This window comes from Lutra lutra, chromosome 6, assembly GCF_902655055.1.
Source record: "Lutra lutra chromosome 6, mLutLut1.2, whole genome shotgun sequence".
NCBI classification, from domain to species: Eukaryota; Metazoa; Chordata; class Mammalia; order Carnivora; family Mustelidae; genus Lutra; species Lutra lutra.
The window spans coordinates 8,109,436-8,397,793 of NC_062283.1; the positions used below are offsets into that span (position 1 = coordinate 8,109,436).

The 288,358-nt window shown below is 40.8% G+C and overlaps 1 protein-coding gene and 1 pseudogene across 1 annotated transcript; both read left to right on the top strand.

Moving 5' to 3' along the window:
- The first annotated feature begins 13,131 nt into the window (after positions 1-13,131).
- On the top strand, positions 13,132-129,830 carry MBOAT1 (membrane bound O-acyltransferase domain containing 1). Its single transcript, XM_047733455.1, has 13 exons — positions 13,132-13,489; positions 72,945-73,090; positions 74,058-74,135; positions 79,669-79,764; positions 95,073-95,128; positions 97,159-97,213; positions 98,654-98,837; positions 101,350-101,542; positions 106,961-107,064; positions 109,552-109,616; positions 112,008-112,140; positions 114,203-114,354; positions 128,582-129,830. Exons 1-13 carry the CDS (start codon positions 13,394-13,396, stop codon positions 128,706-128,708), a joined length of 1,485 nt encoding a protein of 494 aa, XP_047589411.1. The 5' UTR covers positions 13,132-13,393; the 3' UTR covers positions 128,709-129,830.
- A 99,071-nt stretch (positions 129,831-228,901) lies between these two features.
- LOC125102972 (DDB1- and CUL4-associated factor 13-like) lies at positions 228,902-230,227 on the top strand (annotated as a pseudogene).
- Positions 230,228-288,358: the final 58,131 nt, after the last annotated feature.

Consider the following 288,358-nt stretch of genomic DNA (forward strand, 5'->3'; position numbering starts at 1 on the left):
AGTGAAGACTTGGGTGGGGGGGGGATAAAGAGAGATCTTTACATAGATTTTTAACTGCTATCAATTAGAAGAAAATTTATTTTATCATTTTCTTTTCTTTGGCAGAACTAGAAATAGTGGTTAAGAGTTTCAGAAAGGCAGGGGTGCCTGGGTGGCTCAGTGGGTTAAGACTCTGCCTTCGGCTTGGGTCATGATCTCAGGGTCTTGGGATAGAGCCCCGCATCAGGCTCTCTGCTCATCGGGGAGCCTGCTTCCCCCTCTCTCTCTGCCTGCCTCTCTGCCTGCTTGTGATCTCTGTCTGTCAGATAAATAAATAAAATCTTTACTTAAAAAAAGAGTTTCAGAAAGGTAGATTATAACTCAATATGAGCAAAATTTTTAGACAATATGCTCTTTCCCCCATGTCTATCCATGGGTTACAAATGAGCTCCATACGTTGGTTATTTTCTTAGAAAAACCCGCTGACATGAAAGTGTTTTCACTGATTAAACAGAGTTTCTCCCCCTCCTCCAGTTAATAACTGAGAGCAGACTGTGTTTGTCCGGACATCCTTATATCTGTATGGTCTGAGACAATGTTGGAGAAGAGTGTTATATATTCAACGAATGTGCGAATGAAAGTGTTGTTGATTATTTAAAGTTACTTCAAAAACAATGTTCTACTTTTTTTGTTGTTGTTGTTAAGATTTTATTTATTTATTTGACACAGAGAGAGAAATCACAAGTAGGCAGAGAGTCAGGCAGAGAGAGAGAGGGAAGCAGGCTCCCTGCTGAGCAGAGAACCTGCCTACTTGTCTGAAGACTGTAAATTTATATAATTGACTGAGATCAGCAACATATTAATTTATACTTTTATGCTACAGTGCTAAGCACATAGCAGGACTTGATCTCTGTTATCCAAGGAGGAATTAAAAGTGGCCTCATTTAGTTTCCATATACTTTATATAAACTACCCCTATGGCCTGTCATACTGTATCATATTGGTGGGTTAGCTTCCCCCCAAAAAGCACTTCTTGGGGAAGGACTCTATCTTAACAAACTCCATATGAAAGTACTGGGAGGTTCTAACACACTCAATAGGATGACAATAAGAAATGGAAATAGAACAGTGAGAAAGGAAGAAATAAACTGTAACGTTTAAAAGAAGATGCTATGATTTTCTACATAGAAAACTCAAAAGAGGGCACCTGGGTGGCTCAGTGGGTTAAAGCCTCTGCCTTTGGCTCAGGTCATGACCCCAGGGTCCTGGGATCGAGCCCCGCATCGGACTCTCTGCTTGGCAGGGAGCCTGCTTCCTCCTCTCTCTCTCTGTCTGACTCTCTGCCTGCTTGTGATCTCTGTCTGTCAAATAAATAAATAAAATCTTAAAAAAAAAAAAGAGTACATTGCAGCAAACAGGACATGTAAGGTAAAAAAGAAAAAATTTACAAGTGCAACAGAAAACACATAGAGTTGTTGAATCAACTGTTGTACCCCTGAGGCTAATGTAATATTGCGGGTCAACTGTACTCATTAAAAAAAAATAAAACTATAAAACTAAAAAAATAAAATTCAAATAATTGTTCCCTTTGTGCAGCTGTGATGCACTGAGAAGGGGCACCCAGGGTTTTTTAAGACACTGACTTTCAAATATTTTATGCACTTTTTAAAAAAAGAATTTTGAAAAAAACATGCATTTGCTCCTATGTTTTAAAGTTAACATCAAAAATATTCCATTCCATTCAAAGTTGAAAAAGTAGAAAAAAATGTAATTTCCAACATGTTGTAAACATTGACATTTTAAAATAAAACTGTTATATTTTGCTCTTAAAAGTATTTAATAGACTATAAAACAGTAATAATTTTATACTGTCACCAACCAACCCAACCACTGAAAACACACACGGACAAGCTCTTCATATGAAAAAATATGTAAATCTTCCTCTTTTCTCTTTGAATCATATTTCTATTCCACTTTCTGCACAAATCTTTGTCCTGATAAATATGTATGCTTGAAAGCCCTCTGCTGATTACCCTTTCAAATTTTCCAAAACAAGATGCATGTAAATGTAATTCTTTTTTTTTTTTTTTTTTTTTTTTTTTTTTTTTTTTTAAAGATTTTATTTATTTATTTGACAGAGAGAAATCACAAGTAGGCAGAGAGGCAGGCAGAGAGAGAGGAGGAAGCAGGCTCCCTGCTGAGCAGAAAGCCCGATGTGGGGCTCGAACCCAGGACCCGGGATCATGACCTGAGCCGAAGGCAGCGGCTTAACCCACTGAGCCACCCAGGCGCCCCTGTAAATGTAATTCTTGACATTCATCTAATTTCCTGACATCATTAGGCTATAACCCCCCCAAAAAAACCTTTTAGTGCCTGGGTGGCTCAGTAGGTTAAGCATTTGCCTTCAGATCAGGTCATGATCCCAGGGTCCTGGGATGGAGCTCTCCATCAAACCCCGCATCAGGCTCCCAGCTCAGCAGGGAGTCTGCTTCTCCCTCTGCCTGCGGATCCCCCTACTTACGCTCTCTCTCTCAAATAAATAAATAAAATCTTTAAAAAATTAAAAAAAAATTCTTCTAGATGAAGTTACCTTTTATAAGTATTACTAAATACTTGATCAAACTCAAATATATTATAAATATTGATAAATAATTTAATATAAAAGGTAAAATTTACTAGAAATACATCTCATTATAAGTGTCATGATCTTATTTCTATGCTTTTAATGAAGAGAAATGTTTCTACTGGTAAGAACTGGTAGTACTAGCAGTTAGTTTATTTAAAAACATTTTTTTAATAGAAAATAGAGGGATTCCTGGCTGGCTCAGTTGGTGGAACATGTGACTCTTGATCTCAGGGTTGTGAGTTCGAGCCCTCTGTTGGGTACAGAGATTGCTAAAAACAAAAAAAACAGGAGATAGAAAATTATAAGCATTTTATAGGATGAAGTAATTACAAAAAATTTCATAATATAATTGTTAAAATAGGTTTTAATTATCCCATTGAGTGCCACATATGAAAATGGAACAAAATTACATAAAAGTTTTATCTTTGGGTTTTACCCGAAGTTATCCTGAAAATGTTGGCAGTCCCAGAAAACATCTCAGTTATGTTGAAAAGGACCAGAATCATTCTGTTTCTTTAGCTGATCAAGATGTTTTTATTTCCAGCAAATGACACACCTTACGAGAGAGTATTGAGAATAACTGAAAATAAATGCTTATTTTTAAAATTCGGGGCAGGGGTGGGGAGAGCCAAGTTTTGAGCGTTGAATATTTCTTGTCCGTGTTCTCTTTGTTTTTGGGCTCCCAGAATGTTTCCCACATTCTTCAAAAAGGAAGGAAGGAGGGAAGGAAGAGGAGAATTATCCTCGTTGCCACCCGTCCAACCTTATCACCGTCGATCTGATTTCAGAACAACTCCACAGGAACCGAAATATTTGATTCTAAATCCTGTGCTTTTCTTTTAACAGAAACTTATATAAAATGGGAAACAAAGAAAGCTCTGTGGGCCTACTGTACCCTTAGTGCTTCAGGAGACCTGGCCATCTGGAGATGGTGGACCGCTGTGAGAATTGCAAGGATGCTCTGGTCGAGTGGAAGGATCACGTGAACTCAAGAGTTCTTAGGTGAATTGGCTTTAGGCAGAGTACGTATGGAATTTGGGTGTCTAGCAGTAGACTTCCTGAGATTGGTAGGTGCTTATGTATTCTAGAAAGTCCTTATGTACCCAGGGGTGGGAGGGGGAGTCTGTATTTGAGGAGCACTGTTGATGGTGTTCCTGATGTTCTGTTTCTTAAAATGGGTGGAGGGAATATGCATACCTGTTTTACTATTTTTATTTAAATTACCATTACTATTTACCATTGTTATTTAAATTAAATATATAATAACACTTATACATATGATATATCTTCCAAAAAATGTAGTTTAGAAAAATCTATGTTGGGGACACCTGGGTGGCTCACTGGGTTAAGCCGCTGCCTTCAGCTCAGGTCGTGATCCCGGGGTCCTGGGATCGAGTCCCACATTGGGCTCCTTGCTCTGTGGGGAGCCTGCTTCTCTCTCTGCCTCTGCCTGCCTCTCTGCCTGCTTGTGCTCTCTGGTTCTCTCTCTCTCTCTGACAAATAAATAAATAAATAAATAAATAAAATCTTTTAAAAAATCCATGATGGTTGCAGGAAGTTTTATTTCTCTCTTTGATTCTGTTTCTCTCTCTCTCTCTCTCACACACACACACACACACACACACACGGCGGGGGGGAACTGCAGCCCAGGAAGATTGGGTTCACAGCGAGAGAGGGAAGCTGAAGGACTCCATGAAAATCTGCTTTTTGCTCCTTTTCCTGCTCCTATTCTTGCTAGACCCTGTACCTCACCCCACTTTACACAAGCCTCAGAAGGCATATAGTGTCTGTCCTCCTCGTAAAGGACAAAGAGTTAATGAGTTCTTTAAAATCGATAACATCTAAGGAAGGACCAGGTGAGGGTGGCCGGATGAAGCCATCATAGGCATATTCCAGACCAAGTGCGCTGGACATCTTGACACCTGGGCCTTTGTCTTTGTTCTAACCGGTTTCTGGATGCCTTAGGGGACATGTACACCAGACTACTGTCCTCAGTAAAAACTTCCAGATCCCGAACAAAGATGAGGCTCCCTCCTTTCCTTTCTGAGTCTCCCAGACACTCTACCTGCATTCTCTTTAAACCTTCAGTAAACGTTTTTTGCCTCCTGCTGCCTTGGATTTGATTTCTGTCTTGGGTGAAGTCAAGGATCCTCTGGTTGGTCCTACGGGGGCCCCCTCTGGGTCCTCGGACCTGGCCTGCCTGCGTCTATAGGTGTGTGTTCTGTGAAAGGGATCTGTATGTAAAATGACCTCCAAAGGCCAAAGGAGCTGGAAGACTGAAGGGAAAGTTCGATAAGTCTAGCTTGATGAGAAGTGGTTTATTAGGGGGACTCAGGGACAGAAGCGTGTCTTGCACCGGTGCAACAGGACTAGATCTTTGCAATCTCACCTCTGGCTAAGACCTGCTTTTTTAGTCCTAGAGGCTGGGAACCACTCAGGAGGAGAATGTTTGAGAATAGGTGTGTGTCATTGTCATATCTCCAAGGCAGATCAAGGACGTTATGCCACCAGGGAGTCCTTAAGGATGTGGTTAAACAAAAGGGAAGAATGTGCAGTGGGGGGCTGTGCTCACCAAGGTTTTAGGTTACAGAAAGGCCATTGTAGCAGATTTGTCCAAGATCGTGTTAATCTGGTTCACGGAGTGTGACCATTGGGAAAAATGTACAAACTTCACAGCTGGCAGGAGAATTCATCTCAGGGAGAGAACTGTCTTTATGTAGGAAAATAATAAGCCCTTTAATGGGATAGATTTTAAAGAACTTGGTAAGCAAAGTGATAGTTCAATTGTTTTACATGAAAAATAAAGGAATTGGAATAAACCGTTGCATATATGGTTAAATGATATTCCATATGGGCGTCAAGACCACTCAGTGGGGAAATGACCATCTCTTCTATGAATGGTGTTGGGAAAACTGGACATTCACATGCAAAAGAATGAAGGTGGACCCTTATCTTCCATCATATCCAAAAATTAATTCAAAATGAACCGTAGACCCAAACATAAGACTCAAAACTAAAAACTCCTAAAAGGAAACAGGGGGAAATTTAATGACATTAAACTTGGCAACGGGGCGCCTGGGTGGCTCATTCGGTTAATTGCCTGCCTTTAGCTCATGTCATGATCTCGGGGTCCTCAGATCGAACCCTGCATCAGACTCCTTGTTCAGGGGGAGCCTGCTTCTCCTCTCCCTCTGCTGCTCCCCCTGCTTGTACTCTCTTGTTCACTCCATCTCTCACCCAAATAAATAAATCTTAAAGCAAACAAACAAACTTGGCAATGTTTTCTTGAATACAATACCAAAAGCATAACCAACGAAGTAGAGAGGAGTAAGTGGAACTACATCAAACCTAAAAGCTTTTGTGCATCAAAGGACACACTCAACAGAGTGAAAAAACAACCTGTGGGATGGAAGAAAATAATTGCAAATCAAGTATCTGATAAGGAAGGGATTAATATCCAGAATATATGAAGAACACCTACAATTCCCCAACAACAACAAAAAATCAAACAACCTGACTTAAGAATGGTCAGGTGACCTGAATAGCCATTTCTCTAAAGAAGACATCCAGATAGTGAATAACCACCTGAAAAGATGCTTGACATCACTCATCATCAAGGAAATGAAAATCAAAACCACAGTGAGAGGTACCACATTATACTCATCAGGATGACTACTGTTTAAAAGAAATTACAGAAAATAGTAAGTGTCGGCAAGGATGTGTAGAAATTGGAAGCCTAGTACACCGTTGGGGGGAATGTAAAATGAAACAGATACTATGGAAACAGGTACTATGGAACACAAAATTAAACAAGATAAAAAAAATAAAAAAATTAAACATAATTATCAAACAATTCAGCAATTCCATTTCTGGGTATATATACAAAAGAATTGAAAGCAGGGTCTCAAAGAGTATTTGCATACCCATAGCACAATTCACAATAGCAAAAAGGTGAAAATAAATGTCTATTGATGGATGGAAAGCTAAAATGTATATAAGAGAATATCATTCAGCCTTTAAAAGGAAGGAGATCCGGTCACAAGCTATTACATGCATGAACCTTGAGAACATTATGCGGTATGAATAAGCCAGTAACAATAAGACACACACTGTGTGATTGCACTTACATAGGATATCTATACTAGTCGAATTCACAGAAACAGAATGTAGAATGGGGGTTACCAGGGGCTAGAGAGAGAGGAAAAAGGGAGGGATTATTATTATTTTTTAAAAAGATTTTATTTGTTTGACAGACAGAGATCACAAGTAGGCAGAGAGGCAGGCAAAGAGAGAGGAAGGGAAGCGGGCTGAGCAGAGAGCCCAATGTGGGCCTTGATCCCAGGACCCTGGGATCATGACCTGAGCCGAAGGCAGAGGCTTAACCCACTGAGCCACCCAGGCACCGAAGGGAGTGATTATTTAAAGGGTATAGACACTGCTGTGATCAAATTCCTGCAGTGGCCCCCACTGCAATCAAAGGAACAGTAGAAATTGTTATGATGGCCTCTAAGGTCCCCAATGCCTTTCTGGCCTGCTTTCTTTCTACCCTCACTCTGTTACAGCCTTCCTGGCCAGACTGATGCTTCTCCAACCTGCCAGGTCTATTCCTGTCTAAGGGTCTTTGCTCTAGACTATTCCTCTTTCTGGATTGTTCTGTGCCCAGAAATCCTTGGCTTCCTTCAAGTCTTCGTTCACATGTGACTTTCTCAATGCAGCCTACCCTGACCGCTCTATTGAGGACGGCAATGTTCGTACATCGTTTACCCTGCTGTACTTTTCTTTTATTCTATATACTCCCCATCTTCTGGCATACTAATATTATCCTTCTATATTGTTTATGTCTTCCCCTGCTAGCGAGTAAGCTCCACAGGGGGAGTGACTTTTGTCTGTTTGTGGCTGATGTGTATTCCAAGCACCTAGAATAGTTCTTTATAAATAAAGTCTCCTTAATAAATATTTGCTCAATGTTGAGTCAGTCTTCTCAAGTGAAAGTACTATTTCCCCAAATGAATCTGGGGGATGCTAATTCTGAAGGAGACATCATATACACAAAAAAACGTCTTGTGGTCAACTAAGCTTGATGTCCCTTTCTTGGAGACTGACAATGGATATAAGTAACATTTTTGTGAAAAACCTAAACTTGTTTTACAGGATCCTCTGTGAGAATTGACCAATAATGATCAAAAAATGTTTAGAAGAAAATGAAAATTGCAGAAATGGCACATTAGGAATACAGGAAAAGATCCAAGGGAATGAATAGAGGCAAATACCTACTTTAGTTCTATAAATAACGAACTTCACCATCCACTCAGCATTTAGCACTGGCTGGCCCGATGTGCTGACCAAAGGCTGCACAGGCTCGGAAAAATAAGCTGGGTCATGAGGACTTAAATCAGTGGAAAAGAGACAGTCACGAGTCCTGTTGGCTGCATGGATTGCTAGGGAATCATCTCTCCATTCAGTCCAAAATATGGTTGTGCAAAAATAAAAAAATTAAAAAAAAATATGCGTGTGTTTGGCACTATCACTGGGTCAGGTGCGGAACAGAAAATGGAGAGGAAGGTGAAAAATATAAGAGCTCAGAGAGATCCCACGTGGTCTCCAAGATGAATGCAAGGGCTGGGCCAAAGGGTTCATGGTGTGGAGTTCTCCGAAGCCTGTGATGAAGGTGGCCTCGGCGGCCACACCCACAGTGAGGCTGGGGGAGGTGCCGGGAGAGTGGGAGCTGAGCGTGTCAGCACACTCAAAGGCTCCAGGGCCATCAACCTTGCTCTTTTTTTTTTTTTTTTTTTCACTGCAGCCAACCAGAGAATCCTGGCAGCATAAGCAGATAGGTTTCTGGCTATCTCTATATTCTCAGGTATTATCTTCAATCACACTTTATTATTCATAGAACACGTCTTTGGCTAGAGTAAGTATTTGGAGCACAGCCAAAGAAGCAGGAAGTAAGGAGGCGGGGAGCCTCTGAGTATCCAAAATAGACAGTATGGAGTTTACTTGAGATTGAAATACTTCACTTCTTCAAGAACTCCTTAGGCACCAAGCCAAAGCCTAGTGAAGGGAATCTATGGGGTTGCCTAGATCCTGGGAGACCCAAAATGGCGGGCAAGGCAGCAGCGAATGAAACATGAGAGCAGAAGAAGAGATTGAGAAGCTAGAAAGTAGACACAGAAGTTGAGAAAGTTTACCTCTTTGGGCATAATTTTAGGGCAAGGACAAACTCTTGACGCAGAAGTGGACTCCAAGATATTGCTGTATTGCAGGACAGGTTCTTCACCACCGTAATGCCTGACTCACCGACAGAAATTCAGTCGTGATCACTAACTCCATTGAATGTGCAGGGACACATTTTGGGAAGCTCTCATTCCCCAAAGACTAAAGTTGAGAATAAAATGTCAACTCGTAAAGGGGAAGCTTCAGCTAAGCAGAGTTAATTAAATTATTAATTAATCTGTTCCTCTCCTGGTTTTAGGCTCCAGTCCTGACTTCAGAAGTTGTATAAAATCATAGTTATAAATATCATTCTGAGTATTTTTAGCTAATGGAGTTTTGTTAGCAGGCTTTCTTTCTGCATTCCATTATCAGTGATTAATTTCTGCTTTGTATTTTGCATAACTGGTTTTTTTTTTTGGAGGTTGGGATATTATTTTGGTTTCTTTTGTCTTTGGACATAAAAGTATTTCCTTGATGTATTCATAGGTTAGCATAATGAGGTGATGTGTGTTGATTTATCATGAATGACTAAATGATATAGTATCTTTAGGGAAAAATGCTAATACTTAACAGTAATAGCTAACTTTGGTAGGTGCTTAGTTATATTAATCTCTTCATTTTCTGAACATGTACCCATATAAAAACAATGCTTACCTGTGATCTCAAGCTTGGAAAATATGTTAGGCAGGTAGATGGCAAAATAAATACCTTCCAAGCATGGACAGTTTGATTTAAAATGTGAAGAAAATGAAACACTGATGGCAAAATCAAAATTCCCTAAGGTTTTGTGGATCGTGCTTAAAGAATCTGGTCACAAAACAAGAGTGATACCCATCGTGGGTCAGTGTAGACCATCCTTCAGATTAGCTTTCCAGTGTTAAGCGTGGATTTTAATGTCCTATGCAGGCAACAATTTCTGCTGTTTTCCTGAAGGTGGACTCCTTGTATAATAAAAAGATTCCTGTATAATAAAAACAACAATGGAATACCCAGGTTTGCATCCTCCTTTCGCTGTTCATTAGCTCTATAAGCTACCTCCAAATGACCAGAAATTAGTATTATGGATAAAAATGGAGAGGACGATGGTGACATAATAATATAAGCGATAATATTGCCTGCCCTTCCAACTTCACAAGCTTTTTGGGAGGATCAGAAAGGATGATACAACTGAAAATGCTTTGTGAACATTATGTGGTGTTATTAAGATGACAATCTTATTTTTATATGGCTTAAATCACTGTAAATGGTGTTCACGTGGTTTGGTCGGTGATTATCTTTGGTTGACTCTCTTCTGAATGGATTATTAGAATTTTATCTTCTCGAGGGGTTTAGGTTATACCTTTGTAAACTTTGAGGACTGTTTTAATTCAGTTTTGTTGTTTGTGTATCTTTCGCTGGTTCTGGACCTGCATGTGACAGGTCTTGAATTTTTATCAGCCCATAGTATTATGCTAGAATTTTTTCCGTGTCTTTTTGTCTGGCCTTTAATTTTAAACTAGTCATAGGGATGAGCCCTGGATCTTCTTGGTGAGTTCACAATCTGAGCATGGCCCTGTAAGGGAGATTAAATGACTGACTTTGATTTCAAGACTTGTTTTACTGCAGACAGAAAACAGGCAAGACAGGGGCGCCTGGCTGGCCCAGTCGGTTAAGTGTCTGATTCTTGATCTCAGCTCAGGTTTTGATCTCAGGGTCATAAGTTCAAGTTCTGCACTGGGCTCCACGCTGGGTGTGGGGCTTACTTGGAAAAAAAAAAAAAAACACCAAAAACCAAAAAACAAAAGAACAAAAAGCAGGCAACACCCCTATCACCTCATTTTTGAAGAGTAAATGTAATTCCTGTCCACGGGGGTGAGAAGCCCATGTCTCATGTGTGGGTGGGCCTCCTAATAGAGAAATGCTTGGTTTTAAAGGACGGGAGGCGGCGTAAGGACAGAGCGCCAAGGCTCTGGGATCAGATGTAGTTTTGCTTAGCGTCCCTAAACCAACCATGATACTTCATTTTGTAAACTCCAGTTTTCTCATCTGTAAAATAGAGAGTATAGTAACATGGGCTATTGAAACAATTTTTTGTAAAGTTAGCTAATATGTAATAATCACTATGATGAACCTACAGTTGACAAAGGACGTGAACACAGATAAATAGGAAGGAAAAGAGAGTGACGTGTCCAGGCAGAGCTCTTCTACGTCTTAGAATCAGAGCCCATCCTGCAGAAGCCTGTTTAATTGCTCTTACAGTAGAACTGTTCTGTTCGCTTGATACTGTATCATCTGCTAGTTCTTTTAGCATTAATTGTACCACCATATCAATAGAACAGAACTGTTAAGATTTGAGTTCTGTGACGTTTTGTTCTCGAGATCCAAGCGTAGTTACCGCATTTTTAAGGGAATATTTTAAACTAGATTCAAGCTTGTTTTGTTGAGCAGAAGAACATCTCTAGAGGGCTACTCTTCTCTTTTCACATCTTGTCAATGTGAAGACCATTTTTGGGAGTCTGGAGGGCATAGATCTGTTTGTAGAAGATTACGAGGGATCCGAGGACTTTTGTCAGGAGTACTATCCAAACTGGCCTACTTTTCCTTTCTGGGAGTTCCACATCTAAGTGCTGATTTTTTAAAAAAATATTTATTTATTTATTTGAGAGAGAGAGAGAGAGCGCCTAAGTGTGGAGTGGAGGGGCAGAGGGAGAGGGAGAGAAAGTCCCAAGCGGACTCAGACTGAGTGTAGAGCTGGATGTAAGTCTCTATCTCACCACCTCGAGGTCATGACCTTGAGATCCAGACCTGAGCCGAAACCAAGAGTACCATGCTTAACCAGCTGCACCACCCAGATGACAGGATTTTTTTTTTTTTTAAACAGTGCTTTCAAGCCCCTTCTGCCTTCAGACACCTCACTTCAGCTGTCATCCTGCTCAGGGTAAGAGGAAGGGTGCTTCCGTTCTGGTCGGTTTCCAGAACTGTGTGTCATCTAATGAGCCTGTCTAGCCTCGTTGATTGGCAGTCATATGCCTGTGCGAGTGTGAATGTGGGTTTGGTGAGAGTAGAGCAGAGATTGTCATCTGCCGTTTGGTGGCCTCCCCATCTCCATGGGGACAGGGAGTGGAGGTAGGAACGTTTTTTTTTTGGCCCCCAGGTAGGGGCACATAGGTTGAGAAACTCAGGCCTGGGAAGCTTGTTGGTGATGGACTCCTCAGGAAGGCAAGACTGGGGGTTGAGCTGTGGAGGGGAAGCTGTCACCAGTGTCTGGCAGGTCTGTAGGTGCATCTGAAGTTCGAGGCCACATGGATAGTAGAAGGTCTGCCTGAATGTCACGGCCCAACTGTTTGGATTCTCCTTGGCTCAGCAACAACTCCCACATAGACTGTTGATGCAAAAACTTCAGGCTTCATTTCCCCGTAAATCCTGGGGGTTCACACCAGCTCCCTTCCCTCTGGTTTTCTACCCATCAGCTCAGAGCCCTGCCTTCCTGAAAACTGTCTTCACCAGCTGGCTCACGGCAATTCCTGGGAAGAATCTTCAAGACTTTCATGACTCTCGAAACCCATTAATCAACCTAAACAGTTTTCCTAAGTGCCAGTGATACATTTGTCTCCGTCTGGGGACAGAGAGGAAGTGTCTCCCTTTTGAGAACCTGTGCACGAAATAATGTATCAGAATGCACATCATAGAAACACCGTTTCTTACAGAGGTCAAATAATTCTCATTCCAAAGGGACGGGAGGGAATGATCAGGAGGACGCGGGAAGCCCTCTGCATTTGCTGGTGGGACCCAGAGCAGGGTGCAGGCAACTCTGTCTTGCGCTGAGGAACGTGAAACGAGGGAATCTGGGTGCCTGGGCGCTGGCTAGCAGCCCGGGGGGCTCCTTGGGCTTCCAGGAGCGGGCTGGTTAACCCTCTGCAGCAAGGACTGCAGGGGAGAAACCTCGAAAGGAAAGCGCAGGAAATGCTAGCGGGCGCGGGGACAGGGAAGGGGGGCGCCGAGACTGCAGCCAGACCGAAACAGGGTGGGGCCCCGGGGGGCTCCCTGGGGAAAGGCGCCCGCCCGGGTGACCGGGTGGAGGTGGCCTCGCGGGGCGGGGAGGCAGGCCGGCGAGCTGGGGAGGAAGAAGGGGACCGGCGCCTCCCGCCCCCGGGGCTGCCCGCCAGCAGCCGCAGGGCGAGGCCACGGCGCCCGCTGGCGTCGCTTTCGCTCTCCCGGTCGGCCGGGGTTCGGGCCGGGCTGGGCGGGCCGGGCGGCGCGCGGGGCCGGGCTCCGCTTCCCCACTTTTCCTCCCTCCCTCCCTCCTCCCGGGGCCGTCCCGGGCGGCCGAGCCAATGAGCGGCGAGAGGAGGAGGGCAGCGGGAAGCGGAGCGCGCGGGGCCGCGGCCCTCCTACCGCGCCCGCGGCCGCCGCGCCAGCGCCAAGTTTGCGCCCCGGGAGTTTGCGCGCGTCGCGGCCGCCGGCCTGGTCGCTCGGTCCCGGCGAGGGGGGCGGACGCGCGTGCCTGGGGCAGCCGCCCGCGAGCGCTCGGGCTGGAGGACGGCGAGCGGGGTGGCGCGGGCCTGGGCCGGGGCAGCCGCCTCCCGAAGATGCAGGATGGCAGCAGAGCCGCCGTCCAGCCTCTCCTACCGCACCACGGGCTCCACCTGCCTGCACCCGCTCAGCGAGCTCCTGGGCATCCCGCTGGACCAGGTAACGGCGTGCGGCCTGGCCGCGGCGGGGGCGCGGGCGGGGGCGCAGGGACCCTCCTCCCGAGCCACTGCGGGCGTGCGGGCTGGGGGGACATTTTAGCCACAACGCGCCCCCCACCCCAAGCAGACTTTTTAGCTACACACACTCGACAGGTGGCCTTTTTTCTGACGTGATGTTTTTGTCTTGTAAACGAGAAAAAAAAAGATTAGTATACCCTGCAAGACAGGTTCAAATGAACTTTTTTTTTTTTTTTTCCTTTTGAGGTTTTGGGTTGGCTCGTTTCCTGTAACCAAGTTCTAAATGTGATAAATGAATCAAGTGTGTGTGTGTGTGTTTTTTTTTCCATCAGTGTCGTGGAGTCCTTATTATTTTTAATTTAGATATCTCTCCTTAAAAGATAAGCTTGATTAGTCTGTAAGCTCCTGCTTGGCCTGTTGGAACAGAGACTCGGATTTTAGACTTTGGCGGTGAAACTTTTCAGATCTGGGGGTGACAGTTACGTTGTACCATGTGCGGTGTCCATCGGAAAGGGAAGAGTTGCGCAAGGACAGTGGTTTTCCGAGGGGCTTTCCTCGACTCATGGGGCTTATCCTTGAGGTCCCAGGCTCCTGAGTGAGTTCGGTTAGTGGGAGAAGAGAGGCACGTGGAAGTTGGTTGGACTGTCCAGGAATTGTCTGCTACTATTAGAATAGAAAACAGCAGTAATTCCTGGTAAGAAAGCTGCCTGAGGGTTGAGGCTGTCTTACTCATTTTCTTGTCTCTTTAGGTGCTGGAAGTATTTCATAATGAGTCAGTAAACACACGTTGATTTAAATGGAATGGGGGGTGGGGTGGGCGGGTTGGCCCACTGCCTTCTTACTGGGTTTCATACTGAGTTTTGCTTTGGGTTTCTCCCTTTGCTTTTTACTAGTGACTTTTTTTTTTCTTTCTTTCTTTTCCAAATGGGAGTATACCCTCCCACTGCCCTCTCCACTCACCATTCCTTATGCAAGGAGGAAGTGAGAGCTGGCTGTTTGCCTCAGTCAGATGCTGTTTACTGAGCCACTCTTCTACCTGGCTCCCTCCAAGGATGCATGGGGAACTCCACCTCTCCCCAGACGTTTGCCTGCCCCTCGGTTGCAAAATCCAGAAAGCTAACAAATTGGGAGAGGTATCAGATGCTAGCCTGTGCTTCTGTAAATTACTCTTCAATTTGTAGTGAGAAAGGGAGAGACCCAGGGACCTGGGGAAAAGCAGAGAGATACTAGCAAATTCTTTTTCTCTGAAACTACCCTAACTTCCAGCTGAATTCCCTTAAGGGGAGTGTGTTTTGTACTTAACCCCTCCAGCCCCATCCCCACCCCCCATCAGAATTTATTTTAATTGCATTTTCTGTTTTAAGCTGTTAGGCACTGCTAGAGAGAGGAATCTAGGGAGGCTTTTTGTCTGGAAAGGAGTAGTTGGGGGACCCCGACAAGCCTGGGAGGTACCCTTAAGTGCTTTTAAACTGCATCTACCCCCTTCCCAGTTTCCTGGATTTCTGTCAAAGGAACCCTGTTTTTAATTTATAAGAAAAAGAATAAAAGAGCCTTAAGGATGTTTAAGGCTGGGAGAAAGGAATTTCTGGGAGAAACTGAAGGAGAAATGTGGGTGATCCGCAGGAAGGAGCCAGGGCGATCTCTTTGATCTTCCCATGGCCCGAGCAGCCTCTAGCAGGCTCCGGTCCGAGTGACTCTTGGTGGAGAGAAGCACGTATAGGGCAATGCCCCACATCGCTCATTTAAGGCCTGGGGAAAATCCCAAACCATAAATAATGTGGTTTGAGGCTAAATTGTGGCTTGGGAATTTGGAAGCTTGAAGTGTTTTTCTCCCTCATGCTTTCAAGGGTTTTTTAAGGTCTTCGATGTCTTAGACCTGCTCTGCCAGTAAACTTCTGTTGTGACTGCCTGCTGGTGTTGGACCTCTCGGAGCCCCACTGTCCTCAGGGCTAAAATCAGATCTACATATTGGAGGTGGGAAATTTTATGTAGATATAAAATACTCTACATCTGAAAGGTCCTTCATTCAGACAGGGTCCCAGCGGGCGGCGGAATTTAACTCAACGGTTTGCAATGAAGAAACTTACCTGAGCTACTTAGAGGGATATGGGCAGCATTCAGGGGCGGTTCCAGTACCTAAACCTGGAGACAAAGGGGAAAGGGAGGGTGTCCCGTGGCCATCGCCCTGTGAGAGCCTCGTCGAGCCCTTGCTGGGATGCCAGTGGGAAGCAGAACGAAAACCACAGCCCTACTCTTCATCCCACTGCCCTTACGTTTCTTGCCTGTTACCCACAGTGGTCAGACCCAGCCCAGGGGTTGCTGGCCAGGGGTGCCTGGGTAATGCGGTCTACAGGTGCTCCACCTCTGGCCCAGAACTTGGAATAGAAAGGTAGAGCCAGATCTGGAGGACAGTCCTTAATAAATGTTTGCTTCTGTCCCATTGAAGAGTGACTTGTTATTGGCCAGCAATATGCTAAAAAGGATAAAACACGTACTTCTGGGTACTTAGTAGCTCTTCATATGTCACTGGAAGACACTGAATCTTGTCCCCCCCATCTTAACATTTCATGCTCATACTCGTAATTTCTGAATTGAAGGCGCTATCGAGAATGTCTTTGGCTTCTGGGTGTCTCCAAGTGGGGTAGCTCATTATTTTAAATGTCTGCTGAGCCTTCCACATGACTGAAGAACTCTTTTCTTATTTTTCATTTGCTCCTTCCGTTTGTCTATTCTGTGAGCTCCTGGGGAAAGCTTGTGTGGGATTGTGAGGAAGAGTCTAGTTTCCAAGGACTTCACTGGTCTGACATCCTCCTAAAGATGTTACATGTAAAGTCTCCTCTTTAATTAGAAACGAGTAGAACACAGAATCCAGATGCAGAGGGTAGGAAATGAATGATGGCATAGAAGCCCCCGCTGGTACTGCACAGATGAGTGTGTTGGAAGTTGCATTTCCAAAACCACTGGTCTCTGTCTATCTAGCAAGTGTGGCACTCTGGTAACTGGTAGGAGTATTCAGAGAGAAAGCTTCACTTACCAGGATAAATTAGATAAGGACTTTTTCTTTCCCTTTTAGAATGACTTGGTGAGTAAAGGATAAGTGTTTTGCCTTATTTTTCAAGTCATCTGCTTGTGCCCTCTCGACTTGGTTGAGGAGCGTGTCATGATGTGCCTTTAACCATAGCTTTCAAAATTTGCAAGACTGATTTAGCCACCGTGATGGATGGATGTTGTTGACCTTGTTAATTTGTGAGGTGTGTGGTCATATCCTAGGAGTTGTGAAAGCTGAGGAAGAAACCGTTTGCTGGCTTAAGGATTTTCCAGTTAAAATGGGAGGGGGGCTGGGAGCTCTGGATGTCAAGGCTGTTTGGACGCACAGGTACCCCAGACTTTTGTGTTCTTGCATGAAGTGTCAATTCAGTTCATTGTTGAATTAGGATTCCTTGGGGAAAAATAGCCAGGACAAGAACTCAGGAGATGATTTTGAGATTAAAGGAGCAAAAGTTTAGGGACACCTGGGTGGCTCAGTTGGTTAAGCGTCTGCCTTCAGCTCTGGTCGTGATCCCAGGGTCCTGGGATCGAGTCCTGCTTCAGGCTCCTTGCTCAACGGGAACCTGCTTCTCCCTCTCCCTCTGCTGCGCCCCCTGCTCATGCTCTCTCTCCTTCTCTCCCAAATAAATACATAAAATCTTTACTAACCAGCCAACCAACCAACAAACAAAAAACCCAGCAAAGTTTTAGGACAATTAATGTAACTTGTGTTACAGTTTAAAAGGCTCAGTGAACGATGACCTGCTCTAAAGACCTGGCATTTCTTTACTAATGGTGAGACCAGTAGTGAGTTTTGATGATTCCACTGGGGCCTTTGACCACAAGGTTTCTTGCCTGGCCTGGAGCTTTTAGGCACCGGTTGGTTCCTTGTCCATTCTTGGAAAGCCCAAACGTCATGTCTCTTCTCACCTAAATCTTGCCCTAGGTTCAAAGTTCAGCTCACATTCCACACTCATTATTCAGTCAATTAAATATTTATCAAATATTCTTAGTGCCAGGTCCCTGGCCAGGTGGTGGAAATATGAGGATGAAAAATCCAGGTCCCTGTGCCGGAAAAGCTTTACCAATAGAGGAGACAAAGGACCTGTGTAGGTCACAAGGGCTTCGTACTCAGGAGCTCCTGCCAGAGGTGACAGAGGTTGGTAGATGGTGCCTGGTGGAACCCAGAAGGGAAAGCCAGCTGCAGGACATGCCGGATTCCTGTCGAATTTACTCTTTACCTCTGACACGCTCCACATTTGACCTTCAGTAAGCATTACCTTCTATTGTGACCCAGCGTGCTGTGTGTATATGCTGAATTTCCAACTCATTTAAAGACTCCTGGAGATAGAGATTTTATCCCTCCTTGTGTTCCAAGGAAGTAGTAGGTACTCAGTGAATATGTGCCATTGGTAACAGATGTGCCGGTGATAATCATTTGCCTTATCAAACTTCAGCACGTGGAAGCTTTTTTTTTTTTTTAATAGTTTTCTTTTTTTTTTTTAAAGATTTTATTTATTTATTTGACAGACAGAGATCACAAGTAGGCAGAGAGGCAGGCAGAGAGAGAGAGGGGAGGAAGCAGGCTCCCCGCTAAGCAGAGCCTGATGTGGGGCTCGATCCCAGGACCCTGGGATCATGACCTGAGCCGAAGGCAGAGGTTTTAACCCACTGAGCCACCCAGGTGCCCCTGGAAGCTTGTTTTTAAAGCAGACAGCAGATTGGCCTTTGTAGGGGGAAGAGTCCTTTGCCTACCCCACTCCTTCGTGGACGCTGCCTCCAGGTTTTACCCTTGGGTTTCTGACTTGAGCAATCTTCTCCTCACCTTGGGGCTTTCCAGTCCATCCCAGCTCAGGATGGGTGTGGACATATGGCAGGCCATAGACCATCAGCCCTGCAGAAAGCTACTTCAGTTTTCTTTGGGCCTCAGTAGTTCCTGCAAAGTCAGGTCCACTTTCCCCTTAATCTCCCCGTCATTGTCTGATACTGAAAAGGATTGGCTAGCAGGAGAAAAATAATTTGGTGAGACTGCGAACACCTGCAGAGTTTTTGCTGTGTTCCCCAAGGATCACTTGGGGTGTGTTGGGTTGTGATGATTCAAACACGAATAAAATGGGGCCCATCCTCAAGAATCTTGTCGGGCGAGGCAGGGACAGATAGGTCAACTGGTGTTACTCGCGTGCCGTCCCCAGACCAGCATCAGCCTGGACACTAGGTAGAAGAGAACATTCTCTGCCTAGTGGGACCAGCATCAGCCTGGACACTAGGTAGAAGAGAACATTCTCTGCCTAGTGCCTCCCACCTGCGGCTCTGGGGGACAGGCACAGCCCTGGGTGGTTTAATGCCCCCCACGTCTGAAAACCATGGCTGCACACAGTTAACTGGGATACAAATTATTGGAGTACAGTGGAGGCAGAACGGAGGGAAAGATCTATCTACTCTGGTTTGTTGGGGGGGGGCGGGGTGAGGTGTGGTGTTCAGCCTCTCGAGGGTGAGGAAGGGCACACGTGGGTCTTGCAGGATGGAGAATTCGTCAGGCACAGTGGCCAGGAAGAATGGCCCATACAGAGGTGTGGACGAGTGAAACTGTGCTTTGTTCTAGAAACTGCCCACTGAAGCAGGTGGTGGGCTGCTGGGTGCGGACGGCGGGATCTGGGCTGGGAAAGCGAGCAGGGGTCACGTCATGAGGAAGCTGAAGGGCTCTGTGTGGTGTTTGCCTTTATCCTGCCGACCAGGTCTTCTGTAAAGGGCCAGAGGGTTAATATTTTTGGCTTCACAGGCCCTACAGCCTTTCTCGACCTCTCAACTCTGCTGTTGCACGAAAGCAGCCATAGGTAATAAGTGAGTACTGGCCGCACCTGTAGTCTCGTGAAACTTCATTAATGGACTCTTCTGAAATTTGAATTTCCTATAATTTCTTTTTTTATGGCTCTAGAAAATTAATGTCCTCATTTTTTTTTTCCTTTAAAGATTTTACCCATCCATTTGACAGTGAGAGAGCAGGAGAGATCCGAGCACAAGAAGGGGGAGCGGCAGGTAGAGAGAGAGGCAGATTCCCCACTGAGCAGGGAGCCTGACGTGGGGCTCGATCCCAGGACCCTGGGATCATGACCTGAGCCACCCAGGCACCCATTTATGTCTTTTAAAAAAATTTGTATTTAAATTCAAATGAGCTGACGTACATATTATTAGTTTCAGGAGTAGAATTTAGTGGTAAGTCAATTGCATATAATACTACGTGCCCATCACATCGGAGTTTCATATACTCTCTAATGTGTCCGAAAATTTTCTTCTTTTGATTGTTTTCAACCCTTAAAAAATTTATTTATTTATTTATTTATTTTTTGAGCAGGCAGGCCACATAAAAACAGGCAGTGGCCTGGGTCTGGCCCGAGGACTGGATTTCGTAGACCCTCGTTAGAGACTCGTTGCCCTTAGAGTTTGGTGCAAGGACTATCATGAGAGTCTATGGTCTGGCCCAAGCTGGGGAATGCAAATGTCAGGATAGAGGGGTCCCCCTGTCCCCATCCCCGTGATCCTCAGGCCAACGGAAATTTAGGGCCACTGCTATCATCAAAGAGAAGGCACTGAAGGACTTAAGTCGTGAAAGGATTTTCATTTTGTGACGTTTTGTGCCGTGGTGTGGGACTCGTGGCTGAAGGCTACAGGGACGGAGGAGGGGCGGGGGCCTGAGGCTGAGTGAGGGCGCAGGGAGTGGAGAAAGAGCCGCCCCAGGTCAGTTTCACGCATTGCTGAGTGTAACCAACCCCCTGAAAATCACACACGTTTAGAGGCACGAGTCTGTGCCAGTGTGTGATTTTTCTCTTTCAGCAGCTCCTTCTAGGAGCAAAAGTAAAACGGTTGGACGTTTGCAGAGAAGGTTGCTGGAAAGTTAAGAAGGAAAGGTGTTGAAAGATGCTGACAAGCACTTGGAAGGGGCGGAAATGGGAAGGGAAACAGCCTGAGCTTGCAGGGACGCTGGGGAGCAGGTGTAGAGGAAGGGAGGCAGCCGGGGGCTGGCAGAGTGCAAGAGCAAGATGCTGAGGGAAGCTTTTCCGGGCAATGACGAAAGTCTGGGTGTGGACGTGGGAGGAGGGGTGACAGTGGGGACTGGGGGAGGGGTTTGGCAGACTTCCTCCCAGAGCAGGTGAACCTGGGGATGGATGCTGGAGGAAAAGGCTGTGTGGTAGCAAAGCTCTGTAGTTTAATAGACCCTGAGAGCATGAAGCCAGGCTGGAGAGGGCGGTGCCTGTTCCCGGGACAGCAAGCACCTGCTGGTCCCACACCTTCTCTCCGTCTGTGTGAGTCTGGGGGATCACAGGTTTTATTTAAGGGAGGTGGAAGGAGAAAAGTCTAAGGCAGCAAAGCAGAATTTGGAAAAGCGGTGACTTTCTTCTCTGTGCTCCTCCGGGGTAGGGGTCGAAACGGGCAGACACGTGCCTAGAGGCTAGGAGGGAAGGAAGAGAGGTGGGAGGGCACGGAGGGTTTTGGGGTAGAGCAGAGGAGGTCAGAGCAAGGGAGGGAGCGAGGTCGGCAGTGGGATGATGAGTCATGGAGGAGGAGGAAGTCGGAGCGGCAAGTGGGTGCGAGTTGACAAGGGGAGCCGGGGCTGGGCACGAGGGTGGGGATGACTGGCAGGCTTCTGGGCAGGTAGGGGTGCCCCCCCGGCCCCCGGGATCCCGGAGTCCTCAGAAGCCAGTGACCGACCCTGAACACTGCGGTCTTTCCTGGGGCTGCACACTAACGTGGTGGAAAGTTCCTGGGTGGTTCAGGTGGAGGCTGATCTTGGAGGGGGAGGGGAGCCTGCTGAGCCTGAGCTGGTCCGAGAAGGTCAAGCGGTCAGTGCGTGGAGGGCCGGGCTCTTGAGCAAACTCCGACTTCCACAGAATTGAGAGGACATGGCCGGTGGAGTTGGGGGCTGTCCTCAGTCCAGCCCTGAAGGAGAGCGAGCCGTCCATTCTAGGGGACTCAGGGGGAGTCCGGGAGTTGGGTGGCCCCACTGGAAAGTGCTGACCAGTGTCACAGTCTGGTGACTCAATTTGACAATAATTAAAGGGAGGACGGAGAGAGTGCAGACGTGACCATTACTTCCTGGCATTTTAAGCAGAGGCCTGGTGGGTCCTGGAGCTTTAGCCTTTCCACTGTGGAACGAGAGGTGGCTTGGCACAGCCTGGCCTCAGTTTACCTTTCTGGCTTAATGACACCAACAGCCTATAACTGGAATGCTTGTGCTGTCAGACATCCAGTCGGCTGCTCTGGGTCCATTATCTCATTTAACTCGTACGACCGCCCTGAAAGCTAGGCCAGATGTTTCCATTTAAGCAGTGGGCCTATGGCGCGTGAGTCACTGGCCCGCAGCCCTGAGGCTGGAAAGGGACCAAGGTGGGACTTGAACCCAGGACCGTCCAATGGCTGTGCTCCGAGGCACCGCGCTGCAGGCCACCCACCGCTTACTTCCCTGTGCTCCGTGCCATCACCCCAGCGGACTGTTGATTTTATGCACCTGCCGGCTTCCTGCCCACACCCTCCCTTCTCTGTGCGCCTAGTCCTTCCCGGTTCTCATGTCCTAGCTCACCTCCTGCTGCTGCCTTGTCTCTGCCTCTGCTTCAGGGCCGATGTGGAAAATTCTTTTTTTCTGTCTCTCCACAGCACTCTGCATACCACACAGTGGGTCTTACTTACTTCTATGTGTATCGGTCTTTCTGCCTGCCTGACTCTGGGAGGCTTCCTTCAGTAGCTGCTCATTAAACACCGTGTGCCAGTGCTGGGTTAGAGTGGGGATGCTGAGATTAGTGAGGTCTGTGTCCCCGGCCCAGCCAGGCACGGGGTAGTGGGGGTTCCTGGGAGCTGCCGCTATAGGAGGACAAGGGGAAGGTGCTGGGCTGGGGCTGAGTGGGACGGGCAGAATATTCCAGGAAGAGGAAGCCATTTCAGCAAAGGTACTGAGTGAGATTCGGCTGGAGAAAAGATGCACGATCTTTGTGGACAGCGACTGAGGATGAACCTTCGTCGTCGTCTTGGTGTGCTTCGTACAGTGCAGGAATTTAATAAATGTTTGTTGAAGTGGAATTTTATTTACATTCTTGCATTGGAATGAAGGAGTAAATTAAGTTAGACTTGGGAGCTAATTCACTTTACCAACCGGTTAGGTCTGGTACCTCGTTATTCGGAACGTGCATTTCAGTTGATAGGCCTGATTTCTTTTTTTCTTTTTCTTTTTTAAAGATTTTATTTATTTATTAGAGAGTGAGAGAGAGAGCGAGATCACGTGGAAGGGGGAGAAGGGGAGAGGGAGAGGCAGACTCCCTGCTGTGCAGGGAGCCCAGTGTGGGACCCCATCCCCGGACCCTGGGATCACGACCTGAGCCAAAGGCAGACACCTAACCTACTGAGCCACCCAGGCACCCCAATAAGCCTAATTTCTGACACAAAAGTTAACAGAAGGCCCAGTTGCTGGTAGCTGAGGGTCAGGCGTGGCTTGTTTAAATATAAAATTCTCTGTTCCCATTTTCATCACCTGGGGTTGATGTATGCATCCCTTGGAGTTATAAAGGCAGATATTAAGGTCAGTTTGGGGCAGGCTTTCTCAGAATCGTGTGAACGACACGGGGACGTCTCCTTTAGCAGCCTGTGGTCAAGTCCCATGTGTGAAACGTGCCCTGTACCCAAGAACATCGAAGAGTTTTGCAGCACGGCCTCCGAATTCCATTTATCAAGAAAGATTTCTGAAAAAGATTCTGTCCCAGGAGATACAATCTGGAAACATGTTTTGTAGCAGCGACTTGTAAAAGGAATTCACAATGTGTAATTTAATAACAGTATTTGGTGGTGTGCTTTCCAGAAGCTTTCTATTTTAAGTAAGTCCACCCTTTCAGTAAACAAGATAAAGGCGAAACTTGCTGCAGTCTTATTAATGGCGATTTCTAGCAGTTTCTCCAAGGATCGGTGTCATCCGTGGGAATAGTAACTTCATGTAGTTTATACTGGTTAAAAATGTGTTTTGCTGAAAGACCACCATCCCTTTGAGCTTATGAAACTTGACTACTTACCAACACGATGAACCCATTAAGCTGTTTGGAGGGTGTTTTTTAGTTATTCAGAAGATGTGCCCTTGGTGAGTCAGGTACCAATCCCCTTATGACAGTGGGGTTCTGCCTAAACTTTTTTTTTAATTTTTTTTCCTCAAAGATTTTATTTATTTATTTGACAGATCACAAGTAGGCAGAGAGGCAGGCATAGAGAGAGAGAGGAGGAAGCAGGCTCCCCACTGAGCAGAGAGCCCGATGCGGGGCTCAATCCCAGGACCCTGAGACCATGACCTGAGCCGAAGGCAGAGGCTTTAACCCACTGAGCCACCCAGGCGCCCCTCTGCCTAAAGTTTCTACAGTTGTGGGTGGCTAATCTTTTATGCGTTAGTAATATCGATCTGATTCAAAGGAGGGTTTGGAAAGCCCACGTCAGCATTAAAGCAATTTTAAGGGTTGAATTCAGATTTCTGTGCTGATAGTGTTGGGGATTTCCCAGTCTTCTTATTACAAATATTCCATTCTCAGGAGTATTAACCAAACGACAGCTCTGAGCTGGGGTTCTAGTGCCGTTTGCAAAAGAGCAGGTGGGGGTGGGTTGGGGGTACATTTGAACAGTTTTTGCTCAGGCGGTTCTGACTTCTTACTTCAAACAAGGAAGGAAAGTGAGAAAGACTGGGGCTTGTCTCCCCCCAGAGGCCCCCGGTGCCTCATTCATCATGTGAACCAGTCAGCAGGGGGATTCAGCAGAAGGTTGGTAAGGCCTAGAGGAAGTCGCTAAATTCAAGACATTTTGCGACATTCCATGAAGTGGTTTAACTGTGAATGCCACTTTCTTTTATTTTTTTTCCCCTTGGCATTATATTTTACTCTTTGTTTTTATTTAATTTTATTTATTTATTTAAATCTTAAAAATCATTTTGAGCTCATTCATATTGTGTTTTTTCTTTTATGTGAGTACGGTTAAAAAATTAGTTTTCTGAGGAGATAGCTTATATACTTAGCATCAAAATCACAGAAAAGAGGATATAATGAGGGGTGCCTCCCTCTCCTTTGCAGCTGCCTGGATCCCCTCCCTGCTGACCACCAGTGGCATCCTTTCAAGGCAGGCTCTGAGTCCATGTGTACAGGATTTTTTTCTCTGTTTTTCTGATAGTGTACAGCTCCTTGCTTTTTTTTTTTTTTTTTTTTTAAACTTAACAGTGGTCTCTTAGGGAGCAATTCGTATCTGTATATACAGAGCTTTTGTGACATTTGACTTCCTTTCTGCTTTTTTTTTTTTTTAAGATTTTATTTATTTATTTGACAGAGATCACAAGTAGGCAGAGGGGCAGGCAGAGAGAGAGGGGGAAGCAGGCTCCCCGCTGAGCAGAAAGCCGGATTCGGGGCTTGATCCCAGGACCCTGGGATCATGACCCGAGCCGAAGGCAGAGGCTTTAACCCACTGAGCCACCCAGGCGCCCCTCCTTTCTGCCTTTTACTGAGAGTTCTGTTTCTGTGTTTCCAGGAACAGCCTTGTCCCTTAGCCAAGGCTGACAGTATTGGCGGTGGTGGGTGAGGAGGTTGGAGAGGGGTCTTTCCTCTGCTGGCACTGCCTCCTCTGTTTTCATTCCCAAGGACTGTGGTATTAAATAGAAAAATTCCACTGAGTGAATTTAAAGATCGAATTGGCGGTATTCAGCCTTTCATGAATTGGGCGGTATCTCATCTGCAACAGAAAGGACCCAACCTGTGCCAACCTATGGGGAAGGAAAGATTTTTAAATGCAGAAAGGGAGGGGGGCAGAAAAAGGAAATTATTAGCAAAGAATGTGATGTTTCAGGTAAAGTCTTCTTCCTGAGGGGATCAGAAGGGTCTCTAGTGCTGACCAGGTAATGCCAAGTTGATTGGTTTAGGTTTGCTTTCCTAGGGAGTTGAAACTGCGCTTAGGTTTGATGTTAAATCTTTGCTGATTGGGGCTTAGCACAGGTGACTCCAATTTGGGCCTGTTCTCTTCTTTATAACAATGGAGAGCACCTAGGGCCCCTTCCAGTGACTACATGTGGTGGGGAGAGAGATTGGGGTTTGTTTCCAGTTTCCCCTCAGATGGAGAGAAGAACGCTCTGGACTGAGGCATGAGACTATGAAAGATTCCTGCGGTCCTTGAGTCCCAGGGATGAAAATGGCTCTGCCTCTAACCAGCCAGGCATCGGCTGCACTTCTCCAGACCTCTTGGTATGCCCAGCTGCTGGAAACCTATTTAGCTCCAAAGGTCTGTGATTGCAGAATCTTCAATAGTAGCAAGGAAGGCTTGGATTTATATCACAAAGAAATGCTTTTTGAGGGTAAGCCCGGCAAACAGAGGCTCTTCACTTTTTGCTTTTTAGTGGATGTCCCTTAAAGGATTATACATACATATTTTACTTTATTTCTGCAAATGAATTGTGTGCATTTTGGTGCATGTTGGCTGAAGTGAGTTAACCTTTGGGGTTCTGGAATCATCTCTCTTCTCTCACCTCTGTTGGGGTGGAAGAAATTTTCTCTGCCCTTCACAGACCTTCTAGCTGGACTAAGAATCAAATTGACATGAGACAGATTAATAGGAGACAATCAAATTTAATAGCGTAAGTACAAGGAATCCACACAAATATGGAAATTCCAAAGACAGGCCACATGAAACCTATATGACTTGCTGAGCTAAGGAGGCGGGTAGGGTCTGGAGAGTCAAAGGGGAAGAAGACCATTAGCAGGAAGGTGAGGGGATGGTGGGAAACAAAATTTGCCCTGGAATGCAAATGAATTACTTTGGTAAAGAGGAATCTCTGTTAATAGCTCTTTTCCTGGTACCAGCTGTCTTTTCCAATGTAAATTTAGGCAATAGAAGCGGAGGTAAGAGCTTTTCCTACACCTGCTGGGTTTTGATTGCTTTTAACTCGTAATAATTTTCATGCCAAAGTGCACATCTTGGGGCTGGCTGCTCTTGACCACCACACCCCTTGTTAGAACAAGATCAGAATTTAGGAATGTGTGTGCTTTATTCTAGAAAAGTGATCGTGTAAAGGAGAGCTGCTATTTCTTGTCCACTGGAGCTGTTGAGCTGTATGTCTTCCCTTCTCCATTCTTCTCCGAACAATACATGTTCTCTTGTCTGTAGACGCTTTAACAAAAGGGAAGCAAACAAACATTTATATGAAATTATATTCAGAGATTCATCTTATGCAAATGTGGAGGAAAGGACAAAATGAATTTTTAATTTTTTTAAATGTAAAGCGCCTGTGATGTGGGAAACAAAGGCCAAAAAAAAAAAAAATTTCCTTACTGCATACAACCCATTGACAAGTTCTTGAAACAGAGTGACCTTCCTCTGGGAGCTCAGCTGCCTGATGTTGACACTTTGCTAAGGGCAAAAGCAATCTTAGCCCACCCCCCCAGGATCCTGTAAGTCTACTTTAACATGTAAAAATTCTTTTGGAAACTTCCTTTATCTCTCTCCACTCCCTCTTCGCACCCCAAGATATCTGTTAGCAATCATCCTGCAAGCATATGGCCCACTGGTATACATCCGAAGGGTCTCATGACCAAGGTTTACTAGATGAAAATAAATGACCTTTTCCTAACAATAGCTAGCCCCCTCAAGGTCCTGGGAACCGTATTTCCAAAATACCTTAAAGGTTTGTGCTGTCCCTAACTCCCTCCCAACTTGAAAGTTATAATGAGTCACTTGTCACAACCCCAGTGCAGCTCTTTCTGCCCACAGGTCCTGTCCCCGTGCTTTAATGAAGCCACCTAAAGATGTGTCAAGAATTCTTTCTTGACCATTTGCTCTGGACATATCACCCGGAGGTGGAGTTTACAAAAGGATATGGTAGTAGACAATCTCACATTTATTTTCATAATCTCCGCCTCACTGAGTTAACGCTTACCTCAATTTTATCGTTAGCTTTACTAAGTTAGTTAACGCTTACCTCAATTTTATCGTTAGCTTTACTAAGTTGCAAGACTTAAGTTGACTAATGTGGTTTTTATCTTTCTATTGAAGTAGTTGAGTGTCTTTAGACCTACCTTTATCTGATTGCCAGTTCGGTTATCTTAATTTGAAAGAAGGGCAAAATGTGGTTGTAAACGAAAAAGAATCATTTCATCAAGATTTAGGGTGGAGCTCAATTTCTTCATACCAATGAATAATGAATTTTGAGTTTGCATCTTAGCTGGGTGGAATTGTAGAGACAATTTGAAGACAGGTAATGAGCTATAAAACAATTTAGAAATTGAACACTTACAAGTTTTTTTTTTTTTTTAAGATTTTATTTATTTGTTTGGGGGAGAGAAAGAGCGAGCATGAGCTGGAGACAGGGAGAGGCAGAAGCAGGCTCTGCACTGAGCAGGGAGCCCGATGTGGGGCTCGATCCCAGGACCCTGAGATCATGACCTGAGCCAAACAAAGGCAGACACCCAACCAACTGAGCCACCCAGATGCACCCTGACTTATGAGTTTTTATGAGAGCTGGAAAACCCTATCTTGTGTACTTGGCAAACTTCAAACATTTATTGGAGTAATGTGTGTCTAGCTGTGGTCCTCTGTTGCAAAGCTTCCAGAAGAATTGGAATGTTAGAGAAGAGTGATGAAAATGGTCATAAGAACAACTTCACTTCACAATTATGTGGACACTGCTGAACAAAAGGGAAAAAACCCCACAGAGCGTGGAGGGGCCCTCTGTAAAAACCTTAAAATGCTGGTTAGGCGACCGGAGGTGGGGTATACCCTAACGCAACTCATTTCCCCCAAGAAGGCCTTGAATGTGGTTGCCTCGGAGAGCTCCTTTGTTGTGTTATTTTGTAATTAGCCCTCATAAGCTCTAGTGGAAATAACAAGGGTGTCAGCAGTATTTTAGGAAATGACTTGCACATCTTTTAAAGACTGCTCTTTGCTTTGTTGTAGATGGAGCACGGTTTTTAACTTTTTGTTTTGGAGTAATTTTTGATTTACAGAAAAATTGTAATGATACCCCAGGGAGTTTTTATTTATGCCTCAGCCAGTTTTCCCCGGGGTCAGCATCTTACATTACCCTAGTACATCTGTCAAAACTAAAAAAACATGGGTATGTAACTATTCAATACATGGAATTTATTAAATTTTCGAATTTCACCAATTTTTCCACTAATGTGCTCTTTTTTATTCCAGGAACCGGTTGGTAACTTGCAGTTCACCCTGTTGAAGTGTACAGTTCAAAAAAGTTTTTTTATACAGCCACAGACTTGTGTACCCATTGTCATGGTCTAATTTTGGAATACTTTTGTTCCTCCTGCCTCAAAGAAATCCCCATATCATTAGCAGTTCCCACTTCTTCCCAAATCCTACCTCTCCTTGTCTCTCTGCACAGTCCTTGGCAACCACAAGAATGTATTCTTTCTCTGTAAATTGACCTATCCTGGCTGTTTCCTATAAATGGAGTCATACAATATGTGCTTTTTTGTGACTGGTTTGTGTAATTTTCAAGGGTCTTTGGTGAGTTTTGATTGGGTGCAGACTTTGTTGTATTTTAACTGTGGGGCTATTTTGAGACCCGGATTCAATCCTTTTAAGCAAATCTGGGTTTCCTTCTGCCAGGGCACCTGGGAGCACTCCCAATCCAGGCTTACTTAAATTGCTTTCCTGCTTTGGATTTTTTTTTTTTTTCCTGGCCATACAGGGCATGTAAATTTAGGCCTCCAAACTCTTTCTCAGGGGAGTCTTTGTACATTCTGTCTCTCCACTGAGAGTTGCAGCCCATATAAACCCATCCCACTGTCTTGGCTCTGGGAAGAGCACTTTTCCCTAGTGAGGGGTTGCCTTTCAGGAGTTTAAGAGCAGTCCTGGCTTCGAGACATGTCTTTGCATCATACAGTCTCCATTTCTTCCTCCCACCTCTCCTTTCTCAGCCTGCCTTGTCTCTGGTGCCTAAATTCTAGACTCTTGGGAGCACATGCCAGCGAAACGTCTGATTTCTGCTTTTTTGCATTTCTGCTTTCTTGCATTTCTGGCTTCTGAGGAATTTTCTGACTTTTCCACCAGTTCAGCTGAGTGAAAATGATCAAGCACGTCAACATGAGCTCACATTTAGCTTAATAAATACAGTTGGTTTGCATGTAGGAATATTTTCAGGTGTGTGTGTATTCAAGAGTTAGTGTATACACTTTTTCCTTTCACTGTCGGCTGAAAAGGTCTCCAGGGAGTGACAGTCCATTAGCAGTGAGTACACTTGTATGCTGAGCTTGGTCTCTAATACCTTTCTCCAGAACAGAACAAAACAAAACAAAACAAAAGCAAAAAGCTCCTAGTGATGAGAATATTTCAGATTGACATAGGAGGGGTCCCTGGGTGGCTCAATCGTTAAGCATCTGCCTTCAGGTCATGATGCCAGAGTTTAGGCTCCAGAGACAAAGCAGGTTAAGCATCAGGCTCAGGTCATGATGCCAGGGTCCTTGGTTTGAGCCCCGGATTGGGCTTCCTGCTCGGCGGGAAGGCTGCTTCTCCCTCTCCCACTCCTCCTGCTTGTGTTCCTGCTCTCACTATCTCTCTCTCTGTCAAATAAATAAATAAATAAATAATTTAAAAAAATGGACATAGGAGCCCACTGAAAGAGCTTTGAACAACAAAGTAAAGAAGCCTTAGATTATGGAAGTTTAAGTTATTGATCTATAATCTATAGATTATAAGCCCATGTATAAAGCAAACATCAGTGAGTTCATGCTGATATAAATAATTGAATAAGTAAATAAATGGGGGAAAATAGACAAATCTTGCAGAAGAATTCCAAATAATCCTCTTCCCTCAAGGAGGGGATAGTATAACTTCCCACTTCCTGGGTGTGGGGCATGCATCGTGACTTCCTTCCGAAGAGGATGGTATGGAAAGGGAAGGCGGGGGAGAGTAGTTGGACATGCAGGAAGTTAATAAGCCTGACCTCAGCCAAGTGACAAAGGTCAGCATCAACAGTGGTAATTATATCTATAGCGTGTTACCCCCTTAATATGGTGTGGGGAAAGTGACACTTCCATCATCTTGCTTTCCAAAACCCATAACCCTTGTCTAATTATGTCTAATGACCCGAGGAGTACTCCTCAAACCATCAAGGTCATCAAACACAAGGAAAGTCTGAGAAACTGTCATAACCAATTGGAGCCTAAGGAGATAGGACAACTAGATGCAGTGTGGTTTCCTGCACGGGATTCTGGGACATAGAAAGAGCATAACATAAAAATTAAAGAAATCTGAGTAAAGTGTGTACTTTAGTTTACTAGTGTATTACTACCGTTGGTTCCTTAACTGTGACAAATGTGCCATAAGATGTAAGGTGCCAGTGACACGGGAAACTGTAGGTATATGGAGTCTGGACTGTCTTCACAATTTTTTTTGTAAACCTAAAACTTTTCTAGAAAATAATGTTTATTTAAAAACTGATGCTTTTTATTTTTGTTTACTTATTTTTAATTCCAGTGTAGTTAACCTACAGTGTTACCTTAGTTTTGGGTGTATAATATAGGGATTCAGTAATTCTATCACCGTGTACTCATCACAAGGGCCCTCTTATCCCCCCCTCACCTGTTTCACCCATCCCCCACCCTGATGCTTTTTGTACTTAAGCTAGGATTATCAGCTCTCCCGTAACTATAAACATGGAACTCCCCGTATTGTCAGAAACGGAAGTTGGGACCAGTATGGCTTTTAGAGAATTTCTTAGTCAGAAACATGGAAAGAAAACATGCTGTTACACTGGGATGTGTTCGTGCTTTAGAGTTACTTTTTGCTTTAAGGTTGGTTTTCTGAAAATCTTTGCGTGCATCCAAGTCACTTCCAGGAAAGATGTGAAGGACTTTTGGTTCATCCTGAATCCTCAGGCTCCTCGTCAGGTAATTTTAATGAATGAATGGTTGTTTCCTAAGATAAATATTTCTCTTCCCATAACATCAGGCAACAGAAACCCCCCTCACCCCGCCCTGAGCAAAGCTCTCCAGGAGATAGTTCCTCATTAAGTTTTGACCTTGGGGGGCGCCTGGGTGGCTCAGAGGGTTAAAGCCTCTGCCTTCAGCTCAGGTCATGATCCCAGAGTCCTGGGATCAAGCCCCGCATCAGGCTTTCTGCTCAGCAGGGAGCCTGCTTCCTCCTCTCTCTCTGCCTGCCTCTCTGCCTCTTTGTGATCTCTGTCTGTCAAAAAAAAAAAAAAAAAAGTCTTAAAAAAGTTTTGACCTTGGAAGTGCTATTCTGCTTCTCACTTCTCCATTCAGCAGTACAAGAATCTGTGAAAAATCTGCTTGTAAGGACTGACGGAATACTAGCTATATAAGTGTAGACTGAAGTTGAGACCACGTTGTGCAGTTGACATTTGGGTTTCCTCTGAGATCTCTCCTGTGAACACACCTGGCTGTTCGGCAGCGGGAAGATTGCTGGAATGGACTGTGGGCAGCTGCCTTCTGGGCTGAGAGCTCGTAGTTGTCAGACATGTACTGGGCAAGCCGTCGAGATGTTCTGAGCCTGAGTCCTGGTTCATAAAATAAAGCTAATAATGCCTACAGGAGGGGGTTGTTGTGAATATCAGATGAGGTAGGTGACCCCGGGGAAGGTGTTAGCTGACTGTTCGGGAAACACAGAAGTGTCCTTTGCTGTCATTTCCCCATCGCCAGCTCTGTCCCACTTTTGAATCTAATGGGGAAGAACGCTCGTGTCACAGGGCCGACCTTCGGGGAGGCGGGCGTGGGTGGTGTTCGGCTAATGTCTGATGCACAGGAAGAAAACACTTGACTTTGCAGATGTTAGGGGAGGAAGGAATCTGGATTCTTCAAGGCTGAAAAGATGGGACAGATGAAGCAAGTGAAGATACAGGTGACAGGTGGCAGCAAAGCTTCTTTTTGGGGGGGGACCATTGTGAAACGGGTTGGTGGTGGTCTAAGCGGGTATATGAATAGGTTTCGTGCACCTAGGAAGTGGGAAAGAAACTTTTTATCAGGTAAACATTACTTATCAACCGAAAGGCTGGGTTGTTAGTTTGGGTGTGTTCGTAGCCACCAGAATGGGTTTGCATGTGGGACTATTAGGAAAGTCACCTGTCTTCTAAAGCAGACACTGAGGCAGTATTTTATTTATCAGACAGGTGGGTATATAAAAGATACAATTTCTTTCTATCTCTTCTGATGAAAAGGAAAATACGGCTTAAGCCCCGAGGAGGTATATGGGTCATAGATATCCTGATTCTATCATCTGGCAATATTTCTACTTTCAGCTTCTGGACTTAGTGCTAATCTAGCTATAAATAGAACTTTTTACAATGAGTACTACCTATATACTGTGTTAAATAAACACTCTGCACGAATTCTCTCACGTAAGCCTCACAACACCTTTATGTGGCAAATCATAACCGCCCCCCCCCCAACCCCGTCCCCCATGGAAAACTATGTGACTTGTGTGAGATCCCATGGCTGGTCAGTGGTGCAGCCAGGATTTCAAGCCAGGAATTTTGGGTTCCAATGCTGGATCCCTATGCACTCTTGTATTTTCATGTCTAAGGGTGTGACATGGAGCCTCAAAACAGGAATGGTTAGAAGAGTATTTGGGAAATCTGGGAATGGACTAGAACACAAAGTTTGGCAAGTGTCCCATTTGGCTTGTGCAAATGGTGCCATGATCCGGGGAATATGTTTTGCCCTCCGGTCCAAAACAGGAGATACTATGCGAGGACCGGTGATCCCCGTCTGCTCTGTGCTTGGGCAGGCACAGCCCCCACAACCCCGGGTGTTTAATGCTGGGTGTCAGCTTTTAAGAAGAACATTGGGAAACTGAGGTATGGCTGACAGAAGGTGAGCAGCCTTGTACCTAGTTCACATGGGGATCATTGAAGGAAGAAGGGGCATTTAACTTAAAGAAAAGGCTTACGTATGATATGATCGTGGTTTTCAGATATTTGAAGAATGTGATTATGCTGTGTCCTCAGCAGAACTAAACTCACAGGACAGAAACTTTAGGGAGGTGGGTTTCCATTCATCTTAAAGTTCACTATTACTGAGAGTTGTGTAGATAAAAGAATTGATGACCCTTGGAGCTCATGAGTCCCCCGTCCCTGGAAGTATTCAAGCAGAAGCTGTATGATGATTATTCCCATCATCAGGAGCTATGTCCTTCCTTCCTGTTGTCCCTACCTGCAGGCCCTGAGTCCTGTTTCTTACCCAGCTGCCACCCCACGTGATTCTTGTTTTTGTATTAATTGACAAAATAAGTCAGTGGTTTAAGGAGCAGCCTTTCTCGGTGGGCATTTAAAGATCACAAGATTTGTAAATGTTAACCAGCAGAATAGTTAGATCAAATCATGGTATTTTCAAACTATGGAACCATAGACAACTATTAGAGAGAATGAAGGCAGATTTGAAAGATGTCCGTCACATTGAATAAAAGGAAGTTGTTGAACAACATGTATATTATGATCTCATGTCTCATTTAAATTGAAAAAAAAAAATCAAAATGCTCCTTTCTCTTTGTCTGTCTCTCCAGTTGTGGAATGATAGTTACCAAAATGTAGCTAGTGGTCACAGTGACCTTGACCCTCCAACATTGGGAGGACCAAGGACACTTTAAAATTTTTATATCTCTATTTAAAAACAAAACAAAACAAAACATAGTATTTTGGCAGTTAAAAACCTTGAAAGGAAAGAGGAGTGACATAGTTTTGTGAAGTAATAGTGTGCCGTGGTGGTTGCTTTGGGGCTATCCCAGTCACGAAGCCCATAGGCTTGTGGAGAAAGGTGTCGGGAGAGGAAGATGGAGTTGTCACACACTTGGGAGTCCCAGGGATCTTGGCAAATGGGACTGCATTGGACAGGAATGAGGAAACTGGACAGAGGTTGACTAACAAGGTGAAACAATGTCACTTTTGCTTGAGCCTTATTAAGATGAGGGCAGGATTTCAATTTTGAGATGTCCTGAAGGGAAAGTGAGCTGTGAGCGATCAGAGCCAGGAAGATGGAGGTTTGGACATCACCAGCATCTGAGGGCAGATGAGGCCAGGAAAAGACGTAAACTTGCGGGGGGGTGGGGGGAGCCGAGACCGCAGAGACTCGCCCTGGCTAGTGCTCCCACTGGGCATGCGTGGAGGAGCCAGGAGGGGCAGATTAGGAAAGGGAATTTAGACTAGTAGCTTGGAAATGGGTGAGGATGGAAGGGTGTTGCAGGATCCTCAGGTGGGAGGAAATGGACGTATTTGTAGACCAGTCGTGAGAGCAATCTGGTGACTTTGGAAGAGACAAGAAATAATGGCAGGAACGATCAAGGGGAGTTTGCTCATTGTTTTTTTAAGAGGGGAGTTGTCCATGTTTGAAGACAGCAGTGAGGTTGAGACCTGGGGAGAAGAAGCTGATAGATGTGGGGGGCACCCAGTGGATTAAATGTGAGGCCATCAGGTCAGCTGAGGACAATGACAGAAGTTCTCTTCTCTACCCAGGATGGGGATGGGGGTGGCTTGAGTTATTTCAAGGTGGAGACGGAAGAAGGTGTGGGGGGGGGGGGCTCCTGCTGAAGAGCCTTGGATTTGGTTTTTGGGTGAAAATACGAAAACTAATTTACCAGGGGTGTCTGGGGGTGCTCAGTTAGTTATGCATCTGATTCTTGACTTTGGCTCGGGTCATGATCTCAGGGTCCTGGGGTTCAACCCTGCGTCAGGCTCTGTGCTCAGCAAGGAGCCTGCTTGAAGCTTCTCTCTCTCCCTCTGCCCTTCATGTTCTCTTTCTTTCTCTCTAAAAGAAATACATCTGGAAAAAAAACCACAACCCTAATTTATCAGTATTTATTGTTCAGACAGAGTGAAGTGGACGGGAGCCATCGAAAGGGTGAAATGGGCTCCAAGTGTCCAAAAGACTTAGGGCATTCTAAGGCAGTTCAAACTGTCTGTGTTTTATGGCACTTAATTCCCAAACAGTGGTCACTATCGGTATTACGTGTAAGTGGCTTTTTAAACACAGGGATGCCTGGGACCCACCCCGATCGTTAGGAGTCCCAATTTCCCAAGAAGTCCCAGTCTTAGCCTACCGTGTCTCGTTCCTCCATGACTCCAAGCCATCTGTGACTACCCCTCAGTCCCTTTTCTCTGGGTGCTGTTCCGGTTCACAGGGTTGCCTCTAACTCACGCTTCCTGTGGTGTTCCCATTTTACTTTTTTTTTTTTAATTTACTTTTTTTTTTTTTAAAAGATTTTATTTATTTATTTGACAGAGATTACAAGTAGGCAGAGAGGCAGGCAGAGAGAGAGGAGGAAGCAGGCTCCCTGCTGAGCAGAGAGCCCGATGTGGGGCTCGATCCCAGGACTCTGAGATCATGACCCGAGCCGAGGGCAGAGGCTTTAACCCACTGAGCCACCCAGGCGCCCCCCCCTTTTTAAAAAAAAATTTTTTTTTTAAGATTTTATTTATTTATTTGACAGAGATTACAAGTAGGCAGAGAGGCAGGCAGAGAGAGTGGAGGAAGCAGGCTCCCTGCTGCCCATTTTACTTTTAAACATGGGGAGAAAGCCAGTGTTCTGTTAAACTTCTTCCCTTCTTGACCTGACCAATGGAAATGATTCTTATTCTACTTACTCATATTAATTCCTCCAGGAGCCTCACTCTTAGTGAAGTGACTCTTTCCTTTCTTCTTTTCTTTGTTGGAGACAGAGATTGCTGAATCTCTTCCGGTTTTGTAAATTATTTAAAAAAGATTTTTTTTAATGAGAATTTGGAACTATTTTCACAGGGGAAGTAGGAAGAAGAAAGGGTGCTCTGTGGGACCGCAGCAGAAACTTGCCCTGGAGAGCACTTGCCCGGAAATGTGTGTGGAAGAGCCATTTAGATACTTGTGCTATATATGTTCCATATATTTTGTTATGGAACTTTCCAGATGATCCTAACGATAATCTTATTTCCTTCCTCCTTTGACAGACAAGATCTAGGCTCACTGAGATTACATTACTTGCCCAAGGACACCCAGTGAGCTAGTAGTAGAAAAGATTGTCTCATACTGACGTCCCTGTGCTTTCCAGTATGGCATGCTTACCCCTTTGTTCATGTCTTCAGAATGAATAAGATGTGTCCATGGTAAGAAGGCTAGACCTTTGAATGAAATGGTTCTTGCAAATGGAGTTGTGGGCTTTTAAACATTCCAAACAGTTTAGGAATCCTCTTACATCCTGGGGAAGACTTTATGTTAATATCTGAAATGAGCAAATTGTGATGGTCAGAGATGTTTCAGAGGAATAAACAGGTTATTATTATCCCAAAGATGTTTGAATTTGAAGTAAGTATCTCCAAACAACTTGGTACATAGTTTTATGACCCTGTTTACAGGCTGCAGGTTTTGCATAAAGCTCAATGGCTTCTCCTTAGCTTTCCACGTGTCAGAGTGTGGAACTTGTTCAGTTAACTGGAAATTAATCATTGGGAATAATTCAAGGCTCTGTGGTTTTTCTTCTGAATTTCTGGTTAGTTTATTTACTTTCAGAAGTAGATGGCTTTTTTCTCGTGTGGTTTTCTGTTCTTAAGTCCCAGACCCAGTTAGAGTTTAAAACCCTTTATGTTGTCTGAGATGTATCTTTGATAGAATGTTCTTGTTTGTGCTACTTCTTCAAGGATGGGTATGCCCCAGGGCACTGCCTCAAAGCCATGGCAGTTCAGGCTGGTGTCTTCGACTCCAGATTCAGAGCAGGAGCCAGCCAGGAAAGAGTTTGTGCAGTAAACTTGTATCAGACAGCCAAGTTCTTACCCACTTCCTTCCTTCCTCCCTCCCTCCCTCCCTCCCTTCCTTCCTCCCTCCCTCCCTCCCTTCCTTCCTTCCTCCCTTCCTTCCTTCCTTCCTTCCTCCCTTCCTCCCTTCCTTCCTTCTAGCCTCTCTTTCTGCTTCTCACTCCCTCACTGTGGGTTTTAGGAAGGGTGATGAAAATCAGGGCACATGGATTTTTAAGTGCTTAGGACTGGAGAGTGAGGACAGTGGGAACTGTATACCAGAAGCACCCTTGGAGATGAACTACCTGCTGGTGCAGCCACTGTGGAGAACATCATGGAGGGTCCCCCCTAAAACTAAAAATAGAACTACCCTGTGATCCAGCAATCCCTCTTCTGACTATATACATGGAGGAAATGAAGTCACTATCTTAAAGAGTTATATTCACACCCCATATCCATTATTGCATTATTCATGATAGCCAAGATGTGAAAACAGCCTAGATGTCCATTGATGGATGAATGGATATAGAAAATCTGAGATCTAGATAGATGGATACTAGATAGATAGATAGATATTGGAATATTACTCAGCCAAAAAAGGGAAGGAAGTCCTGCCATTTGTGACAACATGGATGAACCTTGAGGACACTGCCAGTCAGACAGAGACAAATACTGTATAGTTTCACTTATGTGTAAATCTAGAAAATCTAGATGTCTGTAATCATGTTGAAAATCTATAGATTCTTGTTCTGGCAGCAGAGGGGGCTGGGGGGAAGAGGGAATCAATGAATGGTATCCCTGCAGATGCTAAAGCTTCCAGCACATTCCAGCCCTCTTACCCCCATTTTCTTCCTCCTAATAATTTATTGATCTGAGGCGAGTAGATAAAGGCAGGACACATTAAAGACACATTAATTGCATGGGAGACCTTGGGCAAGTTACTAACCCTCATGTGTTGGGCACTATCCTAGGTGCTAGGTTTACAAAGATCAGTAAAACTCATTCCTTGCTTATAGGGAACTCAGACTTAGTTGGAATATAGGCACACAAACAAATAATTGCAATTACATGTGGCAATTAAAATATTAGATACATACAGGTAGTGCAGAGGTAGCATAGAGACAGAGGCCTAGCCCATCCTGTGTGTCCAGGGGTGGGAGTAGGAGGGTGAGGTGAGGGGGGAAAGGGGTAGAGAGTTGGGGGTCAGGTGATGGTTGGGGTGTGGGTGTACCTAAAGGGCTTGGGAGAGACATGGCTGGATTCTTCTAAGCAGTTCATTTAGTATAGGATGGTTTGAGTAGGTACAGGTATAGATGAATGGCTCATCACAAAATTTGGGGAATTTTTTTGTTTTTTTTTTTTGTTTTTGTTTCTCGGTAGAGGGGATTTAGCTCTGTGATGGGAAGTATCTTCCTGTTCATGCCCAAAGGGAAGTACTAGAGGAGAGTGTGTGTCGCCACTTGGCCACACGTCTATGTTTTTGCAAAGCACCTGCCCCTGGCTGGAGAGCCAGGTCTTCCCCACGTGCTTATGGTGGCGCGGTAAAGAGATGTAGAGGTAGAGCCACTTTGAAGGACACCTTTCGGCACAATCCATGAACACTGAAAAACGCACATGATTGACACAGCAGATTCATTTCTCAGTATCTGTTCCCAAACATGCACAAGCAGGCACAGGAGGAGATGCTCACCAGAGCAAGTGATAATGAGAAACTGCGAGCACCCGCTACATGTCCATCAGGAGGGGAACTGCAAAATAAACCACGCTCATTCCATATCGTGAACTATTGTGCAGCAGGTTAAAAAAAATAAGGCAGTTGCTGCATGTGGACTAATGGAGTTTTCCACGACATAGCTCTGAATGGAAAGAAAGCAGGTCATAGAACAATAACTACAAAGTGGTACCTACTTAGGAAAAGTAAACAGAAGCCTATCCCTGTTTAATGTAAAGAAAAGGTCTGGGGAGACAACACTTCAAACTGATACCTCTGGTAGGATGGGAAAGACTGGGGTTGGGTGTTAGAGGAAATCAATGGGGACTTGTCCGTGATGTTAACAAAAAGTATTTTTTTAAAAGATTTTTTATTTGTAAGAGAGAAAGAGAGAGCATGAGCAGGGGGAGGTGGAGGGGCAGAGAGTGGGAGGGGTCGGCTGGGGAGGGACAAGCCGACTCTGCTGAGTGCTAAGCCAGACACGGGGCTTGACCTCATGACCCTGAGATCATGACCTGAGCTGAAACCAACAGTCAGCTGCTTAACCGACTGAGCCACCCAGGCGCCCCACGTTAACACATTTTAAACCAAGGAAAAATTACCAAAGTATTACACGGAAAAATAAACTTCAGGCTGTTTTTGGTGCAGTAGATAAACTGTTTCCCAAACCTGCCTGAAGATGAGAATGGCCTGGAATGCTTGTCAGAAAACCCCCTGGATTCCCAGCCCTAAGAATCCGTATATTTCATAAGCAACCCGGGGGATCCTACCGGCAAAGTTGGGAAACTAGAGCCAGCCCTGGATATTACTCTGGAATTTCACTTTTCTGGGTGCTTCTCAGCCTTGTTCATTTAAATGAAGCAAGAGTCACTGCCCAGTACAGCCCCCGCTTGCTTTCTTCCCTGGGGGGTCAAGGGGAGTAAGAGAAGACCCAGCATGCTTCGGTCCATCTCCAGATCTAAAATGTAGAAGTAATGGCACCATCCGTGCAATGTGGAGGCCTGGCCCGAATGTGGGGAGTCTTGGAGACACGCAGGGGGATAGTGATTCATTTAGGGATCGAGTTAGCCATCAGCCTGGGCTAAGTGACTTTGGGTCCTGCTTTCCAAGGGCGGTTCTCATTCCTTGTTTGCTTTCCTGCCTGAGTGGGTCTCCAGTCCTTGGTTGCCAACAGTCTTCTCTCTACCTCTTATGAATGGCGTCACTGTAAACAGTGTCCTACCCTCTCTGCCTGTGCCCACAACCCCCCCCCCCCATCTGCAGGATGACCACGGATGCTTCTGGGGGGCACCTTGCCAGCAGCAGCTGTCACTCAGTGGAGACAGCTCTTCAGGGTCTTGTCCTAAGCTTTGCTGATTAGTCTAGAATCTTGATTGATGTTTGGGAACTTATACTTGGTGGGGCTCACGGATGGACACTGACCAAACCGAATGCCTTTTGATCCATTCCCCATGACTAATACAACTGGTTTGCAGGATAGAAATACTGATGTTGGGCAGTCATTCCATTTATATCTCCTACAGGACGCTTTCCCTGCAAATTCCCATAAGGAAAGGGAGTCAGCTGGGGGGGCGTCATGGTCATGATGACGTGGACCCAGGTGCACCACATGACTGTCCCTGGGTTGGCTGATTGTGGTACCTGTTCACCCATAGAGTGCTCACGTACTCAACTTGTTTTTCTTTTTCTTTTGTTTTTTTAATGGAATCCTTGCAGACCTCCCCTTTCTGTAAATACATTATCTTTTCCAGGTAGATCATAATACCGTGGAGCAGATTATGGTTTGCTTTAGTTACATTCCAGCCTCAAGGACAGGGCAGCCTGCCAGATACCTTGAGTGCGAGAGTGACAAAGGGGAACAGAGGACAGGGAGTTCTCTGTGGCCGTAGTCCTAGCCTCACCTCTCTGGACAGGAGCGAGCCCTAAGGCCAGGGGACTTTTAGTATCTGAAGGGCACTATATCCCAGCTTGTTTGGATAAATTTTTTTTTTAAGATTTTATTTATTTACTTGACAAAGAGAGAGATTATAAGTAGGCAGAGAGGCTGGCAGAGAGAGAGAGAGGAGGAAGCAGGCTTCCTGCTGAGCAGAGAGCCCCATGCAGGGCTCGATCCCAGGACCCTGGGATCATGACCTGAGCCAAAGGCAGAAGCTTAACCCACTGAGCCACCCAGGCGCCCCTTGTTTGGATAAATTTAATACCAGTCCTTTCCATCGTGTTTTCCAGATTTTCCTCTGTCAGTGATAACTTCTCCATTAAGTTCCAAGGTTATAATCACTGTTGGGGTGTGTGAGGGTTTCCATTTTCACCCCTACCTGGGTGAATGGAGTCAATTCAGAAATACCAGCAGGTCTCCGCTGGGATGCTGGGTATCAGCTTGGACACTGGGAAGGCTAACAAGGAGATGTCTGTGTGCCTCCGAGCCTAGGAGCACCTGCAAATCTGGATTGAACGGATTTATCCCAGTGGCGGGTGGAGCGGCTGTGTAGGGGGGCTTGCCCAATGGTGGGAAGAGTTGTGGGGGAGACTGAGCAGTCTTTGGGGAGGCATCTCAGGACAGAGTCTGGACTCTCAAGGTATGGCTCCCTCCCGTAGAGAAAGAAAGAGTCCCCTTATGTCAGCCATACCCTCCCTTGGGCAGACGGAGTGAGGGGAGGGAAAAAGGATAGGGTTTCAGCCCAGTGCTCTAGAAAGAAGTCTTTGATTATATGTGGGCCCAGGAGGAAGGTTTATCGGCTTGTAAAGGTTTGAATAACCTTTGGCTTGAGTAAATACTCAAATTCTCATAGCAGCTCTGGAAGGAGGCTGATAACTCCCATTTTATGACTGAGCAATTTGAGTCATTTGTTTACGGTCCCCCAAGTCTAAGTGGGAGAGCACGGACTTAAACCCAGATCCTGCCCCCACCCCTTCACCAAAGCCCAGGCCGTGCTGTCAAGCCACGTGGCCTATGAGAAGATACGTGTGCTGCTCTCTGTTCCTTAAATTCACTGTGGGTGAAAAACCACCTCTCCATAATCTGAGGCAGGGATGGGACATATGTGTGCTTTTGCCCAGTAATCGTGCTCTGTGCACAGTGTCCACTTAGCATGGGCCCTTGGTCACCATCTGGGTCCCGGGCAGAGGTGAGCTCCTTCGGATGCCCGCAGGGCTCGTGTCTCGTGTGTGCGGGAACCTTTGATGCCTCGTGCCCGAGTCGTCTGTGGTTCTTGGTTCACCCCTTTCTCTAGAAAGGGAACCAGAGCACCTGCTGTTTTGTGCGTCTAGTAACAGGGAGCACAGCCTGAGCCCGCCCAGGCTCTCTGGGGTGATTTATTTAATTGACTAAAGGTCTTCACCCACTTTTGCGTCCGAGAGAGAAGAGGACGAGAGGGAGAGAGAAGGCTGGAGGGAGAAAACAGAATAAAGTGGGAGCAGGAGGAAGTGGGGAGACAGAAGGGGGATGACACTAAGGGAGTGAAAGAAATGAAATAAAGAGGGGAAGAGGACAGGAGAGGTCACATGGTCGGCACTTGACTTGGGTCAGGATGTTGTGATTCCTCCTCCCCCGGAGACAGTCTTGGCCCTTTTCGGGGGGCTCAGGCTGCCCTTGTCTCTGGCAGTCCTTGAAGAGGGCGCCACCACAGCAGGGACCAGAGTGGTCTCTTTGGTTGTGTCGCATTCCTAATTCATCAGTAGCAGCCACCAAGATGGGAAATGCCCTCAACAGGCAGGTGCTTTGGTGGCGGACAAGTAGGTCAGTCACCTGGTTTCTACTTTTAGCCTGCGGTTAGCACTGCCTAAAGCTGACTGATCCAAGGTAATCATTTGCTACTTTATTCTATTTTTTTTTTTTTAATTTTTTTTTTATTTTTTTTCAGCATAACAGTATTCATTATTTTTGCACCACACCCAGTGCTCCATGCAATCCGTGCCCTCTACAATACCCACCACCTGGTGCCCCCAACCTCCCACCCCCCACCCCTTCAAAATTCTCAGATCGTTTTTCAGAGTCCATAGTCTCTCATGGTTCACCTCCCCTTCCAATTTCCCTCAACTCCCTTCTCCTCTCCAACTCCCCTTGTCCTCCATGCTATTTGTTATGCTCCACAAATAAGTGAAACCATATAATAATTGACTCTCTCTGCTTGACTTATTTCACTCAGCATAATCTCTTCCAGTCCCGTCCATGTTGCTACAAAACTTGGGGATTCATCCTTTCTTTCTTTTTTTTTTTTTTTTTTTTTTTACAGCTTTATAAACATATATTTTTATCCCCAGGGGTACAGGTCTGCGAATCGCCAGGTTTACACACTTCACAACACTCACCATAGCACATACCCTCCCCGATATCCATAACCCCACCCCCTCTCCCAACCCCCTCCCCCCATCAACCCTCAGTTTGTTTTGTGAGATTAAGAGTCACTTATGGTTTGTCTCCCTCCCAATCCCATCTTGTTTCATTTACTCTTCTCCTACCCCCTCGACCCCCCATGTTGCATCTCCTCTCCCTCATATCAAGGAGATCATATGATAGTTGTCTTTCTCCGATTGACTTATTTCGCTAATACTTTATTCTATTTTAATTATATGTCTCATGAAACCCAGTTTCGGCTACATCGTTTCTGGTCATTTCCCTTTAATTCTTAAATTTGAAGTTCTAGAGAATGTATTGTTTTTGGTGCATCCATAAGTGGGATTGTTTTCCTCATTTCACTTTCTGCTGCTTCATTATTAGTGTATAGGAATGCAGCAAATTTCCACACATTGATTTTGGATCCTGTGGTTTTACTGAATTCATCGATCAGTTCTAGTTGTTTTTTTTTAGTGGAGTCTTTAGGGTTTTCTGTCTAGTATCATGTCATCTGTAAAGAGTGACGTTTTACTTCTTCCTTTCCAATTTGGATGTGTTTATTTCTCTTCGTTGTCTGGGGTTGGAAGGACTTCCGGTACTGCGTTGAGTAAAAGAGTAGGGGCACTTGGGTGGCCCGGTAGGTTGAGCGTCGTACTCTTGGTTTCTGCTCAGGTCATGATCTCCTGGTTGTGGGATCGAGCCCCACGTTAGGTTCCTCATTTGGTTCAGTTTGCTTCAATTCTGTCTCCTTCTTCTTCAGCCCCTCCCCATTCTTATGTGCTCTCCCTTTCTCTGTCTCTAAAATGAATAAATAAGATCTTAAAAAAAGTGCCGAGAATGGACATCCTTGTCTTTCTTGCTCCTCACCTTAGGAGAAGGGGAAAAGCTGTCATTTTTTCCCCATTGAGGATGATGCTGGCTGTGGGTTTTTCATATAAGGCCTTTATTATGTTGAGGTATGTTCCCTCTAAAACTACTTTGTTGAGGGTTTTTGTCATGAATGCATGTTGTACATTGTCAAATGTTTCTGCCTCTGTTGAAATGAGTATATAGTTTTTATCCTTTCTCATTGATGTGACATATCATGTAGATTGTTTTGCAAATACTGAAGAACCCTCACATCCCAGGAATGAATCCCCCTTGATTCTGGTGAATGATTTTTTAATGTACTATTGGATTCTGTTTGCTAATATTTTGTTGAAGATTTTTGAATCTGTATTCATGAGAGAGATTGGCCTATAGTTCTCTTTTATGGCAGGGTCTTTATCTGGTTTTGGTATCAGGGTAATGCTGGCCTTTTAGAATGAATTTGGAAATTTTTCTTCCTCTTCTAGTTTTTGGAATAGTTTTAGAAGAATAGGTATTTACTCTTCTTTAATTTAAATCTTCTTTAATTGGTAGAATTTGCCTGTGAAGCCATCTGGTCCTGGACTTTAGTTTGCTGGGAGTTTTTTGATTACTGATTCAATTTTGTTGCTGGTGATTGGTCTGTTCTACTTTTCTTCCTGCTTTAGTAGGTTATAGGTTTCTAGGAATTTATCTGTTTCTTCTAAGTTGTCCAGTTTGTTGGCATATAGGTTTTCATAATATTCTGTTATAATTGTTTGTATTTCTGTGATGTTGACCGTTATTTCTTCTCTTTCATTAGTGATTTTATTTGTGCCCTCTCTCTCCCTCTTTTTTTAGTGAGTGTAGCTAGAGATTTTCAATTTTTTTAAAAAAGATTTTATTTATTTATTTGACAGACAGATATCACAAGTAGGCAGAGAGGCAGGCAGAGAGGAAGAGAGGAGGAAGCAGGCTCCCCGCTGAGCAGAGAGCCCGATGTGGGGCTTGATCCCAGGACCCTGAGATCATGACCTGAGCTGAAGGCAGAGACTTTAACCCACTGAGCCACCCAGGTGCCTGAGATTTATCAATTTTGTTGATCTATCCAGACAACCAGCTCCTGGTTTCATTGTGTGTGTTTTTGTTTGTTTGTTTGTTTCTATGTCATTTATTTCTGCTCTAATCTTTATTTTTTCCTTACTTTTGCTGAGTTTGGGTTTTGTTTGGTCTTCTTTTTCTAACCCCTTTAGATGTGAGGTTAGGTTGTTTCACTGAGATTTTTCTTGCTTCTTCAGTTAGGCGCTATTGCTGTAAACTTCGCTCTTAGAATCACTTTTGCTGCATCCCACAGATTTCGGACCACTGTGGTTTTTTTGTTTTGTTTTATTTTTAAAAGACTTTATTTATTAGACAGAGAGAGAGAGAGAGAGAGAGAGACAGCACAAGCAGGAAGAGAGGTAGAGGGAGAGGGAGAAGCAGACTCCCTGCTGAGCAGGGAGCTAGATATGGGGATCTCTCCTACTATCCCAGGATCATGACTTGAGCCGAAAGCTGATGCTTAACCAACTGATCCATCCAGGCTCCCCTGGACCATTATGTTTTGATTTTTCCTTTGTATTCGCGTACTTTTTTATTTCTTTTTTGATCTCTTGGTTGGCCCATTCATTGTTTAGTAGCATGTTATTTAACCTCTGTGTACTTGTGGTCTTTCCAGATTTTTTCCTTATGGTTGATTTCTAGTTAAATAGCATTGTGGTCAGAAAAGATGTATAGGAATAAACCAAAGAGCTGAAAGACTTTTACTCTGAAAACTATAAAACACTAGTGAAAGAAATTTAAGACAGTGCAAAGAAATAGAAAGATATTCCATGCTCATGGGTTAGAAGAATAAATATTGTTAAAATGTCTATGTCTACCCAAAGCAGTCTACACCTTTAATGCAATTCCTACGAAAATACCAACAGCTTTCCTCACAGAACTAGAACAAAGAATCCTAAAATTTGTGTGGAACCACCAAAGACCTTGAATAGCCATAGAAATCTTGAAAAAGAAAAACACAACTGGAAGTATCACAATTGCAGATTTCAAGTTCTATTACTAAGTGGCCATAATTAAAACAGTATGTTACTGTCATAAAAATGGACACATAGGTTAATGGAATAGAAGAAGAAAACCCCACAAGTTAACTGACAATTATATGGTCAGTTAATCATTGACAAAGAAGGAATGAGTATTTAAGGGAAAAAGACAGTCTCTTCAACAAATGGTGTTGGGAAAATTGGACAGCAATATGCAAAAAGAGTGAACCTGGACCACTCTCTTACACCAGACACAAAAATGAACTCAAAATGGATTAAAGACCTGAATGTGAGACGTGAAACCATAAAAATCCTTGAGGGGAGCACAGGCAGTAAATTCTCTGACATGGGCTCTAGCAACATTTTTCTAGATATGTCTCCTGAGGCAAGGGAAGTAACAGCAAAAATAAACTATTGGGACTACATCAAAATAAAAAGCTTCTGCCCAGGGAAGGAAAGAGTCAACAAAGCTAAAAAGCAACCTATAGAATGGCAGAAGATATTTGCAAATGACGCATCTGATAAAGGGTTAGTATCCAAAATATATAAAGAACTGATACAACTCAACACCCAAAACCCAAATAAAACCATTGAAAGATGGGTAAAAGACATGAACAGACTTTATCCAAAGAAAACATGCAGATAGCCTATAGACACATGCAAAGATGCTCAACATCCCTGGTCATCAGGGAATGTAAATCAAAACTACAATGAGATCTCCCTTCACACCAGTCAGAAGGGCTAAAAGCAAAAACACAAGAAACAGTAAGCATTGACGAGGATGTGGAGAAAAAGGAACCCTCATGCACTGTTGGTGGGAATGCAAATTGGTACAGCCATGGTGGAAAACAGTATTGGAGTTCTTCCAAAAGTTAAAAATAGAACTAGCCTGTGATCCAGTAACCATACTACTGGATATTTACCCCAAAATATAAAACATTAATTCATTGGGATATATTTATTGCAGCATTATTTACAAAAGCAGCCCAAGTGTCCATCGACTGATGAATGGATAAATGTATGTGTATACACACATGCACACACACACACATGCACACAGGCTACTACTGGAGATGACTTATCCACAGTTACTTCAGGTCCAAGTCATGACCTGATGGTTGCAGTTGGCCCACATGAGCCAATTGCAATGGTTGCCAGAGGGAGGGGGGATTCAGTGTTTGCCTCTCCCCAGTTCTTTGAGGGAAATAATTATTTGCCTGTGTTTTAACAAAACATGGTAGGTGGGGCTTGAACTGAAGACCCTGAGATCAAGACCTGAGCTGAGATCAAGAGTCAGGTGCTTAACTGACTGAGCCACCTATGGTCCTGTTTTTGTTTTTTGTTTTTTAATTTTTTTATTAGTCCAGCTCTTGGCAAGATCATGTTACAAACTGGACATCTAGTGTATGTTTGGTGGGCTGAACTTTGAGGAGGAATGGCTGGTGGGATAGCCTTGCCCCACGCATGATGTTGGTGGCAGTGCCATGTATTTATTTCCCGAGCTGTCTGTGTGGTTACCAGTGCTATGTGAAGTGAATCATTTAATTATTGGTTGGCCTTAGGCTAGTAGTAGGTAGCCATAGCAAGCTCAGGAGAGAAATCATCTCATTTGGGGTGGCCTAGAAGTGTATTCATTGAATAAGCAAGTTATGACTGAGTGCACATTATGTACAAATTTTAGGAACTTTCCTGTTTCATTATGTGTGGGTACCCTTCAGCCTCCTCTTCCCCATAGAATTTATATCCCTGGGAACTAGTAGCAATAGGCAGTAACTTCTTCCTTATACAGTGGAATGGTCCAATTCACACGTTAAACAGAAACAGAAAACCACAATAGGAGAAAGGAAGTTGCATCTTGGCTTAGTAGGGTTACAAGGTGAGTATAGGTATCTTTTTTAACGTTCATGACTTTGCCAGAGGTGAATTATATACTCTATAGGACTAAGAGGTTGCACGTAAAACCCACAGGACATTTCCCTCCATATCGAGATAGAATGGAGATAGAATATGTGTAATGCTCAACTGTGACACTTGGTGCCAGCTAATCTGCCCAGTTGTCGTTCCTTCTGCCATTGGGTACTTAGAGAATCTGTTGTCAGATGAAAGGGACGGAGGCAATGAGGTGCTGGAGGTGGCAGCAGGCAGGCTAGCTGCGCTTTGGCAGGAACAAAACAAAAGTGAGAAAATAAAGTTTTAGCGATAATAAATATTTTAGGGTAATTAGAAACATTTGCCAGGTTTTGTAGAAAATCTTTGTGCTTCACTTTATTGGTGGATTTTTTTAAATAGACATATTTGTTATAGCATCCCCAAGGCAGGTCTGAATCTTTCTGTTTGCTGCTTAAAGTAATGAAGTGGGAGAAAATATTTAAGTTCCTGACGATCAAAGGCAAATGCGCTGGTAGAAGGTGACTTTAAATTGTTGAAACACTGACAGTTAGGGTCTTTATGAGTGTTTTCATCTGGATAGTGACTCTGGGCAGGCAATTCTTGATAGTAGATTATTGATAAGAAAGTTTTAGTGTTGCTCATACGTATAAAATAGTTTGGTAAACTGTCCAGTTCAATCCATCTTTAACATTAATACTTGTGGGGCCAGACCTCCTTACTGTCTGGAGTAAAAACTGATAAAAAATGCTCTCATCTCCTTTGGGTCTTATTTTCTGACTGTTTAAACCTTTAACCTTCACAAAAACAAGCTATTTCTGAACTAAAACTAATTCATAATAATGATAATGAGTGATCGGATTTGCCAACACTATTCTAAATATTGATGTTTTACACATATTAATTCACTAAAACCTCACAACCATCCCCAAGTGGAAGGGCTTATGTCTCTGATGTAGACAAAGGCACTGATAAGTAGTAGGTAGATAGAAAATTTGGATCTGAACAGACCTGAGGCTGTGCTTCCAACTACAACTCTGACCATATTAATCCTAAAACAAACAAAAAAAAACAAAAACACATGCCCTCACAGTCAAGGTTGTTACCTCTTGCAACAACCCTTATGATATTTCCCTCCTCAATAAGTGTTGCAATTATATATACGTTTTCGACGGGTAATATTTTTTTCTTGAATTTCTCTTGAAGGGGAGCATTAAAATGTCACTTAAGAGCCAAAGCTTAAATTTCTCCACTTAAGAGGAAGCAGTGACTGTGGTGAACATAGTTTCTTGCCTTGGGCCTTTCTTGCTTTATTATTTTTATTAATTAAAGAAAAATTTGTTGTGGGCTCTTAAAGGAGACCAGCTGTTAGGGGGAGGGAATGGCGTTTCCATCCTTCTCTCTCTTTCCCCTACTTGCCTACAGAAGCCTTCATTTTGCATTTCAGAACTTCACAGACTATGGCTTTGCTGGAACTTTCTTTCATGACTGTCTTAGTAAGATATCCAGTTTGAATTAATTTGCCTCTCACGGATGTCAGCCCCTCTGTTCTGCCATATGCCCATCATGTCAGATGTGAAAATGGGAATTAAAGGCATTTTGAGGGGCGCCTGGGTGGCTCAGTGGGTTAAAGCCTCTGCCTTCGGCTCAGGTCATGATCCCAGGGTCCTGGGATCGAGCCCTGCATTTTGGGCTCTCTGCTCAGCAGGGAGCCTGCTTCCTCCCCTCTCTCTGTCTGCCTCTCTGCCTACTTGTGATCTCTGTCTGTCAAATAAATAAATAAAATATTAAAAAAAAAGGCATTTAGTTTTCAAAATTTTGCTTTGAAAATTCCTTTCTGTCACTGGTTACTTGATACTGTTTTTAGTCCGTGTGGGTCCTATTGAGTGGGACTGTGTGCAGGTTCTCTTGATTTCCTCAAGCTACTCACAAGAAGCTGCTTCTTGCTTCTTGGACCCTGATGCACCCCACCAGCTTGCACACGGCAGTGCAATGGTGCTGCGTGTGACTCTGGCAAGGGCCACCTGGAGCTTCTGTAGGTTGGTGGCCTGGGTACCTGGGCACCCGCTACTACTTCTTCCCCCACTTCTCCCTTGGATGTTGTAGTTTTTCTCCAACCACAGCCAACAGCTTTGCACTGTATCAGCAATGCAACCCCATCACCTAGAAGAGGCGTTCCCCCAACGTCTGTGGACGTCACACCCGTACGCACATGCTCCTTGCATTGTGGTGGGTCGAGTGCGCCACAAGACTTGCAGTTAGCGATTGCATCACAGATTTGTTTAGTTGGCGCGCTACTATTTTGTCAGCTTCCTTCAAACCCTGTATTTATGTAAAATATACAAATCTTTGCAGAAGACTTGACAGTTATTATTAGTCCTGCTTTTCATTCGAGTTCCTAGAGGCTCCAGTATGTGATTGGCTGAAAATTACTGGGCCAGCCAGGCAGCCTCTGGAGCTTGGCCCATGGGATGAGGAAGGCAGCAGCTTCACCTTGGCCTGGTCCATCCACACTGTGTTTGCTCAGGACTGTCCCCTTGGGCGTTGAGAAGAGGTGGGTGGAATGGTGAGAGCGCCAGGTTAGAGCTGTCTTTGCTTTTCAGCTCTAGGGAAAAAGAGAAACCAAGCAGTCTTCCCATCATTAAAGTCTGAGTATAATTTTGCCTTTATCCAAACAGCGTGTGACCTACAGATGGGAGAGGAACTAGTTGGGGTCATTCTTTAGAGCAACCAATTGTGGGAGCCACTGAGTGAGGTCCCTTATAGCTATCTGTGTACTCCCCCCATTTGTCCCCAGATGTGTCTCAGTGTTCTTCTTTATGTCTTCTGTGCTGCTTTACCATTAGATTGGGGTTGTATTAATTACATCTAAATAGTTGTACATTCATTCATTCCACAGAGATTAAATATTTACTATGTGCCAGGCACAGTACTAGATGCAGGGATCCAAAGAGAAACAAGCCAATAGGTTTCTGTCCATGAGACCCTCACATTCTGTTGGAAAAACAATTGGATTTTGTCAAGAACCGTAATTGTTTGTGCTGTCAGTTCTACACTTGATCTTAGCCAAAAGGCCGAGAAGCGATTCAAATGGAATTTTAAATCACCTTTGTGCCCTCCTTTTTGTGAACAGCAAAATGTATTTTGACTCTATTTCAGATATTTTCCAGAATTAGTCATTAATCATTTCTGATGACGTTTCCCATTAAGTTGTGGTTTTTTTTTGTTTGTTTGTTTTGGTTTGGTTTGGTTTTTCTTTGAGAGAGAGAGAGTGCAAGAGAGCATGCACCCCAGCGTGGGGTTGGGGAGGGGATGGGGGAGGGGCAGAAGGAGAAGGAGTCAGAATCTTAAGCAGACTCCATGCCCATCACAGGGCTCCATCTCACGACCCTGAAGTCATGGCCTGAGCTGAAATCAGAAGCTAGTCACATAACTGAGCCACCCCAGCGCCCCAAGTCGTGGTGTCTTTTAAAAACCTGTTTCAACCTATGAGTATTTTTTTGGGAATTTTAAGATTTAAATCTTAGATTAACTTTCTGAAGCATTTTTCTTCTGTGGGAGCGAAGGTCTAGAAAATACCAGTTTCTATGATTCAGAGACCGCAAAGTTCTAATTTTGTGCGACATGAGATAAGAACGGGCCTTCAGAGTCCCTCTGAGGAAGCTAAACCATATTCATATATTTGTGACTGTTTTGCCTTTTTCCCTCTATGTTTTTATGTATCTTTTCATGTTGAAATGTTTATTTACTACACTACTGATTATATTATAATATAATGTAATTACATATAAATATAATTTATATAAATATATAAAATATATATAAATAATATATAATATACAGATCTATCTATCTATATAGGTTATATATGCATATGCATATTTTACACTTAGGTGTTTACAGGACTTTCGTCGTTCTCCTTGGACTTTTCTTGGAACAGAAACTTAGGCACACAGGGCACTTGCTAACAAAGATTTGGAAAGGCAAAAAGGCTGACTTCACCTTCTGTTTTCTTTCTTTTTTTTTTTTTTTTAAAGATTTTATTTATTTATTTGTCATAGAGAGAGAAGCGAGAGCGAGCACAGGCAGACAGAGTGGCAGGCAGAGGCAGAGGGAGAAGCAGGCTCGCTGCCAAGCAAGGAGCCCGATGTGGGACTCGATCCCAGGACGCTGGGATCATGACCTGAGCCGAAGGCAGCTGCTTAACCAACTGAGCCACCCAGGCGTCCCCACCTTCTGTTTTGTATTAACAGCAAAAGTTGAGAAAGCAAGGCTGTATACCCTTTGATTTTTGTACATAGTGTAGCCGTGTTAGGAATCAGCTTTTCACAGCAGTTGATACCATAGCATATTCCCTTCTCTGTTGTTTCCCTTCTGTTAAAGAATGTAAAAGAGTTTCCTGCTGTCAGGGAGGCTGCTGGGGTCAGATTAAGGGACTTAACTTGCTTCCCCATTGTAGTTGGGGGTGGAGATTAGATGGGAGAGACCATCAGGTTTGGATTGTATTAAATACGTCTAAATAGTTGTACATGAGATAATTTGATTGATTATTTATTTACTTATTTATTTATAGAGTGTGCACACCTGCTCTGGGCAGGGGGAGAGAGAGAGTCTTAAGCTGGGGTACTCCACCCCCCAGGGCCGAGCCAGACGTGGTGTGAGAACTTACAACCCTGAGATCATGAGCCACCCAGGGGCCCCTGTTTGTTTGATAACTTAAAGAAGTGACACCCAGAAGTCAAAAAACACTTCTTGAAGTCATCCATGCTCCAGAACAATCAGTTCTTGCGTCTCAAAATGCTTCTAGCGGGGGCTCCTCGTGGCTCAGTGGGTTAAGCCGCTGCCTTCGGCTCAGGTCATGATCCCAGGGTCCTGGGATCGAGCCCCGCATCGGGCTCTCTGCTCAGCCGGGAGCCTGCTTCCCTTCCTCTCTCTCTGCCTGCCTCTCTGCCTACCTGTGATCTCTGTCTGTCAAATAAATAAATAAATAGATTAAAAAAAAATCTTAAAAAAAAATGCTTCTAGTAAACATTTTCTGAATGTCTAGCAGGGGTCTGACACTGTGTTCCTTACAGAATAAAGGATAAGCATAGTCTTCAGAGCCTTCTTATGTCTTCTCTGCCCTGCCTTTCATTATCTACCTTTTCTTATCCTCCTAACATGCGACCACTCACCCCCTTGCTCTGGAGCCTACCATTCATTCATTCTTTCCTTCATTCATTGCACTCTGGAGAACTTAATATATAGCAGGTACTGTGTATACATTGATCAAAAGGATAGATGTGGGGGCGCCTGGGTGGCTCAGTGGGTTAAGCCTCTGCCTTCGGCTCAGGTCATGATCCCAGGGTGCTGGGATCGAGCCCCACATCGGGCTCTCTGCTCAGTGGGGAGCCTGCTTCCTCCTCTCTCTCTGCCTGCCTCTCTGCCTACTTGTGATCTCTCTATCCAATAAATAAAAAAATAAAATCTTTAAAAAAAAAAAAAAGGATAGATGTGGCCTCTGCTTTCTTGAAGCTGTTGGTCCAGGTAGTGAGATCATTAGAACAGAGCACAAGAAGTGATGTGATTGTGGAAGATGAAGATGTAGTGGGAGCAGGAGGAGGGAAGGCTTCCTGGAGGAGGTGATCTCTAAGCTAAGATCAGAAGGACTGAGGAGAGGGGGAGGGAGAGTGGGGCAGAATCAGAGGCAGGGAGATTAGTAAATGGCTGTTGAAGTTGTCCAGGTGAAATCAATGGTAGGTAGATGTGGAGAGGGGAGCAAACGGATTTAAGATCGATTTAGGAGGTGGAATTAATAGAGGCAGGGAAGATGGAAGTTCAGTTCTCTGGTTTCTGGCCTGAACAGTTGGGTCGTTGAAGGGTCCCACCCTTAGAGCAAAGACCTAGCAAGAGGAATCGATGGAGGGGAAAGACGGTGAGCTCTGTTAGGAACATACTGAAATTTAGGTATCTGTGGTTTATACAAGCAGGGATTCCGGAAGGCATGGGATATATGTATGGGAATTCGAGGGGGACATCTGGGCTGGAGAAAAAGATTTGGAAATCACCAGCTGGTATTTTAGGCACGATTGTAAGAGAGGTCCCTTGGGATATAATGGGGTATGAGAAGAGGAGTGGACTGGGATGGGCTCCAGAAGGGTACCGTTTCAGCAGGAATGGGTAACAGGGGAGCAGTTCTCAAAAGGAAAGAGGTAAGGAGTGATCAGAAAGGCAAAGACAGCCAAGAGAATGTGGTATCAGGGAGTCAGGAAGAAAGAGCGTGGAGTAACGCAGTGTCAAATGTGTTCCTGGCTGGCAAAGCCTGGAGATGGTTCATTGGCTTTGCAAACCCGGACATGGTGGTGACCCGGCAGAGCCATTGTGGAGTGTTAGGGATATGCCGTGGTTTATGGCATGAAGGGGAGCTTATGAAATGGAGTAGGATTTTAGGGATCCTTTGGAATTCAATTTTTAGAATAAAATCCCACTCCCCTCCCTTTTCTCCCATGACTGCGTAGATAGAAGCATTAATAGGCACAGAAGAAAAGCATGCTTACTGCTTGAAAAAAAAATTAACCTTTAGTTGGCAATTTATTTCCTACCTTTGGAAACTGTATAGTTTGTTGTTGAGTAGGCTAAGGTGTTTTTGTCTTTTGTTTTTTTTAAAACAAGATGCAGTGTCTTTGACTCTTGGCCCACATCGCAGTTTGCCATTCGTTACAAACACATATTCTAGAGAAGGTGATTACATAATAGGAGCTGAAAATAACTTCATTCCTAGGGACCAGGCGAAATCACAGGAAATCACAGGACCAGGAAATCACAGATTTTCCTCTTATAACGGTCCCCCCATGATACAATTCACAGTGATATCTGTGATATCTTTGTTTTATCCCATCTGGCCCCACAAGGCCTCTGTTTTATAAAAGCTAAATAGCAATGTGTTTTATTTGCAGTATAAACTAAATTAAAATTAATTCTGCTGTGAGACTTTGGAGAATTTCGTAACATGCTCAGATAATTGGTCACACCCTAGGGAATTGCATAAGAAAATATAGTCCTTGTTCTGCATTTTCCGTTGTCCCCAACGATCTCACTCAGAATAGCGTCTTCAGTAGCAAGTAGTGTTATGGGTGACAGGAAAGTGTATATTTCAATGGAGGGCATCTACTTCAGTAAAAAACTTAAGTTTTTACTTAAGTCCACCAGGAAAGAAGTTGTTCAAATCAAGATTTTCTTTTCGTTTAGGAGGCAACATAGGTTGTTGAGAAGCGAGGCAAGTTGTGAGTCGCCTTCCTTCCCTCTCGTTAAATAACCTTATTTAACCTCTCCATGTTACCCACTGGGAAAACACTGATGCTATTTGTACTCACTGCCTCCTTAGTGATGTGAAATAACCAAATGCAGTGTGTGTGTGTGTGTGTGTGTGTGTGTATGAGAACACGTGTGTATATATTACCTTTTTATAAGAAAGATGACACTGCGGTGTCATATAATTATTTCATGCTCCATGCTAGTTGGACTTTTGTTTCTTTTTCTTTCTTTTTTTTAAAGATTTCATTTATTCATTTGACAGAGAGATCACAGGTAGGCAGAGAGGCAGGCAGAGAGAGAGAGAGAGGAAGGGAAGCAGGCTCCCTGCTGAGCAGAGAGCCTGAAGTGGGGCTCCATCCCAGGACCCTGGGATCATGACTAGAGCCGAAGGCAAAGGCTTTAACCCACTGAGCCACCCAGGTGCCCCTGGACTTTTGTTTCTTGATTAACTCTGTTTCTAATGTGTATACCTTAAAATGTTCAGATAAATAATGAGATTTGAAAAAAAAATGTTAGGAAAAAAATGAATGTGGCCTTTTTAAGGCACGTTCACAAACTCACCTCTCATTTGGGAAAGAAGATGGATTAATTGTGTTTTTCATCTGGGACAGGTCTTTGACCATACAGGAGCACAGTATGCATTTGGTGGGCCATCAGTGCTTTTTTGTGTGTGGGGGGGGTGTTTCATCATTTATATGCTTTCTGTTGAAGGATGTGTAGAGACATTGGTCAACTGTAATTAATACTTGAGCTTTTCTCCTTGCTACTGTGTTGGGAAAACAGTTTGATGGGGGGGGGGGAAAAAAAGAGATAATATCCAGCATGCCCTGAACAGGCAGTGTGCTAATCGCATGACATGTATTAACTCATTTAATTCGATGAGGGTAGACATATTATCATGCCCACGTTATGGGAGAATTTGAGACACACGTTAAATAACTTGGCCAAGGTTGTCCAGCCAGAGGCTGAGTTCAGGTGGAATCTGCCTTCGGTAGGTTGGTTTCACAGCCTGTGTTCTTCACTGTTTACTAGCTCTCATCACTATTGACTAAATCTCTGTGCTTATGTCATCTGCATAACTCTCTTGTTTTAGTGTAAATATGTAAAAATATTAATGGAGTGGCCAATAGGGTCATTGGCCACAGGTCAACAATAAATGAAAAAGTGCTCAACTAGCAGTCAGGAAAATATCAGTTGAATTACTACAATACCAGTGTTTTACCATCTCACTGAAAAAATTAAACAGATTCACAGCATCCAGTCTGGCAAGGGTGAGGGATAAAGGAGACCTAGGCATATATGATGGTGGGAGTAAAGCATTGCTTCAACTGTTAGAGAAAGTATCTGGTCATATTTACTCTAATTTTAAATAAATATACCATTTGGCTAAACTCCTAGGACTTTATTTTACAGATGAAAGATCTCCGGTACATAAGGATATATGCGTATGAGGATTTTTTTTATGGCGCTGTTTGTAATGGCCAAAAACCCCCTGGAAACCACTCAGGAGTTAGAAGTGGCTTGAGTAAATCATGTCACATACATAATATTGAAATTTTGGAAAGCTGGTAAGATCCTTTTCTACCCTCCTGGATGTGGACCAACTTGAAAATAAAGACCCAAGAGACAGGAAGATCAAAATATTGTCTTTATTAATGATAAACCTCATTGACCACACAGGTTGGTTCTTTATCTCTTTACCCCTGAATGAGACTGACATGCCCACCTGGCCACTGGTAGCTGGGCAGCCACGCAAGACCCCCTGGGAAGGACAAAGCAGGGAGCATAGAACAGAGAAGCCCCTTTCTAAATGCAGGCCTGCTCCCAAGGAGAGAAGTCTCAGAAGGTCTGAACTAGGCACCCTCAGTGTCCCCTCTCAAATTCACCAGTTGGCTAAGTCATTCCTCCTTCCCAGGGGAGGAGGGACTGAGGGGGTCAGGTTGGAGACCTGTCATATCTTTCCTTCCAGGGAATGGAGTGGAAATTACCTTATTTCTATGGAAGTCATTCTACGAAAAATAGAAAACATTCCCCGCTCCAACACATATCATGGGATATCATGCAGTTTTAAAAAAGTGCATATCATCTCAATGTGAATAGACAAGGAAAGATGTCTGATATTTTGTTAAGTGAACCATTGAACTACAGGGTAATTTTTTTTTTTTTTTTTACCCTGGTTACATTAAAGGAGAAACCAATTTATATGGGTATGTTTTTATAAACATAGGAAAAAAGTATTAAAAAATTGACTGCAGTTTGCAAAGAAGTATGGTGGGTGGTGCGTGTAGAAGGTTGGGGATCCTGGAACCATGAGCTTTCTATACTGTATATCTCTCTCTTTCAGTTGTTAAAATGAATATTTATTCATTTTTTATAAGAACAGAAAATGAGGTAGAAAAGAACCACCATGGCATCTTCAGTGGACTCCGTTTATGTGTAGTTTTTCTGATGCCTGGAAGGAGGACCTGACGTTCCCTTACATACTTCATTTAGTCCTCACAATATAGGACAATAGTCTGATTAGTTTGGGTGGCTGTTGTCTGTTCTGTATGAATCATCTGGTTTTCCTCTTTGTTTTGAAACCTTCTACGAAGAGTGAGGTGTACAGTGAGCTGGACCTTTTTAGTAGGTCTTCTGCTAGTCGAGAAAGCTCTTCTGTGATGGGGTGGGGAGTGTGGGAGCCCAGATGTAGCCAGAGTTAGTCAGCCAGCAGGTAGGTCAACAGAGCATTGAAAAAGACGTCTTCGGTCCCATTGGACATGGAGTTCTGAATCCATTTATAAGGTGGAAGCAGATCCATCTGTAGAGTTAGGAACCTCCATCCAGAGCTCCCCTAGGTCTGCTTCCTGTGGGCCACTTTCTTTACCTACAAAACGAGGGGCTTACACCAGATAATTGCTAGTAGTCCAAGATTCTCTTGTCTATTTTATGTCTGATTTAAGATCTTTAATTACTCTGAAATAGACTTATTAAACTGCTTGTTACCGCCCAGTGAGCTGGAGGTAGAAGCTGAAGCTGTGGTTCTCAGCCTGGACCACACATTAGAATCATCCGGGTACCTGGGGAAAAAAAAAAAAAAAGAGGACTGGACTTCCCCCCAGACCCCGTCGGTCCAAATTCAGAGTGGGGCCCTGGATTCAGTCCTCTTTGTTTTTTGTTGTATAAATAGAATCTATGGTTGATTCCATTGGTTGGTGTTGACAGTCGTTGCCTTAGGTCGTCTGCAGAAGTTGACTAGTGGGCGAAAGAGCATCAGGTAGTCTACGTAGCAGCTCAGTAGCTGACTTGACAGTTTGTAGCTAACCTAGTACACAAAGTACTTCCACCTCTTGTTTAGTGCCCATTACAATCTTGGGAAGTGCGTGTTGTCATTATCCCATAGAACCTTGTAAGTGGTAAGAGACTCTTAGCGGAGGTTACTTTTCACTGTGGAACCCAATTAACAGAAGGCAACTGCAGGCCCAGCTGGTGGATTTAGGTCTTGTGAAAAATTACACACACACACACACACACACACACACATCAACACCCTACCACACACCTGCTTCTGGTGGTGATCTCTGTGTATAAAACTCGACATACCCAGACCCCGATCAAGATTATAAAGCCATAATCAAATCAGTAATCAAAAACTTCCCCACAGGGGCGCCTGGGTGGCTCAGTCAGTTAAGCATCCAACCGTTGGTTTCAGCTCAGGTCATGATCTCATGGGTCGTGAGATGGAGCCCTCCATACACAGCAGGGAGTCTACTTGAAGATTCTCTCCCTCTGCCCCTCCTCTGTCTCTCCCTTTCAAATAAATCTCTCTCTCTCTTTTTTTTTTTAGATTTTATTTATTTATTTGACAGGCAGAGATCACAAGTAGGCAGAGAGCCAGGCAGAGAGGGAGGGGGAAGCAGGCTCACTGTTGAGTAGAGAGCCCGATGTGGGACTTGATCCCAGGACCCTGAGATCACGACCTGAGCTGAAGGCAGAGGCTTTAACCCACTGAGCCACCCAGGCGCCCCTCAAATAAATAAATCTTAAAAAAACAAACAAACACCAAAACCTCCCCACAAACAAAAATCTTAGACCACATGGTTTCACTGGTGAATTCTGCTGAACATTAAAAAGGAGGATTAATAAAAATGCTTCTTATAAACTCTTTCAAAAAACAGGAGAGGAGAGAACACTTCCAAACACATGTTACGCGGCCAGCATTACCCTGAAACCACAACTAGACAAGGACACAAGAAAAGAAAGTTATACGCCAATATCCCTGGTGAACAGAGATGCAAAAATCTTCAACAAATATTAACAAACCAAATTCAACAAAATGACAAAAGTCAAACGTCACAATCAAGTGGGATTCATCCCGGGGATGGAGGGATGGTTCAGTATCTGCAAGCCAATCAACAGGATTCCTTAACAAAATGAAGGATAAAATTTATGATGAACATCCATTTGTGATAAAATTGACAAAGTGGGCATAGAGGGGACATTTCTCACAATAATAAAGGCCACATATAACAAAACCACAGCAAATATCATATTCAGTGGTTTCTTCTTAAATCCGGAATGAGGCAAGGGAGCTTGCTCTCGTTATTTTTACTCAACATAGTACTGGAAGCCAGAACAATTAGACAAGAAAAAAAATAATGGCATCAGAATCAGAAAGAAAGTAAACTGTCTCAATTGCAAATGACATGATGTTATATAGAAAATCCTACAGACCGCACCAAAAAACTGTTAGAACTGGTAAACGAATTCAGTAAGTTGCAAGATATGAAATCAATGTATAGAAATCTGTTCTATTACTATACGCTAATAATGACTATCAGAAAGGTAAAATAATTCACTCGCAATTACATAAAAAAGAATAAAATACTTCAGGATAAATTTAACCAGAAAAAGGTAAAAGACCTGTACATTAAAAACTATAAGACATTGATGAAAAATTGAAGAGGACAGAAATAATTGGAAAGATATTCCATGCTCATGGATTAGAAGAATGAATATTGTTAAAATGTCCATACTACCCAAAGCAGACTACAAATTAATGCAATCCCTATTAAAAATCCAATGGCATTTTCCACAGCAAGGACAAACAATCTTAAAATTTGTATGGATCTTTTCTTATTAAGATATAATTGACATATAACATACTAGTTTCAGGTGTATTAGATTTGCTATCTGTATAAATATATATATTTTTGAAGTTTTCATTCATTTACTTAAATAATCTCTACATCCAACATGGGGCTTGAGCTGATACTAGTATGTTATATGTCAATTATGCCTTAATAAGAAAAGGTGATAAAGTTACCCCAGACATTGTGATTCCTAGGTCAGTGGTGCTTCCTTCTGCACTGTGTGTCCCTTCCTCCTGCTGGCGGAAGTCTAAGACTCCTCCTCATTCTGAGACAGTCCTCTCTGATCTCCTGCATCCCATCGTACTTCCACCCTATGTCCAAGGCTGGTAAAGAATTGCAAGGAGGTGCACCAGACCAGAGTCAGGACACCTCAGTTCTCGTCCCAGCTCTGTCACTCGCTGGCTGTGTGACCAGGGCCAACTCAGTGACAACCTCTGGACTCCGTGTCCTTCACCTGGAAAATGAGATGTTGGAATTACAGGGGAAAGTTTAAATAAGCAAATTACCGGGGCGCCTGGGTGGCTCAGTGGGTTAAAGCCTCTGCCTTCGGCTCAGGTCATGATCCCAGGGTCCTGGGATCGAGCCCCGTATCGGGCTCTCTGCTTGGCGGGGAGCCTGCTTCCTCCTCTCTCTCTGCTTGCCTCTCTGCCTACTTGTGATTTCTCTCTGTCAAATAAATAAATAAAATCTTTAAAAAAAAATAAGCAAATTACCCAGTGGTGGCTAAGCAGAGGGACTCTGGAAACCGGATTCCCTGAATTTAAATTCTAGTGTTGTTACCTACTAGGTATATGATGTTTGGGAAAATGTCTTAACTTCTCTGTAACTTAAGATGAATGCCTCAGAGAGCCTCAAGGGGTAGTGAATGTTGAAGGAGTAGCACAGAAGGACTTAAAGCAGTGCCTGGGCTCTAGTACACACCATGCTGCTAGTTATCATGCCTGTGTTGCTGCTGCTGTCCCTTTCTACCGGCTGTCAGGGGAATTCATTCTATTGGGGAGGTCACCTCTCCAGACGGTATGGGTGGGTGTTCATGGACAGGGTTTTCAAGACTCTTCAAATGGTCCCGAATCCTTTTCAGTCTTCCCTTCCTCCTTGACCCAGGATTAAAAGGACGATATGATTTATGGGGTGGGAGGCAATCTGGAGGCAGATCCTTAAAAACCACATCACCCCCATATTTGAAGGTTTGACCTCGCTGTGGCTAAGCAGACAGCGGAAACATGTTTTACCCTTGTATCCACCGGAGTTCATTTTTAAAGGGTTTTAACTCTAAATCATAACTAACACATGACATGATATTTTCAGAATAGGGTAAACCACAAGTCTTCCTGTGCAATCTAAATGAACCCAGTACACAGGATGGTTTTTTTTTTTTTTTTTTCTTCTGCGAATTAAGAGAGGGATTATCTCATTCCAGAGGGACTGGATGACGCACTCTGAGCTGGGGGAAGGAGGCTTCTGCTGTGAGTAGACAAACTCCGGGGAGAAAGTCTGTGTAAGCCTCAGAGAGCAGTTGTTGGAAAAGGCTCTGAGCCCCGCAGCCGGAGTCAGGTCCCCGCTCCCCACCCTGCAAGGCTGAGATCTCGAGAGGCAATCACGGGCGATGGCTAAGTTTAAGTCCCGGGGCTGCTCCGGGCTTGAAGTGGTTTGGGGCCCTTCATTCTGTGTCTGAGATTCCTCAGTCGGACATGAAAGCTTGCGGAGAAGATTAATTGAGGTACTAGGTGTGAACACGTAGTAGTAGCTGAGCTCAGAAAACATGCTCAGTGAATGCCTGCCTGCTATTACTTAAGACTTGGGTGTTTGAAACAAAGCCTAAGGGATGATGAACTTTCTCACCATGTGTAAACCCATGGTAGGCCGATGAGCTTTTTTCTCTCTTTTTTTTTTTTTTAAAGATTTTATGTATTTATTTGAGAGAGAGCCAGAGTGCCTTGAGAGCATGAGCAGAGTGGGGAGAACGTAGGGGGTGATAGGAGTGGGGTGTGGGGGGTGGTATTTGACCTCAGGACCTTGGGATCATGACCTGAGCTGAAGGCAGACTCTTTTGGTTTTTTATTACATAATATTTTATCTTTTTTTTTTTTTTTTTTTTTTTTTACTTTTTATTTATTTAAATTAGCCAACATATGGTAGGGCATCATTAGTTTCTGATGTAGTGGTCCATGATTCGTCAGTTGCGTATAACACCCAGTGCTCATCACATCACGTGCCCTCCTTCATGCCCATCCCCCAGTTACCCCATCCCCCCCCCCCCCCCACCGTCCCTTCTGCAGCCCTTAGCTTGTTTCCCAGAGTCAAGAGTCTCTCATGGTTTCTCTCCCTCTCTGATTTCTTCCCATCCAGAGTCCCTCCTCCGAAGGGAGACCCTTAACTGACTGAACCACCCAGGTGCCCCTGCCAGTGAGCTTTGGACACACAACTGTGGGGGTGGTGGGGGGAGGCAGGACCAGCAGCTGGAAAGCCCCTCTCCTGTGTGCTGGTCTGAGAGACCCCCCACCAGGGTGTAGGAGGCTCCCACTCATGCTAAGCCTCACAGCTTCCTCACAGCCTTGCCTTTGGGGCTCGTGCATTTGCCACACATGGGAGCGAGGAAAATGAAGTCTGTTTCGTCCAGGTGTTTGAGTAGAGATTTTGAGTAGAGCGGTGTGATGGGTTGAGTTGGGGTCCCCCCACCAAACCCGAATGTTGAAGTCCTAACACTAGTGCCTCAGAGTGGGCCTGTAATTGGAGGGAGGGGCTTTAAAGAGATAATTAAGTTATAGTGGGGTCGTTTGTTGGGCCCTAATCTAAGGACTAACAGCCTTATAAAAAAGAGGAAATTTGGACACAGACATGACCAAGAGGAGAGCCCAGGAAGACACAAGGAGAAGGTGGCCCAGGGAGAGAAGCCCCAGCAGAAATCAAGCCTGCTGACAACTTGAATTCAGCCCTGTAGCTTCCAGAACTGAGAGACAATAACTTTTATTTATTTATTTATTTAAAGATTTATTTTAGAGAGAGAGAAAGAGCATGTGCGATGGGGGTTGAGGGGCAGAGGGAGAGAGAGAATCTCAAGCAGATTCCACGCTGAGCTCAGAGCCTGATGCGAGGCTCGATCTTAAGACCCTGAGATCATGACCTGAGCTGAAACCACAAGTGGGTTCTCAATCGACTGAGCCACGCCCCCCCCCCCCCCCCAGTGCCCCAACAATAACGCTCTTTTGTTTAAGTCTCCTGGTTCGTGGTACTTGGAGGTGAGGGGAAGAGGTAAGGGGTACCGAGTGAGAACTAAGGTCAGGTTTTCAGCCCCAGCGCTCCACTCGGAGCTTTGTGAATTGGGCTATTGGACATCACTGTGTTGGTGTTCAATCTCCTTGTATATAAAGTGAGAGTAAGCTACTTCAGAAAGTTGTTACAAAGGTTCAGTTGAATTGTTTATAGAAGATTTAGCTTTGTGCCTGTGGTGAGCACTCAATGGCATTTATTGTTACGGTGGGATGAACTGTCCATTAGAAGCCTGTTTGGTTAGAGACGCCTGTGTGGCTCAGTTAAGCGCCTGCCTTCAGCTCAGTTCACGATGCCGGGGTCCTGGGATCGAGCCCCATGTGCTTGCTTCTCTCTCTCCTCCCTACTTAGGCTCTCTCACTATCTCTGTCACTATCTGTCTCTCTCTCAAATAAATAAATAAAATCTTGAAAAAGAAAAAGAAAACCCATTTGGTTATAGATCACACACATTGATTATCAATTTTAAATAATATTTGCTGATCTACAAGCTTCAAAAAAAAAAAAAATCAGCTCATTACACATTTAAAAGCATTTCTTGCTCCTGTTCCAAACTGCTTGGAAATGAAAGCACAACAAGGATCTCTTTGAAAACGCAAAGTAGCTGAAGAGTATGGTACAAACACTTTTTGTTTGGAGGTACAGAGGGGAGTAGCATTTTGTGCAGTCTTCCCCAGCCATGCTGATTTGTAGGAGGCCACGCAAAAGAGTACTGTTTGTGGAGAAGGAATGGCTTGCCTTTAAATAAGGAATTGTTTAATTAGATCGGTTTTGTCTGGGAGCATATAAGGCAGTGTTGCTGAGAGAAACATTCCAGGCCTGGACGGTCGCCTGCGCCTCATTGGTGAGCCATGGTCATAGAGGAAATAATCTTGGACTGTTAATATTTGCTGTTTGTTAAAAATAGACAGCTCGCCTGTCTTCATTAGGACGAAGGCAATGTTTTTGGCTCTTGGCAAAGTTCGTTTCTTGGAAGACAAAAAGGCCATGGAACAGAACCCCCCCCCGCCCGCCAATAACGCCTTTCTCGCAGCACAGGACCCCAGAAGGATGTAAGATGTACCTTGGAAAATTGCAGCCGGGTTTGCTTGCACTTTGGGGAAATAGGGAGTCAAACCCTTGGGCGTGTGTTTGATTTTCTTGCAGTGACTTTGAAAGCTTGCAAGAGCCGTGGAGATAGAGCTTTTGTTGAACCCGAGGTTTGTCAGGCTCGTGTGTGGGGAGAGTCTGATGAAACAGCTGTGCTCTACAGTTTCCTTATGCAGGAGGACCCACACAATGCTTTAATTGTGCCGAGCTTATTGTTGAATATCACAAATGAAAGTGCAGCTTTCTTTTCTGCTCCGGAGGGGGTGCCTCTGCGCAAAAGTAAAGACATCCCACATGTTCCTTTTAAATGTGAAGGGTTTATCCAAGAGCAACGTGGTACATATTTTTCTTCCCTTGGGCCGTCCACACCGTTACCCTTGACATTATGCCGCCTCTAAAACGTGTTTTGTTTTTGTTTTTGTTTTTAAGAGGAAGCTTGTGACAGGTTCGTGTCTTTTTATTTACGCCTAATTCCTCCCTACACGTCATTGCAGTAGGTGCCAATGAATGTAAACTTGAAGCTGGAGTTTGTAGGATTAAATGCAGATTTCTAAGAGTTTCTGAGATTGCCTTGATTTTGTGTGCGTGTGTGTGTGTGTGTGTGCGCGCGTGCATGAGAAATTCCACGCGGAGTTTACAACTCTACATTGTGCAAAAGAAATCTTACAAAAAATTGGCTTGGATTCCTGTTTCCCTGCAAGACAGCCAGGTTCCATTTTGTAGGTTACGTTTGCCTTTTTCCTAATGCCACTGTTGTTTTTTTAATTTTTTATTTTTTAAAGATTTTTTTTATTTATTTGACAGAGATCACAACTAGGCAGAGAGGCAGGCAGAGAGAGAGAAAGAGAGGAGGAAGCAGGCTCCCTGCCGAGCAGAGAGCCCGACGCGGTTCTCCATCCCAGGACACTGGGATCATGACCTGAGCCGAAGGCAGAGGCTTTAACCCACTGAGGCACCCAGGTGCCCCCACTATTGTTTCTTTAATCCAGTTGTAAGCATACACAAAATTTTAGAGTCTGTGTTTTTTAACTAGTTATAACAAGTGCTTTTCATTTTATGATAGGCGCTTCATAATGCCTATTATTAATACTGTTACACTGTACGGGTTTACCATTACTATCCTTCCCGTCCTGTGTTTGAAAGGTAGATCTTACTTCATTTTGTCTTATAAATGATGCCTTCACATCTTCTTAGCATTTCGCTTTTTGTCACCCAATGAGTGATTTGCAGGAACTGGTTGGAAGTATAGTATTAGAGCAAATACTACCACAGTAGTTTCCAAAGGGATTATAATGCAAGGTGCATCCTTGAGTCGTTGCCTGTGTTAACCAACATCTTTACTAATTGTTGAACTTTTAGGTCCCTTCTTTTCGCTACTAGAAATAACACCAGGGTAAATATTTTTTGTGTAAAATTTTGTGTGCATTTCTAATTGGGATGATGACAATGGGTTGGAAATTTGCAACCATGGATTAGAGATTCAAAAAAGGATCGCTTTTGAACTCCTCCCTGCTAAACTTAATTTAGCTTTCAGTCTAAATTCCCTTTCAAGGCAGCTCCCTTCCTGTGAAAGGCTGGTTATGTCAAAGGTTTGTCCGCCTCTCCTGCTAGGAATAAGCTAAGCCCCGAGGGGTCTACAGACCTTTGTAGCCGTGGTGAGGGCCTCCGGTCCCTGTGCGATTGGCGCTTTGCTCATGTCTGCTGGAGTGGACTCTCTCCTTTTGGTTTTGGGTGTTGACCTTTGGGGGCTGCTTTGTCGGCTCTACTCTGCCTCCTGCGGGCAGGTTCATAGTCGTGTTCTCTTAGTGCACCTGCAAGGACTTCTCCGCCCTGCCTGCTCTCCGCGGCCTCTTTGCTGTCCTCAGAGCCCAGGAGAGGGGCTGGAGTGACACCTGTGGTCCGTGTTGTTCATCACCCTCTGCGCCTCCGGGAAGCCACGCTGGCCATCTCCCAGGGCTGCATTCTGAGAAGCCCAGCAACCAGTCTCCTACGGAGACACCCGCATCATTCCCCCAGCCTCCTTCCTACGTGTGTAGAGGCCGCTTTGACGTTCTCAGATTTATCTCTGCTGTAGGTTTATGAAACCCTACTCGGGAGCAGGAAAACCCAGACAGTGACTCGTTGACATAAGCTTCATTGCCTCTCCCTGCGGAAGAAGGGACCCATGGAAGATGCTGGTGGCTGCCGGAATGCCGGGTGGGAAAGGCAATTGGTACAAGGGCAGCAGGGAGGACACTGAGGAAGCCCGTCCGTAGTAGCTCAGAACTTACTGTGTATTGGGTTATTCGATGTGTAGTTTGTGTGTTAACGTAGTGGGTATATGATAGCATTAGTAGCAGGTGTTGTCCTTGCCAAGCACTGTTTCAAGTGATCTCACATAATCGTCAGTTCCAACAGCCCTGTGAAGTGGTACCACTGTCATCACCCCCGTCACCTGAACTAAGAGTCAAAATGCAGCAAGTTCCTGTAGCTCTTTCCCCAGTGGATGGTGGATCCTGGTCTTGTAGCCCAGTACTCGGCTCTCGGTCGACCCTTGAAACCACGGGGTCTGTTGCTGCTTGTGGGAGAGGCGGTCACATACTTCATGTGATGATGATGATGATGATGATGATGATGATGATGATTTTTAATTTAAATCCAATTAGCCAACATGTAGTACATCATTAGTTTCCGACGCGGTGTTCAATAATTCATTGGTGGCCTGTAACCGCCAGTGCTCATCTTCATGGGATGATTATTGAAGGTAGAACTTTTTCTTTTGTAATTCTTGTAATTTGACACTCTTCTTACGGGACTTTGATCCTTTCCTAAAAGGTTTTTCTCATTTGTTTGTTTTTACTATGCAGGAAGACACAATCCCTTTATTGTTTTGGTTTATACAAACCAAAGATATGTTTATCTCACTAACTTAGGTGTTTCTCCAATTTGGATAAAGAGACCTTCCTAGTTTCAAGGGCCAGGAGTCACCAGAGTTTAATATCTGTGTCATCTCAAGTCAGTGATTTGGTTTCCAGAGTTGTGTAATTTTTAAAACCTGCTTATTCTGGAAAGGCTCAAACATACACAGAAGTGGAGAGATGAGTAGGATGAACGTTCATGTGCTCAGCTCTCGGTTTGCGGCTCGTTGCCAATCGTGTTTCATCTGTACCAGGATCCGTGATTTGATAACTTGGGATCTCCCAACATGTTGGGCCAGAAAATTCTTTGTTGTGGAGGGCTGTCCTGTCCCTGTTAGGATGTTTAGCGGTATTCCTAGCTTCTACCCACTAGAGGCCAGGAGCTTTCCCCTGCTACTTTTTCTGATGATGACAGCCAAAAATGTCACCTGGGGGCAAGGCATCCCTCCTTGAGAGCCACTGCTTTATGCTCTCTCCAGTCTCTCCATCCTTTCAAGATTATTTGGAAGCAGATCCTATGGATCAAATCAAATCCATTGTGACTTATTGCTCTGAAAAACAATGCCGCCCATTTTATGGGCCCTATCTAGAGGAAAGAAACAGATTTCATCCTGTTCCTCCGTGAATTATCATGGCAACCTGCCACTGTTGGCCGCAGAGATGGTCATGGTCATACCAGCTACTAGAGTTGATAGGAAGTTAGCAAATGCAAGGAAATTGGAGTCCTGCTTCAGCCTATACTTTTTTTCTCATTGTGGTAAAATAGACAAAATGCAAAATATTCCATTTTCACCATTTTTAAGCACACAGTACCGTTCCGTGTCAGTAAGGACATCCCCATTGTCAGGCAACCATCACCAACACCCACCTCCAGAATTCTGTTAACCTTGCAAAACTGAAACTCTGTATCCATCAGATAATAACCCCATTCCCTCCACTGCTCAGTCTACCATGAATCACCGTGAATCACCGTTCTACTCTCAGTCTCTCTGAATTTAACCACTGTATTCTAGGTACCTCATTTAAGGGGAATCATACAGTGTCTGTCCTTTTGTGACTGACTTATTCGCTTAGCATCAAGTCCTCAAAGTTCAACCGTGTCGTAGCCTATGTCAGAATTTCCCCTATTTTAAGGCGGGATAATACTCCCACTGTGTCCACAGACCACATTTTGTTGATCCATTCATCCACTGAGAGACACTTGGGTTGATGCCACCTTTTGGTTATTATGAACAGCGTTGCTACAAACATGGATGAAGAAATATTCATTCAAGACCCAGTTTTCAGTTCTTTTGGGTAAATATCCAGAAGTGGGATTGCCGGGCCCTACGTCACTGTATTCTTCATTTTCTGAAGAACTGCCATATTGTTTTCCACAGGGGCTGCACCACCCTGCCCTCCTACCAGCAGCACACAGGGCTCTAGTTTCTCCTCATCCTTGCCAACACTTACTATTTTGCTTTTTTAAATAAGAGCCATTCCCATGGGTGTGAAGCAGTATCTAACTGTGGCTCAGTGTGTGCCTTTTAAGATGTACGTCTGGGGGGCACCTGGGTGGCTCAGTCATTAAGTGTCTGCCTTCGGCTCAGGTCATGATCCCAGGATCCTGGGATCAAGCCCCACATTGGGCTCCCTGCTCCGTGGGAGGCCTGCTTCTCCCTCCCCCACTACCCCTACTTGTGTTCCCTCTCTCACTGTCTCTCTCTCTGTCAAATAAATAAAATCTTAAAAAAAAAAAAAAAAGATGTATGTCTGGGAGTTGAAAAGCAATTCTGTTAGAAACCTCCTGTAGAACCAAATGGCTCTGCTGTGTTTCCACCTTTGCCTTGGAATTGTTTGCCGGGGAACATTCAGAAAGCCATCCGGGACTCGCTCCTGGGAAGATGACGGGGGAGTGGATTGTGTTTGTGTGTAGCAGGAAGCTTCCAGTCCCTAACAAAGTCTGGCATTTAGGCATTAGCTGCAAACAGTTAAGGGAAAGGATTCAGGTTAGGTTAGAATGAGAATCCATTAGAGCCAGAAGAGACTATTAGAGATCAGGTCTCCTAAATCACAGATTTCCTACTTACCACCGCCCCCCCTCAATTTTTTTTGAAACCCAGAGCATGTCAGTCTTCTTTTCTTGACTTGCTGGTAGTGACAACGTCTTGCCCACTGTCTCCTGTATCTGGCATATAGCGTCAACCAGTAAATGTTTGCAGAATTAATGAATTACCTAATGTCGCCCAGCTGACACCTGAGAGTCAGAACTAGGGCGTTCAGAGTCTGGTGGCAAAAAGATGGCAGATTGCGTCAGTGACCCCGTGAGCGTTTCTTCCTCTTTAGCGATCACTGGGGTGACAAGATCAGATGGCTGTTTGCACCGTGAGCCTTATTCTTCCTTGGGGTTTGCAAGGATCCACCTCTTTTAAGACAAGCCCAGCTGACGAGACTGGCAGGAGGCGGAAATCTGAACCAGCTGAGGGACAACCACCAAGCTTAAATCTGTTCCTTCTCACCTCTGCCCCACGCCTTCATGGTCCAACCTCCCCGTCCTTTATTCTTCTTTTTGGGAAAGCCTAGTTTCTCCTGGGAGCCTTTGGAGGCCTCTCTCTTTATTCTGCTAAAGCAGGTGTTCTCTGTCTTGCCTGCCTATGAGAACCACCTGATGCCTTGGAAATTCTGACGCCATGCCAGTTACGTCAGAAGGGTTGGGACCAATTTGTACCTATTTAAATAGTTTTTTTTCCTGATTGTCAGCCAGAGCCTCCTCCCTCCTTAATCATAAGACTTCTTGTTATTTACTTTGGATCTAAAGGGGGCAGAGTGTAAGAGAATAATAATAATGTAACAAGTTCACATCATGTTAATGTTACTTTACAGTGACTGGAGGTTATTGTGCTCCTTTCTCAGGGTATAAGCTCCTGGAGGCAGGAGCCGGGCCTCCCTTCTCCATGCCAGTGCTTCTCAAAGTGACTGTGCATCACCATCCCTTGGGGGACCGTTAAAGCACACATTGCCCAACCCACCTTGGGAACACCTAATTTAGTAGGTCTCAGGTGGGGCATGAAAATTTGCATTTCTGATGGTTTTCCAGGTGATGCCTGTGCTGCTGGTCTGGAACTACACTTGAGAACCACTGCTCCGCCCTTTGAGTCATTCCTCACGCACAGGGGTGCTCAGTAATTACTGGCCAGCCCAGAGGAATGGAACGGATCTCCCCTTGGGTGCTGTCCTCAGTGACTGTGTTCTCTGTGGCTGAGAGAAGGAAAGAGTGTATGATTGGTCGCCTACAGAGGATCGTAACTTTGACTTTCTACTTGCCATTCCTTTACATTTTGAACCTTGCAAGTTGCAAGGAAGGCATTTGGGAGAGAGGATTACAGTTCAATTTTTCAGAGCTCATCTGGACACAGAGTTGGGTGAAAATAAAATTTAGAATGGTGCAAAAATATTTTCCCTTGAAAACCAGACATTTGTTGCAAGTAATTTACAAGACTATCCATGAAAAAGTTAAATTTCAAGATTTTCAGAAGGAAAACTATTGTGCTGTCTTATTAATCAAAGACCCTACTGAAGTTCAAAGAAGGCATGGTTTTTTTCCTCTCCACTGTGTATGAGAGGGAGAGTTGGGATGGTGTATTTAGGCTACATAAGAAGGTATGACCTTGGGGGGGTAGGTTGGGGGATGGCGTAACTGGGTGATGGACATTAAAGAGGGTTTGTGATGTGATGAGCACTGGGTGTTATACGGAACTGATGAATTATGGGGCTCTACATCTGAAACTAATGTACTATATGTTGGCTAACTGGATTTAGATTTTTAAAAAAAGGTATGATCACATCATGTAGGCTAGGTCACAGTTCACCTCCTCTCTGTCTTTCACGGTAGAAAGTGATGGCGGGCAGTAGCGGAATCAAGTTTTTGGAGAGACCAGTGAACACAAACGGTCTAACAGGGGGAAACTCAGCACAGTCAATTTTAAAAAATGAAACAAAAGGGGCACCTGAGCGACTCAGTCGATTAAGCAGCCAATTCTTGATTTCAGCTCAGGTCTTGAACTCAGGGTTGTGAGTTCGGGCCCCAAGTTTGGCTCCATGCTAGGCATGGAACCTACTCAATGATAATAATAATAATAATAATATAAATCAATAAAAAAATGAAACAAAAAAAATTCTCCAAAAGTATTTCTGTGAATCATCAGGGGTCCAAAGTAGTCTTGGTTTTTACTGGGAAAACAGAATAAGCTCAGGTCGAGTGGATGTCACTGCCTGTAGCCCTACCTCAGAGGCGACCCTAATGAATGTCACTAATAGCTACTATTTTCTGTCGTGTGGAAACGGGCTGAGGCTGAATTTGAGGCTCTATTCAGATATTTATATCCTTGAACCCTTTTCCATTAAGTGTCTTCTAAAAGCGAAGCTTTCACTCCGAATGCTCTGGGGGGTTAGAACCACTGTTCCCGGTGTCATTAATGATTCCATCACGTGGTCTGTTTTGGTTTTGGGTTAAATCATCTGATCTTCCTGATGGGCATCAGGGAATGCTTTTATAGTTTCTTTCAGGTCCAGTGTTTTTGAGAGAGAGATCAATGAGATTTTTTCCCATAATTGGACAGGGTTGGCATTTGGAAGTTGAAGGCAGGGCTGTTCTGTGTGAATTTTTCATGCCATTTAGCTTGGGCAATGCTCTTGTTAATTTGGCGTTAATTAAAATGAGAAAAACTAGAGTCAAAACAGCTGACGATGACTTTGGAGAGAAGTATTTAGTTTCCTAGGTAGTCAGTGAAGGAAGCTTCATGGATTTGATTCGTTTTTGACTCTCCCGGAACCGGTGCTTTATCTTAGGATGGCGCTGGGGGTGGGCAAGGGGTGGCGGGGAGAGAGACCCAGCAAGCTGACCCCACGGTCCCTGAGGCCGTTGTACATTAAAAAGCCCTCTGTGTGTGGGTGGACAATCCACCTGGGCTAGCCTTAAAGGATTGGAGACGAAACTCAGGTTCCTCGCGTCTTCCGCCAGCGCAGGGCATGGGGAATTTTCAGTCTCCCCAAACGAACACTCTGCCAGGACACAGTCCAAGTCCAAGTGCTCAGAGGCATCTTGGTGTGGAACTCTGGAAAGAGTCGAGAGGATTCCCACGCAGGTAAAAGCTAAAGGTCTGAGTCTCTCTCTCTCTCTCTTGACCCCCCCCCGTGCAGGTGAATTTCGTGGCGTGTCAGCTCTTTGCTCTGTTTGCTGCGTTCTGGTTCCGCGTCTACCTGAGTCCTGGTAAAACCAGTCCCGATGTCCGGCATGCGTTTGCCACCATGTTTGGCATCTACTTTGTCATCTTTTGTTTTGGCTGGTGAGTATGAGCCTCAGAAAGTCTAATCCTTATCATTTGGGTGTTTTGTGGCAATGTTCTTGGCATTTGCCAGGCACCAAGGAAAGAAGTATTTACTCCTATTGTAGGATAATGGGGATGTCCCAGGAATGCCCATGTTCTCTAAGAACCTAGAACCAATAAACTACCCGTCAGAAGTCAGTTCTGTGAACTTTTCTACAAGTTATGCTTCGACTCACCTCCCCGTGGGTCATGTAAATAGAATGGGATAAGGTTTCATTTTCCAGCTGAGGAACCCTTCCTACCTGTTGTAGATATTGGTGTTTTTCTTGCATTACTGCTGGAGGTAATTGGTGTCAGTCCTGTGCTTGGAGTAGGACAATAGTTCCAGGGCTGGTTTGAGGAAACATGAGACATTCCTTAACAAAGAGAGCCTGTAGATGACACTCTACTAAGTAAGCCAGTCAGTGACCCTGGGAGTGGCTCTTCTCGGGGGGCGGGGGGATGTTTTAGGAACCAACCTTTCTAGAAGTCCAACTTAAGGACATTTGTGAGTTTATTCAGGTTACAAGACTGCTGCTCTTCCTCCTCCAATAAAAATGTGAGAAAGGATGACGAGTATTTTGAAGCAGCAAACAGGTGAAAGTCTTGGTGTCTGGGAAAGGTCAGTTTGGGTCCTGGTGCTTTAAAATTAAAAAAAAAATGTTCTAAAGAAAGAAAGAATACTTCTGGACTACGATTGTATGTGTGCAAAGGTATAAACATTCCATTTATGGATTGCTGACGTCACCAGCACCGCCACTTCCTCCTGCCATTTCAAGATCTAGTACCTTAATTACACAGAGCGAAAATACTCATTTTATTTTCTCTTACGTAAATGCGAGTTAATGGCTCATGGGCTTTTTGGAGGGGTGGGTACCGGCGTCCAGTAGGTGTGTTAATTTGGAATATATTCAGTGCCCCTCCTTCTCTCTGTGATGTCTTATAGGTACTCCGTACACCTTTTTGTGCTGGTGTTGATGTGCTACGGAATCATGGTCACCGCAAACGTATCCAGTATTCACAGGTAAGGTTCTGGGAGCGAACCAGACCACGTGAGGGTTTTTTGTGACCTCTGAAATGTGTTCCCAGCATAAAGGGGTACCTTCCCTGTTTTGCCCACCACAAGTTGCAAATCCTAAGTTCTCTGGGGTATCAGAAGGAGAGGCGGGGGGTCCCTAAATGCTGAGGACACTTTGCAAACATTTCAGAGTAGAAGCCGCTCTGTGGTAGCCTCCAGACTGGAAACAGTCCCAATGCTGCCCACAGTGGGATAATACTCCGTAGTCGAGAAGAGGGAATGATTGATGACAGTCACATGGAGTAAATATGGGGAATGGAGGATGCCACAGAAATCTGTTCTTGAAAATACAAACTAATTTGTAGTGGCAGAGAGCAGATCGGAGGTTAGCTGGGCTGGGCCGGTCCACAGAGATGAGGAAGGATCCGATCAGAGAGGCAGGAAGAGTATGTGTAGGAGCTACGGATATGTCTGTTGCCCGGAATGTGGCTGTGGTTTTCTAGGTGTGTCCCTACGTTGAAACTTTGTGTACTTAAAATCTGTACCATAAAATGTTAAAAGGGAAAGAAGTATTCGTACTATGATATTTTGATTTAAAAGCTACAGAGGTAACTTAATTCTGCCTTGAAGGCAACAATGTTTGGATCATTGATTCGGACACCTGTGTATCTGTTTAGCCTTGTCTGTGTTCCCCAGGGCCTGTGTGAAACCTCAGTATTAATTCTGCCTTCAGGGGTGCTGGATCGCAAGCTCTATGAAAACAGAGTTCGCTGTTGTGTCCTCAGAGTCTAGGACAATACTGGGCACAAGTAAGGGCTCAATAAATATTTATGGAAGGAGTGACCGAACACCTTTGGAGAGACATTTGCCCTGCTATGACTTCTTTCTTGATGGCGTTTCTGAAAAAGCAGATGCCTTCTTTGAACTTCAGTAGGGTCTTTGATTAATAAGACAGCACAATGATTTTCCTTCTGAAAATCATTGAAATTTAACTTTTTCATGGATAGTCTTGTAAATTACTTGCAACAAATGTCTGGTTTTCAAGGGAAAATATTTTTGCACCATTCTAAATTTTATTTTCACCCAACTGTGTGTCCAGATGAGCTCTGAAAAATTGAACTGTAATCCTCTCTCTCCCAAATGCCTTCCTTGAAAGGGATTGGGTCACTCCTTCAGAAGGGAAATAGGAAATCCATATTTCCAAGAACCGGTATTGGGAATGCCTCATATTATAGCAAAATGCTGTTTTTAGTGTTAGGTGCGGCAGTGAAAATGTCTGGCTTTTCCCAAACCTGAGGTTTGAAGCAGTGCAACAATTAATAAAAATGTTGTTACATCTCTATAGCACATTTTTTTTTTTTTAAGATTTTATTTATTTGTCAGAGAGAGAGAGAGAGCGAGCACAGGCAGACAGAGTGGCAGGCAGAGGCAGAGGGAGAAGCAGGCTCCCCATAGAACAAGGAGCCCGATGTGGGACTCGATCCCAGGACGCTGGGATCATGACCCGAGCTGAAGGCAGCGGCTTAACCAACTGAGCCACCCAGGCGTCCCTCTATAGCACATTTTTAATGACCTTACAAATTGTGGCTTGTCATCTCTCACCACACTTGTGTGATGCCGGTGGGTGTGAACCATTTTTCAGAGGGTCAAGAAACCTCCACGCACACTCATTCCACGCCGGACCCAGTGTTCATCTCTGGCCAGGAATGGAACAGTCCAGCCTTGGCCAAGCTGAGTGGTTTCCAGACAGGCTATGACTGATGCCCCATCATAATATTGTGGTAGCAGAGGGCTGTGTCATAAGACCAGAAAGGACGCCAGAGCAAGTTCTTCCCCCTCTTTCTTCACTGGTGAGGTCGCCAAGATTGCAGACGTAGGGAGTGGCTCATAGTTCCGGATGGAGGGAAGTGGCTTCCTACTGATGCAGGGAAAGAACATTAGACTGGAAATCTGGCACTTTCTAGCAGTGGGAGTTCAAATAGTTCACACAGCTTCTTTGTACATCACATTTCCCACCTCTTAAAGGTGGGGTTTAAGTTTCCTTTGGGATCAGGATTTCATGACTCTTTGTGAATTGCGTTCTTCCCCTGGCTGAACCGGTCACAAGAGTTCTGTCCTTTGGCTGGGAAGCAGAGGGAAAGGTCAGTCTCTGCTGCCAAGGGGAGTTAACCCATGTCTGGACACATGGTTGTCTTTGTCTAGAGAATTCTTGGCGCACCGGCTCTGTTTCCTTCCCAAGCCGCTATATTGGACAGAAATCACAGGTGTTCATTTATTCCATCTAAACCAACTGGAACAGAATATAGTTTGTATCTCCTCAGACGGACAGCCTCTTGTCAGAATGTGTGACACAGTGACCAGTTGTTGCGGGGGGGGGGGGGGTACCTGCTTGGTGTCAAGTGCTAAGCCAAGCTCTTTTATTTTTATTTTTTATTTTTTTTTCTAAAGATTTCATTTATTTATTTGACAGACAGAGATCACAGGCAGGAGGATAGGGGTGGGGGGGAAGCAGACTCCCTGCCGAGCAGAGAGCCCCATACAGGGCTTGATCCCAGGACCCTGGGATCATGACCTGAGCCGAAGGCAGAGGTTTTAATGCACTGAGCCACCCAGGTGCCCCAGCCAAGCTCTTTTAAATAGTTTTCATTGTTTTCTTAATATTTAAAGTCTTATTTAGTGTATCAGTATCATTATTGCAAAGATATTCTTTCTAGGACAATTCTATGGGATTCAGATCTTTTTCTCCCCAACCAAGGGGAGGAAATTGAAAGCTCAGAGAAGTAGAGAGGCATACAGATCCATGAGTTTATACTGACTAAATACATCATGTTACCACCACCTGGGGCAGCAGGGGAATAGTATCCCCTCTACCCCAGGTACTGCCACAGCCCTCCTTCCTAAAAGAACTGCTCTCTGGACTTCTCGAATGAGTTTCGCCATTGCTGGGATTTGAAGTCATGTTGGTCTCTCTCCAGAATACATGCTCTCTCTACCACTCCTGGATTCCTTAGATTTTTTCAGGTTTGTCCAGAGCATGAGTACAGTGCCCTGTTGTATTGGGGCACAATATTTGGCACCATCTTTGATAAATAGCTCTTATGATTACAAATGAGTTGAACTGGGTTTTCTCTCTATGTGGAGGGGCTGGGGAACGTAAGGGTCTAGCGCCTGTTGAGGAGAAAGAGGAAGCAGGCAACGGTTGCATTCAAAAGGGCCCTGGGAGAATTTGTCTTTTGAATTCACTTTGTGCTTTTGCTTCGACCCTCGCGAACTGGCCAGAGAAAGAAGCAGAGGCGAGATGCAGAAAGGCCTCCCCAGCTCCATCCTTCTTCTGCTCAGCTCTTCAGAGGGTTGCTTTCTCTTCTTCACTCGCTCTGTTCACCGTCTTCCTGTTTGGAAAGCTTTAAAGATGAACCCGAGTCTGGGAAGGTCTTTTTTGGGGGCTCGTAACATCTTTGTTTGTAAATAACAGTAAAGAGAACATAAAGACAGGTAGTACTTTGGTGTTTACGGAACTCCTTCCCACTCACTGTCTGGATCTCCCTTGCTACCATGTGGGTTTTTATCATTCCTACTTCACGAGTCCTTGGGTTGCGCCAGTCTTCATGAGTTATTTTAATGTGCGTTTGGGCAGTTCAGCGTAATTTAATTTGAGAATATCCATCTTCCCTCTGTTATGACCCATGTTTAAATGCTATACCTTCTGCATTTACGTGTTGTTGAGGGGCTCCTGAGCCATTTGAAATGTTGAATATACTCCTTTCAGTTCATTTCAACTAACAGTCCACAAAGCCCATCTGTGGTCAAGGGTAGGGATGCTCAGGGTCACAGTGCGTTTGCAGAACAGACACATGCATATAATTTCAGCATTATAATTGTATATGTTGGCATGCAGCCCTGAGAAATCCTGAGAATGGAGAAATGAATGGTGCTGGAGGTGGGCTGGGGAGCCAGGGGACTGACTGGTTGCTGAGCCTTACCTGGTAACTAGGCAGTTCACAGGTAGAGTAGAGGCGAAGGGGGTTGCAGGCAGGGGAAGCGGCATGTGGAAGACGTTTAGCCTGAGAATGGAGGCTCTTATGGTGGAGAGGGAGCAGCTGGTGTCATTCGAACATAAGGGGGACACGGAGCGTGGCTGAAGAGGAGTCCGGAAGGGAAAGGTAGAGCTCAGTGTGCGAAGCACGTCACATGTCGTGTTCAGGAGTTTGGATGTGACTGGACAGTGGGACCCAGCGGAAGCTTTTACGACAGATGGCACTCATTTAGTTGTTGGTTCTTGTAGCATGCAGCTGTGTGCTCTTGAGAGTGAAACACACAAGACGTTCTTGCCTTCGTGGGGCTCTTGGTTTAGTTGGGGAGACAATGGTTAATTCGATTATCACTGTTAGAAAGAAAACCACAGACCCACAGTGGAGTCCCTTGGGCCAACTCCCCCAACCGGGGCTTAATACCCTAACCTCGCTGCAGTTTTCAACCTCCCCCAGAAACAGGGGTCTTCCCTGGTCAGCCAGGAAGTTAGATCTGTCACGTGGCCCTCTCCATCCCCCAAAGGGAAGATGCAGGGTAAGATGCTTCTCTCTGAGGGAAAGTGACCTTGCCTGAAACTGTCCCTTCTTCTCTTTCCCTGGTCACTTCCTTAGTCCACCCCTCTGCCTATACAAACCTTCTGTTTTGTACTGCTCCATGGAGCTCCCCTCGTCTTGCTGGATGGCGTGCTGCTTCTAGATCCACAAATCACTTAATGAAAACAGTTCAGTCTTCAGAACTTACTCATTTGAGTTTTTGTCCTTTCACGTCACCTAGGTATAATGGCAAATTGATGAGTGTTCTGAATGGCATGTGTGTGCGTGTGCATGTGTATGGGTGTGCGTGCATGCGTGCGTGTGTTTTGGCAGTTTATCCCATGTGGTCAAGGCCAGTGTCCGTAGGAAGCCGTGGAATGATCCAGAGTATGTGGTCCCTGCAGCCTCAGGTGTGGGCCGGGAGCGTCTGGGAACGCTCACACCCAAGGAGTAAGTACAGTAAGTTAAGCTGAGCAGGAGCCGTGGACGGATGAACCAGAGCAGTGGGTAGCAAACACGGAGACTGGAAGCCAGGAGAACAAAGCGTCTGAGGAAGGGACTTGTGGGCAGCATCACGCTGGGCTGTATTTTGCAGGATCCGGTGTGAGGACGGTGGTGTGTGGATTGGAGAATCTGAGTGCAGCCCTCACAGGCCGTGGTTCCCAGCTCCGGCTGCCCAGTGCAGTCACACCTGCCAGGCGTCCCCGGTACCGGTTCAGCCCCCATATCGGGAGGGTGCGGTCCAGGTGTCTGCGGTTGCAGAGCTCCCTGGGTGACTCCATCATGCTGTCCCCGTGACAAAAGATGAAGGGCTCCCGGCAGTGCGTGGGAAAGTGAGGGCAGTGCACAGACTGGGCCGCAGACCCAGCCGGGAGGACTTTGGGGTGGCTTGCGTGTGGGGAGTGAGTGGGAGGAAGAGGAGGAAATCGACGGTGTTACTGCGCTGCCTAATCATCAGACCCTCTTTCTGGTTTCAGATACTCCTTTTTCGTAGCCATGACATACCTGACACTGTGCCATGTCAGCCGCATCTATATCTTCCACTATGGAATCCTCACTACGGATTTCTCTGGGTGAGTATCTTCATCTGGGTGGGGGGGGCACCTGGACTTTGGCCTTCGACTCGGTCTCTTGGGGTCTGTGAGGCTCAAGTGGTTGGGTTGACCGGTCGGTTGGGAAGACCACGCTCTGATGAGGTTGGGTTGGAAGGTCTGATGAGCTCTGCCGTGTTGTAAAGCGGGGGTGGCAAAGTGGGGCCTTGGGCTCTACCCGTCCTGCTGCCTGTTTTTGTAGCTACGTTGGAGCACAGCTGGATACTGACCCACTTACGTGTCATCTCGGGCTGCTCTTACACTGCACTGGTGGTAGGGTTGTGGGGTTGTGATGCGTGACCCACACAGCCCAAAACCTTTACTATCTTGCTCTTTATAGAAATAGTTTCCCGGCCCCTAGTCTGAGGCTCTTAACACAGGGTTGGTGTTTATCTCATGCTGATTTTTAATCATAGTGAGATTCTTCCATACGAGTTGAGAAGCAGACCCCCTTGGGCGGCCCCCGGCTGCCCTGGCCCCTCTCCCAGATTCCCCTGACTTCCAGCAACTAGAAGGTAATACCCAGCACAGCAAGGGTCTCTGTAAGAATTTGTCTGTCATCATGACCTTAACCTAGGGGGCCACCCCTCTCCTGATGGTCACCTGGCGAAGACCATGGGCAGAGCAGTGAAAATTGTGTACGCTGTCGATGTTGGTTTGGGAAGAGCGTTTTGTGAATCTTGAGGAATGGACTGTAAGGCAGAGTGAGTCGTCGTAACTCATTATAGTGGCCATGTTACCTCCCTAGGAGCTCGGGTCTGTTTTCTGCAGGAGTCTGAGGTCGGGAAGAGCCCGCCTTCTCCCCTCAGGTTGACTTGCCCTTGAATCCGTGAGTTATTGGAGAACAGGTAATGAAATAAAGCGGTTGCAACTCGTGGCTCATTTCTGTGAATTTCGCCAGTTGTGTAACTCAAGGGTTCCACCAAGAAGAGGCTTTGGAAGGCAGAGGTGTTGCTTTGAGGCACAAGGACTTTCTTGTCCTCAAGTTTCTGTGTCTGTGGTTTGCCCCTTCATGCATCGGTTCTCCCTGCCTCACTCAGGCTCTTGGATTTTACGTTTCTCTTTGACTTGTCTCCTTCCTGCATGCCCCTCTCCACAGGCTATACAGCACAGTTGTTCAGTTTTCTGAAACAAATTCGCAAATGTCTTACTTTCTAATGAAGTGGGTGGGAAAATACGGGAGCAAAAATCATTTTTAAAATCATGTTAAAAATCATTTTATTTATTTATTTATTTATTTATTTATTTTAAAGATTTTATTCATTTATTTGACAGAGAGAGATCACAAGTAGGTAGATAGGTAGGCAGAGAGAGAGAGGAGAAAGCAGGCTCCCCGCCAAGCAGAGAGCCTGATGCGGGACTCGATCCCAGGACCCTGAGATCATGACCTGAGCTGAAGGCAGAGGCTCAACCCACTTAGCCATCCAGGCGCCCCTAAAAATCATTTTTAAACAGCGATCCTAACTCTCCCTGGTGTTTAATCAACAAACTTCATTTTTTGGTTTCACCCTCAAACTGTACTCCCCCCCCCCCCACACACACACACTTAGAGGAGCTCCTGGCCCTAATTTTTATTTTATTTTTATCATTTTTTTATTAATATATATTATTTGCCCTAGGGATACAGGTCTGTGAATCACCAGGTTTACACACTTCACAGCACTCACCATAGCACATACCCTCCCCTATGTCCATGACCCAACCACTGTCTCCCTACCCCCCCACCCCCCAGCAACCCTCAGTTTGTTTCGTGAGATTAAGAGCTTTTGAGTCCCCAGTATGCTAGGCACAGTACCAGGTGTGGGGTAGGAGGAAGGGTGTTTTAGGCAGAGGGAACAGCTTTACAAGAGCACGGAACTGTGGCAGGGACCCGTGGTTGGCCCAGAAAGCTGCCTCCTTCTCCCTTCTTTGCAATGCAGGCCTCCTGACTTTCTTTTACCCTCTCGGTCCACGTTAGAGGAAAGGAGTCTGGAGGTAGCTTATGGAAGAGAGAGGCTGTCACTCAGCAGGTCCATGATCCAAGGAAAGGCTTTGGTGCCGAATCAAGAGGTTCATTCATGCATCACTCCGCAGCCTCTGACTGAGATCCCCGAACCCGCCAGGCTGGGTTCCAGGATGCAGGGACGAGCAAAGCCTGTGGAATGTGTGTAAAGTTACCTACTGCGAGTCGGTAGGGGATGTTCCCCTGTGCCCGCATCACTGTGTGCTGGGTTGATTCATGTCTTCCTGAACTCAACCTCAGAACCTGTTCTTCTTTGGACAGAGCATGTTTGTAGGTGTAACTAGTTAAGATGAGGACGCACTAGATGAGGGTGGGCTCTCCCTTTATTATGGCGGGGGCATCCTCCTAAGGAGGCCCTGGGAGACACAGATGCTGGGGACCTATAAGAGGGAAGAAGGCCGTGTGAAGACGTAGGCACAGGGAAGGGTGATGTAGCCACAGGCCGGAGGACTCCAGGGATGGCCAGAAGCCCCCAGAAGGTAGAGGAGAGCATGGAACAGGTTCTCCCGCAGCCTCCAGAAGGAGCCAGCTCTGCCAATGCCTTGCCTCCAGAAAAGAGTGAGATGATAAGTTTCTGGTTTTAAGCCACCTGATTTGTGGGAATCAGTTATGGCCACTGTAGGAGAGCAGGACAGTGTTTTATGAATGCATGCCTTTTGATGGGCTAACAGCTGTCCCCTGCTCCTGATCCTGCAGGGGGAACCCCTCCAGGGTCCCTAGTTCTCCCCCTTCTTCTCACACCTCCTCTTCCGTCGGTTCTGTCTGTAACACCATAAACTCTTGAATGATCATTAATTCATTTTTAGTATAGCCAGAACTGGCAGAATTCACCAGTAGGAAAAAATAAAGGGCATTCGTGGAAGACAGCAGTGTGCTTATGAAATGTGGTGGATCTGGGGACTTGGACGGCAGGGGACAGTGGAATCCGTCACGGTCAGCCTGACTCCCAACAGCGGGGTGCAACGCATTTCCTCAAGGGATGCCTGTGCTTGGGCATTTTTAAGATCTCCTTGTATTAAGAAGGTTCTAGCATTACACACAAAGCTATAGAATGCTTGGGGATGTCTGGGGGGTTCAGTCAGCTAAGCATTTGACTCCTGATCTTAGCTCAGGTCATGATTTCAGGGTCCTGAGATGGAACCCTGCATTGGGCTCCTGCTCAGCTCATAGTCTGCTGCAGATTCTTTCTCCTTCTCACTCTGCCCTTCCCCCAGCCACATGCTTTCTCTCCCTAAATAAATACAATCTTAAAAAAATAAAAACCACATAGAATGTTTGAACTGGAAAAGACACTGGGAAAAGATACAAAGAAGCTGTGTCTATTACCTGTAGGTTTTAGTTCTTAGTGGCCTGGCTCTTTGGTTCTTGGGTGTGTTTTCTTCTTTTTTTTTTAAATTATAGAACATTTTTTTTTTTTAAGATTTTATTTATTTATTTGACAGAGATCACAAGTAGGCAGAGAGGCAGGCAGAGAGAGAGAGGGAAGCAGGCTTCCTGCTGAGCAGAGAGCCTGACGCGGGGCTCTATCCCAGGCCTTGAGATCATGACCTGAGCCGAAGGCAGCGGCTCTAACACACTGAGCCACCCAGGCACTCCTATGGAACATTGTTAAGCAACATTATTTTTTCCCTCCCACCAAAAATGCACAAATGTCTCATGTCTAAATCCACCTTCTTGGAGAGACAAACGGAGAGGTAAATACCAACCTGAAACGGACAAGATGTTTTCAATCTCAAGTGGTCAGTTAGAGGTTCCTGACCAATGTCTGTTTCAAGGATGAGCCTACAAACAACCAGCAGTTCCCCTTCAGAATGGGATTCGTATTCACACTGACATTTATTTCAGTTTAAAAGTCTTATCTTGGGGAGGAATAAAGTAGTGTTCTGCAGCGAATTCTGGTGTCTTAGAGCAGCCTGATAAGAGAGCTGTTCTCTCTGGAGCGCGCATCCAAGTCTCGGCGCTTTGCATCCTTTATTATGTCTTTAGAATAAGAGCCCAGACAGGAATTGAATGGGATGAGATGAGATCGGCGTTTGTGTCCAACAACATATGTATGTCTTTAATTTGGGGGAACCCATAAATGGGTGCTTTAGATTATTCTGGGCCTTGAAATTTTATTTGTCATTGTGAAAGTAATCAAGTTTTCTTGGGCTGGACTGGCATTAATAGTGAGGATAGCACAGAAGATAGTTTTATTATTGCCGCTAATACAGTTTCTATCAAGACATGCAGCGGGGGATTTCCTTTGTGGTTTCTCTGTGAGTGTGAGCTATTAAAAATACCAGAACATTTACTGTTCTCCTGGGGCAAGCTCAGCACTGGCTTGTAATAAAGCTGGTACTTGATTCCTTCTAAGTTTGTGATGATTCGGGAACAAATTCTTTTTTGCTCACAGAAAAGTACAAATTGAGTTTTCTGAGGAAGCAGCAAGAAGAACCTTTATTTCCTCGTTGCTGGGTGGGCCAGATTCAGGCAGATCATTGTTCTCCTATCATGTTGGCAATTGGGGTTGCCTGTGTGTTTTCAAAAACAGTCTGAAGGGGCACCCGTGTGGCTCAGTGGGTTAAAGCCTCTGCCTTCGGCTCAGGTCATGATTCCAGGGTCCTGGGATCGAGCCCCACATCAGGCTCTCTGCTCAGTAGGGAGCCTGCTTCCTCCTCTCTCTCTGTCTGCTGCTCTGCCTACTTGTGATCTTTGTCTGTCAAATAAATAAACAAATAAAATCTTAAAAAAAAAAACAGTCTGAAATGAGTGCTGGTATAAATTGGTACAACCCTTCTGGAAGGCAACTTTGCCATAAAATTTCAAGCCAGAATTTTTTCTTTTAGAAAACCATATTCTAGGGGCAGCTGGGTGGCTCAGTCCGTTAAGCACCTGACTCTTGATCTCGACTCAGATGGCGATCTCAGGGTCGTGGGATCAATCCCTGCTTGGGGTTCTGTGCTCAGAGGGATTCTGCTTGAGATTCTTTCTGTCCCTCCCCCGACTGGTCCTTGTGCTTGCTCGCTCTCTCTCTCAAATAAATAAATAAAAATCTTTAAAAAGTCATATTCTATCCCTAGGAATTTTCCTAGGGATTGAATTACCTTAAGGAAATCAAATTTATTCATAAGTGTGTTAAGCTGTTGTCAATAGTAGTGAAAAACTGGGAGCATCCTAAATGGTCCAAAAGAGGTGAATGATCAAATGACGGTACGAATGTGTGTCTACTGAAATTGATGTCTTCAAAGAATGTTTAGTGACATTGAAAAATGCTTACAGTAAAATGGAAAATCAAAACTTCAGAGCTAATACATGACTTAAGACTCTCCCCCACCTTTTTTTTTTTTAATGAATGTGGACATGCGTAGGAGAGGCTGGAAAGGGCTATTCAAAATGCTAAGACAGTGGTTCTGTTAGGGGGTTTTATTGGTGATTTTAATAATTGCTTTTTTCATATGATTATAATAAGAAATCTTAAGTATTATTAAAATATATTTGCAAGCGTATTACCAGTGTGTATTACGGTGAACTATGGCCTCTAGGACTGGAACAATAGCTCTCTGTGTTCCCTGTTACCGTATTGGAGCATCATAGAAATATCTCTTGCCTGTACCCCTTGCTGGTGGGAGGTGATCATTTGCCTGTTTGTCCATGGAAATGTGTTTTCTTCTGTTGGTTTATGACATTTTGACCCTTGCCTCTGACCAACCCAGTAGGTGTGAATAATTGGGTTCTGTCATAGGGGCAGAGAAGTGATATTTGCAGGGACCTTTCAGGATTTCCTTATTTCATGTTTCTTCTTCAGGCTTCCGCTGGCTTTTTGATAACTAGCACCATCACTGGGAATTTAACTCCAAGGACATGAGTTTGAGTTCTACCAAGTATATTTGATGGGTTGATTTTGTGATTTTGTTGTTATTCTTTGGCTCTTTGAAGTCTTTTGTGGTTATGCACAAATTATAGGATTATTTGTCCTAGTTTTGTGAAAACTGTTGGTATTTTGATGGGGAGTGCATTAGACCTGTACATTACATTGGATAGTGTAGACATTTTAACAATATGCTTCCAATTCACGAGCATGGAATATTTTTCCATTTGTGTCATTTTCAATTTCTTTCATAAGTGATTTTTGGCTTTGACTGCACCTCTTTAACCTCGTTGGTTAGGTTTCTTCCTAGGTATTTTTTTCTTTTTGGTGCAGTTGCAAATGGGATTATTTTCTTAATTTCTCTTTTTGCTACTTCCTTACAAGTGTATAGAAATGCAATGGATTTCTGAGCATTGCTTTCGGATCATGTGATCTTACTGAATCCCCTTATCAGATCAAGAGGTTTTCTATATATGGCATCATGTCATTTGCAAATGTGAAAGTTTTGCTTCTTCATTACCAATTTAAATGTCCTTTATTCCTTTTTCTTGTCTGATTTCTGTGGCTAGGACCTTTAGTAATATGTTGGATAAAAAGGAGAGTGTACATCTTTGTCTTGTTCCCGATCTTAGGGGGAGAGCTCTCAGTTTTCACCATGGAGTATGATATTTGCTGTGGGTTTTTTTTTTTTAAATATACGGCCTTTATTATGTTAAGGTATATTCCCTCTTAGCCTACTTTGTTGAGAGTTTTTATCATGAATGGATACAATATCCATGTTTTTTCTGCATCTGGAAATGATCCATGGTTTTTATCCTTTCTCTTATTGATGTGAGGTATCACATCGATGGGTTTGTGAATATTCCAATAATCGCATTTGATTGTGTTGAATGATTTTTTTAAATGTATTGTTGGATTTGGTTTGCTAATATTTTGTTGAGGATTTGTGCATCTGTGTTCATCAGATATTGGCTGCAGTTCTCTTTTTTTTGTTGGTAGTTTCTTTTGTTCTGTTTTGTAATGGCTTTATCTGATTTTGCTATCAGGGTAATGCAGGTCTCATAGAATAAATTTGGAAGTTTTCCTTCCTCTTCTTTTTTTTTTTTTTTTTTTTTTTTGGTGGAGGTATTATTTAAGAAGACTAAGTATTGAGGCTTTTTTAAGTGTTTAGTAGAATTCACCTGTGAAGTTGTCTGATCCTGGACCCTAAATTCAATTTCATTACTGGTCATTGGTCTGTTCAAATTTTCTATTTCTTCCTGATTCACTTTTGGGAGGTTATATACTTTTAGGATTTTATCCATTTCTTCCAAGTTGTCCATTTTGTTGACATATAATTTTCCTAAAATTCTCTTATAGTCCTTTGTATTTCTGTGGTTTTTGTTGTTCTTTCTCCTCTTTCATTTCTGACTTTTGTTTATTTGAGTTCTCTCTCTTGCTTCCTTTTTTTTTCTAAGGAGTCTGGCTAAAGGTTTGTCAATTGTGTCGATCTTATCTGGGAAATTCATCATCTCTCTTTCTGTTCTAAATAATAGCCTTGCTGGACAGAGTATTTTTGGCTGCAGATTTTTTTCCTTTCAGCACTTGAAAATATCATACTTCTCCCATTCGGCCTCCAAAAATTCTGCTGAAATATCGGCTGAGAGCCTTATGAGTTTCCTTCATATGTAATCAATTTCTTTTTTCTTGCTGTTTAAAAATTTTTCTCTTTATCACTACATTTTGCCATTTTCACCTCTTGTGTCTTGGTGTGGACTTCCTTGGGTTGATTTTTTGGGGGGAGGGGATGCTCTCTGTGCCTCCTGCATTTGGATTTCTGTCTCCTTTCTCCGACTAGGGAAGTTTTCACCTATTATTTCTTGAAACAAATTTTGCCCCATTTGTCTTTCTTCTTCTGGGACCCAGTGTAAATGTTGTTACATTTTATGGTGTCACTGAGTTCCCTTAATCTTCTCTAATTTTTTATTATTCGTTTTTCTTTCTTTGTTCAGCTTGACTGCTTTCCATTACCCTGTCCTACCAGTTGCTGATCTGTTCTTCTGCTTTCTCTAGTCTACCATTTATTCCCTCCTGTATGTTTTTAATTTTAGTTATTGAGTTCTTTATCTCTGATTGGTTCATTCTAATGTTTTCTGTCTCTTTCTTGAACGTCTCACTGAGATACTCCAGTGAGTACATTTATGACCATTATTTTAAATGATCTTTCAGGCATATTACTTATCTCTCTATCATTTAGGTCTTTTCCTCTCTTTTTGTCTTGTTCTTTCATTTGGGACATAGTCTTTTGTCTCCTCATTTTGTCTAAATCTCTGTGTCTCTTTCTCTGTGTTAGGAAAGTCAGCTCTGTCTTCTACTCCTGACAGTAGTGGCCTTACAAAGAAGAGGTCCTGTGGTGCCCTGCAGAGCAGTGTCCCTTGTTCACCAGGACCTGGTGCTTCATGGTGGTTTCCTGTGTGTGTTGAGTGTGCCCTACCATTGTGGCTGAGCTGCATGTGCCTTCTGTTCAGTTGTCTGCAATGGCTCTCGATGCCTGTTGTGGTTAGGATTTGAGTCCTCTGCTGCTAGTGGGCCAGTTGGGCTGCCTTGGGCTTGAGTTGGCTCAGACTAGCTATTTTCCAGAGCTGTGGTCACATTGAACTGAAGGGTATGCTTCCTGTTTGTTTGACGGGCTCTAGTTGGTGGGTGGGGCCTTCAGTCAGACCAGATGCCTGCCCCAGTCCACTGGTGGGGTCACAGTCTAACTGCTGTGTGTGGTTATTGTTCCCTCTCCCCAAGGCAGGAGTCACTTGCAGTGGTATTGGTCCCTGTTGCGGCTGCTCGCACAATGCCAGCTTGTGGTGATTTCTGAATGGACTCCTGCCAAGGGCAGATCGGATGGGGCAGGAGAGTGGGTGTTGTGCGGTATTAGCAAGCTGGTTGGAGAGTTTGAGCTGGTTTCTGTGGGTGTCCTATTTAGGCATTGGTGTGGGGGAGAAGTGGCGCTTTTTGTTTTTGGAGAAGATTCCTAAAGATTCCCTGGCCCTCGAGCACGCATTCTGAGATTTGCAAATAAATCTTCTGTATACTGCAGTATCTTTCAGGTATTTTTCAAACTGCTGCTTCTCTATCTCAGCAGGGCTGTTTGCTGTGCTGTCTCTTTAGGGTTCAGGACTCCGTTCCCTATCACCCTCCAGCTATCTGAGAGCTGAGCCCGCTGATTTTCAAGGTTCTAGATGTTAAGCCCTGCTGGTTATAAGAACTGGCAAAGTTAAGCCTCTGTGGTTTTCAAAGCCAAATGGTGATGGGGGTTCATTTTCCCAGTGTGGGTCCCCAGTACGTGGGGTGCCTGGTATGGGGTCTGCTCCTGTCCATGCTTGCAGTGTCCCTCCCTCCTACAACCAGATTGGTTCCCAACCATGTCTCCACCTTTCCTACTCTTTTCCATGTGGCCTTTTCTCTGTGTTTAGTGGAAGAGTCCGTTCTGCCAGTTTTCAGGTCATTCTTTTGAGTCATTTACATGGATGTGGCTATTTTCTAGCTGTATCTATGGGACAAGGTGAGCTTGGGATCCTCCTACTATCCTATCTTCCTCAAAAGTTGATCTGATTATCTTTTTTTTTCCCCCCCTTAACCATGGAGACATTTTGTAAGACAAGAGAAATGGCCCCACCTCAACCATGCTGGACTCAAACCTTGATGTCAGACTGATCAGATGGTTCCCATGGATTCAAGTGCAACGCCTACTACTAGTGAGTGTGTGCAAATCCATGGACAAGGCATGCTTCCCAGAGGGTGCAAAATCTGAGTATTAAGGCCTCGTTGTTCCGAGGAAGTTCTTTGGCTACACCAAGGAGCCTTTTTGTGTCCCTCCTGTAGTGTGTGCTCGTGTGTGCTGGGTTTTACAGCTTTGCAAAAGTTAGCATGAATTCTAATCATAAACCGTCAAACACGTCTTGGATTATTTTAGGTTCTGACTGAAATACAACATGGATGGTATTTGAGTTCCATCTTTTAAGTCAGTAGCTTTTTGGATTTGACTCTCAAGTCTCATAACTTGGGCATTCTAAATTTGGCATCTGATCTACTCATAAGTGTAAGTAAATTGATCAATGAAAAATGTGGCAAGAGGAAGTCTTCTGAGCAGGAGCATATGGCACTCCTTACTCCCACAGAACAGTGAGTAGGTAGGAGGATGCTAACTCCATCTCCTCTTGGTGAACAGGTTCTAGTTCCAGTTTGCAGGTTTTAGATCTGCTTTTTCACTGGTTATTAGTGTGTTGTGTTTAATAAACCCATGATCACACGTGTGAGTTGTTTCTTAAGTTGCTTGAAACTGCTTGAGATGTTTAAAACAGAAGCAATATACTGTTGAAAGTAGTCTAGATGACCAGGAATTCTATTTGGTCCATAGCTTCTTTTTCTCTCCAGAAGAGACATACCCCCCTACCCCCAAAATAATGACAACAATACAAGATTTTACCTAGACCCAATAGTGCAGACTTCATATTGAATCATATTGAATAATAATAATTATTTTTTAAGAGATCTTATTTATTTATTTGACAGACAGAGATCACAGGTAGGCAGAGAGAGGAGGAAGCAGGCTTCCTGCCGAGCAGAGAGCCCAATGTGGGGCTCCATTCCAGGACTCTGGGATCATGACCTGAGCTGAAGGCAGAGGCTTTAACCCACTGAACCACCCAGGCGCCCCATAAGTAATTATTTATTGACCATGATCTAGAAATTCCATATTATGTATTGTATTCGTCCAGGTTCTCTGAGGAGCAGATGCTAAGATGGGAACAGGGGTAAGAGATTTGTCATGTGAAATGCCTGTGAGGGGAGCTGGAGAGGCCGGAACAGCCAGCAGATTAAAATGCATATCTGACCCACGAGATGAGAGTAGGAGGGAAGGAAGGAAGGCACTGCTGGTCTAAAACAATTTCAGCGAGTTCAGTGACTGGCACGCTCTGCCATTGGTTGGCGCAGCTCGAGGGGGTGTGGCCCCAGCATGAAGTTGGAGATCGAATCGGCAGGAGCTAATCGTTGATGCCCCCGCCCCCAGAACCCATAGATTTGAGTGACTTCTGCTCAAGGCCGTTGCATATATGAGACTACTTAATGCATTTTTGAACATGAGCCTTAATATGAAATACATTAAATGTAATGCCAGATAGAGGAAAACAAACGTTATATTTCTATAAAGACAGAAAGGTAAGCTAATTTCGTAACATTTTCTTTTTTGATATATCTATTTTTTTAGACCCTTTAAAAACTGAAGTTACGAATTAAATGGAAAGTAGGAACTTGGGGCGCCTGGGTGGCTCAGTGGGTTGAGCTGCTGCCTTCGGCTCAGGTCATGATCCCAGGTCCTGGGTTCAAGCCCCACATCGGGCTTTCTGCTCAGCAGGGAGCCTGCTTCCTCCTCTCTCTCTGCCTGCCTCTCTGCCTACTTGTGATTTCTCTCTGTCAAATAAATAAATAAAATCTTAAAAAAAAAAAAAAAAAGAAAGTAGGAACTTACTTGGTTTGCACACTGCATAGTCGCCAAGATGTGGGCCTCAAATTTTTTAAAATGTCGTACTGGACTTTGTGTAAGGGAAGCTGTGGGGCTTAGGTCCTATTACTGATTTCTAGGACTTTTGATCTTGCAGGGGGAAAAAAAAGCTAAAAAGGCTTTGGAAAGAAACATTGTGTTTTGAAAGTCATGTTTGGAAACTACCTTGAATGTGACACTTAGAGTGAACCCCTTTCAAAAAAGCAAAAAATACCAAAAACAAATTAGCTCTCAGCATCTGTTGTACATTCTGAGTCAAAGTCTTGTTGGACATCAGGAGGTGAGATGCAAAATTATATTGGTCTGTAAGACCACGTTGTTGTAGAAAGCTTCCCTGTAGCTCTTATTCTAAGACCCAAACCTCAGTGCTCTGGAGGAACAGTCATTTTTTTCAGTCTATAGGAGCACAGTCACAATCAGTGTCAGCGATGAGCATGTCTGGCTGTGCTCGAATGAGCCGGATGGCTCCCTATTTTGCCACACCTCCTTCTCACCTAGTCCTGGTAGAGCATGGCAGTCCTTCCCATCTGTCCACAGTCAGACTCCCTTTCTCTTCTGCTAGCATCCTGTGGGATATTAAGAACCTTGTTTCAAAAAGTGGCCGTTGGGCTTTTGCCAGTAAGATACAAAGTTGGGCATGAGTGCTTAGATTTCAAAAGGTATTTGTTGGTACTTTAAAATAGTTTATTAGTTTATATTGATAGTTTAAACATGTTACATGATTATTTTATTATTTTATTATTTTTTAAGATTTTATTTATTTGGAAGAGAGAATGTATGTGAGCCAGGGGAGGGGCAGTTGGGAGGGAGAGAATCTCAAGCAGACTCCACGCTTAGTGTGGAGCTCTTGGCTGGGCTCGATCTCACGACCCTGAGATCATAAGCTGAGCTGAAACCAAGAGTGGGATGCTTGACCGACTGAGCCACCCAGGTGCCCCGCATGCGTATTATTTTATAGAGATGGAAAATGGGAGCTAGAAGGGGAAGAATTAAGGAGGAAAAAGGACTCACAGGCAAGAGGTAGAGTGCAGTTGTCACATATCAGACTTGGCCTAAAATGGTCTGTGCCGCATGCCATCCTCCCACACACTTGGCCTGAGCTCACGGGGAGTGTGGCATCCCAGGCTCATCCCAGGGATGCTATTTTCACCATCTACATAAATGAGCCATCAGTCCAGAGGGGTCAGAGACAGCAAATTCAATAGGAAACCTCAACAGTGTGTATCAGAAAACCAGGCTAGACTAAGAAGGATTGAAGGATGTTATGGTTGAGCGGTAGGGTTTGGTCTTTGTCTGGTTGGGCAAGAATGGAATTATTAAGGGCACTAAATGGGGGTGGACTATTAAAAACAGATGCTGTTTATAAAAATTGCAGCTTTGTTGAGATATAATTCACTTATCCTACAGTTCACCTATCTGGAGAAGGCAGTGCAGTGGTTTTGAGCAAATTCGCAGAGTGGATTTACAGGTGCAACCATTAGTGTAATTAATACAACGTTTTCATCACCTCCCAGAGAAACCTGTGTGCATTAGCCATCGTTCTTCATTTCCTCCCAATTCCTCCAGCCTTAGGCAGCCAGTAACCTGCTTTCTTTCTCCATGGATATATCTATTCTGCTATTTTATATAAATGGAATCCTACAACATAGGACTTTTATGTCTGCCTTCTTTCACTTAGCATGACGGTTTCTAGGTCCATCCAAATCACAGGTTAGTACTTGACTGTGTTTATTGCTGAATAATGTTCTATTTATATAGACATACCACATTTCATTTATCCGTTCATCAGTTGGTGGGCATTGGGGTTATTTCCTTTTGGGCTGTTATGAATAATGTTGATCTGAACAGGTGTGTACAAGTTTTTGTGTAGATAGATTTTTATTTCTCATGAGTATATATCTAGGAGTGGAATTTCTTGCTTATACAGTCACTTTGTGCTTAACCTTTTAAGAAACTGCCAGATGGGACGCCTGGGTGGCTCAGTTGTTGGGCATCTGCCTTTGGCTCAGGTCATGATCCCAGGGTCCTGGGATCGAGCCCCACATCGGGGGGTCCTTGCTCAGCGGGAAGCCTGCTTCTCCCTCTCCCACTCCCCCCTGCTTGTGTTCTCTGTCTCGCTGTGTCTCCTCTCTCTTGCAAATAAATAAAATCTTTAAAAAAAGAAAAAGAAACTGTCAGACTTTCTGAAGTGGCTGGACCTTTTAATGTTCCCACCAGCAAAGTATGAGGGTTCCAGTTCTCCACCTCCTGACCAGCACTTGTTACCTTCAGGATTCTGGTCGTCTTTGTGCTTGTGAAATGCCTTATGATTTGGTTTCCATTTCTCTGATGACTGATTATTGTTGAGCATCTTTTCATCTGCTAATTTGCCATTTGAATATCTTTTTTTTCAGAGAAATGTTCATTCAGCTCCTTTGGCCATTTTTAAATTGAGTTATTGTCTTATTCTTAGTGAATTGTAAGAGTTCTTTATATATTCTAGTACCGAGTCCTGTATCGGACGTATGAGTTGCACATATAGTCACACATTCTATGAAGTGTCTGTTCACTTTCTTGACGGTGTGTGTCATTTGAAGCACAGAGTTTTAAGTTTTAATGATATTCATTCAATCTACATTTTTCTTTTGTTACCTGTACTTTTGGTATTACATTTAAGAAACAGTCATCACCGGGGCGCCTGGTGGCTCAGTGGGTTAAGCCTCTGCCTTTGGCCCAGGTCATGATCTCAGGGTCCTGGGATCGAGCCCTGCATCGGGCTCTCTGCTCAGCGGGGAGCCTGCTTCCCTCTCTCTCTCTGCCTGTCTCTCTGCCTGCTTGTGATCTCTGTCTGTCAAATAAATAAATAAAATCTTTAAAAAAAAAAAAAAAGAAAAGAAACCATCACCACATCTAAGTTCATGATTTATGCCTATGTTTTCTTCTAAGAGTTTCATAGTTTTAGCTCTTACACTTAGAACTTTGGTACATTTAAAAAATTTTTTTTAATTCTTTTTATGTAGCTATCTAGTTGTGCCATCACTGTTTTAAAAGGCTATGGGCTCCTAGGTGGCTCAGTGGGTTATGCGCCTGCCTTCAGCTAAGGTCATGATCCCAAGGTCCTGGGATCGAGTCCCACCTTGGGCTCCTTGCTCAGTGGGGAGCCAGCTTCTCCCTCTCCTCCCTGCTCCTGCTCTCTCTCACTATCTCTGCCTCTGCCTCTGTCTCGCCAATAAATAAATAAAAATCTTTATTTTTAAAAAAGCTATTTTGCCTCTGTGGAATTGGCGTTCTTGTTGGCATGGGTGCCATGTCTTAGACAAGTTTTTATTTGATCTCTTTTTTCAAATGAGCATCGGTCTTATTTTTTGTCGCCAAGCGGTTTATGGACAGGTGGCCGCATTTTACAGAAGTATCTTATTATGTGTGCTCGGAAGAATTGCCTTCAACAGAATAACACAGGTTAGAACATATTAGGGTGAAAAAGCCAGAATACGGACCTCATCCAGGTGGAGCCAGGGCGCTGAATGAGGTGCCCCCCAGACGGGGGCTGCTCATTCTTCAATGCGCATCTGAGTTTCCCTGCAGGTCTTGTTAAAACGCAGGTCCTCGTTTTCTGGTTCTGGAATGGAGCGTCTGCACTTTTAATGAGCCCCAGAAGATGCTCACGGTGCTGGTCCTGGAACTCACATGTGGAGTAACTGTGCAAGAGGGGCTCTCTGGCGTCCTCTCATTCAGTGTTGTTGTATCTACTTACCTAAAATGATTTGGAAGGGAATTTTTTAATTCCGTTTTTTGTTTTTCGGGTTTTTTTTTGCACGATATTGAAGAGCCTTCGAGATGAACAACCACCATGCAGAGAAATAGAATAAATGTTTCTTCTAGTGGTCCTTCTGCCAATCGATTCTCTTCTATCTTCCTTTTAGGCCTCTGATGATTGTCACGCAGAAGATCACGACGTTGGCATTCCAAGTTCATGATGGTGAGAAAAACAACTCTCCTTTTGGTTCCGAGAGTGAGCCCGACATTCAGAGCTCTTCGTTTAGACTATACACCGTAGTCCAGAGTTTAGCCAAGGGCTGGCACATCTTCTATAACTTGTCAAAAATTTGCAAGCTTCTCTAATCATGCTTTTTACTTTCCCAGCTATTATTTCTGTAATCTAAATTGGCTGAAGTATTTACACCGAGAACAGCTGGTTTTCTGTTTACCTTTATAATGTTTTAAATTTATGGTGCTCTCTGCCCTTCGTTTCCAAATCCCTTGGGAAGAAACGGCATCGTTTTTCTTTGGTTTAATCTGAGATGCTCACAAGGTAATAAAGGATAGTATTGGCTGGTTAACTTTTTTTTTTCTTTTTTAATGCTAGTTTTGTCTTGTTTAGTGTTTTTGTTTTGTTTGGCTTGGAAAATCATCTAATGAGATTAGCCTGACCCTTCTCCTGGGGAGAAGGAAGAATCTTCTGTTAGTATAAAACTAAACATATCCTTCTTCCTGCCCTTTCTGAAAATGACCAGAAAGTGTGAATTACACGATGAAAACCTGGTTCCAGGGAAGGAGGACAGCACTTTCAGCCGGGGTGGAGGATTTCAATGTGGGCGTAAGAGGTGTCATGTACAATTAGTAGGAGGATATCTACGGATTTGTACCGCTCCGGCAAATGCTTTCAGACTGTTGAAGCTCCTTTACGTGTGAACAGGTTGAGAAGATTTATAGTCTCTCTTAGCTAGTCTCATTTTTCTTTAAAGCTGATTTAATTTCGTTTTGACCTTGGACATTCCTAGTTCATACTTGGCAATTTAGTCGTTCTGTAGAGAACTGGGTAAGTTTATACCAAAGACAGAGTCTTTCTAGGGTGACTGACTGTCCTGGTTTGTCCAGAACTGAGCAGTTTCCCAGGGCATGAGACTTTTAGGGCCCAAACTGGGAAAGTCCAAGGCAAACCGGGGTGTGCTGCTAAATGTTTTGTACCTAAAAGTCTAGTTGGTAGTGGTGATAGACTAACATTAGCACATAAACCAATAGCTAAAATCAATTTAAGTTCTAGATTTGCTAGAGATGTATTGTTGACATCTTAGAAAGAAAGTGTGATTTTTTTTTAAACACTGCCTTTTTTTTTTTTTAAATAGGCTTTTTGCCTGAATTTACTTTTTAAAGCATTCTCAGTTTACCCGATTTTCTGGAAAAACCCTTATGTGCAGCAAGATGTTTATTTGCCATTTCTTTTTTTCTTGTGAGTAGTAGGAACAAACAAATTCCAGAAACCCAGTCTTCCATATGCATATTTCTGAAATGTTTTTATGATTGCTGACCACCATCGGTCTTAGCTGGATGTACAGCTTTGTGGTCCAATGTTTATAGCTTATTAGATGACACTTCAGTTTCTGCCATTGTAAATTAACATATAAATTTTATGAGAAGTGCAAAGGTGATTTGGGTTTGTTTGTTTTTTTTTTCCTGGCATGGACGAATTTTAAAAGAAGAAGAATCACCTCATAAGTCTTGTACTTTCCCTGCATTCAAGATTACATTTCCTGTTTTTTTAGAAGAGGAAAGTCCCCTGTTCCTTTCCCCATTCCAAACCCACGCTTTCAGCTGGTAGCAGGTGTCTGCTGCTGGCGTAATCAGGGAGGTCTTTGAGCTGGTGCAGGCTGCAAAGGCAGGTCTCTCTCTTTCTCTCTCTCTCTCTCCCTCTCCTGTAGCAGTGAAAATATAATGCACTTTGGTAAGGAGCAGAGGAGATGTGGGGAGTTTTCTGGGATCTATGTCCTACCGTGCAGTTTAAATAGGAGTAAGCCCTGCTTTCTCCCCTCTTCACGAGAACCTGCAGACTTTCCCCCTCACATGTGTGCTTGTGGCTAACTATTCCAGAGCATTAGGAAAAAAAAAATGATTTTATGATTCATGAAATAAATGTGACATAAATCACTTTTTTTTCCAAATGACTTTTATAAGCCTCTTCTGGAGTTTTCTACTTCAAACATTGTATTGCTACATTTTTCTTTTTTATAGGATTAGGTCGAAGAGCTGAAGACCTCTCTGCTGAGCAACATCGACTTGCTGTAAAGTAAGTGTAACAATATATTCTTGAGCCCTTTGTATATCAGTGTCTAGAAACCCTCCTCATTTTTTTAATATGGACTAACTCCACTATATGGATGTATTATTGCTTGTTAATGAAGCTATTGATGGATACTTGGGTTATCTGCCAATCTTTGGCTTTTCAAACCCTGTTCCTAAGTCATTTTAAATAGGTTTGCGTATAGTGGTGGGATAGAGTCCCAGAAGCAGGATTGCTGGGACAGAGAGTAGACAGGTCTGTAATTTTGTTAGTTTTGCCAGATTCTTCTTCACTGCTGTTGGTAGGTCTATTACTGTTATTTTTATTGGGCATGTGTCTGAGGGTCCTCAAGAAACAGTTATCAGTGCACATCAGTATGATTAAATGCTGCTGTGAAGACGGCTAGGAAGTAGGGCTGGAGTAGGAGACAGGAGGCAGGAAGCAGGCTGAAGGCAGACTGTGGCTCGTGTGGATGTTGGAGAGGAAGGGAGGCTGTAAGGGAGGAGGATAGCATTGATAGGGAATGGAAATGGCTTGTGGGGTAGCACATCGGGGAAGGACGGGCAGCCACGGTGGAGGGTTCCTATAGGAGAATTCCAGGAGGTAGTCAGGGGTAAGGAAGAGAGGGTCCTGAGTGGTACAGAGATTGAGTGCCTCGTTTTCACATTAAGAGACTGAGACTTGGAAGCCATGGAGACTCACTGCAAGAGACAAATGAATCAGATTCTTTGCTCAGTGTTATGGGGGAGTAAATGTAGGGCACAATTCCAGTGACTGGTTAGCAATGGCATTTGGGGGAAACTTTCCCCACAATACTACCTTGCCCCTTTAAATGCGATTAAAACACCACCTAGAGCTGGTCTCTGTAGAATTTTTCCCTGCTACTACTTGTGCCTGTGGTTGGCGACCTCGTGCCCGGATCCCAGAGCAGACACGAGACTGCTCTAGTGGTAGTTTTGTGTGTCCTCTTCAAATGGAAACTGGTTCCACCCATCATTTGCTTTTGTGTTTACTTTGGCAGTTGGGAGGGAGTTTTCCCATTTCATAGCATCTGGATCAGCTCACATTAGGTCAGGTTCCCACCCTGCCTCATGTTTATTACCTTCATTCTCTTCTGCTGACAGTTAGGGCTGCTGAGAACGAGCACTTCCCAGCCTCAGAATGACCCTGGACCTCGCCCTCCGTGTCTATAGCCGCCGTTGGCCAGCAGAGGGCGCCACGGAGCCCCACGCCTTCTCTGAGGCACCCACCGTCTCCTTTCTGAAAGGTCTCTCTCTAGCTTAGGGGGATTTTTAGAGAACCCGGACAAAGAAAGACCATGTGTTCTTTCATCATCTACCAAGAAAATGCCTGTGTTTAGGATTGGCTTTCCTGCGGATCTTAAAGAAAAATCCGAGACTGAAGGCTTTTCAACTTTTTTTTTTTTTTTTAACTTTATTTTCACAGAGTAAAACCCTCTTTCTTGGAATATTTAAGCTACCTTCTCAACTTCATGAGTGTCATAGCTGGCCCTTGCAACAATTTCAAGGATTATATAGCCTTTATTGAAGGGAGACACATACACACGAAGTTGCTGGAGGTGAACTGGAAGCAGAGAGGTTTCCACAGCCTGCCCGAGCCTTCTCCCACTGTAAGTGGCTAGTGCTAATTATTTACCCAGAGCTTCGGAAAAACAGAGCTCTGTTGCCAGTGCTGACTCTCACTAGTAATTGTTCTAATTAAAAAGCCAAACCGTTTACCAGAAAGCTTGGCCAGGAACTCCCCCCCCCCCCCCCGCCCCCCCGCCAACCCAACCTCACAGCCGAGCTCATGGGCCTGAAATATTAAAGCAATCTATCCACTAGGTCAGCTAGCCAATATTTAATGCTTACAGTGTGCTCAGCACTGTGCTAGTTAGCACATTTGGATTTATGAGGGTTTTTTTTGGTCTTTATGAATAGAAATTCATATCCAGCCAAAGGATAATGTCATGAAAGGGGAATGGGGAGGGAGTGGAAACCAGAATAAATGTGATTTCTTTTTTTTAAGATTTTATTTATTTATTTGACAGAGAGATCACAAGTAGGCAGAGAGGCGGGCGGGGTGGGGGGGTGGGAAACAGGCTCCCCGCTGAGCAGAGAGCCCGATGCGGGGCTCGATCCCAGGACCCTGAGATCATGACCTGGGCCGAAGGCAGAGGCTTAACCCACTGAGCCACCCAGGCGCCCCTGATTTTTTTTTTTTTTTAATTGCAGAGCCTGCTTCTTATGTGGGAAACCAGTTTTATGTTGGCATGCTCTTAAAGACTGGTTTTACTGACTTTGAGAGTTTAAGATGGTTTTGGGGAAATTTTTAAAATTTTAACCTGAATTTTATTGATTTCAAATTAGTTAACATAAGGATAATGTGTTGAACGTCACAAATACGCTAAATTTATTCAGATCCAATATCCTATATTTAAGGGAAGTTGGTAATTAGTTGAAGGAAGAGGGAAAATTGGAAAAAGGAGAGTCAGGATAATTGAGTTAAATATTTTGTAACTGTTAAGATCTAGGCAAAATTACTATTTGAAAATTTAAGTGACTTACTAAGCGTGAATTTTCAGCTGGTTTTGACACAGTCGGGTCTCCCACAGTGTATAGGTTGTCAACGGTCTCCGCTCTTGCTGTGTTACTGAAACAGTGTGGGAGTGAGGTCACCATGGCCGTGGGGCATCGAAGTACTCACAGGTGTTTCTTGGCAGAATCTACCATGGTAGTGCTCTCGTGTTCCTGAGAGTATGATCATGGAGTCTTAATATCACTCCCCGGGGAGACTCTTGGCATTTTCTTGCACAGAGAGAGGGACGTGGTCAGGTGGTATTTTAGGTAAAGACACATTAGTGGGAGGTGCCTGGCGCTCCCAGGCTGGTACCTCCCCAGTGTGTTGTCAGCTATCATGGCCAACCAAGCATGGTGAGCACTCGACTGGGAGCCCGATGCTGTTCTTGGTACCTTGCAAATACGGATTCACCTGAACCTCAAGCTGCTCTCAGGAGGTGCTATTGCTCTCCCCGTATTACAAGAAAATGTGGCTTTAAAAAAAAAAATTTATTTATCTGAGAGAGTAAAGGAGAGACTGCAAACATGATGGGAGGGAGGGGCGAAGGGGGAGGGAGAGAATCTTAAGCCAACTTGGTGCTAGGCGCAGAGCCTGACCCTCGGCTTGATCTCTCGATGCAGGAGATCACGACCTGACCCAACATCAAGGGTTGGGTGCTTAACTGACTGAGCCACTTAGGCGCCCCAGAAAGTGTCCTGTTTTTATAAAGTTGGGAACTATAGTTCTATTGTTGTTAAATGACATTCCCTGGAATGTTGGGGAAACTGGGCAAAATCACTTGGTCCAGAGGCATTTAAAATGCCAGCACATCTTAATGCTAGAGCAGACTATATGTAGACCATCCTGAAGGCTTTCTGAAGCTTTCCATCACCTGCTCATGTCCCGGCTCAGGCACGGGAACTTGCACGGAATCCTTCTGAGCTAAGCCTCTGTCCTCCTTGTGGTGATTCAGACCCATGTCCTTGACTCTGCTGGCGACAGAAGTGGAAGCCAAATGGTTCTTTCCGATGGAAGATTGCCACCCTGTAATGCTCTCTCTCTTATGTTTTGGGTAATTAAACTACCTTCCTTTTGGGGCCGCCTGGGTGGCTCCGTCAGTTAAGCATCTGCTTCCAGCTCAGCTCATGATCCCAGGGTCCTGGGATCGAGCCCCATGTTGGGCTCCCTGCCGAGTGGGGAGTCTGCTTCTCCCTCTCCCTCTGCCCCTTGCCCTCCTACCGCTCATGCTCTCTGTCTCTCAAATAAATAAATCTTAAAAAAAACACACACACACAAAAAAACAAAAAACCTACCTTCCTCTTGTTGGTAGAATGTGCTGGTATTAGTTTCCTTCAATTTTAGATACATTCAGACCTCAAGTGTCAAAGGTATAGACTTCATTTGCATTTAGCTCCTATGCTCAGGACCCAATCTGTGTCCTAAGAATGCCTGTTGCCACTCCTCGTAAGGAATATTACCAAAGCAGCTATTGGAACAGTTTGTCCCTAATGTGCCCTTGCTGAAATTGTTTTCCTCATGCCGGAGTCTTGCCTGGTTACACTGATTTTTTTCCACACTTTCAGAGAGCTGTGATACGCAAGTTGTGCATGACCTTGGTGTCTCTCCTCCTGTTTTTGACGCTCACGAAGTCCTTCCCCATCACCTGCCTGACCGATGACTGGTTTGTTCATAAAGCAAACTTTCTGACTCGACTGTGCTACTTATATATTGTCATGCAAGCTTCGAAGCCCAAGTATTACTTTGCCTGGACATTAGGTACGTCTGATGGAACGGCCCCGAGTGAATAAGGGAAAAGTGAGACTCCTGGGAGGGCCTACCCAGAACAGCATTTTGGATCACTTAATCAAAAAAAGTTCAGTGCATGATGGAGGCAGCTCAGCCAGTATCATTTTATACTTTCCACCAAAGCACTCCTGTGTCCCACCATCCATAAATTCAATTACTCGTGATAAGAGCAGAGCCGTCCTGGCGGTCACTTCGACTCAGTGTTATTAGCAGATGTCCAAACTTGGAAGCGCCCTCCACCAATCAAAGCTTCCCAGTCGTATAGTGGAAAGTTAGAAGGGGAAATTCCAGAATGATCTGGCCGTCTTGTCATTTTTCTGGGTTGTGCATAATAGAGGGGTCATGCTTTAAACTTACTAACACATGTACTGACTTAGGTCACATTTTCTTTTTAAGAACTTGGTTAAAAAAAAATTGTTGGTCCAGCTTTAGGCCTTAGAAACTGACTTCAGGTGACTTCTTTTTTTTTTAAGGTAGAAAGTTCGACTTTGATTTGCTTTTCTCTCTTTCCTTACAAACAATTTTAAACTGGAAAAGTTGAAAGCTTTGCTGGAGTGAGCAGTAAGTCCACCTATTTACTTGCCAGGAATGATGAAGGATTGTGATAAGGCACGGCAGTTCAGGAATGGAAATTTAACTTCTTAGCTGAAGGTGACCTGGGGCTTGAAGTCAGGGAGCCCTGATTTGGTTTATTAAGTCAAACAGATGATTAAATTCTGTGCCTAGTGCTCAGCCCGTGCTCCCTGAGTGAAGGCGTAGCACTTAATTGAGTTCCTTTTCTCTCATTGTCATGCTCCAAGTTTTTATCCCCAAATTAAAGCTGGTAGCTACCAAATTATTTTAAATTTTTTATTGCGATACGCTAGAACACAGAATTTGAGTCCTCTCTAGTCTACGACTTGGCGGTATGAAGCTCATTCACAGTGCTGTGACACCATCACCACTGTCCATCTCTAGAACGGAATTTCCCATCACCGCAAATAGGAATGCTGTGCCTATTTAAAAAAAAAAAAAAAAAAGATAACTCCTCATTCCTCTCTCTTGCCAAGTCCTGGGCTAAATGATTTTTAAAGGTCGAAATGTTCAGGGAGAAGTCAGTCTAGTGGGGTGTTTTGGGGACACTTGGCCAGAAAGATGGAACTGAGGGCTTTTAAAACATGTGCAGCGTGGGAAGTTTTGTTTGTCCCCTTTGGTTCAGTTCAGGGGGTTTTTTGTCACATACTGGGTTCTGTGGCGGGGGAATGCGAAGGTGAGCCCTCTTGTCTGCCATCAGATTGTTAACGGTCTGCGGGCCCAGAGACAGGCATACTGACCAGGCGGTAATGTGGGGAGCTGTCCCCAGGCCAGCAATCTCGGGGGGGGGGGGGCCGGGGGATGATGAATATAGACTGTTTTAGAATAAGGCTTCAAAAGCCTTATTCCTCTTTGTGCACCTGCTTTATGACTTAAGAATGGTAATTTCTTCTGTAGGTAAGCACGATACTTACTATGGTTGGAACCCTGCTTGGAGCACCAAGGCTTAGTTTCCTGCATGAAATACTTAATATTTCCACTTTGCTCTAACCCGAGTGCGTGTGGTTGTGAATGAGAGAGAGAGAGAGAGAGGGAGGGAGGAAGAGATAACAGCTCACTCTCCTTGCTACCTCCTACGTCTTCACTTACCCTTCCTTTTCTCTCCCCCTCCCTACCTTTCCCATTCCCATATTCTGTATCCTAGGGCTTAAGGGCTGGCTTCTGGACTAAATCAGCTCCTGCTTTAGGAGGAAGGCAAGGCCCTGTGTGGCTTCCTAGGGAAAGTCTAACGCGAGGTGGGTTGTGCCGGTGGGGATGGGCAGGGGGAGGGGGTTCTAGGCAACGGGGGGCATCTGGCATTGGTCTGGCTTTTTGGGAGTGCCCCAGATTCTGGGAGTATCCTTTTCTGTGGGGAGTTTTCTCCGTGGGCTTGGCTCTTTTCTATACCCCCCTCCCTTTATCTTTTTTTTTGTGGTGGGGGGGTAACCTCAGGAGAAATACTTCATGAATTTGTGTGGCCTCAGTTCAAACTTTGTTATGGTTTAGCTTGCATGGGCCGGTCTGAAATTAACCTTTGTATTATTTATGAATAAGGAAGCAATGACTAGCCTAACAGGGACTATTTAAACCGCTTAAGCAAATAATTGTTTTATCCAGCTCCTTAAAACATCATTTGCATATAATTGATGCACTCATTATACGTGATTATGAATTTAATCCTTAAAGCTGGCCCCTTCTTGAATCTCGGCTGAGCTGCACTGTGTTAGCCTCATTCTCGTTACTGTTTATATTGAAATAATGAAGGCAATTTTCTTTGGGCTTAGTGTACAATTCTGGTTGTTTTTCCCTAATTAGTACTAATTAGTGAGACTCAACTTCAGCCCAGGCTGTGTTCCAAGGAAGGATCGCAGCCTCCACAGTACAGGCGTCCAAGTTAATTTATCTGTAATGATACAGTAGACGATACAAGTAAAGCCAGTTTGGGGCTGGTGAACTTAGAACCTCTAAGCGCTCAGAGACAAGAACCACATCTTGGATAAATGGTGGTGGAGTGCATGATTCTGAGCAAACACATTTCCCAGCCTCTCCACGTGGCCTCTGAGAACCACGATTCTGGTCTAACCTTTATCTTTCGGAGCGACTCCTAGCCCCTCAGGGGGCGGGATCAGAATCCTTTCTAGCATTCGGAGCCTGGCACTGTTTACCACCTGAGTTATCTGAATGGTGGCCTCACTGAGCAAGATGGGTCGGGGGGAGCAACAGTGAACGTTTCTGGAGGGCTGACTTGGGCTCTGCGCTCCGAGTCCCCTTCATTACTTCTTTAACTCTTGCAACGCGGCTTTAAGACAGGTACCACTTTAACATCCATTTTCTTCCCAAGGGAATGGGTTTCTAGAGGACAGATGGCTCTCTTGAGGCCAAATGTTCGTTCTGTGAAGACACAGAAGCCAGGGGCTCTGCCCCTAGAGCCCACCTCTCAGCCAGCATCTTCTCACCCCTGGGAGCGCTGAATGAGGCTGGCTGCTGAGTGTTTTGTAAAGTTCTTGGAAAGGTTGTAGGCCCTCAAAAGAGAGGTGATGGTTCCAGGTGTTGGGTGAGGCTGGAGGCAAGAGGAGGGCTTGAAGGGCTGCTGGTCCCATACCGTCCGGCCAGCCCTGGTTTTCAGCTCCAGCACAGACCCCAAAGGGGCTCCTCTTCTCCTGGTTCAGCTCATCTCGTCACTCTCCGTTTCTAACCACACATTGAAAACTTCGTTCCTCAACGGGCGCAGCCCTGCTTCGTTGTTCTTTTCCTTTTCCACTGGGCTCCATCCAGGCGGTTGGGAGAATGACCTAGTGGCTCTCAGGACTTCTCATCCTTCCTTCTGAAGGAAACCAGATGATTTCCAAGCCAGGCATAAGATAAGCAGTGTGCAGTCACCAACTGTGCCCAAAGAAAAGGAGACAAACATAGAATACATTGTTTTTCTTTAGAATAACTCTTCAGAAGTCACTGGAGCTGGACTTGAACTTCATTTGGAAAGAATAAATAGAGCCTCAAGAAAGAGTTCTCCAAGATCTCCCCAGATCTAAGACCTTACAGTGCTGTGATTTAGCTTATTTTTTTAATTCCAGTGTAGTTAGCATAGAGTGTTATGAGTTTAGGTATGCAATATAGTAATTCATCACTTCCGTGTGTCACCTGGCACTCATGATGACAAGGGCATGCCTTAATCCCCATCCCCTGTTTCTCCCATCCCCCCACCCCATCTGCCTTCTGGGAACCATCAGTTTGTTCTCTGTAGCTCAGAGTTTGTTTCTTGGTTTGTCTCTCTTTTCCTATGTTTGTCTTGTTTCTTGAATTCCACATAGGATTAAGATCAATGGTATTTGTCTTTCTGATTTATTTCATTTAGGATTATAATCCTCGAGACCCATCCATGTTATTGCAAATGGCAAGATTTCATTGTTCTTATGGCTGAGTAATATTCCTGTGTGTGTGTGTGTGTGTGTGTATCTTTTTTATCCACTCATCCATCGATGGACACTTGGGCTGATTCCATAGTTAGGCTATTGTAAATAATGCTGCTATAAACATAGGGGTGCATGTAGCTCTTAGTATTTTTTGTATTTTGGGGGCAAATACCCAATAGTGTGATTACTGGATCATAGGGTAGCTCTATTTTTACTTTTTGAGGAACCTCCATACTGTTTTCCACGGTGATTGCACCATTTTGTATTCCCACCAACAGTTCGAGAAGCTTCCTTTTTCTCCGCACCCTGGCCAACACTTGTTGCTGCTTGTATTTTTTTAGCCATCCTGACAGGTTGAGGTGACATTTCATTGTTGTTTTGACTTGCAGTTTTCCTGATGCTGAGTGATGTTGAGCATCTTTTCATGTGTCTGTTGGCCATCTGGATGTCCTTTTTGGAGAAATGCCTGCTCACATCTTCTGCCCGTTTTTTAATGAGATTACTTGGTTTTTGGGGGTGTTGAAGTTTATTTTTTAAATAAAATATTCTAACAATTAAACTAAGTGAAAAGAGACAGTTAACCTTTTGGTCTTCATAATAAAAGTATGTTGATTTCCATCAGATCTCTATTTGATTACAACATTGCATAATTAAGGAATTAGAAACATTATACTCATGGCAGGGGGACATTTTCTTACAGTTCTGTGAAGTGGAATAAAGATGGAAACGGGAGCTTTCGCAAACTGAGTGTGGGTAGGATGCTTTGGTAATTGGGTCCATGTGTGGTCTCCATGGTGGCTGGCCCCAAATTCACATCTCTAGCTCTGCTCTTTGTCTTGTGCTCTAAGCTTTTCTAACTGTATCTTGGCAGCCCCAGCTAATACCTACTGGCATGTCATGCTTAATACGTCCAGAATGAGCTCCAATTTCACTTTCAGAGCTGGTTCTCCTCCTGACTTAATGCTGTGCCATTCATTTGATGCCATCTTTAATGACAGCTCTTGGACCTGTCCAAGTCCCCTCAGTTCCCTGTTTCTTCTGGCCTCTGCTTCTGAGCTTAGACATCTCCCCTTACATCAAGTGGGTCACTAACTCCTGTTGCTTTGTTCTGATTCATTTTTCTTTTTCATTTTGCGTTGTAGGAGGATCTCTTGCCTTCTTACTAAGCAGGCGCACACTAAATGCTAGTGAATGAATACAAATGAATGAATAAAAATTAAGGCCACCAAAGAGCGCAAAAGGTTTCTGGGATTTATAATGGTACCAGGTCCTTTCAGTTGTTTTTGTTTCTTTTCCAAGGAGAAACTGCCTATCTCTCAATCAACATCTCAATGTCTGTCAAGCTAGACAGACATTTAATATCTCTTAAAGCAGCAATGTGACTTTTGTTCCATATCTTAATGTGTTGTTTTAAAAACCATAGCTGATGCAGTGAATAACGCAGCTGGCTTTGGGTTCAGCGGAGTGGATAAGGATGGAAATTTCTGTTGGGATCTGCTTTCTAACCTAAACATCTGGAAAATCGAGGTGAGTCTATTACACTTTTGAATTAAGCTCCCACGGGGAATAAAGCAAATAGTTTGCTTTCAGTGGTATCCCTATGAGCTCTTCCTCAGAGTGTCCAAGGGAAAACGATCGGGGCATCCCAGGTCCAGCAGGCTCCTAGATGTTCTGCGTCTTAGAATTTTTTCCTGTCTTTTTACAGATACCCACTTTCTTGACAGTTGTAAAGGTTCAAAGCATGACATGCAGAAATCTGTAAAAGAGCCAGGAAAATCTTTCTGTGGTTTACATTCCTGTTCTCTCAACTAGAAAGTACAAATGTCATTTTCTCTTGTTTCACGGTCTACTTTCTTCAGTCAGGAGTATGGACGGGAAGCTCCTGTATTTAGATTTTGAATATCGCAAACATTCTCTGTGGTCCCTTTTAAAACATTTCTAATCCAGCTGCTTTTAAGAAGAACGGCCATGGCACATAGCTTTTAGGCCACTAGAATCCGTGTGTGTGTGTTTTTTAAGATTTTATTTATTTATTTGACAGACAGAGATCACAAGTAGGCAGAGAAGCAGGCAGAGAGGGAGGGGGAAGCAGGCTCCCTGCTAAGCAGAGAGCCCGATGTGGGGCTCGATCGTAGGACCCTGGGATCATGACCTGAGCCAAAGGCAGAGGCTGTAACCCACTGAGCCACCCAGGCGCCCCGAATCCGTGTGGTTTTTGTCTTTCATTGGCTTTGTTCTTGGACCACACCTCTGAAGATGAGGGCATCTTCAGAGGTGGGCTTTTTGGGCACATCATTCTTGGTTTTCCTGGCATTGTGAGCAGAGTGGAAGGCTCCGTCTTTGACCCCTTCCTCCTTGCTGCTGGGTGGGAGTAAGGACAAGGTTCTCAACTTACAGAAGGACCGATTCTCTAGCCAGGTGACTCAGATGTGCTGTTGGTCGTGGTTTTCCCCCACCACAGGGCAGGCGGGGCGCCACTGGAGAGTGAGCAGGAGGGGAATGTGCATTTAGAGCAAGAAACCAGGAATGTGGAGACTGACCACCTGCTTCCCGCTAGATGGACGCTTGGCCAGAAGGAGACACGGCGGATGTTCTCCGCCTTCTTGATGCCTGACTTGTCTCTTCACCTTAACTGGCTTAAACCAAGTTGCAGCCCCCAGAACCATTTCTCATTTTTGGAAAAGCAGTGTAGATAATCTGCAAGGTTCTCCTTTCTATACAGATGACGATCCAAGGCAGTGTTATGAATTCACTCCCTTTTCCCACTGAAACTTTCTCTTCCTCAAAAGTCTTGGATCACTGCTGGCTGCCTCGGAGCGCTGTGGATACTTGTACTTTCCAGAGGCTCCCTTTTGCCTTTGGCTGCCCACCAGTACACCAAGACACAGTCCTTTCACTGTGGGATGCGGTCTGGGCAAAGGGCTAAGCTATGAAGTTATATCCTTATTACTAAGGAAAACTAGATGGGGAGTTTGCATATTCGGTAAAGGTCATAGCAAAGAGCTAAGGAAAACCAAGGAAATCTGATTTAGCTAAGGTACATTGAAGCTGTGCATATAACATTAGCCAGCAGACATAAATAACACCCTCAGGCTTTTGAAATAAAAAGTCATAATACAATATCTAACCTCTATCTATCTAGCTCCATCCATCCATCATCATCTCCTCTCTCCTCCTCTCCAAACATACTGTGTTAGGCCAGTCAGTGTGTGGGCTAGGATTTTCTTATGGTTGAAACAGAAAAAAGTGGCACTTCCACCTTTATTAGGAATTCCAGTTCTTGAATGTTTGCTTTATGCTTTGTAATACCAGCCTTTGATAAGACCTTTTTGAAAGAAAAATTTTAATTAACATTTATTTAATGAGAAAACCCACTTGATGGCTTATTTTAGAATCTCTCTTCTTTGGTACCTGTATCATTGCCAGTTGGGTGTTTTCTTTTTTTTTTGTACTGAGACCCCTTCATGCATGAAACCGCTCACTATTCTAATATTCTAAATATTAGAATTCTAATTGTTGTATTCTAAATACAACTGGAAACATTTGAACCTGAGTGGCTAGAAGTTCACAAGACAGACCTAGTTTATAGATGGTTACATAGCAAATGATGACAATTTTAGGCTGTCTCCAGAAAGGCCCTAAATTGACACAATCAAACTTTCCCTGCGGTGATGCCTCTTTGAGACTGTTTAGTTTTAAAACTCAGAGGACTTAAAAAAAATTTTTTTTTTAAACCAGAGTGGAAGAACCTACAGGACATCCCTGCAGTCTTCCTATAACTTGAAAATAAATTTTGAGGGAAATGAAGACTTTGCAAGCCAAGTTCTGGTGCAAAGTCAATCTTACAAATACCGGAAAATTTTACTGTGTAGGATGGAACAGCTGATTTACTCTTGACGGAGGAGTCTCCGTTGAAATAGCACATCTCTGGCTGCCAGGGAAATTCTGGGGATGACTTTCCATTACTTGGGGTATTTTTAAAGCTAATGATAGGTGTTATTTTCTTCTTTCTAGACTGCCACAAGTTTCAAAATGTACTTAGAAAACTGGAATATTCAGACAGCGACTTGGCTAAAACGGTAAGGAAAATACAAATGACCTCATCCCTCATGGCACTGGGATAGGTTTAGATGGAAGTCACCAGATGCCCGGCTGCTCTGCCAGCCATGATGCGGTCACCCGACACTTTTGTTTTGTATGAACGTCTATGCCCTGGAAGTGGAAAAGTAGGAAAGGAGTGATGTGAGGAGGTCACAGTGCAGTGTATTTATTTTATCGAATCTCTTCATAGTGCTGTTCCTGGGTATCAGCCACTCATTTCCTATTCATAGCAATCCCACGGGAGGTTGATAGTTAGCCCCACTTTACAGATGAGGAAAATGAAACACAGAGAGGTTAGGTCACTTGCCCAGAGTCACACAGCCGATGACGACTAGAGAAGAGCCCCAACAGACTGTCTCCAGGGCCGGGCTCTTAAACCTCTGTGTTGTGCCCTCTTACCTAGGGGGGGGGTACATTGCTCAGACGTCAAGCAGGGTCAATGTCAGCAGCAAATCACTGATGATTTCCATTTACACCTAGCATTAGAGGCTTTGTGGTACCCCAGACAGTTATGCTTTTTCACTTTGTGTTTTTTGTTCATGTTTCTGTCCTTTTGTTTCTTTGCACATTCCAAAATTGGAAACCTCACTTAATATAGAACTAGTAATATGCTATCCTCGAAGCAACAAACTCTAGCTCCTGTGTATTCCTATCTTATGAGTGCAGGGAAAGTATGAAACTATCAGACTGGAGATCCTGTTTTTTGATCCATAGCGTTTTTCACAGGTCACAACGTGGGGGTAAGACAAGGTATAGTAACAATTCCAAAGTGAGCTCATGGTCTATCATCTGAAGGTTGATCTGGACATGCGATTTTGGGATATTTGTACCTATTATTGCTATTAATTTTGTCAATACTTTATTTTTAAAGCTTTTATTTGACAGCAAAAGAGCACAAGCAGGAGGAATAACAGAGAGGGAGAGGGAGAGGAGCAGGTTCCCTACTGAGCAGGGAGCCCAATGCAGGACTTGATCCCAGGACCCTGGGATCATGACCTGAGCTGGAGGCAGGTGTTTAACGGACTGAGCTACCCAGGAGCCCTGTATTTTGACAATAATTTTAGCATAAAACTCTATTTCTTTATATTAGGTAATCCCAGTGTACCAAGGATAGGTTTAGATGGAAGTCACCATCTCCATTAGTTTATGTTCTAAGATGACTGAACATACATGAGCACATAATAAATGAAAAAAAATATTAAAAAATCATTTTAGAAAATGAAATATCTTATTTGTACTAACAATAAAGAGTGTAAGAAACAAATACCTGGGCAAACTACCCTGTTTTTTTTTTTTTAAGATTTTATTTATTTGAGAGACAGAGAACGCAAGCAGGGAGAACGGGAGAGGGGGAAGGGAGCCTAATGCGGGACTCGATCCCAGGACCCTGGGATCATGACCTGAGCCGAAGGCAGATGCTTAACCACCTGAGCCACCCAGGCGCCCCAAACTACCCTGTTTTAAAGAAACCTTGAAAGGGGCATCCCAGTCCTGTGTTTCTCCCCCCAGATGCATTCTCTTTCTTTGTATGAAAAGGGAGCCATAATCTCCAGTCTGGGTTCAGATCGGTTACTTTTGACAACCCATACAGAGCTGCATTGGTGTTTACTATTTGAATTCCTATTTTATTTTGTATTTGGGTCCTCTTGTTTACTAAACCACATATTGCCATTGGCGATTTATAGATTGAATTTGTTTTAATAAACAACCAAAGGTCAAAGATCTTCATGTTATCTGCAGACAACTTCCAAACCCTCACAGTATCACTTTTTAAAGCAAATTCATGGATTGAAATCCCGTGGACACTGTAAGATCTGAAAAGTCATGTAGCTAACACACTGATTTTGTGCTAGAGTCATTGCCAAGAGAGAGGAAAAGGTTTGCTGTGTTGGCTAGTTTGGTGGCAAAGGGGCCATGTTGGAAAGATGAGTTAATTTTGATTAGATGAGGATATCTGCTTCTAAAGATGCTATCTGGATAAAAATTTTTAGTGCCAGTGGCACTTAACCATAAGTATTCCTGATAGATTAGGGTATTGGTGGAATAAGCTTCTGTAAGGCATAGAGTGACCACTTGGGACTTTCTTAGATATAATTAGATTTATATAATTTATTAGATATAGTATGATGATGTCTAGATCATTTAGTTCCATGCAGATCAAAGGTTGAAACTTCATATTCCTTTCCCCAAATGATTGGACTGTGAATGGCCTGTCTGGTAGCATTCAGGACATGGAGTTCAGGCTGCTGGGATTGTATTGGAAGTCCCTGATAGGGAATTGATCAAATAATTTTTGGATGGTCTGAAGACGCAAGCATAGGTAGACGCTTCTGGTCTGACCTATAACTCGTTCCTTCCTCTCTCCATAGAGTATGTTATGAACGGGTTCCTTGGTACCCCACGGTACTAACCTTCATCTTGTCTGCCCTGTGGCATGGTGTCTATCCTGGATACTATTTTACCTTCTTAACTGGAATTCTCGTCACAGTAGCAGCTAGAACGGTAAGCTTCTTTTGGTTGTAGGAGCTTTTCCTTAATCATCTGATGCCTCTATTCACCATTAGAGAAATACTTTGATATATAGAAATTGTGGGCCATAAAATGAACTATCTACATGTTATTTATAGACGGTGTTTGCAAAACAAAAGGAATTTTAGGAGTAATGAATGTGCAATACTTTAAAAAGATGAAAACTTTTTTTAAAAAGAGAGCATGTAAGCGCGTGAGTGGGGGTGGGGGGGGTAGAGGGAGAAGGACAAGCAGACTCTGTGCTAAGCATGGAGCCTAACTTGGGGCTTGATCCCACAACCCTGAGATCATGACCTGAGCCGAAACCAAGAGTTGGATGTTCAGCTGACTGAACTACCCAGGGACCTATCTCTTTAGAGGCTGAGAATATTTTTAATCATTAAAAAGTCTGCCAATTACAGGTGAAGATTAGTAATTGGGGTTCTATAGGCTTCATTTTGCTTATAGTCCTCTTAATTTCTTAGTTCATTAGCCTAAGTTTAGAAATAATTCACAGTCTGTGCAGACGGTAAACTTGTAATCATTGGAACTGTGTTGTCAGAGATTGCTCTAACTTTTCATGCTCTCAGGCCTGAGAGGCCAGTAAATTTGTGTAAAATTCTTTGTGAATTTTATAAATTTGGTTCTCTAGGTTTTTGAGGTAGCCTTCAGTTTGTCCTAGACTGTTGCTATCATTTGCTGGGTATAGAGTAGGATGATCAAGACATAAAAGATATGCCTACCCTTAAAGAACGAGAGGAGCATGAATGTAAGAAATTGTAGCTCAGCACGTTCTGATTGTCAAATAGGGTTTTGTATTTGATTTAGTCGCAATTTGAAAATGATCATGGCTTTCCTTATTCAGATGCCAGGAATTTTTAATGACATTTGTCAAACTCTATTTTGGGTGTGAATTTAGGAGCACCAACAGAGCTATTCACTCATTCTTTAATTCATGTATTCTATGAATATTTCCAGAGCCCGCCTATGTGCCAGTTTAGGTTCTAGGCACTGGAATACCCCAGTGAACAAGAGTCCCTTCCCAGCGGAATTCGTGTTTTAGTTAGGTGAATGTTTGCTGGAATATATGTGTGAACAAGAATGATAACTGATTACAACTTATGCTGATCAGTGTACTTTTCGAATAAAGTATGTATTGTACATGGGAAACAACACATTTTCTCTTCTGCCATTCATCTACCTACTTAGATTATAAAAGTAAAGAACAGATGGCCGGGACACACTAAAACAAGGACGAGAATTTTATTAATATATTCAGAGTATTATTCCTGAAGATGTCTTTAGCTCTGTGATCTCAGCTGGTATAAAAGCATTGATTTATATCAAGCCTTTCTTTTGGATGGCCTGGAAATATTTTTTGCAAATGAGTTAGGTAGAGGGTAGAGAGGGTTGATAGAACAGGCTTCCCAGGAGAATGAACTCGGTAATAAAATGTCTTACGGGCTTTCTGATACCACTCGTGCATTCCCACTGGAGGGAGCTCTGGCTCTCTCTTGAACTTAGGGCCAAGAAGGAGTTTTTAACCTACCTCAGAGCATGCCATTGTTTTAGCTGAGCCTTTGATTCTTGGATCTGGGAATCAGGTTTCTTTCTGGAGGCCCATCTAGTCCCATATGTCAAAAGACCTACAAATTAATTATGGGAAAGCGAAATTTTCCATAATTAAAATTGTATCAGATTGTTTGCTGACATGGAATAAGATTTTTGATGCATTACTAAGTGGAAAAAAAAAAAGGCTAGAAAATCCATGCCATCAGTGAAAATACAAATGTGGGTATGTTGAGTAGAGAAAGGCTTGGAAGGTTATGTGCCAAGTTTATAAACAGTGCTTTTTCTGAGGAGAGGTCCAAAAAATAATTTTTTTGGCTTAGTTCTTTGTTCTTTGGACATAAGTATTTTTATAATAATAATAAAAACCATAATGGTACTTTGGATCGCCTGTATTCCTGAAGTATACAGCCTACATGCACAAAATAAAAGTTTTTATTTTTCATACCTACCCCCCACCCCCGGTTTTGCCTTCCTTGACTTGCAGGTGAGGAACAACTTCTGCCATTACTTCCGTTCCTCAAAAGCCCTCCAGGTTGCATATGATGTGGTCACCTGGGCGGTCACTCAGCTGGCTGTCTCTTACACCGTCGCACCCTTCGTCATGTTGGCCGTGGAGCCAACCATCAGCTTATATAAGTGAGTTTCCATTGTTCTCAGGGGCTGATTCCTACCCTGGTCTGTTCTGTGTTTGACTTGGGGGTTGGTGAACTGGATCACTCCGTGTTAAAAGCTTCTAAATGCAGCTTCGACGTGAAAATGTCCATAGACAGCTTTGAGAGGAGTTGCTTATCTAAGGGATCCCAGCAGACACACAGCAGTACCCCTGAGCGAAGCTGGTGGTGGGCAACCCTTTGGATATTCCTGACATAATGAAGGGACGCTAGGACCGTGAATTTTGAAGGGCTACGTCTGGATTATAAACTCAAGAGGGTGAATGTGCTGCCCTTGCTTCTTCTTCCCGGGGTCAGGCTATGTTGGAATCTCAGGGGGCATCCTGAGAGCAGGACAGAGGCGGGTAGCAGCTGGTGTTCACATGAGGAATTTATGGTGTGAGCTGGGGGGTGGGGGGGTGGGGGGGTGAGGGGGGAGGGGAAGAGATAGCCCAGACCAGACCCGAGATGCCAGGCCTTTATAGTCAACCCCCAGGGGTCCTGAGGAACTCTAAACCTATTCTCTTGGTTACTTTTGCTATTTCGCTGAGGTTGATAGAGTGTGTTTCTACTATTGCCAAGTGGTTGTGTGACCTGGGGCAAGTGATGACGCTCTTACCTGGCTTTTCTCACCTACAAGTGAGGTTAAGAGTAGACTCATTCACAAAGTGCCCTTTTAGGATTGAAATGAGGGAAACGTGCAAAGGGCTCAGCCTAGCCCCTGGCGAACGGTCTGTACTCGGTCGGCACGGACTTGTATGCACTGACTGAGAGCTTGCCCCGGCCTTTGTAGGTTATTTTGAAGTCCCAGCTCTGCTTTAAAACCGAACAACACAAACAGGCCCTACTCCTCAGTGGGGGCTTTCCTCGTAGTTGTCCCACGGGTCAGAAACGATCAGAGCGGCTTTTCCTACTCAATACACAGATAGCAAAGTCTAGAAGTAGAGAGATTGTTTCTCCCCTACAGGTTATAGGAAAAGAAGGTGGATGGAAGTATGTATTTCTAGGGAAGTCTGTTTCTGTACCACCACGTAGTTCGTAGGAGTTATGTCAGTATGACGTGGAAGCTGAGCTGGTTTATGCACAGATGTGTCTAGACAGGGGATGCCAGAATAGCCGGAAGAATTCTAGTCTCCAGCAACAGGAGCTCAGAGTGTAGCTGCTACAGAGGGAGGAGCACGAACCCTTTCAGCTCTGGAGTAAGAACATTGAAATTGAGCTCCCTCTTCAGAGAGAAATCCCCCCTGTAAGTACCCCCCACTTCACTGAGCTCCCTCTGCTGAGAGATAGCCCCCCTGTCACTAGCTGAGAGATATCCCCCTTCTCCATACCCTCTTTTCACGAAGGTCCCTCTTCTGATGATATCCCCCATCAGTACCTCCCTTCACTGAGCTCCCTCTTCTGACAGATATGACCCATACAACTATCAGAGAGCTAGCCTATCTGAACCGGCCCCCCATTCACCGAGCTCCCTTTCCTGATATCCCCCTGTAAGTAACCCCCTTCACTGAGCTCCCTCTTCTGAGGGATATTCCCCCCTCCATACCCTCCCTTCACTATATCAGATATTTCTTACATATACAAATTATAAATTCTTATATATAAGAAATATATAAGAACTATAGACTTTGCTATACAGATATATCAGATATCCCCCCTCTCCATACCCTCCCTTGTCACTACTCAAACTTTTTTTTTTTAAGATTTTATTTATTTATTTGACAGACAGAGATCACAAGTAGGCTGAGAGGCAGGCAGAGAGAGGAGGAAGCAGGCTCCCCACTGAGCAGAGAACCCGAGGTGGGGCTCGATCCCAGGACCCTGAGATCATGACCTGAGCCGATGGCAGAGGCCCCAACCCACTGAGCCACCCAGGCGCCCCGTCACTACTCAACCTTAACTGAGCTCCTTCTTCTGAGAGATATACCCCCTATCACTATCTGAGAGCCATCCTCCGTCTTCCTAACCTGTTCACTGACCTCCCTCTTCTAGAGATATCCCCACTGTCAGTACCCCTCTTCTGAGAGATTCACTGAGTTCCCTCTTCTGAGAGATTTTCCCTTTGTCACTACCCTCCCCTTCACTGAGCTCCCGAAGAGATATCCCCCCTCTCCCTATCCTTCCTTCACTGAGCTGCTTCTTCTGAGAGATATCCCCGTCACTACTCCCCTTTCAATGAGCTCCCTCTTGTGAGCTACCCCCCGTTAGTAACCTCCCTTCATGGAGCTCCCTCTTCTAAGAGATATCCACCCCCCCATACCGTCCCTACACTGAGCTCCCTCTTCTGAAATACACTTCCCTATCAGTTCCCCCTCTTTAGTGAGCTCCCTCCTCTGAGTGATTTCCCCTTGGTCACTAGGCCCCCTTCACTGAGCTTCCTCTTCTGAGTGATATCCCCCCCGCTCCATACCCTCCCTTCACTATATCAGATATTTTTACATATTTATTATTTATATATATGAGAATTTCTTATATATATAAGAATTATAGACTTCTCTATACAGATATATCAGATACCCCCCATATCCTCCTTTTCACTACTCAATCTTAACTGAGCTCCCTCTTCTGAGGGATATCCCCCCTGTAACTACCCCCCCTTCACTGAGCTCCTTCTGAGAGATATGCCCCCTGTCAGTACCCCCGTTTCACTGAGGTCCCTCTTCTGATATCCACCCCCCCATCAGTACCCTCACTTCAGTAAGCTCCGTCTTCTGAGAGATCCCTGTTAGTAACCCCACTTCACTGAGTTCCCTCTTCCTAGAGATATCCCCCCTGTCACTATCTGAGAGATTTCACCCTTCTCAGTACCCTCCCTTCACAGAGCTGCTTCTTCTTTTGATATCCCCAGTCAGTGCCCCCTTCAGTGAGCTCCCTCTTCTGAGAGATATTCCTCTGTCACTACCACCCCTGCACTGAGCTCCCTCTTCTGAGAGATAACCACCCCTCCCTACCCTCAACTTTGCTCCCACTTCTGTGAATATCCCCCCTATCAGAAACCCCATCATTGAGCTCCCTCTTCTGAGAGATATCCCCCCTCTTAGTACTCCCATTCATTTGAGCTCGCTTTCCTGAGAGATTTTCCCTTTGTCACTACCCTCCCCTTCAGTGAGCTTCCTCTTCTGGAAGATATCCCCCTGTCATGACTGCCCTTTCGCCAGGCTACATCTTCTGAGAGATATCCCCCTAGTCACTACCTGAGAGGTATACCCCCCTCTCCCTACCCTCCCTTCACTGATCTCCCTCTTCTGAAAGATATCCCCCCTGTCACTAACCCCCCTCACTGAGCTCCCTCCTCAGAGGTATCCCCCTGGTCAGTACCCCTGCTTCACTGAGCTCCCTCTTCTGAGAGATTTCCCCTTTCTTACTACCCTCCCCTTCACTGATCTCCCTCTTCTGAGAGATAGCCCCCACTCCCTACCCTCCCTTCACTGAGGTCCCTCTTCTGAGATATACCCCACTCTCAGAAACCCCCTTTCACTGAGCTTCCTGTCCTGAGATACCACCCCCCCAGTACCTCCCTTCACTGAGCTCCCTCTTCTGACAGATATGACCCATACAACTATCAGAGAGCTATCCTATCTGAACCGCCCCCCATTCACCGAGCTCCCTTTCCTGATATCCCCCTGTAAGTAACCCCCTTCACTGAGCTCCCTCTTCTGAGGGATATCCCCCCTCTCCATACCCTCCCTTCACTATATCAGATATTTCTTACATATATAAATTATAAATTCTTATATATAAGAATTTCTTATATGTAAGAACTATAGACTTTACTATACAGATATATCAGATACCCGCCCCTATACCCTCCCTTGTCACTCCTCAACTTTAACTGAGCTGCCTTTTTTTTTTCTTTAAGATTTTATTTGTTTATTTGACAGAAATCACAAGTAGGCAGAGAGGCAGGCAGAGAGAGAGGAGGAAGCAGGCTCCCCGCTGGGCAGCGAGCCCAGATGCGGGGCTCGATCCCAGGACTCTGGGATCATGACCTGAGCTGAAGGCAGAGGCTTTAACCACTGAGCCACCCAGGCACCCCTGAGCTGCCTCTTCTAAGAGCTATCCCCCATCTTCCTAACCTCTGTTCCCTGACCTCCCTCTTCTAGAGATATCCCCACTGTCAATACCCCTCTTCTGAGAGATTTCACTGAGTTCCCTCTTCTGAGAGATTTTCCTTTTGTCACTACCTTCCCCTTCACTGAGCTCCCTAAGAGATATCCCCCTGTCACTACCCCCCTTCACGAGCTCCCTCTTCTGAGAGATATGTCCCCTGTCACTACTCCCCTTTCACTAAGCACCATCTTCTGAGAGATATCCCCGTCAATACCCCCCGATTCACTGAGCTCCCTCTTCAGAGATAACCCCCTATTTCCCTTCACTGAGCTTCCTCTACTGAGTGATTTCCCCTTTGTCACTACACTCCCTTTCACTGGGCTCCCTCTTCTGAGAGATATCCCCCTTCACTGAGCTCCCTCTAAGAGAGATATCCTCCATCTAAATACCCTCCCTCACTGAACTCATCTGAAAGTGATCCCCCTATCACTACCCCGCTTTCACTGAGCTCCCTCTTCTGAGAGGTATCCCCCTGTCACTAACCCCCTTCACCAAGCTCCCTCTTCTGAGAGATATCCTCCCTGTTAGTAACCTCCCTTCACGGAGCTCCCTCTTCTGAAATACACTTCCCTATCAGTACCCCCTCTTTACTGAGCTCCCTCTTCTGAGTGATATCCCCCCGCTCCATATCTTCTCTTCACTATATCAGATGTTTCTTATATATTTATTTATATATATGAGAATTTCTTATATATATAAGAATTATGGACTTCTCTATACAGATACATCAGATACCCCCCATACCCTCCTTTTCACTACTCAATCTTAACTGTTTCTCCCTCTTCTCCCTCCCCCCTGTAACTACCCCCCCTTCACTGAGCTCCTTCTTCTGAGAGATATGCCCCCTGTCAGTACCCCCGTTTCACTGAGGTCCCTCTTCTGATATCCACCCCCCCCAATCAATACCCTCACTTCAGTAAGCTCCGTCTTCTGAGAGATCCTCCCTGTCAGTACTCTCCCTTACCAGAGCTCCCTCTTCTGAAATACCTCCGTCAGTACCCCCCTTCACTGAGCTCCCTCTTCTGAGATTTCCCCCCTCAGTACCCTCCCTTCACAGAGCTCCTTCTTTTGATATCCCCAGTCATTACTCCCTTCACTGAGCTCCCTCTGAGAGATATTCCTCTGTCACTACCTCCCCTGCACTGAGCTCTGTCTTCTGAGAGATATCCCCCCTCTCCCTACCCTCCTTTCACTGATCTCCCTCTTCTGAAAGATATCCCCCCTGTCACTAACCCCCCTCACTGAGCTCCCTCCTCTGAGAGGTGTCCCCCTGGTCAGTACCCCTGCTTCACTGAGCTCCCTCTTCTGAGAGATTTCCCCTTTCTTACTACCCTCCCCTTCACTGATCTCCCTCTTCTAAGAGATACCCTCCACTCCCTACCCTCCCTTCACTGAGGACCCTCTTCTGAGATATACCCCACTCTTAGTAACCCCCTTTCCCTGAGCTTCCTCTCCTGAGATACCACTCCCTGTCAGTATCTTTCCTGAAAGATAGCCCCCAGTGAGTACCCTCCCTTCACTGATCTCCCTCTTCTGAGAGATCTACCCCCCTCTTCCTACCCTCTTTTCACTGAGCTGTTGCTTCTGAGAGATAACCCCTGTCACTACCCCCTTCATTAAACTTCTGAAGACATCCCCGGGTTAGTACCCTTCTGAGATACACCTATCTTCTGAGAGATATCCCTCCTGTTAGTACCCCCCTTCACTGAGCTCCGTCTTCTGATAGATATCCCCCACGTTACTACCCCCCCCTTCCCTGGACTTTCTCTTCTGAGAGATATCCCTCCTCTCCATACCCTCCCTTCACTGTTTCAGATACTTGTTATATATAAGAAATTCTTATATATATAAATTATAATTCTTATATATATTATAGACTTCACTATACAGATACATCACATATCCCCCCTCTCCATACCCTCCCTGTCACTACTCAACCTTCACTGAGCCCCCTCTTTTGAGGGACATCCCCTCTATCACTACCTCTCCTTCACTGAATTCCCTCTACTAAGTGATATCCATCTCTGTACCCTCCTTCAATGAGCTCCTTCATTTGAGAGGTATCCCCCTGGTTACTGACCCCCCCACTCCCTGAGCTCCCTCTTCTGAGAGATTTCTCCTTTGTCACTACCCTGCCCTTCACTGAGCTCTCTCTTCTGAGAACTATCCCTCCTGTCACTACCCCCCCCTTCACTAGCTCCCTCTTCTAAAAGATATGGCCCTATCAGTACCCTCCTTTATTGAGCTCCCTCCTGAGAGATTTCCCCTTTGTCACTACCCTCCCCTTCCCTGATCTCCCTCTTCTGCAAGATATCCCCCCACTCCCTCCCTATCTCCCTTCACTGAGCTCCCTCTTCTGAGTAATTCCCCCATCAATACCCCCCTTCAATGAGTTCCCTCTTCTGAGATACTCCCCTGTCAGTAACCCACTTCATTGAGCTCTCTCTCCTGAGAGATATCCCCCTCTCCATACCCTCGCTTCACTGAGTTCCCTCTTCTGAGAGATATCCCCACTTAGTACCCCCATTGACTAAGCTCCCTTCCTGAGTGATAACCCCTGTGTGAGTACCCCTCCTTCACTGAACTCCCTCTTCTGAAAGATATTCCCCTTGTTGGTACCCTCTCTTCGCTGAGCTCCCTCTTCTGAGATATTCTCCTGTCACTATACCCCCTTCACTAAACTCCCTCTTCTGAGTGATACCCCCTGTCAGCACCCCCCTTCACTGAGCTCCTTTCTTGAGATATAGCCCCCTCTCCATACCCTCCCTTCACTGAGCTCCCTCTTTGAGAGATATCCTCCCTATTCATAATGAGCAACTTCTTCTGAAAGACATCCCCCCTATTACTACCTTCCTTTCACTGAGCTCCTCCTTCTGGGAGAAATCTCCCTGCACTACCCCCTTTCACCGAGTCCCTCTTTTGGGAGATATCCTCCCTGTCAGTACACACGCTCGATATGTTCCTTCTTCTGAGAGCTCTCACCCCTCTCCATAACCCCCTTCACTGAGCTCCCTCTTCTGAGAGATATTCCCCCTCTCCCTACCCTCCTTTCACTAAACTCCTTCTGAGAAATATCCCCCCTCTCAGTACCCTCCCTTCACCAAGCTCCCTCTTCTGAGAGAGATCCTCCCTGTCAGTACCCAAATTCACTATGCTCCTCCTTCTGAGAGCTAACTCCCCTCTACGTAACCCTTGTCACTGTGCTCCCTCTCAGAGATATTCCCCCTCTGACTAACCCTCTTCACTGAGCTCCCTCTTTTGAGACATAATCCCTCATCACTATCCCCCTTCACTGAGCTCCTTCCTCTGATAGATATCCCCCCTCTCCCTACCCTCCTTTCACTGATTTCCCTCTTCTGAGAGATATCCCCCTCTCAGTACCACCCTTCACCAAGTTCCCTTTTCTGATACCCCCACCCCGTCAGTAACCCCCTTCACTGAGCTCTTTTTCCTGAAAGATGTCCCCCTGTGAGTACCCTCCCTTGACTGAGCTAGCTCTCCTGAGAGATATCCCCCCTCCCTAGCCTGTCTTCACTGAGCTCCCTTTCCTGAGTGATTACCCCCATGTGAGTAACCCCCCCACTTCGCTGAGCTCCTCTTCTGAGAGATATTCACCCTGTCAGTACACCCCTTCACTGAGCCTATTCTATTGAGAGATATCCCCCTGTCAGTACCTTCTGTACTGAGCTCCCTCTTCTGAGAAATAACTTCCTTGTCATTAACCCTCCATTCATGTTGCTCCCTCTTCTGAGATACCCCCACATCAGTACCCCCACTTCACTGAGCTCCCTCTTCTGAGAGATATCCACCCCGGTCACTCTCTGAGAAATATCACCCCTCTCAGTACCCTCCCTTCATGGAACTCCCTCTTCTTTTGGTAACCCCAGTCATTACCCCCCTTCACTGAGCTTCCTCTTCTGTCAGTACCCCCCTTCACTGAACTCCTCCTTCTTTGAGATATCCCCAGGTTAGTACCCTTCTGAGATACATCTGTCTTCTGAGAGATATCCCTCCTGTTAGTAAGCCCCCTTCCCTGAGCTCCGTCTTCTGATAGATATCCCCTTGTTACTACGCCCCTTCCCTGGGCTTCCTGTTCTGGGAGATATCCCTCCTGTCCATACCCTCCCTTCACTGTTTCAGATACTTGTTATATATATAAGAATTTCTTATATATAAGTTAAAAATACATATATATAAGGAATTATAGACTTCACTATACAGATACATCCATATCCCTCCTCTCTATACCCTCCCTTTCACTACTCAACCTTCACTGAGCCCCCTCTTGAGGGATATCCCCTCTATCACTACCTCCCCTTCACTGCTCTCTTCTGAGAGATATCTCCCTACACTACCCCTGTTTCACTGAGCTCCCACTTTTGAGACATATCTTCCCTTTCAGTACACGCACTCACTATGTTCCTTCTTCTGAGAGCTAACCCCCCTCATGGAGCTCCCTATTGAAGATACTCCCCTTCTGAGTAACCTTATTCACTGACCTCCCTCTTCTGAGAGATAGCACCCCTGTCAGAAACTCTGTTCACTGAGCTCCCTCTTCTGAGAGATATCCCCCCTCTCCCTACCCTCCTTTAACTGAGCTCCCACTTCTGGGAATATACCATCTATCAGAACCCCCTATCGCTGAGCTCCCTTTCCTGAGAGATTTACCTTTGTCACTACCCTTTCCTTCAATGAACTCCCTCTTCTGAGAGATATCCCCCCACTCCCTACCCTCCCTTCACTGAGGTCCCTTTTCTGAGATATACCCCCCTCTTAGTAACCCCCTTTCCCTGAGCTTCCTCTCCTGAGATACCACCCCGTCAGTAACCCCCTTCACTGAGCTCTCTTTCCTGAAAGATAGCCCCCAGTGAGTACCCTCCCTTCACTGATCTCCCTCTTCTGAGAGATCTACCCCCTCTTCCTACCCTCTTTTCACTGAGCTGCTGCTTCTGAGAGATAACCCCCTGTCACTACCCCCTTCATTAAACTCCTTCTGAGAGATATCCCCGGGTTAGTACCCTTGTGAGAGATAGGTATCTTCTGAGAGTTGTCCCCCAGGGTAGTACCCTTCTGAGATACACCTATCTTCTGAGAGATATCCCTCCTGTTAGTACCCCCTTCACTGAGCTCCATCTTCTGATAGATATCCCCCATGTTACTACCCCCCTTCACTGGACTTCCTCTTCTGAGAGATAGCCCTCCTCTCCATACCCTCCCTTCACTGTTTCAGATACTTGTTATATATAAGAAATTCTTATATATATAAATTATAATTCTTATATATAAGATATTATAGGCTTCACTATACAGATACATCACATATCCCCCCCTCTCCATACCCTCCCTATCACTACTCATCCTTTACTGAGCCCCCTCTTTTGAGTGATATTCCCCTCTATCACTACCTCTTCTTCACTGAACTCCCTCTACTGAGATATCCATTTCTGTACCCCCCTTCAATGAGCTCCCTCATTTGAGAGGTATCCCCCTTGTTACTACCCTCCTTCACTGAGCTCCCTCTTCTGAGAGGTATCACCCTGTCAGTAGCCCTGCTTCACTGAGTTCCCTCTTGTGAGAGATTTCCCCTTTGTCACTACCTTCCCCTTCACTATCTCCCGCTTCTGAGAGATAATCCCCTGTCACTATACCCCCTTCACTGAGGTCCCTCTTCTGAGTGATACCCCCACGTCAGTACCTTCCTTCAGTGAGCTCCCTCTTCTGAGACACTCCCCTGTCAGTAACCCCCTTCACTGAGCTCCCTTTCCTGAATGATATCCCCCTCTCCATGCCATCTGTTCACTGAGCTCCTTCTTCTGAGAGATCTCTGCCTGCACTACCCCCCTTTCCCTTACCTCCCTCTTTTGAGAGAGATCCTGTTAGTACACACACGCATTATGCTCCTACTTCTGAGAGCCAAACCCCCTCTCTGTAGCCCTTGTCACTGAGCTCCCTGTTAGAGATATTCCCACTCTGATTTACCCCCTTCACTGAGCTCCCTCTTCTGAGAGTTATCCCTCCTCTCCCTACCCTCCTTTCACTGAGCCCCCACCTCTGAGAGTTACTCCCCTTGTCAGTAGCCTCCCTTCATGAGCTCCCTCTTCTGAGAGAGCTCCCCTCTCAGTACCCCGTTCCACTGAGCTCCCTCATTTGAGAGGTGGTCCCTGCCCCCCCCCCCCCCCCGCTCTGCCCTGGCTCTCAGCTGGCTTTCCCCCTCCATGCTCACCGAGGGCAGGCCCCTTCACACACAGCCCATCTTCTTGCCTCTGCATCTGTGACCTCCAGCCAATATTCGCCCTTTCTAGTCTACATTTTAACCTTGAGCTGGTTTTGTTAGCGCTCTTGCTAGCAAGTCATACCTCTCTATGCCCCAGTATTCTAAGTGCGTGATACTGCTGAATGGGTGACTTTTTTTTTTCACGTGGTAGCAGAAATGACCGAATTCAACTCAATACCGTTTCATACCTTATGTTTGCTGGGCACCGTTCTAGAAGCTGGTGAGAACGTAGTGAGAATAAAAGAGACATCAGTCAGTCCTGGTCCCACAGAGAGGCTAGTTTGATGGAGGAGACAGGCATTAATGGACCGATTTTAACTACTCACTGAAATTGTTCTCTGAGTAAATGGTACAAAGATCAGACTCCGACTGGCCATCCAGGGCAGCCTTGGGGTGAAAGTGGCCTTTGGGCTAAGACCTGGGCTACAGAGGAGGCATGAAAATGGACATAGCGTGTGTGAGGATGGGAGGGTTGGGGGGCAAGCTGGAGCACTCCGCACTGTGCTCTAGATGCAGGGAATAGCATAGACAGGCCCCTTGTGCTAGAGGAGGTCTGGCACTGAAGCCCCAAGTGCCATGAGTGTTGGCAGAGGGTAGACTCCGTGGTAACTAGCAGTGAGCTGGGGGACAGAGAAGCAGGGGTCAGGATCCCTGTTTATCCTTGCAGGAAGTGGAAACTCAGAGTGGGGAATTGAAGAAAACTCACACAGTTGGACCGGAGTTTCAGACCCAAAGTTCCTTTGCAGCAAGAACAGTAGAAAGAACGTTTCTTTGGGAGAAGCTACTTGGGAAGAGTGTTACTGGTGGACAATCAGGCTAAATAGGGATTTGTTTGAGATAACATGCATGTAACAGACTACAGCATGCTGGTTCCTACACTCGGGGGCTCTAGGGGAAGAATCAGATCCAATCCAGATCACCCAAGCAGATTTCCGTTTCTCTTCACACGTAGTCATTCCTTATCCAGATCAGCTCTGTCCCCTAGAAGTGTCTGCAATGACAGAAATGCCATCCGGCATATTAGCCATGGGCGCATGTGGCTAGTGTGACTGAGGAACTGAATTTTCAGTTTTATCTTAATTAATTTGAATTTTAAGTCACATGTTGCCAGAGGCGATCCTAGATGGCTTCTCAAAAGGGAACCTGCTTCTCCCTCTCCTGCTCTCCCTGCTTGTGCTTTCACTCTCTCTTAAATAAATAAGTAAAATCTTTATTTAAAAAAAATGTTTTCAGCATCTCTTAAGAGAATCACTGAAACTGATGGAAGAAATGAAAATGGAATCGTCTTTTAGTGGAGGTGGGTCTGGTTACATTCCAGATCTCTTCCCCACTTGGGGCTAATTGTATTGTAACCAGCCCTGAATGGCAGGTGTATGCAAAGGCTTCTCAGTCTGTCCTTCGCTGCTTAACATTTCAATTTCAGACCTGCTTTATTTTTAAACGTAGTCAGTTTTCAATCTATCGTGACTTCATAGCTTTAAATTCCTCCCTAATCTTCTTTCTTCTAAGCTGTGAGTCCCAAGTGAGCACTTCAGTGTGTTATGAAAGAACCTGTCTTCGCTCAGGATGCTAGGACTAAGTACAGACCGTGAATTCAACAACAATTTCTCACCATTGTGGAGTCTGGGAAGTCCAAGATCAAGGTGCCCCAGATTCAGTTTCTGGTGGAAGCTCTCTTCTGGGCTTAAGGAAGCCTGCCTTCTCACTGTGCCCTCACTTGGCAGAGAGAAAGGAGAGAGAGAGAGACACACACACACACACAGACAGCATCCGCTCTGGTTTCTATTTTCTTATAAAGGCACTAATCCCATCATGGGGGCCCCACCCAACCAGATTACCTCTCCAAGCTCTACTTCTCCAAATACCATCATGTTTAGTCCATAGCAGAACCTTGCTGTGAACTCATTTTGAAAAGCAAAACTATATACGTTAAGTAGATGACCCTTAAATTCACGTGCAAGGATGTTAGAATTTGTATAGATATTTTTGTAGATAAAAAGTCCTCGAGCGTGGGAACTGTGCCTTGTTCATCTGTGCATCTGGAGTACCTAGATCAGCCCTAGTGTGCTCCATAAATGTTGTTTTTCCATAATAAAAAGATAAAATAGGTCTTAAAATTTTAGGAAAATATGGTAGGTCAGAATAGGTTTCTAAATTTTGCCAGGGGTTTGAAATATTTTCCCTTGACTCCTAAAATATTTGGCTTTAACATAATTGGTCCAATGTAGCTCTGGTCACATAAGAGAGGTTATGGCAAAATGCAAGAACAAAGTATACAGATGTGCAGGCTGAAATCTATGTCTGTTGCGAACCCTAGTTTACACCTGTTGAGCTAGTGTATCTGTTTGTAGAATTCTTTCATTCTCTGTGTTCTGGTTTAGACAATAAATGAGTTGCTCACGTACCTGGGGCTGGTTTGATTCTGGGAGCCCCTCCTGCCCACTTTTACTTTCCATGGTTTCAGTCATGGTCATTTGCTCTCCAGAGACCAATGATCCTCCTTCTGATGTATTTGGTCAGAAGGTCAGTCATAGCCCCACGCTACTAATTTAATCATCTCCCATCATCACAAAAAGGGTGAGTACAGTACCACTATACTGGATTTTGAGAGAAGAGACCACATTTTCATAGTATGTGATAATTGTTCTATTTCATTATTAGTTATTAATCTCATACTGTGCCTAATTCATAAACTCTACCATAGGTAGGTACATGTAGGGCAAACATAGTATACAGAGGGTTCAGCACTATCCACAGTTTGAGACATCCACTTGGGGGTTTTGAAACCTGTCCTCCAGCTCAGTGGGGGGAAAGTATACCCTTACCTCGTATACTTGTCTTGTTTCCCATCCCCCTGAAGGAAGAGATGGGGGCTTTGCCTTTTTGTAGATCCTCCTTTAATGCTTTGTATACCCTAAGCAGTAAATGCTTATTGAGAGAATGAGTGAAGATGTGTTCCCTTCTGTTAGAAGTCTTGACTATTCTGTAGACATTTTGGGGGAAGTTTAGGGGATAAGTAAATTATCAGATTCCGGGGGCGCCTGGGTGGCTCAGTGGGTTAAAGTAAATTATCAGATTCCAATGTGTCTGACCTTATGATCACAGAAGCTGAGGAATGATACATGAATCCATTGTGGGTCTTTTCCCCTCCTTTTAACATTACTTTTCCCTTGCTCTTCAAACAGCATTGGAGAAAGCCTAAGTCAGTCTTTCCAAAAGGATCTAGAACAATTGTACAAATGCAAGCTGTTTCTAATCAATTACATTTACAGATACACCCAGTATGGTCTACTTTGTGCTCAGCATGCTGAACACATTTACGCAATAAAAGTCCCACAGACTCAAAAGCAACACTTGTTTCTTATTAGTTTGGATGAAAGCGATTTTCAGAGTTACGGAGTAAGCTTTGAAAATCTGGATTCTTCTGGCTCCTAACACACACAAGAAGAACCCCTTATGCTTGCGTACATCAGCTAAAGTGTAAGCTGTGTTTGTGTCTAGGGAACAGAATATAGGGTTTGCATTTTCCTGTATCCTCATATATTTTGAGTATTAGGGGATTCTGACGGTCTGTCATGGGATTAATGTTCTTCGTCTGCTTCTGGCAGCAGGACAGTACTATATGTCTGTCTGCAGACAGGCTGATGAGTTTGCTGTACCCAGTCCTGTGGCTTTGGCCCTTCTGTGGCCTGCTCACCTGCTGGAGGTTTCTGCGGTGTGGACTGAAGCTGGGCACTTGCTGGACTGCAGATGGTGTGATCACACCCATGTGACATTTCCCGTTTGAATCCTTGTGTGCAATTTAATTTTTGTGTATGTTTTATTCTAGGTCCATGTATTTTTATTTACACATCATAAGTCTCCTGATAATACTCTTTCTGCCAATCAAACCACACGCTCAAATCCAAAGGCAGCCTCAGACTCCAAACTCCGTTAATAAGAAAAAAAAAGACTGATCCTTCCAAGGAAGCCGAGCAAGTAAAACTGCAAAATGTCACAAAGAGGAGATCAAAGACTCAAGGGTTCGCCAGGGACTTGGTAGTGATGTTTACATGCATTTTTTTTTTTAAGTGCAGGGAGGATTTTATAAAGCTTTTATATGATTAAGTCAGCCATGTCCAGTTGATTTAATATTTCCGAGGACATTTGAGTGGTGTGGAGACTGTGCCGGCTTTGTAGACAGAGACTAGCCATTCTGGGCTGCTGGGTCTTTGCTTTTCTGGCATGATTTCCCATCCCTGGAACCCGGACATCTGCTCCAGAAGGCAGAAGGTGGTTACCAACAGAGCTTGTCTTCTAGAACATACCCAGCCAGACACAGTTGTTCCTCGGGAAGCTGCAGACCCTTTGAGCACAATGACTACACAGAAGACCGTGGAGGAGAGGATCGATCCTGCAAGAGGAGCCAGGAGGACTTGTTGTGAACAGTTCAATGGACTGAAAGGCATGCCCTGAAGTAGGCTGCATTTTTTTTTCCTCGCAGGGAGAGAATGCTTCCCTTTTTTCTTTGAACTGAGCCAAGATTGGAAATCAGAAAGTCTCCTGTGTGCGTACCCCCAGGAGTCTAAGAAGGGCTACTATTTTCCATTTCACATGCGCCCTCTGCCTTGCCCAGGGATGGCCTTGAGAAACACCCAAATGTTTGCGCCACCAAAGGCAACAAAATGTCTTTTAAATAATTTAAAAAAAAAAAAAGTAATTTAAAATTATATAGAAGCTTGGTAAGAAGCAACAGACATTTTTCTCTTTGCTCCCCTCATTTCATAGAGGTGTGAATGATCATGGCTGTGATGACACGTGGGCTGGTTTTCACTTTTCTGATTTTGCAGCTGATGAAATCGGACTGTTTTAGTTGAATCTGAAGATCATTTTTATCTTTGTTATGAATGTGCTGGTTCCTTTCAGGGACTCCTCTTGGGTAGTAATTCTATGTGGGAGAAAGAAACATGGTATCAAGTGTGCAAAACAATAATGGTGATGCTGATAATTACATGTTGCAATGGTGTGCCCTGAAATAAATGCCTTGGGAGAAGAGAACCTGTTCAAACCAGATGGTCAAAAATGGGTTGCATACTGAATGAATACTGTGTTTCTATATAAAGGAAATGTTTCCGAACAGAAAGGTTCTTTTTTGTTTCTGGGAGTGGAGAACGCACATTCTGAAGCATGTGTGTATATTTGTGTGTTTCAACAAGTATGCACAAACTTAAGGTTTTACTTGTTCTAATTTGAGCACTTAGAACGTGTTCATTTTGTCCTCCATGTCAGGCACTTGGACGGTTTGGGTTTTTGGTTTGATTTCCTATCTTCATTCTCAACTTTGCAGGTAGGCTTAAACCGCCTTTTAGAGAGGAGGAAATGGAGAATCAGAGGGACGTTTGCTTACTGTCCCCACAGTCACAAAGTTAGTGATGAAGCAGAGATTAAAATCCAGGCAATCCCCAGAGAGCTGCTGGCATTTGGCATTTCCAAGAGGTATCCTTCTGCTTCTTCTCTTAGAACAATGACATGTGAAGTGATGGCTTGTTTTTGAAGAGGTTGATGGTGCTGGGGGAGAATACTAGAACCTGAACTCTAGGCCTTATATAAGATAATGGATGAAAACAGCACATTTTGGCCAGTGTTTGAGGCTCACCCCAATTTACCCAGGTAACCTTGAGGCAATCCTACCTCTTGTCCACGAAGAATGTTATGGGGGAGGGGATGTAGATGCTTAAAATCTGTCTGTATCCTTTTCCAACAGGAACATTTTGAGGCTCAAGACCCAGAAAAATGCACACTAGTAAAAATGGTATATAGCACCACAGGCACAAAGTGTATTGTTACAGTGAAATCTTTGAACTTGCAATATGGTTTATATTAGGTTTCACTGTATTTAAACATTTTCATTTCTAAGAGAAGAATTTTGGTAGCAAGAGGAGGTGATCTCTAGGGTGACCAACCATCCTGTCATGCTAGTGACTCTGCTGACCCTTCAGTCCTGGGCACACATGGACCATTGGTCCCTCTAGTGTCTGCTAAGATTACTTATTTACTACTGAATGGAATCAAAGTCAAGCCTTTGGAATCTGGGTTTATAGGTGTTATATGTCAGACAGTGCTGGGCCCTTAGGCACATTTTTCTTATTGAGGGGCTTTATTTAGTGCAGGCCTGTTTCCTTTTACGCACATCACTTTCTTGTGCTTTGCAGATACTGCATTTTTTAGAAATTGAGGACTCATGGCAACCAGATGTCAAGCAAGTCTATTGGTACCATTTTCCCAACACCACTGCTTATGTCTATCACATTGTTGGTAATTCTCACAATATTTCAGACTTTTTAATTATTTTATATTTGTTCTAGTGATCTGTGATGTTACTGTTACAACTGTTTAAGGGTGCCATGAAGCACACCCAACTAAGACAAGGAGCTTACCTGAGAAATGTGTGTGTTCTGAGTGCTCCACCAACCAACTGTTCTCCATCTCTCTCCCCCTCCTCGGGCTGGGGTCCCTGTTCCCTGAGACACAACAACACTGAAACTAGGCCCATTAATAACCCAACAAGGGCCTCCAAGGGTTCAAGTGAAAGGAATAATCACACCTCTATCACTAAGTAAAAGCAAGAAATAATTAAGCTCAGTGAGGAAGGCATGCTGAAAGCTGAGATAGGCTGGAAGGTAGGCCTCTTGCACCAAATAGCCAGCTGGCGAATGCAAAGGACAAGTTCTTGAAGGAAATGAAAAGTGCTATTCTCGTGAACATATGGGTGATAAGAAAGCAAAAGTCTTTTTTTATTTTTATTTTTAAAAAAAATTTTTTTAAAATATTTTATTTATTTATTTGACAGAGATCACAAGTAGGTAGAGAGGCAGGCAGAGAGAGTGAGAGGGAAGCAGGCTCCCTGCTGAGCAGAGAGCCCGATGCGGGACTCGATCCCAGGACTCTGAGACCATAACCTGAGCCGAAGGCAGTGGCCTAAACCACTGAGCCACCCAGGCGCCCCAAGAAAGCAAAAGTCTTATTGCGGATATGGAGACAGTTTTAGTGGTCTGGAAAAATGAAACCAGCCCTAACTTTCCCTTAAGTCAAAGCCTAATCCAGAGTAAGGTCCTAACTCTGCAATTCTGTGAAGGCTGAGAGAGGTGAGGAAGCTGCAGAAGGAAAGTTTGAAGCCAACAGAGGTGGGTTCGTGAGTGTTAAGGAAAGAAGCCTCCTCCATAAAAGACAAGTGAAGCAGCAGATGCCGATGGAGAAGTTGCAGGAAGTTCTCCAGAAGATTGAGCTGAGAGAGTTAAGGAAGCTCCACTCAACAAATGATTTTCAAGTAGATGAACAGCCTTCAGTTGGAAGAAGATGCAGTCTAGGACTTTCACAGCTTCAGAGAAGTCAGTTCCTGACTTCAAAGTTTCAAAGCACAGGCTGAAACTCTTGTTAGCGGCTAATACAACTGCTGACTAAGTTGAATCCAATGCCTATTCACCTTCCTGGAAATCCGTGGGCCCTTAAGAATGATGTTAAATCTACTCTGCCCGTGCTCCATAAATGGAACAGTGAAGCCTGGATGACAGCACATGTTTACAACATAGTGTCCTGAATATCTGATGCCCACTGTTGAGACCAATACTCAGGAAAAAAGATTCTTCAAAACATTACTGCTCATTGACAATGTACCTGGTCACTCAAGAGCTGGACAATGAGATGAATGTTGTCTTCAGGCCTGCTGACAAAGCATCCATTCTGTAGCCTATGGCTTGGGGCTGGGGGAGGGGTGAGGGTCATTTAGACTTTTAAGTCTTATTAAGTAATAACATTTCATAATGTGTAGCTATTGTAGTTGTGCTTCTTGTGATGGATCTGGGCAAAGTAAATTGAAAACATCTGGAGTTCTGGTTCAAGATGGTGACATAGGGAGACCCTGAGCCTACTTCCTCCCTGGATACATCAGACTTACACTTCTTGATAGAGCAATTACTCCTGAAGAACTGAGGGGTGACTGAACAACTTCTGTACAGCAAAAGATAAGACCACATAGATGGTGTTGGCAAAAGAGGTGGAGACATGATAATGAAGGGAATCCTCCTTCCTTAATGTTCCTTAATGAAACTGCAGAGGGGAAGAATGGTATTGAGGGACCTTAAGCAGAGTCATTCACCATGGGTGAGGGAAAAAACTATGGTTTAAAAGACCATCTAGAATATAAAGGAACTGGCCCTAGAAAATGCCAAATGACTGAGGAGTTGCTGCAACTTTCTCAGGGTTGCACTGGCTGGTGAGTACCATGGTCTGCGTTCTTCTTTCTTGACAGCACAGATGGGAACAGGGTTCTGGAATGATAGTTGGCCTGCCACCTCAGGAAGGCCTGGGCCCCGAGTCCATACCAGCCCCAGATTCTCTGGGGCGCAGGTAAAAAGCCATGGCTTGAAGGATCAATTGGAATGTAAAGGAGCTAACCTTAGTATACTGCCAAATGGTAGGGGAGCTGATGGCACTCTTTAGGTCACAGAGGCTGATGAGCACCATGGTTAATGTTCCTTTGCCACCATGATAGCATTGGTAGGATTAGGGTTCTGGGCACCCTCTGGAGGCTATTGCCTCAGTGAGCCCCAGTTCCTAGCCCACACCGGCTTCAGCTATCCCACTAAGATGGGCCCAGCATGGCACATACCATGACACCCCTGGTTGACATGCACTATAGACAGCCAGCCTTCTCACCAAGGTGGTACAGGCACAAAGCACCCCAGAATAATTCAGGCCTATCTGAAAGAAAAAACCTACAACCAAGAATACTCTACCTGGCAAGGTTATCCTTCAGAATTGAAGGAGAAATAGAATTTCTGACACAAAAATTAAAACGTTCATCACCACTAAACTGGCCTACTAGAAATGTTTAAGGTACTTCTTTGAATGAAAAGTAAAAGGTCATAATTAGAAGAAAATTATAAATAAAAAGATGTAAAGTGGGACAACATATGTATAGGATGTGGAAAGGGGAATAAAAAAGTTCTTTTAGGTGGTGTTCAAACTTAAGTGATTATCAACTTAATATAGACAGTTTTTTATATATATGTACATATATAAAACGGTCTATTTTTTTTAAAGATTTTATTTATTTATTTGACAGAGAGAAATCACAAGTAGGCAGAGAGGCAAGCAGAGAGAGAGGAGGAAGCAGGCTCCCCGCCGAGCGGAAAGCCCGATGTGGGGCTTGAACCCAGGACCTGGGATCATGACCTGAGCCGAAGGCAGCGGCTTAACCCACTGAGCCACCCAGGCGCCCCTAAAACTGTCTATATTAAGTTGATAATCACTTAAGTTTGAACACCACCTAAAAGAACTTTATTTATATGTATGTATGTGTGTGTATGTGTGTGTATATATATATATATATACATACACACATATACATACATATGTATATATATATATATACATATGTATGTATATGTGTGTATGTATATATATATATATATATATATATATATATATATATATATATATATTAGGATGTTACACGTGGATCACATGCTAACCACAAACCCAAAACCTATAATATACATGCAAAAAAAATAGAGAAGAGTGTAACACTACAGAAAGTCATCAATCATAAGAAAAGAGAGCGAGAGAGACACATAGCAAGACTACCCAAGAGGGAAAAAAAAATGACAAGGAAACAACGAATAAAATGGCAGTAAGTACGTACCCATCAATAATTACTTTAAATGTAAATGGTGGAAAGATCAGAGATGTTCTTCAGCAGAAGAATGGTTAAAGAAGATGTGGTTCATATATACAATGGAATATTACCAACCATCAGAACTTTGCATCAACATGGATGGAACTGGAAGGGATTACGCTGAGTGAAGTAAGTCAAGCTGAGAAAGACAATTATCATAGGGTATCACTCATATGTGGAACACAAGGAATAGCATGGAGGACCACAGGGGAAGGAAGGGAAAACTGAATGGGAAGAAATCGGGGAGATAAACCATGAGAGACTCTGGTCTCCAGGAAACAAACTGAGGGTTACAGAAGGGAGAGGGGTAGGGAGAAAGGGTAACTGGGTGATGGGTATTAAGGAGGGCATGTGTTGTGATGAGCACTGGGTGTTAAAGAAATTAATAAAAAATAAAGGTCCAAAGGGAAAAAAAAAGTATATGTTCCACTTAATAAACATAGGGTAGTTGAATGGATTAAAAAAGCATCCATATGCTGCCTACAAGAGACTCACTTCAGATAAAGACACATATAGACTGAAAGTAAAGGACTGAAAAAAAAAATTCCATGCAAATGGGAAAAAAAACAATGTAGCAATTCTTATATCAGAAAAAATGGACTATAAAACAAAGACTATAATGAGGGACCATGAAGGACATTACAGAATGATAAAGGGATCAATCCAAAAAGAGGATATAACAATTGTGAATATCTGTGCACCCAACATTGGAACACCTAAATACATAAAGCAAATATTAATAGACATAAAGGGAGAAACTGACAGTAAGATATTTTAACACCTCATTTACATCAATGGATAGATCATCCAAGCAGAAAATCAAAAGGAAATGGTATCTTTGAAACATTAGACCACATGGACTTAACATGTACAGAACATTCCATACAAAACCAAGAGAATACATGTTCAAGTTCATATGCAATATTCTCTAGGACAGATCACATGTTGGGCCACAAAACAAGGCTTAATAAATTTGAAAAGGTTGAAATCATAATCATTTTTTATGACCATAGTGGGTTGAAACTAGAAATCAATCATGAAAAAAAATGAAAAAATACAAACACGTGGAGTCTAAACAACATGCTATTAAATGACCAATGGGTCAGTGAAGAAATCAAAGAGAAAATAAAAAAAAGATACATGGAGACAAATGAAAACACAATCGCCAAAATCTTTGGCAAGCAACAAAAGCAGTTTTAAAAGGGAAATTTAGGAGCACCTGCATGGCTCAGTTGGTTGAACATCCAGCTCTTGATTTCAGCTCAGGTCATGACCTCAGGGTCCTGGGATTGAGCCCCAAATCGGCTCCATGCTCATGGGGAGTCTACTTTAAGGTCCTCTCTTTGCCCCTCCCCTTGCTCTTTCTATCTCTAAAATAAGTAAGTCTTTAAAAACAGAACGGAAATTCATAGTAATACAGGCCTACCTCAAGAAACAAGAAAAATGTCAAATAATCTAACCTTACACCTAAAGAGACTAGAAAACAAACCCAAAGTTTAGTAGAAAGAAGAATATAGGGGCGCCTGGGTAGCTCCGTGGGTTGGGCCGCTGCCTTCGGCTCAGGTCATGATCTCAGGGTCCTGGGATCGAGTCCTGCGTCGGGCTCTCTGCTCGGCAGGGAGCCTGCTTCCCTCTCTCTCTCTCTCTCTCTGCCTGCCTCTCTGTCTACTTGTGATCTCTCTCTGTCAAATAAATAAATAAAATCTTAAAAAAAAAAAAAAGAAAGAAGAATATAAAAATCAGGGCAGAAATAAAGATCTTTAAATAACCACAAAAGATCAGTGAAACCAAGATCTGTTTCTTTAAAAAGGTAAAATCGATAAAACTTGAGCTAGACTCATCAAGAAAACAAAAGTGGGAAAAGAACCCAAATAAAACTTGAAACAAAAGAGAAATAACTTCTGATATGACAGAAATACAAAGAATTTTAAGAAACTACTAGGAAAAATAATATGCCAACAAACTGAACAAACTAGAAGAAATAGATAAAGTCCTAGAAACATACAATCTTCCAAAACCAAATCAGAAAGAAATAGAAAATTAAAACAGACCAATTAATAGTAACAAAATTGAATCAGGAACCTAAAAACTCCCAACAAACAGAAGTCCAGGACCAGGTGGTGTCACAGGAATTCTACCAAATATTTAAAGAAGTTAAATTCTTACTATTCTCAAAATACTCAAAGAAGAAGCAGCAGCAGCAGCAGCAGCAGCAGCAGCAGCAGCAGCAGCAGCAGCAGCAAGAGAGCTTCTGAATGTACTCTGTGAGCATTACCCTGACAATCGAAACCAGACAAAAACACAATAAAAAAAGAGAACTATAGGCCAATATCCCTTATGAAAATAGGAGCAAAATTTCTCAACAAAATACTAGTAAATCACATTCAACAATATATTAAAAGGATTATTCACCACTTAACCAAGTGGGCTTTATTCTTGGGATGCAAGGATGATTCAATAATTGCAAAAAAAATGTGATACACAACATTAATAAAATGATGATTAAAAATAATATAATCATCTCAATACAGAAAGCATTTAACAAAATAAAACATCCATTCATGATAAAAACTCTTAATGAATTGGGTTTAGAGGGAACATACCTCAACATATTAAAGGCCATCTATGAAAAGCCCACAGCTAACATCATACTGGTGAAAAAGTCTTTCATTTAAGATCAGGAATAAGGCAAAGATACCTACTTTCACTACTTTTATTCAGCATAGTACTGGATGTCCAAGCTACAGAAATCAGAGGTGAAAAAAAAAGAAAAGACATCCAAATTAGTAAGAAAAAAGTTAAATTGTCACTATTTGCAGATGACATGATACTATACAGAGAAAACCCTAAAGACTCCACCTGAAAATTATCAGAATAAATGAATTCAATAATGTTGCAGTATACAAAATTAATATAAGGAAATCTGTTGCATTTCATTACACCAATAATGAACTAGCAGAAAGAGAAATTAAGAAAACAACTCCATTTACAATTGTACCAAAAAGAATAAAATACCTAGGAAGAAATTTAACCAGGGAGGTGAATGACCTATACTCTGAAAATATAAAACATTGATGAAAGAAATTAAAGATGAGCAAACAAATAAAAATGTTCATGGATTGGGAGAATATTCAAAATTCTATACTCTCTGAAGTAATCTACAGATCCAATGCAATCTCTTATCAAAATATCAATAGCATTTCTCACAGAACTAGAAAAAAAACTAAAATTAGTAGAGATCCACACTGTCCTAAATGTAACTTAATTAAGCAGTTTTGGGTCAATGAACTTCTGGTTTAAAAGAAACACATTTCAAAAAAGAAATACATTTTGTTTTGAGTTTATTTTTGTGTGTGGTTTAAGAAAATGGTCCAGTTTCATTCTTTTGCATGTTGCTGTTCAGTTTTTCCAGTGACAGTTCTGGAGAAGACTGTCTTTTCCATTGCATACTCTTGCCTCCTTAGTCAAAGATTAATTGGCCATATAATTATAGGGTTATTTCTGAGCTTTCTATACTGTTCCACTGATCTATGTGTCTCTTTTTGTGTCAGTACCATACTGTTTCAATTGCTATAGGCTTGTGATATAACTTGAAATCTGGAATTGTGATACTTCCCACTTTGTTTTTGTGAGACCCAGAACCACAAAAATCCTAGAAGAAAACAGACAGCAATTTCTCTGACGTTGGCTGTAACAACATCTTTCTAGATATGTCTCCTGGGCAAGAGAAAGAAAAGGAAAAATAATCTATTGGGACAGCATCAAAATAAAAATCTTCTGCACAGCAAAGGAAACAATTAACAAACACGAAAGACAACCTACTGATGGAAGATGTTGGCAAATGACATAGCCAATAAAGGGTTAAAATCCAAAATATATAAAGAACTGATACAACTCAATACCCCCAAAATAATCCAACTTTAAAAATGGGCAAAAGACAAGAACAAACATTTGTTCAAGGAAGACATACACATGGCCAACAGACACATGGAAAGATGCTCAGTGTCACTTAATATCAGGGAAATGCAAATGAAAATGCCAAGATATTACTTCATACCTGTCAGAGTGGCTAAAATAAAAAAATAGGAAACAAGAGTTGACAAGGATGTGGAGGAAAAAGGACCCTCCTGCACTGGTGGTAGGAATGAAAACTGGTGCAGCCACTGTGGAAAACTGTATGGAGGTTCCTCGAAAAATTAAAAATAGAAATACCTTACCATCCAGCAATCGCACTAGTGGGTATTCACCCAAAGAATATATGAACACTAATTCAAAGAGATACATGCACTCCAATGTCTACAGAGATAGCCAAGTTACAGAAGCAGCCCAAATGTCCATCAATTGCGTGGATAAAGATGTGGTGTATATATATATACAATGATATTTGAAACAACGTGAATGGAGCTAGAGGGTGTCATGCTAAGTGAAATAAATCAGAGAAAGACAAATACCATATGATTTCATTCATTATGTGGAACTAAGAAACAAACCAAATGAACAAAGGAAAGAGACAAACCAAAAAACAGACTCGTGACTATAGAGAACAAACAGATGGTTCCCAGAGGGGAGGCAGGTGGGGGGATGGGTGAAATGAGCAAAGGGAATGAAGAGTACACTTATGTTAATGAGCATTAATAGAAGGAATTATTGAATCACTATATTGTACACCTGAAGCTTATATAACACTGTATATGTTAACTACACTGGAATTAAACATAAAATAGATTTCATAGTTTGTTTTCGAAAAAGCCAAATCTAAAATATTTTGGTTTTGTTTCCTTTTTCTCTTTAAGGTAACCACAAGGAACATTACTCTATAGTTGCAAAAGCAGTAAGTAATTCATTGAGCTTTTCACCATTTAAGGGAGCAAAAGGTAGAAACTGGGAGATTGGGAGGAGAAAAGAAAGATTGGCCAGTAGTCTCCAGAATGGTGTGGGTACACCCTGGTCAGGCTCTGGGAAGACAGCAGTCTCGGGCAGCCCTGTTCCACCCTGGCTGCAGAGAAGCACATGGGAAGTTTTAAAAAATTGACCAATGTGCAGCCCCTCCTCAGGGGACCACATTTTACTTCTCTCATCTCCAGCAGTTGGCAAGGTGCCTGGCATGTAATGATTTAGTAAATGTTTGTTGAATGAATGAGGGATTGAATTAACGAGTTTAATGCATCATTGCACAGTTCTGTTGGAGTCACTTTTGTGCTGGGAAACATTTTCTGTTTTTTCAGACCTAGTTTTTGAAATAAAGGCTTGTGTTTTTCAGGGTGTTCTGAAAGCCCATTATGTGACATAACCACTCAGGCAGTCATTTTACACGGTCTGAAACCCCCTCATCTGTCCACCCATCCATTAACAGATGCGTTCACTTATTTCTTAAATGCATCTCGTATGGGCCTAGCAATCTGTCAGGTACTGCAGATAAAAGATGCCAATGACATTCTCTGTGCTCAAAGAGCTCACAGTGTGACTAGAAAGACATGATCTAGGTGTGTGCCGTAGAAGCGCCCAGGACAACCTGAGAATTCAGAATTAATCAGTGATCAGTTGCCTTACCCCCTTGTTCTCCTCTAAGTTTGGAGCTACCTCACTTCATGGTGCCTAATCGTGACCCAGCACAACGACATTCCTGTTTTCCAGCCTTGCAAACAGAACTCCTGTCTTGTCCTTTGGAATCAAGCTTGCTTTTGTCCTGAAATTAGACGTTGACCTTGCAGCATATCATTACCTGTTAATGCAGTGGTCACCCAAAGGAGCAGGCTGGTAGTGGGGTATATCTAGTCCTCCAGAAGGATATTTAGTAAAGGTCTTATGCTCAGTAAATAACTCCTTGGGGCGCAGGAGAAGAGGTATTTGCAGAGAGAAAGCTTGTGCCACATGAACTTTGTCTAATTCTTTCAACTTATGCAAGGTTGCCTACTGGATGCTAAGAAGATGAAAGCTAGCTGTTACCAACAATTCCCACCACATCTAATGTTCCCTCATATAGCTGCATGAACTTGATGTTATTACCCTGTTTTTCTGAAGATGTGGAAGCCAAGGCTCAGAGACCTGAAGAAACTTGCCCATAGCTGCCCAGCTAATTAGTGGAGGAGCTGAGGCTTGAGCTGGGCAATTCCAAAATCCATTTCACCTCCTGGTGCAGAAATTTTGTTTTCAGAGAGACGAGAATTTTAGCAGCAGACTAGCTGGTCGTGCCACTTGGGGAGCCCTTAAACATGCAAGGAGTGGGAAATAGATTCACTATTGAAAAGTCTAAGTGCCAATTGCCACTATTGCCATCTTCTCAGGGGAGCAGCAGAGTTAATATTGATGGAAGGTAGTGGTAATCCTGCCATTACTCTCTGCTAGTTAGGGATTAACTAGCAGAGGTGAGAGTCAAACAGGATCACTTGATTCTGTTCAAGAGAAGCTGTTTTGAAGCTTGTCAGTGCTTTGTCTCCTCAAAGACTTTTTGCTTAACGTGATCCTTAGTGCATTTTGAAATATGCAAAGGTTGGCTCAGATTTTCAAGACCTGATAGAGGTTGTGTGGAACAAACTGCTTTGTGGGAGAAATGGGCAGAACCTGGAGGAAATTTTGGCATACACTGCTTGGGAGCAGAAGAGTGACATTGGCAGGAATTTGGGGCCAGAGAAAAAAGGGAAATCCCTGTGGGTGGACTGGTCAAGGGGACCTTTAAGAATTGCATGTGGTAGAATTGTTGGTTTGTTATGGAATATTCATCTCTTACCGCCATGGTGAGACACTTTTAATCTTAAAGAAGGTGGGCTTGGGTCCAGTTTGGCTGGCGTTGGAGGAGAGAAGGGGACAGATCCAGTTGACAGAGAGTACAGTAAGAGCTGGAGAATGGAGCAAGATATGTCCAGGAGTCATCTAAGTCTCCTGTGAGAACCCCCCCTGAATTCTGGCCAAAATCCTGACCATAGGGTTGGGGGTGGTGCTGTGCTTCCTATAATGTGAATCTGTAAGTACCAGGAGATCTCAGAAAGTGAGAGACCTTGGGGATCAGCAGGTAACAGATGCCTAAACAGATCCTTGGTTACAGTCTCCCAGGGTCCCCTTCCCCAGATGACTTAATTCCACTGGTCTGGAGTTATGCCTAGGAATTAGGATTCTGAACTCACTCCCCAAGGAATTCTGATGCACAGCCAGGTGTGGGCATGACTGGTTTCCTTTCATGTTTTTACATCTGAGAAAAAGGAGGCTCCGGGAGTTTGAGGAGGTCCATGGTACCACAGAGCTCTTCTATAGCAGAGTTGAGGACATAAGCAAATTCTATGACTCAGCAGAGGGCACCTCATGGACAAATGGGCAGAAGAGAACTTCCTAAGTTTTCTATGATACTTTCTCAAATGAGCATGTCCTTCTAAGGCCTGAAAATGGGAGCACAGGTGAACAGCTGGGTGTTTGAGTGACCTGGACACCTGCCTTCTCTGGGTACCAGTTGGCTCCCACGTGCCAGGGTGTGACATCAGCCGGCCAGTTTTTCCCAAACTGCTGATCCAACCAGTGGAAGCAGATGAAGAGCCCTGACAGCACAGCACTTTTCTCTACAGCTTTCTGGATGCACATAGATCCGGGGACCAAATGGCCCCTATTGTTCTCAAGGAAAATTCATACAGAATAAGCACTTTTGACATTAAAATGTACGCGGGTTAGGCATTTGCCAGCTACAATCCTCCATTCTTTCCAGGCGCTCTGTCTATTGTCTTGTGTTTCACAGGCAAAATGACCTTTCAGCATTTCCAGCTGCAGTCCCGAGTCACAACTCTCTCTGTGTGCACCGACCTGGAAAAGCCCCAGATGCTGGGACAGGTTTTCTGTCCGACTACCCGTCCTTTCTCCCTCTAGTCCTTTCACAACCTGCTGCCAGAGAATCTTCCTGGACAGCCCACCAGGCCAGTCTTCTTCAGAAAAAATTCTGTCAACCCCTACTGTCTACAACTTAAAACCCACCTCTTCCCCTCTGCCCCTGACCAGCCTGGTTCCCGCCCCTCCCACCAGGCAATGCAGCTGCCCCACTTAGAGCCTTGCCTTGGCTTCCTGAGGCGTTTGTGACTCTGTGCCCTTGGACCCTTTATTCCTGCTGCCTGAGAGACCTGCCTTTGTTGAGCACACACTGCCCAAAGCAAAAAAATATAATGTGCAAGGTGCTGTTTTCACTGTGATGTCTTTCTCCACTCACCTCTGGACTCTGCTCATAGATCCCCAGTAATATCTTGTAATATCTCGATTTCATTTGTGTCTCCCCAATTAGACTGCCAGCTGCCTGACAACTGTAAGTTGTGTTTATCTTTATATCTTTATCCCTAGCAAGGCTCTGGATTCAAAGGGGTAGTGGAGTCAATGTTGGTTCAACAAATGACTGAAGGAATGAATTCCGTTCACCCTAACAAGATTATGTTTCTGGGGTGGGGGAGAGAGGGCATCCTGGAGAGGCAGGCTGGCTTTTGGATTCTGTCCTCTACTTTTAGAGACCAACCCTATAAATGGCCTTAGTATTGACCAAAGGCACCGTGTTTCCTTGTCCTTCAACATCCAGGCTTTCCCTTGATGGTGGTGCTGGATCAGACTCTTCTGGCCACTGGGGTTCGGGTGGGAGAAGAGCAACATGTTTGAACTGAATTCCTCATGGGAACTCCATATTGCTGGACCCTCATCTTTTACAAATCTGGTAGTTAGTGGGACTGTTGTCTACATAACCATGGCTTTATTTATCCATTTTCTGCTGATGGACTTTCCATTCATCTGCTCAGGCTACCACAGCAAAGTACCACAGACTGGGAGACCTCAAAAACAGAAAGTTATTGTCTCACAGTTCTAGAAGCTAGAAGTCTGAGATTAAGGTGTTGGCAAGGTTAACTAATTTTTGAAAAAAATTTTGAGTCAGAGAAAGAGCATAAGCAGGGGCAGGGAGGGGCTGAAGCAGTGGGAGAGAGAGCATCTTAAGTAGGCTCCATACTCAGCATGGAGTCTGACACGGGGCTTGATCCCATGACCCTGAGATCATGAGCTGAGCTGAAATCAAGAGTTGGACACTCAAAAGACTAGTCACCCAGGTGTCCCAGGGTTGATTTCTTCTGATACCTCTCTCATTGGCTTGTAGATGGCCATCTTCTTCTATTTTCCATGGTCTTCTTTTTGTACATGTCTGTGTTCTAATATGCTCTTATTATAAGGACACCATATGGGATTAGAGCTTACCTCAGTGACTTCACTTTAAGTTAAGTACCTCTTCAAAGACCCTATTTCCAAATATAGTCACATTCTGAGGTACTGGGGTTTAAGACATCAACAGAACAATCGGCGGGGAGGGGCACATGATTCAGTCGGCAACAGACCTTTAGGTTGTTTTCAGTGTTCCCATCATATCAAAACACGAAACAGTGAAGCTATCCTTTTGCATTTCTCTGTGCACACATGGGGTAATAAGGTAAATAAGGGGTAACAGAGTCAGTATAAAGGATTGGGTTTTTGAGCTTGCTTGTGTGTGATTTCTCTCCAAATGGTTATAGGAATTTCCCTCTGCCCTGCAATGTATAACAGGTCTTTGTCCACGTTCTCATTGGTAGTTAGTATTATCAGCCTTTTGTTTTTGCCAATCTGATCAATCTAAAAAAAAAAATTCAGAGAATAGTAATTCTACCACCTACATCTGTCCTTAGTTCTCTGTTCCATTCCCTGTAGAGAGCCAGTATTATCTTTTTTTGTGTTCAGTCTTTCAGAGAAAGTCTGTACCCTGCCTCTGGCTTTCCGGAAATATAAGCATTTCCCATGTTATTATATAAACTTCCTAAAAGTTGTTTTTAATAGCTGTGTACTATTCTGTGAATAAATGTGCCTAGTTTTGACAAACACCCCTTAACTGTTGGACATTGTTGTTTCAATTACAAAAAATTCCTTTTAGAAAAGTTTTCAATTCATGAAAAGAATGAAGCACCCATAATCCTAGTACCTGTTGACATTTTATTGTATTTCTAGTTTTTCTTTTGCAGTTTAAGAACTTTTCTTTCCTTCTTTCCTTCCTTCCTTCCTTCTTTCCTTCCTTCCTTCCTTTCCTTCTTTCCTTCTTTCTTTCAAGTAAGCTCCATACCCAGCCTGGAGCCAAATGTGGGGCTTGAACCCATGACCCTGAGATAAAACCCATGATCTGAGCTGAGATCAAGAGTCAAATGCTTAACTGACTGGGTCACATAGGTGCCCTTCTAGTTATTCTTTTTATAGGTACTTATTTTTACTACAGTTTAATACATCCTACAGAGTTTGGATTATTTTCTTATTTAATTTTACAGTGTGAGCCATGTCCCAAGTGATCAAAATCTTGCAACCCTTTGTTTTCTGCTCCAGTGAGCACATGGTGGAATGAAAACCAGTGAGGCCATAGTGGGGATTGGTTTGAACATCATCTATGATTTTAAAAAATCCTTAAAAGGTAAATCAATTGTCAAATTTATCTTTTTAAATTACTATCAGTAAGAAATTACTCTGACAGGAGAGAGGGAAGATGGCAGAATAGGAAAATCCTGAGCTTACCTTGTCCTCTGAACACCCTGAGGTAATAGTTACATCTACACAAGTAACTCTGAAAACAGCCTGAAGACTGGCAGAACGGATTTTCCACAGCCAGTCACAGAGAAAAGACCCCATCAAAAAGGGTGGGAGGAGTAGAGAGGCTATTGAGATCCAGACCCTGAGCACAACTAACCACAAATAGGAAGGATACTTAACAAGCACAGAGGGGGGAAGAAGATCAGAACCCACATTAGGTACCCCTAGCTGTGAGGATCCTCATGGGGAAAACCAATCCCCATAACTCTGGCTTTGAAAATCAGTGGGGCTTAACTTTGGAAGCTTTAGAAATCTGCAGGGCTTAGCTCCAAGAGAGCTAGAGGTGACAGGAAGCGGAGTCTGCACACTTAAAGAACCAGCATGATAAATAACTTGGGAGACACAACATAGGGCAGCAGCTTGAAAAGTGCCTGGGGATAGGGGCTGCCTGGGTGGCTCAGTGGGTTAAGCCTCTGCCTTCAGCTCAGGTCATGATCTCAGGGTCCTGGGATAGAGTCCCGCATCGGGCTCTCTGCTGGGCAGGGAGCCTGCTTCCTCCTCCCTCTCTCTCTCTCTCTCTGCTTGCCTCTCTGCCTACTTGTGATCTCTCTCTGTCAAATAAATAAAATCTTAAAAAAAAAAAAGTGCCTGGGGATATATACGAAGGAGAATTATTGCCTAGTCGTAAGGCTGTGCTGGAGGGGCAGGGATCTGCAGAAGATTTCTCTGGGAACAAAAGTGCTAGTGGGTGCCATTTTTCTCATCCCACCCCCAGCTTAGAATGGTCAGTTGCTGGCAGGAGCCAATTCTAACACTCTCCATCTAAGTTTTTGGCACCAGCGTTCTTCTGCAGGCCTGTCCCAATCCAACACACCCACAGGGGCAGGCATCCCTCCAAAGCACTTACTGCTCCAGCCAGTCATCCCACCAAAGCAGGTGGCCCCAACTAGGATTAGCATCACTCCAAAGCAAGTCCTGCACTGAGGACGTGGGGGGATAACACCACACCCCAGCATGCATTCAGTTCCTGCAAAAAGTCTCTTCGTTGGCTATGCAGGGAGAAAGTCCTGCCCTGTGGTGCACATATAGCTGCCACAGAGGCATTAGTGCAAACAGCTAGGCTGAATTCCAGCCCACCCATCAGTAAGCCCCTGGTGGCCACAGCCAGGCCTCACATTATCATGAGGAGCAAATCATGCCAATGTGCCCATAGAAGATGAAGTAAAGGGGGCACCTGAGTCGTTCGGTTGCTTAAGTGTCTGCCTTCAGCTTGGGTCATGATCTCAGGGTCCTGGGATCAAGCCCCATATCAGGCTCCCTGCTCAGTGGAGAGTCTGTTTCTCCAGTTCCCCCTGCCTACTGCTCTCCCTTCTTGTGTTCTCTCGCTCTCAGGTAGATAAATAAAAATCTTAAAAAAGAAAAAAAAAAAAAAGAAGAAGATGAAGTGGGTCACAGCAGCCAGTCGGGCTGAAGGCCAGACTCATCTACCACTATGTCCATTGCAAATGTGGCTCAGCCACAACGATAGTGGGCACAGAGCCCACATATAGAATACAGTTAGATGCCTGGTCCTAGTGAACAGGGGGGATCGCACTATAAGATACCATAGGGCCTCTTTTTCCAAAGACCACTACCTTGGGGGCAGCTGGGTAGTTCAGTCGTTAAGTGTCTGTCTTCCACTCAGGTCATGATCCCAGGATCCTGGGATCAAGCTCCACGTCAGGCTCCCTGCTCAGCAGGAAGCCTGCTTCTCTCTCTCCCACTCTCCCTGCTGGTGTTCCCTCTATTGCTCTCTCTCTCTCATATAAATAAAATTAAAAAAAAAAAAAAAGATCACTACTTTGAAGACCAGGAGACTCTGTAACCTACCTAATACAAAGAGGAAAACAGAGAGAAATAGACAAAATGAGGAGACAGAAAATGTCTCAAATGAAAGAATAAGGCAAAATCACAAGAAAAGAGCTAAACAAAACAGGATAAAAAATATGTTTACTTGATAAGCACTTTGAAGTAACTGTTAAAACAATATTCACTGGACTAAAGACAAGAGTGGATAAACTTAGAATTTCAACAAAGATGTAGAAAATACAAAACAACAACTAGCCAGGGGCACCTGGATGGCTCAGTCAACTAAGTGTCTGACTCCTGATTTTAGCTCAGGTTATGATCTCAGGGTTGTGGGACTAAGCCCCACATCAGGCTCCACACTGGGTATCGAGACTGCTTAAGATTCTCTCTCTCCTGCTGACCCTCCTCCCATTCCCATGCTCTTTCTCTCTCTCTCTAAAAAAACAGAACCCCACCACCACCACCGACCGCCAAACCAACCAGTCAGAACTGAAGAATACAATAACTAAAATGTAAAATACACTAAGGGAATCAACAGCAGATTAGAGGTTGCCAAAGAACAGATCAGTGGGCTGGAAGACAGGATAATGGAAAGCAACCAAGCCGAATGGCAGAAAGAAAAAGTCATAAAAAATGAGAATAGACTAACATTCACATTACAGGGACAGTGGAAGGAGAAAAAGAAAGAAGGGTACAGAAAATTATTAGAAGGAATAAGAGCTGAAAAGTTCCCTAATCTGGAAGAAACAAATGTCCAAGTCTAGGAAGCAAAGATATAAACTCAAGGAGGGTCACACTAAATGACATAATAATAATAATGAAAAAAATTAAAGATGGACTCTTAAAAGCTGTAAGAGAAAAGAAAACAGTTACATAGAAGGGAAATTCCATAACACTACTAGATAATTTTTCAGTGAAAAACGTAGACCAAAGGGGAATGGCATGACATATTCAAACTGCTGAAAGGCAAAAAACCGCACAACCATGAATACTGTAACCAGCAAGATTGCCATTCAGAAATGAAGGCGAAATAAAGACTTTCCCAGACAAAAGTTAACAGAGTTCAACACCATTAAGTCAACAGACAAGAAATGTTAAAGGGTATTAAATGGGAAGAAAGGCCATAACTAGAATAAAATTATGAAAGGAAAAAATTTCACTGGTAAAACCAAACATACAGTTAAGGTAATTTAATCATTTATAAAGCTACTATGAAGGTCAAAACACAAAAGTAGTAAAATAATTTTTTTTTACAAAAATTAGTCAAGGAATATGACCAATAAAAAGATGTAAAATATGACATTATATACATAAAACATGGAAGGGGTAAAAATAAGTGCTTTTAAGATGCATGCGAATGTAATAGAGTCTGCTATACACATATGATGTTATATATGAACCCTATGATACCACAAACTAAAACCTGTAATTGAAATACAAAAAATAAAGAGAAAGTAATGCAAGCATTGCAATAAGTAAAGACATTAAACCACAAGGGAAGACAGCAAGAGAAGAAGAAAAAAAAACAAGAACTACAAAAACAACCAGAAAAAAATTTTAAAAAGCAATAATACATAATTACCAGTGATTACATTAAATGTATTTGGACTATATGCTCCTCTTCTCATCTGAAGAGAGGAAAAAACAAGACCCATCTACAAGCTTCCTACAAAAGACTCACTTTAACCTAAAGCACATACAGACTGAAGTTGAAGGTTTGGAAAAAAGACATTCCATATAAGTAAAAGTGGAGGGGGAAAAGGCAGGGTAGTTATACATCTATCAGGAGGAAAAAATGCTTTAAAACAAAGACCGAATCAAGAGACAAAAAAGGCATTACATGATGACAAAGGGATCAATCCAACCAGAGAATATAATAATTTTAACTATCTGTGCACCGACATTGGAGCACCTAAATGCATAAAACAAATATTAATAGATATAAAGTGGGAACTTGACAGTAATATAGTAACAGTAGGGGACTCTAACACCCCATCGATATCAGTGGATAGATCATTTTGACAGAAAATCAATAAGGTAACAGGTTTTGAATAACACATTAGACCTGATGAACTTAGCAGATATATATATATATATACAGATATACATATATATATATATATATATAGAGAGAGAGAGAGAGAGAGAGAATGAATGAATATTCTATACCCCCAATCCCAGAATACATATTCTTTTCTAGTACACATTTTTCAGAACAGATGTTAGGTCACAAAACAAGTCTCAAAAACTTTAAGAGGACTGAAATCAGATCAAGTATGTTTTTTGACTACAATAGATGAGACTAAAATCAATTACAAGAAAAAAAACTGGAAACGAACACAAACACATGGAGGTTAAATAATATGCAACTAAACAATGAATGGTTTAATGAAGAAATAGAAGAAGAAATAAAAAATACAGGAAGACAATTGAAAATGGAAACCCAGTGATGCAAAATCTTTGGGATGCAGCAAAAGCAGTTCTAAGAAAGAAGTTTATAGTGATACAAGCCTATCTACCTCAAGAAACAAGAAAAAAATCTAATAGATAATGTAAGCTTACACCTAAAGGAACTGGAAAAGAAGAAAAAACAAAGCCCAGGCTTTATAGAAGGAAGGCAGTAATAAAGAATAGAACATAAATAAATAATCTAGCGACTAAAAGAATATAAGGGGTGCCTGGGTGGCTCACTTGGTTAAGCATCTGGCTCTGGATTTCAGCTCAGGTCATGATCTCAGGGTCCTGCGATCAAGCCCTTTGCCAGGTTCTGTACTCAATGGGGAGTCTTCTTGGGATTCTCCCTCTGTCCCTACTCCCATTCATGTGCACACTTTCTCTCTAAACAGAAATCAATAAAAATCAATAAAAAATAAATAAAAGAATACAAAAGATCAGTGAAACCGAAAGCTGGTTCTTTGAAAAATAAAATTGATAAACCTTTGGCCAGACTCTTCAAGAGAGACAGGTCTCAAAATGAGAAACGAAGGAGGAGAAATAACAACAAACATCTCACAAGTAAAAGTGTTATAAAATATTATGAAAAATTATATGTCAATGAACTGGACAACTTAGAAGGAATTAATAAATTCCTAGAAACATATAATCCTTCAAAACTGAATCAATAAGAAATGGAAAATTTGATTAGATAGATAACTAGTAATGAAAGAGAATCAGTGGGGAAAAACAAAACAAAACAGAAAAACAAAAAAAACCCAACAACAAATTCCCAGCAAACAAAAACCCAGGACCAGATAGCTTTATAGGAGACTTCTACCAAACATTTTAAAGAAGAATTATTACCTATTCCTATCACACTATTCCAAAAATATAAGAGGAAGAAAAACTTCCAAATTCATTCCATAAGGCCAGCATTACCCTAAATACCAAAACCAGACAAAGGCACTACAAAAAAATAAAACTACAGGCCAATATTCCTGATGAACATAGATGCAAAAATCCTCAACAAAATATTAACAAAGGAAATTCAAAAATACATTAAAAAAAATCATTCACCACAGTCAAGTAGTGTTTATTCCAGAGATGCAGGGATGGTTCAATATCTAGAAGTCAATTTGATAGAGAACATCACAAAGAGGAAGGATAAAAATTATATAATCTCTACAGATTCAGAAAAGATCATTTGATAAAATACAACATCTGTTCATGTTAAAAACATTCAATAAAATGAGGTTAGAGGGAACATACCTCAACATAGTAAAGGCCATATATGAAAAACCCACAACTAACATCATTCTCAATGATAAAAAACTGAAAGCACTTCCTCTAAGATCAGGGACAAAGTAAAGATCCACTCTCCATTTTAATTCAACACAGTACTGGAAGTCTTGGCCGCAGCAGAGAAGAAAAACAAGTAAAAGGCATCCAGACTGCTAAGGAAGAATTAAAATGGATACTATTTGCAGAGGACAATACTATCTATAGAAAATCCTGAAGATGCCACCAAAAATTTATTAGTATTGATAAATGAACTCAATAAAGTGGAAGGATACAAAATGAATATACAGAACTCTGTGGTATTTCATTACACTAACAAAGCAGAAAGATAAGTTAATAATCCATTCAAGTTGCACCAAAAAAAAAAAACAAAAACAAAAAACAAAAAACCCAACAAAAAACAAACACCCCAACCTAGGAATACATCTAACCAAGGAGATGAAGATAACATAAACAAATGCAAAGGTATACCATGCTTATGGGTGGGAAGTATACCATCAGAATGTCTATACCACCCAAAGCAATGACAGTTTCAGCACAATCCCCATCGAAACACCAACAGCTCTTCTCACAGAATAAAACAAATACTAAAATTTGCATGGAATGACAAAACAGTTCAAACAGCCAACAATCTTGAGAAAGAAGAATTAAACTGGAGTCATCACTGTAAGGGCCTGCCCTTCCCAGAGGAACTAGCTTGTGGACACCGGATGTAGGGGCGGGGCAGGCTGGGTGGAGACGTCCAATCGGTGGGGCGCGCGTGTATCCACTGGGGTGAATTGGGATTCAGTTGGCCACCTGTGTAGGGGCGGGGCTCAACCACCCCCATAAAAGTTGGTCTGCGAGGCTGTCGAGGGAGAAGGAGAGCTGTCAGAGGAAGAAGAAGGAAGAAGCAGCAGCAGCAGAAGAGTCAGTGGGAGCAGAAGAAGAAGAACCCGCAGGAGCAGCAGAGAGAAGAGTCAGCAGGAGCAGAAGGAGAGCTGTAACACTCTCCTTCTTCTCCCTCTGACGTCAATGGGAAAGGACAGAGAGCCCCCAAATGAACCCGCTCTTATATGGTTAATTAATCTACGACAATGGAGGCACAAACATACAAACATATGACAATGGAGGCACAATGTCTTTTCATAAAGGGTGCTGGGACAACTGGACGGTTGCACGCGAAAGAACGAAACTGGACCACTTTCTCACATCATACAACTAACAAACTCAAAATGGATTAAAGAACTAAATTTTGAGACTTGAAACCATAGAACTCTTAAAAGAAAACATAGGTGATAATCTCTTGGACATTCACTTTAATAATATATTTATGAATATGTCACTTCGGGAGAGCAAAATAAAAGGAAAAATAAACTATTAGGACTATACCAAAATAAAAAGGTTTTGCACAGCAAAGGAAACCATCAAAACAACCCCCAAAACAAAAAAAAAAAAAACAAAAAAACAAAAAACCCCAAAAAACACCAAAAAATAAGGTAAGCCACCAAAAGGGAGAGTGTATTTGCAAATAATATATCTACCTGTAAGGGGTTAGTATTCAAAATACATAAAGAATTTATACAAATAAGGTGCATGGGCGGCTCAGTGGGTTAAAGCCTCTGCCTTCAGCTCAGGTCATGATCTCAGGGTTCTGGGATCGAGCCCCGCATTAGGCTCTCCGCTCAACAGGGAGCCTGCTTCCCCCTCTCTCTCTGCCTGCCTCTCTGCCTACTTGTGATTTCTCTGTGTGTCAAATAAATAAATAAAAAAAGAATTTATACAAATAAATACCAAAAACCCCTAAATAATTTAAAAATGGGCATTAAAAATGTCTAAAGTCACTGTTCCAAAGAAGAAATACAGATGGTCAATCTTTTCATGTGAAAAGACGCTCAACATCCCTCATCATCAGGGAAACGTAAGTCAAAATCACAATGATATCATCTTATACCTGTCAGAAGGGCCAGAATCAAAAAGATGAGAAACATCAAGTGCTGATGAGGACATGGAAAAAAGGAAACCCTCGTGTGCCATCGGTGGGAATGTGAGTGGGTGTAAGCACTGTGGAAAACGTGGAGGCTTTTCAAAAAATTAAAAGTAGAAATACCATACAATCAAGTAATTCCGCTTCTGGATATTTACCCAGAGAAACAAAAACACTAATTTGGAAAGAAACCTCTTATGTCTATTGTAGCATTATTTACAGTAACAAAGATATGGAAGCAACCCAAGTGTCCCATGACAGATAAATGGATAAAGAAGAATGGACACCCATATCACACCATGGAATTTTATTCAGCCATATAAAATATGAAATCTTGTTATCTGCAAGAATATAGACAGACCTAGAGGGTATTTTGTTTTGTTTTGTTTTTGTTTTTAAAAATTTTAAATTTGTTTTGTTTAAAAAATTTAAATTTGTTTTGTTTTGTTTTTAAAGATTTTATTTATTTGGTAGAGAGAGCGATCACAAGTAGGCAGAGGGGCAGGCAGAGAGAGAGGGGGAAGCAGGTTCCCTGTTGAGCAGAGAGCCCGATGCAGGGCTCGATCCCAGGACCCTGAGGTCATGACCTGAGCTGAAGGCAGAGGCTTAACCCACTGAGCCACCCAGCCCGCCCCCCAACCCCCCCGCCCCCGGCCAGGGTATTTTGCAAAGTCAGATAATTCAGAGTCAAAAAGACAAGTATCATATGATTTCACGTACATATAAAATCTAAAACCCAAACAAATGAACATAGAAAAGAGAAACAGAGTCCTTGAGAACAGACTGGTGGGGGCCAGAAGGAAGGTGGACTGGGGGAAGGTGAAATAGAAGGGGACTAAGAGCTATAAACATCTAGTTACAAATAAGTCATCGAGATGAAGTGTAGAGCATAGAGAATAGAGTTGGTAATATTGTAATAATGTTATATGGTGACAGATGCGAATTACACTGATTGTGGTGAGCACTAACACGCAGAAGTGTCTAATGTACACCTGAAACCAATATAACTGAATATCAATTATACTTCAATAATAAACACGTTAGAAATTATTTAGACATATCTCACAATCCATCAGAACAGGAGGCTGAGGTCTGTTTCTCCACAGCCCCATTTCACCTGCTGCTTGCTAAGCAACCTGATTTAGCCTCTTAGTATGTGGGATGTGTTGGTCTAGGAAATATGGTCCTTTAAAGCAAGACTGCTCTTTCAGTGTATAAAATTGAATGATCTTCCGAAAACCTACAAAGAAACATCTTTTTATGACAGAATGAGTTCACTGCCTTCTCTGGTTCACCAGACTTGAGCTGTTATTAATGAAGATAATTTATCCCAATGTCGATAAAAAAGGCTAGGCAAAGGAATCTCAGGGGAGGGCAGTAATAAAGTTCCTCAAACCTCAAAGTTGTCTGAGACCTTTAAAAATCTCCAGTCCACAAGCATATTTTGCATTGGTAGATCTCGTATGAATAAAGTATTTATTAAATTAAAAAATTTTTTAAAGATTTCATTTATTTATTTGACAGAGAGAGATCACAAGTAGGCAGAGAGGCAGGCAGAGAGAGAGGGGGAAGCAGGCTCCCCACTGAGCGGAGAGCCCGATGCGGGGCTCGATCCCAGGACCTCGAGATCATGACCTGAGCCGAAGGCAGAGGCTTAACCCACTGAGCCACCCAGGTGCCCCTGAATAAAGTATTTAAATTAAATTTCAAGTATGTCAATACTGAACATAGCTAAAGTTAAAATATTGAGCCTGGTTAACATAATTTTGGTGTTTTAAAAATGTGTCAAAACTTGTTTATAATGATTTGCAAACTAGATGCTAATTTCACTGGGGAAGAAAAACCCAATAAGCCTAGGCCTACTCCGAGCTGGATAATTGCATATATAACACATATAAACTCACTGCAGTCATTTGAACCTCAGTCCTACTGAGGGAAAGCGCGAGAAGTATTTCAAGAGGAAAGCACGATTTACAATTCCAATGTGTTGCCTTTCGGATGATGTCGCATCACGGTTTCCCATGAGGCTGAAGCTGGGAGGGTGGTAGAATTACAAGAAAGTGCCAAGAGAAGCTTGGCAACTGAACAGGTTAAATGTTTAATGCAAAGTCTCTAGCCTTGCCACAGTTTTTGCTGAGTCACATGGGGACCCCGTAAGTGGGTGACCTCGTAAATGTTTCCCAGCATTAGAGCGCTAAGTCTCAAACTTTATTTAAAGTCTAGGTTTTATAGTATCTCTTGAGGTAGATTTAAGAGAAAGCAAGGAAGCAGTCAAAAAGCATTAGAAGGGACAGAACCTCTTTCAATTTTAAGTCAAATTATACCGCTGGTCGAAGATCTACAATTCTTGAAAGATGGTTTTTCTGAATTGGTGGAAAGTCATGCCATCTTGTGGCCATTTCAGTAATTGCAGGCAACTCATACTGCATTGTAAAGCCAAGGTTTCGTTCATTGTTTTCCTCCCACTGTTCTCCTTGGTAGGTTTGTTAGTTCATTCATTCACACTCTTAACACTGAAACAGTAAATGACAGTCTATTGGAGCAAAGGTCAGATTTGATGACTGTGTTCCTGTAGGGTCAAATAATACACTCTCCTCTCTCTACCTTAGGAAAAACAAAAAACAATGTGCTACTACCCATTTTTAAATTAGGAAACTGATATCTGAAGAAGTTGAATAACTTTCCCATGGATGGACACAATCAGTGAGTGACAGCTTCAGTGTTGGATCATTGTGCTGCTCTCTTGGACAGAGATCTGATATCGCCAAGCTATGTAAGCTAATTTTGAGAATTATATCAAAAACTCTTCTTCTGCTATTAGTTTGAATAAACTGTAGGTTGAATTTCTTTTTTAAGCCTTGTTAATTTCTAAATGAAGAATGATCCCTTTAGAGTCACGGAAACATCCATAAAGGGTCATGGGGTTCACCTCCCCCAGGCACACTTGTGATTGGGGATTTCACTTCAAGTAGAAGACATTTGTTTGGGAAGTGATACAGGAAGGATCTGGAATGTGGGAGATGGGGAGGGGATGGAAAATAATACAATAATACAATTAGTAGATTACCACTGTGGGCAACTGGGGCACTGTCTGCTGAGGATTTCTGTGAGACGGTGTAAAGCACATCGCAGAGATGCCCCGCCTAAGAAAAGAGGAGACTGGGGTATTGATGGACCAAGTCTCTTTTGTCATTGAGACAATCCCGAGCACCATGGCATGACCTGGAAGCAGGCAAAGCACAGGGCCCTGAGCATTATAGCAGGGAGTTTCAGTTAGAAGCTGTTGCATATGCAAGGGAGGTGAGTACTGAGAAGAAATGGGTGGGCAGTCACTACACAGATCTGTATATCTCCTACACAGATACACCTGCTCTTTCTCTATCTGATAATATTACCACCGTGATTCATATGTCTGGCACCATACAACATCATGAGAGACCTAAAATAAACTTAAAGATATGAGATCTCTACATATAAAAATAGGCTACTTGAAATATATACACACTAAAAAAAGTAACATTAAGTTTATTACTAAGTTTCAAATTGAATAAAGAAGATATCAAATACCATAGGTTCAGAGAAGGAAGAGATCAGAAAGTCTTTCTGAGGAAGAACTCCAGGAACGATGGGATTTGGGCAGATGGGATTTGAGATCCCATAATGGGATTTGACATAAAACAAGCCTCAATAAATTTAAGAACACTGAAATTTTATCAAGTATCTTTTCTGATCATAACAATTTGAATGTGGGAAGCAATTACAAGAAAAAAACTGGAAAAAAACATAAGTACAGGGAGACTAAATAATATTCTATTAAGTAACCAATGGTTCAATGAAAAAAATCAAAGAGGAAACTGAAAAATCATTGGAGACAAAATAAAATGGAAAAATAATAGTTCAAAATCTTTAGGATGCAGCAGAAACAGTTCTAAGAGAGAAATTAATATACAGAACTACTTCCAGAATCAAGGAAAATCTCAGATGATCTAACCTCATACCTAAAGGCCCAGAAAAAGAAGAGCAAAACCCAAAATCCATGGAAGAAAATATTAAAGATTAGAGTGGCAATGAATAAAAGACTAAAAAATAAAGAAGTAAAATAAAAAAGACCAGTGAAACTAAGAGCTGGTTCTTTGAAAAGATAAACAAAATCGAAACTTTAGCCAGGATCACAAAAAAGGAAAAAAAGAGAAAGAGAACTCAAACAAGAACAGAAATGAAACAGAAATTACAACTGACCACAAAAATTCAAGGGATTATAAAACGGTAGTATCAAAAATTGAAGTAAAGCCTTAGAGACACATAATCTTCCAAGAATGAATTAAAAAAAATATAAAATATAAACAAACTGATTACTAGGAACAAAATTGAATCAGTAGTCAAAACTCTCCCAAGAAATAAAAGTCTGGGACCAAATGGCTCCACATGTAAATTCTGACCATTCATTCATCCATTCATTCAGAGACTGTGCTCATGGGGGTGGGAGGGATAGAGGGAGAGGGAGAGAGAGAATCTTAAGCAGGCTCCACACTCAGCATGGAGCCCAGCATGGGTCTCAATCTCACCACCCTGAGATCATAACCTGAACCAAAATCAAGTCAACGAGTAACCAATGGAGCCCCTCCGATGCCCTGACCAAACAGTTAAATAAGAGTTGAAAGAGAGTGAAGGGGGAATCTGGGTGGCTCAGTCAGTTAAGTGTCTGCTTTTAGCTCAGGTCATGATCTCAGGGTGCTGGGATTGTATCCCACTGGGCTCTCGGTTGAGCAGGGTGTCTGCTTCTCCTTCTCCCTTTGTGCACATGCATGCTCTCATGAATAAATAAAAACTTTTGAAAAGGAAAGAGAGGGAAGATCCTCCAAAGTAGGAGGATCCCGAACTCACCGTTTCCCCCAGACACACTGAAACAAGAACCTCATGTATCAAAACTCTGAAAATGAGCTGAATACTATCAGAATAGATCTCCCACAGACAATTGTAGGGAGAAGGCTGCACCAAAAGCAGTAGGAATATACACAGTCAGGAACCAAACTCCCAGACTGACTGACTACAACCTAGAGAAACATCACAAGCACAGAAAAGTGAGGGGATCAGACCCCACACTGGGTATCCATGGCCTTGAGGACCTGCACGTGTAAGACAAGTTCACATAATGTGTAGCTTTGCAAAGCAGCGGGGTCTTAACCCCCGGTGACCTGGAGGACTACAGGAAATCAAGTCTCTTGCCCTGAAAGAGCTGACATGCTAAATTACGGCATGAGACACTGCCTAGAAGCACAGTTTGGCAAGTGCCTCAGGTATACAGGCAGATTTACAGACTAACATTGGGAATCATGCCACAGGAGCAGAGACCTGCAGAAGATTTCTCCAGGAACAAATGTGCTGGTAGAGGCCATTTTTCTTGCCTTCTCCAAGCCTAAATAGCCAGAAGCTTCCAGTCCTAACACTCTCCGACTACCTTTCTAGTATGTTAAGCCCTGCTCTAGGGTTCCCCTGCAAACCCACTCCACCAACCCACCTACCCTCCCCTCCAAAATGGCTCCTATCCTGTCATACCCAGCAAGCAATTTTGGCCAAGACCAGCACCACTCCAAGGTGACTCCAGCCCTGGGGAGGACGGAAGCTAACCCACCCCACACAGCAGAGCTCCTACTGTTCCTACAGACAGGCTTTGCAGTTGGCTGTGAGGGGAGCAAGTCCTGGCCTTCAGGGCACCCACAGCTGTCAAAGTGGCTAACTCTAGACAACCAGGTTGTGGGCTGACCCCTTCCAGGAACATGTCCATAGCAGCTACAGTAGTGCCTTTCAGCAGTCAGAGGAGAAAACTCTTAACAGAGCTCCCTAGAGGTAGAGCATGTTGCCGCAGCTGGCTGGATTGAAGGCCAGCTCCCACCACAAGGGAGACAACACAGGGGACAAGGGGCACCCCTAGAACACCTGGTTATGGTCTCCAGGGAGGATTGTGCTCCATAGGACCCAATGATCAAGTGGGGTTTATTCCAGGAATGCAAGAATAATTCAAAATCACAAATCAATGTGATACATTTAACTAATAAGAAAAAGGAAGATATGATTATTTTAATAGAGGCAGGAAAAAAAGCATTTTTAAATAGAGCATATATTCATGGTAAAAACTCCCAACAAAGTAGGTATGGAGGGAACATACCTCAACATAATATAGGCTGTAAATGACAAAAATCACAGCTAACATCATACTTAATGATAAAGAACTGAAATTTTTTTATTCTAGAAGAACAAGACTAGGATGTACACTCTCACCACTTTTATTCAACACTGTATTGGAAATCCTAACCAGAGCAATCAGATAAGGAATTAAAAAATATTTAAATTAGTAACAAAGAAGTAAACCTATAACCATTTGCAGATGACATGATACTATACTCCACTATAACACTATTAGAACTAATAGATGAATTCAGCAAAGTTCCAAGATGTTAAGTCAACACAAAGAAACATGTTGCATTTCTGTATGCTAAAAACAAATTGGCAGAAATTAAGAAAAAATCCTATTTATAACTGCATTAGAAAGAATAAAATACTTAGGAATAGGGGCACTTGTCTAGCTTAGCCAGTGGAGTATGTGACTCTTGATCTCAACGTCATGAATTTGATCCTCATGTTGGGCATGGAGTGGAATGAATGAATGAATAATAAATTTAACTGTGAAAACTGTGAGACATTGAATAAAAAAATTAAAGATAATACAAATAAATGGAAAGATTTATGATGCATAAATTGGAAAGAATATTTTTAAAATGTCCATCCTATCAAAAGCAGTCTGCAGATTCAGTGCAATCTCCATGAAAATACCAATAGTATTTTTCACAGAAGTAGAACCAATAATCATAAACTATCTGTTGAACAACAAAGGACCCCCAAACACCAAAGCTATCTTGTAAAAGAAGCACAAAGGAAGACATACCATGATCCCAGATTCTAAACTATACTAAAAGCTATAGGAATCAAACAGTATAATAGTAGCATAAAAATAGATACATGAACTAATAAAAATAGAGCAGGAGCCCAGAAATAAACCCTCACTTATATGGCCAATTAATCTATGACAACAGAAGCTAGAATGCACAATAGGGAAAGATCTCTTCAATAAATGCTGTGGAGAAAACTGGACAGCTACATAGAAAAGAATGAAGGTGGACCACTTATACCATACACAAAAATGCACTCAAATTGGATTAAAGACCTAAATGTAACACATGAACCCATAAAATTCCTAGAAGAAAACATAGGCAGCAAACTGTTAGACATCCATCTTAGCAATATTTTATGATCTAGATCTGTCTCTTTAAGCAAATGAAAAAAAAGTGCAAATATAAACAATAGGGACAAAATCAAGCCAAAAAGTTTTCCTACAGTTAAAGAAACTAAAACTAAAGGCAGTATATAGAATGGGAGAGGATATTTGCAAATGACCTGTGTGATAAACGGGTTGATATCCAAAGTATACAAAGAAGTCAAGTCATGCAACTGAACAGTAGAAGAACTAATCCAAATAAAAGTGGAGAGAACTGAATAGACATTTTTCCAAAGAAGATGCACAAATGGTCAACAGAAAAATGAAAACTAGCTTAATCACCAATAATGGAAATGTAAATCAAAACCACAATGACCTATCACCTTATACCTTCCAGAATGGCTAGTATCATAAAAAAAAGAAAGAAAGAAAGAAGGAAAGAAAGAGAGGAAGGAAGGAAGAAGTGGTGTTGAAGATATGGAGAAAAGGCAACCCTCATGATTTATATGAGGGATTTACATGGGGTTGTAAATTGGTGCAGCCATCATGGAAAACAGCATGGAGGTTATTCAGAAAATTAAAGAAGAAATGGCATAGAATTCTAGTAAGTCCTCTGCTGAGTGTTTACCTGAAACAAATGAAAATACTAATTCAAAAAGATAGATGTACCCCTGTGTTTATTGCAGCAGTATTTACAATAGCCAAAATATGGAAGCAACCTAAGTGTCCATCAAGACATGAACAAATAAAGACATATGGTATGGGTATGTGTGTGTGTGTGTGTGTGTGTGTGTGTGTGTGTGTGCATATATATATGTATATATGTATATATAAATAGAATATTACTCAACCATAAAAAAGAATGAAATATTGACATTTGAGGCAACATGGAGAGACCTAGAGTGTATACTGAAGTCTTTCTTCTTGCAATTGGTAAGAAAATAGGCACTGGTGCTCCTAGTCAATGCAATAAGGCATGGAAAAGAAGTGAAAGATATAATTATTGGAAAAAAGAAATAAGTCTTCTGTTAAGTACAAATATTATAATTTCATAAACAGAAAATCCTATATTAAATACATCTATATTAAATAGATAAATTTTAGGATCAATAAATAAGCTTAGTGAAATCATGAAATACAAGGTCTCTATACAAAAATATTTTTATAATAATAAACAGCAGAGGAAAAGGAAAATAGTAGACATAAATATGTATTAGGATCCTATTTTGCATAAAAATTCAAAAACCAAGGAAGTCCTAAGTGTATTATAAGAAGTTATAGTAGTCACTTTTGAGAAATAGGGGAAGAGTATTAGGGATCCTTCTGGAGTACTGACAATTCCCTATTTCTTGATTTAGATGGTGGTTACACAGATGTTCACTTTGTGATAGTTGAGCTGTACGTTTATTTTTTTTGCTTATCTGTATATTAAAATTTAACATTATAAAATTAAAAAGCCAGATACACTAGTTTAAGAAGTAATTATATCTATAATTTATAATACATATAATTTTGGTTTCAGAAACATTATTTTAATGCAACTGGGCAAAACCAACAAATGTTAACTTATAATTGCATAACTCTATCATTAAATTGTCAAAAATACAAAGATACAATGATGCAAGTATGTATAGGCCTGGTATGGACTCAGAAGTAGACAGTGCCAGGAGCAATGTCACTATGATGGTGACAGGTTGTTTCTGACTTCACTCCCCCTCACAAGAACAAGTTAAAAACTATTCATGGAGAAGACACCACTGAGGGACTCCTAGAACATGGGAGTGAGGCTAAAGCAAACCCTGAGGTGAAGATAGACTGCATTTAGAAGGGGAAGAAGAATGCCTATAATCTGATTGCCTTGCTCCTTCCTGAGGTCAGTACAGAACCATGCTAAGAGGTCCCATGTTTTTTCCAATGTGAGGAGAGAGCCTGGGGTGACATACAGTTCCCTCTGGTATTGTGAGTCATGTTGTGACAGCATCTACTCTAATTTTACTCCATGGGAATAGCAGGGGAACATGCCAGGCTCAACCACTGGGAACCCGATGATGATGGAGAAGGGGAGAGGGTATTGTAACACTGACACTTTGATATTGGCTGAATAATTCCTATCTACAGAGCCCAGTAGTAGTCCCAACTTGTATCTTTGCTCACCCGTAGAACTAAGCTGCCACAGTCTGACCAGGAAACTAATGGGATACATGTCTGCCTCATTCAGCTCCTCAAACAAGGAGTTTTGCCAGTCCTACAGCATGGTCTGTCCATGCCCAGACAGAAGAGCCAGTGATAGGCACACCCAAGAGGGAGTAAGCATGACTCTTGCTCTCTCCTATCACCCTCAAACAGAAAGCCTATTTGAAAAACTTGGGACTTTTCTCCTCCCCTCAGGCAGGAGAACGAAGTCACAGCCTCCTTTGCCTTAGAGTATGGGCCCCAGCTCTATCTGACATCTACATCTATCTGATGTAGGAAAGGCTGGCGAGTATACCTGGTAACGGTGTAATCCAGCAAGGCTCAAGCTGAGAGGAAGACAGGCAGAGCTAATCACTCTCAGGGAAAATCCAGCACTGGGCATGAAGTGTTTTCCTGCTATGGCCTATGTTATCCACTGTGGGTATCTCCCAGACCCATCCGATAGGAAAGGCTACAAGAAGACCTGGAAGCTGCTACATAACCCAGGAATGCTTGAAACCAAGAGGCATGAGGGATGCACTGATCTCTCTCAGAACCAAGCCACTGGCCCTATTCAGCCAGGAAATTTGGAGTATGGGTCAGCTTAAATCAAGACCCTGAACAGAGACTTACTTATAAAGTGGCTTGGGAGATGCTTTTCCTGCTGTATGCAAGCAAGAATACCCATTTATTATCATAGCCCCATTTATTGCTGGATAGAGCTTCAGTCTGCCTTATCAGGGAGCATTATAGAGCACCTGGAAAACTGTATCACACATCACACAGCTGTGCTTAACAGTGGAACTTGGACAGAAAGCACAGCCCATGCTTTCTCTGTCTGCAGAGGAAAACAAATGGCCTCACCTGATCAGGGTATTCAGTGGACACCCTTGCGTGACACTGTTTCCAAACAGTGAGCCCTGCAGAGCCTCAGACCTGTCCTGATGCCCCACTAATTCGGGGAAACTAATTAACAGCGCCACTTACTGCTGAGAACAATAGCCAGTCCTAACATAGTAAGCCCGATGAGAGAATCCAGGAAACTTTGGAAACCATCGTACAGCCTCACTTGGGCAGGGAAATGAGCTAGCTAGCAGTCATCTACAGCTGTTCTCAGTAAGAAACAACCCCACTCGATGCCTGACCTCAGAGCTTGAACAGTTATTTGCCTTGCACAAATATATACCATAATAATATCAGGTGCCTCCTGCCCAAGGAAGTTACCCCAAGGTAACCAGAAACTCAAATTGAGTTGACTAGTAAAGAACTGTCTATGCCAAAACAAACCTACAAATTCTGAAAGAGAGGTCTGCTTACTCAAATGTGCAGATGTAAAGAACAAATGTAAGGAATCAAGGATCACACACACAAAATCATGGGTAAATATGACACCACCAAAAAAAAAAAAACCCAAATAAATCTCTAGTAATTAACCTTAAAAATGTGGAGCCCTAAGAACCATCAGACAAATAATTGAGAAAAATCTCTTAAATAATTTTCATAAATTATAATAACACATAGGCAACTAAATGAAATTAGGAAAACAATGCATGAACAAATCAAGAGGTTCAGGAAAGAAATAAAAATCATTGAACAAAACCACAAATGCTACAATAGAAAATACAATAACTAAGCTGAAGAATTTAATAGAGTTTCAAAAACAGACATGAATTCCGGACTTCAAGCTCTATTACAAAGCTGTAATCATCAATGGTATTGGCACAAAAACAGACACACAGATCAATGGAACAGAACAAAGAACACAGAAATGGACCCTCAACTCTATGGTCAACTAATCTTTGACAAAGCAGGAAAGAATGTCCAATGGAAAAAAGACAGCCTTTTCAACAAATGGGGCTGGGAAAATTGGACAGCCACATGCAGAAGAATGAAACTGGACCATTTCCTTACACCACACACAATAATAGACTCAAAATGAAGGACCCTCAATGTGAGACAGGAATCCATCAAAATCCTTGAGGAGAACACAGGCAGCAACCTCTTCGACCTCAGTTGCAGCAACTTCTTCCTAGAAACATTACCAAAGGCAAGGGAAGCAAGGGCAAAAATGAACTACTGGGACTTCATCAAGATCAAAAGCTTTTGCACAGCAAAGAAAATAGTCAACAAAACCAAAAGACAACTGACAGAATGGGAGAAGATATTTGCAAACGACGTATCAGATAAAGGGCTAGTGTCCAAAATCTAGAAAGAACTTATCAAACTCAACACCCGAAGAACAAATAATCGCCAACAGACACATGAAAAACTGCTCCACATCACTCAGCATCAGGGAAATACAAATCAAAACCACAATGAGATATCACCTCACACCAGTCAGAATGGCTAAAATTAACCAGTCAGGAAATGACAGATGCTGGCGAGGATGTGGAGAAAGGGGAACCCTCCTACACTGTTGGTGGGAATGCAAGCTGGTGCAGCCACTCTGGAAAACAGCATGGAGGTTCCTCAAAAAGTTGAAAATAGAACTACCCTATGACCCAGCAGTCACACTACTGGGTATTTATCCCAAAGATACAAATGTAATGATCTAAAGGGGCACATGCACCCGAATGTTTATAGCAGCAACGTCCACAAGAGCCAAACTATGGAAAGAACCTAGATGTCCATCAGCAGATGAATGGATAAAGAAGATGAGATAGAAACACACACACATACACACACACACACACTGGAATACTATGCAGCCATAAAAAACCAAAATCTTGCCATTTGCAATGACATGAATGAACTTGCCATTGCAATGACATGGATGAGAGGGATGGGGTGGCTGGGTGATGGACATTGGGGAGGGTATGTGCTATGGTGAGTGCTGTGAAATGTGTAAACCTGATGATTCACAGACCGGTACCCCTGGGGCAAATAATTCATTATATGTTAATTAAAAAAACAGACTTGACAGAAGAAATTACTAGCAACCTGAAAAATAGGACATTCAAAATTATCTATTCAGAGAAGCAAAAAGGAAAAAAAAAATGAAAAAGGAAAGTCTAGGGCGCCTGGGTGGCTCAGTGGGTTAAGCCGCTGCCTTCGGCTCAGGTCATGATCTCAGGGTCCTGGGATCGAGTCCCGCATCGGGTTCTCTGCTCGGCAGAGATCCTGCTTCCCTCTCTCTCTCTCTCTGCCTGCCTCTCCATCTACTTGTGATCTCTGTCAAATAAATAAATAAAATCTTTAAAAAAAAAAAGAAAAAGGAAAGTCTACAGTATTTATAGAACAGAATGCAAAGAAACAGTATTCCCATTGTGGGAATTCCAGAAGATGAGATAGAGAAAGTCTTAGAGAGTATTTTAAAATCAATAATGGCTGAAATTTTACAAACTTAAGAGAAAGAGACATCCAGACTCAAGAGGCTCAAAGTACCCCAAATAGTTTGAGCCCAGAATAGGGCTACATAGAGATACAGCATAATTAAACTCAAAAATCAATGACAAAGAATTTTGAAAGCAGCATAGGAGAAGAGAAAAGTGACATACTAACTTCCATAAAACTATCATCAGATCTGAAAATGGAAACTTTCCAGGCCAGAAGAGATTGGGGTGACATACTCAAAATATTTAAGGGAAAAAGTTTTTTTTATTTTTTAAAGATTTTATTTATTTATTTGATAGACAGAGATCACAAGTAGGCAGAGAGGCAGGCAGAGAGAGAGGGGGAGGCAACTCCCTGCTGAGCAGAGAGCCCAATGCGGGGCTTGATCCCAGGACCCTGGGATCATGACCTGAGCTGAAGGCAGAGGCTTCAACCCACTGAGCCACCCAGGCACCCCAAGGAAAAAGTTTTTAACCAAGAATATGATACCTAAAAAAGGTGTCCATCAGAAAGAATGAGATCAAGACTTTCCCAAATAAACAAAAGCTAAGGAAATTCATTACCAGGAGTCTTGCTTTACAACAAATTCTAAAGGAAGTTTTTTGCTTATAAATGAAAAGATAAGTAACATCATAAAGAAATAAGATGGTAGTGTAAAATTCCCTGTTAATGGTAAATACATAGTCCAGGTTAAATTCTGTAATATGGTAATGGTGCATAATTCACTTATAATTCTAGTTTAAAAGTTAAAAACAAAAGTAGTAAAAAAAATCATACCACAATAACCTGTATTAGTTATACAAAATTAAAAAATGTAACATTAATCTCAAATGTGAGGGGGATGGGAAGTAAATTGTAAAGTGTAGGAATTCTATTGAAGTTAATTTGCTATTAGTATAAAATGTTTATAATTTTGTATAGTTGTAATTTTAAGATATTTCATAGAAGTTTCACAGTAATTACAAGGGTATAACATAATAAAGAAGTCAAGGTATACTGATACCACAAGACATCAAAAACACGAAAAAGACAGCAGGACATGAAATAAGGAATAATGGATTTATAATACACAGAAAACAGTAAGATGTCAATAATGGTCCTTACACATCAATAACAACTTTAAATGCAAATGGATCGAGTTCTCCAATCAGAAGACACAGAGTAGCTGAATATATGAGAGACAAAATCCAATGATATGCTACCTATAAGAGATTCACTTTACCCTTAAACTCAGACTAAGAGTGAAAGGATGAAAAAGTATTTTTCAAGCAAATTATAACCAAAAAATAACCGCCTGCCAAACAAGGGGTGGGTATATTTAGACAAAGCAGACTTTAAACTAAAAATGATCAAAAGAGACAAAGATATTCTTTGGTGGACAAAGTAGGTCTTTATATAAAGAGATCAATGCATCAAAAAGTTATAAAAACTCAGGGTGCCTGGGTGGCTCGGTTGGTAAAGCATCTGTCTGACTCTCAGTTTCAGCTCAGGTTGTGATCTCAGGATTGTGAGACCACGCCCCACCTTGGGCTCTACACTCAGCATGACATCTGCTTGAAATTCTCTCTCCCTTTCCCCTTTCCCCCACTTGCACACTCTCTTTAAATAAGGAAAATCTTTTTTAAAAAAATTATTTATTTGACCGAGAGAGAGAGAGAACACAAGAAGGAGGAGTGGGAGAGGGAGAAGCAGACTCCCCACTGAGCAGGAAGCCCAATTCAGGTCTCGATTCCCAGGACCCTAGAATCACGACTCAAGCCAAAGGCAGTTGCTTAACCAACTGAGGCACCCAGACCACCCCTAAATAAGTAAAATCTTAAAAAAAAAGTTGTAACAACTGTACATATCTATGCAACTTTTCTGTAAGTTTATTTCAAAATTAAAATTAAAAAATGATTGCTTGGGCTCTATAAAGAGAATCCATGAGAGAGCAGATGAAGGATAATATGTGAAGTCCACTTTGCAGACAGTATTGCCATCCCAGAGAATGGTTCTTGTAACTTGCTAGTGGTGGCAGTGATGGAAAAAAGATGATGGAATCAAGAGGTACATAGGACATGCGACACATAGAAATTAATGCGGATGCAGGGCTGACAGATGGCAGTGATGCCATTCACTGAATTAAGAAACAGTAGAGAATATCCAGGCTTAGAGAGAATGATGAGTTACCTTTTATATAACATGTATGAGATGCTTTTGAAAGGTCCAGAACCAGAGTAGGTTAGGCAGTGAAGATGAACAGTTCTAGAGCTCAGGGAAGATTTCAGGCCTGAAGATAAAGTCTGAAACTATTTAGAACATGGTTGATAACTGAAACCATAACTACAGGTGAGGTTTTCTAGGAAAGCAAGTGGCACTGAGAAGAGAGCTAACAAAGCCCAACATATGGAGGTTGGGCGGAATGGCAAACAAACACATACAGCATTAGAAGTGGAAATGGAGATACAACCAGGGGTGTGGTGAAAGTAATTATAAAGGAGTATCTACAACTCCATAAGCTATTTGAAAATGTGGAAGAAATGGATAATTTTCTAGAAAAATACAAGTCAGCCACTGTAAAACATGAATAGGCCATAATAACAGAACAAATTGTTAAGGTGACTAAACATCTACTTACCACTGAAAAAAGAAGCCATGCTCAGATATTTTTTATAGTTGAGTTCTTTCTAACCTTCCAAGAACAGAAAACTTCCATATCTAAGGTCTTTACCTTAGAAACACACCTATATTGGGGGCAAATAAAAAACTAGGAAGAAGTGATCAGAAAATTAAGAGGAAAATATAAAGGGGAAATGGTAAGATAACCAAGAGACAGGGGAAGACTGACTCATGGCCTAGTTCCCTCACTAGTGTTCATGGCAAACATTCCCTGCTTGATACCCAATGGAAGTAGTTTCTAGTATTTTTAACTCTGGATCAAGTCAGAACATGAGGACTGGGACGTTCGCACTTATGGCTGATTACATAATATGGAACATCTGCAAGGCATTAAAAAGAGATGTTGTAGTACTTAAACACAGGACCATTAGAGTCTTATTTTCTAGGAAATCTGCCACAAAAGTTTGGGTCCAAGTATCTTCAGAAAGTTGAGCTTGTATTTGGAGTTGGGTTGATTCCTCTCTCATTAGCAATGTCTTATAAAGTAAAAATGGTATTCTCGTATAAGGTGACATAGTTTGAACTATCATTGGATGGAGAACTAGAAACCATTTTGGAAGCTTTGGAAAGAGGCTATAGTAACAGCTAACGAGGGTGCTAGCAAACAAAGTTGGTTGAGGAAAGATGGCAAGGAGATTTACAGATTGCAGAGCAGCTGAGATCAGTGTGGCCGAGCAGAGACGCTGGGTGACGGTGTGGGACATTTGATCTGGAGAACCGTGAGAGTCTCTCCTGCTGATCTTTGGTCTTGAGCACTTTGAGAGCAGAGTTCTGTTTCTGATGCTAGATCTTCGGGTGGGGGTGGGGGTTGGACACATACATGGGTCCTGGAGCTCCTCTTACTTAGTACATGCTTTCCTCACTGTATAATTCTGGACCAGGACATAAAACTGGAAATTTAAGTTCATATTATTAAGTTCTCAAAGGCAGTTGAGTGACATCAGATTTAGGGTGTTGTAAGATACTTTTTCTTTTTGTCCACCATTTAAAACAATGACTAAGACATCTATCCATGAACAAAAGTGCCTTGTAGGTGTTGTAGTCTCTAGGATCATATGTCAAGGGAGTCTCATTAACCTACACATCTGGTAATAGGCAGATAAGCTTTGGTGCTTGCTCTGGAATAAGCAGAGCTAGCAACATACTCTAACCCCCTTTCCCATGGTTAGTAAAAAACCTGAAGAATGCTGACGTAGGGGGCGCCTGGGTGGCTCAGTGGGTTAAAGCCTCTGCCTTAGGCTCAGATCATGATCCCAGAGTCCTGGGATCGAGCCCCGCATCGGGCTCTCTGCTCAGCGGGGAGCCTGCTTCCCCCTCTCTCTGACTGCCTCTCTGCCTACTTGTAATCTCTGTCAAATAAATAAATAAAAATCTTTTTTTTTAAAGATTTTATTTATTTGACAGACAGAAATCACAAGTAGGCAGAGAGGCAGGCAGAGAGAGAGAGGAGGAAGCAGGCTCCCTGCCGAGCAGAGAGCCCGATGCGGGGCTCGATCCCAGGACTCTGGGATCATGACCTGAGCCGAAGGCAGAGGCTTTAACCCACTGAGCCACCCAGGCGCCCCAAAAAATCTTTTAAAAAAATAAAAAAAAAAAGAATGCTGACCTAGGCAGATACCACAGTCAAGAAAGAATTTGCAGAAGTCCATCCTTTCCTATTGGAGATCCAGAATGTCATCGGAGCAAAAAAAAAAAAAGTATATATATAATATAAAATATATTTATATAATATTTATATTTATTTATATTTATAACTTATATAAAATATATTTATATGAATATATATCTTTTAATCTAGACATAGATACTTACATTCATAATCTATACAAATACATATTTATAATCTAGATGTACACACACACACACACACACACGTGTGTGTGTGTGTGTGTGTGTGTATTTTTAGTTTGGTCATTGTGGAGATGGTAAGAGGAATTTTTCTAGCACTGCCAATCTCCCGAGGCAACCCTGCATGGAGTTGAACTATCCAAATAGTGCAGACCTCTCCCACAGTGGAAAATTGGAGCAGTGAGTGAGTTGTGTGGGACATGGTTGAAGAAACTTAGTTTTCTCCAGCAGCCCCCAGAGTACTGATATTCCCCTGATGGGAATATCAAAGGGCATTAAATGGGTACATTTCTTTCTGACTATAGCAATGACATCAGGAGGGAGTGCAGTTATGAGCCTTTGGGAGTACCTCAACAAGAGACTTCCCCATAAGATCCACAGACACCCCAAATGCTCTGAGTTCTAAACCTATACTTCTCCTCACTATGTAGCCAGCCCCTTGTGTGCACTTCCTAGTAATGTGATGGGAGCAAACCTAGTAAGTGGAGATGGGAAGAGGAATTTTTCCAAGAAGTGGAAGATAAAATAAGTAAACTAGAATGCAGGAATTTTGAAACAACCACATCAAAGTGGAACAAAGGAAAAAGGATGAGAAAGAGCAGAAAAAGCCTATGTGATCTATGGGCTCCATCAAATGAACAAATTTTAGGATAATTGGGATTCCAGAAATAGAAGGACAAGAGGGGAAGAAATGTGTTAAAAAGAAATAATAGCTGAGAACTTCCCAAACCTGGAGAAGGACTTGGACATCCTAGTTCACAAAGCTAACAGATCACTCTTATCTAAATGTAAAAGGATTTTTTCCAAGACACATTATCATGACACCAAAAAATTAAGATAAAGAGAGGATCTTAAAAGCAACCAAGGGAAAAAAGACTAACCTATAAAGAAGCCCCGTTAGGCTGTCACCATATTTCTCAGCAGAAGCCCTACAGATCAGGGAAGAGTAGACTGGCATATCCAGTAAGTTGGAAAAAAACTGTCAATCAAGAATACTCTTTTGGCACAGTTATCCTTCAGGTATGAAAGAGAAATAAAGACTTCCCAGACAAGCAAAAGACCAGGGAATTCATCACCACTAGATCTTCTTTGTAAGAAATGTTGAAAGGAATTCTTTAACCTGAAATTAAAAGATCTTAATCAGCTGCATGAAGACATAAGCAAGCACAAAACATATTGATAAAGGCAAAGATACAGTCAGACTCAGAAAACTAATTTTGTAATCAGATGGTGTGTTAATCACTTAATTATACTATAAAGATTAAAGAAGAGTATTAAAATAATTATATTTACTATAATAATAATATAATTATATTTACTATACACAACATGAAAAGACATCAATCATGACATAAAAAATATAAAACGGAGAAAGAAGGGGTACAGCTTTTGTAGGTAATCAAAGTTAAGTTGCTATCAGATTGAACTATCATTTTATCTATGAGATGTATTACATAAACCCCATAGTAACCACAAAGCAAAAACCTAGAGTAGGTTCTCCCATCCAAGTACTAACCAGGCCCGACCCTGCTTAGCTTCCGAGATCAGACGAGATTGGGCGCGTTCAGGGTGGTATGGCCGTAGACGTAGAGTAGGTTCATAAAAGAAAAGGAAAAGGAAACCTCTTGTCTCCTCTCCACATTCAAAAATCATTAAGGACAGTAAATAAATAAAGACTGAAGAAAGAGCTCAGGGAAAGCTCTGGACTACACAGAACAAGCACATCCCATTACAGCTCTAAAATCAAGGATGGCAGCATGGAAAACACAGGAAGCACTTTTTCTGTGTCTTTCCACTCCATAGTCACGTGTCACCCTGGGCAGGGGTGGGGTGGGGAAAGAAGATCCCATTTGAGAAAGTATACCACACAGAGAAAAGGAGAGCCAAAGCAAGCTCCACCACTGCAGAAATTTGCAACTTTTGCTATGGAGGTTACCCACAGTGTTCCCCCAACATTCACCCTAGTGACAGAGTGGCCTGAAATGCCCCTCTGCATCTGCTTCTGGAGGCTAGAACTACTGCTGAACTGAGACTTGCCCTTAGTGGCTACATTTGCTACTGTGCCCTCCATTCAGGGGTTGGGTGCCACACATGGCATCTCACCATATATAAGATCAGAGATGCTGCTGCTCTTTGCTCACCTCTGGTCCCATGTCAGGGCTTTGTCCCACCATTATTGGGACAGCATCTTTTGCCCTAAGGTCCACATCCAGAATCTCAAGTCATGCTTTGGTTGCCATTTTCGTTGCTGCTGCCATCCCGAGTCCCACCACTGGGTTTTAAGTCATGGCTCTGAACTGTCATTGCAAATGGCACTGCAACTGCCCTAAGGCCCATCCCCACATTGGTACTTTGAGGTTCTGAGCCATCATTACTAAGACTGAGCTGTTACTACCCTGAAGTCTACTCTTCCTTCCAGACACATGCTCTGAATCATTATTCCCAGGGGTGGTACTACTGCCCTGAGCCCCACTCTGGATGCATGTCATGGTTCGGCTAGTCACTAGGTTCAAGTCAACTCCTAGGGTCCAAAAATCACAGCATTGAATATTGCCAGGGCCATGCAGGCACTATTCTGAGCCAAGCACTTCAGGTCCTTCATGTGGGTATAAGAGACCACCTTTGGAATCATGCTGCGATCTTGTGACTTCCCTCTAGGGCCAGAATTGAGACTTTGACACAACATCCCCAGTCTGTGCTACTAATGCACCCTGCCCATGGTTCCAAGATACCATTCCATCTTGCCATCTCAGGGCCTATGCCACTGCCGCATTACACCCTCCACCTACCAGCCAGAGTTACAGTGGTGAGCCCCTGAGACCTAGTATTATGGGATATCTACACACTTTCACACCCTAGACACCAGTGTCAGTGCTCAGCAAGTGGCCTATGCTCTAGGCCCCAGGTGCTGTGGTAGTTCCATGTATAGCTGATCCTAGGATCCTGGTCACAATACTATCATGAGTGCTCTGAGTGCCAAAAAACCAGAGCAGGTGCCAAGAAGGATCCCCATGACTAGAATTTCTGCCCACTGGAAAAAAGAAGAGAAGCATCCAGCAGCTTTCACCTCCAAAGATCCCAATAGCTCTACCTGTCACTGCCACTTCGGTTCCTTCTGTAGTCAGATACAGAAAATCTCTGCAGTCAGATAAACATCACCTTCCACTGATGGAGTGGAAAGGAGACTGCATCATTGTGCCTTTGGAGCAACAAAAGATGCTGCATTTCACTAACCTGGTGCCCTTACAGAAACTGCTAGGTGAAAGTCTTTACCCACTGAAGCCATGCTGAAAAGACTAGAAGAGGTCAGTGAACTCTCAGACATGGAGACATCAACATAAAGCAATCAGAAACACGATAAGACAAGGAAACATGATATCACCAAAGGAATGCAATAAAATTCCAGTAAATAACCCACAAAGAAACAGAGATTTGTGAGTTATCAGAAAAATAATTTGAAATAGTTATTTTGAGGAAGCGTTGTGAGATCCAGAAGAACACAAACAAATGAATGGACTCAGGAAAACAATAAATGAACAAAACGAGAAGTTCGACAAAGAAATAGGAGTTATGAGGTGCCTGGGTGGCTTAGTCACAGTTAAACGTTTGACTTCAGCTCAGGTCATGATCTTGGGGTCCTGGGATTGAGCCCCACATCAGGCTCCCTGTTGGGTGGACAGTCTGCTTCTTCCTCTCCCTCTGTCCCTCCCCTCACTGTGCACACACTGTCTCTAGTAAATAAAATCTTTTTAAAAAAGGAAAAATAAAAAGAAAAGTCTTAAGAAACAAATTCTGGAAATAAGAAATAGGTAAAACAAAATAATTCAACAGATAGTTTCAGCAACATGTTCATCTGGGCAGGAGAAAGAATCCATGAGCTTGAACACACACCTATTGATATCCTCTAGTTGGAAGAGAATAAAGAAATTAGAATGAAAAAGAGTGAAGAGGAGCTACAAGACTGTAAGACACAAATCAAAGAAGGAATAATTCCATTATGACTGTGCTGAAGTAGAAGAGAGAGGAAAAGTGAGAGGAAACCTAATTAAAGAAATAATGGTTGAAAACTCCCCAAATCTTAAGAGTGCTATGGCCTTCCAAGTATAGGAAGCTGAAAGATTCTCATATTTAACCCAAAGAGATCTTCAGTTGAGATACAATCTAATCAATTTCTCAAAAATCAAAAACAAGGATAGAATTTTGAAAGAAGCAAGAGAAAATAGAATCATCTTATACAAATAAATTCTAAGGTTATAAGCACATTTCTCAGCAGAAACCTTGCAGGTCAGGAAATAATAGTAGGATATATTAAAAATGCTCAAAGGAAAAAGCCAACCAAGAATATCTTGCTTAGCAAGCTCTCATTCAGAAATGACAGAAAGTTAAAGATTTTCCCAGACCAAAAAAAAAAAAAAAAAAAAAAAACAAACTTGAAGGAATTTATCACCACACTACACCTACACTATAAGGAATGTTTAAGTGAGTTCTTCAAGCTAAAACAAAAGGATAGTAATTAATAATATGAAAACATCTGAAAGTATAAAATTTTCACTGGAAAAATAAACTCACAGTCAAATTAAAAATAGTCTAATACAGCAATGGTGGTGTGTAAGTCACTTAGAAGAAAAACAGGTTGAGACAAAACTATTGAAAATAACTATAATAGCTATAATATTATTATTATTAATTCATGGATACACAAAATAAAAAGATGTAAATTGAGACATCAGCTGAAATCATGAGGGCTGGTTGAAAAGTAAATGGATATAAGTCACTTATACAATTGAAGCTGTATTCAGGTTAAAATAGACAACTGTTAGATGTACTATGAAACCCTTATGATAACCACAAAGCAAAAGCCTGTAACACATTTAAAAATGATAAAGTAAGAAGAATCAAAGTATACCACTATAAGAAACCATCAACTCACAAATACAGCAGGAGAGAAAAAATAAAATAAACACAAAACAATCAGAAAATAACAAAATGGTGATAGTGATTTCTTATCTGTCAACAATGATGTTAAATGTTAATGCTTACATTTTGCCATTAAAAGACACAGTAGCTAAGTGATGAAAAAACAAAACTCTATGCTTCCTACAAGAGCCTCTCCTAAGTTTTAAGGACACTCACAGGCTGAAAATGAAGGGATGTAAAAAGATACTTCAGGTAAATGGAAACCCAAAGGGCACAGAGGTAGCTTATACTTATATCAGACAAAATAGACTTTCGGTCAGAGTGTACCAAGAGAGAAAGGAAGTCATTATATATGGATAAAAGAGTAAGTTCATGAGCAAAACATAATGATTCTAAACACGTAAGTGCCCGTGTTGGACTACCTAATATATTAAACAATTACTAACAGATCTAAAGCAAAAAAACAGACAGCAATGCAATAATAGTAGGACATTTCAATACATAACTTACAACAATGCAAATTATTCAGACCAAAAATCAGTAAGGAATAAATAGACTTGAATGACATTTTAGACTAAATAGACCTAACAAGTGTATACAAAAATTTCCACCCAGCACCAGCAGTATACATTCTTCTCAAACATACATGAGCTATTCTTTAGGAGAGTTTTCATGATAAGTCACCAAACATGTCTTAGCCAATGTAAGACTGAAATCATACCAAGAATCTTTGCAGGCCACAACGCAACGAAACTAGAAATCAGTAGCAGGAGGAAAGTCGGAAATTTCATAAAAAGTTGGAGATTAAAACACATGCTTCTGTACAACCAGTGAGTCAAAGAAGGTATCAAAAGGGAAATCAAGACATATCTTGAAACAAATGAAAACAGAAGCACAACTTACAAAACTCACAGGATGTTGAAGTAACTCCAGAGGAGAGGTTTATAGCTACAAATGCCTACGTTAAGGGATAGGAAATACCCCAAACACCCTCACTTTACATCTCAGAAACTGAAAGAATGACAAAAGTTAATCTAAAGTTAGCAGAAGAAAATAACAGAGATATGAAATAAATGACACGGAGCTCAGAAACAGAATAAAATAGATCAAAAACAAGATCTAGATCTTTGAAAAGCAAAATTGAGAATTTTTAGCAAGATGAACTGAGAAAAGAGAATACTCAAAACCAGGTATGAAAGAGGATGCATTATAATTGATACCCCAGAAACAGGACTGTAAGATTGCAAAAGAATGATTGTATACCAACAAGTGGATAGCCTAGAAGAAATGGACAAATTCCTAGAAATGTGTTACCTACAAAGACTGAATCAGGAAGAGAATATCTGAACAGACAAATAAGATTGAATCAGTAACAAAGAAGCCTCTCAACACAGAAAACCCCAGGACCATATGGTTTCCCTACTGAATTCTAATGAACACTTAAAGAAGATTTAATACCAGTAATTCTCAACTCTTCCCAAATAAAAAGAAGGAACTCTTCCAAACTCATTTTACAAGAGTTTGCCCTGATGCCAAAATTAGACAAGGACACAGCAAGAATAGAATATTACAGGCCAATATCTCTGATGAATATACCTTCAAAAATCCTCAATAAAATATTAGGAAACCAAATTCAATAGCACATTAAAAAAACATGCCGCATGACCTAGTAGGATTTATTCCTGGGTGTAAGGATGATTCAACATCTATCAGTTAATGCATGTGATGTAACACATTAACAGAATGAGAAATAAGAATCATATGGTCCCTTCAAGTAATATACAAAAAGCATTTGACAAAACATTTTTCATGATAAAACAATAAAAATTCCAGTTTGAACACCAAACTCCTTTGAAATAATCAGTTCAAAAATTTCTTAAAAACAACAGCAACAAAATAATATTTATCAACAAATTGGGTAGAGAAGAAATGCTGAGCATGATAAAACCCATATATGATAAGCTCCAAGCAAACATTATACTCAGTGGTGAAAAGTTTAAATCTTTTCCTTTAGAATCAGAAACAAGACAAGATTGCCTACTACCACTATTTCTATTAAACATACTACTGGAAGACCTAACAAGAGTAATTAGGTAAGAAAAAGAAATAAATGCATCCATATCAAAAAGGAAGAAGTAAACTTAACCTCTATTTGCAGATGACATGATCTTATAGAGAGAAAATTTTAAAGACTCCACTTGAACTGATAGAATAAATGACTTTAGTTAAATTCCAGGTTATAAAAATCAGCATACAGAAATCAGTTGCATTTCTTTTAAAAAAAAATTTTATTCATTAACTTGAGAGAGAGCAAGAGAGAGAGCATGTGTATGAGAGAGAGGCACCAACAGGGGCGTGGGTGGGCAGAGGACAGGGAGAAGCTTGATCCCAGGACCCCAGGATCATAACCTGAGTCAAAGGCAGACGCTTAAACAACTGTGCCACCCAAATACTCTCCATCGGTTACATCTCTATACAACAATAATGAAGAATCTGGGTGGTACAATTGTTTAAGCAATCTTATTTAAAATAGTATTGAAAACAATAAAATACTTAGGAATAAATTTAACCAATATGATGAAAAACCCGTACACTGAAAATTATGACACTGATGAAAGAGATTGAAGAAGAAACAAAGAAATGGAAAGATACCCCATATTTTGGATCAGAAAATTAACATCATGAAAATATCCATACTACTGAAAGCAATCTACAGATTCAATGCAATCCTTATCAAAATTCCAGTGTCATTTTTCACACAAAAAAATAAGCCATCCTAAAATTTATATGAAACCACAAAAGAACCCAAATAGCCAATGCAATTCTGAAAAAGAATAGAACTGGAAGGATCACTGTTCCTGATTTTAAGTTGTATTATGAAGCTATAATATTTAAGCGGTAAAGTACTGATATTAAAACAGGAACACGGATCAGTGGAACAGAACAGAGTCCAAACACAAACCCCACATATATAGTCAGCTAACTTATGACAAGGGTTCCAAGGATACACAATGAGAAAAAGATAATCTTCAGTATATGGTCTTGGGAAAAGACACTCACATGCAAAATAATGAAACTGTGCCTCTATCTCACAAAATTTACTCAAATTGGGTCAAAGTTTTAGATGTAAGACCTGAAACCCTAACACTCCAAAAACAAAGAAATGGGAATTTTTTTTCTCCAAATTTTGATTTAAATTCTACTTAGTTAACATATAGTGTAATACTGGTTTCAGGAGTAGAATTTAGTGATTCATCACTTACATACAACACCCACTGCTCATCACAACAAGTGCCTTCCTTAACACCTGTCACCCATTTAGCCCATTTTCCACCCACCTCCCTCCATCAACCCTGTTTGTTCTCTATTGTCTCTTATGGTTTGCTTCCGTCTCTCTCCCCCATTCCCACATGTTCATCTGTTTTACTTCCTAAATTCCACATATGAATGAAATCATATGGTATTTGTCTTCCTCTGACTTATTTCCCTTAGCATAATACACTCTAGCTCTATGCACATCATTGCAAAGGGCAAGATTTCTTTCTTTCTGAGGCTGAATAATATTCCATTGTGTGTGTGTGTGTGTGTGTGTGTGTGTGTGTGTATACACACACTACCTCTTCTTTATCCATTTATCAGTGAATGGACATTTGGACTCTTTCCATAGTTTGGCTATTGTAAATAATGCTGCTATAAACATCAGGGTACGTGAACCCTTTCAGTCTGTATTTTTGTATCCTTTGGGTAAATGCCTAGTAGTGCAAGTGTTGGATCACAGGATAGTTCTATTTTTAACTTTTGAAGAACCTCCATACTGTTTTCTAGAGTAGCTGTACCAGTTTGAATTCCTACTACATTTCAAGAGTGTTCCCCTTTTCCCATATCCTCCCCAACATCTGTAGTTTCCAGTGTTGTTAATTTTAGCCATTCTGCCAGGTATGAGGTGATATCTCATGGTGGTTCTGATTTGTATTTCTCTTATGATGAGTGATGTTGAGCATCTTTTCACATGTCTTTTAGTTATTTGGATGTCTTCTTTAGAGAAATGTCTATTCATGTCTTCACTGAATTATTTGTTTTTGTTGGCGTCAAATTGGATAAGTTCTTTATAGATTTTAGATACTATTTATAAGATATGTCATTTGCAAAGGTCTTCTCCCATTCCATAGGCTGCATTTTAGTTTTATTGATTGTTTCCATTGCTGTACAGAAGATTTTTATGTTGATGAAGTCTCAATAGTTCATTTTTGCTTTTGTTTGCCTTGCATATAGTGTTATTTTTAGTAAGAAGCTACTATGACCGAGGTCAAAGAGGTTGCTGCCTGTGTTGTCCTCTAGGATTTTGATGGTTTCCTGTCTCACATTTGGTCTTTCATCCATTTTGAATTTATTTCTGTGTATAGTGTAACAAAGTGGTCCAGTTTCATTCTTCTGCATGTTTCTGTCCAGTTTCCCCAACATAATTTGTTGAAGAGACTGTCTTTTGCCATTAGATACTTTTTCCCATTTTGTTGAAGATTAGTTGACCATACAGTTGTGGGTCCATTTCTGGATTTTCTTGGAAAAAAATTCTTGATGTTGGCATAGGCAATGTTTTTTTTTTTTGTTTTGTTTTGTTTTGTTTTTAGTAAGTCCCCAAAAAACAGGCAATAAAAGGTAAAATAAATAAGTGAGATTATATCAAACTAAAGAGCTTCTTCACAGTAAAGCAAACAAAAAAATGAGTCACTAGATTAAAAAGACAACCTACAGAATGGGAGAAATTATTCATAAATCTTATATTAGGTAAAGGACTAATATCCAAAATTATAAAGAGCCTATGGAAGTCAATAGCAGAAAATCAAATAATCTGATTGAAAAATGGGCAGAGGGCCTAAATAGCATTTTTCCACGTATAACTTCAGATGGTCAACAGGAACATTAAAAAAGGCTCCACATCACTAATCATCAATGAAATGCAAAGCAAAACCACAATGAGATATCACCTCACAACTGTTAGAATGGTTTTTATATAAAAAGACAACAGATAAAAAAGTGTTGCCAAGAAGAAAGGGAACTCTTACATACTGTTGGTAAAAATGTAGATTGGTACAGCTATCATGGAAACAATATGGGGGTTCCTCAGAAAATTATAAATTGAACTACCATATGATCCAGTAATCCCAGTTCTCAGTATAAATCTGAGGAATTGAGGTTTGCGAGAAATATTGGCCAATAATGTTTATTGTAGCATTATTCACAATAGTCTGGATATGGGAAAAAAACCTAAATGTCTGTCAGTGAATAATGGATAAAGAACACACACACAGACACATACACACACACACATGCACACACACTTCAACCATGAGAAGGAAGGAAAATCTGCTTTTTGTGACAACATGGAAAGACCTTGATGGCAGGATGCTGAGGTAAGTCAGAGAAAGATAAGTACTGTATGGTATCACTTATATGCGAGGTCTAATAACCTAAACTTGTGAAAACAGAGAAGAGAAGGTACTTTCTAGGGGTAGGTAGTAGGAGAATTGTGGAGATCTTGATTTTGGGTACAAACATTCCACTAATAGATAAATAAATTCTGGAGAGCTTGTGCAGTACCAAATTATTAACTTTAAATTTGCTAAGAGATTAGATCTAACTTGTAATTAACACAAAAAAGGATGACAATTATTTATAATAAAGGAGTTATCTAATGCTACTGTAATATTTGAATACATAAATTTATCAAAACAACAGGTTGTAAACCTTGAACTCACATAATGTATATGTCAACTTTATCTCAATAAGAAAAGGAAAGAAAACAGAGCATATCACCATGGAAAATCACCAGATTACAAAGATAGACAAAAAGAGAGGAAAAAAGAAATAATGGTAATACCAAACATCAGAACACTTAATAAGATAGCATTATAAGTTCTTACACACAACTATAAATGTAAATGGATTGACTTCACCAATCAAAAGTTACAGTATTGCTGGACAGAAGCAAGAGAAGATCCAAATATATGCTGACTACAAGAGATTTACTATAGATTTCACGTCACATATAGGCTCATAGTGAAGGGATGGAAAAATGTATTCAGTGCAAGTGGAAACCATAAGAAAGCAGGGATAAAGTTTATCAGACAAAACAGACTTTCTACCAAAAATGATAATAAGAGAAAAATCAGATTATTATATAATCTAGGGGTCAAACAATAATATATAATCATTATAAACATTGGCACCCAGTTTCAGAGCACTCAGGTATATTAAGCAAATACAAACAGATCTGAAGGGAGAAACAGATGTGAATGCAACCATAGTAAGGGATTTCAAACCCCACTTTCAGCAATAAATAAGTCAACAGGAAACTGTGGGCTCGAATAACAGAAAAACTAGAAAAAGAACCTAACAGACATTCTAGAAAATTCCATTCAACAGCAGGAAATATGTGTACTCAGAATATTCTCTGGGCTTGATCATATGATAGGACACAAACAAGTCTCAGGAAATTTAAGGAGACTGAAATAACAACAAATATCTTTTCCAACAATGGTGGTATATAGAAATCAACAGCAAGAGGAAAGATGGCAAGCTACAAATAAATGGAAATTAAATAACACAGTCCTGAATAACCAATGGGTCACAAGTGTAGAAGGGAAATAAAACACACACACACACACACACACGGAAACACAATATGCCAAAATTTATGGGGTGATGCAAAAGCTGTACTGAGAGGGAAATTCATAGTGCAAATAATTAAGAGAAAGATCTAAAAAAACCCTACCCTATCTTTATATACCAAGAACCAAAAAAAAAGAGGAATAAAACCAAAGCCAGCAGAAGGAAGGAAATAAAAAAGATTAGAGAAGAAATAAACTAAAACCCTATACAACAGATCAATGAAATCAGGAGCTAGATTTTGAAAAGATCAACAAAATTCATAAACCCTAGCCAGTCTCATCAGAAATGGGGCAGGAGAGAGAGCTGAAATAAATAAGAAATGAAAGAAGAGAAATAACAATTGGCATCACAGAAATACAAAGAATTATAAGAGAATATTATGAAAAATTATATGCCAAAAAATTGGACCACCTAGAGGAAATGGATAAATTTCTAGAAATGTATGACCTCCCAAAACTGAACTGGGAAGAATTAAAAGACTTGAACAGACCGATTACTAGCGCTGACATTGAATCAGTAATCAAAAATTCCCAGCAAACAAAAATCCAGGACCAGATGGCTTCACATGTGAATTCTACCAAACATTTAAACAAGAGTTAATACCTGTTTTTCTCAAAGTATTCCAAAAAATTGGAAAGAAAATCACCCAAATCCATTCCACAAGGCCAGCATTACCCTGATACCAAAACCAGATATACACTACAAAAAAAGAGAATAGGCTAATATCTCTGAAGAAAACAGATGCAAAAAAACTTCAACAAAATATTAGCAAACCAAATCCAACAAAAGATTAAAAAATTATTCACCACAATCAAGTGGGATTTAATCCAGGAATGCAAGTGTGCTCCAATATTCAAAAATCAATTAACATAATACATTTCAGTAACAAGAGAAAGAATAAAGACCATATGATAATCTCAAAAAAAGCAGAAAACTGATCTGACAAAGTACAATACCCACTCATGATAAAATTTCAATGAAGTAGTTTTAAGGGGAATATAACTCAACATAATAAAGGCCATATATGGAAAAACCCACAGCTAACATATTAAATGATAAAAAACTGAGACCTTTCTTTTAAGAAAAGAAACAAGATAAGGATGTCCGTTCTCACCTCTTTTATTCAACATAGTACTGGAAATCCTATGCATAGCAATAAGATAACAACAACAAAAATAAAGGGCATCCAAATTGGTAAGGAAGAAATGAAACTTTCACTATTTGCAGATCACATACTACATATAGAAACCTGGAAAGACTCCACCAAAAAACTAGTACTAACCAATAACTTGAGTAAAGTTGCAGACTACAAAATTAATGTACAGAAATCTGTCGACTTTCTATACATTAATAAGGTAGAAATAAAAATTAATAATTTCTTTTACAATTGCATGAAAATGAATAAAATACTTAGGAAGAAAATTACCCAAGTAGGCAAAAGACCTGTACTCTAATAACTAAAAAAGATTGATGAAAGAAATGAAAGATGACACAAATAGAAAGATATCCCATGTTCATAGATTGGGAGAACAAATGTTTAAATGTCCATATTACCCAAAGCAATCTACAGATTTAATGCATTTTTCACAGAACCAGAAAAAATTCTATAATTTGTATGGAACCCAAAAGACCTGGAATGGCCAAAGCAATCTTGAAAAAGAAAAAGCTGGAGGTATCACAATCTAGGATTTCAAGATAAACTTCAAAGCTGTGGTGATCAAAATAGTATGGTACTAGCACAAAAATAGACACATAGATCAACAGAACAGAATAGAGAGCCCAGAAATAAACCCAACATTACATGGTCAATTAACCTACAACAAAGGAGACAAGGACATACACTGAGGAATACAGCCTCTTCAATAAGTGGCTCTGGGAAAACTGGACAATTACATGCAAAAGAATTAAATTGCACCATTTTCTCACACCATACACAAAAATGAACTCCAAATTGATTAAAGACGTAAATGTGAAACTTGCAAACATAAAACTTCTAGAAGAAAACATAAGCAGTAGTCTCTTTGACATCAGCCTTGGCAATATTTTCTAGATCTGTCTCCTCAAGAAAGGAAAACAAAAGCAAAATTAAACTATTGGCCTATACCAAAATGATAAGCTTCTGTGCAGTGAAGAAAACCATCAACAAAACAAAGAGACAACCTAATGAATGGGAGAAGATATTTTTAAGTGCTTTATCTGATACGGGGTTAGTATCCAAAATATATAAAGAACTTATACAAATTAACATCAAAACCAGAATCTGATTAACAAATAGCATGGAGGACATGGGGAGTTAGGAGAAGGGAGTTGGGGGAAATTGGAAGGGGAGGTGAACAATGAGAGACTATGGACTCTGAAAAACAATCTGAAGGGTTTGAAGAGGTGGGGGGGTTGGAGGTTGGGGGAACCAGGTGGTGGGTATTAGAGAGGGCACGGATTGCATGGGCACTGGGTGTGGTACAAAAACAATGAATACTGTTATGCTAAAAATAAATTTAAAAAATGATTAAAAAAAAAGATACAATGAAATAAAAAAAATAGGCAGAGGACCTCAAGAGACATTTTTCCAAAGAAGACATACAGATGGCCAAATATAAACCACATGAGGTATCACCTCACACCTATGATTTTAGTCAGATGGCTAAAATCAAAAGCACAAGAAGTAACAAACGTTGGTGAGAATGTGGAGAGAAAAGAACACTTGTTCATTATTTGCAGGAATACAAACTACTGCAGTCACTGTGGGAAACAGTATGGAGGTTCCTCAAAAAATTAAAAATAGAATTATCATTTAATCCTGTATCCATTACTAGGTATTTAACCAAAGAAAATGAAAAGACTCATTTGGAAACATATGTACCCCTATATTTATTGCAGCATTATTTACAATAGCTAAGATATGGAAGCAACCCAACTGTCCACTGATAGATGAATCGATAAAGAAATGGTGTGTTGGTGTGTATGTGTGTGTGCAGGTATATATGGGAATATATATATATGTACACATATGTATGTGTATACAAATATACACACCTATACGCACAATGGAATATTATTAAACTATTAAAAAGAATGAAATCTTGCCATTTGTAATAACATGGTTGGATCTAGAAGGTGCAATAAGTGAAGTAAGTCAGAAATACAAATACCGGGGCGCCTGGGTGGCTCAGTGGGTTAAGCCGCTGCCTTCGGCTCAGGTCATGATCTCAGGGTCCTGGGATCGAGTTCCGCATCGGGCTCTCTGCTCAGCAGGGAGCCTGCTTCCCTTCCTCTCTCTCTCTGCCTGCCTCTCTGCCTACTTGTGATCTCTGTCAAATAAATAAATAAAATCTTAAAAAAAAAAAAGAAATACAAATACCATAGGATCTCACTTATATGTGGAATTTAAGAATCAAAACAAATGGACAACAACAAAAAAATGAGAAACAAAAAACCAAAATCTTAAATATTGAGAACTGGTGGTTACCAGAGGAATGGTGGAGTGATGGGTTGAATAGGTGAATGGGATTAAAAGTATACTTATTGTGACAAGCATTGAGTAATGTACAGTATTGTGAAATATTATACTGTATGTCTGAAACTAATATAATTCTGTATGTTAATTATACATGAATAAAAATGAAGTTGTAATATAAATGTACAGTGGAATATTATTCATCTCGAAAAAAGAATGAAATTTTGGCATTTGTGAGAACATAGGTAAACTTACAAAGGTGTTCAAAAAGAAACAGCTTAGACATAATAAGACAAATATTATAGGATTTTTTTTTACGTACAGAATCTAAAACACAAATGAAATGAACAAACAAAACAGAACAACCCAAGAGAAAGAACTTGTTACCAAAAGGGAAGGTGTGGGGGGATGGGCAAAATAGGTGAAGGAATTTAAGACCTACAATGTTTAAAAATGGAGATTTTAAAATGGAGGGGCATCTGGGTGGCTCAGTAACTTAAGTGTCTGACTCTTGATTTTGGCTCAGGTCATGATCTCAAGAGAGTGAGACTGAGCCCTGCTTTGGGCTCTGTGCCCTGCTTCAGATTCTCTCTCCCCCTCTATGTGTGCCCTCTCCCCCTGCTCATGTGTGCTTTCTCTCTCTAAAAAAATAAAGTAAAATAAGATAAAATTTAAAAAGTCACGGAGATGTAAAATTCACCCACAGGAATATAATCAATATTATTGTAGGAAATTTGTATGCTAAGAGATGGTAACAGAATCAATTATGGTAATCATTTTGTACTGTATATAAATACTGAATCACTATGTTGTACACCTAAAGTTAATATACTATTGTATATCAACTATAATTCAATTAAGAAAAACAGTATGTTACTAGTATAAAAAGAGATGAATGAACAAATGGAATACAATAGCAACCCCAGAAATAAACCCACACACATATTATCAACTAATATTTAACAAAGAAGCCAAAAACACTGAATCAGGAAAGTATGGTTTCTTTAACAGTTGGTGTTTGGAAAATTGAAGAACCCGTGCAGAAAAATGAAATGTGGCCCCTATTTAATACTGCTTACACAAATTAACATGAATAGAATAAGACTAAAACATAAGTTCCGATATTGTAAAATTCCTAGAAAAACACACAAGGAAGAAGTTCCTTGATATTAGCTTGGGCAATAATTTTCTAAATAGGACATCAAAAGCCCAAACAATAAAAGTAAAAATCAATAAATGGGAGTATGGAAAACTAACGGTCTTATTTATGGTGATATCACCAACATGGCAACATAAGTCATTTGTGACTTCACTTTCATTCATTAAAACAATGAACAACTATTAATGGAAAGACACCACCTAGAACATGTGGATAAGGTTAAAGTACTTTTTGAACCACAGAAACCAAGACAGACTAAATTAGGAGGTTAAGAAGAGTGGCTATATGCTGACCAGGCTGGTGTAGCACCACACTGAGAGGTTGCCTTGAGTTTAATTTCTACAAAGGGAAAAGAGAAGCCATGGTAGGCTTCCAGTTCCCACAGCACTGTGGTTCTCTCTCCTAAGGGCGCCTATTTCAGCCATGCCCCACAGGGAGTCTGTAGGCTTGACCACTGAGAATCTTACTGTGATGGAAAAGAGGCAAGAAGCTTGCAACCACTAACACTCAGACCTTGGTTGACCATGTCCCTACCTGCAATGCCAAAGTAGTAATCCCAACAACCAGCATCTCTGCTCATCTGCAGAGCAAAAATGGTAGCACAGTCTGACCAGAAAATTCAGTGGGGTGCAGGTATACCTGACTCAGGTCCTGAAAGGATGAGATTTTCTGTCCTGGCACCTAGCCTGCCCCTGTCCAGTCAGGGAGCCTGAATCATAGCCTGGCCCATTGCTGAGTGTAGATCTGAGCCTCACCTGACCATAAAGGCTGTCCAGAACACCTAAAAATTGGACAGTTCAGCAACACTCAAGAGAGAATATGGCAAGCAGAGTTGAGCATCTGTAGAGTAATGCCAGTGGTGCCATTTGCAAAAGGAAGTTTGAGAGTGGGGCAGCTTGAGTCGAGACCACAAAGAAAGAGTTTTTCCAGGCTTAGAGTGATTCTCCCACTACACTCAGATAGGGGAGTAAATTCAGCCTCTCTCTCTCCCTGCCTTGGTATCTCCTACTGAGGAATTTAGCTTCTGGCCCCTACCAGCCAGAAATCTTGACTGGAAATACCCAGGAGGCTTCTTGGAGCTGGCCTTATCCATTCTACCAGGCAGGAGAACTAATCCAGAATGCCTTTACTGAGCAGAAAGCCTTTCCAAACCACCTGAAAACTGTATATCGCAGTAACACTTGAGCAGACAGTGAGGCAGGCAGAGATGATTGCTTGCATAACAAAGCCAGTGGCAACATTTAGCCAGGCAATTTGGGGAATGGGTCAGCTTGAATCAAGACCATGAAAAAAGACTTTTTGCAGGCTTGGAGTTGGTTCCCTACCTTATTCTTGCAGGAAAGCTAATTCACAACCCCACCCACTGTTCAGTGTAACTCCTGGTCCCTCCTGACAAAAACGTCTGGCCAGATTACCTGAAACTGTATACATCCACAATATTGAGTAGAGAAGATGGCACGTAGAGCTGATCACCTACAGAGCAAAGCCAGTGACACTGTTCAGCCAGAGAGCTTGAATGGGTCAGCTGAGTCAAGACCATAAATAAAGTGTCTTTCTGTCCTTGCAGCCAGTTTTCTCATTACTCCTGGCTAGGGAAACTAATTAGTAGCCCCATCCATGCTGAGTAGTCATCAGCCAGGCTGACCAAAAGACTTAAAGAGAGTCCACAGGAAGCTGCATAGTCCATTTAATAGCCCTGCATACAGTGGTCATTGAAAAGAGAGCACAGTCCATGGTCTTCTCTGTCTGTAGAGCAAAACCAGTAGCCTCATTTGGCCATGGAATTTAGTGACAGCTTTGCCTGACTCAGGTCTGCAAACAATGAGTCATGAGGACCTGGGGCCTGTCCTGCTGCCCCACCATGGTAGGGAAACTCATTCATGGCCCCACCTGCTTCTGAGTATAGTACTTGATCCTGACTATTTAGTAAGACCAATCAGAAAAACAAGGAAATTACAAAGCCTATCCTAAACCTTGTTTGGGCAGGGAACCAACCCAGAAGTCATATTCAACTCTTCCTAGCAAGTGTCATTTCTCCTTACCTCAGAGCTCAGACAATGGCCTCACCCCAAAATAAACCCTGATAGCAAGCCTACCTGTCCAAAGACATTACCAGCAGACATGTTCAGAAATCCAAGCTATGCTGAACTGATGAACTGTTTCTGGCAAAGTGTAACTGTTAAGTCTGAAAGAGGAAACTGCCTGTTCAAATGTGAGAAACAAATGTAAGAAATCAGTGATCATAAAAAATCTGGTAAACTTGACACCACCAAAGAAAACCAATAAAGCTTCTATTACTGACACTAAAGAAATGGAGATCTATGAACTGTCACATACAGAATTCAGAATAATCCTCTTAAAGAAGTTCGGTGAACTACAAGAATACACAGACAATAAATGAAATAGGAGGACATGTATTAAAGGTAAGTTCAACAAAGAAACAGAAACCATAAGAAAAGACCCAAACAGAAATCCTAAGAGCTGAAAAGTACATCAACTTAAGAATTCAATAGAGAGCTTTAAAAGCAGATCACAAAAGACCTCAAATAGCTGAAGCAATACTGAAAAAGAAAAGCAAAGCTGGAGGCATCATGATTTTGGATTCAAGCTATATTACAAAGCTGTAGTCATCAAGACAAGATGGTACCAGCACAAAAACAGACACATAGATCAATGGAATAGAATAGAGAACCTAGAAATTGACCCACAACTATATGGTCAACTAATCTTCAACAAAACGGGAAAGAATATCCAATGGAAAAATCCATTGGATTTTTCATCCAATGAAAAAAAGATGGTCTCTTCAACAAATGGTGTTGGGAAAACTGGATGCAACATGCAGAATGAAAATGGATCACTTTTTAAAAAAGATTTTATTTATTTGACAGACAGATATTACAAGTAGGCAGAGAGGCAGGCAGAGAGAAGAGGAAGCAGGCTCCCTGCTGAGCAGAGAGCCCGATGCAGGGCTCGATCCGAGGGCCCTGGGATCATGACCTGAGCTGAAGGCAGAGGCTTTAACCCACTGAGGCACAGAGGCACCCCCTGGGCCACTTTCTTACACCATATAAGAAAATAAATTCAAAATGGATGAAAGCCCTAAATGTAGGACAGGAAGCCATCAAAATCATAGAGAACAACACAGGGAGCAACTTCTTACTAGACATGTTGCAGGAGGCAAGGAAAACAAAAGCGAAAATGAACTATTTAAACTTCATCAAGATTAAAAGCTTCTACACAGTGAAGGAAACAACAAAATTAAAAGCAACCTAAAGAATGGGAGGAGATATTTGCAAATGACATATCTGAGAGAGGGTTAGTATCCCAAATCTATAAAGAACTTATTGGGGTGCTTGGGTGGCTCAGTCAGTTAAGCATCTGTCTCTTGATCTCAGCTCCGGTCTTGATCTCAGTGTCCTGAGTTCAAGCCCCACTCTGGGCTTCATGCTGGGTGTGGAATCTACTTTAAAGAAAAATTTCAAACTCAACACCCCCAAAATAAATAATCCAGTTAAGAAATGGGCAGAAGACATGAATAGATATTTCTCCAAAGACATCCAGATGGCTAAGAGACACATGAAAAGATGCTCAATATCTCTCATCATCAGAGAAATACAAATCAAAACCAACATGAGGTATCACCTCATACCTGGCAGAATGGCTAAAATTAACAACACGAAACAACAGAGGTTGGTGAGGCTGTGGAGAAAGGGAAACTCTCCTACACTGTTGGTGGGAATGCACGCTGGTGCAGCCACTCTGGAAAACTGTATGGATATTCCTCAAAAAGTTAAAAATAGAACCACCTTATAATCCAGCAATTGCACTACTAGGCATTTACCTGAAAGATACAAAAATACAGATGGAAGGGGTACATGCACCCTGATGTTTAAAGCAGCATTACCAACTGTAGCCAAACTATGGAAAGAGCAACTGATGAATGAATAAAGAAGAGATGTGTATAGATCTGTATATGTGTGTGTGTGTGAGTGTATGATGGATATATATGTATCAATACCTATATAGATATAGAATATATATAGGCATATATAGTATAAAATATTATACATATACACATATATATATTTTAATGGAATATTACTCAGCCATCAAAAAGAATGAAATCTTGCCATCTACAATGATGTAGATGGAGCTAGAGTGTAGTATGTTAAGTGAAATCAGAGAAAGACAAATATCATATGATTTCACACATATGTGGAATTTAAGAAACAAAACATGAACATATGGGAAGGAGAAAAAAGAGAGGGATACAAACAATAAGAGACTCTTTTTTTTTTTTTAAAGATTTATTTACTTTTAGAGAGAGACAGCAGGCACAAGTGGGAGGGGCAGAAGGAGAGACAGAGAATCCTAAGCAGACTCTACCTGAGAGTGAAGTCTCGTGTGGGGCTCCATCTCACAACCTTGAGATCATGACCTGAGCTGAAACCAAGAGTTGGGTGCTTTGCTGACTGTGCTACCTAGTTGCTCCACAAACTGTAAGAGACTCCTTAATGACAGAGAACAAAATGAAGGTTGGTGGAGGGAGGTGGATGCGAGATGGTCTAGATGGGTGACTGATATTAAGGAGGGTACCTGTTATGATGAGCATTGGGTGTTGTATTTATTGGATGAATCACTGAATTCTACTCCTGAAACCAATAATGCCCTGTGTATTAACTAACTAGAATTTAAATAAAAATTAAAAAATTAATTTTTTAAAAAAGAAGACTCATCCATGCAAAAGAATCAACGATGTATAAACATTTGTAGTTACTCAATCATAGGAGAAAAAAAATATAAAAAGAGTGAAGAAAGTCTAATGGACTTATGGAACATAATGAGGCAAAACAATATTCACATAATGGGGATTCCAGGAGAAGGAAAAAATGTGCACAAAATATTTTTAAAGCAATAACGTTTGAAAACATCCCAAACATTGGGAGAAACAGACATCTAGATCCATGCAGCCGAAAGGATCTCCAATGTGTTGAACTCAATTAGCCCCACAATAAGACACATTCCAGTTAAATTGCCAAAATTCAGTCAAAGAAAAGATTTTGAAAGCAGCAGGAGAAAAAAGAGAAGTTATGCACAAGGGAATTTCCATAAGACTGCTGATGGATTTCCTAACAACACTTTTCAGTCTAGGAAAGAATGACATAATATATTTTAAATATTGAAAGGGAAAAACCCTGTCAATGAAGATGTCTATATCCAAGAAACCTACCCTTTAGAAATGAAGGAGAGATAAAGAATTTCCTGAACAAAAACTGAGTTTATCACCACTAGATCATCCTTATAAGACCTGCTAAAGGAAATTCTTTTAATGAAAGTAAAAGGACAATAATTATCATGAAAACATAAGAAGATAAGAAGATGGTCTAAAACTCCATGGTAATTGTAAATATATAGTCAAAGTTAGATTCTGTAAGATGATAATGGTATCATAATTCACTTATGAGTCTAATTTAAAGGTTAAAAAGCAAACATAGCAAAAACAACCATACTAATGTTATTGGATAAACAATATAAAAATTTTAAAACCTGTAGTACCAATAGCTTAAAATGTGATGGGGAAGAGAAGGAGAAGTGGAAAGTTTAGGAATATTATTGAAGCTATTGTTAATTTAAAATAGGGTGTTATAATGTTAGTATATTTTATATAAACCTAGTAGTAACTCTGAGGTAATAGACAATACATAATGGTTTCTGGCCCTGGGTCCTGGCATAAATCTCCTGAAACCCTTGTAATTTCCCATGATAAGAGCACTAGAAGCATCCTTTGTTTTAATATTTAGTCTTTGATATGGGACCATAAAACCTTTTTAATATCTTGGGTAATACGACTGTCTTTTGTTTTAATGAGACATTGGGTGGGGGGCACGATAACTTCTTGATGAGGGCAGATCACTGGAAAGCTATGATTAGAGGCTTGGAATTTTTAGTCCTGCCCCCTAATTCTCTTGAGAGGGAAGAATGGGTGAAAATAAAGTTAGTGATCAATCTCATGCCTATGTGATGACACCTTCATAAAAATCCCAATAGCATGGGGTTTAAGGAGCTTTCAGTTTGGTGAATACACCCTCATTGCAGGTAGGTTATACACCCCAATGGCACAGGAACAGAAGCTTCTGTGCTTAGGGTTTTCCCACATCTCACCCTTTTGTATCTCTTCATTTGACTGTTCATCTGTAACCTTTATCATATCTTTTAATAAACTGTAAAGTGTTTCCCTGAGTTTTGCAAACAGATGCAGCAAATCAATCAAACTAGACGTAGGGGTCACAGAAACTGCTGAGTCATAGTAAAATTGACAGAAGTGTAACTTGGGGCCATACTACCTCTAATTGGTACCTGAAGTGAGGTGGTAGTACTTCTGTGGGACTGAGGTCTTAACACCTGGTAGATCTGACATTATCTACAAGGAGATAGTACCAGAGATAAGTTAAACTGTAGGATACTCAACTGATGTCACAGAGAATTGTTTGTTTGGGGAGGGAAGGTATGTCCTCCCTTATTGTATATGAATGTTACAATAATTTCAGGAGCCACAAAGGAAAAATCTACAATAATTACACAAAATAACATGATGAGGAAGTCATCCTGATAACAAAATACATCAACACACACACACACACACACACACACACACACACACACAGAGCAGGATGCAAAACAAAGAAAAATGAATCTACAAAATGGCCAGAAACAATTAACAAAATGCAATAAGTTATTTATCAATAATTCCTTTAAATGTAAATGGATTATATTCTTCAATAAAAAAACACAGAATGTATGAAAAAACAAGATCTAACAATATGTTGCCTGTAAGAGATGTACTTTACCTTAAAGACGCATATATACATGGAGTAAGGGATGGAAAAAGATATTTCAAGAAAATAGTAACAACATAAAAAGCAAGAGTAATTACTTATATCAGACAAAATAGACTTTAAGCTACAAATGATGAGTCAAAAAGGTCATTAATAATAAATATGTCAATCCATCAAGAAGATGTAATAATTGTAAATATTTATGCACCCAACACAGGAGCAGCTAAATATATAAAGCAAAAATTAAAAAGCTAATTAACAAGGAAAAATAAAAATTACAGTAGTAATTGAGGACTCTGATACCCCATTATCAACAATAAATTATCTAGGCAAATAATCAATAAGGTAATAATGAATTTGAACACCACAGACCAAATGGACCTAATAGACACATACAGAATGTTTAACAAAAGTAGAATACATATTCTTCTCAAGTGCACATGGAACATATTCTGGGATAAACCACACGCTATGCCACAAAACAAATCTTAGCAAACTCCTGAAAATTAAAATCATACTAAGTATCTTCTGTGACCACAATGGTATAAAACTAGATATTGATAACGAGGAAAACTGGAAAACTTATATATGTGGCAATTAACCAACACTCTCCTGTAGAACCAATGGATCAAAGAAGAAATTAAAAAGGAAATTAAAAATACCTTGAAAACAAACATAGCAAAACTTATGGGATACAACAAAAGCAGTTCTAAAATGGAAGTTCATAGCAATAAACACCTATATTAAGAAACAAGACCTGAAATAAACAACATCACTCTAAACATCTAGGAAACAAAAGACAAAGTTGGCCCAAGATTAGTAAAGGGAAAGAGATAATAAAGAGCAGACATAATGAAATGGAGGAATACAGTAGAAAAAATTAACCAAACTAAGTTGATTCCTTGAAAAGATAAACAAAATACAAAACTACCTAAACCAACAAAGGAAAAAATAGAGGACAAAAATAAAAAAAAAAAATAGAAATAAAAAAAGAGACTGACACCACAGAAATAAAAAGTGATTACGAATGACTGTGAACAAATTGGAAAACCTTAAAAAATAGTTCTTAGAAACATACAACCTCCAAGACTGAAACAGGAAGAAATAGAAAATTTGAACAGACCATTAATAAAGTAGATTCAACCAGTAATCAAAAATTTCCCAAAGAAATAGAGCCTAGAATCAGATGTCTTTTGTGCCAAATTTTATCAAATACCAATTTTTCTTAAACTCTTCAAGAAATAAGAGGAGGAAAAATCCCCAAACTCATTTTTTAAAAAAATTTTTACTTGTTCATTTGAGAAAGTGAGAGAGCATTTGCATGAGCTAGGGGCAGTGGGGGTGGGCGCAGGAGGGGCAGAATGAGAGAGGGAGAAGCAGACTCCCCACTGAGCAGGTAGCCTAACACAGGGGTTGATTCCAGGATCCTGAGATCCTGATCTGAGCCAAAGTCAGATGCTTATCCTACAGAGCCATCCAGGCACTCTGGCCCAAACTCATTTTACAGGACCAGCAGTACTCTTATACAAGGCCAGAAAAGGACATTACATTTAAAAGCAAAAAAGCAAAGAGAAGAAGAAGAAGATGACGACGACGACAAACAAATCACTACAAATAGACAAATATCCCTAATGAATGAATGCAGATATTCTCAATAAAATACCAGTTAACTAAATGAAGCAGTGTATTAAAAGAATCATTTATCATCATCAAGTGGAATTTATCCCTAGGATGCAAGAGTGGTTCAACATGCAGAAATCAGTTAACATGACACATCACATTAATAAAATGAAGGAAAAAATCATGTTTGTCTCAATAGATGCAGAAAAGTCAACTGAAAAAATTAACATCTCTTTAGTTAAAAATTTATAACCAGTTAGGTGTAGAAGGAATGTATCTCAACACAATAAAAGCCATATATGATAAACCCATAGCTAAGGTTATACTCATTAATGAAAGATGGAAATCTCTTCCTCTAAGATCAGAACAAGACAAGGGAGCTCACTCTCACAACTCCTATTCCACATTGTACTGGGAGTCTTATCCAGAGAAACCGGGCAAGAAAAAGAAAATAAAAGACATCACAATTGGAAAGAAGAAATAAAATTATCTCTATTTGCAGATGACATGATTTTATATACAGAAAATCCTAGTCTCTACCAAGAAACTGTATGCAGCTTCAGATTCACCAAAGTTGCACAACAAAATTAACAATATTAACTACAAAATAATATTAACTACAAAATCAGTAGAGTTTTAAATACTAACAAAAATTATATGAAAAAGATATAAAGATACAAAGATCCCATTTTTACAACAGCATTAGAACAATAAAATATGTAGGAATAAATTTAACCAAGGAGGTAAAAAGATCTCTATTCTTAAAACTGTAAGACTGATGAGAGAAATAAAAGAAGACACAAATAGATAAGCATCCTGTGTTCATAGATTAGAAAAATTAATATTACTAAAATGTGCATAGTACTCAAAGTCATCTATAGACTCAATGCAATCTCTATCAAGATTCGATGGGTTTTTTTTTTTTTTACAGAAGTACAAAACACAATTTTAAAATACATATTAAACCATAAAAGACCCCAATAGCCAAAACAATCCTAATAAATGGTATAGTAATAGTATAGTAATCAAAACAGTATAGTAATCAAATATTGACCAACAGGACAGGATAGAAAACCTAGAAGTATACCCATGCATACATGGTCAATATTTGACAGGGAAACCTGGAATAGTTATTGGAAAACAAGAGTTTCTTCTCAATAGTGGTGGAAAAATTGGATATTCATACATAAAGGAGAAAACAATATCCCTATTTTCCACAACTCACAAAAGTTAACTCAAAATGAATTAAAGATTTATGTGTAGCGCTGGAAACTATATAACTCCTAGTAGAATATAGGTAAAACTCTACTTAATATGGTCTTGGGAATGATTTTTTAGACGACTACTAGAAAACAACCAACAAAATAGACAAATGGGACTACACTAAAATCCTTCTGCACAGTTAAAGAAATGATCAGCAAAATAAAAAGACTACCTATGAAATGGGAAATATATCAGAGGTTAATACCTAAAATATACAACAAAGTCATATAGCTCAATAGCAACAAAATAATCAAATTTAAAAATGGACAAAAATACTGACAACATTTTTTTAAAAGAAAATATAGCAATCTGAGGGGTTTGAAGAGGTGGGGGGTGGGAGGCTGGGGGAACCAGGTGGTGGGTATTAGAAAGGGCATGGATTGCATGGAGCACTGGGTGTGGTGCAAAAACAATGAATACTGTTATGCTGAAAATAAAAAAAAAAGAAGCATATGTAGCATATGTAGCATAGCATATGTAGGAATTACATAAAATGGTGCTGAACATCACTATCACCAGGGAAATGAAAATTAAAACCATACTGATATCACATCATGCCTGTTAGAATGGCCATTATAAAAAAGATATGAGATAGTAAATGCTAGTGAGGATGTGGAGGAAATGTAATCCTTGTGCACTGTTGGTAAAATTGTACAATTGTAAGAGCTACCATGGAAAACGGTATGGAAAGTTCTCAAAAAGCTAAAAATAGACTTACCATATAATCCAGCAGTTCCTCTTCTGGGAATATATCTAAAGGAAACAAAAACACATTGTCAAAAAGATATCTGCATTACCACATTCATAGCAGCATTATTTACAATAGCTAAGACATGGTAATAACCTGTGTTCCTCAACAGATGAATAGATAAATAAGTTGTGGTGTATACATACGTATGTACACACACACACACACACACACACACACACACACACACACACACACACTGGAATATTATCAGTCATAAAGAAATCTTGGCATTTACCATAACATGGATGGACCTTGAGGGCATTAGGCTAAGCAAAGTAAGTCGAACAAAGATAAATACTTTATGATCACACATAAATGTAAAGTCCAAAAACAAACAATGCCCCCTCCAAAAAAAAAAAAAACAAAAAACAACAAACAACCCACGATAACCTCCAAAACAAAACACCAACCCCAAAACAGTAGAAAAACAGGTTATATTTGTGGTTAATAGAGGTAGAATGCTGTGAGAAGAAAAATTGGATGAAGCTGGTCAAAAGGTGCAAACTTCCAGTTACAGGAAAAATAACAATGTAATATATGTTATGACTAACAATGTAATATATGTTATGACTAATGTTAACAACCTCCAAGCATACCATACACAATTGTTAAGAGAATACCTCCTAAGAGTTCTCATCACAAGGTAAAAGAGGAAGAAAACTCTTGTGTGTCCATGTTTGTGTATATGTTTGCTTTTTCTTTTGTCTGTAGTAGATGATGGATGTTAACTGAACTATGGCAATTATTTCACAATACATGTAAGCCTAAGCATACAGTACATCCTAAATGTGTATTACTATATAAAATTATATCTCATTAAAACTGAAAAAATATAAAAGTTTCCTTCACAGAATAAGAAACAATAGAGCAGGGGATCTGGGTGGCTCTTTTGGTTAAGCTTCTGACTCTTGATTTCAGCTCAGGTCATGATCTCAGTGTCTGGGGTTAAACCTATCATTGGGCTCTGTCCGTGCTGGGCATGGAGCCTGTTTAAGCTTCTCTCTCTCCCTCTGGCCCCCCACCCCTGTACTCTCTCTTTCTCTAAAACAAAATAAAACACAAAAACAAACAAAAAACCAAAACAAACCAAATGAAGGGGTTCACAGAAGATGGCAGACTAGGAGGATCTAGTCTGCTATCTGAGCCGGTTTTCTTCCATGGACATAATTGAGATAATAGCTACATCTAGACAACTAACTCTGAAAGTGACCTGAAGACTGCAGACTAGATTTTCTACAATTAATTATAGAAAGGATGCTACAAACATGCTTGGGAAGCAAAACTAACCACGAATGGGAAGAACATCACAATAATGGAGAAGAGGATAAGACCCCACCCCAGGCAAGATGAGACCCCATGTCTGGCTTTGAAAACCAGTGTGACTTACTTATATAGCTTTTAAATCAGTATGACTTAGCTCTGTGTATTTAAAAATTAGCAGGCTTGGGGCGCCTGGGTGGCTCAGTGGGTTAAGCCTCTGCTTTCAGCTCAGGTCATGATCCCGGGGTCCTGGGATCGAGCCCAGCATCGGGCTCTCTGCTTGGCAGGGAGCCTGCTTCCCTTCCTCTCTCTCTGCCTTCCTCTCAGCCTACTTGTGATCTCTCTCTGTCAAAAAATAATAAAAATCTTTAAAAAAAAATAAAAATTAGCAGGCTTAACTCTGGAAGGGTTGGAGTGCAATAGGAAACTGAGGCTCGCTCTTCAAGACCCAGCACAATAAGTAATTTTCCCTGAGACACAGCACATAAACAAAAGTTTAAAAAGTGCCTGGGGTATCCATGAAGATTTATTATTATTATTATTATTATTATTATTATTAATTATTGTTATTTTTCTACTAATATCAGAACATGGAAAGAGAGGTAAGGATCTTCAGGATATTTCTCTAAGAGCAAAACTGCTATTGGGTGTTATTTCTCCTCCCCTCCCCAGCCTAGATAGTCAGACATTTCACAGGAGCCAGAGCTAACATGCTCCACCTAATTTTGCTAGTACCACTTTCCATGTCTCAGCATTCCCCTGCAGACCTGCCCCATTCAACCTGCCTGCCTTGGCAGGCAATCCTCTAATGGGGCTCCTGCCCCACTACTCCTTGTTAGCAGCCCTAGCACAGAACAGCTTCACTCCAAAATGACTCCTATTCTGGGGAGAGGAGGAGGTGGTAATCCCATACACTAGCATGCCAACAGCCCAGCAGCCAAGCCTTTTAGCTGGCTGTGTAGGAAGAAAGCACGGCCATTTAATGTACTGAAAACTGTGGCAGAAAGGCTAATTGTAGACATCTAATCTGACTACTGGTCCCATTAGCCAACAAAATCTGTTGACCTTACAGGGAGAAAGCCCTGCCATTTGGTGTGCCCATAACCACGGAAGAGAGGCTAATTGTAAGACAGCTAGACTGACTGCTGACTTCACTAACCTATAAGTCAGTAGCAGCCCAAGACAAAGTCCTCAATAGCTCTGGGACAAAGCCCTCTCCAGTGCATGCACAGCAAGCAAAGTGGGGGCACTGCAGCCCATTTGGATGAAGGGAATGCAGCTCAGTCATAACAGTAGAATACATGCAGCCCCCATAAAAGACACACCTGGAGCATCTAGTTTTGGTAACCACAGTAGAGTATGCTACAAGGCACCATATGATCTTTTCTAAACAAGGTCACCACTTTCAATAGCAGAAAATGTAGCTGACCTCCCTATTAGATAGAAACACACAGAGAGAGTCAGACAAAATGAGGAAACAGAGGAATATATCCCCAATGAAATAACATGACAAAATCAAAGAGCTAAATGTAATGGGGAGAAGCAATATGTCTAATAAAAATATTCAAGGTATAGTCATAAAGATGCTGGACTTGAGGAAAAATATGGAAGAATCCGAGAACATCAACAAAGTGATAGAAAATATTTTTAAAAAATGAATTAGACATGAAGAATTCAGTAACCAAAATAAAACATATAGTAGAGGGACTCAGCATCGGACTACAGGATGCAAAAGAACAAATCGGTGACCTGGAAGACAAGGTAATGAAAGCAACTAAGATAAATAGAAAAAAATTAAAAATAAGAACATGTTAAGTGAACTCAACAACATCATCATGCATAATATTTGTCTTACAAAGATTCAAAGGAGAGAGGGGGAGAGAGATGGGGTGGGGGAAGGAGAGGAGAGGAGAAGAAAGAAGGGGTCAAAAATTTTGTTGAAAGAAATGATAACTGAAACCTTGCCTGATTAGGAAAAGGAAACAGATATTCAGATATAGGAAGCACAAAGAGCACTTAAAAGGAACCTAAGGAGGTCCAGATAGCAAGTCACACAGTAATTAAAATGGCAAAAATAGTAATAAGGAGATATTTTAAAAATAGCAATAGAAAAGAAAACAGTAACACTCATGGAAAACCTCCTAAAACTGCCAGCTGATTTTTCAGCAGAAATGGAAGCCAGGTTCAAAAGGGAATGGCATGCTATATTCAAAATGCTGAAAGGAAAAAAGCTGCAACCAAGAATACCCAGCTAGATTATCATTCAGAATAGGAGAGAGAAAGAGTTTTCCATACCAAATGGGGGGAAAAAAGGGTACAAGTTCATTACCACTAAACAAGCATTACAAGAAATGTTATTTCTTGTAACAGGGAATTCTGAGTGGAAACAAAAGGCAATAATTAGAAGAAAGTCATGAAATTAAAATATTTCACAGATAGAAGCAAACAAATAGTAAAGGTAGTAGTTTAATCAAATATGAAGTCAGCATGAAGGTTAGAACACAAAAGTAGTAAAAATCAATTATGTCTACAAAAATAAGCCAAGAGATACATGAAATAAAAAGATATAAAATATGATATATTATACATAAAATTTGGAAGGGAAAGTAAAAATTTAGTGCTTTAGAATGTGTTCAAAATTAAACCATCAACTTAGCTTAGATAATTATATGCATAATATGTTACATATTAACCTAATATACCATAAACCTATAATAGACATACAAAAAGTAAAGAGAAAGGAATACAAGCATAACACTAAAGAAAGTTATCAAACTACAAAGGAATAGAGGAAAAAAGAAGAAACAGAAAAACTATAAAACTACAAAAACAACGAGAAAACAACTAAAAACTGGCAATACATTTATACCTATCAATAATTACTTTTAGGAAGGCATGTATTACATGGAACATGGGGTGTGGTGCATAACAATGAATCTTGGAAAAATAAAATAAAATTTAATAAATATATTTATATATTTTTATATATAATAATATAAATATATAAAGTATATTTATATTTAAATATATTTTAAATATAAATGTATTAAATAATTAATACATTAAATAAATACTTAATACTTAATATTTATTAAATATTAAATAATATTAAGTATTAAATAATAAATAAATAAATGTATTAAATGCTGCCCAATAAAAGACACAGTGTAATACATAAAACACAAGACTCACCAACATGCTGACTACAAGAGACTCAATTCAGTCCTAAAGACACATACAGACTGAAAGTGAGGGGCTGGAAAAACTGACCATGCAAATGGAAGCAAGAGCAACAAGTCAGAGTATCAGTACTTATATTAGACAAAATAGACTTTAAAACAAAGACTGTAGCAAGAGATGAGGAAGGGCACTGCATAATGATAAAAGGATCAACCAACAAAGAATATAACAATTGTAAATATTTATGCACCCCACTTAGGGGTACCTAAATATACTAAAGCAAATAATAGACAAAGAAAGAAATTTACAATAATCCAATAATAAAATGTGACTTTAACAATGCACCTACATCAATGGAGAAATCATCCACACAGAAAATTAAGACAAAGGGCCTTGAATGACACAGACCAGAGGGACCTAAATGATATATACAGAATATTCCATATAAAAACAGCAGATTACAAATTTTTTTCAAGTTCACATGGAACATTCTCCAGGATAGATCACATTAGGCCAAAAACGAGTCTCAATACATTTGTTGAATTATCAAGCATCTCTTCTGACCACAATGACATGAAAGTAGAAATAAGTTACAAGAAAAAATCTGAAAAACAAAACAAAATAAAACACAAATACAAGGAAACAAAACAATATGCTACTAAAAAAATAAGAGGGTAAGCCAAGAAATCAAATAAAAAATTTTAAAAATGGAGATAAATATAATGGTTCAAAGTCTTTGAGATGTACCAAAAGCAGATACAAGATGGAATTTTAAGTGATACAGGCTGACCTCAAGAAAGAGAAATCTCAAATTAACAATTTAACCTCACATTTAAAAGAATTAGAAAAAGAAGAAAAACTAAAGCCCACAGGTAGAAGAAAGGAAATACTAAATATTAAAGTAGAAATAAATGAAATACAGACTAAAGCCAATAAAACAGATCAATGAAACCGAGAACTGGTTCTCTAAAAAGATAAAAAGATAAATAAAAATTGATAAACCTTTAACCAGATTCATCAAGAAAAAGAGAGAGGATTGAAGTAAAATAAGAAATGAAGGGAGAGAAATAGCAACCAACAACAAAGACACATAGGGGATTATAAGAGAAAACTCTGAAAAATTATATACCAACAAATTGGACAATAGAGAAGAAATGGATAAATTCCTAGAAACATATAATCATCCAAAACTGATACAGGAAGAAGTAGAAAATTTGAACAGAGTAGTTACTAGCAATGAAATTGAATGGGTGACCAAAAAATTCCAATCAAACCAAAGTCCAGGACCAGATGGCTTCACAGATGTATTCCACAAACATTTAAAGAAGAATTAATACCTATTCTTCTCAAACTATTCCAAAATATAGAAGAAAGAAAAATTAAAAATTCATTCTATGAGGTCAGCAGAACTCTGATAAAAAACTGAACACCCACACACACACAAAAACCATAGGGCAATATCTGATAAACATAGATGCCTAATTTCTCAACAAAATATTAGAAAACCCAATACCAAAAAACATTAGACCATCAATCACCACCAAGTAGAATTTATTACAGGGATGCAATATTTGCAAATTGATCAATGTACTGTATTACATTAAAAAGAGAAAGGATAAAAACCATATAATCATCTCAATAGTTGCAGAAAAACATTTGACAAAATAGTATATCCATTCATGATTAAAAACTCTCAATAAAGTGGGTTTAGAGATAATATACCTCAACAAAATAAAGGCTTTATATTAAAAACCAGAGCAAAAATCATAGTGAATGGGGAAAAAAACAGAGCTTTTCCGCTAAGATCAAGAACAAGACAAAAATGTTCACTCACTACTTTTACCTTTCCTTAGGACTAGGAAGTCCTAGCTGCAAATCAGGCAAGAGAAATAAATAAAAGGAATCCAAACTGGCAAGGAAGAAGTAAAACTTTCATTATTTGGAGAGGACATGATACTACACAAAGAAAACCCAAAAAACTCCACTGGAAAACTGTTAGAACTGGCAAATGAATTTAGTAAATTTGCAGAATAGAAAATTAATGTACACAAATCTGTTGCATTTCCAAACACTGATAACAAAGTGGCACAAAGAGAAATTAAGAAAGCAATTCCATTTACTATTACACCAAAAAGAATAAAACACTAGAAATAAATGTAACCAAAGAGGTGAAAGACATGTACTCTGAAAATTGTAAGACACTGGTAAAAGAAATAGATGATGACACAAAAAATGGAAAGATATTCCATGTTCATGGATTGAAAGAAATGATATTAAAATATCCATACTACCCAAAGAACTCTTCAGGTTCAATGCAGTCCATATCAAAATCCCCACAGCATTTCTCCCAGAACTAGTACAGATAATCTAAAATTTGTATGAAATCACAAAGACTCTGAAAGTCTCAAAAAGACTCTGATTGCTTTCTCAAGCAATCTTGAGAAAGAAGACAAAGCTAGAGGTATCATTATCCCAGATTTTAAGATATACTACAAAGCTGTAGTAGTCAAAATATAGGATGCTGGCATAAAAATGGACACAGATTAATGGAACAGAACAGAGGGCCCAAGAAAACCCTTACTTATATGGTCAATTAACCTAATACAAAGGAGGTAAGAATATACAATGGGAAATATATTAAATGGTGCTTGGAAAACTGGACAGCTACATGCAAAAGAATTAAACTGGATCATTTTCTCACACCATACACAAAAATGAACTCAAAATTGATTAAGGACAGAAAAGTGAGACCTGAAGCCATAAAACTCCCAGGAGAAAACATAGGCTTGGATGTTTTCGACATCAACTTTAGTGACATTTTTCTAGATAGGTCTTCTCAGGCAAGGGAGCCATAAGCAAAATTAAACCATTGGGACTACAGCAAATCAAAAGCCTTTGCACAGCAAAGGAAACCATCAACAAAAGGAAAGGCACCCTACTGAATGGGAGGATACTTACAAATGATATATTCCATAAGGGGTTAATATCCAAAATATAGAAAGAACTTATAAAATTCAATACCAAAAAACCCCCCAATAGATGGTATTCGGCTAAGTGACAAAATTCAGACATAGAAAGACAAATACCATATGAATTTATTTATGTAGGTGTGCTGACAATACTGACTCCATCTTTGACCTTCTTCTATTTTGATGTCAACTCAATGACCTCTTTTGGGGTTATGTGATCCAGGCCCATTGGAGATTAATACACATACTGTAGAAATGCCTGCCAAGGCTGGAATGTGTGAAGGCTTGCTTTGGTCCTCCATAAGTTTGTTAAAAATAACATAGTATCTCTTCTTCCTGATGCCCAAATGGCACTGCAAGATCTAATTAAAGGTTAGTGGCCAATTAAATGCATGCAAACCCTTTGATTTCACTACAGTGCCCTCCTAGGCATCCCCTTGCTCTGTAATATCCATAGACTAAGGTCAGGACTTTGCAGAGAATAGCTGCACAGCTCTGGATCATTGTCCATCTGATCCTCCTTGTAAGGAAGTTACCCTGAATAAAACTAATGTATAGAGTTGCCTGCTTCATTTTTGAGTCTCAAATACCTTCTCAGTTTGAAGGATAATTTACAGCCACTCCTCCATCTTTTAACAATTGGTGAGCCAAGCCAGGAGACTCAAAGTGAAACAAGCATGGCTAAAAGGGCCATGCTGGGGGAAATTCGGTCATCCATGGAGGAAATCCCATTGTTGATGGGGGAAATCAGAATGATCAGCCACCACCATGTGGGGAAATGTGGCCAGGTGTTTTGAGCATTTGGGACAACTGCCTGCATATGGGGACAACTCAAATATTTCTAACAGACTGTGAGATATTCCACACAAAATGGTGGAGAAAAGGAAATGGAAAAAAGCAAGTGAATAATCTATTGCAACAATAACTCAGTCATTGCTCTGTGCATTATGAGATGCCATAAAAAAGGAATTACGAGAGACCAGGCTTTGAGAGCTATCACCCGGTCTTCTTGCTGGTAACAAGTAACAAAAAATACTTTGCTTTCAACATTTCATTTGGTCATGTTCAGCTGAATGCACCCCAAGCCGCAATCCCTTTGAGGTCAGTTACAAATGTTGGTGACCCATAAGGGACACGTGGTTTGTGTTCCCACATGATCTCAGAGCTGGAGTGAAGCAGTTGGCAACAGCAGCTCTGGGCAATTGGCCACCAGAGGTTCAAGACTAGGGAACATTTTGCTTGGTGGCTATGGACCTGAGAGGTGAAGTGGTCACCTTGAATACTCGTTCAGTACCCCAAGAGGCTGGCAGAGGAATAAGGGCAGCTTTGCCACAACAATCCGTGTTCCTGTCTTGTTAATTGCAAAGACTAAAGGAGCACTCAGGGGAAGGGTTTGAAGAGAAAGTCCCCTTTGATAAATGCCCTAAGAGAGTAAATGCTTGCACAATGGAGCCTAGAAAGCTCCAGGTAAAGGAGATGAAAAGAAAGGTTTAAGAAGATTATAGTGAAGATGATTTTAACATGCAAACGGCCTAAATGAAGATCCTTTACAATATGTAATTATTGCATTTGCACATTCAACTTGAGAAAGCTGGCTATTAAACTAAATAATTTGAGTGGGATGTGTATTTTGATTGGTATTTGGAATCTTCTAAAAATACCGACAGGGTACTATTCACACAGGAAACTAAGATGATGTAGGGTGCCTGGGTGGCTCAGCTGGGTAAGTGTCTGCCTTTGGCTCAGGTCATGATAACAGGGTCCCAGGATCCCAGGATCAAGTCCTGGGATTGAGCCCTGCATCTGGCTCCCTGCTCAGTGGAGAGCCTGCTTCTCCCTCTGCCCCTCACCCTACTTTTGTTCTCACACTCTAAAATAAAATAAAATAAAATAAAATAAAATAAAATGAAACTAAGAGGATGCACCCCTAGGGAAAGAAGCAGATTGAGGGAGATGTAATCAGATGTGTAGATCAGCCTGTGTCATTTGTGTTGCAACCCAGCACTTTGAGGAACTGAAAGCGACTTTTTCTTAACAAAACTTTACAAAGCTAGAAATGCAGCATTTCAGTTTACCTATTCCTTTACTGATCCCAAAGCTTCCCTTATTTTAAATGGCTTGCAAATTATTGACATTATGAAACCAAAGCCCTTTGTAGAAAATTTTGCATTCCTTCTGTCTCAATCTTGTCTTTGAAATGTGAACAGAGTCCACAGTCACCTGAGGCTGAAGGGGAAAAAAATGGGCGGGGGGGTTAAGGGGAAGGGTACTTTTAAAAAATGCACACTGAGGGGGGTGGCCTGGGTGGCTCAGTGGGTTAAAGCCTCCGCCTTTGGCTCAGGTCATGATCCCAGGGTCCTGGGATCGAGCCCCGCATCAGGCTCTCTGCTCAGTGGGGAGCCTGCTTCCACCTCTCTCTCTGCCTTCCTCTCTGCCTACTTGTGATCTCTCTGTCAAATAAATAAATAAAATCCTTGAAAATAAAATAAAATGCACACTGAGAAAAAGCTCTTGTGCCCAAACTCTAGTACAATCTTAGGATTAATTCCAGGGACAAATAAATACAAAGCTTGAAAATCTCTACAAATATTAGTAACTATAGGGTCCTTACATCTGTCCCTATGTGTGACCATATATCTATGTTGTAGCTGTGAGCTACTTTTCTACCTCTGATGGTATTGCTAAAATTTGCAAATGAGATCTATGTAATTGGTTTGAAGGCAAGCACTTGCAAGGACTGAGTGTTCTAAAATTCAGAAGGATAGAAACTACCCCAAATTTTTGTTCAGGCTCATGTGATCTTGGATCATCTCTGGTAAATTAAAGTTTAACTTTGGTGGTTTAACAAATAGGTTGAATAGATAAAAAAATTTTTAGGTAAACTTGTAAATAACTTCCAAAATCTTTCAAGTTTTGCTAGGTTAAATGATAAATTGTGTTGAATTCATTGGATATTGAAGTGTTTTCCAAATAGGATGAAATACTAAACATTGATTACTAACATAGGTTTATATACTTTTGTATTACAGAGAAATGAAAGAAAAATTTGGATCTGTTAGTAAACATGTTTTATGTTTTATCGAAAGATTGTACTATGGGAAGACACATTTCTAGAAATTAGGAAATGTATTCATAAATTTGCCAATCTAGAAAATGCTGGTATAACAGTTTCCAATTGCTTACTACTTAGTTTTCACAAAAATTTAAGGCTTGTAAGCACTAAAAGTTCTAATAAATATAGTTAAACTATTAGAAACAGCAAGGAAACCAAATGTGTATGCAAAGAGAGTGAGATGTAGGTTTTTGGTAAGAAAGGATGAGGAATGGAAATACATTTTGTTAAGGGGAAAGAAAGGAGTTTTGTCCTAAGAGTAGTTGTTTACACAGGGAAACCTTAGGACAATCTAAATGAAAGAGTTGCAGAAAGTTTGTGAGAAAAGAATCTTTGGAAAATAATTTTATGAATGGGCAGAATTAAGCTTGGAATGGTCACCAGCTAGACCCCAAGGTCTGACCTTTACTGCCTACTGTTGGGTCTCCCAATAATGAGTCCGTGATTAAAGGAGCGAGACTGATATAAAGCGAAGGTCAAGCAAAGCTTTATTTCGAGCCAAGCATCAAGAATCAAACTGACCCGCCAGGGCCACACCTCTTACAAGAGAGGGAGACCCCTCTCTGTTTCACAGACTAGCTTTTATAGAGCAAAGGCCATGTGGTTGGGCCTGGCCATGCACCAATGAAGTTGTAACACACAGAGAAAGCTGCAGTCATGCTAGGTGACCAACTGAATTACAATTTACCCTAGTAGACAGTTGAACCAGCCTATCACCTTGGTCAGAACTGGCACCCAAAAGGTGCCCAAAGGGCGGGGCCCATACTCCTTGGTAGCTAGGAGACAGTATGCGCCCCCACTGATTGAATAACTCCACCTGGCCTGACCCACCCTTGTATTTGGACTTTGTTACCTGGGGCTGGTTTCCCGGACTTGTTTTTAGGTAAGTTCCCCTGGGGGGTGGGCAGAGTCAATTTAAGTTTTAGAACAAAATGGCAGTTCAACTGGGGTGGGGCCGCTCTGGCTGAATAGGCCCTTACACCTACCACCTGCTTGTGCTCACTAAACTTTGTCTTATATTTTTTCTTTTACCTCTTCTTTCCAGTATACCTCTTAACTCAGGCAAATGAAACCTGAAACCACCCCTCAGGTGATGGCAATTTCCCTGACAAGATCTCCCATAGGGCCCAGACCATCCAGACCTTTTCAGTTAAACCCCACATCTTGTACCTGCAGAGATGGACCAGGGAATGACTCCTGGAATGACCAACAATTGCTTTTACCTCATTATAATACTAAAATCCACACCCAAGGAGGACTCTCAGCCTCATTTACATAACCTGCAATGTACGTAGAGTCATGGTTCCTTAAGGCACATGGGCAACCTTATGTCAGCCTCTACATAGGAGACAAGGCTTCCCTATTTAAATATTCACCCTAAGCCTAAATAAAAGGTACCCATTCACTGTCAGGAATCATGGCTTTGGCACTTATTCTCAGTGATCTCCTTAATTTGTTCCAAATAAAGTCTTCTTTGTGGAGCAAATCACGTGGTATAATTTCTGTGACACTCCAAGAGGCAAACTCAAGTTGGTTCAGTTACATAATGAATGAATTTTAAAGATTTTATTTATTTATTTGACAGAGAGATCACAAGTAGGCAGAGAGGCAGGCAGAGAGAGAGGAGGAAGCAGGCCCCCTGCGGAGCAGAGAGCCCAATATAGGGCTTGATCCCAGGACCCTGAGATCATGACCTGAGCAGAGGCTTTAACCCACTGAGCCACCCAGGCACCCCATAATGAATGAATTTTAATATCTAATGTATGAGAGTATAAGATTAGAATTTGGTTTTTCTTTAAGATGACTTTTTTTTCTGTTTTTTTGAATTGTTTGGTCTGCTCTTGATAGAACATTGTAATTAAAGGTTTTTCTTTATCTGCCTGGAAAAACAGTTTCTAATGGTTTGTCTTTTTCAAGTCCTCAATTACTTAAAGTTAAATCTTCTCAATACTAGAAGATCTAAGATTTGATAACAACATGTGATGAGCCTTTAGAAGGTCTTATTTCTGCTTTGGTTAAAAAGAGTCCTTTTATAATGATCTGTGATGTTATTTAGGTATGTGCTTTAAAACCTTCTAATATATTTTTTTAAAATTTTTAATAAACATATAATGTATTTTTATCCCCAGGGGTACAGGTCTGTGAATCGCCAGGTAAAACATTCTAATATTTTTTTTTTTTAAGATTATTTATTTATTTGACAGAGAGATCACAAGTAGCCAGAGAGGCAGGCAGAGAGAGAGGAGGAAGCAGGCTCCCCGCTGAGCAGAGAGCCCGATGCGGGGCTCGATCCTAGGACTCTGGGATCATGACCTGAGCCGAAGGCAGCGGCTTAACCCACTGAGCCACCCAGGCGCCCCAACCTTCTAATATTTTTAACGAACTTCTCAAAGTTCAAAGTTTAAATGAAGTCTTTTTGACTAATTAGGTTTGTTCATTTGGCGTGTTAAGTTACATGGGAGACTGTCAAATAAATGATAAACCTCCTTAGATTATATTGTTTAAATGCTATAACTTCTGTAGAAATTACATAAAACCCCTAAGATTTTTATATGTCCTGGAATAACACCATGACTTGGAATTCTAATTACTGAAGTGTTGTGTCACAGAAATAATAAAATTTTCCTCCATGCCCATCTTGGAGGGTGCTGTGGGGCTCAATCTTACAACCTTGAGATCATGACCTTAACCAAAATCAAGAAGCAGATGCTGAACTGACTGAGCCACCCAGGTGCCCCAAACCATGGCCATTTTTTAGTCTTTTGTCATTTAAAGTTATTGTTCTAATGTTCTTGGAATGTCTTCAAAGAGATTTATGGAAAGGACTTTAGATGAATACAAGTTTCTGATGCCCTTAAGATCATGCTACTAAGCTGAGTAAGAATTTCTGGAACTAATGGACAAATTGCATTCAAACAGAATAGGAATTAGTAACATGAGACTAAATGAATTGAAGATGATTATAGATTTTATGACTCTTGTTTGAAACATTGCTGGTTCTCTAATATTTGCTCTTTTGGATTTAAAAAACATTTATCTTTTTCTCCCTACCTCATTCCTACAGAAATCAGAAACACTCAGAGAGTATTCTCTCTTTCATGGCAATTATAATTACTCACATAGATTTAATAAGAATCTGTACTTTGTAACAAAACACCATTGGAAACATTGGTCAGATTACCAGGGCTTTGACTGGAATGTCATAATTGAGATAGATTTGCATAGGCTCAGATAGGACCAGACTAAAGGAACTAAAGTTGACTTTATGGAGCCAATATAACCCCTTGAAAAAAAAAAATCAGCCTTGTACCTTGCTTATAGGGTACCCAGGAAACCTAACAAATAAGGAAGACTCAGGAATCTCAGGATATTTTGGGGACTCCAAGAAGAAAGGAAGTAACCTAAATCTATGGATATTGAAGTCAAATCTGATGGCGAGTATTTGGCTTGACTTCTTATCCCCAAAAGGCTGATAAAAGCTCAATCTGACATTCCTTATAAAAATTTCCAGCAAAGAACACTTAAAAGAACCTGTATGGTCAAACACGGTTCTTTATGCATTTATGTAGAAATTAGGCCAAGTTTGTTAAAAGGAACTAAAGTTCCGGTTTGTTAAAACTGAACTTATTTTACAAACAAATCAGTCTTAATTTGGCTATCTTTGATGGAAATTGGGTTATTTTAGAAAAACATGATTTTTCAGCAACACACATTTATGGGTGTTAGATTCTAGTTCTGATGAGTTGCTCTTGAATGTATGTTGTTTACTTATAAAACTGGGCTAGATCCTGAATCTTTATGGATTCTTTGCATATCTGGCTAATTTTCTACCTGGGGACTATGCCTGGGGTCAGACAGGGCTTTATTTATATTTATATATATTATATATATTAATATATTTATATTATATTTATATTATTTGGACACTATAGACTATATATATGTATTTGGACACTATAGACTATATATATGTTATATATTATATAAATATATATTAATATATTTATATTATTTGGACACTATAGACCTGACTTTGCAAAAAATGTTTGAAATAAGTATAAGGTGGTATCTCATTGTGGTTTTGATTTGTATTTCCCTGATGGCTAGTGATGTTGAGCATTTTTTCAGTGTCTGTTTGCCATTTGTCTTCTTTGAAGAAGTGCCTATTCATGTCTTCTACCCATTTCTTGGCTGGATTATTTGTTTTTTTGGGTGTTGAGTTTGAGAAGTCCTTTACAGATCTTGGATACCAGCCCTTTATCTGTAATGCCATTTGCAAATATCTTCTCCCATTCCATGGGTTGCCTTTTAGTTTTGTTTACTGTTTCCTTTGTTGTGCAAAAGCTTTTTATCTTGATGAAATCCCAATGCCAAAAATTAACAGGACAGGAAACAACAAATGTTGGCAAGGATATGGAGAAAGGGAAGCCCTCCTACACTGTTGGTAGGAATGCAAGCTGGTAAAGCCCCTCTGGAAAACAGTATGGAAGTTCCTCAAAAGGTTAAAAATAGAGCTACCCTATGACCTAGCAATTGCACTACTAGGTATTTACCCCGAAGATACAGAGGTAGTGAAAAGAAGGGGCACATGCATCCCAATGTTCATAGAAGCAATGTCCACAATAGCCAAACTGTGGATGGGAGCTAAGATGCTCTTCAAAAGATGAATGGATAAAGAAGGTGTGTTACAAATATATAATGGAATATTAATCAGCCATCAGAAAGAATGAATACCTACCATTTGCATCAACATGGGTGGAAATGGAGGGGATTATGCTAAGTGAAATAAATCAAGCAGAGAAAGACAATTATTGTATGGTATCACTTATATGGGGAATATAAGGAACAGCATTGAGGACCACAGGGGAATGGAGGAAAAACTGAATGGGAAGAAATCAGAGGGAAATAAACCATGAGAGATTCTGGACTCCTGGAACTGAACAGTTACAAAAGGGAAAGGGATGGGAAGAATTGGGTGACAAGGTGATGGGTATTAAGGAGGACACATGTAGTGATGAGCACTGGGTGTTACACACAGCTAATGAATTGCTGAACCCTACCTCAAAAACTAATGATGTATTATATGTTGGCTAACTGAACATAAGACAAAACAAAAAATCAAAGTACATGCAAAACTGTACTTGTCAAAATGGTATGGCATTGTTATAAAAAAAGACACATAGATTAATAAAATGGAAAAGAGAGCCCACAAATAAACTTTTGCATATTTGGTCATTAAATTTATGATAAAGTTTCCAAAAACATATAGCAGTGAAAGGACAGTTTCTTCAATAAACAATGCTGGAAAAACTTGACAGCCTCATGTAAAATAATTAAATTGGAATCCTTTCTATCACCATACACAAAAATTAACTTAAAATTTATTAAAGACTTGAATATAAGACCTGAAACTGGAAAACCATTGTAGAACACCAAAACCAAAGGCAATGAAAAAGCAAAAGGGAACAAGTGGGACTACATCAAACTACAATGATTCTGGACCACAAAAGAAATCATCAAGAAAAGGTAAAAATCAACCTATTGAATTAGAGAATATGTGTATAAATCATATATCTTATAAGGGCTTAGTATTCAAGATATATAAAGAAGTCATATACTCAATAGCAAATACATAGGCAAAGGAACGAAATGGACTTTTTCAAAGCCAACAAGTACTTGAACAAGTGCTGAACATTGCTTATCATTAGGGAAATGCAATTAAAATCACAATGAGACATATGTTTACCTGTTAGAATTGCTCTCATCAAAAAGATAGCTAACAAGTGTTGTGAATGTGGAGAAAAGGGAACCCCTGGGAACCCTTGTGCACCATAAGTGGGAACATAAATTGATTCAAACACTATGGAAAACAGTGTGGAAGTTCTTCAGAAAATTAAGATAGAGCTACCAGAAGATCCACTGAATCTCTTTCTGGGTATACATCCAAAAGACATGATATATCTGCATCCCCATATTTTATGTACCATTACTTACAACTGCCAAGCCATATAGAAAACCTAAGTGTTATTGACAAATGAATGAAGATGGTATATTATACACACACACACACACACACACACACACACACAGTGGTATATTTTTCAGGCATATAAAAAGGGAAATCACACCATTTGCAACAACCTGGACCTCGGGGTGTCATGCTATGTGCAATAAGATAGAAAGTCAAATATGTATTGTGTGATCTCAATTATAAGTGGATTCTAAAAAAGCCAAACTCAGAGACAGAAAACAGATCGTTGTTTACCAAATGTGTGTGGTGAGTGATGGGGCAAAAGTGGTCAAAAGACACAAATTTCCAGTTATAAGATAAATAAGTTCTGGGAATGTAGTGGACAACATGGTGACTATAGTTAATAATAGTGCATTCTATATTTCAAAATTAAGAGAGATAATCTTATAAATTTGCATCACAAGAAAAAAATTGTAAGTACATGAGGTGTTGGATTTAACTAGAGCTAATGAAGCCATCATTTAACAATATATACATATACCTAATCATTATGTTATATACCTTAAATCAATACAATGTTGTATGTGAATTATAGCTCAATAAAACTCAGTAAAATAATGTATTTCACTCTAGCACCCCACCCCAATCAAAAAAAGCTTTGGAAAATTAACAATTGAAAGAAGTTTCCTTTATCTAATCAACACATACAAAAAACCATAGCAATTCTTTTACTTGGTAATGAAATACTAAAATCTTTCCTATTGTAATTAGAGATAAGAAAATATATACGGGAATTCCTAGTTGATGCAATAAGGCAAAACAAAGAAATAAAAGAACGAAATCTTTTATTCAGTGCAAATGCTATAATGTTATAAACAGTAAAGCCAGTGGTAAATACATAGGTGCATTTTAAGATTAAAAAATATGCTTGGTAAAAATCATGAAATACAAGGTTTAGATAAAAAGTAATTCAATACTAATAAACAGGAAGCAAAATGAAAATAGCTAAACACAAATTAATATATATCACAGGATACTTTTTTACATGAAGTTAAAAAACAAGGAAAACTTAAAGTATATTATTAAAAGTCATGGTACTTACTTTTGTGAAATAGGGATGGGGCATTAGGATCCTTCTAGAGTGCTAGCAATGCTCTATTTCTTGATTGAGATGGAGGTTTTACAAATGTTTACTTTATGATAGTTGAGCTGCAGTGTTTTATACATTTATCTCTATGTTAAAATTTAATATAATAAAATTATTGAACACTGCATCTGAAACTAATGATGTACTATATGTTGGCCAATTGAATTTAAAGAAGAAAATTATAAAGCCACATAGGTCAGTTTAAAAGGAAAGGTTCCTGTAAATATAATTTATAATATATATAATTTTGGTTTCAGAAACATTCAATTATTTAAATCCAATAAAACAAAACCAACCAACACTAATTTGTGACCACACAAGTTCACCAAATTGAGTCAAAAAACAACATAATAATGCAAGGCTGTACAAACCAACTGTGGGCACAGAAGTAGTTCCAGGAGTGATGTCACGAAGATGGCAACATTCCCCCTCACAAGAAAAACAACTAACAACTATTCATGAGGACACTACTGAGAGAATCTTAGAACATGGGTGTGAAGCTGAAGCAACTCCAGCATGATAAGACCAAGACAGACTGCATTAAAATAAGAAAAATGGCTAAAAGCTGACTGCATTGACACACCCCCAGGCCACTGCAGAACCATGACAAGAAGTCGCCTCTGAGTCTATGGTTCCTCCAGTAGGGAAGGCAAGCCCAGGGGTTATATACATGCCCCTAGTATGGTGGGTCATTTTGTGGGAGCCACTATTCTGGTTTTGCCCCCTGGGAATAGCAGAGGATTCTGCTATGTTCAACCACAGGGAATTTCTGATTGAGAAGCAGAGGGGCTTGCAAATGCCAGCACTCAGATTGGCAAACCCTGTTCCAATATACAGATCTCATTATTAGTCCAAAAATAGGTCATTGCTCATCTACAGAACCAAGTCAGTGGCACAGTCTGAGCAGGGAACTTTGTGGGGTATACGTCTGCCTTATTCAGGTCCTTATACAAGGAGTTTTGCCAATCTTGGAGCACTGTCTTCTCATTTTCAGGAAGAAAAGCCAAATAATAGTCACTCCCACAATGGAGTAAGCATGGCTCCCAGCTCCAAACCAAACAGAAAGCCTATTTGGGAAATTTAAAACTTACCTGAAGAGGGCCCTCCCAGTCTCAACTCAGGCAGGAGAATTAAGTCCTTGCCTCATTTGCTGCAGAGCATGACTTCCAGCTCTATCTGACAGAAGGGCTAATGGGAACACCTGGAAGCTGCTACATAACCTAGCAATGCTTGAGCCAAGAGACATGTGGGAAGAACTGATCACCCTCAGAGCCAAGCCAATGGTCCTATTCAGCCAGGGAACTTGGGGCATGGGTCAGCTTAAGTTAAGATCCGAAAGAGCCTTAGTGGCTTAAGAGCTGCTTCTCCTGCTGTACCCAGATAAGAAAACAAATTCATAGCCCCCCTTGTTTCTGAGTACAAACTGAAGGCCATCTTACTAGGGAACATTACAGAGTATTTGAGAAGTGGCATCACCCCTCAAATAAAGATGCATACAGTGGAACTTGAACAGAAAGCACAGTGGCAGTTCCTGTTTATAGAGCAAAAACAGGGGGCCTCACCTGACCAGGATACTTATTGAACAATTTTGCCTGTCTCAGGTTCCCAAACAGTGAGCTGTGCAGATATTGGGACCTCTCTTGCTGCCCTACTATGTCTGGGAAGATAATTCATAGCTCCATGTACTGCTGAGTAAAATATCCAGAGTCCTGACCATAAATTAAGGCTGATGAGAAATCTGGGCAACCTTAAAAATGATCTTACAGCTTTACTTGGGTACAGACAACTAAATGAAATCAGGCAAACAATGCCTCAATAAAACAAGAAGTTCAAGAAAGAAATAGAAACCATAAAAATTAAAACGAACAGAAATCTTAGGGTTAAAAATACAATAACTGAAGAACTCAATAGAATGCTCCAAAAGCAGACTTGACAGAACTTATGGGACAGAATGTAAAGAAAAACATTTGCAATATGAGAATTCCAGAAGAAAATGACAAAGAGAAGAGAAAGTATATTTAAATCAATAATGGCTGAAAATATACAATCCTCAGGAAATAGATATCCAGACACAAGAGGCCCAAAGAACCCCAAGTAAGATGAATAGAACTACAGAGAGCCATAGTATTATTAATTTATCAAAATCCAATAATGAAGAAAGAGTTGTGAAACCAGCAAGAGAAAAGAGCCATATTAAATACAAACCCCAAAAGGCTATAGACAGATTTTTCAGAGAAACTTTTCAGACCAGAAGAAAATAGGATTACATATTCAAAATATTGTGGAAAAAAAATCATCAACTGAAAATACTATACCTAGGGATGCTGTCTTTGATAAATGTAAGAGAGATCAAAACTTTCCTAAACAATCAAAAGCTGAAGGAATTCACTACCTCATGCTTTACAATAAATGCTTAAAGAAGTTATTTCAGTAGAAATAAAAGTACGCTAATTAACATCATACTAAACCAATAGTAATACAAGAATAGTAGAGACCTTAACAACTCACTTGCCTCAATAAACAAATCATCCAATTAGAAAATCGATAAATAAACAGTGGTCTTGAATGATACATTGGATGAGATAGATCTAATAAATATATTCAGAATGTTCTATCCCAAAACAGCTGAATACACATTCCTTTCAAGTGCACATGGAACATTCTCCAGAACAGATCACACACTGGGCCACAAAACAAGTGTCAACAAATTAAGAAAGATGGAAATCATATCATGCGTATTTTCTGACCATAACACTATGAAACTAGACATTAACCACAAGAAAAAGTCTGCTAAGAACACAAATATGTGGAAGCTAAATAACATGCTACTAAACAATGAATGGATCAACCAGGAAATAAAAGAAGAAATTAAGAAGCACATGAAAACAAATGAAAATGAAAACACAGTGGTCCGAAAGCTCTGGGATGCAGTGAAAGTAGTTCTGAGAGGGTTGATTCATAAAGAGAAGTTTATAACAATACAGGCCTACCACAAGAAGCAGGGAAAGAAAAATCTCTAATAAAGAACCTAACACCACACCTAAAGGAGCTAGAAATAGAAGAATGAACAAAGACCAAATTTAGTAAAAGGAGAGAAATAATATATAGTAGAGTGGAAATAAATAGACACTAAAAACAATAGCAACAATCAATGAAACAAAGAGTTCTTTGAAAGGATGAACAAAATTGATAAACCTTAGCCAGACTCATCAAGAAAAAAAGACAGAGGACTCAAAATTAAAAAAATGAAAAAGAGAAATAGTGACCAACAGAAATACAAAGAATTATATGAGAATATGATAAAAATCATATGCCAAATTGGACAACCTAGATGTGGATAAATTCCAAGAAACATACATTCTTTTAAAAGTGAATAAGGAAGAAATAGAAAATGTGAACAGATCATTTCAGATCAGGAAAATGAACTGGTAACAGTAATAAAAAACCTCACCAAAATCAAAAGTGCAGCAACAGTTAGGTTCACAGCAGTTCTACCAAAAACTTGAAGAAGAGTTATTATCTATTATTCTTAAGTTATTTAAAAAAATAGAATAGGAAAAAAAATTCCCAACTAATTCCATGAATCCAGCATTACCCTGATCTCTAAACCAAAGACACTACAAAAAAGAAAATTATAGGGCAAAATCCCTGATGAACTTAGATGCAAAAGTCCTCATCAAGATATTAACCAACTGAATTCAACAATACATTTAAAGGATTATACCTAAAAGAAATAAATATAAATATGATACCAAATGATCAAGTGAGATTTATTCCAGAAAAACAAAAATAATTCAATATCCATGAATCAGTTAGTGTGATGCATCACATTGACAAAAGGACAAAAATCATATGATTAGATGAGGAAAAAGCATTTAATAAAATATAAATCAATTCATGATAAAAACTCTTAATAAAGTGGTTTTAAAGGAAACACACCTCAACATAATAAAGGTCACCCACAGCTAACATCATACTCAATGGTGAAAATCTGAAATATCTTCTAAGATTCAGGAAGAAGACAAAGATGCTCACTCTCACCACTTATAGTCAACACAGTACTGGATGTTCTGGCCATAGCAATCAAACAAGAAATAAAATGTATTCAAATTGGTAGCAAAATAAAACTGACATTATTTGTGGGGTACATGATACTATATATAGAAAACCATAAAGACATCATTAAAACTCTATTAGAAGTAATAGATGAGGAGCACCTGGGTGGCTCAGTGGGTTAAAACTCTGCCTTCAGCTCAGATCATGATCTCAGGGTCCTGGGATCAAGCCCCACATCGGGCTCTCTGCTCAGCAGGGAGCCTGCTTCCTCCTCTCTCTGCCTGCCTCTCTGCCTACTTGTGATCTCTCTGTTAAATAAGTAAATAAAATATTAAAAAAAATAAGTAATAGATGAATTCAGTAAAGTTGCAGTATATAAAATCAAAATACAAAAATGTTTTATTTCTATATAGTAATAAAAACTAGTGAAAGAGAAATTAGGAAAAAAAATCCCAAATAAAATGGCACTTTGAAAGGGGAAAAAATACCTAAGAATACTTTTAACCAAAAAGCAAAAGATCTGTACTCTGAAAATTGAAGACACTGAAGAAATAAATTTAAGATGACACAAATTAAATGGAAAAAATATACATGCATGCATTGGAAGAATTAATATTGTTAAGATGTCCCCACTATCCAAAGGAATCTACAGAAACAATGCAATCTCTATGACACCACCAATGGTATTTTCACAGACCTTGAACAAATAATCCTAAAATCTCTATGGAATGAAAAAAGAACCCAAATAGCCAAAACCATCTTGAAAAAGTGGAATGAAGCTAGAGATAATCTACTCCCATATTTTATTCTGTACTACAAAGCTACAGGAATCAAACCAGTTTGATACTACTAAGAAATGAACACATGGATCAATAGAACAGAATAGAGATCCCAGAAATAAATCCACACTTATATGTTCAATTAATCTACAACAAAAGAGGCAAGAATATACTATGGGGGAAAAACAGTATTTCGATAAATGATGTTGGGAAAATTGAACAGGTGCATGCAAGAAAATGAAACTGGACTCCTTACGCCATGCACAAAAACAAACTCAAAATGGATGAAAGACTTAAGCGTAAGACCTGAAGCCCTAAAACTCACAAAAGAAAACATGGGCAATAAACTCTTGGACATTGGCCTTAACGACGTGTTTTTGGACCTGTGTATCTAGGGGAGGGCAATAACAAATAAATGCAAAAATGAACAATTGGGACTGGATTAAGCTGATCAGTTTTTGCACGGTAGAACCATCAACAAAATGAAAATACAACCTATTGAACGAGAGAGCTTATTTGCAAATAATCTATCTCATAAGGTGTTAATATCCAAAATATATCAAGAAGTCCAATCATACAACTCAACACCAAAAGGCAATTTAAAAACGGGTGGAGGACCTGAATTAACAGTTTTACAAAGAAAGCATACAGATTGCCAACAAATGAAAAGATGCTCAACAAATGAAAAGATGGGAAAGTGCAAATCAAAATCACAATGATATATCACTTCACAGGTCAGAATAGCTAGCACAGAAAAAAGAAAAATTAGTATTGACAAAGATGTGCACTGTTTTTAGTAATGTAAATTTGTACAGACACTATGGAAAACTCTATGGAGTTTCTTCAAAAAATTGAAAATAGAAATAGCATGCAATCTAATACATCCACTGCTGGGTATTTACCTGAAGATAATAAAAACACTAATTTGAAAAGACAGATACACTCCTATGTTTACTGAGCTTTGTTTACAATAGCCAAAATATGAAAGCAACCATAGTACCCCTGATATATGAATAAAGATGTGGTATACATACACAATAGAATATTACTCAGAGAAAATGATGATATATCACCATTGGAACAACATGGATGGACCTAGAAAATATTATACTAAGTGAAATAAGTCAGAAAAAGACAAATCCTATATGATTTCACTTAGATATGGAATCTTAATAACATAATTGAATAAAAAAAGAAACAAGAGAAACAGTAACAAACTCCAAATACAGAGAAGGAACTTCTGGTTGCCAGGGGTCAATAGATAAAGGGGGGGAGAAGGGGCAAAATAGGTAAAAGATTTTAAAAGGTACAAAATTCCAGTTATAAAACAAGTAAGTCACTGTGATCAAAGTACAGCATAGGGAATATAGTCAATAATATAATAACTTTGTATGATGGCTGATGTTAATTGCAGTTATTGTGGTTAGCATTATGTGATTCATATAACTGTCAAATCCCTATGTTACACACCTGAAACTAATAAAATTGAAAACAAAACAAAAGCTATAAGTTTTTCATCTGTCCTCTTCAATGGAAGTTGAAAGTAGCCCTCCTTAACATTTTAATCAAATTAATGTAAACATATATATTAAAATAGTTTAAAGGCTTGTGATGTAAGGCAAATAAAAGCAGATGCAATATTACTTTTTAAGTGATAGAATCAGGCCTATGCATACAAAGATACAAAAGTGATATTGATACTAATCAAATAGATCAATGAGATGCAGTTAAAGCCATGCTTAAAGTTTATATCCTTAAATTAATATACTAGTAAAGAACAACATCTGAAAATAACTAAGCATTTATCTCAAGGTGAATTATCATAGAATAAGATAATTAAGTCCCTCTCCCAAATAGAACGAAATAGTAAAGCTAAGAGGAAAAAACTAATGAAACAACAAAAACAAAAAACATTCAAGAAAGGAAATCAATAAAGCTAACAGTTGTTCTTAGAAAGGAACAATAAGTCCATTAAATCCAGAATATTCTGATTAAAATAGGTAGACACCACAAATAGCTAATATTAGGATTACAAAAGGAGGCAACAGGTTTAAATAGCAATAAGATAGACAAAACTGACACGTTTCACAAAAATGTCAATGGTGACTGACCTTAACTAACACAAGAATAGAAAAATCAGAATTATATTAAATAAATTGGATTTATAATAAAAAAACCTTCCTATAAAGAAAACTTTAGGCTCAGAAGTCTCACTGATGCAATCTTTAAAGAGTTAATGCTAAATTTATAACTCTTCAGAAAATAAGAAATTAAAAATATAATTCTCAGTGCCTAAATAATCTTGATACCAAAATGTAACATTGTAAGAAAAACACCAGTTGATTTTCAAAAATCCTAAACAAAATATCAAAGTAAATTATAAATACATAAAAAGGATAATAAATCTTGGTCTTATTGGTTTATTTTGGAAATGCCAGCTTGGTCTGGTATCCAAAAGCCAATTAGTGTAATCAACATGCTTATGGAATAAAGGAGGACAATTATGATCATTTTAACAGATGCATAAAAATGCAATTAAAAACACTCAATATCTGTTCATGATTTTAGAAAACCCTGGCAATGCCACACAAATATGAAGGCTTATTAGACACTCCAAGCAATCATATGCCAACATATCAGACGATGCAAAAAAAAAAAAAAAAAAAGGATAAATTCCTAGAAACATTTAGCCTACCAAGACTGAATCATGAAGAAATAGGAAATCTGAACAGACCAATTACTACTAGGGAGAATGAATCAGTAATAAAAACTTCCCTACAGACCATAGTCCAGTAACAGATGGTTTCACTGGTGAATGCTACCAAATATTTAAAGAAAAATTAATATAATCCTTTTCAAACTCTTTCATCCAAAAAAGACAAAGAAATACTTCCAAATGCATTTTATGAAGTCAGAATTACTGTAATTCAAAACCAAAGAAACTACAAGAAAATTGTAGTTCAAAATCTCTGATGAAACATAGCTATGAATATCCTCAACAAAAATACCTCAAAAAAATTTAGCAAAACAACCCAGCTTTTATATCAACATGGACGGGACTGGAAGAGATTATGCTGAGTGAAATAAGTCAAGCAGAGAGAGTCAATCATATGGTTTCACTTACTTGTGGAACATAAGGAATAACATGAAGGACATTGGGAGATGGAGAGGAGAAGGGAGTTGAGGGAAATTGGAAGGGGAGGTAAACCATGAGAGACTATGGACTCTGAAAAACAACCTGAGGGTTTTGAAGGGGTGGGGGATGGGAGGTTGGGGGAACCAGGTGGTGGGTATTAGGGAGGGCACAGATTGCATGGAGCACTGGGTGTGGTGCAAAAACAATGAATACTGTTACGCTGAAAAGAAATAAATACTTAAAAAAAAAAAGAAACATAGCTATGAATATCCTCAACAAAAATACCTCAAAAAAAATTAGCAAACCAACCCAGCTTTTATATCAACATGGATGGGACTGGAAGAGATTATGCTGAGTGAAATAAGTCAAGCAGAGAGAGTCAATCATATGGTTTCACTTACTTGTGGAACATAAGGAATAACATGGAGGACTGGGAGATGGAGAGGAGAAGTGAGTTGGGGGAAATCAGAGCAGGGAGACAAACCATGAGAGACTATGGACTCTGAGAAATATAAACTGAGGGTTTTGGAGGGGAGAGAGTTGGGGAGTTGGGTGAGCCTGGTGGTGGGTATTATGGAGGGCACATATTGCATGGAGCACTGGGTGTGGTGTATAAACAAGGAATTTTGGAACACTGTAAAGAAAATATAATAAAATGGAAAAAAATATTAGCAAACCAATTTCAAGAATACCTTAGAAAAATTATTCATTGTGATCCAATAAGATGTATTTCAGCTGTGCAAGGATGGTTTAATATGGTCAAATCAATCAGCCTGATACATCACAATAACAAGAGGAAGAATAAATGTCATATGATCATCTGAGTAGGTTCAGAAAAAGGATTCAACAAAACACCATCTGTTTGTGATCAAAACTTTCAACAAATTGTGTTGAGGAAATATACTTCAACATAAATAAAGACTACATATGAAAAACCCACTGCTGATGGTTAAAAAAAAAAAAAAGGAAAGTTTCCCTCTAAGATCAGAAACAAGACAGGCATCAGTTTTATCCAACATAGTAATGGAAGTACCTACTGTGCCAATAAGACAAGAAGAAATAAAAGACATCTAAATTTGTAAGGAAGAAGTAAAATTGTCACAATTTGCAGATGATATATTATATACAGATCACAAAAACCAGAACTTATAAATGAATTCAGTAGAGTTGCATAATACAAAATCAGTACACAAAAAGGTTAGATTGCTATATAATCATCATCATCAGAGAAATAAAGAAAACATTTCTACTTGTATCAAAAAGAATATAAAACTAGTAATAAATATAACCAAGGAGGTAAAATACCTGTACATGGGCTACTAAAGGCATTAGTGAAAGAAATTGAAGATTTCACAAATAAATGGAAAGATATTCTATGCTCATTGACTGGAAGAATATTGTGAAAATGTGCATATTACCCAAAACAATGTATAGATTCAGTGAAACCTTTATCAAAATTCCACTGGCATTTTATGCAGAAATAGAAGAAACAGCCCTAAAATTTATACAGAGCCAAAAAGACCCCCAAAATCTAAAGTAGTCTAGAGAAAGAACAAAGCTAGAGGCATCATACTTCCTGATTTCATCTACATTACAAAATTATACTCATCAAAAGAATATGATATTGGCATAAAACCACACCTACACATTAATGAGTACAGATGTCCAAAATAAACCCACTAATACATAGACAATGTATTTACGACAAAAAGTTAAAACTATACATTGGGGAAATGATCGTCTCTTCAATATGTCGTGCCTAGAAAACTGGATAGCCAGATGCAAAAGAATGGTTATTATACTCCATACCCAAAAGTCAACTCAAAATTCATTAAAAATTGAATGTAACTACTGAAACCATAACTCCTAGAAGGAGTTTTAAGCGGTGTGCTCCTTGACATCAGCCTTGGTGATGATTATTTGAATTTGACACCAAAAAGCAAAAGTAGCAAATATGAACATAAACAAGTGAGACTACACAAAATTAAAAATCTTCTGCACAAAAAAGGAAGCCACCACCACCATCAACAACAAAAACAATTTAAAAATTTTGATAAAATATCTGCACACAAGATCCAAGTACTGATGGTTGCAAGGGCCTTGCCCATTCTCCATCACAACAGCATTAAGGAGAGCACAGGATGTAATGAGCACAAGGTGTTACACGCAACTGATGAATCACTGAACTCTACCTCTGAAACTAATAATATACTCTATGGTAATTAACTAAGTTTAAAATAAAATTTAAAGACAACAACAAAAACAAATTCCCTGTGGTCCAAACCTACAGATTCCTGCATCATCTCATTGGGGCAAAACTGGAGTGGGGGCTCCTAATAAGTGACCTACAATCTTGGGGGAGCTGGTAGTCCAACATAGGCTCTCTTCTCTCACTATAGGAACCATAATAAGTTCAGGGGAGACCTCTCAATGCAGTGCTATGCCAGCCTGGGGCAGGGAACTGTGGTTATCAAGTAGTAGTTTCTCTTTACCTTCTAAAGCCCATGTCTGGTCTCTGTGGTTCAAGAAGGTGCTTCAACCTCACCCCCATATTCCAGGTTTCTCTATTCACACACAACCCTTTCACATCGCTTTCACTGTCTGCAGATCAAGACAAATGGCCCCATCTGGCCATGGAATTTAGTGCACACATATTCAGGTCTACAAACTATGAGCCACACAGGCTCTGGCGCCTCTTCTGCTGCCTCACCAGGGAAAAGAAATTCATTCACAGTCCCACCTCCTACTGAGTTTAGTACCTAGTTCTGACCATCTAATGAAAACCAGAGGCGACTGGTAAGCTCATCCTAATTGTTGTTTGGGCAGGCAATCAAACCAGCAGTCCTATCCAACTGTTTTCAGCCAGTGGACACCCCCGTTTATCTTAGTGCTCAGGCAGTGGCCCCACCCAAAAATAATCTTTGATAGCAAGCCTCACCTGCCAAACATTTTATCATCAGACAGGTCCAGCAAGCAAAGCTGAGCTGACTGCTGAACGATCTCTACCAAAGTAAAACTGTTAAGTCTGGAAGAGGATACCAACTCTTGTAATGCATAGATAACAATGTATGGAATCAAAGATCACGAAAAATCTGGCAAACTTAACACAACCAAAGAAAACTAATAAAGCTTGAATAACTGATCCCAAGAAGTGGGCATCTACAAGCTATTATAGAATTAAGAAAAATTCCTTTAAAGAAGTTTAGTGAACTGAAAGGACACAAAAAGAAGGAAAATAATGCATAAAAAATGAGAATTTCGGGGCGCCTGGGTGGCTCAGTGGGTTAAGCCGCTGCCTTCAGCTCGGGTCATGATCTCAGGGTCCTGGGTTCGAGCCCCACATCAGGCTCTCTGCTCAGCAGGGAGCCTGCTTCCTCCTCTCTCTCTGCCTGCCTCTCTGCCTGCTTGTGATCTCTCTCTGTCAAATAAATAAATAAAATCTTAAAAAAAAATGAGAATTTCAACAAAGAAAAGAAAAACACAGAAATTCTAGACCTAAAAAGTACTGAAGAATTCAATATAGAGCTTCAAAATCAAACTTGTCTATTTAGAGGAAAGAATCAATGAACTATAAGACATTTGAAATTATCTGGAACAAAAAGAAAATGTGTGAAAAAGAGCAAAGAGCGTCTATGTGACTTATAGAACAGATTTTTTTTTTTTAAAGCCAATATTCTCATTGTGGGAATTCCAGAAGAAAAGGGAACAAAAAGAGCATATTTTTAAAGCAATAATAGTTGAAATTCTAAATTCTTGGGAGAAATGAACTTCCATATCCATGAGGCCTAAAGGACCTCAAATTTGTTTAATCCAATTAGGGCTACACCAGGCCATGCTATAAATTGTCAAGAGTCAAAAACCAAAGAATTTTGAAAGCAGCAAGAGAAAAGAAATTATATTCAAAAATTCCTATAGGACTATTGGATTTCTCAACAAAATTTTTCAGACTAGGGGAGAATGGGATGACATATTTAAAATATTGATAGGCAAACAACTTTTAATGAAAAATTCTATGCCTGCAAATCTTCTCTTCAAAAATGAAGTAGAGGTAAAGACTTTCTTGACAACAACAACAACAAAAAAACCTGAGGGAATTACGACCAGTAGACATGCCTTACTGCTAAAGAATTGCTGATATGAGTTCTTGGAATAGACGTGAAAGGACAATAACATCATAAAAGCATAAGACAGTAGTGTAAAACTTCCTGGTAATGGTATATATGTATGTATGTATATTATGTGTATACACACACACACACACACACACACATATATGTATATATATATAAAATTAAATTCTGTAATATGGTAATAGTAGCACGTTATTCACTTACAACTCTAGTTGTAAAGTTAAAAAACAAATGTAGCAAAAATAACCACAACTACAATAATCTAAGATATATAATATAAAAACATTGTGACCTGTCACATCAGTAAAATATGAGGAGGAGGAGAAATCTAAAGGTTAGGAATAATTTTGAAGTTATTGTTTAAAATAGGCTGCTATAGGGGCACCTGGGTGGCTCAGTTGGTTAAGTGTTTGCCTTCAGCTCAGTCATGATTCCAGGGTCCTAGGATTGAGCCCACTGAGCAGGGAGCTTACTTCTCCCTCTCCCTCTGCCTGCTGCTCCCCCTGCTTGTGTTCTGTTGCTCGCTGTCAAATAAATATTAAAAAAAACCCAGGGTGTTATAATGTTAAGATATTTTATATAAACTTCATGGTAACTGTGAAATAAAACAAATTGGTGTCTGCCCCTGGTTATTGGCACAAAGATCCTAAAACCCTTGTTATTTCCCATCTTTTGTTGTACAGAGTCAATTTTGGGTGGGCTCCTTGATCACTTCTGGTTGAGGGCTGGTCACTGGAATTAAAAGCCAAGATTAGAAGCTAAGAATTTTAGTCTTCCTCCCCTATTCCTTATTCTCTTCTCTTGAGAAGGGAGAAGGTATGAAAATGAACTTAATAATCACAGAAACGTTTGTGCTTAGGATTCCCCAGGACCTCACCCTTTGTATCTCCCTCTGGCTGTTCATCTGTACCCTTTAAGTTATCCCTTAGTAACCTGGTAAATGTAAGCGTTCTCCTAATTTCTGGGAGCTGTTCTAGCACATTAAGCAAACCTGAAGTAGAAGTAATGGGAGTTTCCTATTTTTGGCCAGTCACACAGCATTTATGGGAAGCATGGGGACCTACTATTTGCAACTAGCATCTGAAGAGGAGTGGGGACATTTTCATGGGACTGAACTCTTAATCTGTAAGATCTCCAAGTAGAAAACACCGTAATTAAGTTGTAGCATTCTCATCTGATGTCACAAAGGATTACTTGGTGGATCTGTGGGGAAATGCCCTACATTGAAATTTGGGTCACTTATTTTAGTAACCACAATGGAAAAATTTATAGTGATTACACAAAGTAACATGATAAAGTAGAAAAGCATAATGATACCAAAAGATCAAATCATAATGACAGCTAAATGTGAAACAAACAACAATGAATTTACAAAATGGCCAGAAAATAAAAGGCAACAGCAAGTCCTTAACTATGAATCATTGCTTTAAGTGTAAATTGATTAAATTTACCCATCAATATATGTGGCTGAATGGATTTAAAAAAACATGTTGCCTACAAGAGACTCACTCTAGCCATAAAGGCACATATATACTGAGAGTAAAGGGATGAAAATGGAGATTTCAAGCAAATGGTAACGATAAAACAGGGGGTAGCTACACATATCAGACAGAATAGACTTTAAACTAAAAATCATAAAAGAAACAAGGTCATAATACATAGATCAATCTATTAAGAATATAGAACAATTGTAAATATTGATGAACCCAACAAAGGTACAGCTAAATATATAAAGCAGAAACTAAGAGCTAAAAGGAGAAAGAAACACCAATACTGTAATAATTTGGAATTATTATACTCCTTTCACAATAATTCATAGATTGCCCAGACAGAGAATCAATAAGGTGACAGCAGATGTGAACAACACTATAGACAAAATGAACCTGAGACATTTACAAAACATTCTCTGACACCAACAGAATACATACTTTTTCTAGTGTACATGGAATACTTTTTAGGATAGACTGTATGTTATGCCACATAACAAGTCTTAACAAATTTAAAAAGATTAACTCATACCAAGTACCTTTTCTGACCACAATGGTATGAAATTTGAAAGCATAAGGAAAAGTGAAAAATTCATACATACATGGAAATTAAACACTCCCCTAAACAATCAATGGATCAGAGAAGAAATTATAGTGTCATTAAAAAATATCTTGAGGCAAAACAAAATAGAAACAAAACACAGTGAATCTAACAGGATGCAGCACAAGTTTCTAAGATGGAAGATTGTAGCAATAAACACCTGCATTAAGAAACAAGATCTCAAACATAGTAATTCCATACCTCAAGGGTCCAGAAAAAAGACAAATTGAGGCCAAAGTTAGCAAAAAGTTAAAGATTAGAGCAGAAAAGTATGAAATACAGGAAAACAATAAAAATTAACCAGTTGATTTTTGAAAGGATAAACAGAATGACAAAATGTTAGTGAAAACAACTAGAAAAGACCAAAATTAGCAATTAAAAATGAAACAGGAGACATTATAACTGATTCAACTGAAATAAAAATCCACTATGAACAACTGTATGCCAACAAACTGGACAACCTAAAAGGAATGGAAAAATTCTTAGAAATGTGGAGGAGGCGGTGGTAACCCAAACTCGGAGGAAAGGCTTGGGGCGTCAGGGGCAACTCGCAGCCAAAATGAAGGTGAAGATGCTGAGCCAGAACCGGACAACTATGTCCACAAAACAAAGCGGGACTTACAAAGAGTTCTAAAAAACTATGATCCTACCTTATATCCTTTTGAGGTCCCACAAGAATATGGAAGAGCTTTAAATGCTACCAAACTGGAACGGGTATTTGCAAAACCGCTCCTTGCTTCTCTGGATGGTCACCGAGATGGAGTCAGTTGTTCGGCAAAGCATCCAAAGAGCCTGGCTACTGTTCTTTCTGGGGCATGTGATGGAGAGGTTAGGATTTGGAACTTGACTAAACAGAAATGTATCCATACAATACGAGCTCATGAAGGTTTTGTATGAGGAAGATGTACTCGCTTTTGTAGGACTTCTTTTTTTACTGTTGGTGATGACAAAACTGTGAAGCAGTGGATAAATGTATGGACTGGGCTATGGAAAAGAGGAAGAAACATTGCATACAATATTAGGAAAGACAGCATGTACAGGAATTGATCATCACTGGAAAGAAGCTGTTTCTGCCACATGTGGACAGCAAGTAGACATTTGGGATGAACAAAGAACAAGGCCCAATGACCTGGGGATTCGACAGTTTAAGTAGTGTTAAATTTAACCCAATTGAGACATTTCTCTTGGGAAGTTGTGCTTCTGACAGGAATATAGTACTATAGGATAGGAGGCAAGCTACTCCCCTGAAAAAGGTCATCTTAGATATGAGAACAAATAGAATTTGTTGGAACCCTATGAAAGCTTTCATTTTTACTGCAGCAAATGAAGATTACAACTTGTACACATCTGATATGCATGCGCTGGACACTCCTGTAATGGTACATATGGATCATGTGTCTGTGGTGCTTGATGTGGATTATTCTCCCACTGGGAAAGAGTTTGTGTCTGCTAGTTTTGATAAATCTATTCGTATCTTTTCTGTGGACAAAAGTAGAAGCAGGGAAGTCTATCACACAAAGAGAATGCAACATGTTATCTGTGTAAAATGGACTTCTGACAGCAAATATATTATGTGTGGATCTGATGAAATGAACATACGTCTATGGAAAGCTAATGCTTCTGGGAAATTGGGTGTGCTTACATCACGAGAAAAAGCAGCCAAAGAGTATAACCAGAAGTTGAAGGAGAAATTTCAACATCATCCTCTTATAAAATGCATTGCTCTTCACCGGCATCTACTAAAATCTATCTACAGCCAGATCCAGGGACAGCAGGTCATGAAGGAAGCTCGCTGATGAAAGGAGGTGAATTGTCTCAAACATAGCAAGCCTGGATCATGGCAATTGTGTCAGAGAAGAAACACATAATGGCAGTTGTGAAATAATACTTGGTATTCCTACCAATCCTGATGTGTGATTATTTGTTATATTTTGATGTGCAGACTCTGCAAATAAAGTACTGGCTCTAGAATAATAACAAACCGTTCCGTTACATATGTAGAACACTACCCTGAAAAACGGTCTTGAAAGGTGGCCTCGTTGATAAGACTATCCAACATTTTATCCTGGATCTGCTTATTTCATTGAAGAATACAGTATTGCCAACTAACATGTTTATTACTGTTAGAAATTGCAGGTACACTTTGATCTATTATTGTAGATACACTGTACATTTGAATTTACATTTATGACCAAACATCTCTTTTGTTACCTTTAGTATCACTTTGGGTAATTATTGCAATGATTCTTCTGGTGATTACATATAATGTGTGGAAGAAATATGTCAGAACTTTTTAAAACTCATTTAATTTTCTGTGCCTTATTTGTATTTGGCTCTTTGAGACTTTAAAGATAATCAGTTGCATTTATATAACTTTTATAAATAATAATTATAATTTATGGTCAAGTTAAGATAATAAAACATCCTTTTCTCAGCATTGTAAAAAAAATTCTTAGAAATGTAGCCTCTGTGACTGAATCAGGAAAAAAAAATAGAAAATCTGAACAGACCATTTATAGTAATTAGAGGGAATCAGTAATTAAAAATCTCCCAATGAAGAAGAGCCTAGAATAAAATGGTGAATTTTATCTGCTATTCAAAGAATAAACACCAATCTTTTTCAAACTCCTGCAAAAAATCATGCAGAAGGAAAAACCTGCAAACTAATTTTACAAAACCAGCTTTACTCTGATAAGGGCATTAAAAATAAAGCACACTACAGGCCAATATTCAATAGTGAATACTACTTACCTGAGCAGCATGTTAAAAAGATCATTCACTATGATCAAGTGAGATTTATCTCTGAGAGACAAGAATGTTTCAACGTGCACAAAATCAACATGATATATCACATTAACAGAGTGAAAGAGAAATTCATGTATTTATTGCAAGAGACAAAAAACACTTGATAAAATTCAAAACCACTTATGATAAAAGTTCTTAACAAATTAGATATAGAAGAAACATAGCTCAACATAATAAAAACCATATACAACTATTCCACAGCAAATATCACACTCAGTGGTGAAAAAATGAAAGCCTTTTTTTTCCCCCCCATAAAGAATACAACAAGAGAGGGGTGTTCACTCTCACCGTTCTGATTCAGTATAGTACTGGAAGTCCTTGCTAGATCATTCCCACAATGGGGGGGAAAAAAAGACATCAGAATTGGAAAGGAAAAAGTAAAACAGTCTCTATTTATAAATGACATGATTTTATATATGAAATATCCTAATCCCCACAAAATTTGTTAGACTAACAAATTCAGTTGAAATTGGATGACAAAACTAACAAAATTTGCATATAAGTTAAATAAAGCAATAGGGTTAATGTACTAACAATAAATTTTCTGAAAAAGAAAGGAAAACATTCCATTTACAATAGCATAAAAAAATAATAAAATACTTAGGAATAATTTTAGCCAAGGAGGTAGAAGGAGCTCTATTCTGAAAAGAAGACACTGATGAAAAAAAATCAAAGACATAAATAAAGAGGTATTTATTTTCATGGATTAGAAGATTTAATCTTCTTAAAATGTGCACAATACCCAAAGCCATCTCTAGTCAATGCAATCCCTCTCAGGATTCCAATGGGATTTTTTTTTTTTTTTTGACAGAAGTGGAAAAAAAAAATCCTAAAATGTATATGGAATCACAAAAGACACAAATAGCCAAAGGAATCCTGAGAAAGAACAAAGCTGGTTTCAGGCTACAGTACATATTTATAGTATTTAATACAGCATAATATTAAATATTGTCCAATGGAAGAGAATAGAGAAGCCACAAATATGCCCATGCATCTATGGTAAACTAATATTTGACAAGGGAGCCCAGAACACTCAATAGAAAAGGACAGCTTCTTCTGAATAGTGCTGGGAAAATTATGTATTTACATTTAAAAGAATTAAACAAAACCCTTATACTACTCATAAAAATTAACTCACAATGGATTAAAGACTTAAATTATAAAAGAGGATGCCATAAAACTCCTAGACGAAAACAGGAAAAAATGGTCCTTAACATAGGTCTTGGAAATGATTTTTTTGATGACATCCAAAGCACAAGCAACAAAATAATAAACAAGTGGAATTACATCAAACCAAAAACCTGGTGTACAGCAAAAGAAATAACGAAAAAAAATTTATGGAATGGGGAAAATATTTGCAAGGCATATATCTGATCAGGGGGTTAATATCTACAAATACATACAATTCAATAGCACTATAATAAATAATTGCAATTTACAAATAGGCAAAGAACCTGAATAGGTATTTTCCCAAAGGAGATACAGAATAGCCAACAGGGTACATGCAAAGGTGTTCAACATCACTAATGAGTAGGGAAATGCAAATCAAAACCACAATCACCTCATGCCTCTTAGAATGTCCATTATTAAAGACCTTAGATATCACATGCTGGTGAGGATGTGGAGAAAAAGGAATTTTGTGCACTGTTGGTAGGATTATAAATTGGTACAGCCACTATGGAAAACAATATGAAAGTTCCTCAAAAAATAAAAAATGGACCTACTATATGATCTTGCAATTCTACCTCTGGGAATATATCTGAAGGAAACAAACACTATGTTGAGAATATATCTATACTCCCATGTTCATAGGAGCATTATTTATAAAAGCCAAGACACTAGAACAACCTAATTGTTTATCAACAGATAAACAGATAAATCCGTTATGATACACACAGACACACATACACATACATAAACATGCACTATTATGTGGTCAGAAAGAAGGAAATCTGGCCTTTATGAAAACATGGATGAACTTTGAGAACATTATGTTGAGTCAAATAAGGCACTTATATACAAATACAGTATAATCTCACTTATATGTGCAGATTATACAAACAAAAACAAACATCACAATAATCTGGAGAAGGAAACAATCATTCATGTCTAAAAGGCATAGAGGACCCCTCCCAAAATCAATAAAAACAGATCAACACCGCAACATATAATAGTGAAGCTTGAAAATTTTAGAGAAAAAGAGAATTGTGGGAGCTGCTTGAGATAAGAGACTCCTTACCTATAGAGAGAGGAACATCAGACTAACATCAGACCCATCCATAGAAACCTGGCAGTCCAGAAAGAGCTGCCAAGATGTATTAAGGCTAATAAATGAGAAAAACATGCAGCCAAGAATACTTTATCCAGTAGGGCAGTCATTCAGAATGGAAAGAGAGGTAAAGAGCTTCCAGGGAAGACAGAAACTGAAAGAATATGTGGCCACCAAGCCAGCCCTGAAAGAAATATTAAGTAAAGAGAGAGGCCAGGAGTAACATAAACCAAAAAGAAACAGAGACAATTTGCAGAAACAGGGGCTTTTCAGGTAATATAATGGCAATAAATTCATATCTTCCAATAGTTACTCTGAATGTAAATGGGCTAAATGCTCCAATAAAAAGACAAAGATTTGATTAAAAAAAAAAGCATGATCCATCCATATGTTGTCTACAACAGACTCATTTTAGACCTAAAGACATCTCCAGACTGAAAGTGGGGTGAAGAACTATTTACCACACTAATGGACCTCAAAAGAAAGCTGGGGTTGCAATCCTCATATCAGACAAATTAGATTTTAAAACAAAGACTGTAGTAAGAGATGAAGAGGGACACTATATCATACTTAAATGGTCTATCCAACAAGAAGATCTAACAATTATAAATATTTATGCTCCCAACATGGGAGTAGCTCATTATATAAACCAATTAATAACCAAAGTAAAGAAACACATTGATAATGATACATTAATAGTAGGGGGCTTCAACACCTCACTCACAGCCATGGACAGATCATCCAAGCAGATCAACAAGGAAACAAGGGTTTTGAAGGACACACTGGGCCAGATGGCCTTTACAGATATATTCAGAACTTTCCATTCTAAAACAACAGAATAGTCATTCCTCTTGAGTGCACAAGGAACTTTCCCAGAATAGACCACATACCAGATCACAAATCAGGTCTTAACTGAAAACCAAAAGATTGAAATTATTCCTTGCATCTTTTCAGACCACAGTGCTTTGAAACATGAACTCAATCACAAGAGGAAATTTGGAAGGAACTCAAACACTTGGAGGTTAAAGAGCATCCTGTTGATGAACGGATCACCCAGGAAATTAAAGAAGAATTTAGCAACTTCATGGAAACTAATGAGAATGAAAACACATCTGTTCAAAACCTTTGGAATACAGCAAAGGTGGTCCTAAGAGGGAAGTACATTGCAATACAAGCCTCTTCCAAAAAATTAGAAAAATCTTAAATACACAAGCTAACTTTACACCTAAAAGACTGGAGGAAGAACAGCAAATAAAGCCTCAACCAAGGAGAAGAGTAATAATAGAGATTAGAGCAGAAACCAATGAATTAGAAACCAGAAGAACAGTGGAATAGTTCAACAAAACTAGAAGCTTGTTCCTTGAAAGAATTAGACTGATAAACATCTAGCCAGACTTATCTAATAGATAAAATGGCGCAACTTAATAAAATCATGAATGAAAGAGGAGAGATCATGACCAACACCAAGAAAATACAGACAATTTTAAGATATATTATAAACAACTATATTCCAACAAATTAAGCAATCTGGGAGAAATGGAAGCATTCCTGGAAATTTATGAACTACCAAAACTAGAACAGGAAGAAATAGAATATCTGAACAGACTAATAACCAGCAAGGAAATTGAAGCCATTATCAAAAACTTCCCTGTCCCCCAGAAGAGTCCAGGGCTACATGGCTTCTCCTAAACATTTAAGGGGAATTCTACCAAACTTTTAAAGAAATAATACCCATTTTACTGAAGCTGTTTCAAAAAATAGAAATGGAAGGAAAATTTCCAAACTCATTCTATGAGGCCAGCATTACCTTGATCCCAAAACCAGACAAAGACCCCATCAAAAGGAAGAATTACAGACCAATATCTCTGATGAACATGGATGCCAAAATACTCAAGACACTAGCCAATAGGATCCAATAATACATTAAAAGGATTATTCACCATGACCAAATGGGATTTATTCCTTGGATGCAAGAGTGATTCAACATTTGCAAATCAATCAATGTGATAGATCACATTAATAAAAGAAGAGACAAGAACCATATGATCCTCTTAATTGATGCAGAAAAAGCATTTGACAATATACAGCATCCTTTCTTGATTAAAACTCTTCCCAGTGTAGGGAAAGAATACTTCAATATCATAAAATCCATCTACAAAAGCCCACAGGGAATATTATTCTCAATAGACAACAACTGACAGTTTTCCCTTATGGTCAGAAACATGACAGGAATGCCCACTCTTACCACTATTGTTCAACATATTATTAGAAGTCCTAGCCTCAGCAAAAAGGCAACAAAAAGACATAAAATCCACTCAGGTTGGCAAAGAAGGTAAACTCACACTTTTCACAGATGACAGGGTACTTTATATGGAAAACCCAGAAGACTCCAGCCCAAATTCCTAAAACTCATACTGCAGTTCAGTGATGTGACAGGATACAAAATCAATGTACAGCAATCAGTTGCACTTCTACATACTAACAATGAGGCAGAAGATAGAGAAATTAAGGCATCGATCCCATTTACAATTACATCCAAAAGCATAAGATACCTAGGAATAAACCTAACCAAAGAGGTAGAGAATTTGTATTCTAAAAACTATAGAACACTTATGAAAGAAATTGAGAAAGACACAAGGAGAAGGAAAAATATTCCATGCTCACGGGTTGGAAGAATAAACATTGTTAAAATGTCCATGTTATCCAGAGCAATCTACACATTCAATGCAATCTTTATCAACAGGGGCGCCTGGGTGGCTCAGTGGGTTGAGGCCTCTGCCTTCGACTCAGGTCATGATCCCAGGGTCCTGGGATCGAGCCCCGCATCAGGCTCTCTGCTTAGCAGGGAGCCTGCTTCCTCCTCTCTCTCTCTGTCTGCCTCTCTGCCTACTTGTGATCTTTGTCTGTCAAATAAATAAAATCTTAAAAAAAAATACCATCAACATTTTTCTCAGAACTGAAACAGTCTTAAAATTTGTGTGGAATCAGAAAGACCACGAATAGCCAGGGGAATGTTAAAAAAGGAAACCAAAGCTGGGGCCATCACAATGTCTGACTTCAAGCTCTATTACAAAGCTGTGATCATCAGGATAGCAGAGTATTGGCACAAAAGCAGACACATAGATCACTGAAACAAAATAGAGAACCCAGAAATGGATGCTCAACTCTATAGTGAACTAATCTTCAGGAAAGCAGAAAAGAATATCCAATGGAAAAAAGACTGTCTTCAATAAATGGTACTGGGAAAATTGGACAGCCATATGCAGAATGAAACTGGACTACTCTCATACACAATATGCCAAGATAAACTCAAAATGGATGAAAGACCTAAATGTGAGACAGGAATCTATCAAAATCCCAGAGAACACAGGCAGCAACCTCTTTGACTTTGGACACAGCAACTTCTTTTAGACATGTCTCCAAAGGCAAGGGAAACAAAAGTAAAAATGAACTATTGGGACTTCATCATGATAAAAAGCTTCTGCACAGCAAAGGAAATAGTCAACGGAACTAAGATGTAACCCACAGAATGGGAGAAGATATTTGCAAATGATATATCAGATAAAAAGCTGGTATAGAAGATCTATAAGGAAGCTTCTCAAACTCACAACCCCCAAAACAAATAATCCAGCCAAGAAATGGGCAGAAGACATGAACACATTTCTCCAAAAAAGACCTGCAAATCACCATTAGAGACATAAAAAAAATGTTCCACATCACTTGGCATCAGGGAAATTCAAATCAAAACCACACTGAGACACCACCTTACACCAGTTAGAATGGCTAACATTAACAAGACAGGAAACAACAAATGTTGGTGAGGATGTGGAGAAAGGGGAACCTTCTTGTACCATTGGTGGACATGCAAGCTGGTACAGACACCCTGGAAAACAGTATAGAGTTTCCTCAAGAAGTTAAAAATAGAGCTACCTTAAAAATCAGCAATGGTACTACTGGATATTTACCCCACAGATACAGATGTAGTGAAACAAAGGGGCACCTGTATCCCAATGTTCATAGGAACAATGTCCACAATAGCCAAACTGTGGAAGGAATTGAGATATCCTTCAACAGACGGATGGATAAAGAAGATGTGGTTTATATAGACAATGGAATATTAGCCATCAGAAAGGATGAATACCTATCATTTATACTGACATGGATGGAACCTGAGGAGATTATGCTACATGATATAAGTCAGAGATTGTCAATTATCATATGGTTTCACTTATTTGTGGAACATAAGGAATAGCATGGAGGACATTAGGAGAAGGGAAAAATGAAGGGGAAGAAATCAGAGTGGGAGATGAACCATGATAGTGTATGGACTCTGGGAAACAAACTGAGGGTTTTAGAAGGCGGGGGGTAGGGAGATGGGAGAGCCCAGTGATGGGTATTAAGGAGGGCACATATTGCATGGAGCACTGGGTGTCATGCACAAACAATGAATCATGGAACACTATATCAAAGACTAATGATGCACTGTATGGCGACTAACACAATAAATAAAAAAAACAAAAACTTAAACACAATGTATTGTCTGATAGCCATTTGTATGTCTTCATTGGAGAAGTGTCTGTTCATATCTTCTGCCCATTTTTTTTATATGATTGTCTGTTTTGTGTGTGTTGAGTTTGAGGAGTTCTTTATAGATCCTGGATATCAACCTTTTGTCTGTACTGTCATTTGCAAATATCTTCTCCCATTCCGTGGGTTGCCTCCTTGTTTTGTTGACTGTTTCCTTTGCTGTGCAGAAGCTTTTGATTTTGATGAAGTCCCAAAAGTTCATTTTCGCTTTTGTTTCCTTTGTCTTTGGAGACGTATCTTGAAAGAAGTTTCTGTGGCTGATTTCGAAGAGGTTACTGCCTATATTCTCCTCTAGGATTCTGATGGATTCCTGTCTCACGCTGAGGTCTTTTATCCATTTTGAGTTTATCTTTGTGTATGGTATAAAAGAATGGTCAAGTTTCATTCTTCTACATATAGCTGTCCAGTTTTCCCAGCACCATTTATTAGAGAGACTGTCTTTTTTCCACTGTATATTTTTTCCTGTTTTGTTGAAGATTATTTGACCATAGAGTTGAGGGTCCATATCTGGACTCTCTACTCTGTTCCACCTGTCTATGTGTCTGTTTTTATGCCAGTACCATGCTGTCTTGGTGATCTTTGTAGTAAAGCTTGAAATCAGGTAACATGATGCCGCCAGTTTTATTTTTGTTTTTCAACATTTCCTTAGCTATTCGGGGTCTCTTCTGATGAAAAAAAAGTTCATCATCACTAGCCATCAGGAAGATTCAAATTAAAACCACATTGAGATACCACCTTACACCACTTAGAATGGCCAAAATTAGCAAGACAGGAAACAACATGTGTTGGAGGGGATGTGGAGAAAGGGGAACCCTCTTACACTGTTGCTGGGAATGCAAGTTGGTGCAGCCACTTTGGAGAAAAGTGTGGAGATTCCTCAAGAAATTAAAAATAGAGCTTCCCAATGACCCTGCAATTGCACTACTGGGTATTTGCCCCAAAGATACAGATTTAGTGAAAAGAAGGGCCATCTGTACCCCAATGCTCATAGCAGCAATGGCCACAGTTGCCAAACTGTGGAAGGAACCAAGATGCCCTTCAATGGACGAATGGATAAGGAAGATGTGGTCCATATACACTATGGAGTATTATGCCTCCATCAGAAAGGATGAATACCCAACTTTTGTAGCAACATGGACGGGACTGGAAGAGATTATGCTGAGTGAAATAAGTCAAGCACAGAGAGTCAATTATCATATGGTTTCACTTATTTGTGGAGCATAACAAATAACACGGAGGACATGGGGAGATGGAGAGGAGAAGGGAGTTAAGGGAAATTGGAAGGGGAGGTGAACCATGAGAGACTCTGGACTCTGAAAAACAATCTGAGGGTTTTGAAGGGGCGGGGGGTGGGAGGTTGGGGGAACCAAGTGGTGGGTATTGGAGAGGGCACGGAGTGCATGCAGCACTGCAAAAACAATGAATACTGTTATGCTGAAAATAAATTTAAAAAATTAAAAATAAATAATTAATTAATTTTAAAAAGCCACAATATATTAATACGACAAGTTGTAAATAAAAGGAATGAATTAAACAAAGGAACCAACAATGACCAGAAAATACGAAAACAATGACACTAAATACATACCTATTAATAATTAGTTTAAATGTAAATGGACTAAGTGCTCCATTCAGAAGACACAGAGTGACAACATGCATAGAAAACAAAGTTGATTTATAGGCTGCCTATAAGAGACTCACTTCAGATCTAGACAAATACAGACTGAAGTGAGGTCTGAACAAATATATACCATGCAAATGGAAGCAAAAAACAAAACAAAAAATAAGTGGTAGTATTTACATACCAGACAAAATAAACTTTAAAACAAAGAATGTAGCATGAGACAAAGAAGGGCATTGCATAATGATAAAGGGATCAATCCAACAAGATGATGTAACAATTGTAAATCTATACACCCAACATAGGGGCACAAAATATATAAAGCCAATATAAACAGACATAAAGGGAGAAAATGACAGTAATACAGTAATGGGAGGGGGGAGACTCTCACAACCCACTTACATCAATGTATATATCATCCAATCAGAAAACCAACAGTGCCTTTAAATGACATACAGATCAGATGGTCCTAACAAATATATATAGAATATTGAATCCAAAAACAGAATATGCATTCTTTCCAAGTGTACATGTTAGGCAGCAAAACAAGACTCAATAAACTTTACATTAAAATCATAAGCATGTCATTCATCTGACTACAAAGCTATAAAGCTAGAAATCAATTACAAGAAAAAAAATTGGGGAGCCTGGGTGGCTGAGTGGGTTAAAGCCTCTGCCTTTGGCTTGGATCATGGTCCCGGGGTCCTGGGATCGAGCCCTGTGTCGGGCTCTCTGCTCAGTGGGAAGCCTGCTTCCTCCTCTCTCTCTGCCTGCTTCTCTGCCTACTTGTGATCTCTGTCTGTCAAATAAATCAATAAAATCTTAAAACAAAAAAAAAAAGCCCCTAAAAACAAAGGTCCAAAATCAGATAGCTTCACAAGTGAATTATATCAAACATTTAAAGAAGAGCTAACGCATATTCTTCTCAAACTATCCAAAAAAGAGAAGTGAAAGAGAAAGTCCAAATTCATTTTACAATGCCAGTATTACCCAGACAAAAACACAACAAAAAATATATAGACCAATATCTCTGAGAACATAGACCCAAAACACCTGAACAAAATATTAGCAAACTAAATTCATCAATACATTAAAAAATTATTCACCACAATCAAGTAGGATTTATTCCAGGAATTCAAGTATGGTTTAAAACTTGCAAATCAATCAATGTGATACATAAAGTTAACAAGAGGAAGGATTAAAAAACCTTGATATGATCATCTTAATAGATGCAAAAAAAGCATTTGACAAAATAAAACATCCATTTATAATAAAAGCTCTCAACAAAGTGGGTTTGGAACGAACAAACCTCAGTATAATAAAGAACATATATGAAAACCTTTCAGCTAACATTACACTCAATGGTGAAAAATGGAACAGTTTTCCTCTAAAATTAGGAGTTAGGTATACTTTTACCACTTACTCTTACCACCAGCCTACTATAGGAAGTCCTCCTGCAATAATCAGACAAGAAATAAGGGCATTCAAATTGATAAGAAGTACAAGTATCACTAGTTGCAGATTGCAGGATAATATGTATTAAAAAACCCTAAAGATTCCACCAAAAATTATTAGAGGTGCTAAATAACTTTAGTAAAGTTGTAGGAAACAAAACTAATATAAAGAAATGTGTTGCATCTCTATACACTAAAAACAAAGCAGCAGAAAGGGAAATTAAGAAAATCATTCCACTTAAATTTCCACCAAAAAGAATAAAACACCCAGCAATAAGCTTAATAAAGGTGGTGAAAGATCTATATTCTGAAAACTATAAAGCACTGACAAAATAAATTGAAGATGAAAGACTAATTGAAAAGTAAAACACAGTGAATACAGTCCCTAATATTGTGATCACATTACTTGGTGAAAGATGATGGCTCCATCTATTGAGGTGAGCATTGGGTAATGTCTAGGATGTTGAATGAATATGCTGCACACCCAAAACTAATAAAATACTATGTTAATTATACTTCCGAGAAAATTATAAACAAAAAAAAGAGAAAACTCAAAGTGAGAAATGAAACAGAAGTTACAACCTAGCACAAAAATAGAAATGATTCTGAGAATACTATAAAAAAAATTACATGCCAACACACAAGGTAACTAATAGATAAATTTCTAGAATTATATAATCTTCCAAGGCTGCATCAGGAAAAAAAAAATAAAAGAAATGCACAGACTGAATACTAGTACCAGAAATCAATCAGTAATTTAAAAAAAAAAATCCCAAGAAACAAGTCTAGGACCAGACGGCTTCATAGGTAAATTCTACAAAACATCTAAAGAAGAGCTGAGAGAGGGGGGAAAATCACAGAGTAAGAGAATCCTGAACTCACCTCATCCCACAGACACACCAAGGCAACAACATGTATTACAACTCCCTCTGAAAATGATCTGAAGGCTGTCAGAACAGATCTTCTACAGATAATTGTCGAGAGGACACATAGAGGGTAGGAGGGGCAGATCCCTGGACAGGTAGCAAACTCCCAGATTGACTAATCATAAATGGAAGAGACATCATGAGCACAGAAGAACAGGGGATCAGACACCATACTGGGCAGCCCTGGCCCTGGGGACCTGCAGGAGAAAGACAAGTCCTCATGTTTGGCTTTGAAAATCAAGAAGGTTTAACTCTGGAAGAGCTGAAGGGCTAATGAAAAGCAAGTCTCTTCCCTTGAAGAACCAGCCAGCTAAATAACTGCATGAGACACAGCTCAGAAGCAGCAGTTTGAAAGGTGCCTGGGGTATACATAAAGGAGATTTATTGACTAATTTATCACATGGGCCACAGGGGCAGGGAACTATAAATTTCTCCAGGAACAAAAGTACTAGTGTCATTTTTCTATCCACCCCCCCAACAGATTAAATAGCCAGACACTTGTTGAAGCCAATTGTAATGATCTCCATTTACCTTGCTTGTACCACATGCCCTTGCCTCTGTGTTCCCCTGTGGATATGCCCTGTAGGAACCCCTTAAAAGTAGGCTCCCATCCTACTAAACCTAGCAGGCAGCCCTGGACAGAACTGGTGCCACTCCAAAGTGACTCCTGCCTGGGGAGAAGAAAAGATCACCCAGCACACCAGTGTTCCTACAGTTCCTGCAGACAAGTTTCTCAGCTGTCTATGCAGGAAGCAAACCCTGCTCTTCAGTGTGCCTAGTGCTGTGCAGTAGTTAATTACAACCAGCCAGGCTGAGGGCCAACCTCACCCATAAGCTTGTCTGTAGCAGCTGCCTCTCAGGTGTCTAGTTGTCTAGTAGTGCCTCTCAGGTGCATGGGGAGCTCCTGCTCAGCAGTGTTCTCCAGAAGAGGACACAGGTGCTTGCAGTCAGCTGGATGAAGACCAGTCTTATCACAGCAACTATAGCTTAACCACAATAGGAAGGTGCATGCAACCTACACAGGGGACAGCCCTAGAGCAACTGGTTATGGTGACCAGGAGTGTTGTGCTACAGGTCACCACAGGACCCTTTAAATAAGGCCACAACTCCAAGACAAGGAGGTGTTGCTGATATACTTAACACATGTGCACAAACAGACACTTAGACAAAATGAGGACATAGCAAAATATGTTACAAACAAAAGAACAAGACCAAATCACAGGAAAAGTTAAAATGGGATAAGTAATATGCTTGACAAAGAGTTCAAAGTAATGGTCATAAAAATACTCACTGGGCTTGAAAGGGTGTATGAACTCAGTGAGAACTTCAACAAAGAGAGAAAATATAAAAAAGAACCACTCAGAGCTGAAGAATACAATAACTGCAATGAAAAATAGAGTAGAGGGAATCAACAGGAGATTAGATGATGCAGAACAGATTGGCAGTCTGGAAGACAGGGTAATGGAAAGCAACTGAGCTGAACAGGGAAAAGAAAAAAATAATGAGAATAGACTAAAGTACCTCTAATCATCTTCAAGTATAATGGCATTCATATGATAGGAATCCCAAAAGGAAAAAAGGACAAAAAGGCAGAAAATTTATTTGAAAAAACAATACGTGAAAACTTCCCTATCTAGAGAAGTTAACAGATATCCAAATTCAGGAATCATAGAAATCTCCAGCAAGATAAACTCAAGCAGGTCCACAATAAGGTAATAATTAAATGGAAAAAAAAAATAGACAAAAAGAAATCTTAAAAGCAGTAAGAGAAAAGAAAACACATACAACTGAAACCCCATAAAGCTATTAGGTCATATTTCAGCAGAAACTTTGAAGACCAGAAAAAAGTGGCAGGATATATTTCAGGTCCTGAAAGAAAAAACCTACAACCAAGAATATTCTACCCGGCAAGATTATCATTAGGAATGGAAAGAAATAAATATTTTTACAGACAAAAGATAAAGGAGTTTACCACCACAAAATGGTCCTTATAACAAATGTTAAAAGACTTTGTAAAGTGGAAAATATAAGGTGATAACTAGAACATTATGGAAAGAATAAATTTCACTTTTACCAAACCTACAGTAAATGTTATAGAATAATCACTCATAGAGTCAGTGTGGTGGTTAAAACAAAAAGAAAAAAATTCAGTTAAACCTACCAAAGTCAATAAAGGGATACCAAAAATAAGAAAATGTAAAATACAATACTATAGATACCAAATGCAAGAGTCATTTATTCTTTAGAATGTGTTGGAATTTAAGTGACCATCAACCATTAACATAGATTGCTATACACAAGTTGTATATGAATCAATGGTAACCATAAATCTAAAACAGATACATAAAAATGAAATGAAAGAAATTCAAGCATAATAATAAAAAAAATCAAACCATAAGGAAAAGACAAAGAAAAGGATGGAACATAATAATTATAAAAACACCAGAAAAATAAAATCAATAAGTACATACCTATCAATAATTAAATGTGAAAGGACTAAATGCTACAGTCAAAAGACAAAAAAGACATAGGGACTAAATGAATTTAAAACCCAATTATAAATATCACTTTACACCAGTTAAAATGGCCAAAATTAACAAGACAGTAAACAACAAATGTTGGAGAGGTTGTGGAGAAAGGTGAACCCTCTTACACTGTTGGTGGGAATGCAAGCTGGTGCAGCCACTTTGGAAAACAGTGTGGAGATTCCTTAAGAAATTAAAAATAGAGCTACCCTATGACCCTGCAATTGCACTACTGGGTATTTACCCCAAAGATACAGATGCAGTGAAAAGAAGGGCCATCTGTACTCCAATGTTCATAGCAACAATGACCACGGTTGCCAAACTGTGGAAAGAATCAGGATGCCCTTCAATGGACAAATGGATAAAGAAGGTATGGTCCATATACACTATGGAGTATTCACTCTTTCTGATGGTTTCTTGAAGTTGGCCTGTATCAGTATAAATTTCCCTCTTAGAACTACTTTTGTGTTTCCCATTTCGAGCCATGTGTTTCCATTTTCATTTTCCATTTTCAAAAACAAAAATGAACCTTTGGGATTTCATCAAGATAAAAAGCTTCTGCACAGAAAAAAAATAAGTCAACAAAACAAAGAGGCAACGCATGGAATGGGAAAAGATATTTGCAAATGACACTACAGATAAAAGGCTGATATTCACCTTCTATAAAGAATGTCTCAAACTCAACACACACAAAACAGATAATCAAGTCAAAAAATGAGCAGAGTTATGAACAGACATTTCTCCAAAGAAGACATACAAATGGCTGACACATGGAAAAGTATTTATCATCACTAGCTATCAGGGAGATTCAAATCAAAACCACATTGAGATACAACCTTACACCAGTCAGAATGGCCAAAATTAACAAGACAGTAAACAGCAAGCGTTGGAGAAGATGTGAAGAAAGGGGAACCCTCTTATACTGTTGGTGGGAATGCAAGTTGGTGGAGATACTTTGGAAAACAGTGTGGTGGTTCCCCCCAAAATTAAAAATAGAGCTACCCTATGACCGTGCAATTGCACTACTGGGTATTTAAATACTTCAAAGATAGAGATGTAGTGAAAAGAAGGGCCATATGTACCCCAATGTTCATAGCAGCAATTTCCACAAACAGCCAAGCCATGGAAAGAGCTGAGATGTCCTTCAACAGTTGAATGGATAAGGAAGATGTGCTCCATCTACACAATGGAATACTACTCAGCCATCAGAAAGGATGAATACCCAACTTTTGCATCAACATGGATGGGACTAGAGGAGAATATGCTAAGTGAAATAAGTCAAGGAGAGAAAGTCAAATATCATATGGTTTCAATTACTTGGGGGAGTATAAGGAATAGCATGGAGGACATCAGGAGAAGGAAGGGAAAAATGAAGGGGGGAGGGAACCGGAGGGGGAGATGAACCATGAGAGACTGTGGACTCTGAGAAACAAACTGAGGGTTTTAGAGGGAAGGGGGTGGGGGAATGGGTTCACCTGATGATGATGGGTATTAAGGCGGGCACATATTGCATGGAGCACAGGGTGTTATATGTAAACAATGAATCTTGGAACACTACATAAAAAACTAATGATGTACTGTATGATGACTAACATAAAAAAGTATTTATAATAAAATATGAAAGCAACCACAGATTCTTAACTATAGAGAGCAGACAGATGGTTAATGGAGGGGAGGTGGGTGAGGAAATGGGTTAAATAGGTGACCGGTATTAAGAAGGGTTTGTGATAAGCATTTGGTGTTGTATATAAGTGATGAATCACTAAGTTCTACACCAGAAACCAATATTGTGCTCCGTGTTAACTGGAATTTATTTATTTATTTTTTACGATTTTATTTATTTGACGGACAAAGATCACAAGTAGGCAGAGAGAAAGGAGGAAGCAGGCTCCCTGCTGAGCAGAGAGCCTGACGCGGGCTCGATCCTAGGACCCTGGGATCATGACCTGAGCCGAAGGCAGAGGCTTTAACCCATTGAGCCACCCAGGTGCCCCGTTAACTGGAATTTAAATAAAAATTTGAAGAAAAAAAAAAAAGCTGTGACATATTGTATATACAATGAAAAATTACTCAGCCATAAAAAAAGAATGAAATATCGCCATTTGAGACAACAGGAATAGACCTAAAGAGTGTTATGTTAAGTGAAATAAGTCAGAGAAAGACAAATACCATATAATTTTATGTATATAACAAATCCCAAAACAAAATAAAACAAAGAAATGAACAAACAAAAGAAGCAGAAACAGACCCAAAATAGAGAAAACTGCTGGTTCCCAGAGCAAGGGTCGTGAGAGGATAGGCTAAATATGTGAAAGGGATTAAGATGTCTGAACTTCCAGTTATTAAAAAAAGAAAAAAAAAGTCAGAGGGGTGCCTGGGTGGCTCAGCTGGTTAAGCATCTCTTGATTCCAGCTCAGGCTGTGATCTCAGGACTGTGAGATACAGCTCCACATTGGGCTCCTTGCTCAGTAGCAGTCTGCTTAAGAATCTTTCCCTCTCCTTCTGCCTCTCCTACCCTGTGCTCCTGCTCTCCTGTGCACTCCTGCTCTCAAAAAAAAAAAAAAAAGTCACAATGATGAAAAGTACAGCATAGGGAATATAGTCAATAAGAATACAGTAACTTTGTACAGTGAGTGATGGTAACTACACTTATAATAGTGAGCATTATAGTGCTCACTATTACATATAGTGAGCATTTTGTAATGTATATAATTATGTTCACTATGTTATATACCAGAAACCAATGTATTTCAGCTATACTTTAAGAATATAATAAAATTAAAACAAAAAAGTATAGGCAAGTGTGCACATCTTTCTCATCTGTCCTCTAGACAACGGGAATTTGAAAGTCTCCTTTAAAAATCAAATTAATATATACATATAGCTTTAAACAATATTTTAGAAGCTTGTTATTGGAGGTAAATAAAAGTAGATGAATTATTACTTTTTACATAAGTGATAAAAGGTAGGTTTATGCATAAAAGGCAAAAATACTACTAATACTAGTAAAATAGATCAGTGAAATGCAGTTAAAAGTCATGCACAGAGTATAGTTTACAGCATTAAATTTATGTTTCTAAACAACAAGATCTAAAAATATATGAGCTAAGCACATATCTCAACAAGGTAGAATAAGAAAAATTGAACTTCACCAAAGATTAGAAAGAAGGAAATAGAGAATTAAACAAAACGATCAAGAAAGATGATCAATAAAGCTAAGTGTTGGTTCTTGGAAAGGACTAAGGTTAATAAAATCCAAATCTAAGGTTTATTATTAATAAAATCTAAGGTTAATAAAATCCAAAATAGACAATTAAAATATTTAAACATCTAAAATAATTATAAGTATGATGGATTAGGTGAAATTGACACATTCCTCAAAAATTTCAGTGGTGATGGACATTAACTGCCACAAGAAATAGAAAAATCAGAATAATATAAAATAAATTGGATTTGCAAAGAATGATCTTCCCATGGATAAAACTTTAGACTCAGCAGTCTCGCTCATGAGTTCTTCCAACTATTTAAAATAGCATTAATGCTAAATTGGACAACTCTTTCAGAGAATTGGAAATTTAAAAAGAAAATCCCCAGTGCCTAAAGAATTTTGATGCCAAAATGTGTTAGACATAGAAAATAACGGTTGAATCTCAAAATTCCTAAACAAAATATTATCAAAGTGAATTGGACAATGTGAAAAGGATAATAAATTTTGCTTTTATTAGTTTGAGAATACCAGCTTGGTCTAGTATTTGGAAATTAACCAATGTGATTAAAATGCTTACAGAATAAAGTAGGAAAACTGTAGCGATCATTTTAACAGATGCATAAAATGCAATTTAAAACATTCAGTATCTACTCATGGTTTTAAAAAGCTTTGGCTTACTACCAACAATCATATAAATGAAATAAATCACATAAATGAAATAAAGTAAATGAAATAAATCACATAAATGAAATAAATTCCTAGAAATATGCAACCTACCAAGACTAAATCATGAAGAAATAGAAAATCTAAACAGATTACTACTAAGGAGATTGACCTGGTAGTCAAATACCTCTCAACAAATAATAGTCCAGGAACAGATTGTTTCAGTAATGAATTCTACCAAATATTTAAAGAAGAATATTAACTGTTTTTTTTTTTTTGAATTTTTTTATTTTTATTTTTATTTTTTTTTTCAGCATAACAGTATTCATTATTTTTGCACCACACCCAGTGCTCCATGCAATCCGTGCCCTCTACAATACCCACCACCTGGTGCCCCCAACCTCCCACCCCCCACCCCTTCAAAATTCTCAGATCGTTTTTCAGAGTCCATTGTCTCTCATGGTTCACCTCCCCTTCCAATTTCCCTCAACTCCCTTCTCCTCTCCATCTCCCCTTGTCCTCCATGCTATTTGTTATGCTCCACAAATAAGTGAAACCATATGATAATTGACTCTCTCTGCTTAACTTATTTCACTCAGCATAATCTCTTCCAGTCTCGTCCATGTTGCTACAAAACTTGGGGATTCATCCTTTCTTTCTTTCTTTCTTTTTTTTTTTTTTTTTACAGCTTTATAAACATATATTTTTATCGCCAGGGGTACAGGTCTGCGAATCGCCTGGTTTACACACTTCACAACACTCACCATAGCACATACCCTCCCCGATATCCATAACCCCACCCCCTCTCCCAACCCCCTCCCCCCATCAACCCTCAGTTTGTTTTGTGAGATTAAGAGTCACTTATGCTTTGTCTCCCTCCCAATCCCATCTTGTTTCATTTACTCTTCTCCTACCCCCTCGACCCCCCATGTTGCATCTCCTCTCCCTCAGATCAGGGAGATCATATGATAGTTGTCTTTCTCCGATTGACTTATTTCGCTAAGCATGATACCCTCTAGTTCCATCCACGTCGTCGCAAATGGCAAGATTTCATTTCTTTTGATGGCTGCATAGTATTCCATTGTGTATATATACCACATCTTCTTTATCCATTCGTCTGTAGATGGACATCTAGGTTGTTTCCATAGTTTGGCTATTGTAGACATTGCTGCTATAAACATTCGGGTGCATGTGCCCCTTCGGATCACTATGTTTGTATCTTTAGGGTAAATACCCAGCAGTGCAATTGCAGGGTCATAGGGTAGTTCTATTTTCAACATTTTGAGGAACCTCCATGCTGTTTTCCAGAGTGCTTGCACCAGCTTGCATTCCCACCAACAGTGTAGGAGGGTTCCCCTTTCTCCGCATCCTCGCCAGCATCTGTCATTTCCTGACTTGTTAATTTTAGCCATTCTGACTGGTGTGAGGTGATATCTCATGGTGGTTTTGATTTGTATTTCCCTGATGCCGAGTGATATGGAGCACTTTTTCATGTGTCTGTTGGCCATCTGGATGTCTTCTTTGCAGAAATGTCTGTTCATGTCCTCTGCCCATTTCTTGATTGGATTATTTGTTCTTTGGGTGTTGAGTTTGCTAAGTTCTTTATAGATTTTGGACACTAGCCCTTTATCTGATATGTCATTTGCAAATATCTTCTCCCATTCTGTCAGTTGTCTTTTGGTTTTGTTCACTGTTTCCTTTGCTGTGCAAAAGCTTTTGATCTTGATAAAATCCCAAAAGTTCATTTTTGCCCTTGCTTCCCTTGCCTTTGGTGATGTTCCTAGGAAGATGTTGCTGCGGCTGAGGTCGAAGAGGTTGCTGCCTGTGTTCTCCTCGAGGATTTTGATGGATTCCTTTCTCACATTGAGATCCTTCATCCATTTTGAGTCTATTTTCGTGTGTGGTGTAAGGAAATGATCCAATTTCATTTTTCTGCATGTGGCTGTCCAATTTTCCCAACACCATTTATTGAAGAGGCTGTCTTTTTTCCATTGGACATTCTTTCCTGCTTTGTCGAAGATGAGTTGACCATAGAGTTGAGGGTCCATTTCTGGGCTCTCTATTCTGTTCCATTGATCTATGTGTCTGTTTTTGTGCCAGTACCATGCTGTCTTGATGATGACAGCTTTGTAATAGAGCTTGAAGTCCGGAATTGTGATGCCACCAACTTTGGCTTTCTTTTTCAATATTCCTTTGGCTATTCGAGGTCTTTTCTGGTTCCATATAAATTTTAGGATTATTTGTTCCATTTCTTTGAAAAAAATGGATGGTACTTTGATAGGAATTGCATTAAATGTGTAGATTGCTTTAGGTAGCATAGACATTTTCACAATATTTATTCTTCCAATCCAGGAGCATGGAACATTTTTCCATTTCTTTGTGTCTTCCTCAATTTCTTTCATGAGTACTTTATAGTTTTCTGAGTATAGATTCTTAGTCCCTTTGGTTAGGTTTATTCCTAGGTATCTTATAGTTTTGGGTGCAATTGTAAATGGGATGGACTCCTTAATTTCTCTTTCTTCTGTCTTGTTGTTGGTGTAGAGAAATGCAACTGATTTCTGTGCATTGATTTTATATCCTGACACTTTACTGAATTCCTGTACAAGTTCTAGCAGTTTTGGAGTGGAGTCTATTGGGTTTTCCACATAGAGTATCATATCATCTGCGAAGAGTGATAGTTTGACTTCTTCTTTGCCGATTTGGATGCCTTTAATTTCCTTTTGTTGTCTGATTGCTGAGGCTAGGACTTCTAGTACTATGTTGAATAGCAGTGGTGATAACGGACATCCCTGCCGTGTTCCTGACCTTAGCGGAAAAGCTTTCAGTTTTTCTCCATTGAGAATGATATTTGCGGTGGGTTTTTCATAGATGGCTTTGATAATATTGAGGTATGTGCCGTCTAGCCCTACACTTTGAAGAGTTTTGATCAGGAAGGGATGCTGTACTTTGTCAAATGCTTTTTCAGCATCTATGGAGAGTATCATATGGTTCTTGTTCTTTCTCTTATTAATGTGTTGTATCACATTGATTGATTTGCGGATGTTGAACCAGCCTTGCAGCCCTGGAATAAATCCCACTTGGTCGTGGTGAATAATCCTTTTAACGTACTGTTGAATCCTATTGGCTAGTATTTTGGCGAGAATTTTTGCATCTGTGTTCATCAAGGATATTGGTCTGTAGTTCTCTTTTTTGTTGGGATCCTTGTCTGGTTTTGGGATCAAGGTGATGCTGGCCTCATAAAATGAGTTTGGAAGTTTTCCTTCTATTGCTATTTTTTGGAACAGTTTCAGGAGAATAGGAATTAGTTCTTCTTTAAATGTTTGGTAGAATTCCCCCGGGAAGCCGTCTGGCCCCGGGCTTTTGTTTGTTTGGAGATTTTTGATGACTGTTTCAATCTCCTTACTGGTTATGGGTCTGTTCAGGCTTTCTATTTCTTCCTGGTTCAGTTGTGGTAGTTTATATGTCTCTAGGAATGCATCCATTTCTTCCAGATTGTCTAATTTGTTGGCGTAGAGTTGCTCATAGTATGTTCTTATAATTGTCTGTATTTCTTTGGTGTTCGTTGTGATCTCTCCTCTTTCATTCATGATTTTATTGATTTGGGTCCTCTCTCTTTTCTTTTTGATAAGTCTGGCCAGGGGTTTATCAATCTTATTAATTCTTTCAAAGAACCAGCTCCTAGTTTCGTTGATTTGTTCTATTGTTTTTTTGGTTTCTATTTCATTGATTTCTGCTCTGATCTTTATGATTTCTCTTCTCCTGCTGGGTTTAGGGTTTCTTTCTTGTTCTTTCTCTAGCTCCTTTAGGTGTAGGGTTAGGTTGTGTACCTGAGACCTTTCTTGTTTCTTGAGAAAGGCTTGTACCGCTATATATTTTCCTCTCAGGACTGCCTTTGTTGTGTCCCACAGATTCTGAACTGTTGTGTTTTCATTATCATTTGTTTCCATAAATTTTTTCAATTCTTCTTTGATTTCCTGGTTGACCCATTCATTCTTTAGAAGGATGCTGTTTAGTCTCCATGTATTTGGGTTCTTTCCAAATTTCCTCTTGTTATTGAGTTCTAGCTTTAGAGCATTGTGGTCTGAAAATATGCAGGGAATGATCCCAATCTTTTGATACCGGTTGAGACTTGATTTAGGACCAAGAATGTGATCTATTCTGGAGAACGTTCCATGTGCACTAGAGAAGAATGTGTATTCTGTTGCTTTGGGATGAAATGTTCTGAATATATCTGTGATGTCCATCTGGTCCAGTGTGTCATTTAAGGCCTTGATTTCCTTGTTGATCTTTTGCTTGGATGATCTGTCCATTTCAGTGAGGGGAGTGTTAAAATCCCCTACTATTATTGTATTCTTGTCGATGTGTTTCTTTGATTTTGTTATTAATTGGTTTATATAGTTGGCTGCTCCAACGTTAGGGGCATAGATATTTAAAATTGTTAGATCTTCTTGTTGGACAGTTCCTTTGAGTATGATATAGTGTCCTTCCTCATCTCTTATTATAATCTTTGGCTTAAAATCTAATTGATCTAAGGATTGCCACTCCTGCTTTCTTCTGATGTCCATTAGCATGGTAAATTCTTTTCCACCCCCTCACTTTAAACCTGGAGGTGTCTTCGGGTGTAAGATGAGTTTCTTGTAGGCAACATATAGATGGTTTTTGTTTTTTTATCCATTCTGATACCCTGTGTCTTTTGATTGGGGCATTTAGCCCATTAACATTCAGGGTAAGTATTGAGAGATATGAATTTAGTGCCATTGTATTGCCTATAAGGTGACTGTTATTGTATATTGTCTCTGTTTCTTTCTGATCTACTACTTTGAGGGTCTCTCTTTGCTTAGAGGACCCCTTTCAATATTTCCTGTAGAGCTGGTTTGGTATTTGCAAATTCTTTCAGTTTTTGTTTGTCCTGGAAGCTTTTAATCTCTCCGTCTATTTTCAATGATAGCCTAGCTGGATATAGTATTCTTGGCTGCATGTTTTTCTCATTTAGTACTCTGAATATATCATGCCAGCTCTTTCTGGCCTGCCAGGTCTCTGTGGATAAGTCTGCTGCCAATCTAATATTTTTACCATTGTACGTTACAGACTTCTTTTCCCGGGCTGCTTTCAGGATCTTTTCTTTGTCACTAAGACTTGTCAATTTTACTATTAGGTGACGGGGTGTAGACCTATTCTTATTGATTTTGAGGGGGGTTCTCTGAACCTCCTGGATTTTGATGCTTGTTCCCTTTGCCATATTGGGGAAATTCTCTCCAATAATTCTCTCCAATATACCTTCTGCTCCCCTCTCTGTTTCCTCTTCTTCTGGAATCCCAATTATTCTAATGTTGTTTCGTCTTATGGTGTCACTTATCTCTCGAATTCTCCCCTCGTGGTCCAGTAGCTGTTTGTCCCTCTTTTGCTCAGCTTCTTTATTCTCTGTCATTTGGTCTTCTATATCGCTAATTCTTTCTTCTGCCTCATTTATCCTAGCAGTGAGAGCCTCCATTTTTGATTGCACCTCATTAATAGCTTTTTTGATTTCAACTTGGTTAGATTTTAGTTCTTTTATTTCTCCAGAAAGGGCTTTTATATCTCCCGAGAGGGTTGCTTTAATATCTTCCATGCCTTTTTCAAGCCCGGCTAGAACCTTGAGAATCGTCATTCTGAACTCTATATCTGACATATTACCAATGTCTGTATTGATTAGGTCCCTAGCCTTTGGTATTGCCTCTTGTTCTTTTTTTTGTTGTGAATTTTTCCGCCTTGTCATTTTGTCCAGATAAGAGTTTATGAAGGAGCAAGTAAAATACTAAAAGGGTGGCAACAACCCCAGGAAAATATGCTTTAGCCAAATCAGAAGAGATCCTGAATTGTGAGGGGGGAGAAAGGGGATAAAAAGGGGTTCAGAAAGAAAGAAAAAAAAAACTATTAAAAAAAGAAAGCTGATAAAGAAAAAATATAAAAAGAGGAAAATATATATATATATATTAGATAAACTATTTAAAAAACGTTAAAAAAAAGAAAACGGTAAAAGTTAAAAAAAATTTAGCAGAAGAAGAGAAAAAGAAAAATTGAAAAAGAAAAAAAAATTAAATTAACTGCAAGGCTAAAAAATCATGGGGAGAAAGCCATGAGTTCCATGCTTTGCTTTCTTCTCCTCTGGAATTCCGCCGTTCTCCTTGGTAGGTGAACTTGGTCCTGGCTGGTTTTCCCGTAGATCTTCTGGGGGAGGGGCCCGTTGTAGTGATTCTCAAGCGTCTTTGCCCCAGGCGGAGTTGCACCGCCCTTACCTGGGGCCGCGCTGAGTCATCCGCTCGGGTTCGCTTTCGGGAGCTTTTGTTCCCTGAGCGCTTTCCGTAGAGTCCGGAGGACGGGAATAAAGATGGCGGCCTCCCGGTCTCCGGCCCGGAGGAGCCGAGAGCCCGGGGCCCCACTCCTCAGTGCGCCCTCAGAGAACAGCGCCAAATGACTCCCGCCACCCTGGCCTCCGGCCGCGCTCCGAGCTGACCGAGCCTGCGACCGGTTCAAGGCAACCCCGAGCTGAGAGTCACTCCTCGGCTCTGTCTCTGCAGCCGGCTTCCCTGTTCTAATACCGGTAAGCTCTGCGACACTGAGACACCCCCGATCCTTCTGCGACCCTGCGGGACCTGAGGCCGCGCTGACCCCGCCTGGGCTTCACCCCAGTTAAGCCTCTGGAGCGATGTCCCTCAGCGGAACAGACTTTTAAAAGTCCTGATTTTGCTCCGTTGCTCCGCCGCTCTACGGGAGCCGGCCCCTCCCCCCGCGGTCTATCTTCCCGTCGCTTTGGATTCACTTCTCCGCCAGTCCTACCTTGCAGAAAGTGGTTGATTTTCTGTTTCTGGAATTGCTGTTCTTCTTCTCTTCAATCTCCCATTGGATTTGTAGGTGTTTGCAATCTTTAGATAAGCTATTTAGCTGATCTCCCGCTACCCGAAGTAGTCTCAGCCTGCTACTTCTCCGCCATCTTGACTCCTCCCCCGAATATTAACTGTTTTAAAACTTTCCCCAAAAAAATTGAGGAGGAGGAAAGTTTCTAAAACTTATTTTATGAAGTCAGCATTATTGTGATACCAAAACCAGACAAAACAAAAACAAAAACAAAAAAACACTAAGAAAATTGCAGACCAATACCCCTGAGGAAACACAGATGCAAAAATCCTCAATAAAATATTAGCAAACCAAATTAAACAGAACATTAGAAAAATCATTCACCATAATTGTTTTATTACAGTGATGTAAGGACGGCTCAATACCCACAAATTAATGTGATACATCCCAATAAGAAGAATAAAATCTATTTGCTCTTCTCAGTAGGAACATAAAAGGCATGAGAAAAAATATAACATCCGTTCCTGATAAAAACTCTGAACAAGGTGGTTTTATAGGGAACATGCATCAACATAGTAAGGGTTATATGTGGGAAAACCCACAGCTAACATCCTGCTTAATGGTGAAAAAAACAAAAGCTTTTCCTCTGAGATTAGGAACACGAGGATGTCCACTTTCACCACTTTTTTTCATCATAGTACAGGAAGGCCTAGCTGCAACAATGAGCTAAGAAATAAAAGACACACAAATTGCTAAAACTGTCCATTCACAGATGACATGATAACTATATGGACCCAAATACACCACCCAAGAAAACCCTGTTAGAACTAAAAAATTTAGTAGAGTTGCAGGATACAAAATCTATATACAAAAATTTGCATTTCTATTCAGTAATAGTGAATGATCAGAGAACAATTAAGAAAACACTCCCATTTACAATCACATCAAAGAGAATAAAATACTAGTATTAAATTTAACCAAGGTGAAAAAAATATATACTGACTACTAAAAGCCATTAGTGAAACTGAAGATGACCTAAGTAAATAGAAAGATACTCTATGCTCATCAATTAAAATAATATTGTGAAAATGTGCATATTACTGAAACCAACACACAGACTCAGTGCAATCTCTATCAGTGCTCCAGTGGCATTTTTCACAGAAATGGAACAGTCATACAATTTGTATGGAGCCAAAAACAAACAAAAAACCCCAAATAGACAAAGCAACCTTAAGTTAGTGGCAGCACACTTCCAGATTTCAAACTATGCTACAAAACTATATTTATCAAAAGAAAATGGTATTGACATAAAGATAGATATATAGGTTATCGAGACAGAATAGAGAGCCCTTAAAATAAACTAACTCATATAGAGTCAATGAACTTATGACAGAAGGTCAAGAATACACAATGGGGAAGTGATAGTCTCTTCAATAAATGGTGCTGGGAAAACTTGACAGCCACATGGAAAAGATTGGCTGTTATACATTATACACAAAAAATAACTCAAAAGCTATTAAAGACTGAATATAAGGCCTGAAACCAAAATACTCATAAAAGGAGTTTTAGGGGGTAAGCTTCTTTACATCAGCATTGGTAATGATTATTTGACACCAAAAAAGCAAGACAAAAAAACCAAAAATAAACAAATTGGGGCTACACCAAACTAAAAAATTTTCTGCACAATACAAGAAACCGTCAACAACGTGAAAGGGCACTGTACAAAATAGGAGAAAATGTTTGCAAACCACATGTCTGATAAAGGGTTAATATCCAAAGGGAAAAAACAAAACACAAGCAACTCAATAGCAAAAACATAAACAATCTGAATAAAAGTGGGCAGAGAAACCAAATAAGCATTTTCCCAAAGAAGACATACAAATGGCCAATGAGCACATTAAAATGTGTTTGCTTTACTAATCATCAGGGAAATGTGCATCAAATCCCCAGTGAGATAGTCATTCTAACATGTATGAAATGCTATCATCAAAAAGACAGGAAAGAACTAGTGTTGGCAGAAATGTAGCAAAGGAAACACTGTGCCTTATTGGTAGGAATTTAATTTGGTGCAGCCATTATGGAAATCGATGTGAGGGTTCCTCAAAGAAATAGAACTACGTAATGTAGCAATTCTACTTCTGAGTATTTATCAACAACAACAACAACAAAACCCCCACTAACTCTGAAAGATAAATGCACTTGCATATTGAATACAGTATTATTTACAATAGCCAAGACAAGAAAACCTAAGAAAATGTGGCACATACATACATATACTCATACGCACAGATATATCTATACACACATACATATAAAATATTATTCAGCCATTAAAAAGGAGGAAGTCTCTATTTGTAAGAACATGAATGAATCTTGAGGGGATTATTCTCACTGAAATAATTCAAATAAATACAAATACCATGTAACTTCAATAATATATGGAATCTTAAAAAAATCTCAGATATAAAGAACAAATTAGTGGTTGTCAGAGATAGGGGTTGGGAGTGGAAATAATAGGTGGATTTCAAAAGGTAAAAACTTCCCATTATAAAAGTCACAGGATATATAATGTACATACATCATGGTGAAGAGACCTTAAAATTTCATGAGAAAAATAATTTTAAATTATTTAAAATTATTATTTTAAAATATAAAAATAATTTAATTATAAATTACTTAAAATAGGTATGCAGAGTGATAAATAACTAGATTTATTGTGATTATTTCACACTATACACACATATTGAATAATATTGTATACTTGAAAGCAATATTATATGTGAATTATATCTCAATAAAAATTTTCATTTAAAATAAATTTTAAAAATACTTAGGAGCAAATTTAACCAAAGAGTTAAATATCTGTACACATGAAAACTCTGAACTTGGGCATCTGGGTGGCTCAGTCTGCTAAATGTCTGCCTTCGGCTCAGGTCATGATCCTGGGGTCCTGGGATCGAGTCCCACATCAGGCTCCTTGCTCAGCAGGGAGCCTGCTTCTCCCTCTCCCACTGCCTGCTACTCTTCCTGCTTGTGTTCTCTCTGTCAAATAAATAAATAAAATCTTAAAAAAAAGAAAACTGTGAAATTAATGACAAAAAAATTGAAGACACAAATAAATGGTAAGATATTCTGTGCTCATGGATTGGGAGAATATTGTTAAAATGTCAACACAATCCAAAGTGATCCACAGATTCAATGCAATCCCTATCAAAATTCCAGTAACCTTTTCACCGAAAAACAACAAGCAATCCTAAAATTTGTATGGATCCACAAAAGACCCAAAATATCAGCCAAAACAGTCTTAAGAAAGTGGAAGCATCAAACTTCCTGATTTTGGACTATATTACAGAAGTATATTCATCAAAATATTATGATACTGACATAAAATCAGACCTATAGGTAGCCCATAAAGAAGTCCATTCATATATGGCAAGTAAATTGATGACAAGGAAATGAAGAATGTCAATGAAAGAGGTTAGTCTCCTCAATAAATGGGGCTGGAAAAACTGGACAGCCACATGCTGAAGAATGAAATTAGACAACTGCCTATCATGATACAAAGAAGTCAACTCAAAATTAAAGACCTATAGATAAGACTTGAAATCTTAAAACTCCTTCTAGAACACTAAAATCAAAGACATCAAAAGCAAAAACACACAGTTGGAATTACCTCAAATGAGAAAAGCTTTTGCACAGCAATGGAAATCATCTTCAAGCAGGAAAGGGCAACGTATTAAATGAAGGAAATATTTACAAATCATTCATCTGATAAGGGTTTAATATTCAAAATGTTTTATTTAAAAATATTCATTTAGGGATGCCTGGGTGGTTCAGTGGGGTTAAGCTGTCTTCAGCTCAGGTCATGATCCCAGGGTCCTGGGATCGAGTCCCGCATCGGGCTCCTTGCTCGGCAGGGAGCCTGCTTCTCTCTCTGCCTCTGCCTGCCACTCTGCCTCCTTGTGTGCTTGCGCTCTCGATCTCTCTCTCTCTCTCTGAAAAATAAATAAAATCTTTAAAAAAAATTTAAAAAATCATTTATTTATTTGAGAGAGAAATAGAAAGCACAAGTCAGGGAAGGGCATAGGGAGAGGGAGAAGCAGACTCCCCAGTTAGCAGGGACTCTGATTCCAGGACCCTGAGATCATGACCTGAGCTGAAGGTAGACACTTAACTGACTGAACCACCCAGGCACCCCTAATATTTAAAATATACAAAGAAGACATATACTCATAGCAAAAAAAAAAAAAAAAAAAAAAAAAAAAAAAAAAAAAAAATCCAAGTGAAAAGTGGGCAGAAGTATTAAATAGAGTTGTTTTCTAGGCCAACAAGTACTGGAACAATTACCTCACTTGTACTAATTCAACATTACTTATCAGCGATTTGCAAATCAAAATCACAATGAGATATCTGTTTATTTCTTAGAATGACTGTCATCAAAAAGATGGATAATGTTAATTTGGAAGTCAATCAACATGATGCATCACACCAATAAAAGATAAAAATCATGACTATTTTAATAGACACAGAAAACGCATTTGACGAGTTACAATATCCATCCCTGATAAAAGTCCTCAACAAAGTAGGTTTAGAGGGAATATACCTCAACATAATAAAGACTATATATGAAAAACTCACAGCAAACATTATAGTTAATGGGAATAAACTAAGAGCTTTTCCCCTAAGGTGAGGAACAAGACAAGGATGTCCATTCTCATTGCCTTTACTCAACATAGTGCTTGAAGTCCTCGTCACAGCAATCAGACAACAAAAAGAAATAAAAAGAATCCAAATCCGTAAGGAAGAAGTAAAAATTTTATTATTGTCAGATGACATACTATATATACAAAACTCTAAAGAATCCACCAAAAAAACTACTAGAACTGATAAATGAATTCAGTAAAGTCATGGGATAGAAAATCAATGTGCACAAATCTGTTGCATTGCTATACACCAATAATGAAGCAGTAAAGGAGAAATTTTTTAAAATCTCATTTACGGGACGCCTGGGTGGCTCAGTTGGTTGGACGACTGCCTTCGGCTCAGGTCATGATCCTGGGAGTCCAGGGATCAAGTCCCGCATCGGGCTCCCAGCTCCATGGGGAGTCTGCTTCTCTCTCTGACCTTCTCCTCACTCATGCTCTCACTGTCTCTCTCTCAAATAAATAAAATCTTTAAAAAAAATCTTTAAAATCTCATTTACAATTGTACCCCAAATAATAAGAAATAAACCTAACCAAAGAGGTGAAAGACCTACATCCTGAAAGCTATAAAACACTTATGAAAGAAGTTGAAGATGACACAAAGAAATGGAAAGCCATCCCATGCTCATGGATTGCAAGGAAAAATATTTTTAAAATGTTGGTACTACCCAAATCAATCTACAGATTTAATACAATGCCTATCTTTTTCACAAAGCTAGACCCCTAAATTTTATATGGACCCACAAAGACCCTGAATAGCCCAAACAATTCTGAAAATGAAAAGCAAAACTGAAAGTATCGCAATTCCAGACTTCAAGTTATATTACAAAGCTGTAGTGATCAAGAGAGTATGGTACTGGGACAAAAACAAACACAGATCATGGAACAGAATTGGACACCCAGAAATAAATGCACAATTACATGGTCAATTAATTTTTGACAAAATAGAAAAGAATATCCGGTGGGAAAAATGCAGTCTCTTCAACAAATGGTGTGGGGGAAACTGGACAGAAACATGCAAGAGAACGAAACTGGACAACTTTCTTACATCATACACAAAAGTAAACTCAACATGGATTAAAGACTTAACTGTGAGACCTGAAACCATAAGAATCCCAGAACAGAGCCCAGGCATTAATGTTTCTGACATTGGCTGTTGCAACATTTTTCTTTTTTTTTTTTTTAATTTAAAAAAAAATTTTTTTTTAAGATTTTTATTTATTTATTTGACAGAGAGAGATCACAAGCAGGCAGAGAGGCAGGCAGAGAGAGGAGGAAGCAGGCTCCCTGCTGAGCAGAGAGCCCGATGCGGGGCTCGATCCCAGGACCCTGAGATCATGACCTGAGCTGAAGGCAGCGGCTTAACCCACTGAGCCACCCAGGCGCCCCTGTTGCAACATTTTTCTAAGTATGTTTCCTGAGTCAAGGGAAACAAAAGGACAAATAAACTATTGGAACTACGTTAAAAAAAAAAAAGTTTCTGCACAGTGAAGGAAACAATAAAGACTAAAAGGCAACCTACAGAATGGGAGAAGATATTTGCAAATGACATATCTGATAAAGGGTTATTATCCAAAATATATAAAGAAGTGATAAAACTCAACTCTCAAAACACAAATAACCCAATTAAAAGATGGGCAGAAGATGACATCCAGGTGGCCAACAGACACATGAAAAGATGTTCAACATCAATCATTAGGGAAATGCAAATCAAAGTTACAATGTAATATCACCTAATACCTGTCAGAATGGCTAAAACCAAAAACATAAGAAATAAGTTTTCCTGAGGATGTGGAGAAAAGGAATGCTTGTGCACTGCTAGTGGGAATGCAAACTGGTCTAAACATCATGGAGCTTCCTCAAAAAGTTAAAAATAGAACTACCCTACAATTCAGCAATTGTACTACTGGGAATTTATACCCCCAATACAAAAACACTTATTTGAAGGGATATACACACCCCTATGTTAATGCACTATCTACAACAGCCAAAATATGGAAGCAGCCCAAGTGTTGATCAATAGAGGAACGGATAAAGAAGAGGTTGTACGCATATAGAAGGGGGTACATATATTCAGTAAAGTACATATATTCAGTCAAGAAATAATGAAATCTCACAATTTTCACCAATATGCCTGGAGCTAGTGTGTGTACTGTTAAGCAAAATAAGTCAGAGAAACACAAATACCATATGGCTTCACTCATACATGGAATTTAAGGAACAGCAACAAAATAAGCAAAGAAAAAAAAAAAAGAGACAAACCAAGAAACAGACTCTGAACTATAGAGAACTGATGGTCACCAGAGGGGAGAGGTTAGGGAATGGGTGAAATAGGTGATGGGGATTAAAGGCTATACTTATCATGGTGAGCACTGAGTAATGTATAGAATCGTTGAATCACTATATTGTACACCTGAAGCTAATATAACACTGTAAGTTAACTATACTGGAGTAAAAAAAAAAAAAGAAAAAGAAAAAGGTTTATAAGATACCACACAAGAAATTATATGCCAACAAATGGGATAACCTAAAGGAATCAATAAATTCCTAGAAATATACAATATTACAAACTGAATCAGTAAGAAATAAAAAATATGGACAGATTAATTTCTTGTAATGAAAGTGAATAACCAAAAAGCTTTCAACAAACAAAACTCCAGGAGTTATAGATTTAGGTGTATTCTACCAAAACATTTAGACAGGAGTTAATAACTTGTTCTTCCCAAACTTAAAAAAAAAAAAAGTGGGGAGGGAGGAGTCAAGATGGCAGAGAAGTAGCTGGCTGAGAGGACATCAGGTAGCAGGAGATCAGCTAGATAGCTTATCAAACCATTGCAAACACCTACAAACCCAACAGGAGATCGAAGAGAAGAAGAGAAACGATTCTAGAAACAGAAAATTGACCACTTTCTGAAAGGTAAGACTGGTGAAGAAGTGATCCCAAAGGGATGGGAAGATAGACCGCAGGGGGAGGGGCCAGCTCCAGGCAAGCGGTGGACCAATGGAGCACAAAATCAGGACTTTTAAAAGTCTGCTCCACTGAGGGGTATTGCTCCAGAAGCTAAACCAGGGTGAAGCCCACGCAGGGACAGCATGGCCTCAGGTCCCACGGGGTCAAAGAAGGATCAGGGTGTCTGAGTGTTGCAGAGCTCACAGGTATTAGAGCGGGAAAGCCAGCTACGGAGACGGAGCCGAGGAGTGAGCTCTCAGCTCCGGGTTACCTTGAACTGTAATCTGTGGCACAGGCCACTGCTCTGTGAGTGGGGTCTCCATAAGATCCGGGGAGACCTCCCTGGAAGAGCTCAGGGATCTGCAGGGTACAGAGACTCCAGGCAGAGCTGTGTGCCAGAGACAGAGACACTTGGTGACAGGCTGGGTGAGCTCGGAGCCAGCTGGAGGCCAGGGAGACGGGAGTAATTGAGCACTTTTCTCTGAGGGCACACAGAGAAGTGGGGCCCTGAGCTCTTGGCTCCTCCGGGGCGGAGATTGGGAGGCCGCCATTTTCATTCCTATCCTCCTACGGAAAGCGTTCAGGGAACAAAAGCTCCCGAAAGCAAACCCGAGTGGATTACTTAGCCTGGCCCCTGGTAAGGGCGGTGTAATTCCGCCTCCGGCAAAGATACTTGAGAATCACTATGACAGGCCCCTCCCCCAGAAGATCAACAAGAAATCCAGCCAAGACCAAGTTCACTTACCAAGGAGAACAGCTGAATTCCAGAGGAGAAGAAAGCAAAGCATGGAATTCCTGGCTTTCTCCCCATGATCCTTTAGTCTTGCAAAGTTAATTTTTTTTAATCTTATTTTTTTTCTTCTGCTAAATTTAACTTTTACCCTTTCCCCTTTTAACATTTTTAAACTAGTTTATCTTAACAATACCTTTCATAAAATAATAATAATCTTTTTTGAAACTTCATTATTATAGTCCTATTTAATCCTTCATTGTATCTAACTTACTTTTTGTATACACATAGGGTTTTTTCTTCTAAAAATTTGGGGTGCAACTTCTTCTAATAGATCAAAATACACCCTAAATCTAGCACTGGGTTTGTTCTAGTCTTCAGCCTGCACATTCTCTCCACTTTCTTTTATTCTTCCAACCAACTTATTTATCCTTTTTAATTTATTTTTATCCTTTTTTAGAAATTAAAAAAAATTCTTTTTCATCTTTATAGTCATATTCTATTCCTTCATTGTGTTTATCATTATATGTTTTTCATTCTTTAAAATTGTGGGAGGTAGTTCCTTCTAAGAGACCAAAATACTCCCAAAATTAAGTGGGTTACTCTGTTCTAGTCACCAGTCTAATATATATATTTTTTCTTTTTTATATTTTTTCTTCATTTGTTTTAATTTTTTTAAACTTTTTACCCCCATTCTCCCCACAACGATTTGGGGTCTCTTCTGATTTGGTTAAAGCACATTTTCCTGGGGTCTTTGCCACCCTTTTAGTATTTTACTTGCTTCTTCATATATTCTTATCTGGACAAAATGACAAGGCAGAAAAACTCACCACAAAACAAAAACAAAAACAAAAACAAAAAACAAGAGGCAGTACCAAAGGCTAGGGACCTAATCAATGCAGATATTGGTAATATGTCAGATCTAGAGTTCAGAATGATGATTCTAAAGGTTCTAGCTGGGCTCGAAGAAGGCATGGAAAATATTAGAGAAACACTGTCTGGAGAAATAAAAGCGCTTTCTGGAGAAATAAAAGAACTAAAATCTAACCAAGTTGAAATCAAAAAAGCTATTAATGATGTACAATAAAAAATGGAGGCTCTTACTGCTAAGATAAATGAGGCAGAAGAAAGAATTAGTGATATAGAAGACCAAATGGCAGAGAATAAAGAAGTTGAGCAAAAGAGAGTCAAATAACTGCTGGACCATGAGGGGAGAATTCAAGAGATAAGTGATACCATAAGACGAAACAACATTAGAATAATTGGGATTCCAGAAGAAGAAGAAAGAGAGAGGTGGAGCAGAAGGTATATTGGAGAGAATTATTGTAGAGAATTTCCTTAATATGGCAAAGGGAACAAGCATCAAAATCCAGGAGGTGCAGAGAACCCTCCTCAAAATCAATAAGAATAGGTCCACACCCTGTCATCTAATAGTAAAATTTGCAAGTCTTAGCGACAAGGAGAAAATCCTGAAAGCAGCCTGGGACAAGAAGTCTGTAACATACAATGGTAAAAATATTAGATTGGCAGCGGACCTATCCAGAGACCTGGCAGGCCAGAAAGAGCTGGCATGATATATTCAGAGCACTAAACGAGAAAAACATGCAGCCAATAATACTATATCCAGCTAGGCTATCATTGAAAATAGAAGGAGAGATAAAAAGCTTCCAGGACAAACAAAAAGTAAAAGAATTTACAAACACCAAACCAGCTCTACAGGAAATATTGAAAGGGGTCCTCTAAGCAAAGAGAGACCCTAAAAGTAGTAGGTCAGAAAGGGACAGAGACAATATACAGTAACAGTCACCTTACAGGCAATACAATGGCACTAAATTCATATTGCTCAATAGTTACCCTGAATGTAAATGGGCTAAATGCCCCAATCAAAAGACACAGGGTATCAGAATGGATAAAAAAACAAAACAAAACCCATCAACATGCTGCCTACCAGAAACTCATTTTAGACCCAAAGACACCTCCAGATTTAAAGTGAGGGGGTGGAAAACAATTTACCATGCTAATGGACATCAGAAGAAAGCTGGGGTGGCAATCCTTATATCAGATGAATTAGATTTTAAGCCAAAGACTATAATAAGAGATGAGGAAGGACACTATATCATACTCAAAGGGTCTGTCCAACAAGAAGATCTAACAATTGTAAATATCTATGCCCCTAACATGGGAGCAGCCAACTATATAAACCAATTAATAACAAAAGCAAAGAAACACATCGACAATAATACAATAATAATAGGGGACTTTAACACTCCCCTCACTGAAATGGACAGATCGCCTAAGCAAAAGATCAATAAGGAAATAAAGACCTTAAATGACACACTGGACCAGATGGACATCACAGATGTATTCAGAACATTCCATCCCAAAGCAACAGAATACACATTCTTCTCTAGTGCACATGGAACATTCTCCAGAACAGACCACATCCTGGGTCATAATTCAGGTCTCAACCAGTATCAAAAGATTGGGATCATTCCCTGCCTATTTTCAGACCACAATGCTCTGAAGCTAGAACTCAATCACAAGAGGAAATTTGGAAAGAACCCAAATACATGGAGACTAAACAGCATCCTTCTAAAGAATGAATGGATCAACCAGGAAATTAAAGAAAAATTGAAAAAATTCATGGAAACAAACGATAATGAAAACACAACGGTTCAAAATCTGTGGGACACAGCAAAGGCAGTCCTGAGAGGAAAATATATAGTGATACAAGCCTTTCTCAAGAAACAAGAAAGGTCTCAAATACACAACCTAACCCTACACCTAAAGGAGCTGGAGAGAGAACAACGAAGAAAGCCTAAACCCAGCAGGAGAAGAGAAATAATAAAGATCAGAGCAGAAATCAATGCAATAGGAACCAAAAAAATAATAGAACAAATCAACGAAACTAGGAGCTGACTCTTTGAAAGAATTAATAAAATTGATAAACCCCTGGCCAGTCTTATCAAAAAAGAAAAGAGAAAGGACCCAAATAAATAAAATCATGAATGAAAGAGAAGCGATCACAACCAACACCAAAGAAATACAATTATAAGAACATATTATGAGCAACTACATGCCAACAAATTTGACAATCTGGAAGACATGGATGCATTCCTAGAGACATACAAACTACCACAACTGAACCAGGAAGAAATAGAAAGCCTGAACAGACCCATAACCAGTACGGAGATTGAAAGAGTCATCAAAAACCTCCAAACAAACAAGAGCCCAGGGCCAGATGGCTTCCCAAGGGAATTCTACCAAACATTTAAAGAATAATTCTTATTCTCCTGAAACTGTTCCAAAAAATAGAAATGGAAGGAAAACTTCCCAACTCATTTTATGAGGCCAGCATCACCTTGATCCCAAAACCAGACAAGCATCCCATCAAAAAAGAGAATTACAGACCAATATCCTTGATGAACACAGATATGAAAATTCTCACCAAAATACTAGCCAATAGGATCTAACCATACATTAAAAGGATTATTCACAAAGATTAAGTGGGATTTATTCCAGGGCTGCAAGGTTGGTTCAACATCCGCAAATCAATCAATGTGATACAATACATTAATAAAAGAACAAGAACCACATGATACTCTCAATAGATGCTGAAAAAGCATTTGACAAAGTACAGCATCCCTTCCTGATCAAAACTCTTCAAAGTGTAGGGATAGAGGGCACACACCTCAATATTATTAAAGCCATCTATGAAAAAGCCACCGCAAATATCATTCTCAATGGAGAAAAACTGAGAGCTTTTCCTCTAAGTCAGGAACACGACAGGGATGTCCATTATCACCACTGCTATTCAACATAGTACTAGAAGTCCTAGCCTCAGCAATCGGAAACAAAAAGAAACTAAAGGCATCCAAATCGGTGAAGAAGTCAAACTATCACTCTTTGTAGATGATATGATATTTTATGTGGAAAACCCAAAAGACTCCACTCCAAAATCTGCTAGAACTTGTACAGGAATTCAGTAAAGTGTCAGGATATAAAATCAGTGCACACAACTCAGTTGCATTTCTTTACACCAACAACAAGACAGAAGAAAGAGAAATTAAGGAGTCAATCCTATTTACAATTGCACCCAAAACCATAAGATACCTAGGAATAAACCTATCCAAAGAGGCAAAGAATTTGTACTCAGAAAACTCTAAAGAACTCATGAAAGAAATTTAGGAAGACACAAAAAAATGGAAAAATGTTCCATGCTCCTGGATTGGAAGAACAAATACTGTGAAAATGTCTATGCTACCTAAAGCAATCTACATGTTTAATGCAATCCCTATCAAAATCCCATCCATTTTTTTTCAAAAAAATGGAACAAATAATCCTAAAATTTGTATGGAACCAGAAAAGACCTTGAATAGCCAGAAGAATGTTGAAAAAGAAAGCCTGTGTTAAATAAAAATATCTTAAAAAAAAAAAAAAAAAGAAGAAAGAGAAAGAAAGAAAGAAAGCCAGTGTTGGTAGCATCACAATTCCAGAGTTCAAGCTCTATTACAAAGCTGTCATCATCAAGACAGTATGGTACTGGCACAAAAACAGACACATAGATCAATGGAACAGAATAGAGAGCCCAGAAATAGACCCTCAACTCTATGGTCAACGAATCTTTGACAAGGCAGGAAAGAATGCCCAGTGGAAAAAAAGACAGTCTCTTCAACAAACGGTGCTGGGAAAATTGGACAGCCACATGTAGAAAAATGAAACTGGACCATTTCCTTTCACCACACATGAAAATAGACTCAAAGTGGATGAAGGACCTCACTGTGGGGAAGGAATCCATCAAAATCCTTGAGGAGAACACAGGCAGAAACTTCTTCAACCTCAGCTGCAGCAACTTCATCCTAGGAACATCACCAAAGGCAAGGGAAGCAAGGGCAAAAATGAACTATTGGGATTTCATCAATATCAAAAGCTTTTGCACAGCAAAGGAAACAGTCAACAAAACCAACAACTGACAGAATGGGAGAAGATATTTGCAAACGACATATCAGATAAAGGGCTAGTATCCAAAATACATAAAGAGCTTATCAAACTCAACACCCAAAGAACAAATAATCCAATCAAGAAATGGGCAGAGGACATGAACAGACATTTCTGCAAAGAAGACATCCAAATGGCCAACAGATACATGAAAAAGTGCTCCACATCACTCAGCATCAGGGGAATACAAATCAAAACCACAATGAGATACCACCTCACACCAGTCAGAATGGCTAAAATTAACCAGTCAGGAAACGACAGATGCTGGTGAGGATGTGGAGAAAGGGGAACGCTCCTATACTGTTTGTGGGAATGCAAGCTGGTGCAGCCACTCTGGAAAACAGCATGGAGGTCCCTCAAAAAGTTGAAAATAAAGCTACCCTACAACCTAGCAATCACAGTACTGAGTATTTACCCTAAAGATACAAATGCAGTGATCTAAAAGGGCACGTGCACCCGAACGTTTATAGCAGCAATGCCCCAAATTAGCCTAACTATGGAAAGAACCTAGATGTCCACCAACAGATGAATGAATAAAGATGTGGTATATATATATATACAATGGAATAGTATGCCCCCATCAAAAGAAATGAAATCTTGCCTTTTGCAATGACATGGATGGAACTAGAGGATCTTATGCTAAGCGAAATAAGTCAATCAGAGAAAGCCAATTACCATATGATCTCCCTGATATGAAGAATTTGAGAGACAACATTGGGGGTTTGGGGATAGGGAAGGAAAAAATGAAAAAAGATGGGATTGGGAGGGAGATAAACCTTAAGAGACTTAATCTCACAAAACAAACTGAGGTTGCTGGGGGAAGCGGGGTAGGGAGAGGGTGGTTGGGTTATGGACACTGGGGAGGGTATGTGTTATGGTGAGTGCTGTGAAGTGTGTAAACCTGGCGATTCAGAGACCTGCACCCCTGGGGCTAATAATACATTATAAGTTAATGAATAAATAAAAATTAAAAAAGTTGAAAACATCCCAAACCTTGGGAGAAATAATATCCAGCTCAAAGAGGTTTAACTGAATTAAAAAATGTTGAGCCTGATCAGGGTTACACTGAAATATAATTAAATGTTCAAGAGGCAAAAACAAAGATTTTTGAAATCAACAAGAGAAAAGAGAACTTACAAACACAAGAATTCCCATAGGATGATTGGTGGATTTCTCAACAAAACTTTTCAGGCCATAAGAGAATGGGAAGATATTTAAAATATTGAAAGAAACAAGATGGGATTGGGAGGGAGACAAACCATAAGAGACTCTTAATCTCACAAAACAAACTGAGGGTTGCCAGTGGGAGGGGGTAGGGAGAGGGTGGCAGGGTTATGGACATTGGGGAGGGTATGTGCTATGGTGAATGCTGTGTAGTGTGTAAACCAGGTGATTCACAGAACTGTACCCCTGGGGCTAATAATACATTACATGTTAATAAAAAAATAAATAAAATACTGAAAGCAAAAAATAACAGTCAACTGATAATTTTATAGCTGGTAAAGCAGCCTTTCAGAAATGAAGGAGAGATAAAGCCTTTTGTGAACAAATAAAAGCTGGGGTATTTATCACCTGTAGACCTGCCTTATCAAAATTTCTAAAGTGCGCTCTTTAAGTGGTAGTAAAAGGGTAATAATTAACATTATAAAAGTGTAAAAAAAGGTTTTGTAAAGCTCCTTGGTAATGGTTGAAAAAATCAAAGTTAGATTCTAAAATATGGTAATGGTGTTATATAATTAATTCACTTACAACTGTAGCTTAATAGTTGAAAAACAAATGTAGCAAAAACAACCAGAACAATAATATCTGTTATTGAGTACACAATATAAAAAAATTGTAAGCCATAACATCATAATCTAAAATGTGAGGGGGAGAAGTATAAAATTTAAAAATGATTTTGTAGTTATTAGTTTAAAATACAATGTTATACTTTAAAGATATTTTATATAAACTTGATGGTAATTGTGAGAACAGAAATTAGCCCCTCTGCTAATGAGTCCCACATTTTGTCCTACATATAACCTCATCTGCCTGTTCATCTGTATCCTTTGATTTATCCTTTAATAAACTGAAAAATGTATTTCCCCGAGTTTCTGTGAGCTCAAAATTCTAACCAGCTCTAGCTGGTTAATCAAACCAAAGGAGGGATCATGGGAACCTCTAACTGATAGCCAACTTAGATAGCAGTTATGGGTAACCTGGGGGCTTATGCTGGCAACTGGCATCTCAAGTGGGCTTGGAGTATTTTCATGGGTCTCAGACCTTAACTTGTGGGATTTGACACTATCTCTAGTGTCAGAATTGATTTAAACTGTAGAATGTTCAGCTGATGTCACAGAGAATCTCTTGGTAGATGTTTGTAATTGGGTTTTAGAACCATTCCAGTAACCACAAAAGAAAAACATGTAGTGATTATACAAAACCTAACAAAGAAGCAAAGTCTACAAATATCAAAAGACATCAAAACACAAAGAGAGTTGGGTATGAAAGAACAATGAATCTATAAAATGGGCAGAAAACAATTAAAAATGGCAATAGTGGGGCACCTAGGTGACTCAGTCAGTTAAGAGTTTGCTTTTGGCTCAGGTTATGATCCCTGGGTCTTGGGATTGAGCCCCCACATCAGGCTCCCTGCTCAGCAGGGAGTCTGCTTCTCACTCTCCCTCTTCCCCTCCCCCTAACTTATGCTCCCTAGCACTCACACTCTCTCAAATGAATAAATACAATCTTTTAAAAAATGGCAATAGTAAGTTTAAATCCATAATTACTTTAAATATAAATGGATTAAATTCTTCAAAGACATGGCTGAATGGATTTAAAAAATGAGTATGTTGTCTATAAAAATTCACTTTAGCTTTAAAGACTATTATATATATATATATATATATGTATGTGTGTATATATATATATATATACACACACACACACACATACATACATACACACACCATACATATACATACACACACATACACAGAGAGTAAAGGGTTAGAAAAAGATTTCAAGGAAATGGTAACAAAAAAGCAGGAGTAGTTACAATTATATCAGACAAAATATACTTGAAACTAAAAATGGTAAAAGAGACAAAGAAGGTCATAATAACACATAGGTCAGTTTATCAAGCATATAGAATGATTGTAAATATTTATGCATCCAGCTAAATATATAAAGTGAAACTAAGAGCTAAAAGGAGAAACAGATAGCAGTATCATAATAATGGAGAACAGGGTATTAAAGTTCCCAACAATTAATAGGGAATCAATAAGGTAACAGCAGATATAATACTGTAGATCAAATGAACCTAAGAGGCCTATACAGAACATTCTCAGACACAAACAAATACATTCTTTCCAAGTGCACGTGGAATATACTCTATAATAAGCCACACGTTATGCCACAAAACAAGGCTTAACACATTTTAAAAGATTAAATCATACCAAGTCCTTCTCTGACCACAGTGGTATGAAACTCAAAATCAGGAACAGGAAGAAAACTGGAAAATTCATATAGACATGGAAATTAAATAAGAATCTCCTGAACAGCCAAAAGATCAAAGAAAAACCTGAAAGGGTGTTAAAAAATTGTCTTGAGACAAACCAACATGGAAACAAAACATACCAAATATAATGGGATGCAGCAAAAGTACTTCTAAGATGGAAGTTTATAGCAATAAACACCTACATTAAGAAACAAGAAAGATCTCAAATAAACAAAGTAACTCTATACCTCAAGGAATTAAAAAAAAAGATAAATTAAGCCTAAAGTTAGCAGAAGGAGAGAAATAATAAAGAGGAAACCAGCAATAGAGGAAAATAATAGAAAAGATTAACCAGTCGATTCTTTGAAGACATACTGACAAAATTTTAGCTAAACTAAAAAAAAGACCAAAATCAAAAATTATGAGAAAACACATATAACTGACACCACAGATATAAAAAGATTACATGAACAATTATATGTCAACAAATTGGACAATCTTAAAGTACAAAAATTCCTCAAAACATACAAGCTTCAAGACTGAATTAGAAAGAAACAAACTCTCAGCAAAATATTAATAGCAAGGAGACTGAATCTATAACCAAAAATTTCCCAAGAAAGAAAAGTCCAGAACCACAAGCCTTCACTGTTGGATTTTATCAAATATTTAAATAATAAACATCAATCCCTCTCAAACTCTTCCCAAAAAATAAAAAATAAAAAAAATATAGGGAAAGCTTCAGAACTCATTTTACATGGCCAGCACTGGTTGATACCAAATCCAGAAAAGAATACTAAAAGTAAAGAAAACTGTAGGTCAATATCCCTAATGAACATCAATGTAAATATTCTCAACAAATTGCTAGTTAACTGAATTCAGCAGCACATTAAATGGATCATTCCTTTTATGGAATTATTGATTCCAAAATCAAATGAGGTTTACCCCTGGAATGTAAGGACATAAATTAATCAACATGACACATTACATTAATAAAATGAAAGAAGAAAAGATCATGTGATTATCTCAATAAATGCCAAAATTAGATAAATTTAGCATCCACTTTTGGTAACAAGTCTTAACAAACTGGGTTTAAAAAGAACATTTCCCAACATAATGGAAGCCACATATATGGCAAACCCACAGCTAACATACTTAAAGGTTAAAAGTAGAAAGCGTTTCCTGTAAAAACAGCAACAAGAAAAATGAGGGGCACCTGGGTGGCTCAGTGGGTTAAAGCCTCTGCCTTTGGCTCAGGTCATGATCCCAGGGTCCTGGAATTGAGCCCTGCATCAGGCTCTCTGCTCAGCAGGGAGCCTGCTTCCCTTCCCCTCTCTCTGCCTGCCTTTGTGCCTACTTGTGGTCTCTGTCAAATAAATAAAATCTTTAAGGAAAAAAAAAAAAGAAAAGACGACAAATGAGCTCACCCTCACCCTAGTCAACATAGTACTGGAAGTCCCAGCCACAGCAATCTAGCAAGAAAAAGAAATAAAAGGCATTAGAGTTGGAAAGGAAGAATTAATACTCCTTACTTAGAGATGACATAATTTTATATATAGAAGATCTTAAAGTCTCCACCCAAAAAAAAGATCTAATTGACAAATTCAGTAGAGTTGCAGGACAAAAGTAAACAAAACTAAAAGACAAAGTTATCTACAAATCAGTAGTGTTTTTATATACTAATAATGAATTATCTGAAAAACAAAGAAAAAAAAGAATCCTCTTTACAATAGCATTAAAATTAAAATATTTAAGAACAAATTTAACCAAGGAGGTAGAAAGATCTGGAAAGACACATCCCCATAACAGGTCTTGAAAATCAGTGGAGATTATCTTTGGGAGCTTTAAAAATCAGCTGGCTTAACTCTGGGAGTGCTGGAGGATAACAGGAAATTGAATTTCCACCCTTAGAGAACCAGCATAATAAATAACTTGGCCAGAGACACAGAACAGAAGCAGCAGTTTGAAAAACACCTGAAGTATCTGTGGAGAAGATTTATTCACTAATTTAAGAACATGTGCTGGAGGGCAGGAATCTTCAGGGAATTTCTCCTAGAAGTATTGATGGATTCCATTTTTCTTCTTTCACCCAGCCTAGTCCCCAGACAGCTGGATGCTTGAGGGTGGGGGCAATCAGCACTAACACTCTTCATCTACTTAGCTAGCACTGCCTGGCCTGCTCCAGTGTTCCACCATGAACTCATCTCATTCAATCTGCCTGACTTACAGCAAGGCGCATGGAACCCACATGGGGGACAGCCCTGAAATGCCTGATTCTGGTGACTATAGAGAGAGATTGTGCTATAGGCTACCAAAGAATCTCTTCTACAAAAGGCCACTTCTTTCAAGACTAGGAGATGTACCTGACCAATCTAATATACAGAAACAAAGGCAGAAACTTAAATGAGAGGAATATGTCCCAAATGAAAGAATAAGACAAAAATCACAATAAAAGAGCTAAAAGTGAAAGAAGGTAAACTATATGCCTGATAAAGAATTCAAAGTAATTGAACAAACTGAAGTTTACCAGAGGAGATGTGGGTGGGGATGGGCGAAATAAATGACAAGGATTAAAGTGTACACCTAACACGACAAAAAAACCTAAAAAACAAACAAACAAAAAAAACAAAAAGTAATGGTCAGCAAGGTACTCACTGGACTTGAGAAAAGAGTGGATAAACTCTGTGAGAACTTCAACTGAGGGAAAATATAAAAAAGAGCCAGTAAAAGCTGAAAATAACTGAAATAAAAAAATACACACTAGAGGGAATCAATGACAGATTAGAAGATTCAGAAAATGGATCAGCAATCTGGAAAACAGGGTAATGGAAAGCAATAAAGCTGAGTAGTAAAAGAAAAAATGAGAATAGGATAAGGGAACTCAGTGACATCGTTAAGTGTAGTAACACTTGCATTATAGAGATCCTTGCAGGAAAAGAGAGAGAGAGAGAAGGGGGCAGATGTCTTATTTGAAGAAACAATAGATGAAAACTTCCCAAATCTGAGGAAAGAAAAATTGAAGTCCAGGAATCACAGTGAGCCCAAACAAGATATACCTGAGGAGGTCCATATCAAGATACATAATAATTAAGAAGGCAAAAAAAAACATGATAAAAAAGAAAATTTGAAAAGCAACAATAAAAAACTGTTACATCCAAGGGAAAGCCCATAAGGTTATTGGAAAATTTTCAAGCCAAAGGGAGTGGCATGATACATTCAAGGTGCTGAAAGGAGGAAAAAAATTCTACCTGGCAAGGTTATCATTCAGAACAGAGAGACAGAGTCTCCTAGATAAAAGTTAAGGAATTCATCACCACTAAACCATCTTTACAATAAATTTTAAAAGAAATTATTGAGCTAGAATGAAAAAGTCATAAGTAGAAGAAAGAATAATGAGAGGAAAAACATTTCACAGGTTAAAACAGATATATAATAAAGGTAGTAGATTAATCACTGATACAGGGAGTATGGAGGTTAAAATACAAAAGTAGTAGAATCAATTGTATCTACAAAAGTCAGTCAAGTAGGATGCCTGGGTCCCTGAATCCATTAAGTGTCCAAATCTCAGTTGTGATCCACAGCTCAGGTTGTGATCTCTGGGTAGAGACCCTGAGCCCCATGTCGGGCTCTGCAGTTAGTGTGGAGTCTGCTTGAAATTCTTTCTCTTTCTTCCCTCTCCCTCTACTCCTGCCTCTGCTCGTATTCTCTCTCAAATAAATAAATAAAAATAAATTCTCTTAAAAAATCAGTTAAGGAATACATATGATTAAAAGACATAAAATATGTTGTTATATATATATTTAAAATCGTAGAGGGAGTAAAAATTTAGTGCTTTCAGGATGTGTTCAATGTAAGTGACCGTCAACTTAATATAGACTGCAATACACATAAAATATTATATATGAACCCAATGGTAACTGCAAATCAAAAGCCTGTAACAGATATCAAAAAGTAATTAAAATAATGAGAAGGTAATCCAATCAAAACAGTAAAGAAAGGCATAAAGGAAGCAAGAAGGAACAGAGAAGAGCTACACAAACACTGGTAAAGAATTAACAAAATGTCAATAAGAACATACCTTTTAGTAATTATCTTAAATGTAAACGGACTAAATACTCTCATCAAAATCAGAGGGAGACTCAATGGATGAAAAACAGCACCCATCTATATTCTGCCTACGAGAGATGGCTTTCAGACCTAAAGCACATACAAACTGAAAGTAAAGGGTTGGAAAAACATACCAAGCAAATAAAAGTGAAAAAAAGAAAAAGCTGGGGTAGCAGTACTTATATCAGGCATAATGTACTTTAAAACAAAGACTGCAGGGTGCCTGGGTGGCTCAGTTGGTTAAGCACTCAACTTGATTTCAGCTCAGGTCATGATCCCAGGGTGGAAGGGAGTCTGCTGAAGATCCTCTATCTCCCTCTCCCTCTGCCTCTGCCCTTCCCCTCACTTGTGTGCATTCTAAAAATAAATAAATCTTGGGGTACCTGGGTGGCTCAGTGGGTTAAGCCGCTGCCTTCAGCTCAGGTCATGATCTCGGGGTCCTGGGATCGAGTCCCGCATCGGGCTCTCTGCTCAGCAGGGAGCGTGCTTCCCTCTCTCTCTCTCTCTGCCTGCCTCTCCGTCTACTTGTAATCTCTCTCTGTCAAATAAATTAAAAAAAAACCCTTTATAAAAATAAATAAATCTTTAAATAAATAAAACAAAGATTGTGATTAGAGATGCTACCACTTGTAAGAAGGACACTACATAATCATAAAGAGAAAAATCCAACAAGAAGATATAACAATTGTAAATACTTATGCACCCAGTATGGGAGCACCCAAATACATCAAGCAACCATACTAACAGACATAAAGTCAGTAACCAATAGTACTATAATGACAGGAATCGGTTTCCTAATTCCCCAGATTCCCATGTGAGGTGGACCCTGGATGGAAGTCCAGAGAACCTGTTTTGGGAGAATTCCCAAGAGGGTTGAAGGACTGAGCTGCAGAGGCTGGGATGGGTCCCTGAGCCTGCAGACCAGTTGGAGACCTTTGCAGAGATCTGGTGTCTGAGGACTGTGAAGATGCAGGTCAGCTAAGAAGGAGATCGACTCTGGGTAAATGGAGAAATAGATCAGCAGCCACCAGGGCTGGCTAAGGATATGGGTGGGGGGCAAGGGGACAATGTGCTAGAGACAGACTCAAAAGACCTTGAAAGACCTGACTCTTCCGGTACTGTAACACACAGCCTTCAGCTCACGCCTGAGAAAGAGAAGATGAGTGTCCTGCTTGAAGGCAGGCAGAGAGAGAGCAGATTTTCTTATTCAGTCTTTTTGTTCCAGTCAGGCATTTCGTGCACTGGATGAGGGCTACCCACACTGGGGAGGACAATCTGCTTTGCCCAGTCTACGTACAAACCCTAAATCTCATCCAAAAACAGCCTCACAGACACACCCAGAATGTGTTTCACCAAACCTCTGGGCACCCTGCAGCCCAGTCAAGGTGGCACCTAAAATCACTTATCACAGGGAGCTATCAAGCAACAGAAGTTTCCTAAAAGAGATAGAGTGTTGGCTAAAGGGACTGTTTACATGATCAGACTGGACTACATTCAATCAATATTGGACATTTAATTTTTTTTTCTTTTCACCCCACTAACTACTAAATGAGAGATGGAAGGGAATAGATGAAATCCAAGAAAAAAAAATTTACATTTTCTCAGCATCTTCAGTCACAGATAAAGACATATGGCGCATCATCACACTATTGATGTTCTGTGGTTTGTTTTCTCCACACAAACATATATCATGGCTAGCTCTCTGGATTAATAATTATGGATCTCCCTAAAAGTCATTTTAAATATTTGTTTAGTATTTCATGGCCTATAAGTATCACAATTTGAATACCCAGACTCTTACTGAGGGACACTGAGGTTGTTTCTAATTTTCCCTTTTACATAAAGAAAATGCTGTAATGAATGTCGACAGAGAAGATTTAAATACACACAGTTCACCCCCAAAAGCTTTCCGATTCCTAACAGGTTTTTTTTTCTATATTACAGAGAAAAGTAATTTGTATTTAATCTTCATACAAGAGTATGGTAGAAAGAAAGAACAGGAATTTGACAAGCTGTTTGTAAATGGCTGCGGGGATGGGCTGTGCACGCCCAACCACTCGTCCCAGCCCAGCTAGGACTCTTCTGGCAAGATGATGGACCAGGAGATGGTGATCATTCATGCTTAGAAAATTCTGTTCGCCTGCCACACACAGGGTTCCCGCTCTGCACTCACCCTACCAGATTTCCATGGGCTCTCTTGGTGGCAGACGGGGAGGCAGAGAGGGGAAGCCTGCGCAGGAAACATGCTTCTGCCTTCCCACCGAGATGATGAGCCGCAGGAGGCAGGAGAAGCTGGAGACCACCTGAAGAACGGCCAGCAGTCCTATCTAAACCATCCAGAGCGCAGCCTGCCATGGGCGAGCTCTGTTTATCGAGAGCTGCCTCTTCTGGATTGCAGGCGACTGCGTGGCTTCAATTAGACTTTTTGACTGATGGCCAGTTTAATGAGCCTATTTACAGAGGGTCATTCAACATGGCAATTACACCTATAAATCTATTTGCAGCAGGACTCGAATAACCTTCTGCACATAGCCCGGTATAAAACTGCTGTCTGATTAATTAACATTAATTTCCCTGCCGTATGGAACCAGCTGCAGTTGGTGTGAACGCTTCCAGCTCCTCTCTGCAGGCCCTGTGCGAACGGCAGGGGTTCTCTGGGTGGGGGGAGCCCTTCCGGGGCTGGGGGGTGGGGAAGGCTGGTGGCCATGTAGTTGCTATTCCAAGGAAGTTCTTGGTTTTTCTTCCATCCCTTCGTGCTTTCTCTGGTCCGATTTGATTGATGTTTTAGGGCAGTGTCATATATAGGGGGCAAAATTCAATTAATTGGATATGAAATATTTATAACCCTGCTGTACGTGTCTATCAGAGAAGAGCCCTTAATAGATCTTCTCATTAGTATGAGCTGGTGACTCATTTTTCTGCTTTCACAGTCATTTGGAATTAAAATCCAATTAATCTAATATCCCTGTGAATGTTATTAAATTATTGGAAAAACTGCATTCAGGAGATAGGGTGAGGGGAAGAAGCTGGCCTCATGGGTACTCATTTCCTCTTTGCAAAACACACAATGCTGGGAGGACCAGCCCCCTTCCGCTGGGCTCTTTTAGCATTTGGGTTGTGTCTACATTTGGCAAATAAAGTGCAGGATTATGAATCAGGGGCCAATACGGATACTGCCAAAGCTCATACCACCACCATCACCGTCACTACCCACCCCCCAACAGAAACCAGGTTCTGAAAAACTGCCAACGCATTTGCAAGATTGTCATTAAGTGAAAAGGAAAGATTTTGCACTGTTTGAAGCAGTTCTAGAGGAGTCTCTTTAAGGTAGAAGCAGTATTGAGTATGAAGAGGAAATTGGAAGCTCCCAGGGTCTGTGCAGTTCTAGAATACTGTGATTTTATGAGTTCTTAATCTGGGTACCTTGTTAAAAAAATGCGCAATAACAGTATGATTGCACAGAAATGGCAAATAGAACAAAAAGACAAAGATTCCTCCTTGTATTTGGAAAAAAAGGGACCATCGCTATCATTTACAAATCTCCACGTCACATGGCATTTTGTTTGTCCAGTGGTTCTGGGGGCCCTTGAAATTTTTGCATTTTGGGGGAAGAGGGAGAGGGAGAGATGTTGCAACAATGGCAAGCAGAAACTTTACCAGTTCACTGATATTACGACATTTTGGTGCATAATTTGGAGGTTGCAAACTCCAAACCTTAGTTATGGATGTGACAGGATCCTAGGCTTTTAAATTCCCCCCTCCTAGCTCCATCCAATGTAGCGACTGGATAATTGATTTTCTACTAAATGCCAGGCACTGTGCCAGGGGTTACAGCACTGGGTATTACACTTATTTATAAGCAGAGATGTTTCCCCAAAAGATGTGGTGATGAAAACTAATTGGCCCCTGACTTGAGAAGCTACTCAATAGGGGAAAATAATTTGAAATGTGATAGGTTGAAAGTCTTTGCTACAGCAGCACAGCAAGGAGACCTGTCAGAGCGAGCTTCCTGGAGGTGGTGAGTGGCTGGATATGCTCCCAACTCTTAATATATTTCTAGTGTCTTGTTGCTCTCCTACACTATAAATTGAGGGATAGGACTGTTTGTTACATTTTCTACTGCATCTCGTCTGAAGTAAGCCCTCGGCTAAAGAATACAGTTGACACTTGATAACATTTGTTGAAGGAAAGGTTACCTAGCATTTAATTTCTGAAACAAATACTTTTCCAAATATAATTTGTTCCATGGTTTTTCATTTCCTCTTTGTTCTTAGCTCTCAAAAATGGCTTCTCTGATTATAAATGTCGCTGGTGGGAGTGTAAATTCATACAGCCTCTATAGAGGGCAATTCAGCCCCCTCTATTAAAATTTATGAATGCATTTACCCTTCTGACTCAACAATTGCATTTTGGGGAATTATTCATGGATAAGTTATATATATATAATTTCACATATGTATATATATGTATATACACATGTATGTGTGTATATATGTATATGTATATGTACACAAAATTACTCCTTGCATTAATGTTTTTGGTAGTAAATTTTTAGAAACAAACCAGATGTCTGCCATTAAGGGATTAAATAAATTATGGTACATCCATACAGCAAAATAGTATACAGTTATAAAAAAGAGAATGTTCTCTATGCACGGATATGAGAAAGTCCTTGAGATAAATTAAGTGAAAGTACAAAGTTTAGAACAGAATGTATTGTAAACCACCTTCTGTGTTAAAAGTGGGAGGAAGGAAATTTTCTGATTGTGCAGGCATAAAGATTTTGATATGGGAACACATCCAGCCACTCACCACCTCCAGGAAGCTCTCTCTGACCAGCTCTCTCCAAGCAATGATGCGAGATTAGGCAGAGGTTAAAGAAGAGAAACATTCAACTATACTCCAATTTGGAAAAAAAAAAAAAGGGAGAGAGAGAGAAATTAAAAAAAAAATTTTGGGGGGGGGTGGTTACTTAAAAATAGTACTTAAAAGTTAACAGACCTTAAAGTTGACTTGTGGAATGTCTGGGTCTGTGAATTTTAATACATGAGATCATCATGAAACTACCACCACACTAGACTACAGAATAGTTTTATTCTCCTTCAAAATTCGTTCTGTATTTACACCTTGAGCCCCCAACAAATGGCAACTACTAATTGGTTATCTACTGCCATAGTTCTGTCTTTCTGAGAATGTCTTATAAATGAAATATTGCACATAATCTTCTGAGATGGTCTTATTTTACTAGCACATAGTTTATCTGTTCACCTGTTGAAAGACATTTTGGTTATTTCAATTTTGGTGATTGTAAGTGAAGCTGCTATAAAAATTTATCTACGTGTTCGTGTAGGAACAGGTTTTCATTTCTGTAGGGTCAGTACCCAGAAGTTGGGTTGCTGGGTCACGTGGCAAGTATATGTATACATTCATGAGAGACTTCCAAACTCTCTTCCAAAGTGACTATACTCTTTTCCATTCCCTGAAATAATGTATAAGCATTCTAGTTGCTTTACATCCTCAACAGTACTTGGTATGGTCAGTATTTTAAATTTTAGCCATTTTAATACTGTGGTTTTAATTTGAATTTTCCTAGTGGACTATGAGGGGCTTATTTGCCATTCTTAGGTCCTTTGCCATTCTTCTTTCTTATACCCATGATGAAGTGTCTGTTTATATTTTATTATCTCTATCTAGAGCTTTCAAACAATGGGAATGTATTACTTATTTGAGAATCTCTTTTTATTTTTTGATTCTTTTAAATTTTATTTTTTATAAACATGTATTTTTATCCCCAGGGGTACAGGTCTGCGAATCGCCAGGTTTACACACTTCACAGCACTCACCATAGCACATACCCTCCCCAATATCCATAACCCCCCCCCTCCCAACCCCCCTCCCCCCATCAACCCTCAGTTTGTTTTGTGAGATTAAGAGTCACTTATGGTTTGTCTCCCTCCCAATCCCATCTTGTTTCATTTGAGAATCTCTTTTTAAAAATGGCTGCCTTATCCTCAAGGCCCCAAGGCCTATTTTCCTTTTCTGGAAGAGATTCTGGGCATGGTAATTAACTGCACAATGGCCCAGCTTGTTTCTGTTTTGAAAATGAGAGTGATAATCTTTAATCCACTGACCCAGAGATGCCTCTTGTTGCAAAGGGAAGTTACCAGATTACCTAGACTTCCCTTGGTCCCACAGGGGTTGGTCAAAAAGCTAAAACCTAAGCTAAGACAGAAATCTTAGGTTCTGAAAACACTGGTCAGGACAAAGACCCTATGAACTTCCCTGCTTCTGATTGTGATTGCCAAAACCTTTAGCAGAGGAATGGAGCTTCTGTCCAGATACAGGTAGTCACTGTTTTGTATATTTGTTTCTGGGTGTGAAATGCACACTTGGCGGGGCGCCTGGGTGGCTCAGTGGGTTAAAGCCTCTGCTTTTGGCTCAGGTCATGGTCTCGGGGTCCTGGGATGGAGCCCTGCGTCGCGCTTTCTGTTCAGCGGGGAGCCTGCTTCCTCCTCTCTCCCTGTCTGCCTCTCTGCCTACTTATGATCTCTGTCAAATAAATAAATAAAATCTTTAAAAAAAAATGCACACTTGGCAGAGGTTTAACTAAACAAACCAACCCAACAGTTCATGCTGGCACTAGAAATTTGGAATTAGTTTTGGGCATTCCTGAGGACCCTCTATGGAGCCATCCTTCCTCTATTTTACTGGTGGGAGCATGGAGTCCTCTTTGTCATAAGTCCACTTGGCAGGAAAATCTGTCACCAGCGCTCAAATCGAGAGAAAATAAGCTTACAGCCTCCCAGTGGCCCATCACCTTAATTCAAATCAGTCAAACATTTTGAACCCTTACTTGATGCCTGCTTCCCTAGAAATACCCGAATCGTCACAGGTCCCAAGAACTCATCTGAAGTAGCATTCATTAGAAGGATCATCATGGGGATAGCCCAGGAGGTATAAAGAAAGCCTCCACTCTTATTGTATAGACGAGAAAGCAGAGACCCACAGATGGTAGGCAATAATACGTGAGAGATCTGGAATTTAAACTCAGGCCTACCAGACTCTCAAGCCCGTGTTCTTTCTCATTCACCAGTGATATATTTTGTCATCAAGATTTTTGTGCTCATTTGTAAACTTACAACTTGATCTGCCATAGTCATGGGAAATTGAGACCTTCCATTTGAAGCTGCTAAAATATAGGATATCTAAAAAAGTATGGAAGTAAATAGCCTCATCCCCCTTAGAATAAATTTTAGTGAATTCCCAATATCTTTAAATTAAAAGCCATAAGCCTATCATACTAAGGCTATAAATCAAACCAATCCTAAGTGGCTAAGCAGGTTCCCACAGACCGTATGTCCCAATGGCCAAGAAACAATGCCACCTCCCTAGTGGGCTCAACTAGGGGGAAAGGATCAGCTTATGCTAAAAAGGTCAGGGTACTGCTAAATCCTTTATAGGAAGGATTTTCATCAACCATGTAAGCTGAAAGTTTAATAACCTGCAGTGGACCTTACAACAAAGAGGCAGTAAGTCCTAGGTGCCCCTGAGGACTTAAACAGTTCACGAGTGAAGGTGACGGCATAGACAAGTTTCAAGAGGTGTTTGAGGCTACACAGTGTCAGAAGACCCTGCCCTGCCCACCAGCAGCCCCAAGCTCGGTTTGCACACCTCCTCCCAGAGACAGACAGCATCCAAGAAGCAAAGAGTTTGCTCATTCCAGCCATGTCCTTCAGCTTCTGACATTTTGCACCACCTGTTGATTAAATCTATTTCAAAGCACGCGAAAGCTAGAGTTTTGGGGTTTTGCTTTTTAAAGGAATTCTAGTAGCTTCGACATCACATCTCATCAACAGAGTCCACAGGTATTATGGTTTATCCCAAACATTCCTATCAGTAATAGTGAAGAACTGCATATTTATACAAATGAAATAAAGGACTAGGCGAGAAAGACATTGCGACGTACTGTCAGCATGCCGAATTTTCAGTGTCAGCCAAATTTGGAAGTCATCAAATCTGGTGAAAACCCCCTCTTCCCACCACAATCTTGATCACCACCAAAGGACAACAAAGCGGCAGAAGCTGGCCTGTACACGGAATGAAGCGAAATGTGTCCCTCTTCATTTAACGGAATCACTATAACTCATATAAAGTCCTTTTAGGCATTTCTAAAGAGTAAAATCATTTGGAAGTCTATCCACACTTGGGCAGAAAAAAAAAAAAAACACAAAGTTCTTTCGTTCTGTGGTCCATTTTGAGGGACATGATGCAAGGGTGTAGCTCAGAGAAGGACTACAAAGAATCGTACAGCCATTGTAAGGAAACATACCCGAATTTTTTCACTTAAGTGGTCATTAAATCCATAACCAATATAAACTATCACTACTAAGGAGTTCCTTCTCTGTTTGTGATTTCTCTTAATGATCTTTCATGTTGACAGTAGTGGTCACTTCAGTAGTTGCCAAAGTTGTGTGTGGTTTAGCTAGGTTTTACCATGTTTGTGCTCTTTTATGGAGAGCATCAGATCAAAAGGAGCTTCTCCCCTTAAGGAAAACAGCCATTTGGTGGGGATACACTTTGGACTGTGAGGACTGAGGGCTGTCCTTGGAGAAGGCAGGATGGCATAATCAGAGATCAATAATCTATCGCAAGCAAAAATAAATGTGATCTTTACACCTAGAAAACAGAGTCCTGTTTCTAAATCTGAACACACAGTGTGTTGGGTGCCTGGTGTTTACGGCAAAAGCGGAGGATGGATTTAAAGCTAATTTCACAAACACAGCTCTCTTCTAAGCATGGTAGAAAACTTGATAAAGTCTTCTGGTGTGTATTCCCATGACTTAATATTCAGATCACTAATGTCTTTACCACCTTTGTGGTGGTGGACACTGTCCTTTATGATCACACTCAAAACCCTATCAAATGTGGAGAAAGGGGAACCCTCTTACACTGTTGCTGGGAATGCAAGTTGGTGCAGCCTCTTTGGAGAACAGTGCAGAGATTCCTTAAGAAATTAAAAATAGAGCTTCCCTATGACCCTGCAATTGCACTACTGGGTATTTACCCCAAAGATACAGATGGAGTGAAAAGAAGGGCCATCTGTACCCCAATGTTTATAGCAGCAATGGCCACGGTCGCCAAACTGTGGAAAGAACCAAGATGCCCTTCAACAGATGAATGGATAAGGAAGATGTGGTCCATATACACTATGGAGTATTATGCCTCCATCAGAAAGGATGAATACTCAACTTTCGTAGCAACATGGATGGGACTGGAAGAGATTATGCTGAGTGAAATAAGTCAAGCAGAGAGGGTCAATTATCATATGGTTTCACTTACTTGTGGAGCATAAGAAATAACATGGAGGACAAGGGGAGATGGAGAGGAGAAGGGAGTTGAGGGAAATTGGAAGGGGAGGTGAACCATGAGAGACTATGGACTCTGAAAAACAATCTGAGGGTTTTGAAGGGGCAGGGGGTAGGAGATGGGGGGAACCAGGTGGTGGGTATTGGAGAGGGCACGGATTGCATGGAGCACTGGGTGTGGTGCAAAAACAATGAATACTGTTATGCTGAAAATAAATTAAAAAATTAAAAAAAAACCCTATCAAAGGCTGTGCTGTCCCGTAGTGCATGGGCTTTTTAAACAGGGACCAGAGTGGGGCTTCGCTTTTCTGCACCTTTGTTCAGGCAGTACAAAGGGTGGGATAAGCCCCCTCCTCCCCCAGAGGGTAGTTTGTTCCACTCTCCGTGCACTGGGGCTTGGATAGTGATCGGTCACCTTGATGCTGAGACCAGAACATCCTCTCTTAGAGGCATTGCTGGGAGACCTTCTCAAACCTCTGTGGCTGATACACTTTAAGAACCTCTTTTCTCTGCCCCCTCCCCCAAATGGAAGAGCTGGTGTGAACTTAAACACCATTAAAAAAAAAATGTCAGCACTAGTAGAAACTTGTATTCTAAAGATTATTTGAGAGCGCAAGGGTACGTGCACACATGAGTGTGGGGAAGGGCAAAGGGAGAGGGAATCCTCAAGCAAATTCCCCAATGAGCATAGAGCCTAATATAGGACCTGATCCCATGACCTTGAGATCATGACCCAAACCTATAGCCCAACGCTTAACCGACTGAGTCAACCAGGTACCCCAAACACCACTTTTATACCAGATATAAAGTCTTCAATAGAGGACCAATGTGTTCCAGAAGAAAAGGTATTAAGATGACAAGGTAACCCTTACTTATCATTTTAATCAACTGACAATGAGGGGATGTAGTGTCCCACGTGGTAGAAAAGGTGAGTTGGCTAAGGTAGCCTCGGAGCCACGTTGGAGAGGGTGGTGAGCTGGACGGTCTTCAGACCAGCCCTGAGGGGCCCCTCTGTGACAGCTTGCAATGACCTCTGGTGCTTCTTACTGAGGCCAGCAGGCAAGGGCTGCCTTTCTCCCAGCTTTGGGATCCTGGAACAGGTCCATTTTCCTCCTTTGCCAACACCTCCCCCTTCTCACCTTCTTCTCTGAAATAACCTGGACATTTCTGGGTCTCTACCCTGTGTCTCTGCTCCCAAAACCTGCCTTGAAAATCATCTGGCTCCAGCAATTTTTGCCTGGCTCTTCTGGTGAATATTCTCCACTGAAAAAGTGGTTTCCGCTCTGTCCCAGGCCTCCCACCTGCAACGGAGGCACGGCACAGGGAGAGAGCTGGCCTCCTTTGTAGCTGAACAATACCACAGAGCATTAGCCTGTGGTTGTAAAATGCTTCTGCTGATCTGCTTTTTAAAGCTATTTATGAACCTTAATTGATATTATCATGGAGATTTAGATTAAAAAAATTACTTTCATGGTTCATTTTATAGATTAATAAAAAAGAAACTTCATTATCAATGCAACAGACCAGTCTATAAGCTATCAAAAGTAGGGTCCCATCTAGTGTAAGTTTTTCTTTAGAACTTGCTCTTAAACATGATAATGTGTGTTTTTTCCATGTAATTAGATGTATTAGCGATCTATTGCCATGTAACAAGTTAGCTCGAAATTTATCAGCTTAAAAAACAAACAAAAAACAAAAAACCCCATTCATTTGCTCATACAGTTTCGGAGGGTCAGAAGCACCCCTTGGCTTGAGGTTCCGGCTCGGGGTCTGCCATAAGGATACAGTGAAGATGCGAGCCAGGCTGCAGGCATCAGAAGGTTGACTGGGGCTGAAGATTTGCTCCCAGATGCACGAGACTTCAGATTGTTGCGTGTGGGATCTTCTGCACGGGATTGCTTGCAGACACGACAGGGGGTCCCCCCAGGGTGACTGCCCTGAGACAGCCAAGCTGCATATCTTTTATAACCTCATCTCAAAAGGCATGGACCATTACTTCCGGCATATTCTTCAGATCACGTGGACCAGTTCCAGCAGAGTATGGGCAGGGACTGCACAAGGGTGGGAATACTGGAGGTGGGGAATCTTTGGCGGCCATCTTGGAGTCTGGCTACCACTGCGTGCTTGCGTGTGCGTGCGCGCGCATGCGTACATGTATGGTTCAAAGCTCTCCCCTCCCTAGACACCTCAGTCCAGGTATCACGTCCTCTTAAAAGCCTCTGAGTGCCCCAGCCTACATTAGGTACCCCCTCTTGAGTGTTCTCACAGCACCTCCTTCTCCTGCCAAATACTTTAACACACGGTCTTATAATTATGTGTTCCTATAGCTTAGCTTGGCTTTCTGACTCTCTGCTTCTTAAACACGGAGTCCGAGGTCCTGTTAATGGGTTTAGGGTAGTGCCCCTTCCTACTACGTGGTTGATACCCCAGGGGAGCGTGCCTCAAGGACCCGCGGTCCATGAGAGCTGAGGGAGGAAGACTTTATGCCCCGCCTGCCGCCACCCTCCTCATCCTCCTCACCGCCCCGCCAGTGCTGTGGTTGCTTATCTCCCCAGCAGGCTTCCACAGACGAGGGCTCTGCTGTGCGAGCCCTTCCAGATCCAGAGCGTGCCAGCCAGCGCGGCAATCGAGCTTTGTTTTCATTATGCAGGCTTCCTGGGAAGTTTCAAATTAATTTTAATCCTCTCCTCACTTTTAAGGCCTCTAAAAAGAGGTGCTGTTTCCACCTTCCTCGGTAAGCTGGGGCCTATCCCGTTCCCTAGGATGGCTTTCAGCCTGGCGAGGGCTGCGTGCCCC

Excerpts from the sequence above, each read along its gene's own strand:
- MBOAT1 (XM_047733455.1), top strand. The coding sequence starts at position 13,394 with ATGGCAGCAGAGCCGCCGTCCAGCCTCTCCTACCGCACCACGGGCTCC. Across the intron at positions 74,136-79,668 it reads AACGTATCCAGTATTCACAG|ATACTCCTTTTTCGTAGCCA; the intron begins GTAAGGTTCTGG and ends TTCTGGTTTCAG. Across the intron at positions 114,355-128,581 it reads CCAACCATCAGCTTATATAA|GTCCATGTATTTTTATTTAC; the intron begins GTGAGTTTCCAT and ends GTTTTATTCTAG.